This window comes from Camelina sativa, chromosome 1 (genome assembly GCF_030686135.1).
Source record: "Camelina sativa cultivar CO46 ecotype springtype chromosome 1, ASM3068613v1".
NCBI classification, from domain to species: Eukaryota; Viridiplantae; Streptophyta; class Magnoliopsida; order Brassicales; family Brassicaceae; genus Camelina; species Camelina sativa.
In genome coordinates this window covers 9,362,040-9,591,859 of record NC_141880.1, presented here as the reverse complement: position 1 = coordinate 9,591,859, position 229,820 = coordinate 9,362,040, and the positions used below count along the sequence as shown (strand labels likewise).

General features: G+C 36.8%; 33 protein-coding genes, 3 long non-coding RNA genes, 1 other non-coding gene and 5 pseudogenes across 57 annotated transcripts in view; 20 read left to right on the top strand and 22 right to left on the bottom strand.

Moving 5' to 3' along the window:
- Positions 1-3,222: 3,222 nt before the first annotated feature.
- Positions 3,223-5,218, bottom strand: LOC104786613 (UDP-glycosyltransferase 84A2). The gene has a single exon (XM_010512058.3). The coding sequence runs from the start codon at positions 4,931-4,933 to the stop codon at positions 3,443-3,445; it is 1,491 nt and encodes a 496-aa protein (XP_010510360.2). The 5' UTR covers positions 4,934-5,218; the 3' UTR covers positions 3,223-3,442.
- A 2,789-nt stretch (positions 5,219-8,007) lies between these two features.
- LOC104786603 (protein DMP2) lies at positions 8,008-8,854 on the top strand. The gene has a single exon (XM_087456047.1). It carries the CDS (start codon positions 8,096-8,098, stop codon positions 8,651-8,653), a length of 558 nt encoding a protein of 185 aa, XP_087312173.1. The 5' UTR covers positions 8,008-8,095; the 3' UTR covers positions 8,654-8,854.
- Positions 8,855-24,268: 15,414 nt separating this feature from the next.
- Positions 24,269-29,408, top strand: LOC104786595 (U3 small nucleolar RNA-associated protein 12). Its single transcript, XM_010512036.3, has 12 exons — positions 24,269-24,695; positions 24,886-25,101; positions 25,204-26,328; positions 26,576-26,698; positions 26,851-27,032; positions 27,399-27,630; positions 27,827-28,036; positions 28,246-28,374; positions 28,512-28,580; positions 28,759-28,881; positions 28,971-29,021; positions 29,103-29,408. Exons 1-12 carry the CDS (start codon positions 24,459-24,461, stop codon positions 29,274-29,276), a joined length of 2,871 nt encoding a protein of 956 aa, XP_010510338.1. The 5' UTR covers positions 24,269-24,458; the 3' UTR covers positions 29,277-29,408.
- A 43-nt stretch (positions 29,409-29,451) lies between these two features.
- LOC104786565 (uncharacterized) lies at positions 29,452-32,144 on the top strand. 3 transcript variants are annotated; one of them, XM_010511998.3, is made up of 5 exons: positions 29,452-29,733; positions 30,335-31,118; positions 31,261-31,468; positions 31,547-31,676; positions 31,780-32,144. In XM_010511998.3, the coding sequence occupies exons 2-5, from the start codon at positions 30,352-30,354 to the stop codon at positions 32,052-32,054; spliced, it is 1,380 nt and encodes a 459-aa protein (XP_010510300.1). In that variant the 5' UTR covers positions 29,452-29,733; positions 30,335-30,351; the 3' UTR covers positions 32,055-32,144. The 3 variants fall into 3 exon arrangements, with proteins under 3 accessions (XP_010510300.1, XP_087312149.1, XP_010510307.1); XM_010512005.3 differs by lacking the exon at positions 29,452-29,733 and adding an exon at positions 29,969-30,084; XM_087456023.1 differs by lacking the exons at positions 31,547-31,676; positions 31,780-32,144 and having other exon boundaries at positions 29,533-29,733; positions 31,261-31,483.
- Positions 32,086-32,875, bottom strand: LOC104786586 (protein DMP1). The gene has a single exon (XM_010512021.3). It carries the CDS (start codon positions 32,873-32,875, stop codon positions 32,252-32,254), a length of 624 nt encoding a protein of 207 aa, XP_010510323.1. The 3' UTR covers positions 32,086-32,251.
- Positions 32,876-43,500: 10,625 nt separating this feature from the next.
- Positions 43,501-45,480, bottom strand: LOC147949700 (uncharacterized). The gene has a single exon (XM_087510130.1). It carries the CDS (start codon positions 45,478-45,480, stop codon positions 43,501-43,503), a length of 1,980 nt encoding a protein of 659 aa, XP_087366256.1.
- A 3,204-nt stretch (positions 45,481-48,684) lies between these two features.
- On the top strand, positions 48,685-50,296 carry LOC104786555 (histidine-containing phosphotransfer protein 1). The gene is made up of 6 exons (XM_010511987.3): positions 48,685-49,038; positions 49,279-49,409; positions 49,484-49,552; positions 49,691-49,762; positions 49,856-49,928; positions 50,014-50,296. The coding sequence occupies exons 1-6, from the start codon at positions 48,979-48,981 to the stop codon at positions 50,071-50,073; spliced, it is 465 nt and encodes a 154-aa protein (XP_010510289.1). The 5' UTR covers positions 48,685-48,978; the 3' UTR covers positions 50,074-50,296.
- A 1,550-nt stretch (positions 50,297-51,846) lies between these two features.
- LOC104786524 (1-deoxy-D-xylulose-5-phosphate synthase, chloroplastic-like) lies at positions 51,847-54,941 on the top strand. Of its 2 annotated transcripts, XM_087456006.1 has the most exons (10): positions 51,847-52,025; positions 52,161-52,274; positions 52,366-52,530; positions 52,617-52,767; positions 52,878-53,149; positions 53,236-53,512; positions 53,601-53,908; positions 53,985-54,266; positions 54,354-54,638; positions 54,725-54,941. In XM_087456006.1, exons 1-10 carry the CDS (start codon positions 51,921-51,923, stop codon positions 54,869-54,871), a joined length of 2,106 nt encoding a protein of 701 aa, XP_087312132.1. In that variant the 5' UTR covers positions 51,847-51,920; the 3' UTR covers positions 54,872-54,941. The 2 variants fall into 2 exon arrangements, with proteins under 2 accessions (XP_087312132.1, XP_087312134.1); XM_087456008.1 differs by lacking the exons at positions 51,847-52,025; positions 52,366-52,530; positions 52,617-52,767; positions 52,878-53,149 and having other exon boundaries at positions 52,032-52,170; positions 53,268-53,512.
- LOC104786544 (heavy metal-associated isoprenylated plant protein 19-like) lies at positions 54,750-55,740 on the bottom strand. Its single transcript, XM_010511979.3, has 3 exons — positions 55,647-55,740; positions 55,472-55,553; positions 54,750-55,386 (listed from the first exon to the last, which is right to left on the bottom strand). The coding sequence occupies exons 1-3, from the start codon at positions 55,677-55,679 to the stop codon at positions 55,094-55,096; spliced, it is 408 nt and encodes a 135-aa protein (XP_010510281.1). The 5' UTR covers positions 55,680-55,740; the 3' UTR covers positions 54,750-55,093.
- A 706-nt stretch (positions 55,741-56,446) lies between these two features.
- LOC104765888 (peptidyl-prolyl cis-trans isomerase-like) lies at positions 56,447-57,489 on the top strand (annotated as a pseudogene).
- LOC104786514 (uncharacterized) lies at positions 57,463-62,022 on the bottom strand. Its single transcript, XM_010511942.2, has 8 exons — positions 61,620-62,022; positions 60,997-61,446; positions 58,795-60,581; positions 58,367-58,636; positions 58,199-58,279; positions 57,986-58,097; positions 57,844-57,910; positions 57,463-57,760 (listed from the first exon to the last, which is right to left on the bottom strand). Exons 1-8 carry the CDS (start codon positions 61,699-61,701, stop codon positions 57,670-57,672), a joined length of 2,940 nt encoding a protein of 979 aa, XP_010510244.2. The 5' UTR covers positions 61,702-62,022; the 3' UTR covers positions 57,463-57,669.
- Positions 61,974-62,045, top strand: TRNAP-AGG (transfer RNA proline (anticodon AGG)). Its single transcript has one exon. It is a non-coding gene; the product is annotated as a tRNA-Pro (tRNA).
- Positions 62,046-62,129: 84 nt separating this feature from the next.
- On the bottom strand, positions 62,130-63,782 carry LOC104706151 (pentatricopeptide repeat-containing protein At3g21470 pseudogene; annotated as a pseudogene). Its single transcript, XR_015560421.1, has one exon. The product of XR_015560421.1 is annotated as a pentatricopeptide repeat-containing protein At3g21470 pseudogene (transcript).
- LOC104786507 (uncharacterized) lies at positions 63,734-66,849 on the bottom strand (annotated as a pseudogene). The gene is made up of 11 exons (XR_015560422.1): positions 66,631-66,849; positions 66,240-66,335; positions 65,994-66,148; positions 65,798-65,891; positions 65,577-65,647; positions 65,398-65,504; positions 65,160-65,281; positions 64,656-64,744; positions 64,483-64,542; positions 64,283-64,387; positions 63,734-64,185 (listed from the first exon to the last, which is right to left on the bottom strand). The product of XR_015560422.1 is annotated as an uncharacterized LOC104786507 (transcript).
- Positions 66,850-68,627: 1,778 nt separating this feature from the next.
- On the top strand, positions 68,628-69,359 carry LOC147949699 (uncharacterized). The gene has a single exon (XM_087510124.1). The coding sequence runs from the start codon at positions 68,628-68,630 to the stop codon at positions 69,357-69,359; it is 732 nt and encodes a 243-aa protein (XP_087366250.1).
- Positions 69,360-82,363: 13,004 nt separating this feature from the next.
- On the top strand, positions 82,364-82,940 carry LOC104786497 (monothiol glutaredoxin-S10). The gene has a single exon (XM_010511924.3). It carries the CDS (start codon positions 82,463-82,465, stop codon positions 82,769-82,771), a length of 309 nt encoding a protein of 102 aa, XP_010510226.1. The 5' UTR covers positions 82,364-82,462; the 3' UTR covers positions 82,772-82,940.
- A 503-nt stretch (positions 82,941-83,443) lies between these two features.
- LOC104786488 (putative serine/threonine-protein kinase PBL11) lies at positions 83,444-86,444 on the top strand. Its single transcript, XM_010511912.3, has 8 exons — positions 83,444-83,779; positions 84,309-84,468; positions 84,790-85,013; positions 85,106-85,238; positions 85,337-85,393; positions 85,481-85,643; positions 85,757-85,868; positions 86,004-86,444. The coding sequence occupies exons 2-8, from the start codon at positions 84,330-84,332 to the stop codon at positions 86,214-86,216; spliced, it is 1,041 nt and encodes a 346-aa protein (XP_010510214.1). The 5' UTR covers positions 83,444-83,779; positions 84,309-84,329; the 3' UTR covers positions 86,217-86,444.
- LOC104706138 (protein ALWAYS EARLY 3) lies at positions 86,353-95,493 on the top strand. Of its 2 annotated transcripts, none has more exons than XM_087455988.1 (20): positions 86,353-86,700; positions 87,314-87,438; positions 87,824-87,922; positions 88,118-88,180; positions 88,268-88,345; positions 88,721-88,901; positions 89,317-89,576; positions 89,744-90,101; positions 90,680-90,757; positions 90,895-91,109; positions 91,213-91,269; positions 91,444-91,698; positions 91,846-92,024; positions 92,114-92,396; positions 92,771-92,996; positions 93,505-93,659; positions 94,021-94,164; positions 94,259-94,471; positions 94,627-94,896; positions 95,028-95,493. In XM_087455988.1, the coding sequence occupies exons 2-20, from the start codon at positions 87,334-87,336 to the stop codon at positions 95,190-95,192; spliced, it is 3,384 nt and encodes a 1,127-aa protein (XP_087312114.1). In that variant the 5' UTR covers positions 86,353-86,700; positions 87,314-87,333; the 3' UTR covers positions 95,193-95,493. The 2 variants fall into 2 exon arrangements, with proteins under 2 accessions (XP_087312114.1, XP_087312117.1); XM_087455991.1 differs by having other exon boundaries at positions 86,356-86,700; positions 92,771-92,992; positions 93,501-93,659.
- A 2,855-nt stretch (positions 95,494-98,348) lies between these two features.
- Positions 98,349-100,500, bottom strand: LOC104786467 (protein LATERAL BRANCHING OXIDOREDUCTASE 1-like). 3 transcript variants are annotated; one of them, XM_010511891.3, is made up of 4 exons: positions 100,025-100,500; positions 99,601-99,848; positions 98,965-99,292; positions 98,349-98,879 (listed from the first exon to the last, which is right to left on the bottom strand). In XM_010511891.3, the coding sequence occupies exons 1-4, from the start codon at positions 100,289-100,291 to the stop codon at positions 98,628-98,630; spliced, it is 1,095 nt and encodes a 364-aa protein (XP_010510193.2). In that variant the 5' UTR covers positions 100,292-100,500; the 3' UTR covers positions 98,349-98,627. The 3 variants fall into 3 exon arrangements, with proteins under 3 accessions (XP_010510193.2, XP_087312090.1, XP_087312087.1); XM_087455964.1 differs by having other exon boundaries at positions 99,601-99,852; positions 100,025-100,479; XM_087455961.1 differs by having other exon boundaries at positions 99,601-99,857; positions 100,025-100,391.
- A 3,853-nt stretch (positions 100,501-104,353) lies between these two features.
- On the top strand, positions 104,354-105,712 carry LOC104706129 (F-box/WD-40 repeat-containing protein 1-like). The gene has a single exon (XM_010422269.3). The coding sequence runs from the start codon at positions 104,375-104,377 to the stop codon at positions 105,521-105,523; it is 1,149 nt and encodes a 382-aa protein (XP_010420571.3). The 5' UTR covers positions 104,354-104,374; the 3' UTR covers positions 105,524-105,712.
- Positions 105,713-106,733: 1,021 nt separating this feature from the next.
- Positions 106,734-108,717, top strand: LOC104786456 (uncharacterized). Of its 2 annotated transcripts, none has more exons than XM_010511877.3 (3): positions 106,734-107,217; positions 107,342-107,472; positions 108,224-108,717. In XM_010511877.3, the coding sequence occupies exons 1-3, from the start codon at positions 107,052-107,054 to the stop codon at positions 108,509-108,511; spliced, it is 585 nt and encodes a 194-aa protein (XP_010510179.1). In that variant the 5' UTR covers positions 106,734-107,051; the 3' UTR covers positions 108,512-108,717. The 2 variants fall into 2 exon arrangements, with proteins under 2 accessions (XP_010510179.1, XP_010510183.1); XM_010511881.3 differs by having other exon boundaries at positions 106,797-107,217; positions 107,351-107,472.
- Positions 108,718-108,775: 58 nt separating this feature from the next.
- Positions 108,776-112,107, bottom strand: LOC104786442 (mitochondrial thiamine diphosphate carrier 1). 5 transcript variants are annotated; one of them, XM_087455979.1, is made up of 9 exons: positions 111,799-112,107; positions 111,660-111,683; positions 111,265-111,419; positions 110,934-111,050; positions 110,422-110,499; positions 109,970-110,097; positions 109,543-109,695; positions 109,191-109,343; positions 108,776-109,092 (listed from the first exon to the last, which is right to left on the bottom strand). In XM_087455979.1, exons 7-9 carry the CDS (start codon positions 109,681-109,683, stop codon positions 108,874-108,876), a joined length of 513 nt encoding a protein of 170 aa, XP_087312105.1. In that variant the 5' UTR covers positions 109,684-109,695; positions 109,970-110,097; positions 110,422-110,499; positions 110,934-111,050; positions 111,265-111,419; positions 111,660-111,683; positions 111,799-112,107; the 3' UTR covers positions 108,776-108,873. The 5 variants fall into 5 exon arrangements, with proteins under 5 accessions (XP_087312105.1, XP_010510175.1, XP_010510167.1 ...); XM_010511873.3 differs by having other exon boundaries at positions 110,388-110,499; positions 111,799-112,102; XM_010511865.3 differs by having other exon boundaries at positions 110,388-110,499; positions 111,660-112,042.
- A 770-nt stretch (positions 112,108-112,877) lies between these two features.
- Positions 112,878-114,252, bottom strand: LOC104786434 (clavaminate synthase-like protein At3g21360). The gene is made up of 3 exons (XM_010511855.3): positions 113,775-114,252; positions 113,441-113,694; positions 112,878-113,360 (listed from the first exon to the last, which is right to left on the bottom strand). The coding sequence occupies exons 1-3, from the start codon at positions 114,153-114,155 to the stop codon at positions 113,000-113,002; spliced, it is 996 nt and encodes a 331-aa protein (XP_010510157.1). The 5' UTR covers positions 114,156-114,252; the 3' UTR covers positions 112,878-112,999.
- A 6,134-nt stretch (positions 114,253-120,386) lies between these two features.
- Positions 120,387-121,269, bottom strand: LOC147949698 (uncharacterized). The gene is made up of 3 exons (XR_015595416.1): positions 121,107-121,269; positions 120,978-121,013; positions 120,387-120,879 (listed from the first exon to the last, which is right to left on the bottom strand). It is a non-coding gene; the product is annotated as an uncharacterized LOC147949698 (long non-coding RNA).
- A 3,013-nt stretch (positions 121,270-124,282) lies between these two features.
- Positions 124,283-128,599, bottom strand: LOC109131048 (uncharacterized). 4 transcript variants are annotated; one of them, XR_015560413.1, is made up of 11 exons: positions 127,494-128,599; positions 127,328-127,399; positions 126,960-127,224; positions 126,644-126,822; positions 126,377-126,480; positions 125,569-125,820; positions 125,332-125,458; positions 125,155-125,234; positions 124,995-125,082; positions 124,782-124,932; positions 124,283-124,715 (listed from the first exon to the last, which is right to left on the bottom strand). It is a non-coding gene; the product is annotated as an uncharacterized LOC109131048 (long non-coding RNA). The 4 variants fall into 4 exon arrangements; XR_015560412.1 differs by having other exon boundaries at positions 126,644-126,871; positions 127,494-128,435; XR_015560415.1 differs by having other exon boundaries at positions 124,795-124,932; positions 126,644-126,871; positions 127,494-128,422.
- A 652-nt stretch (positions 128,600-129,251) lies between these two features.
- Positions 129,252-130,019, bottom strand: LOC109125543 (uncharacterized). Its single transcript, XM_019227319.2, has 3 exons — positions 129,886-130,019; positions 129,620-129,767; positions 129,252-129,519 (listed from the first exon to the last, which is right to left on the bottom strand). The coding sequence occupies exons 2-3, from the start codon at positions 129,723-129,725 to the stop codon at positions 129,401-129,403; spliced, it is 225 nt and encodes a 74-aa protein (XP_019082864.2). The 5' UTR covers positions 129,726-129,767; positions 129,886-130,019; the 3' UTR covers positions 129,252-129,400.
- A 75-nt stretch (positions 130,020-130,094) lies between these two features.
- On the bottom strand, positions 130,095-131,843 carry LOC104786412 (mediator of RNA polymerase II transcription subunit 6). The gene is made up of 5 exons (XM_010511837.3): positions 131,466-131,843; positions 131,109-131,283; positions 130,945-131,014; positions 130,507-130,616; positions 130,095-130,378 (listed from the first exon to the last, which is right to left on the bottom strand). The coding sequence occupies exons 1-5, from the start codon at positions 131,723-131,725 to the stop codon at positions 130,220-130,222; spliced, it is 774 nt and encodes a 257-aa protein (XP_010510139.1). The 5' UTR covers positions 131,726-131,843; the 3' UTR covers positions 130,095-130,219.
- Positions 131,844-132,738: 895 nt separating this feature from the next.
- Positions 132,739-137,124, top strand: LOC104706111 (receptor-like protein kinase At3g21340). The gene is made up of 13 exons (XM_087455946.1): positions 132,739-132,944; positions 133,052-133,589; positions 133,918-134,396; positions 134,478-134,622; positions 134,711-134,782; positions 134,899-134,970; positions 135,058-135,129; positions 135,225-135,409; positions 135,514-135,758; positions 135,866-135,992; positions 136,073-136,138; positions 136,226-136,415; positions 136,564-137,124. The coding sequence occupies exons 1-13, from the start codon at positions 132,851-132,853 to the stop codon at positions 136,970-136,972; spliced, it is 2,694 nt and encodes an 897-aa protein (XP_087312072.1). The 5' UTR covers positions 132,739-132,850; the 3' UTR covers positions 136,973-137,124.
- Positions 137,125-137,620: 496 nt separating this feature from the next.
- Positions 137,621-138,325, bottom strand: LOC147949697 (uncharacterized). The gene has a single exon (XM_087510098.1). The coding sequence runs from the start codon at positions 138,323-138,325 to the stop codon at positions 137,621-137,623; it is 705 nt and encodes a 234-aa protein (XP_087366224.1).
- An 8,889-nt stretch (positions 138,326-147,214) lies between these two features.
- LOC104786405 (transcription factor bHLH87-like) lies at positions 147,215-149,023 on the bottom strand. Its single transcript, XM_010511823.3, has 2 exons — positions 148,700-149,023; positions 147,215-148,586 (listed from the first exon to the last, which is right to left on the bottom strand). Exons 1-2 carry the CDS (start codon positions 148,723-148,725, stop codon positions 147,485-147,487), a joined length of 1,128 nt encoding a protein of 375 aa, XP_010510125.1. The 5' UTR covers positions 148,726-149,023; the 3' UTR covers positions 147,215-147,484.
- A 5,424-nt stretch (positions 149,024-154,447) lies between these two features.
- On the top strand, positions 154,448-157,243 carry LOC104786380 (protein HEADING DATE 3B). Of its 2 annotated transcripts, XM_010511800.3 has the most exons (6): positions 154,448-154,745; positions 154,925-155,036; positions 155,122-155,350; positions 155,485-156,020; positions 156,107-156,158; positions 156,236-157,243. In XM_010511800.3, exons 3-6 carry the CDS (start codon positions 155,132-155,134, stop codon positions 157,028-157,030), a joined length of 1,602 nt encoding a protein of 533 aa, XP_010510102.2. In that variant the 5' UTR covers positions 154,448-154,745; positions 154,925-155,036; positions 155,122-155,131; the 3' UTR covers positions 157,031-157,243. The 2 variants fall into 2 exon arrangements, with proteins under 2 accessions (XP_010510102.2, XP_010510094.2); XM_010511792.3 differs by having other exon boundaries at positions 154,448-155,036.
- Positions 157,244-157,271: 28 nt separating this feature from the next.
- Positions 157,272-159,273, bottom strand: LOC104786396 (glycosyltransferase BC10-like). Its single transcript, XM_019227313.2, has 4 exons — positions 159,007-159,273; positions 158,852-158,913; positions 158,202-158,759; positions 157,272-158,116 (listed from the first exon to the last, which is right to left on the bottom strand). The coding sequence occupies exons 3-4, from the start codon at positions 158,712-158,714 to the stop codon at positions 157,478-157,480; spliced, it is 1,152 nt and encodes a 383-aa protein (XP_019082858.1). The 5' UTR covers positions 158,715-158,759; positions 158,852-158,913; positions 159,007-159,273; the 3' UTR covers positions 157,272-157,477.
- Positions 159,274-159,648: 375 nt separating this feature from the next.
- Positions 159,649-162,562, top strand: LOC104786374 (uncharacterized). The gene is given in 11 exon segments (XM_010511780.3): positions 159,649-160,100; positions 160,205-160,447; positions 160,525-160,686; positions 160,771-160,880; positions 161,092-161,200; positions 161,306-161,461; positions 161,551-161,666; positions 161,761-161,927; positions 162,017-162,147; positions 162,236-162,340; positions 162,342-162,562. Coding segments are annotated over 11 exon segments (1,719 nt in total). The 5' UTR covers positions 159,649-159,728; the 3' UTR covers positions 162,390-162,562.
- A 126-nt stretch (positions 162,563-162,688) lies between these two features.
- On the bottom strand, positions 162,689-163,349 carry LOC109125541 (uncharacterized). The gene has a single exon (XM_019227307.2). It carries the CDS (start codon positions 163,244-163,246, stop codon positions 163,019-163,021), a length of 228 nt encoding a protein of 75 aa, XP_019082852.1. The 5' UTR covers positions 163,247-163,349; the 3' UTR covers positions 162,689-163,018.
- A 121-nt stretch (positions 163,350-163,470) lies between these two features.
- On the bottom strand, positions 163,471-167,497 carry LOC104786369 (uncharacterized protein At1g51745). The gene is made up of 3 exons (XM_010511768.3): positions 166,323-167,497; positions 164,886-165,841; positions 163,471-164,464 (listed from the first exon to the last, which is right to left on the bottom strand). Exons 1-3 carry the CDS (start codon positions 166,511-166,513, stop codon positions 163,659-163,661), a joined length of 1,953 nt encoding a protein of 650 aa, XP_010510070.2. The 5' UTR covers positions 166,514-167,497; the 3' UTR covers positions 163,471-163,658.
- Positions 167,498-167,542: 45 nt separating this feature from the next.
- On the bottom strand, positions 167,543-174,759 carry LOC104786362 (uncharacterized). The gene is made up of 12 exons (XM_010511755.2): positions 174,095-174,759; positions 173,153-173,379; positions 172,644-172,702; positions 172,258-172,332; positions 171,783-172,126; positions 171,621-171,689; positions 171,426-171,511; positions 169,016-171,097; positions 168,853-168,930; positions 168,644-168,755; positions 168,019-168,069; positions 167,543-167,897 (listed from the first exon to the last, which is right to left on the bottom strand). The coding sequence occupies exons 1-12, from the start codon at positions 174,473-174,475 to the stop codon at positions 167,847-167,849; spliced, it is 3,615 nt and encodes a 1,204-aa protein (XP_010510057.2). The 5' UTR covers positions 174,476-174,759; the 3' UTR covers positions 167,543-167,846.
- A 367-nt stretch (positions 174,760-175,126) lies between these two features.
- LOC104706101 (ubiquitin carboxyl-terminal hydrolase 7-like) lies at positions 175,127-178,964 on the top strand (annotated as a pseudogene).
- Positions 178,965-181,769: 2,805 nt separating this feature from the next.
- On the bottom strand, positions 181,770-183,078 carry LOC104786355 (dof zinc finger protein DOF3.1). Its single transcript, XM_010511742.2, has one exon. It carries the CDS (start codon positions 182,716-182,718, stop codon positions 182,116-182,118), a length of 603 nt encoding a protein of 200 aa, XP_010510044.2. The 5' UTR covers positions 182,719-183,078; the 3' UTR covers positions 181,770-182,115.
- Positions 183,079-184,653: 1,575 nt separating this feature from the next.
- LOC104786343 (serine/threonine protein phosphatase 2A 55 kDa regulatory subunit B alpha isoform) lies at positions 184,654-189,780 on the bottom strand. Of its 2 annotated transcripts, none has more exons than XM_010511728.3 (14): positions 189,343-189,780; positions 188,640-188,743; positions 188,451-188,546; positions 188,247-188,366; positions 187,703-187,909; positions 187,225-187,319; positions 187,008-187,126; positions 186,595-186,718; positions 186,084-186,207; positions 185,799-185,867; positions 185,627-185,718; positions 185,460-185,537; positions 185,298-185,365; positions 184,654-185,201 (listed from the first exon to the last, which is right to left on the bottom strand). In XM_010511728.3, exons 1-14 carry the CDS (start codon positions 189,449-189,451, stop codon positions 185,062-185,064), a joined length of 1,545 nt encoding a protein of 514 aa, XP_010510030.1. In that variant the 5' UTR covers positions 189,452-189,780; the 3' UTR covers positions 184,654-185,061. The 2 variants fall into 2 exon arrangements, with proteins under 2 accessions (XP_010510030.1, XP_010510022.1); XM_010511720.3 differs by having other exon boundaries at positions 188,640-188,761; positions 189,343-189,724.
- Positions 189,781-189,967: 187 nt separating this feature from the next.
- On the top strand, positions 189,968-191,280 carry LOC147949696 (uncharacterized). Its single transcript, XR_015560403.1, has 3 exons — positions 189,968-190,123; positions 190,575-190,793; positions 190,905-191,280. It is a non-coding gene; the product is annotated as an uncharacterized LOC147949696 (long non-coding RNA).
- A 17,974-nt stretch (positions 191,281-209,254) lies between these two features.
- On the top strand, positions 209,255-211,452 carry LOC104786329 (glycolipid transfer protein 3). Of its 2 annotated transcripts, XM_010511702.3 has the most exons (6): positions 209,255-209,724; positions 209,961-210,016; positions 210,462-210,592; positions 210,695-210,830; positions 210,945-211,088; positions 211,179-211,452. In XM_010511702.3, exons 1-6 carry the CDS (start codon positions 209,523-209,525, stop codon positions 211,212-211,214), a joined length of 705 nt encoding a protein of 234 aa, XP_010510004.1. In that variant the 5' UTR covers positions 209,255-209,522; the 3' UTR covers positions 211,215-211,452. The 2 variants fall into 2 exon arrangements, with proteins under 2 accessions (XP_010510004.1, XP_010510011.1); XM_010511709.3 differs by lacking the exons at positions 209,255-209,724; positions 209,961-210,016 and adding an exon at positions 210,106-210,305.
- Positions 211,453-226,672: 15,220 nt separating this feature from the next.
- Positions 226,673-229,820, top strand: part of LOC104786319 (ABC transporter C family member 8-like) — a 5,711-nt pseudogene continuing 2,563 nt past the window's right edge. Inside the window, exons 1-5 of the transcript XR_015560389.1 lie at positions 226,673-226,810; positions 227,086-229,037; positions 229,135-229,455; positions 229,529-229,615; positions 229,698-229,820. The exon at positions 229,698-229,820 is cut by the window's right edge and continues 482 nt beyond it. The product of XR_015560389.1 is annotated as an ABC transporter C family member 8-like (transcript). The remainder of the gene's footprint in view (positions 226,811-227,085; positions 229,038-229,134; positions 229,456-229,528; positions 229,616-229,697) is intronic.

Here is a 229,820-nt window from a genome sequence, read left to right as displayed (position 1 = left end):
ATGCTATATCGTAGTAATATATATATATATATATATATATATATATATATATATATATAATTGCTAATTTGGTACTTATCATTGTTTTATTTCTGTTTTAATTGACGTTCATCTTAAACCTATGAATCTCACGACAACACTTCAAAAAAAAAATGAAAAAAGAAAAAACACTTTTCATCGTCATTTCAGTTTTTTTTTTTTTAATGTGGATATTTTAACTGGTACTCTTTCATGGTGATCCTAGCTCCAATAAACTACACTTCTTTGTTTTAATTTTACGTAAAAAGGTCCATTTACCACATTATATTCCAGAAATTAGAAAATGGCCATGAAAAGCAAAAAAGACTACAAGTCTTGGGGGGGGGGGGGGGGGGGGGGGGACAATTATAACCAAAATCGAATTAAAACTAAAATGAACTGAATTAAACACAATGATCAAGCTAATTAATTAACTTCAATTAGATTCCAGCACAAATTTTATTAAATTTCAATCAACCAGATCATTAAACCCAAAAAAAATATATATCTCATGAGTCATGAAGTTTTGTATATTTAGTATTTACTCGAACAATACTTCATTCAGTATTTCGTGACACGTTACTCAACATTGTGGAAGATTCAAGAATATAATACTACATTTTTTTGTTTTTTTTTTCTTCTGTAAAAGTATTAACACTAAAATTTTCATATCTTTAAACATCTATGTAATTGGATTCCATCAAACGGAAAAAAAAAAAAAAAATACAAGATAAGAAAATCGCGTGAGTTAATTTGAACTCAGTTTTTAATGTATTATACTGGAAATAAATTGTGACATATATAACACAATTATTTGAGCCTCGCATCTTACTCACCACCCACCACATCCCCTCTGTGGATATCTATCTATCAACTCTCATGATGACTTCGGTTTGGACCGTTTGGTCTACCCATATAGTGCAATCAACTATCTTCCTGAGGCAATAATTCAGAATATAGCACAATATGGTACAGTTATCGTAACGGGGACACATTTATTTGTTCTGTGTAACCAACGAGCGAGCAATGAATTGACTCCCTGTTAACACCATTGAATGTAGCTCACATGTCGCTAGGATAATGTCTCTGAATACCACCAATATAGTGATATTGGCTCAAATCCTAAAACAGTAGAAATATTGTAGTATTTAATAATAGTATTATATAGTGACGTTCGAATTAATAGCTCTGTTTTTGACTTTTTATAATTTCTTACAATTCAAACTTTAAATTGTCAAATCTATTAATGGATATGAAATCCCATCCTGCAACTTCTAAAACGCACTGTATGTTAGGCCATCATTAATTAATTGGAGAACACCTTTCCTGTTATAAGCCCAAAAAAATTAGAAAAATAATGAATAGTGATTTAGAACACTTTTTTAGTTCTTTATGTAGAACTGATTTAAACCCAGTTCTTATTTGACGTGGCTTCACGTGATTGGACGAGATTTTTTAGAAAAAAGAAAATATTTCATTTATATAAGTATGTAATTTAAATAAGTATGCAATTTAAATATTAATTTATAAGTTTTTATAATTGTAATATATTTAAGAATATTATATTAATTTATAAGTATATAATTGCTTTTATATAAGTATGCAATTTAAATGTTAATTTATAAGTTTTTATAATTGTAATATGTTTAAGAATATTATATTAATTTATAAGTATACAATTGCTTTTATATAAGTAAGCAATTTAAATGTTATTTTATAAGTTTTTATAATTTGTAAAATGTTTATAAATATTATATTAATTTATAAGTATACAATTGCTTTTATATAAGTAAGCAATTTAAATGTTATTTTATAAGTTTTTATAATTTGTAAAATATTTATGAATATTATATTATTAAATCTTATGATCTTAAACATGTTCTCCTAATAACTAGCTTTTTAATAAAAGATCTTAACTACTGATCTTACATTATTTCACTATATCTTTATTCTAAGAACACCATAATTAGTTCTCCCATTTTTTTTACCTATGATCTAAACAACTGATCTAATATTATTTTCACTATATATTTAATCTAAGAACACAAAAAAAAGTTCTCCCATTAATAATGTTCTTAGGGCTTATTTTTTATTTACAACCGTACCACTGAAAGGCTCTACGTCGGCTGGAGTCTCGCCAGTCACCAGTCACCAGTCACCAGTCACCAGTCACCAGTCACCAGTCACGCAGTTACCGACCACCGGTAGTCATTATAGTGTGGGATAGGCGTGTGTAGTATATTTTTACTCCTATAGATAAAACAATATTTACTTTTTTTCTTGTACTTTCTCATTTTAGGTTATTTACTTATTTTATTTTGCATTGTTTTTGACTATCTAAATATTCGTTGATTATATTACAAAAAAAATGGATATCTACACGAAATATTGGTGAATATATAGTCACATATACCAAGTATATTATTGTATACTCAACTACATTATTATATAACCACATGCATGAACTATATGATATTATGCGGTTAACATTATAGACATCTAATTTAGTACACCAGTCAATTGACTTCGGCGAAGACCGACATTAATTCCGGCGAAGACTAACGTTGACTCCGGTATTGACCAATATTTAAAAAAAAATCTAAATTAAAAATAAAAAATTTTATCTACTATGACATGTGTATAGTATCCAAACAAACTTTTTATATCCCTACCAAACAAACAAAAAAAACTTTTGATATGGTAGGTTAAAAGACAAGCTTTTGTAACCGTTTGAAATTGACACTTTGACAGCATGGAGACATTTATGCATCACGTGTCATTTCTGTCAGTACATATAGTGTTTAAGTCGAAAGAGTCAAGACGATAAGGACGAGACGCTAGTAATCCTGCGGTTATGTGGGATTCTGAAGTTTTGAAAGTTGTAAAATGCGGAAGCAATATGTTTGTAATATTTGAGTAAGCAAAATCCAAATTTTGTTTCTTTGCATATGTTTGTAATATTTGAATTTCATGGCAGTTTTCAGTCCAATTATTCATAAACAAATATCCCAAGCCTTTAAATTTGATAAATTATATACTTTTCTTGTCGGCTTATTGGATTAATATTATATTATTCAGACGTTTTTAGTATATTTTATCTCCATGGTAGAGATCATACCACATCATATCTACCCAAAGTCATTAATAAATCTGTAAAATTATTCACTATTCATAATATAAATATTCTTTCCCGACATAGCAACATACTATAAAATAATAACTATTCATTATAATTTAATGCGTGATCAGTCTGACATTCTTCCAAGAAGTATTAATGACTTTTTCTTAGACCCATCCATACATACCAAAAAACAAACAAACAAACAAACACGAAACAAAGAACGAAGTAAAGAAAATGCATACAACACAGTACACAATTAAGGATTTGCAGGAACAAAAAGACCAAAATACTTTAATGACTTTTTCAAAAGTTTTCGATTGATCCAGCTAGAACATGATTATGACTTCCGTTTTGTACTTTAGCCACAGGTTTGGCACCCAACTTCTCCACAAACACCTCAAGATTCCTATCAGATGAGCCTCCGCGAGCAACCGCCGCCTCCGCCTCTTCCTTCCACTTCAAAGCATTCTTTTTCAGCTCCGTTGCTTTCTCTCCTTTCGTAACCTCTCTCAGCCTCTCCGCCACTTCCTCCCTCGGTACTACCCTATCCTCCGCCTCTCCACGGCCGAGTCTCACTCCCGTCTTGAAAACGTCTATCATGTAGACCGCGTCAGTGACTTGATCTCCCCACTGAGGTAAACAAACGGTCGGGACTCCGGCTGATACAGCTTCCATCGTTGAGTTCCATCCACAGTGAGTTACGAAACAAGCAACCGAAGGATGAGACAAAACTTTTTCTTGTGAACACCATTCAACGATCTTCCCTCTCCCTTTGACTTCTTCGGGCAAAACATGTCGCGCTTTGTTGAAACCTAATTCTTGTTGCCTAATAACCCATAAGAACGTAACGTCCGCGTTTAACACCCCGAACGCGATCTCGTCTATCTGTTCTTGCTTCACGTAAGCAACGGTACCGAACGAGATGTAAACAACGGAGGAAACAGGCTGCGAGTCTAACCACTCCATGCAGTCATCCGCTGGCTGAGAGATGTTTCCTTTGATGTCATCGCTAACTAACGTTTTAGCGATTTTGTAAAGCGGTCCCAGCGGTCTTATGACGCCGGGGTGATAGAGACTTGACATGTGTTCGATGATGTCTTGCTCCAAGGAGTTGAAAGTGTCGATGAAAACAGAGAAAGTCTTGTGAAGACGTTTGATCTGATCTATGATCACTTCTCCCAAAGCGGAGTGAGGAGTTGAAGGGTGGATGAAAGAAGGGATCTCGTCGTGCTTCAAGAGAGGCATGCCAGGGATTTGGACATCGATCTCGGGATGTGTTTCGGTCGGGAAATCAACTAGTTTGTGGTGGTAATAGTAATAAGCCGCTAAGCAGGCGCAAGATTGAACCCATAGAACTGCACAAGGGATTTGAAGATCTTCAGCCACGTCACAAACCCAAGAGACGAAAGGGTTGTTGATGAGACACGTCACAGGCTGTTTTGTCACTTCCTCGTAACGTTTCACGAGGTTTTTGATCTCTCTTTTGCCGACCAGCTCGAGGTGTGGTCGGAGGATGGTCAAGTCGGTTCTGCTCGCTTCGTCGTCTTCAGGAAGCCCGTCCTCGAAGAAATCGAACCGGAGGTAGCCTTTACCGACCGGTTTGAGGACACGGTCTTGGATTTTATTGGATATTCGCATCTTTTTGCCCCATGACTCTGTAGTGACAAAGGTTATGAGTAAGCCCTTTGAAGCTAAGAGCTTTCCGAGACGAAGAAGTGGATTAACGTGTCCTTGTCCTGGGAATGACACGAGCATCACATGAGGAGGTAGAGGAGGAGAAGAGTCTAGTTCCATCCTTAGGAACAAATTTGGGTTCTCTTTTTTTGTTTGCTCTGTTTTTGTTTTTTGTTTTTTGTTTTTGAAGTGTGTGCATGTTGGAAAGTAGAAGAGAAATACGCTTTAAATAGGCGACGATGAAGGTGAATAGTTTGCTTACTATTGGCCATTTAATTACTAAATATCTATTGAATTTCATTATAGGGTCATCACTCATGACTACAGTAAATTGGCAAATGCTTAATAAATTACTTGGTCAGTGGGCAATGGTCTAACGTCTCCCTCGTTTGTTTTTCCGGTTATTACACTTGCTTCCATAAACTATCAAAGAGATGTATCGATCATAGAGAATTAATGTTATACGTTACCACCTCTATATCCCATGTGGTTTTAAGGAATATTCGATAACTTGGTCCCATCATAACCTTTATCACCGGTGAAAGTGAAACTGATCCTACTTAACTTTCGTTGTGGCTTGTGAAGAGGATTGTTCTATTAATGGCCATTATTATCAAATAGAAAACATGAAGTGACAAAAAAAAGTTAGAAATTAAACGGGCGTGGCTAAATTGAACACCTCTTATTATTTTCCGTACTTTAGATTATATTTTTGGGGGTAGAAATCATTAGTTCCACAAACTGGAAAGGTGACGTGTTATTGTTCCGTTGGTTAACTAATAAGAGGCCTAGTTTCATTTTCGAGTAATTCCAACACTTTTGAACTGCTACAAACCATAAAGCTATAAATGGTTGTTCTTTTCTTAAGTACAGCTTTTTCGTCGTGGACTCTAGGTCTCTAGCCATGCATATCTTTCATAAATTATAATTGTGAAATTTTATTTTGTATATGTCATGTTAGTATATGGTTCCGGATGATGGTAGTAAATCTCGTTAATTAGTGCATCCTTGAGAGGTGAAATAAATACCGTTAACTATTGTTAGTGATATTTTACAAGAATTCATCTATAAATTTAGTTATATATGTAATCTACCATGAAATTTATATGTTTTTTTTTGGCATCATATGTCAAGATATGTTAATATGTGGATGTTGATCGTCTTGCGTTCACATATTGGAAAAGAAACTACTCTTGTTTTTTTTTTTTCTTTGTCATTTTCTTTACACAGCAACTTCAACGATCGACGATTTTATTAGGAACGGTCTACGGAAAACCACCCACTAAAATTAATCTTAAATGTTTTTAAACAACTTTTCGTAAGTGTGTAGCTCGAAGATTTTATTTGTATTACATCTTAGTGGAGTACTATTTTCTTCTCAACACACATTTAACTAGGATAGATGTTGTTGTACAAGTACCGAAACGAGTGGATCTGAGTCTTAATTTGTAGATCACACGTATTTTTTTGTTATCATACACATATCCTTTATAAATCATGTTGTACAAGTAGATTCGCATATACATGCACATTAATTTGTATTGTCGGAAGCCTTTTGGGGATGACGAAAGAGGCTGAATATGATGTGTATGTACGTGTGGTGGCACTTTACGTCTTGCCACTAAATATTTTAGATTCTCTTTGTGTGTTTTTTTTATTTTCCACTCACGTCACATGCCTCTTGCCCAAATCACCCTCTCTTTTTCATTTAATAGGACAGTTCTCAACACTTGCTAGATGTGAATCTCTCACATATGAACACTTTAAAACTAAAACTTTCTTTTGTTCACTATAAACTTTGTAATATAAACAAGATAAGAAAAAAAATGGCCAGTCCTGATCAAACATTGAATTACGATAAATTATTAATCCGACAAAAGTGAAACAATGATCAATCACATGTACTACGACTTTAAGTGTTTGGTGGGGGGAGGGGGGAGGGGGGGTTTCATTTAAGTACTTGCGGTATGGATGTAGTAACTTGTAAACGTCCCATGAATCCATGATTATCTTTCACATGTTCAAGTCCGAATCATAAGAAGCCCAAAATGTGGAAATGAAACCACCCACCACACACGAACACACAGATAAAATAAAATAGCTAGAGAACATTGTTTATTTTGGTTTTGTTTTTAAAATTTTGGTTTTGAATCTAATAACGTGTTTCGCTTCAAAACCGCATAATAATCATTTAAAGTCAAATTTTGAAATGTTTCTCCGAGAAAACAAGTTCCGGAACTTTTGTTTTTAGTGCCAAAATTGCAAAATTAATTCAAGTTCATAGAATTTGCAAGAAAACGTAATTTTATTATTTTAATGTGTTTTCTTTGTTGTTGCCAAATTTGTAAATTTAACTTATTATTTTTATATATTATAAACGTCTACGTAGGATGATCGACAAATCTGAATGAACACCAACGTGTACGAAGAAGGGCTAGTGATATGAATTTGGAGATCCAGCATGTGTGAAAACCATTGAAATTTCGGGAGTATAAACTGAGCTCCTCTACATGACGTACTCCCGACATCATCTTGAAAGTTGAAACCATCGATCGGCCGGAAGCAAAAAGTTGAGGTGGAAATTGAAGTAATGAGATCAATTTATTTTATATGTAGTCAATTTTGTAAAAGTATATTATATATATATATATATATATAATGTCGAAATTTAAAATAAATTTAATTCCGAACGTAGTTGGATTTGTGTCACTTTATGTTATGTACATATAAGGTAATTAAGAATAAAATTCATACACATATGTTCTGGTCTAAACCAAACTTTTTTTATGTAGGTAATAAACTAATAATTAAGTAATAACCAAACGTTTTGTTATACACTCGATACGTTTTTGACTACCCGATCCTTCAACGACCTATATGACGATATGCGTGACATCAAATGGAATGGAGCATTAAAAATGATTTCACACTTTTTGTATCTAAATATATGGGAGAAAGCGAAACATAACGAATCTAACGCTTCAAGCCACGTTTTCTAGTACAAGCCGCAAAATACTAAAAAGGGTAACAAAAACAAACCCCAAAAGCATAAAACTAATTATAATTAAATCCCCCCCCCCCCCCCCCCCCCCCAACTTTTTGAAAGAGTATAAGCAACAACAAACCCGTTTTTACGTAGAAGCAATCTCCCTCTGTCTCTCTCTCTCTCTTCCTATAAACACTCGACAAACAATACTTTCATGAAGACACACATTCAAAGAACACTAGCTAGCTACAAACGACAGCCTAAAAACCTAGCTAATTTACAAGAAGAAGAAAAGAATGTCGAAAACGTTCAAAGCCATAAGAGACCGGACCTATTCAGGTGTAGGAGACCTCATCAAGCTCCTCCCTACAGGAACCGTCTTCCTATTCCAGTTCTTAAACCCTGTCCTAACCAACAATGGGCATTGCCTCCTCATCAACAAATACTTCACCGGAGCTCTCATCGTCGTCTGTGCATTCTCTTGCTGTTTCACTTGCTTCACCGATAGTTACAGAACAAGAGACGGTTACGTTCACTATGGAGTCGCTACCGTGAAAGGTCTCTGGCCAGATTCGTCTTCCGTGGATTTGTCTTCGAAACGGCTTAGAGTTGGAGATTTCGTTCACGCTTTCTTTTCTCTGATCGTGTTCAGTGTTATTTCCTTGTTGGATGCAAACACTGTGAATTGTTTCTATCCTGGATTTGGCTCCACTGGAAAGATCTTTCTCATGGTTTTGCCTCCGGTGATTGGAGTTATCTCCGGCGTTGTTTTCACGGTGTTCCCTAGTAGACGTCATGGAATTGGTAACCCTTCGGACAACAATGAGGATGATATTGCTTCCGTGATGAAATGATATCGCATGCGTTTTACTCGTGGAATGGCAAATACTAAAGTTGTATAAATAATTATTGTAATCTTGATTTTTTTAAAAACTTTTCTGATTTATTATTTATGTTGGTGAGTGCTGATCATATGTGGTTATTTCATTATTTGGTAGTTTCCCATTTGTTTTGTTAATAAATTCAAGGTAATACAACATAAGTATCTTAGAGTACTAGCTAATATATTTACGCTATTAGTGAACAAGCATTATTGAAATCAACGGATGTTAAGTAAACAAGAATTTAAAGAGATATACAAACGTACACAATCTGTCTATATATAGCAAGGATAATTAATCTATATATAGCAAGGATAATTTAAAGAGACATTATTGCAGCAACTTTTGCTCAAAAATACATTTTGGAAAGTTTTTACGTTTAATGCAATTTAATGTTTATATTCATAACCAAACAGGTATAGTTAATTTTTTCTACTATCCTTATAACCAAACATAATAAAAATATTTTAAATATTCATATCCAAACAAGTATAGTTAATTTTTTCTACTATCCTTATAACCAAACATAATTAAAATATTTTAGATATCTATATATAATATCCTATAATTAATATAGATGTTTAGAAGATTTATTATATATTAAAAAATTATTCTCCTATCATCTTTATTGACTTTAAAATTTAAATGTAGTGAATCATCATATAATACATAAAGTTAATCAAAATGTATATTTTTCCTGCATATATTGTGATTTGAATTTTTTTAAACGAGCATATACTACTCAATTAATATAAAAAATGTGTGTTCAACATACATATATAGTAAATTACCATATATAATAATTTATAGAATTTTGAGAAGTTTATAATTTATAACTGATATATCTAAACTTAATAAAAAGTTTTAAATTATGAATATTCAAACATTAAATTTTCAAAATAACACAAACGAGTTATAATAAATAACGGGTTATATGCCATTACATGATTGAATTGATAATACTAAAAAATAAAATATTATTAATATGATACTTCAATACGAGTCAAATCTTTATTTTACTATTTTAACAACACATATAAAATATGTCGAATCAAACTGATTTAGTTAATATTGTATTAAACAAAAAGTGTTGTTGTGGTATACCACTAAAATTAATAAAAGAGTACATTAACAAAATTAGTATTAAAATAGTATATTAAAAAAAACAATAAAAAAAACTTGCCTTGCGGTGTACTAAGGGTCATAATCTAGTTGTAGATTATAAAGAGAGAATAAATAATATGATTAAAGAATGTATGTTTTGATTTAGTTTAGATGATTTGATAGTTATTAGTTAATTAGTCATTCAATTATTATATTTAACTAGTTCCTAATTAATCACCATGGCACTTGCACGTGTGTTTGCTTCTCTACTATTGTTATCGCTGTTTTTGCTACCCCAATTCCTAGAGGCAACTAGGTCAGACATATTGTTTGCTTCTTTATATCTTCTCTTTGAAGTATTTGATTATGGAAGTACCCCTTGCATTCTTGTTTGTAATTCTTAAAACTTATGCTTGGTTCATCTATTTCGAATATTAAAGTTTCAATTTTACAAATTCTCACAAGTTACTTAGAGCATCTCCATCCATGCATCTAAGTTTAGAGGTTCCATCTATTTTATAATTGAAAAAATACAAAACAAAAATTTTAGATACTTCTAAATTTGGGATAATCCAATGGTAGAACCATTGAAGGTTCTAAAAATTTAAAATTTTGAAAAAATTGTGTATAACACTTGACTATCTTTACATGACACACACTCTCCAACACTTGCTTCCTCTTTGCTGTTTATGCATTCCAACACTTGCTTCCTCTTTGCCATTTATGCATTCCAAGACTTGCATCTCACAGCTTGACTCTCTAATATTTGTTTGAAGCCTGGAAATGAAAAGGTCATTTTAACAATTTAGAGAGTGGGGAATGATGTTAAAAATTATTTCGATTTATCGTATTATAAAAAAGTTTATGTTAAGAATAAAATGTGAAAATTTTCCAAAAGAAAAACAAATATATATAATTCTAAAGACTTGTACAATAAACTAAAACGAAAGTTTGAAAATTTCGTAAAAGAAGAACACATAGATAGATTTCTAAAGATGCATCTCCATTATCTAATTTGGATTATTATCTTATAAGTTGAAACGACCTGACCCGTTTTTTAAATAATAATAAATAATAATAATAATAATAATAATAATAATAATAATAATAATAATAATAATAATAATAATAATAATAATAATAATAATAATAATAATAATAATAATAATAATAATAATAATAATAAACTATAACTAGTGGTCTCATATCCACTAGCCACCTAACCACAATCACAACCAACAACGAAAAAAGAAATACTAATATCCAATAGTAAACAATAACCAATATACAAAAACATAACCATTCCAATAACCAACAACACGAAACAAGGAACCAACAACCTAGCAAGTTCTAAAGACCCAACTCTATCAACCTAACAATGCCAGACAACATCCAATCGAGTCCCTAGAACATCGTCCTCTTCATTGTCTTGATTCCACGATCACACTTTGCCTTTACCTGCATCAAAAACACAAATTGCAATGCATGAGTATTTTATAAACACTCAGTAAGGCAATCCTCCCATCTACTGGGCTATACACACAAGCAATCGAGATACTCTACCATCAAACAAAAATCAACAAACAAACCAGACTCTGCATCGACCGACACAAGACTTGCATCGACCGACACCACCTGGGGGCAACATCAACCGATGCAAGTTTCACTTGCATCGATCGATGCTTCCATTGCTTCGACCGACGCATGCTCGACATCACGCGAAAACCCTAATTGCATCGACCGACGCCTCCACATAGCATCGACCGATGCTCTTAGGTTAAACCGCGCCATCCTCGCACTTGCATCGACCGACGCACAAAGTGCATCAACCGATGCACATGCCGAGCACCGTTTTTCCCCGAAGCTTCTCGCCGGATCTTCGTTCCTGCAACCACAAGACTCTATCCCAAGCCACAAGAAAGCCTCACACGAACCTAACCAACGCTCTAACAAGCAAAACACATAAACAAACAGATCAGAGAATCTCCAGCTTAGATAAGCCATGGTCATGTACTTACCTTTGCCACAGAAGAATCCGACCCAAACACAGGAAGAAAACGCTACTAGGAAGCTCCTACAACGATCCCAGCTACAAATCTCTACAGAAACAGCTTCCAACTCAAAGAAATCGCCAAGAACATTCAAGAACACCAAGAACTCTCTTTTTCTCTTTTGTTTCTCTCAAAAGCGGCCAAAGTCGACTAATGAGACAAAAGAAACGATTTAAGGGTTTTCCTTTTCCCTTTGACCAAAATGGAGCGTTTAACTTACGTCAAAACGCAAAAACTGAACCAGCATCGACCGATGCTCCTCCAGCATCGACCGATGCACATCCCAAACCGAGATTCCGGTTCGTGGATGTTACAATTCTCCCCACCAATTTAGATTCATCCTTGAATCTCGAACAACACTCGGCCAAGGGCTCCCGTGCTACCGTCTCCACGGTCCGCACTCCTCCGACCGATCTACGAAAGGTCACCTCTAGGCGATAGACTCACACTCCAGGCATTATTTGCTCTCGACTTTTGGACTTTCCTTTTCTCATTGGCCTAAACCTCGAGTTTTATTGGCTCCTCATCAGGCCGAAGCCTGCATGCCATAATATTGGCTCCTCATCGGGCCTAAGCCCACATGCCATAATATATAAAGAAGTCCAATACTCGTCTCTCGGGTTTCCAACCTACAGCGCGCCCCCGGATCGTCATCCGAAGTCGATATACCAATCATACTCTCAAGCCACAAAGTCTTAGAATATGAGAGTACTAGGAGAACCTTAGTCCCCCAAGAGTCGCGAGCAAACAATTCTGAACACGTCTGAGTCCTATCCCTATCCAGGTTTCCTTTCCGTGGCTCGCGTAAGACAACACGATGTCCTACCAACCACATATCCCCTCACTGGGATAACTCATGACCACACAAGGATCATCTCACTGCCCCACGAGCCGCCACAAAGGCCAAACAATTGTCCTAAACAGGACCGCCACCAAGGCCAAACAAATGTCCTAAACAGGACCGCCACAAAGGCCAAACAAATGTCTTAAACAGGACCGCCAGAAAGGCCATTTGTCCCGAAGGACCGTCACAAAGACCATCTGTCCCGAAGGACCGCCTAAACATGCACTCTGGCTAAACAGCCCGCCACAAAGGCAACACTCTGGCTAAACAGCCCGCCACAAAGGCCACACTATGGTTAAACATCCCGCCACAAAGGCCACATACGGCTAAACAGCCCGCCACAAAGGCCACACAATGGCTAAACAGCCCGCCACACACGACACATAATGACCCCATGGTCTGCCACTAAGGCCACACTAGCCTCTCCAAGGCTCCAATCTGAAACTCAAGATCTATCCTCCTCCTATCGGCATAACTATTGTGCCAATCCTGGGCTTACTTCATGTTCAGCTTGAGAACCTGAATCTTCTCTGAGGTCTCCTGAACAAAATCTGCCTCGTACATGCTCCTCTCCCCCACCTGAGTCCAGCATAACGGTGTACGACACGGCCTCTCGTACAAAGCCTCATAAGGAGCCATGCCAATACTCGCCTGGTAACTGTTGTTATAAGCAACTCTACCGAGCTCAAGAGATCTGCCCAATGGCCACCCCAATCCAACACACACATCCTCAGCAAATCCTCCAACGTCTGGATCGTCCTCTCTGATTGTCCATCTGTTTGGGGATGATAAGCTGTACTCATATGCACCTTAGTGCCCATCTCCGCCTGAAATGCCCTCCAGAATACCGAAGTGAAATTGGAATCCCTATCAGACACAATGCTCGCTAGAACCCCATGCAACCTGACTCTCTCTTTCACATACTTCTTAGCCAAGACCGCTGCTCCATCAATCTTCTTAATGGCCAGAAAATATGCCGACTTAGTCAACCGGTCCACAATGACCCATATAGCATCAAACGTCCTGGACACTAGCAAACTTACCACGAAGTCCATAGTAATCATATCTCACTTCCACTCCGGAATGGGAAGACTCTTCATCAAACCACCTGGTACCTGATGCTCAGCCTTCTCTAGCTGACACACATCACACCTCGCAACCCAACTAGCCACGTCCTTCTTCATCCCGACCCAGTGATAGTACCTCTTGAGATCACAGTACAACTTAGTCACTCCAGGAAGAATAGAGAACATGCTCGCATGAGCCTCTCTCAGGATTTTCTGCCTCACCTCCTCATCCTTAGGCACACAAACCCGCCCATGCACCAAAATAATACCATTAATCGAAACCTGATACTCTGAATCAACATCCTTTGAGCATTCACCAGCCCCAAATCATTTTCCTGAGCCAACCGCACTCTGCTCAACATATTTGCTCTATCAGCTGCAACCAAACCCAACGGCTCCTGAGAAACCGCATACAAGCTCAACGCACTGATCTCTCCTACCAGAGACTCCATATCCTGCTCCTGAGCCGAAGCCGCCCGCTTCCGACTCAGAGCATCCGCAACCAGTTTAGCCTTATCAGGGTGATAAGCTATCTCCAGATCATAATCCACCACGAGCTCCATCCACCGCCTCTGTCTCAATTTCAACTCGGGCTGAGTGAATATATACTTCAGGCTCTTATGATATGTCAACACATGTACCTTTGCACCATAAAGATAAGATCTCCAAATCTTGAGGGCAATAATTACAACACCCATCTCATGAGTAGGATAGTTGTCCTCATGCTTCTGCAATTGCCGTGATGCATAGGCAATCACCTTCCCATGCTGCATCAACACACATCCCAAACCAACTCTGGATGCAGCTGTATATACCACATAGGGTTCTCCCTGCTAAGGCAAAGCCAACACTGGAGCGGTAGTCAACATCTCCTTCAAGGTTGCAAAGCCTTCCTCACACTCCTGTGACCAGACAAAAGGAACATCCTTCCCTGTCAACTTAGTCATAGGACGTGCTCTGCTCGCAAACCCCTGCACAAACCTCCTGTAGTAACCTGCCAACCCAGAAAACTCTTGATCTCCGTGGCATTCTGCGGTCTAGGTCAATCCCTGATAGTCTGAATCTTCTCCGGATCTACAGAAACCCCATCTGCAGACACAATATGACCCAAAAAACCCATCTCCTGCTGCCAAAAACTACACTTGCTCAGCTTATCAAATAACTTCTTCTCCCGCAGTTTCACCAGAACTGCTCTCAAATGCACTGCATGCTCTTCAGGACTCTTAGAATAAACCAGGATGTCGTCGATGAAAATGATGACAGACACGTCCAGAAACTCCTGAAACACGTTGTTCATCAATCTCATAAACGCTGCTGGAGCATTTGTCAACCCAAACGGCATCGCCACAAACTCTTAAACCCATACCTCGTCTTTCTAATTGACGAACAACACTGACGCTCCCACGGTGAAGTGATAAGACGTAAGAACCTCCTATTTTTCTTCCTCGGCTCTACTAGACAAACAACAAGTATGCTGACATCAATTCACCACCACCCGGATATCAACACATGTTTCCAAGAAGCTCTAGTAACTTGTCTCTTAAGTAAACTTCCATAAGATAGCTTATTACAAAATTAGCTTCCCGCTTAGCAATTCTCAACATCAAATCATCAATACGAGCGTAATAAAACAAACTAGTACCATACGTTCGCATATTCTGATTCACCGCATCAAATGCTTTGCAAGCCGCCAACTCAAACCACTTGCCTTGTTTCCCTCAACAAGCTTACCAAAACCTTGAATCTAGCAACCCTGTCCATCTCCAATGAACGTAAACCAAAATCGTCGCAACGATTAGATTATCCTGCCATAAAGGCTTCTCGTGAACTTATGTATATGGCAAACATGCCATTTCCTGCTCAAACCTGCTGCAACTCCCCTTCCCGGGACTCCAGCACCACCGGCCTCACAATCCTGGCGCAACAGCCACACATTCATAACCGATGTGGTCATAAAACCCTGACCCATTGGTCAACACATCTAAAACCCGAGATTAAACCACCGTCAATCTCTCGAGGTCTACAGTCAATCGGTTTGTTTATACTCACGTCCTAGGCATTGCCTGCTCCCAAGTCCTACACCCTTAGGTCGCAACCTTCGAGCCATACCGATCTCACTCTCAGACCAGCGTCTTCAAGTTATACCGTCTCACTCTTGGACCATAATCCTCAAGATCTCGGTATCAGGGGAACTACTCATCCCCAAGGGGAACATAATCCCGTCTGCCAGTCTTGGAGCCCCCAGCCCCTCCAGCTATCGATATTCAGCAGAATCACCATCCCCTTAGGAGCAACAATCCTCAACGATTATAAATATCTCCCGACCAAAAGTACCTCATGTGATCCGAGTATAACATTGCAATGTTACACCTACCCACTCAACTTCTCATATCAACCTGGATTACCCACCAAACAGAGAAGTATCTGATCCAACTGCATATGAATAGTCCTCGTAACAAAAGATGGATACAACTGCTCCATCCTCGTAACCGCATGTGGCATACAACGGCTCCATCCTCGTAACAAAAGATGGATAGTCGTCAACATCCACAGCCCTCGGCTGCACTCCGCCACATGCGGTAAAACTGGAGCCTGCACTGGTACCCTTCTCGGTAACCGCTCCCACAACACGCCAACGGATCCGCCAAGCGATCATCTCGAACCTGGGCTCCACCTGATGCAACCCCACATATGGGTTCCCAGCACCCCCGGCACGCTCACCGGCTAACCCTCTCTGGTCCCTCCTGATACGCTTGCAATCCTATGACGTACCTCGTCGTGAAACTCTGGACCACGCACTCGCTGGCCTTGGGATCCCGACCACGATAACGCCCACGTCCACGAACAACAACTCCAACACCTTTAACCACTGCACTTCCAAGAACTAACTAACTCACATAATCAATCGAGACATGTAATCCCAAACATCACAACAGAAACCTAGTGAACCCAAACCTATAACCGTAAGGGCTCTGATACCAAACTAAAACGACCTGACCCATTTTTTTTTTAAATAATAAATAATTATAATAATAATAATTATTATAATAATAATAATAATAATAATAATAATAATAATAATAAACTATAAATAGTGGTCCCATGTCCACTAGCCACCTAACCACAATCACAACCAACAACGGAATAACAAATATCAATATCCAATAGTAAACAATAACCAATATCCAAAAACATAACCATTCCAATAACCAACAACAAGAAACAGGGAACCGACAACCTAGCAAGTTCTAAAGACCCAAATCTAGCAACCTAACAATGCCAGACTACATCCAATCGAGTCCCTATAACATCCTCCTCTTCATTGCCTGATTCCACGATCACACTTTGCCTTTACCTACATCACAAACACAAATTGCAATGCATGAGTATTTTATAAACACTCAGTAAGGCAATCCTCCCATCTACTGGGCTATACACACATGCAATAGAGATACTCTAACCATCAAACAACAATCAACAAACAAACCAGACTTTGCATCGACCGACACAAGGCTTGCATCGACCTACACCACCTGGGGACAACATCAACCGATACATGATATGCATCGACCGACGCATGCTCGACATAACACGAAAACCCTAATTGCATTGACCGACGCCTCCACATGGCATCGACCGATGCTCTTAGGTTAAACCGCGTCGTCCTCGCACTTGCATCGACCGACGTACAAAGTGCATCGACCGATGCACATGCCGAGCACCGTTTTTCCCCGAAGCTTCTCGCCGGATCTTCGTTCCTACAACCACAAGACTCGATCCCAAACCACAAGAAAGCCTCACACGAACCTAACCAACTCTCTAACAAGACAAACAACACATAAACAAACAGATTAGATAATCTCCAGCTTAGATAAGCCATGGTCATGCACTCACGTTTGCCACAGAAGAATCCGATCCAAACACAGGAAAAAAACGCTACTAGGAAGCTCTTACAACAATCCCAGCTATAGATCTCTACAGACACAACTCCCAACTCTGATGTACATATATTTTACCATGTTTAAGCATAGTTTATCTTTCTCTTTTGCATTGTTCAGTAGTAATTCCTTAGGTTTTATAGTCATTTCTGTCCAAATATGCACTTAGAATGTTTAGAAGCATGCATTGCATACATTTGTGCATTTGGAGTATTATTAGGTGTTATGGAGCTCTAAAAGGATAAGGAAGGACTTCGTGTTATTTCTGGAGCTAAACAAGAGGACTGGAAGTAGCATAAAGGGAAAAGAAGGCACTCGACCACACCACTCGACCAGGCACACGGTCGAACTCACGGTCGGATTCATAACAAGCTCCTCAAAGAGTGATTCGAATGAAGACTTTACGTTAAGATTCAGCTTCGGCATCCTTCATAAAGGTTGTAGCCAATCGAGTTACCTTTCTAATGCCGGTGGTCTGAGGTCAATCCGAGGTGTATTTCAAGAGTTATCCTTGTTTTACTGAACAGATTTCGTCCCAGATCGAAGACTAGAGCTACTTGACGGACCAACCACTCGACCAATGCACTCGAACCACCACTCAACCGTGTTCAACTCGTGGACTCGACCGTGTGATACTCAGGGATTCAACCGTTTGGAAGCAAGGGAATGGACCACTCGACCAAGCCACTCGACCGCTTGTGGTGGAGTACATCGAGCCGACTTTCTATTTTGTCTGGTAGCCAAATTAGGGCTTCCTTTCCCCTCTATATATACTCTTTGTACCCCATGGCCGCAAAAAGTCATTTTTTATGCAAGATAGTCTCTGTAGCCACCAAAAAACCTAGTTTTTACCCCTTAAGGGTTTTTAGGATTTATTTACTGCTTTTTCCCTTTTATTTACTGTTTTCTCTCAGATTTCTATACTTTGTAAGTTCCATTACTTTCAGTGTATTGAAAATCTGAGTTTGCTTCTTTATATTAAGTTGTTATTCATTATTTCATCTATCTTATCATGTTAGTTTCATTTTTTTTCTGGGTTTATGTTTATCATCATCATGTCTAGTTCATCTGAGTGGTGAGTTAGGATTATGGAGATGGATTAGGCTGGTTTAGGGCTATGGTAGTCTGGAATGGTTAAGTTAGTTTGTTAAATATCTCTTCTGGGTTGGGTGTGCTCTTAGTTGTTCTTATATCTGAGAGGGTAAGAGCAGATCTTAAGCTTCCTAACATCACACCAATGTCTAGGTTGTTAGATAAAGCTAATACTGGAGATTATCATGCTTGTCCCAAGAGATTGGTTGCACAAGGTGGTTTTTGACAAGTAATTGTCTGGTACTTAAAGTCTGTTCAGTATGGTTTCACCAATGAGAGTTGGGTTAGGATGTTACTGTAACTTGATCATTTCTATCATGAGAGTGGATTAGTGAGTCATTAAGATCATTGTCTAGAGATAGCTCATGTTAGATTGAGATTTGTTAACCAGTTTAGATAGTCACAGCCTGAACGCTAGCCCATGAATCCATCTCTAGAAGCCTTCTTTATCATTTGATTGTTTACTTATCGCATATTAGCTTGTTTCATTGCATTTGTCTCAATTTAAGTTTCTCAAGATTGCATCTGTTCTTCGTCAAAACCCACTCGACCTAGTCACTCGACCAGTCACACGGTCTAGTGCTTGATCGAGCACCTTCGGGTTGTTCTTTTATTTTCTGTTCCATTTCAATTTTGCATCTTTACTGTTTTATCTACTGCTTTTACTTCTTTCAGTTTAATTTCAGCATTTCTTACTTTGTTTACTTGCATTTAATTTCTATTTCAAGTATTTTCCTTTCTGCATCTTACATTTCTGTCATTAGGTTGCTAGAAACAAATCATCTTGATATTTGGCTTAACTTGAATGCATTGATCACATCTTGACTGCTTACATATCACACTCTTTATGGATTGACATCCTTTATGCTACAACATCATAAGGGTATTGAAACACCTTTCACTGCATTAAATGGTTATATTAGACAATGCTCCATCTCTTCCCGATTAATCCATATTTTAGGATTTTCAAACATATTAAAAACTGACTTTACTTGCATTATTTTTTTGTGATTAATGAATTTCAACCAAGAATATTCAGTTCTTTTTTTTTTTAAGTTTACAATTTATTAATAATTACTTATTAAAAATATATAGAAAACCTAAAAATTGTTTTTTTGTGCAATATTTGTTTTTCTCCAGAAAATGGATTAATAAGGAATGGATAGAGTAGTTTTAGTGAAGAAAATATATTGTGACTATTATAATATACATATTATTTTATGGCCTTAAAACATAATATAAATTTGTGGTCTAATGTTGTTTAGTCTGCTTGTCTTCCGGAACTGGCTTGACTCCTTTTTCGATAAGATGTTAAAACAAACACATAAACCTAAAATAAAGACATTTAACTAATCCTCATGAAAGTTAAAATAATGACTACATATATAAAAACGAAGAGTAAATTTGATTAAAAAGTAAATAAAGGAATTCAGATTAAAATTTGTTAATCATATTTTTTAAGAATCTACCTTCTTTTATCTTGAGAAGACTTTAGCTGAGCCTTTAATATCCATTGATTCCATTCCGTGACTTCTATATAATAGAGTTCTGCTAGCTTCACTAAGCTATAAATCTACAAAAATAAAAATAATAAATAACATATCAAATTGTAATTTGATCGTTAACAAATTTGGTTAAGAAAATGGGAAACAAAATTATTTTACAAAATGTACCTTATCAATGCATCTATGTAACTATTCTACCAAAAATAAAATGCGTCGACGTAGCTATAAAAGTTGGAAAATACATGGCCATGTTTTTCACTCTTCTTCTCATTTGTGAAACACAGAACACATGAAATATATCTTGGTTATGGAGAGAAAAGGTATATATATTTTAATTATAAGGATCCTTTGCTAGACATCAAACCTCTGTTTGGATCATCAAGGATTGGAGAAGGGTACCATCATAATCAAGAAACATGATGATCTTTTTTCCTCTTGCAGTGTTGATGATATATGTTATAACAAGTCTAAAATTTGAGAGTAAATTTGAGTCTAAGTATTTAAGTAAATGTCTACCTATGGCTATATATACATATGCTATTTGAATTATATATAAAAAAGTAAGGTTTCACTCTCTCCTTATTGGTCCACTTGGCAATGCATTTTTAACAAAAAAATATTTATATTAAAACACCAATTTAAAAACAATTAATTTTCACATTTAACTCACATAATATAAAACTGAAATCATATAAATTCCTCCTATAAATTATGTATTAACTTTATTTCTCCAATAAGTTGTCTTAATCAATTGTATTAAAACAAAACAATAAATTAGAATTGTAACTCTCATTTTTATAAATATAATTTTTCACCATTTCTCTTTCTATAAATACTCATTATTATTCTCTTAGTCTATCACTCTTTCATTCTCTCATCTTCTTCTACTACTCTCAAATCTCTTTTTTTTTGTTTTGTTCTGTTTTGTATTTTTTTTTGTTATTGTTGTTGTATGGGTTATAAAAAATCAAATCAAATATCATTGTAAAAGCTTAGTTTTAGAGTTTGTATGATATGTATATCTTATATATATTTTTAAAATTTTTAATCTTTTAAAAGGTTTATCTCCATTTTCTATTTTCTATTTTCTATTAACATCTTATAAGTCATTATTTTCATACTTTCTTACAATATTCACCACACAATAAGATCATGAAGTTGAAATGATCCATATCTAATTATCTATTATGTCTCTGGTTATCTCACATATTCATGTATCATTTTTAATAATTTATAAAGATCAATATAATATTTAAAGATCAACATAATTATCCATTTATAAAGTCTATTTTGTTTTGTAAAGTCTATCAACTCTATTTATAAATACTATTTTGTTTTGTGATCCAATTGATAAATCTGAAAAGATCAATATAATATATATATATATATATATATTTATGATTTGAGGTTTTTGAAAACAAAAAATAACATAATTAAACAATTGGTTTTTGTGTGTTTAATCAAAATAAAAAATGATCCAAAAAAGAAATCATATTCAACTGGAACTTAAATATAAAAATAAAATATAATTTTAAAAATACCATTTAACTAAATTCTTTAAAGATGAAACATTAGAATGAAATATAGCACTATAAATTAAATTGATGAGTGAAAAACAAAAAAAAAATAAGTTATCCTTGGGGTTTTACAAATTATTGAGATTGAAGAATTCATATAATTTTATAAGAAAACTAATTTAGTTTGTAACTTCAAAAGTAATATTTTTTTATTTTGAAATATTAAGTGTAAGTGTTGAGTTTATATCAACAAACAACCAAATCAAGTGAATTTTGATTCAGTCACTTGGTATTCCTTTTATTTTAGGTTATAAAAAATTAAAATATTTATTTATAATTAAAAGCATGTAACTCCATTTAACTCAAATGTAACTTTTATCCAATAATTGTACATTAATTCATTCCTCCTACTAACTTATTTATCTTTCAAGAGAAAATGTTTTTGGTTAAATTTTGATATTGTTTAATTATTTTGGTTGGCTAAACTAATATTCATATTTTGATTGGCTAAATTAATATATTTCTCATGTAAAATTACTGTTTATAATATATTTCTCATTTCAAAGTTTAAAGCAATATATCATATATATAAAAGTAAGGTTTTGGTCTCTCCTTATTGGTTAATTTTCATTTAATGTTTTCTAATTTTTTAATTTTTATTTCCTTTCTAATTGCTTTAAACAATATTTAAGACCCAATAAACACAATACATTTAACTCACACATTAAAATAAAATTATAACTGAAAATAAAATAAGTTATGCATTAATCATATTCCACCACTCAATTTTATGCATTAATCATAATTCTAATTGTAACTTCCATCATTTCTTATCATATGAATAAGCATTCTCTCAATCTCTCATTCTCTCATATTGACATTCTTTTACTATCTAATTTTCACATTCTCTCGTTCTCTTCTACAATACCTCAAATCATTTTTCGTTTTTATTTTATTTTTGATTTCTTATTTTTGTTGTATGGGTTGTAAAAAACAAATGAAATATCATTGTAAAATTTTAATGCTAAATTTTAATTTTTGAGACTATATGATATATATTTTACATTGTTCTTATTTTAAAAGATACATTTGAAAAAAAACAACTGCTTGTAAAAGTCACACTATTCGTAAGAGACACAACTCTATATTTAACAGACGTAATTTTTTAAGGACACACAATCATCTAATTTTTTTTGTCAACAAAAGAATCAGCTCAAACGAGCCAACATATAAATTTTTTGTCAAAAAATAATTTTTTTTATGATAAATCATAATGAAAAGACACAACTATTTCTTCACATATATTTATATTGCTATTATTATATGTTAAAAAAAAACAGTTTTAAAATATTCCCAAAAGAAGAACAAATATAATTTTAAAGACGTGTATATTTGAACTAAAACTAAAATTTGAAATGATTTCAAAAAAAAAAAAATATATATATAGATTTCTAAAAATGTGAACATTCGAATAGACACAATTGTTCAAAAAGTTATAACTGTTTTTAATAAACACAACTCTACATTCAACAGACACAACTTTCGAAAGAGACGCAACTTTCGAAAGAGACGCAACCGTGTAAATGTTTTGTCAAAAAAATAATAAAATAATAATTTTTTAATGAAAAGTCATAATGAAAAGATGCAACTGTTCATTGCATTTATTTATATTGTTATTATTATGTAAAGTTACAACTGTTTTTAATAGACACAACTCTATATTCAACAGGCGCAATTTTCTAAAGAAACGCAACCGTATATATTTTTTTGTCAAAAAAATAAAAATGAAAAGTCACAATGAAAAGAGGCAACTGTTTTTTTTTTTTTTTTTTTTAAAAAAGAGGCAACTGTTCTTTGCATTTATTCATATTATTATTATTATATAGATTATAATGATATGATTAACAAAATCACTAATGGTCTGTCATAAATGTTGTGAACTCAAAAGCTAGTGTTGTGAATATTGATGGTAAGTCAAAGTAAACTCCAGCATGGGTGAGTTTGCGTTTGCTCCGAAAACTAGTATATTTTGGATGTGTTTAGGTACCATTCGTGGATCATACGCTGTTCGCTTTGAAAAATAGTATCATTTTGACATCCATAATTGTTATTTAGACATTCAATAAATATATAAGAAAATTATAGTATCAATTATGAGTTATGAAGCTCTTTTGGTTTGTTTTAACTATAAAAATAGAAAAATTAATAAATGAAATAATTTTATCAAAATAATTAGTATATTTATGATCCAGTGAAATTTTTGAGGTCTTTCAAACTGTTAAATTTGTTATTTTGGAGAAATATCATTAGTTTTTAAATAATAGTATAACATATATACTATGTAAAACTATTCGCAAGCTGTATTTTATGTTTGCCCAAAAAAAAAAAAAGGTACTGTACTAAAAAACAAAAGTTGTTGGGTCCAATGAGTAGGGCTTCAAAGCTATTAAAATAAAATTAGGGGTCAAATATTGAATTGACGAAAAGCTTAAGACTTTATCACAATTTATTAAAAATAACAGTTAGATGTTAGAAACGCCTTCAACCTCTCCAAAACCCTAGAGAACCCAAAAGCTAAATGAAGTAGAAGGAGGGAGACGAAGAAGAAGAGACAAATACAAATACAATCAAAGCTTCTTTTTTTTTTTTTCTATTGGAGAATGGTGAAGGCTTACCTAAGGTATGAGGCGGCGTCCTCTTTCGGCGTGATTTCATCTTTGGATTCGAACATAGCTTACGACTCTAAGGGTAAGCATGTGCTTGCTCCGGCGTTGGAGAAGGTCGGAATCTGGCACGTCCGTCAAGGTGTCTGCACCAAAACCCTAACTCCTTCCTCTTCCCGCGGCGGTCCATCTCTCGCCGTTACCTCCATCGCCGCCTCCCCTGCTTCTAGTTTGGTACTTACTTTTTGTTTCTTCACTCTATCTATCAATTTGATTGCTTAATAGAGCTTAAAAATGCCGTTTTTGAATTACAATTGCTTAGCCAAGAGATCAATTTAAGATAATTAATAGTACTCATGGGTACTTTGTAGTATTGAGTTTCATAAGGAGTTTGCTGTTGTTTGATTCTGTGTGATAAAACCAGGTGGCAGTTGGGTATGCAGATGGGAGCATAAGGATATGGGATTCTGAGAAAGGAACCTGTGAGGTTAATTTGAATAGCCATAAGGGGGCTGTGACTGCTTTGAGGTACAATAAGGTTGGGTCCATGCTCGCATCTGGAAGTAAAGATAATGATGTTATCTTGTGGGATGTTGTTGGCGAATCAGGCCTTTTTCGTCTCCGTGGTCATCGTGATCAGGTTCTTTACTATCTTAGCTTTGCAGTTCTGTCATGTATACGATTTTTTTCCAATAGGCTTTCGTTGTTGTTTTTGACTAAGCAATATTTATGTCTAATGTAGGTCACAGATCTTGTTTTCTTGGATTCTGGTAAGAAACTTGTTAGTTCATCTAAGGACAAGTTCTTAAGAGTCTGGGATCTTGAGACTCAACACTGTATGCAAATAGTTAGCGGCCATCATACTGAAGTCTGGTCAGTCGATGCTGATCCAGAGGAGAGATATGTTGTTACTGGGTCGGCTGATCAAGAACTTAGATTTTATGCTGTCAAGCAGTACTTATCTCATGGATCATTGGCATCAGATTCAACTGCAAATGATATCAAAACCGATGATGATCACTCGACAGAGAACAAGTGGGAAATTTTAAAGCCGTTTGGAGAAATTCAGAGACAAACTAAGGATAGAGTTGCAAGAGTTAGATTTAATGTTTCGGGAAATCTTCTGGCTTGCCAAATGGCAGGTAAAACAATTGAAATATTCCGAGTTTTGGATGAAGCTGAGGCAAAGCAGAAAGCAAAGCGTAGGCTTCGCAGGAAAGAGAAGAAGACGACTTCCAAACTGGGGGATGAAAATCCAACCGCTAATGGTGAAGCAGGTGCCAAAATTGAACAAGCGGATGCTGTTTCTAGTCTTACTGTCCCTGATGTTTTTAAGCTTTTACAAGTTATTAGAGCTGGCAGAAAAATCAGTTCTTTCTCTTTTTGTCCGATGGCTCCAAAAAATTCCTTAGGAATATTAGCTCTCTCTTTGAATAATAACTCACTGGAATTCTATTCCCTTAAGAGCAGCGAAAACGAGAAAACTGTTACCATTGAACACCAAGGACATCGCTCTGACGTGAGGAGTCTTACCCTCAGTGAAGATAACACCCTTTTGATGTCAACCAGTTACAGTGAAGTCAAAATTTGGAATCCCAGTACAGGTTCCTGTCTCCGCACTATTGAATCAGGATATGGATTATGCAGTTTGATCGTTCCCCAAAACAAGTATGGTATTGTTGGTACCAAGAGTGGGGTTCTTGAAATTATTGATATAGGAAGTGCTACCAAAGTGGAAGAAGTAGAGGCTCATGGTGGCACTATTTGGTCAATTACACCTATTCCAAACGATAATGGGTTCGTCACAGTCAGTGCAGATCATGAAGTCAAATTCTGGGAGTACCTAGTCAAACAGAAATCTGGCCAGGTGAGATTCCTGACCTTCAGTTTCTTTTTTTTCCTCTATTGGAATAAGTAAAAGATGCATTTTTGTTTTATAAATTGCTTCATTACACTCCTCCTTTCTTTTTCATCTCCTGTTTTGTGCCTTTGTTTTACGGAATTGACAAGTATTACTAAAGCTGTTGATGAGCTGATACATTGTTTATTATTGTTGTGTAGTATGTTAGAGTATGCTAACATGATTTGATTAAAACATGTTTGATAATCTGCAGGCTACCAAACAGCTCACTGTTTCAAATGTTAAGTCCATGAAAATGAATGACGATGTACTTGCTGTTGCTATCAGTCCTGATGCTAAACATATAGCAGTTGCACTGCTTGATTCCACAGTGAAGGTAGGTATTCTGTTTATGGCATATTTAAACGAGAAAACACTAATTTAAGAAGCGTCAAATAAATTATGCACTAACCACATCCTCATATCTATCGTAATATCATTTTCCTTGACTTATGTAACATCAACTTACTTACCTTATATTGCTTTCAGGTTTTCTACATGGATTCCCTAAAATTTTACCTCTCCTTATATGGCCACAAGTTGCCTGTGATGTGCATTGACATCTCATCAGATGGAGAGTTGATTGTAACTGGTTCTCAAGACAAAAATTTGAAGATATGGGGTTTAGACTTTGGTGACTGTCACAAGTCTATCTTTGCTCATGGTGACAGGTACCTCCACAATTCGTATCATAATTCTCAAATGGCATAACATACTCAATGATGTGGACTCAGTTTTTTCGTGAATGTTATAATTCTCTCTGGTTTTAGCAAAAGTTTTGTTTTTTTTCCTCTCTAATATAGAGCCATTGAACCAGGAAAAAGACTTAGAATGGAATAAAAAAAAAAGTATGACCATTGCTAGAAATGATATAAGCAGAAAACTTTTTTTTTTTCCTTCCAGCATCTTCCCAACAGATTTACTTGGCTAGTAATATGTTGATTATGACCACAACTATTATATTTTGTGTGTAAGACTCCTTGGAATCATTAAAATATTTGTTTAGTGCTTTAGTGACACGTGATTTTGTTTTACAGTGTCATGGGTGTAAAATTTGTTCGGAATACCCATTATCTATTCAGCATTGGGAAAGACCGCCTCGTCAAGTATTGGGATGCTGACAAATTCGAGCTATTGTTAACGCTTGAAGGACATCATGCAGAGATTTGGTGCCTTGCTGTCAGTAACCGTGGTGATTTTCTCGTAACAGGATCTCATGACCGCTCTATGCGTCGCTGGGATCGCTCTGAAGAACCTTTCTTCCTCGAGGTAATTCCCAACTGTTGGAAGCTACTTATTTAAATTTGCGTGATGAGATCATATACGGAAATCATGCAAGTTAAAGCTTTCAAATAGAATAAACTCTTCTATTGTGGTTGTGAATGTTGATTTGGTGGCATGTATATTTTGTTGAGTTACTTTATGCGGCTGGTCAGTTAATGTAATTTTGTTGGAAATGATGCAGGAGGAGAAGGAGAAGAGGTTAGAAGAGCTTTTTGAGTCTGAGATTGATAATGCATCAGTTGACAGGAATGGACCCATGGAGGAAATTCCAGAGGAAGGTGTTGCAGCATTAGCTGGCAAGAAGACGATAGAAACGCTATCAGCTACTGATTCAATTATAGAAGCGCTGGATGTAGCAGAAGATGAAAAGAATCGTTATGCTGCTTATGAGGTGGGAATTGTGACTTTGTTTGTTTATCTCTACGTATGCACATGAATTCCCCCTAGTTGTTGTTAAAGCCCCATTGGGCTCAGTTCAATTTCCAGATAGAGAACATGGTTCTTTGTTTTTTGCTAATATGGTTATGCCAATATCTAGTGTTGCTTCTTTGTTTCCTACTTGGAATTTGCATCGTGATTTTTCTTCCTTCCAATTTTCAGGAGGAGAAAACAAAGGGAAAAATTCCTGAATACCTGCCCAACGCTATGATGCTTGGGCATTCTCCATCCGATTTTGTTCTCAGGGCCATCTCAAATGTGAAAACAAATGATCTTGAGCAGACTTTGCTGGTAGGTTGCTTTCTTCTATCAAACCATCGTTTTTACGAGTTACTTGGTTGTACCTTAATTAATTAATACTGAATCCAAGGTTTAGTACTCAATCCAAGTTTTAATCAACGCCTTTTCCTCTTTCGGATTTTGTGTAGGCTCTACCATTCTCAGATGCTTTGAAGCTTTTTTGCTACATGAAAGACTGGAGTCTAATTCCCGAAAAGGTAAATTATATACTCCTTTTGTGTTCTAGATTCTATAATTCAGCTCAGACGGGAGTTGTGTTGTAAAGTAGAATGTACTCAACAACCTGTGATATTTTTGAAAGAGTTATTGAACGAAAAACAGATCCCGAGTTGTCGTCTTAGAATTTCTCTGAAGTTTGTTACCAAATCCTTGCAGGTAGAGCTGGTTTGCAGGCTCGACACCATTCTAGTACAGACACATCACAACCAGTTGGTAACAACGCCGTCTGCCAGACCAGTCTTGAGCGTTCTCAAGGATATTCTTTACCCAAAAATCAAGGTTAGCAAAGAGGAAAAGTGTTGTTGAGTTCTATATGTTTTTTTTTTTAATTGATGAATTGGTTTTGATATGAATCTGGAACTTATCAGGCATGCAAAGATACAATCGGTTTCAATTTGGCCGCCATGGATCATGTCATGGTAAAACACATTTCACTTTAAGCACGTTTCTCTCATATTTGTGGGCAGTAGTAATAAGTGAACTATTTGGTGGTTTTGCAGCAAATGATGGCATCAAGATCTGATGCTCCTTTCAAAGACGCAAAGACGAAGCTAATGGAGATAAGGTCACAGCAAGCGAAACGTATGGCATCACGAGCAGATACAAAGATGGAGAAAAAGAGAAAGAAGAAGCAGAAGAAATCAGAGGAAGGACATGGCCATGCTTTGTTCTAATGATGTAGTAGTATTAAACTTTTTTAAGGATGGTTAATTTAATCCAATTTTGCCTGTATCCTTATATTTCAATTTTGATGTTATTACTAAATCACTTCTCGTTCGAATCAATGGAAATTTATATATACGAAAGGGTCAAAATATAAGTTGACAAAAAAAAGGGGTCAAAATGTACATTTCTTAAAATTACAGAGAGCCATTCTTAAATAATTTGTGTTTGTGGTTTAATAACTGATTGAACCAGTCCGGTATATATATTATTTAGCTCCAGTATAAACCGGTTAACGATGAAGGTCTTTGCAACGGCGAACACTGATGACGGCGACGGTGACGGCGATGTGATCCAATGGTGGGATTCGTCGGACGCCATGGCTTTTCAGCCTCCGGAAACCATGGCGCTGCCTCTTTCCGTCAGTATCATCACTACCTGTTCGTTTCTCACGCCTACCTCAACAAGGTCTCTTTCTGCTCCATCTACCTGTTCATAGTGTGAATTTTCGGATAATGGCTCAGTTTTGACATTTTTAGTTGGGATTAAAAGGTTTTGTATGTGTGTGGCTAAATCAAATCATTCAGGAACAACATGCCAAACTAATTGGTAAAATATATTTTGGTCACAGAGGGGTTGGTAAATTTGTTTGATAAAGTCAACTAATAGCTTTGCTTTATACATATCTTTTCTACACATGCACCAGTCTAAAATCCTTCACAGAAGTCTAGTTTTTGTATAGAATATATTATATATGTTTCTTGTCAGTTTTCTGTTTAACCTACTTGTGAGAATTTCTTTGAGATGGTTGATGAACAGGTAAGGTTTTGGTTCTTTGCTGTTCTCTGGTAGCAGGTTTTGACATTTTTTTTAGATGAGACGCTCAACAGATTTGGAGCAGTTGGCTCTTAGCTTCTTTTCATAAATACTTTAATATCATCTCGTCTCTTCAGTGATCTGATATTTATTATAGTCTTGTTGTTTCATTGTCTCATGAAAAGTTTGTATCTTTGTTAGGAAATCTCCCAAAGTGTTAATCTTTTGTAGTTGTTTCCATTTTTTGAAGCAGAGGAACAGAGAGATTACATGCTGTGTGTGTTTAGAAGGAAGCTTGGTTTCCTTTATTCGAGAATTCGATGGGTTATCAGGAAACGGGTGAAGGCTAGAGTTATTGTCAGGAGGTTCAGGAAAGCAAGGTGGAGAGGGAGAAGAAAGGAGATCCCGGAAACCGAAGTTTCTTCTATCAATCTCAGCTCAAACTCCAGAAGACATATCCGGGTTGCCACGTTTAACGTGGCAATGTTCTCACTTGCGCCTGTTGTGCAAAACATGGAGGAAACAGCTTTTCTTGGTCATATAGATAGCAGCAACAACATCTCATGCCCTTCTCCCAGAGGGATTCTGAAGCAGTCTCCGTTACATTCTTCTGCAGCCAGGAAACCAAAGGTCTGCATTAATCTCCCAGACAATGAGATTTCTTTATCACAAAGCTACAGATTTCTGAGTATGGTAGAGAATGATAAAGACGGGAAAGAAAACAGAGGAAGTATCTCGATGAGGTCTCCCGTGTGTCTTCCTTCTTGTTGGTGGGATCAAGAAAGCTTTAACGGTTACAGCAGCAGAAGAAGCATAGCTGAGTTGTTAAGAGAATTGGATGCAGACATCTTGGCTTTGCAAGACGTGAAAGCAGAAGAAGAGACACTTATGAAGCCATTATCAGATTTGGCGTCTGCCTTAGGTATGAAATACGTGTTTGCAGAGAGCTGGGCGCCGGAGTATGGCAATGCCATACTGTCAAAATGGCCTATAAAGAAGTGGAGAGTTCAGAGGATTGCTGATGCAGATGATTTTAGGTGATTAAAATCTTCTTTTGCTTAAATGATATTCAGGTTATATAGAAGCAATAGAAGATGCAATGTCTTTGTTTTCTGTTCTGAAACATGTTGTTTGATGTGTATGGTCGACTCAAGTGGTTTTTTTTTTGTGTGTGTGTAGGAATGTGTTGAAAGTGACTATAGAGGTCCCATGGGCTGGAGATGTAAACGTGTATTGTACTCAACTTGACCATCTAGATGAGAACTGGCGGATGAAGCAAATTGATGCAATTACTCGAGGAGATGAATCTCCCCACATCCTGCTTGGAGGCTTGAATTCTCTTGATGGCTCTGATTATTCCATAGCAAGATGGAACCACATCGTAAAGGTAACATTTCGTTAGACCGGTCATAGTTTTAGTTTGTTTCATTTCATATATAACCAAAACTGTTTACTGTAAGAACAGTATTACGAGGATTCTGGAAAGCCAACGCCTAGAGTTGAAGTGATGAGACTTCTCAAGGGAAAAGGATATTCAGATTCAAAAGAATTTGCAGGAGAATGTGAGCCTGTAGTCATTATTGCCAAAGGACAAAGTTAGTCTCTCTGTTTCTCTTAACTTGCAAAGTTTTATTATTCTTCCGTTATTATACCAAACCATAGTGAGAAATCATATGTGAATTTCTTAAACTGATGCAGATGTACAAGGAACATGCAAGTACGGGACACGGGTGGACTATATCCTGGCATCTCCAGAGTCACCTTACGAATTTGTTCCTGGCTCGTATTCAGTTGTTTCTTCCAAAGGTACTTCTGATCATCATATAGTCAAAGTCGATTTAGTTTTAACCAAAGAGCGATGTCGAGGTAGCTTCAAACATTCGCGCAAGAAAGCAAAGCAGAAGATCTTTCGGATAAAAGCTAATTTGATGTCGAAAGATACATGGAAATTAGGAAATCTTATGAATTCATAAAGTTTGGACACTAATTAAGGAACAACACTTGTTTATATGATGATAATGTTTATTCTAATAATATTAAGATGCAACACAACATTCAGTTTACATATTGATCGCTATGGTTACAAAGAACTAAATTAATGTTTAAGCAAACAATCATATTCTTTTACAATCTACAACAAATAGTTTGGAAACAACAGAAGCAGCATATCTCAAGCAGAGACGGAGGCTTTCTTGGTCTCCTTCTCAGCAGCTACCTCCTCCTCAGCAATTGGTGCGTATCCTATTCCACTCCGTTTGCTTGGAAACAAAGCGAAGATAGCGGCTGAGGCAACACCCACGGCTGGAGGCAAAGCCATGACTAACGTCTTTTGCGTTTCCCTGAACCGAGGATAAAAGCAGCTTGCGGTATTAGCGTCAAGCAACACCAGTGTCCCAAACACAGCCAGCACAAAACCCGCATGAACGAAATCTGCTATCCTAAGCTTGTACTTGGACAAGTCCACAGATCCCGGATCAGCATAAGTCCAGAGACCTTTTTTGGTGACTATACCAAACTTTCTTGATCCGTCGGGGCCTTTGAAACTATCGGTAAAGCATGAGAACACGCAGGAGAAGCTGCAAAGGCCGACAAGGATGCTTGATATGACCTTATTAACTGTGGTGCATTCACCGTCGTTAGTGAGAATAGGGTTGAGTAAAAGGTAGATGAAGAGTGTTCCTGTTGGGAGAAGCTTTATAAGACTCTCCAGGCCAGTGAGGGATTTATTTGCCATGGTTTCCGATGAAGCTGGAGGGTTTGTTTTGGGTATGAGCAAAGAAGAAGTATCGGACATGAGCTTGAAATTCGAGTTAGATGTATAAACTATAAAGTGTGTTTTTGGCTTGATACGTTTGTCGGTATTTATAGAACAGTTTGAGATGATAAACCATTGATCCGGTCCGAGATGTTGGGTTGTAACACCGTAGAAGAATTGGTAATAACATTGACCAAGTCAAATCATCACTTGTGTGATTGTGTCTATACACGAAGACTCAATGATTTCTAAAACGGTTGATTATTATTTTCTTCGATCGATAAGAAAAGTAGACAAATGTTATTAAGTTTTGGACCTAAACGAGAAGAAATTTCTAAGGCTTCGTAAGCACACGTTTGTTATTGACTGAATCTAAAGAGAAGTTTCTCTTTTGGATGTACGAAAAATTTCTAAGACTTTAGCAAACAAACACATTAAATATTGCATGATAAGTTTTAATGTGTTTGTTTTTGTGTTATATATATATACGCTACATTGTGATGTTAATTACAGTATTAACTTTCAAGTAAAACACAAGTATTAGTTCTCTTTTTGTAATAACAACTTATAAACGTTAAAAAAATAGTAATAGAGAAAAACATGTTAGTGTTTTCTGTATCATAAGGATAGACTTTGCAGTTGCAAATATGCAAACGTAAAAAAATAATCTGAATGTGTTTTACGTTTGCGTTTAAAATTTGTTTATATGTGAATTTGAAAGTTGAAAACAATTAGCATAATATTTTTCACATGTAAACACAAAAATGGAAAATGCAAAGAAAATTTCACAATGATTGTTGTGTTTATATTTATACTTTGTATATAATGCATCATAAATGGAAGGGAATTCGATATTTTAATTCAATATGTGTTACAATCAAGACTTATAGCGCTTTTGCCTTTAAATGTCAAACTATTCCAACATACAGTCAAATGAAATTTATTTAGTTTCTTTTATTATATACACGTCAAATACAAAATGTGAAATTTAGATAAATAAATTAAAAAAATGTTTAGATATATTGTTTTTAATGTGTAAAAACAACATTTAAGCATTTAAACCCACTTCTTCATTTTCTTGCAGTTGAGCCAAGCTGAAATTGGCTATGAGATAGAAACGACAGCTCATTTCATTTACTTGTGTAAATTGATATTAACCTGAAATTGGCTGTGAACCATTAAATCGACTAACTCGTTGTGCATGCTCACCTTTTATTTGTTTTGAGTAAATAAAATTCACAATTGGCTGCGTCTACAGCGACTTGTAATTTTAGCTTTATGCATTTAAAAAAAAAATTGATTTGGCTATTATTGGCTAATGATTTTCTTATAATTAATTGCTTGGAGAAATGGGTAAGTGCATACTCTTTTTTGACTTCTTTTACGTATAATTTGTTAAAAACTAAGCAAGCACAGTTTAACTTTTATACGGAGATAATGTAAGATAGTAAGATTTGAAAGGTCCATACTTAGTGATGGAACCTGATGGACTCATTATCAAATAAGACCCACTAATAATCTTTGGTTAGTTAGTATAATACGTTTTATGCCATTGGTTAAACGCAGCATCGTACGTTCTTGCATGTCGTCCCATGTCCCATTCATCATGTGAGACGTGTCAAACTGGAGATCTTAACCCAAATGTGCAGAAATACTACTGTTGTACTAATATACTATATATTTGTTTATTTTGGCTTGACGTGTTGGAAGTGTAATTGCAAATACGAATTATAAAAGGAAAAAATCGATATTTACTGTTTGTACTGGGGATTGCACAACACTAAATAAATATCGATTTTAGGGGAAAGAGTGAAGTTTGTTCTTTATTAACGATAAGGATGCGAGGTCGTCACTAAAACGAGTCAAGATCGTGCTCGTCAGTTCACAGGAGAACTAACAAGTGAGTCACAACGAGCTCGGAAGCTAACAGGAAATTATACAGAAAATAACAAGAGTCTTTTGACGCAAAGTATTGCTCTCGAGGTATTGTACGCGAGTCTACCCCCTTTCTCCAGTGAGTACTGTTTCTTTATATAGTGGACTGTAGACCGAGGGTTTTCTAGGGTTCCCACCGTGAATTCCCGAGATTGCCCTTTAAGGATTACTAATGACTTGCAGCCAATTTCGTCGGGCCGGAATCACAGAACTCGTCTTATTGGGCCGAGTGGCATATTGGGGCGCAGCCCATGTCCAACAATAGTCCCCCCTAGTCCGGAGAGCGTCAGCTTTTCTGCGATCAGCGGGCATGCTTGAATCGTCTGTAATATGTCTGCTCGGCACGGATCGTCTCGGATTGCTTCTGGAGAATGAAATTGCTAGAGTGATTCTTCTACAATCTCTTTTGTAATTTCTTCTGTAATTTCTTTTGTAACCTCCAGACTCATTTTTCAAGAGACACTGGGAAAATCCTTTGGTCTTTATTCTGAATGCGGTTTTCAATGATATTCCCAAAAAAGAGAAGATAGTCGCGGATTGAGATGATGGATTTGACAGTAATTTTTCCATTTTATTTACTTATTTATGCACCTTCTTCCTTCCCATTTCCTTCACTTGCTCCTTCCTCTTCATAAAAGGTAATTCCTTCTCTCTCTCATTTATTACTTTCATGTTTTTACTTCTTTCTTTCTCTACTTCTCTCTCTAGTTTTCTCTTTTTAGTTGGGTTGTGTATTTAGAAAACTAGTTGCCGCCGCCGAACAAGAGATCGGCATAATGCCGCCGCGATTGAGGTCGCCGATGGTCGGCTCAAATCCGCCGATGGTCGGCTTGATTCCGCCGGGTTACTCAGATCGGCAAGGGTCCGCCGTTGGCGATCGTCTGGGGCCTGCTACGAATCGCCCAGATCGGCCGGTCGAGGATGAGCTCGGCGGATTGCATGATTGGGTGACGAGATCCACCGGTCGCGAGTCTAGCAAGGTCGGCCCGATTTGGATTGGTTCTGATGATGGAAAAAGAGATCGGCGGGAGGAATTGGGCTTTGAGATCGGGGGAAATTGAGATGGGCCGAGTAGAGATGTCGAGATCAGAGGGTCGAGCGGAAGTGACGAGCTCGTAGGGATGAGTGGTCGTGGCGAGCTCGGAGGGATGAGTGGTCGCGACGAGCTCGGAGGGATGAGTGGTCGTGACGAGCTCGGAGGGATGAGCGGTCGTGGTGAGCTCGGAGGGATGAGCGGTCGTGGTGAGCTCGGAGGGATGAGTGGTCGCGACGAGCTCGGAGGGACGAGCGGTTGTGGCGAGCTCGGCTGAGAGCTTGGTGGGCAACTCGACCGAGAATTTGTCGACTCTGAAGTTGTTGATCGTGGGATTGAGAGTGCAGTTGGTCATCATGAGATCAGTGGAAGTTGAGATGGGAGATCAGCCGGTTAGTTTGAGCTCGGCACGAGCAGTGGAGATCGGCGGAGCAGTGGAGATCGGCTAAGAAAGTTGAGCTATCGGAAATCGGATAGCCGAGTTGAGGTCGGCCGGTCTTGGCTGGCATCAAGAGGTTTGCCTAGAGATGCCGACGGTGAGATCGGCAATATTGGTTCTAGTCGTGTTGAGGTCGGCATAGGGGCCCCCGGAGGTCGACTTGATGGTTTCGGTAATGGTTGTCGAGTGAACGATGTCGACTCTAATGATGGCGATCCCGATCTTATGATGGGGGGTCGCGAGGTCGGTATGTCTTGCAGAAAAGACGATCGTCCTTCGACGAGCTTCCAAGCTCCAACGCACGCGCGTGGTAAGACCCTTGCGGGAATCCAACGCGCTTTCTCCAAAGAATATGGGGCTTATAAAGACGTTTTCGATGACGTTGGTGTCGATATTGGAGCAGAGTTTGGAGATTTTGATAGTTTGGCCAACGACTACAATTTTGCTGACATTCTCGAATTCAGCGAAGATAGCGACAGTGGTTCTGGTGGGAGTCCTATGGACGTTGTCCTGGCCGAGGATACTGGTCCTCGCTCGGCTGTTTTGGGTCTTAGTGCTGCATCGATTGGTGCCAGTCTTTCAGCCGGTCCGGCCGATCATGGTCCTTCGTTGTGCACATCGGATAGTATTGCTGAGATGGCGCGATGGTGTAGGATGCCCGAGGGATTGGTTTTCCGGGTTCCTGAGCCTCACGAACGTCCTTGGACGCCTCCGACAGGTTTCATTGCGCTTTTTGAGCATTACTTTACTGAATGCGGTCTTTGGTTCCCTTTGCCGGAATTTTTGGTACGTTATTGTGCGAGGCGTAGGATTACCATTTCTCAGCTTTCTGTGGGAGGTATCCGTAATGCGGTCGGTTTGGCGATACTTGGTACCAACTGTGGTATAGAGGTTGATGTGCATTTTCTAGAGGAAACCACCAAGTTCACAAAAGTTAGGGGTAGTCCGGGATACTTCTACACCAGTGCTAAATCAGGTCAGCAGATAATCGTTGGGGCTGAGAAAAAGATTCGTCGTTGGCAACGTTATTTTTTCTTTGTCAAGCGGGACGAGATTTCGTTTGACGATCTCGATGTGTTTTGTGCTACTGAGTGGAATATGTTTCCCGGTAGCTTCATAGTTTCTCACTCATACTTGTTTGATTGCCATTTGACTGGATTCTGACCCTTTCCTTGTTTTTGTTGGTGTTTGCAGAGCTTGTCGTCCGTTTGCGCGCTCATCCTCCAGGTTTTTTTGATAACCTCAGACAGATCCGAACACTAGGGGCGCTCCATTGGCCTTCGATTACTCAGAGATCTCGTGAGTTTCCTGCTTATTCCGTTGTATCGATTGTTGCTCTCCTTGGTGGTTATTAGGTCGTCACACTTTTGTTTTCCTTTTTAGGTCTACCGCGCTTAGGGATGGGAAAAGTTAACACTCGTCTTCCTCGATACGTCGATCAGTTCAAGAAGGCCGTTGATGCTGGGTCTTCCTCGCGCTCTGCCGACACTGAAGTCGTTGACCCGTCAGCCAGTGGAGGTGTCGATCTGCGAGTTGCAGGAGATTTTGAGATCAGCGGAGGTGGCCGCTACCCGTACCGACAAAAGAGCTGCCAAGGTTCCTGCTGTCGTTCCGCGTGCGCAGAAGTCACGTGGCGAGGCTTCTGATGCCCTAGCGATCATCGTCGCTGATTCTGGACGTCCTACTCCATCAAGGAAGAGAGCTTCTCATGGTGAGGTGGTCGCTCCCGAGCCCGAGTCGTCCAAGAGATCTAGGAGGGATGGCATACCGCGCGACACCACTGAGATTGATGATTCGTTCTCTTTTTCTTACAAGAAGAAGGATGAGTTGTTTATCAACAACACTACTGCTTGTGGTGAGCTTGCTAGCAAGGTTCGCGGCTCCTTCGACCCGCTCCCTTCTGTGGGTTCTCTCTATGATCCCGAGCTGTATCGGTCGTGGGCTCGGAAACACTTCCAGGTTGGCATTTCTCTTTATGTTCTTGATTGAATTTTCCCAACTATTATCTTGATTCCTTATTTCTTGCATTTCAGGATGGTGGTGGCGTGAATCGCATGGTCGTCTCGTACGAGCGTCGCATTGCCGTGCTGGAGAAGCAACTTGCTGATTCTCGTACTTCTGAACCGTCGAGGAGATCGGCTGAGGAGCTTCGTCAGGATCTTGATAAAGAGCGAGGGGTTTCTGCTGTCCTCACGAAGCAAAATGCCGGTTTCAGGAAGCAGGTGGCCGATCTCAAGGCTTCTCTTGACGCTTCCCGCTCTCGTCTCAAGCAGTTCGAGGTTGATCACGCATTTCAGAAGGTGCAGTTGCAGCAGCTGCAAGCGGAGCGGCATGACATCGATGTCGAGATTGCTGGCTACAGGTCTCGTATTGAGAGGATGAGGAAGCATATTATTGACAACAGAGCGGCGCAAGAGTCTCTTCTGACTTTGAGCCAGGTGAGCGGCACCTATGATTGTCTTCAGGAGCTGGTGAAGAGTGGTACGGTCATTTCGTCGAAGACTTTGCTCGGCTTGGAGGCTGATATGAAGATGTGGGAGGACAAGGTTCTTGGTTTCGATATCGCCGATGTTTTGGACAGCGACCTCGAGGTTCTTCCATAGACCGCGATCGTTCCTACGAACCTTCAGGCGGAGGAGGTTCCCGTGATTGTAGGAGAGGAGGTCGTCATGGCAGGGGCACCTGCGGGCTCAGACGCTCAGGTTGCTGCCGAGCAGTGACTTGCTTTTGTCTTGTTCTTTTAGAACATATTCCCGTTTTGTAGCGGATGTTGGGCTGTTTAGGCGATGTATTTTCTTTTTGAACCTTTGCACTATGATTGGACTTGCTTTATGTGTTCATCATTCTATGGATGTGTTTTTCGAGAATTGCGGTATTGATTGCTTTGCCTCAAAAATTGTACTATTTGTTCTATAAATTAGTCTTCAAGTTGCTCATTTCTCATCATCCTCCTTTCTTGTTTTAAAGATAAACCTCTCTTTTTGATTTTAGAGTAGTTGAGATCGGTCATATGCCTGTGACAACGAGGTCGGCATGGCTGAGGAGGGCGTGAGAGCGGCTCTCTGTGAGGTCCGATGATGTAATTCGTTCCGAGATGGAGTTTTATCGCGCTCAGATCCAGAGGTTGAGAGCTTACATTCTCGCTACGCGTCAAAAGTTCGAGCGTCATTTCTGGTTTCATCGACGAGGGATTTTTGGTCCCAAAATGGAGATGGGATCATTTGTTAGAGGAGCGCTCTCGTCGTGAGGCGTCATTGGCTGAGGTGAAGATTCCCGTCCTTGAACCGGACGATCTCGAGCCTATTGGGAGCAGTCCCTTCGAAGGTCGGCCCGAGCTCGACGCGTGCCAGACTCGGGTTGACATATTGCATCGTTACATTATCCAGTTACAGTGCACGGACCATTTCTTCGTTGAAAGCAACCGTGCTGAGGGGATTCGCTCGTATCTCGAGGAGATGGTTGCTAGGGGTGCGAATGTTCCGATGGACACGCTGGAAAGTCTGCGGAGGGAGTGCCAGGTCTGGCACGTGAAGATCGGCGAGCTTGAGTTTGATAAACCCTCCGATGCCGATCTGGGATTTGAAGACTAAGTTTGCACTTTGTGACTTGTTTGTTCTGTTAGTTTTTTTTTTTGTGGCGAGCATTGCTTGCTCTTGTTGGTTGTTACTTTGAACTTGTGCCGAGCATGGCCTTTTGTTAGTTGTTACTTTGAACTTGTGCCGAGCATGACCTTTTGTTATTTTGAACTTGTTTGCTCTTTGGTTATGGAATAAAATTGCGTTCTTCCTATCTTTGGTATCGAGTTGTACTTTACGGTGCAAGACGTCTCTTGGCTTATCCTATTACGTGTGTCGAATACCAAATGTTTAGGGTGGTAATCGAGATGAGCTCGTCATACCTTTTAGGTGCGGCCCTGGTGTCCGGCTTACCCTGTGTTTGCCACGAGGTCGGCAAGAAAGTGCAAGTGAGAACTCGGCTTATACAAACTTAACCGCCTGCTAGCTGAATGCGATCTGGGTCGGCTTATTTTGTGCGGATTATTTCGCCGCTGCATCCATGAGGAACGCGTTTTAAATCGTTCCTTTGGCCAGAGGGTCGATGTAAGAGCTGGACATCTCGCTGAGATGGACTCGTTCGAGAGAGCTCGTTTTTGTTTTAAAGTTTTCAAACTTTTGTTTTTTTTTTTTTTTTGGTATAGTTGTGCCTTTTGATGGGCTGCCTACGTACCCTTAGAAAGGGATCAAGCCATTCGTAGTTCATATTACAGAGGGAGAGCTCAGTAGTACGAGCGTTTTTTTTTTTTTTTTTTTTCTTTTTTTGCAGCCGATGCTTCGTCTTCTAGTGGTAATAACGTTTCGGGTTTCCGGAATTCCATGAACGGGGGATGGGGGTGCCATCCAAGGTGAGGAGCTGGTAGACACCGGGGGTGACAACCTTGGAGATCAGGTATGGGCCTTCCCAGTGGGCGCCCATCTTTCCGGCATTGAGCTCGGCAGTGTTTTCAAAGACTTTCCTGAGGACGAGATCACCTTCATCGAAGTGGCGAGGCCTGACTTTCTTGTTGTAGAACTTCGCAGCTTGTTGCTGATAGTTCTGGATTCGGATGAGTGCTCTGCCGCGCTCCTTTTCGAGAGTATCTAGAGTATCGAGCATCATTTCTGTGTTCAGAGCAGGGTTGTGGACGAGCATAGAGCGTCTCAAGGTTGGCACGCCGATTTCCTCTGGTGCAAGTGCCTCCTTTCCGTATGCAATGGAGAACGGGGTCTGTCCTGTAGATCGGCGGGGGGAGGTACGGTGTGACCATAAGACACCATCGAGCTCGTCAGCCCATAGACCTTTCTTATCCTCAAGCCGTTTTTTGAGTCCGTCAATGATTGTCTTGTTGGTCGCCTCAGCTTTTCCATTTCCCTGCGGGTAGCGAGGAGTAGACTTGCTCAGGCGAATTCTCCATTTCGCGCAAAAGCCTTCAAATTGCAGTGAGGTAAACTGCGTGCCGTTGTGAGTGACGATCTCGTACGGGAGTCCGTGTCGACATATAATGTTTTTCCATACGAACTTTTGGACTTGCTCAGTTCCGATTTTGGCGAACGCTTCTGCTTCGACCCACTTAGTGAAATAATCCGTCATAATCAGGATGTATTTCTTCTGACGAGAAACGGGGAGTGGTCCGAAGATATCCATTGCCCACCTCATGAAAGGGTATGGCGGCGTTGTTGTCCTTAGGAGCTCGGTCGGCGCATGGATGATGGGAGGCCAATAATGACCATTGTTGCGTATGCGCATTGCGAGCGCGCGAGCCCCAGAATGATTGCCACCGGAACCCTCGTGGACTTCTCTCATTAGATCATCTATCTCTTTGGGACCGACGCAGGTCAAGAGTGCGCCAGATGCAGTCCAGCGGAAAACGTTACCATCCAAGAGAGTGTAATGCGCGCAGCGGGCCCGAAGGCGCCGGGCTTCCCATTTGTCGGACGGAGCAATGTCATCGGCGATGTAGGAACAGATATCTGCTTGCCAGTCATATGATCGTTCTTTTGGTTCGGAACTGGTTTGCCCTTGATTGACGGACTCGTGCTCGGCAGATGCTTGTCCAGTTTCTTGTTCGGCAGATATTCGTTTGGTGAATTCTTGCTCGGCCGTGCGTCCAATAGAAGTTGATGGAGAGGATGGAATGTTGACACTCGCATCCTCCATAACCTTTTTCTTTTTATAATCTTGAGCAATGGGATCGATGTTCGTTGGGAGATTGATGCTCGGCTGATAAATACTCTCGACAGGAATGATTCGACTGAGGTCGGGGTCGGATGTTGAAGCGAGGACGGCCAGGGCGTCAGCTGGAGCATTGTCATTGCGAGGGATTTTCGTCAATTCGAACGACTCAAATGAGCCGGACAGCTCCTGGACAACCTTAAGGTAAGCGTCCATTCGGTCGTTCCTGCATTCGTAATCGCCGCTGAACTGGTGAGCCACCAGTTGCGAGCCGCAAAAAACTTGTAACTTCTTAACCCCGATTCCACCTGCCAATCTCATTCCTGCGATCAGGCGAAGGCGAGTCGGAATGACTGTTTGAGTACTTCCCCTGTCGGCGAAACGAGATGTATTCCGATCCCAGAGCCGTGTCGGGAGGAAGCACCATCGACGTGTAACAACCACTTCTCTTCGCGCGGAGCCCCTGATTCTAGTTCGCGCGGAGCCCCTGATTTCGCACAAGTGCGATTCTTGTATTCAATATCATATTCGCTTAATTCCACTGCCCATTTGGCCAGGCGACCTGATTGACTCGGACTATGCAGGATGGTCCTCAATGGCTGGTTAGTCAAGACTTCAACAGTGTGGGACTGGAAGTATGGACGTAGCTTCCTAGCCGAGATAACTACGGCGTAGGCGAGCTTCTCCAAGGTTGGATAGCGGAGCTCAGTTCCATCGAGACTTTTACTCACATAGAAAATAGGATGCTGATCTCCCATGTCCTCTTTAATGAGTACACCATTGACCGCCGAGCTGGAGACAGATATGTACAGGTAAAGCGTTTCGCCTTGATCAGGTTTAGCTAGGATTGGAAGGCAGACTCACACTTGTCATCCCACTCAAACTTTTTGTTGCTGCGAAGCAGCTGGTAAAACGGTAGACACTTGTCGGTAGATCGTGAAATAAATCGATTGAGGGCGGCAATTCGCCCAGTAAGTCGTTGAACTTCTCGAGTATTTTTTGGAGACGGTAGGTTGGTAAGCGCCGAAATCTGTTTCTGGTTAGCTTCGATACCCCTCTTGGTGACGAGGTATCCTAAGAACTCACCAGAAGTTACGCCGAACGAGCACTTAGCTGGATTCAGCTTCATGTTATATCGGTTGAGAACTTCAAAGCACTTAGCGAGATATGAAACGTGGTCGGCAGCGTGAGTCGATTTCACCAGCATATCATCGATGTACACTTCCATTGTTCGGTCGAGCTGCTCGGCAAACATACGGTTGACAAGGCGTTGGTAGGTCGCACCAGCATTCTTCAGGCCAAACGGCATAACCTTGTAGCAAAAAGTGCCTTGATCGGTGATAAAGGCCGTCTTTTCTTGATCGTTTTTATGCATCATTATCTGGTTATACCCGGAGTATGCGTCCATGAACGATAGAAGCTCGTTCCCCGCGGTCACTTCGACCAGTTGGTCGATTCTTGGTAGAGGAAAGCTGTCCTTTGGGCACGACTTGTTAAGATCGGTAAAATCGACGCACACCCGCCACTTGCCGTTCTTTTTATTCACAACTACTGGTTACTTAACCAGTCGGGGTACTTGACTTCTCTGATGGACCCAGCCGTTAGTAGTTTTGTGATCTCTTCGTTAACGGCGGCCGTACGCTCGAGTCCGAGTTTTCTTCGCTTTTGCTTGACCAGTTTAAACGTTGGATCCACATTGAGTTCGTGACATGTTATGCTGGGATCGATTCCGGTCATACTGCTCATGCTCCATGCAAAGGTTTCGACGTTTTGGGACATAAACTTTACGAGCTCGTCCTTGATAGTCTGCGGCAGGTCGGCACCGATCCCCATGCAACGAGTCGCGTCGGAAGGATCAATGTTCTCTTGGATGATTAGCTCGGTGTTAGGACGGACACGACCATCTGGCTGCTCGGCGGGGTCTGAGATTGCGAAGGTGCGGGCATTACGCTGTTGTCGTTCGATGATGAAGCAAGTTCTGGCGATCGACGGGTCTCCTCGTAGCGTGTATATTCCTCTCGAGGTTGGAAACTTTACGCACTGATGGTACGTCGACGCCACAGCTTTCATCTTATGCAACCATGGAGTCCCCAGGATGACGTTGTAGACGATTGGTTTGTCGACGATGACAAAGTTGATGCAGTGCATCGTTCCGCCTACGTAGACTGGTAGCATGATCGTACCTACTGTCATAACCGTGTCGCCGTCAAAGCCTGTGAGGGGTTGGACGTCATGATCGGCCGTTCGCAGGTCTACCTCCATCTGAATTAGTACGTCTTTGAAAATGACGTTTACCGAGCTGCCAGTATCAATCAAGATTTTGGTGACTATGCTTTCACCAATTGCCATCTCGACTATGAGGGGGTCGTTGTGCGGCCCAGCTAGGCCTGACGCATCGTCTTCCGTGAATGTGATCGGCTCATAGGTTGTGGTCGGCAGTGTACTTTGAGCCATCCAGTCCCGCTTCACTTCTAGTCCCCGCCGGTAAGCTTTGATGGAACGAACCGAGTCTCGGCAAGTCGTTAGGCCGCCCATTATCATATTAATTCTTCGGCGCGGAGCTGGAGCGTTTGGGTCGTCGGTCGGCTCGGGGTTCCTTTTAAGGGTTGGTGCTGGGGGCGGGGGCAGAGGTAGGGCCTCTGTGATGTGCTGTGGCGCGGGAGCTGTGTTGTACTGCCTACTTGGGTTCTCATTCTTAGGGTTAAAAAATTGATTATCCCTGTGGGCCGTTATTAGTCGTCGCTCGTGTTCGACGTCAATGTGGCCTCCCTTGAATTTATCCAGCAGTATTTGCTGGAGGGTGCGGCATTCTTCAGTGGTATGCCCTGCTCGTTTATGGTAGTCGCAGTACTTCTTTCCACCCTTACCCGATGGGTCCTGGACCCATTTGTTATTCCAGGGTTTCGATGATGATGCTTGGGGGTCCTGATCGCTAACAGCGAACGCTTGAGCTTTCTTTGCTTTTTCCAGCTTATCATCGTATTCCTTGTCGAAGTGCTGACGAGGCTCATGATGCTCGTCCTGTGCCTTTTCCTTTCCTTTGGCCGACTTTGAGGTTGGCGGTTCTGGCAATGGTCGGTTCGCTCTCGATGCGCTTTCTTCGTCCAGCTCGATGTACCTGTTGGCGCGGTGTAATGCGTCATCCAGGGATAGGGGCTCGTGGATGATGATGTCTTCCCGAAATCGGAAACCGTGAGTAAGAGCATTACGGAGAGCTGAGATTGCTGTGTCGTTGGCAATCGAGAGTTTCGAGACTATTCTTTTGAATCTCTCCATGAATTCCCGGAGCAACTCGTTGTTTTGTTGAAACATGTTCCAGAGGTCGGCATTCGAGGCACCTCGAATCATGAACGTGGAATGGTGTTGTAGGAAAGCGGTTGTTAGCTCGTGATAGCTTCCGATCAAGTTCGGCGGGAGTCGGGAGAACCATCCTAAGGCCTTGTGGGCCAAGTTTTCAACAAATAGCTGGCAGCAACCAGCTTCGTACTCCTCCTCGCTGAAATGAGCTCGGCTAATCGCAACACTCATTGAAGTTAAGAACGGTTTTGGATCATCCAATCCATTATACGGGGCGAACTTGAATTTGTTCACGTAATGAATGCGAATGCGGGAGATCCATGCTGTAAATGGTGAGCGCTGGACTTCCTCCAGTACTCGATCGAGATTGGGAGTGGAGCTCGTCGACGGTGTACTCTCGAGGAGAGCTCGTGGAGCATCGTCTCGAAGCGCCGTATTGTTTCATCCTTGAGGTCTCCTTCAGACTGTCGGGCCGGTAATGTTGGAGTCCGTGGGCTTCGGCTCCGCTGGCCTTGATGGTCCTGGTGTTCGTCAGCTGGTTCCCGCCTGCTTCGTCGATTGATGGATCCTACGACTATAGACGCTGGGCGGCGTCTGTGGCCTTCGTAGCGTTCTTCGACGGACAGCGGCGCAGGGGGCGGTGGATTCGCATGCTGCTCGCTATGGTCGTTCTCGCTCCGGCACTCGCTCCGTCGTTGCTGGAGCCTGCTTATTTGATTTTGCAATGCTTCTTGTGCCGCCACGATTGCTTCGAGCCGATCGTTTGTTCGCGCTTCCTGACCGTCAAGTCGATCGAGTATGACTTGCATCAGGTCGTCGAGCCCACTCCTCTGGACGGGCAAAGCATTGGGGAGGGAGGCATTGGGGTGAGCAGCAGCGTTGGTGAGAGTGGCGCTGGCGAGAGCGGTAGCGTTGGTGAGAGTGGCGCTGGGGAGAGCGGCAGCGTTGGTGAGAGTGGCGCTGGGGAGAGCGGCAGCGTTGGTGAGAGTGGCGCTGGGGAGAGCGGCAGCGTTAGTTACCAGCTGGTCGGTGACAGGTCCGGGTCCAGCTGCAGCAGTTGTAAGAGGCTCGAAGGGCGCGTCGGGCGCTGGTGGAGGTGTCGCGCTCGGCAAGGAGCCTTCGGCTGAGACGGTTGAAGAGGGTAGAGGCCGTACGGTTCGTGCTCTCGTTCGCCCCCATCGCTGCTCCGTCAGTTGCTCCGTCGATTGCTTCGTTGCTTCGTTGAGATCGTCGCTAGGGTTCGTCATGAATCTTGAAACTTCGAGGAAGTGAGGACCGTCGGTATTGATTCGTCAAAAAGAAGCGTTCTATTCTGGCCCCACGGTGGGCGCCAATTGTTTGTACTGGGGATTGCACAACACTAAATAAATATCGATTTTAGGGGAAAGAGTGAAGTTTGTTCTTTATTAACGATAAGGATGCGAGGTCGTCACTAAAACGAGTCAAGATCGTGCTCGTCAGTTCACAGGAGAACTGACAAGTGAGTCACGACGAGCTCGGAAGCTAACAGGAAATTATACAGAAAATAACAAGAGTCTTTTGACGCAAAGTATTGCTCTCGGGGTATTGTACGCGAGTCTGCCCCCTTTCTCCAGTGAGTACTGTTTCTTTATATAGTAGACTGTAGACCGAGGGTTTTCTAGGGTTTCCACCGTGAATTCCCGAGATTGCCCTTTACGGATTACTAATGACTTGCAGCTAATTTCGTCGGAGCGGAATCACAGAACTCGTCTTATTAGGCCGAGTGGCATATTGGGGCGCAGCCTATGTCCAACATTTACTGTGCATGAGAAGATAGATAAGAATGGTGTGCATGAGTATGATTGCGATTTGCGAAAGTATTTTAAGCGACGAAAATCCCAGAGACTTGACAAAGATGAGATTCGTGTGCTTGAAGTTGACCGAAATGTATATGTTAAAAAACTCACATAAAAGGCACTGTGTGTACATAAAGAAATACATGAATCTTGTAAACAAGAAAAGTTAGTATATTTCTGTTTTAAAAGTTGGGCTGCGCTGCGCCCATGATTTGGAAAAAAAATTAAGAGGTTTGGTTAACCAGGAGTTTTTGAGAAATGATAAAGTCTACTAAATCCATTAACCATTTCGTAAGTTCTGATCTGATTATGTAAATATTACAAGGTTTATTTTATTTTTTTTTTTTGGAGAAATTAACATGAAAAAGCATTTGATTTGTGATAAGTTATTGATTTAATTATATTTGTGATTTTGTCTCTCTCTCTATGTATCCAAATCCGACCATGATGTAAGATATCAAATCCATAATAAGATGTGAAAGGTCCATGATGAGTGATAGAACCCTCTAAGACGATGGATTCATTATCAAATATGATCCACTTATAATCTTTAGTTAGTTTAGTGTATTACGTTACATGCCATTGGTTAAACAAATCGTACTTCTTGTATGTCACATGTCCCATTCATCATGTGAGTCGTGTTATTCAAAACCCAAATGTGTAGAAATATATATATTACTACTACTGTTTATTTTGGCTTGAGGTGTTTTAAGTGTCAATGAAAATACAATTGTACACTTACTTACTATGCACCAGATGTACGGTAATACTAGCTATAAGAGGTTGAAGACTACAATGCAAATAATTTTCTTGCGACTTACATGATGAATGTTAGCAGCACCACCACAGGACGTCAGCAGCTCCAATACCAACTTCACTAGCCCCAACAACATTCATTAGCGGTAACCGGAAACCCTTGGATAGACGGAGTGATCAGGCTAAACCTAACATCAAGCAAAAAAGGTCAAGCAATATGCAAACTACTTTCATCACTTAACCAAACTAAGGCATATGTTCCGGTTTAACGTTTTCATATATTATAAACTCTAACAAGGAACCCAAGGAAAGCAAGATAATTTTACAAAAACAGGCAAATTAATGAAAAATAATTGGTATGATAGGGAAAAAAACAAAAAATCATAGCAAAAAAAAAAATAGTATCTCTTATTTTGAAGAAATGCTCCACCACATGATTGGACGATGTAGGCAAACAAGAAGTTCGAAATTGCATTTTTTGTTGGCTGTCGACAAAATTACAAAAGTGTTAAGCGGCATATGGAGTTCAAAGTCACAACTCACTTTGATAAACTCATTACGTTTTCGATTTTGTATAAACTAACCAATCAATGTATTATTTTAATAAAGAAATACTAGTTGGACAAAAAACAATGAGGATCAAATCAAATTAAAGTTTCCCCAGAGAGATGCTAATTTGAAAGATACATTGAATGCGAGCAATGCATATATTATTATATGCTTTTCATATATCAGATGCACAGTATTTTTAAAATTCGATACAAGAAAAAACATTAAAGAAAATACAAAAAAAGAGACAAATCAAGAAGTATCAAATGCCCTTCTTGTGTCCTTATCACATTTGCAAAAAAAACGAGGAGAAAGCGCAAAAACAATGGTTAGACAGTTGACAGCACTACCAACTTCCCTTTTAAAAAAAAAAAAAAAAAGTTGATCTCTTTTTTTTTGTTTGTTTGGATTCTTTCTCACATCCAAACCAAAACAATAATTATAATATATTCAATGTTTTTATAATGTTTTAAAAAATGATTCGGAGGATTGTGTTCTCATCTTTTAAGTACTGAGGAGTATATTGTTGGACAATTTCTTACCTCCATTATTGGCAGAGAGAAGAAACAGAGGAATAAAAAGAACAAAATCAAAATAAACAGAGAAGATGGATTTGGTTCAGATGCAGAAGAGTTTGCAAGATTACACCAAATCACTCTTCTTGGAAGTAAGTTTTTTTTTTTTCACATTTTATAAGGGAAACAAATCTGAAAATAAAACTAAAACTTAAACAAATCTTAAAACGTTTTTTTAGTTTTTTTTTTTTTTTCCTGTTGCAACCATTGAAGGTGGAAGAAATGGTGTTAGGAATTATTAGGTTTTATGTAGTTTGTTTGGTAAGACAATCATTAGTTTAGGTTATGTAAGATTAGTTTCTGATTATGGAAAGTCTTATGTTTTTGAAAAGGGGATTTTGGACAGCCAGTTCTTGCAGCTGCAGCAACTACAAGATGAAAGCAATCCAGATTTTGTTTCACAAGTTGTCACACTCTTTTTCCAAGACTCTGACAGGATTCTCAATGATCTCTCACTGTCCCTGTAATCTTCACTACACATTCTATCTTTTATCTAAAATTACTTGTGTGTTTCTCACTGTTCATATGCTTTGGCAGAGGTCAGCAAGTTGTAGACTTCAAAAAAGTTGATCCCCATGTTCATCAACTCAAAGGTAGCAGCTCCAGGTAACAACCAAAACAAAAATTATATTGGCTACTTCTAATTTAGATCTTATTTTTAATCCAATGATAATGACAATTTCTTGATGTTGAAATGTGTAAAGTATTAAGTTATTGAGTGTGTGATGTTGCCAAACAAAACAGTATAGGAGCACAGAGAGTTAAGAATGCTTGCGTTGTCTTCCGCAACTTCTGCGAGCAACAAAACGTTGAAGCGTGAGTTTGATCAATATGTTCGTTAATCCATTCTTTATTTATTGGTTTTTAAGATCTGATTACGAAAATTAATTAAATTGATGAAAAATTCAGATGTCATAGATGTTTACAACAAGTGAAGCAAGAGTACTATCTTGTGAAGAACAGATTAGAGACACTGTTCAAGGTAAGGAGTCAAGAGATCATATTTGTTGATCAGCATTTGAAACTTATTTAATACAATTTTGGTTTTCATGATCGAATTTACGCAGCTGGAGCAACAGATTGTAGCCTCTGGTGGAATGATCCCGGCCGTCGAACTCGGATTTTGAGTGAATTTTATAATAAAAATCACTATCCGTTGTTGTTTAAATGCGGAGCGCTAGCCTCTTCTTATCTTTTTGTTACTATCCGGAAAAGGTTCTTATGTGAACTTCTTCTTTGTATCATTGGATGAGTGAGACTGTGAGACACGCAAAAAAGTTTCTAAGTCCACACCTCAAACCCACTTACGTATAATAAAATTTCAAGCAGGTCATGGCTACATTTATATTAGAGTCTTGCTCTAGATACTACAAGAATTTATACTATATGCATCAAGGTAATGTGATCAGGACAACTTTGTTAGGTTGGTGTTCTTGATGCCAAAATGACAAAATCATAATTTGTAATTATGAAAAGTGGATTAGTCCTCGGCTATGGGCCAAATGAATTTTAGTAGCCCAAGTTGACAAGAAATGGCCCGTAATGAACATCGATGATGATCTAGGGATGTTTTTATTTTACTTGCAATTGGCATGATTGCGACACTTTATGAATCTCTAGGAATTTGAGACATTTATGCAATGCAATGAAAAAAGAAACAGAACTATATGTGAGTGCACGTTACATAATGACAAAATTCTTAATTTCTTATCAGAGCTTGTGACCTGTTGTCGACTAAGTGAAAATGGTATTATGATATATGGTTCCAATTAACAACCTCATGTTCGATTACTTAGTTTACCACTTATGACTTTTTATTAATTAGCCTTCCTTCATCTACATTTTTAATTCTAACTTTTTGGGTAAAGAATTAGCGTTCGGTCATCGGTTGTTCTCAAGTAACTTTACTAGTTCCTTTAAATAATTGTGTACCTGTTGTTTAATATTGTCTTCAAATGAACCTTTTTGTCCTTTCAATAATTAAGATTGCCTCTTCGTAATTATAATGAACATCTCTCTTACATCAATAATGCATTCTTACACTAATGAGATGAGACAAAACTTTGTTCCACAAATATGAAAATATCTTGTCAAATAACAATACCCACCTCTCATCTTTTGAGTAACTATCTCATTCAATAGTAATTCCGAGCTATATACCTCAGCCCCTGAGGAAAAGGAAACAAAAAGACTGTTATTCCAGTGACATCTACCACAAACAAATGCAGACATCATACTTGCTCTGTTGATTTTGTGATTAAAGTAATATCTTAAAAATTTATGATTTTTTTTTATCTCAAATTTCAAAATCAATTATCGGTTTTTGACATTTTTTTCATCCCGATATCGTATAAACATCGTGTCAATGTGATGATGACGCCAGAGAGCCGTGCTTAACTACTTTATGGCTAAAATAAAACTTTGACCTTAATGTACATGTATCCAAATTCATAATTGTGATTAACTTGTGTGGTCTGTGTTATTTATTATTTTACTGTCACTTATTAATAAGCCATATATCTGGATATGAATATATTATTCTTATAGTTTGGGTGATATATTATATGCATATAGGAAATTCGAAAGTCTCTTATTTGGGAATAAGAGGTGAAATTAATTTCGACCGTGAAGCCTGAATAACGGGAAATCCAAATATCAAGTCCAAAACACTAATTTTAATTAGATAAAATTGTCTTAATTACATTTTTTTTTTTGAAATTTGATAATAAAAAAGGTCTTTAGATTAATTTATACTATAAAATAGTAAATTTTTATAGATTAAATTAATATCACTATATTTAGATTTTTGGTCATTTATAGAGGATTTACTGTATGTTGATTTAATTTTCTTTAGTAAACTTTACACCTTATCACTATATAATACGTTGGGATGTCATATCAACACATCATCATCACATCATCATCACTTCACCTTTAGCTATTTCTTGTGGGTGTTGAAAACAAATTCTCTCGAATGGCTCTATCCGTATTTACCTTTCCTTCTTACATAAATAAAAACCCTTCCATTAAATATTGCAAACCCACTTCTGTGTCTTCTGCAAGAAACACCACTTGCGTTGTAAGAGGGTTCTTTTACTTATTTATACGTTGCATACGATGCAAAAAAAGATACCACATCTGGTTCGTGTTTAGTTTGTGAAAAAGTTTCAGATCCTAACAGAACACTTAACCGTTTTGTTTTGGTCTTGTTCAGTTAAAAGTAAGAGCAACACTTGCAGAGAAAGGTGAATATTATTCAAACAGACCACCAACTCCTTTACTGGACACAATCAACCATCCAATGCACATGAAAAACCTGTCCATCAAAGTATAGCTTTGAACGTTTTTTTTTGTCTCAAATTAAGGATGCAATGATGAAAAAGTGTTTGTGCTAATTGGAATTTGGATAATGGATGTAGGAACTCAAAGTTCTTTCAGAAGAGTTGAGATCTGATGTTATCTTCAATGTTTCGAAAACTGGAGGACACTTGGGTTCGAATCTTGGTGTTGTTGAGCTCACTGTGGCCCTTCATTATATCTTCAATACTCCTCAAGATAAGATCCTTTGGGATGTTGGTCATCAGGTTGGTTATTTCGTTGCAATCATAAGTGTTTTTTTCGTTATCTACCGTAGTAGTTTTCTTACTTAATTGTTTTTGTCTTTTGATAGTCTTATCCTCACAAGATTCTAACGGGAAGAAGAGTAAAGATGAAGACACTAAGACAAACCAATGGCCTCTCCGGCTACACCAATCGAAGAGAGAGTGAGCATGACTCCTTTGGCACTGGGCACAGTTCGACCACAATATCTGCAGGCTTAGGTGATCTTTCTTGTTATTTCCTTGTGAGACAAGACAACAAGGAAACTTACTTTTCTAATGATAATTAAGTATGCCTATTTTAGAAGCTTTCTAAGAAAATTGTTATTTAGGGATGGCTGTAGGTAGGGACTTAAAGGGGATGAACAACAACGTGGTTGTGGTTATAGGCGATGGTGCCATGACAGCTGGACAAGCTTATGAAGCAATGAACAATGCTGGCTACTTAGAATCCGACATGATTGTGGTTCTCAACGACAACAAGCAAGTCTCTTTGCCTACTGCTAATTTGGATGGACCAACTCCTCCAGTTGGAGCTTTGAGCAGGGCTCTTAGTACTTTACAGTCTAATCGTCCTCTCAAGGAATTGAGAGAAGTTGCTAAGGCAAGTAATAAATTAATAATATATACTCTTTTGCTTGTGGAAATTATTATATTCACAAAATTAAGTCTTATATGTGTTCTTTATAGGGAGTGAAGAAGCAGATTGGGGGATCAATGCACCAACTAGCTTCAAAGGTAGACGAGTATACTCGTGGCATGATTAGTGGGACGACTAGTTCAACACTGTTTGAAGAACTTGTTTTCTATTATATTGGCCCAGTTGATGGGCACAAACTAGATGATTTGGTCTCCATTCTTGAAAAGGTAAAGAGCACAAAAACCATAGGACCAGTTCTTATTCATGTTGTGACTGAGAAAGGTCGTGGATATACCTACGCAGAGAGAGCTGATGACAAGTATCATGGTAAACAAAACAGTTACATAAATAACATGTTTTCTTGACTATACTGTGCATTCTTGGATTGATCCATATTTCTTCCTCTTGTTTTCAGGAGTTTTGAAATTTGATCCAGCAACAGGTAAACAGTTCAAAAACATTGCTAAGACTAAGTCTTACACTTCCTGTTTTGTGGAGGCCTTGATTGCGGAAGCAGAGGCAGACAAAGATGTTGTAGCCATTCATGCAGCCATGGGAGGTGGCACCATGTTGAATCGCTTCGAGAGCCGCTTTCCTACAAGGTGTTTCGATGTTGGCATAGCAGAGCAACATGCAGTTACTTTCTCTGCTGGTCTTGCTTGCGAAGGGCTTAAGCCCTTTTGTACAATTTACTCGTCTTTCATGCAACGTGCTTATGACCAAGTAAAGTAACATATCCAAAAACTGAGAGTTCATGTTTATTGTGCTACGGTAGCTTAACTGAATCTAGTTTGTGTAGGTTGTACACGATGTTGATCTACAGAAACTACCTGTGAGATTTGCAATAGATAGAGCAGGACTTATGGGAGAAGATGGTCCAACACATTGTGGAGCATTTGATGTGACGTTTATGGCTTGTCTTCCAAGCATGATAGTGATGGCTCCATCTGATGAAGCAGAGCTTTGTAACATGGTTGCAACGGCTGCAGCTATTGATGACCGACCTTCTTGCTTTCGATATCATAGAGGAAATGGAATTGGCGTGTCACTTCCTCCTGGAAACAAAGGTGTCCCTCTTCAGGTATACTTGCTAACAAACAAAAAAAAATTATGAATCCAAAACTTAACATTCAAGCTTTAACGTTTTTGTGTTTTTTTCTTATTTCAGATTGGAAAAGGTAGGATACTAAGGGAAGGCGAGAGGGTTGCACTTTTGGGCTATGGATCAGCCGTTCAGAGTTGTTTAGAGGCTGCTTCTATGCTAGGCGAACGAGGATTAAAAATAACTGTAGCGGATGCAAGATTTTGCAAGCCATTAGATGTTGCTCTCATTCGTAACTTAGCTAAATCACACGAGGTTTTGATCACGGTTGAAGAAGGTTCGATTGGAGGATTTGGATCGCATGTGGTACAGTTTCTTGCACTTGACGGCCTTCTTGACGGAAAGCTCAAGGTACGTTTACATTTTGACACATTCTTAGTTTTTCATTTGTATCGCTTTGGTCTCTGAATTCAAATGTTTTTTCATTTTGACAAAAGTGGAGACCAATGGTACTACCTGACCGGTATATCGAACACGGCTCACCAATGGATCAACTGGCGGAAGCTGGCCTCACAGCGTCTCACATTGCAGCCACCGCACTTAACTTAATGGGAACACCTAGAGAAGCCTTGTTTTATGAGTAATAAAATCTCCAAGAGGGGGCACACAAAATACTCTTCAATGCTATATGAGAGTGCTCTTTTTGCCAAGAAACTATATCAAAAACAAAACTTATTAACTTAGAAGAAGTAAACATTGAAGTTCTTATTAACTTAAACTTCATAAAAAAAGTAAGATAAGATCACTTAGTTTTTCAATCTTTCTCCTAAATAAGTCATTCACATTCAAGAATGTTTTATGTAGTGCTAAGAAATAGAACATATGGCTTTAGGGTTTTCATCGCTAAACACCATAAATTTCTCCATCTCCCTATCATTATTGTACCACTCATCCCCTAAACCAATCAGTTCCATATCAATCTCGAGAACGTTTTCATCCTCGGCGTCTTTACTAGACTCTTCATCTTTCTCTTCCTTGACTACAATCTTCGCTCTTTTGCCTGTCTTCTTCTTGAGTTTCTTCAACAACTTCTTCGGATCAATCTTACCCGTGACCACAACCTTGTGACTATTCATATCCGTCACAAACGTTTCAACTCCTATGAATTCACAGATCATTCAACATTATAAAACTATTGCAAATTACATGGATTATGTAAAAGGAAACGTTACTTTGATTTGTACCTTTGAATTTGGAAATCACTCTAGCGATTTTTCTCTCGCATTCGTTGCAATGCATCGATATGTTGATTTCGACGTCCATATACTACACAACATAGCGAAAAAAATTGAAAACAAAATTATTGAAACAGAGGATTCACATAAAGGAGAGTGATAAGTATGTATATGATCATCTTACTTTGACATTGTCCTTTTTCTTTTCTTTCGTCATTGGTGAATCTCTAGGATCGGTTATGGAGTTCAGACTGTAATTTATGTCCGAAGCGACAAGAGATGTCTCCGTTTCAAAAGGGTCATATACTGTTGTTTTTGAATTTTAACGATGCAGTGGCAGTTTAGATTTTGGATAGGAGTAATTGACGGTTAATACGATTCGTTAATTATTATTCTCTTGTACTTATTGGATTGAGGTATTTAATGAATTTAAATTAACAGATGATACAAATCGATTTTAAAAATTCATTAAAAGAAACTAAACTTAAAACTTTACTATAGTGAAATATTGATATATGATGAATTCAGCGGCTATGTTTGTTTTACTAATTAAGCACGAAAACGGGAGGAGGTGATGCTTTTAAACCAACTGAACTGATAAACGAATATGTTAGTTTTACTAATTATTAACTGATTCGCTGATTCGTAGTCCCGATCCCACCAAATCAAATGACTAGAGAAAAAGAAATCAAAATTGTGTTTGATTCTCGTTTGAGTTTTTAAACAACTATTTTAACGTGATTTGATTTGAAAATTGATTCATAATCATTGTTAGCTAAAAAAAAAAAATACAAGCAATCTAGGATATTTTAAAAATATTTACCTAATAATTTAGTATATTATTGAAAGTGTATGATTCAACTTTCATAATAAGATATGGTTAGATATGATCATTTATATATTAGTAGAGATATTATTATCCATTATATATAGCACAAAATCTAAACGGTTTTAGTATTATAAACCCTGTAGATATTCTTTGCTTGGGTATGTGTACAAAATACCTCCCATAAACCCTAATAATTAATATCTCCGATCCATCTCCCAAAATGGAGATAAGTTTTCGCTTTAGTAATGAAGCCAATGAACAATTAACGTTCCGGCTAATGTTCGTTTTACAATAAGCGTTAAGCCTGTAGGCGCACTCGTACCACCCGCTGGTGGAGGAGAAAACGTTAATGGAGCGCATGTTCATCCTCCGGCTGGTGGGGTTGAACAAGTAAAGGATGAGTGTATCAAAGCAGAAACCACTAGTAAGTTCCCTCATCCATCGTGATGGAGCTAGAGTGTTTTTTGATATGACCGTGGGCGGCAAACCGGCTGGTCGGATCGTGATGGAGCTCTTTGCCGACACCACCCCGCGTACGGCGGAGAACTTTAGGGCCCTTTGTACGGGAGAGAAAGGAATGGGTAAGTTTGGTAAGCCACTCCACTACAAGGGATCAATCAATCTATGGCGACGGATCCGGAGGAGAATCAATGATCACATGTTCTGTGGAGGAGATATTACTGATGGTGACGGATCCGGAGGAGAATCAATCTATGGCAATAGATTTTTCGAGGATGAGAACTTCATAAGGCAACATACCGGTCCAGGTTTCATTTCCATGGAGGGCCGTGGTCCAGGCTCCAGCGGATCTCTGTTCTTGATCGGCATGAGGGAGGGCAGGCATCTCGGCATGGAGACCGTTGTATTCGGCCAAGTTGTTGAAGGATTGGATGTGCTCAAGAGCATTGACAAAGAGGTCGGAACTCCTAACTGCGTGCCTTCCAAGCCTGTGGTGGTCGCCCACTGCGGTCAGATCTCATAGAACGCGTTTGTTTAATTTCTTCTTTTGGTTTTGAGTTTGGTTAGTTTGTGTTTCCATCCAGTTTAGAGGCCACTGAATAATCTTTTTGCTAGCATTGATGATGATGATATTTTATCATCTCATTGGAAAAAAAAATCAGAAAACCCTGTTTAAACCTTATTATCACAAGTTGCTATAGATAGGCAAAGCTTTGAGAATCCAACTTATTATTCATAACGACTGTGACTCAAAACCCAGCTCTCGTAATAAAAGGGAAATGATACAACTTTCAAACGACTTTAGAGAAGAGTAAAATGTATCACGCAGATAATTTACACTCTTTGAAGCCAAAGACAACAACATGTTAACTTTCTAATCTAATCTAAAACATATAAGAGTTTGATCGCATTTACTCTTTCACCCGCTACGACGTTGGAACTTGCCTTTTACGTCTTTGATCCATATTGTTGACCGCGTTCTCCTCACATTCTCTGTGAAGAGACGATACCTAACACAATTCAGAAGAATGAAGCCATTGATGAGATGACACAAAACGTAATTCCACAAATCTTTTCAAATAAGAATACTCACCTCTCGTACTCAAGTCTTTGAGTAACTATTCCATTTAAAATTAACTCCGAGCTATACACCTCAGTACCTGAGAAAAGTAATTATTCAGCGTGACATATACACATACATATGCAGACGTCATATTGACCAAACTGCAACTCACCTCTCTCTAGAAACGGTATGCAGATAGCGCGATCCTCTTCACATGATAAAACCAAAAGATTCTCTGGGACTTTATCTTTGCTCAGGGTAGATCTTCCGAGTCTTTGTAAAGGCTGGCATTTGTTTTCATTATGGATCAGTTTGGGTGGTGGGGAGAAAAAGTTATGGAAGACTAGTTCAATTTCATGCAATAAAAAGGCAAAGAAATGATTACCAGTCCATTAACTGCTTTAACCAAAGTCGTGATTGTGTTTAAACCAGGCTTTGTATTTGGGGTAATAAAAACTCTTCTCCCCTAAAATTAGTGTGAAAATGATAAGCCGAAAAGGGAGAACAAACGAGGTGAAATAGAGGAATTGAAATTTTAAAGAGTATTAGATACCTCTAGTAGCGGAAGCTGGCGTGCACGAGCCAAAGAAACTACCATGTTGAAAGAGAACTCCTTCTCCTTCTTTATATCTCTGAGTATATACGGATCCTCGTCAACGTATATGTTTACTTGATTGATGCTTTCAAGCCATTGCGTTGTGACCACCGGCTTGCCTGAAACGATTGCCTCTAGCATGTTCCTTGTACGCGTAAAGTTATCAGCAATGAAGTGTGTTGCCTCATTCATGGAGGAAGCTTCCGAAATATCGAACCGTGCCAAAATCTGTTAAGGAAATGCAAGATTGTTAGACGCTTACCTTGTTTAGAAGTCTTTGGTTAACTGTAAAACGAAAAATTGACTACCAGTTGAATAAAGAGAAAGCAAGGTATAAGGTCAGTAGGTCACATAATCGACGGGAAGGTACAAAACCAAATTTATACCTTCTTCTGATGTTTGGTTACATCTTCATCAAGATGCTGGCTGAATAAGACACATACACTGCCCAAATCTCTTCTCTTTCTAGTACTCTTTGTCTCGGAGTTAGGTTCCAATAATGGTAAGGTTAAGCTACGATATTCCCTTGTAGTGTGTGATGTAACTGAGTCCTTACAAGAAAGTCTATGATACTCGTCACCCATGCATATAGGCGATACATTAGCTGAAGGCATCTTAAACTTAACTGGAGTATCAAAAGAGGCATCTAAACTCCTTCCTGCCTCATCAACCTGATTTTGCAAAATACGAGTTGATCTTCTCCGCTTGGGATGATTCAACACCTCAGCTTCATCAAGCGTATTTTCACTTTTTGAATACGTATCCCTATTCTTCTCACAAGACTTAGCAGGAATTGATCTAGCCTTCTTGGTTTTTATATTCAATGATTCAACATTACTATCCACAGCTTGAATCCCCTTAATCCTCTTGGATTTTCTGGTAACGACTCCACAAGTAGAAATGTCTCCTTCCAGTGACAATTTCTTACCTATTAGATTGTTTAGCTCAGGATCAGTTCCCCTGCCGTCCCCAGAGTACAGAGCATTCATCACTTCAGCAGCCATTTGTGTATCAGGGCCTGCTTCTGCCCCTTCATGCCTATCAGACATTTTTGTATCACTTTCCTTGGAAACTTCATCTAAACTGACAACAAGATTCTTTTTCGTTTCTCCTGAAGCAGTCTGGACCTTCCTACTTTTCCAGCAGGATGGACCTTCTTTATCAAGCTGGTCACCCTTTGAAGACCCTTCGATATTCTGACTAGCCTTCTTCATTCTTTTTTTCAACAATTCATCTTTACTCATAGCCTGAATCCTCTTAGCTCCCCTGGATTGTCTAGTAACGACTCCACCGGGCGAATATCCTCTTTCTTCTCCCGGTGACAGTTTCTTTCCTGTAAGACAACTCGCCTCAGAAACAAACTTGCTACGGTCTCCAAAGCACTGATCATCCATCGCTTGATCAGCCACTTGTGTATCATTGCCCAAAACAACCGCTTCACGAACTTCATCTACCTCTTTGCCAAGATTCTTTTTAGCAGCCTGGATATTCTTTCGGCTCCTAGTCATTCTATGCTGCAACAGTTTGGAATCAGAACGAGTCTTCACACTATGACTTTCATGTATCATTTCACTTTTCTGATCTCTAGGCAAGGTAGAATATTCCCGTCCTTTACTTGCAACGCCAAAGAATTCATCTTTTCTTCTACGATAGATATCACCTCCTCCTTCATCCTCACGATTATCATCCCAGTCGAAAATACAGTTTTCAACAGCTTCGCTTTTGTAACTTAATTTCTTTGCTAATTCTTGTGGGCCTTTAAAAACCGGAACACATTTTGACTTTTCTTCTGTTCTCCTTCCACAGTCCGCTTCAACTTCAAAACCAAACTCCAGACGGGCCTCACTAATGAGCTTATCAACCAAGTTAAGAGCACTGGCCTGGGATGCCTCACCAGGTTCTTGAGAGTCAATATAACTCAAATTCCCCAGATCGACCTCGTCATCAACAGAATGGGAATTTTCATCAGGCAAATCTTCCATGAAAAGCTTCCTCGCTGTTCTGTTTCCTGTGCGTAAGTCATTTTTCTTTTCAGCAAATATACTGGTAAGAGATTCCTGATTCCCTACTTCTCCAACACTGTTGGGAACCTTTTGGTTTGCAACACGAGCTGCCACAGCAGAAGCACGAAAAGCTGCTGAACGAACTGAAGCGAACCTTGCCACCTTTTTGCCTGGTAAAAGAAACAAAAGGTCATTGATAAAAGTGAAATGAGAGAGGAAACTTCAAATGCTTCAAAAATGTTGAAAATAATATATAGACAAATAAAATTACTTGGGAAGAATGCAAGTCTAATCTAAAAAGACTACAGCACTAATGGTTTGTTATTAAACCACAGGACAACATGACTACCTTAGTAGATTAAGAATTCATCTTCTAGAAGGGGTATATGAACATTAACAATGGGGTCACTAAACTATATACAAAAACATGCTGTTCCCACAATTGACGAAGAATATCTCCCATGCTTGGAGGTTGGTAAGCAACTAAGGTACGGTCAAAGACATTTTGACACAAGAAACACATACTGAACCCAAGTAGCCAACTTAAAATCTCTAACTAGAAGCAAAACGAGAACAGAAACTCACCAGAAATCCCATGTTCATTTGACCAACCATCAAGGGCGCATGTCGATCCAACCTTTTCATTAGCATCCTGTCTATTCTCTTCACTAGATAAAACAGTTTCACCTTTACTACAAGAGTCACCACTGCCGTCAAAGAGCTCATTATCATCTTCCAAGACAGCAGTAACATCATCATCACTATCCGCAACAACCTCATCATCAAAACAATCCAAAACCTGTGTAGCCAAACCATCAAAAGCTTCGAGCAACTGAGTCCCTTCTACAAAAGTCTCTTGTTCTTGGATATCAAACACCAAATCAACTGCTTGAGTTTCACCACAGAGAAGAAACTCTTCATTGTCACATTTAGTATCAATGACCTGAGTGTCCATATACTGATCATTAATCCAAGCATCATCCTCAAAAGGTTGTGTTTCATCATAATCCCCAAGCAAGCTATCTTTATCTTCCCCTAAGATTCACAACAAATCAATCAAAAACACAGCAAAATCAGATTTTGTTGTTAATAAATCCCATTAACAGTTAAAAAACCTCATACCCAAACTCTTAATTGAAATTAAGAACAAAAAAAAAACAGAGCTTTTGATAAACCCTAAAGAGATCGATGAGTAAGAAAATAATTACCAGAATCAGAAGGCGAAGAGGGATTCGAATTAATCGGCTGGGTCTCTATCTCCGCTGAGAAGTCGTTATCTGCTTTCGCCATTACGATTCATCCACCGAAGACGATAATCCAATTCGACGGGATTGGTTTCTCTCTCACGGCGATGTAATTACGAATGATTTATAGGAGAATTTGCGATTTCAATGTAGATTCCAATTTCCAAAAGTGAGAAGAAGACAGTGAGTGTATTAAGGCGCGCAAAGCGTCTCTTTTAGGGTTCTCGCGGCGGGGGAATGTGGAAACTACCTAATTTAGAGGGAAATAACATAACTAATATATATATATAGGTATTATTGTAGTGGATAAACAAAAACGGGCGTTTGGTCTAGTGGTATGATTCTCGCTTAGGGTGCGAGAGGTCCCGAGTTCAATTCTCGGAACGCCCCTTATCTTTTTATTAATAAGAATATTTTTGTAATTTCCATCAAACAGTTAATAGTGTCTTTAACGAGTAGATTTTTTTCTAGTAATTTCCATAAAACATGTCCGATTTATAATCATGTAAAAACTAACTACAGTATAAATAGTACAGACTCAGGTAAAAACTAGTGAGCTAAACCCTGGGGATTTCTCAAGACCCCTTTTCTCCATTTCTACTCTCATCATTTCGGATGTTTCCCATCTCTTGGCGTGTGCATATAAGTTCGATATCGACACAAGATGGTTTTCCCTTTCCTCGTTTGTGATGGTTCCCATACTCTCGATCACCTCCATTACTTGTTCAGCCATTTCTGTATCCATATGAACCTTGCAAGCACCTAGTAAAGCTCCCAAGACTGTATCGTTCGGTTTCATTGGCATTTCTCTTATCAATCCGTAAGCCTCTTTCAGTTTCCCCGAGCGTCCCAAGAGATGAATCATACATCCGAAATGTTTCACGTTTGGTTTCACATCTTTTTCCGTCATCTCCAAGAATATTTTCAGACCTTCTATTAAAAACCCTCCGTGTGCACAAGCAGTGAGAACCGCCATAAAAGTGATCTCGTCGGGGGTTGTGTCTAACCTCTCCATCGTTCTGAACATCTCTAAAGCTTCTTTGCCTTTCCCATGAATGGCGAGACATGAGATCATAGAGTTCCAGCACGCTACACTTCTCTGACTTAACGACTCAAACACTAAAGTCGCATTCTCTAGATCCCCACATTTAGCATACATATCGATCAACGCATTTGAAACAAACTGATTAAGTTCGATTCCTTTATAATTAATCAGAGAGTGAACTTCTCTACCAACATCAAGACAACCAGATTGAGCACAAGCAGATAAAACACTTGAAAACGTTACCTCATCCGGTTCATACCCTTCTCTTTGCATCTTATAGTAAGCATCAATAGCATCATCAGAGTACCCATTCTGTGCATAACCAGTGATCAGAGTGTTCCAAATCACCATATCATGAGACAAAACTCGATAAAAAACAGCAGTGGCCTCACACACATCACCTATCCTAAAATACCCGGAGATCATCAATGACCATACAAACGAGTTCTTCTCCGGTATATCCTCAAAAAACATCCTTGCATCCTCCATTACTCGATTACTAACGTAAACTCCAAGCATCATGGACCAAGCCTTCGCATTCTTCATCTCTATAGGCATTCTCTCAAACAATTCTCTAGCTTTCTCAATCTCTTTCCTCTTCCCATACCCTTTCATCATCTCGATCCAAGTCACCGTATTTCTAGAAACTGATATCTCTTCGAACAACCCACTAGCCGAAACTTCATCACCGTTACTCATATACCCACCGATCATAGCGTTCCAAGTAGCCACGTTTCTCTCAGGCATTTCGTCAAACACCTTACGTGCAGAAAATACACATCCCCATTTCCCATACATGTTGATCATAGAGGTTCCCACAATAACATCTGAACATACACCGAACTTGATGGATTCAGAATGCAACAGCTTCCCAAGAACGAGACGTGGAACAACGCAAGCACAAGCCTTTAAAATCAAAGGAACCCATCCGGGAAAATATACTCCTTTACTGCGTATTCCTTGGTACAAAACCAGAGCTTGTTTTGGTGATCCTCTAGATATATGATTCTTTATTACATTTGACACATGAAACTCACCTAACGATAGATGTTCCTCCAAATTCATTACCAAAAAAAAAAACTCTTCGCTAGTCTTGTAATATTATTGACTACCGCATAAAGTACACACTTTCAAGGAAACGACAAACGAGAGTTTATTTTGAGCGAGGCTACAAAAAGGCAACTCTCGTCAGTTTGGGCCTGAGTCCTAAAGAACAAGGAAGGGTTGTCGTAAAAATTGCAAGGAACTAAAACAGAAATGTCCCTGTTTCTCCTCCTACAGTATCCCCTCTTATCGGTTTGACTATTATTCTGAAAGGCCGCCTTGAAATGGTCTTATATAGCTGCATTCAAATGGATCCAGTCATCAGCTCAGAAGAGCTTCATTCTTGTTTAACTCATCTAAATTAACGTTGACTCTCAAACCCGAGGTTACCAAAGCATTGACCATTGCAGGGATGTCAGATTTCAGCGAAGCTACCACCGCCTGTTTTATAAAGGAGACATGGTTTAGGTTACAAGCTTTTGGTTTCGCGTATACATAAAAAGTGATATTTGAATGGCCTACTCGGAGAGAATTCTACCTTCTTATCTTCTTCATTTTGGTGCTTGATAACGTCCACCGGCCACTCGTTTACCAGCTTCTTGAATTCAGCCTCAAGTGATGACTTCTTCTCATCAGGATATGCCTGTGAAGAATATACACAAGGTATTTAACAAATTTTTTGATCCTGGGATCAAGACAATGAAAAAAAAAAGATATTATCCAGGTTCTGGCTCACACCTGACAGATAATCTGAATGACAGCAGCAGCTTCTTTTGGTTTATGTTCTAGCAGAAAACCCTGACAGAGAGAAAAAGATTCAAGAACAATCCCAAAATTTGGTTCTAATAAATATCAATAGGAGTGATATGCCCATATTCATAACATGAGGGATGCATAAAGAGCTGTTTTACCTTTGCACATGAAAAGGCCCCGGAAAGGGTGTGTTGAGTGTAAGTCTCAGATCTCAATTTATCAACATTCCATAACGATTCTGTGTCTCCTGATAAATCAAGCGTACAATAAAACAGTAAGAAAATTGACATCCAAATAATATAGGAAATCTTTTACAAGTCGAACTGTGTTCTGCTATTAGCATTATTAAGAGTAACGCAGCCTAAATCCCATTTGGAGTCAGGTCATTCATGAGATTAGATAGAAAATAAGAAATCATACTTCTTGGGTCCCTTTTACCAACTTGGCTACCAAAATTTATCTGTTTTGCCAATACCTATAGATAATGCAACAGTTAACTTAGCCTATCTCAAAATACCAACGGAAGGCATATGATAGGTTATATCTCGTCTGATGTTTAAGTAGACATATCTCAAGACAAATTACGGAGTGGTTGTAACAAACTCTATCGACCAAGAAATCCTTCAAAGTACAACTACGGAAACCAACTACACTAAATGTACCTCTTTTGGCAGCAAATTCCATCCAGACATCAAATGTGGTCTTCCTGAGCTTGACTCCAGCTTTGCAGAATTTCTTCGAGTACTTAGCTAACAAACCCCAGTTATCTGTATCATGACAGATCCTGCAAACATTCAGTTGAAGTTTCATTGCATAACATTGATACTAAAGTTCTTTGAATTAATGAGTCATGGAAATCGGAACACAAGTGTTTCAACTACTTTCAAGTAATCTACTCACCTGAAAACTTAATCTGCTGTCCCAGGTTGTAAAGGCAGATTACTCGTTTTTAGGAGTTTCATTACTTCGTCCATTAGTTTGGCATCCTTGTGCTCTAATGCATATGACTACAAGAAACCAGCTAACATCAGTTTTGTGTGCCAAAGAGACAAACCAACCAACTTATGTACTTGCAATACCAGTAAATAGTGTGCAGATGCAACACTAGGAGTCAAACCGTGAACGTTGTGTTTCCAAAGAGCCCTTTTACCTACGGTCATAATTATAATAGCTACATTAGCAATGACATTTTCTCAGAACAGCTAGGAAAAGAAAACTCAACAGCAGTTCAGGAGTGAAAATCTTAAATAAAGTGTAGCAAAAAGTAACTCAGCAAAATAAAAAGGTTTTGGATTATTACCATGGTTAATTGCTCCCACACTTACACAAGTCTTAGCAACTTGCCGGCATAGATTACAATTAAAGTTTTCATGAATACGAAGATTGGACAATCTCTACAGTCCAAACATATAAAAGCACCAATTAAAAAGCTTAAACTCAAACTTGATATTGAGAAAAAGGAACACACAGAAGGGAGAAGAAACAAAGCCACTCACAAATCTCCGTAGATTCTGCAGAACGTCAAACAGAAAACTAATGTCATCCTCGTTCTTACAGTTCTCAATTAATGACCACAACCAAGCATTCGGAGGCATTGATCTTTTCACATTAACAGAATCAAGTATTCTACCATGTAGTTCCTTGACAGCCTCTGCATACAGACAGCTATAAATTCGATCAGGAAACAATTCTAAGTAGCTTCAAAAACCGTTACAAAATAAAAGCGTCAAAAATTTAGCAACCTGTAGGATTCTCGACATGTTTTGCTTCAGAGGAAAAGTTTGCTCTCAACCCCGTCGTAGGTGATTGAGCGGACAACTGATTGCAAGTATCCATCCCTGCAACGCATTCTCATCTAAAGTATAACTAACTAACCAAGTTGCAAAAGACCCGAGTCTATACTCTCTAGAGTCTTATGACAGAAGAAGAAGCACACTATCAGCTTTTGAAAACTTGTATCCAAATTCAAAGAAGATGTAAGAAGTTACTCCTTCCTTCTACATTACAGTTTACAAACCAAGTCTATATAGTGAAATTTTGACAACACTAACAAGCCAGGAAACGTCTAAATCAAAACAAAACTCTAACCTCATAAAGCAAAAGTTCCCATTTTGAAAGCTACAGAGAAGGTACCTGGGGATACAGAGTGGGAAAGTGATCGATGGCTCGGCCATTGAACAACATGAGACGAATTGTATACAAAACTCAAATCAGCCTCGACGAGTGACAGTGGTTTCAAAACCCTAGCGATCTTACGGGAGTGCGATAGATATTGCATGATGATGACTTGGGTGGGGATCGATCTGTAGTGGCACAAGAACAGTAGTCTCTCTTGACGCAACAAGAACTCAGTATTTTAGGGTTTTACGGATTTTGGCCCCAATTAATTGGTATTTTGGTAAAGCACCCGAATACTTGTTTTTCTTAACAAATGGCCCCATTATTTCTCGCAGGTAGGCACTAGTCCTCTCTCGTTCGTAAGAGAGGTGGCAAAAGGCAAAAAACACACACACATATCCAGAGAACAAGACCCAAATAATTACTACTGTTCGGATCTAGCTTAATCATATGTTGGGGGTTTCCAAAAATACACTATTTATGTATGTCAGTATGTGGTGTTTAATGTTTTATACATTTTAAAAATATCATCTATATTTTTGTTCTTTTAAGAACTAAATTCTTGTAACTTTACTAAGTATTAGTGTAAGAAAATAATTATTTCTTACCCATGTATATGGTCTTGTTAGTAGGTTATTTAATGGGATTTGTTATATTTTGTTTTTAATTATTTGGGAACTAAAAGGACATGTGTTAAGCTATATGTGAAGCTTATGCTTATAAGGACAAGTATTAAACTAAATGTCATAGCTTATAAGAGAACAAGTGTGAAGTTACATGTTGTGTTTGAAGCAATGCTAGACACTTGTTCTCACATTTGTCACCACTGTCTTCATCTCTACTGTGATGGATGGTTGAGATTAAATTAGAAGACAAAACCCTTATGAGGAGTAAGGTCCTCTTCCCTCCTATAAATAGATGGTTTGCTCCATCACAAATCATCACAAGAACAAAACAACACATAAAGAAAAGAGTTTATAGGAAAGGCAAGAGAAACCTTATCTTCCACCTAAAGATCATCTAAGAGTTTCTTTTCAAGCCTTCAAGTCAAACCATTTAAGAAAAAGAAACCATTCAAGGAAGCATCATTTCTACAATGAGTGGAGGTATTACTTTAACCTTCTTTATGATTCTATTATGTGATTAGTATAGATGTTTAAGATCTTAGGGTTCATGTTAAAAGAATGTTTAACATGTGGTATCACAGCTTATGGTTATGAAAATCTAATTAATCCATTAAGAATAATAGATTTATGGTTTAAAGAACTAAAAATTAAAGCTTTGAGTTATGATGTTTGTACACTTGAATTTTTTTTATTATTTAAGTTTCAAGTTACAATCTGTGTTTAAATTAAATATATATATATATATATATATATAAGTGATAAAAGATTGGTTTATCTTAATGTTCATAATTAAGAAATTGATATAACCATAATGGTTTTATCTTATAATGATTTGCACATAGAAAACCAAAATATTTAAATTTTGATATGTTTATGTATTAATTAGCTACCCATAGGTAGGCTGATGACATAAAACATGATCAATAATTTATTAGAATGTTTGTATATGAGTTAATTAAGTATATCCACCTATAGCTTAATTAATCTGATACATCATTCAAGAAAATTTTTCGGAAAGCTATGACATTATGATATATTATAATGACTACCCACAGGAGCATTATAATTTGAAGTCATATGCATTCAATAATTTTTGTTAATGTGTTGTTTAAATTTTGAACCTCAATTAAAGCTTGTTATATCTCTAAATCGCAGCATCATTTCCTGCTAGTTTGCCATCTATGGTCTCTACTGTTCCGATCCTCACTAGAACCAACTTCTCAGAATGGAAAGAGAAAGTTGAGTTCACATTAGGAGTACTAGATATGGATTTGGCACTTCGTGAAGAAGAGCCAAATCCCTATAACTATAACTAGTACTGAGGAAGAAAAGGCTCTCCATAAAGCTTGGGAGAAAGCTAACAGATTAAGCATGATGTTTTTTAAAATGACTATAGCTAGCAATATTAAAACTTCCCTTCCAGATGCAGATAAAGCTATAGATTATCTAGCAGCTATAGAAGAACGGTTTAAGACTGCAGACAAATCCCTTGCAGGGAAACTTATAGCAGATCTTACAACCATTAAGCATGATGGGACAAGGTCTATGCATGAACATTGCATTGAAATGAGCAACCTTGCGGCTAAACTAAAGAATTTAGGAATGAGTGTGGACGATTCATTTCTTGTCCAATTTATCCTAAATTCACTACCTCCTCAGTATGGACCATTTCAGATCAATTATAATGCAATTGATGAAAGGTGGACATCTAATGAATTGGCTAATAAACTAGTCCAAGAGGAGGCTAGACTTGGTCGTGAAGGAATTAAAGTTTCCCATCATGTTCAAGGAGCTGGACCTAAAGTTGGGTTTAGGCATAAAAAGAGCCATCAAAGAGCACAACCTACAATGAACGATTCCGATCAAGTTAATCCGAAGAAAAAGGCAAAGAAAGATTACAGGTGCAACTTTTGTAAGAAGGTTGGACACTTTCAGAAAGATTGCCCTAAAAGAAAAAAATTGTTCGAAAAGAAAGGTAATCCTATGGGTTCTGTAAACTTTTTCGAATCTAATCTTACTTATGTTTCTTCCAAAACTTGGTGGATTGATAGCGGTGCTAATGTACATGTAACGAATTCCGTACAGGTAAATCTACTTATTGATGGGGAATCGCGATAAGGCACCAGTTGAAGCTGTTGGCACCTATCGTCTCATTTTAGATGGTGGATTTTGTCTAGATTTATATCAGACTCTTTATGTTCCATCTATTTCCCGTAATTTAGTTTCTGTAAGCAAACTTGATTTGGCTGGTTTTAAATCTACTCAAGGAGATGGTTGTTTTAATATATTTCTGAACTCTAAACGAATTGGTTTCTGGAATATTAGTTGATGGTCTTTATATGTTAAAACTGGCTGATCAACCTTATGAGACACATCTCTCCTTCTATTCTGAAAGTAGACTTAAAAATAAAACATGTACTAATGACTCATATTTCTTGTGGCATAAAAGATTAGGACATATTTCTTATGAAAGAATTAAAAGATTGGTAAAAGATGGAGTCATTCCAAATCTTGATTTTACCAATAAGAAAATGTGTATAGATTGCATTAAAGGTAAACAAACTAAACACACTAAGAAAGGAGCCACAAGAAATACACAGCTTCTTGAAATCATACATACAAATATTTGTGGACCATTTGACATTCCAACTTTTGGAGGTGAAAAGTACTTCATCACTTTTATTGATGATTATTCACGTTATTGTTATCTCTATTTATTGCATGAAAAATCTCAATATGTGGATGTTGTACAAGCATTCATTAATGAAGTTGAGAGGCAATTAGATAGAAAGATAAAAATCGTAAGGTCAGATAGAGGTGGTGAATTTTATGGCAGATATAATGAAACAGGACAACATCCTGGACCATTTGCCATACTCCTTCAGAAATTAGGAATTGTTGCGCAGTACACAATGCCTGATTCTCCATGGCAGAATGGTGTAGCTGAAAGACGTAATCATACTTATATGGAAATGGTTAGATCTATGATGAGTCATGCTAACCTACCTATATCCTTGTGGATGGACGCATTACGTACTGTTGTCTATATTTTGAATAGGGTTCCTAGCAAATCAGTTTCAAATACCCCTTTTGAACTGTGGAAAGGCTGGAAACCTAGTTTGTCACACCTCCAAGTTTGGGGATGTCCAGCTGAAGTAAGAATATACAATCCACATGAAAAGAAATTAGACTTTAGAACGATCAGTGGTTTCTTTATAGGTTACCCTGAGAAGTCTAAAGGATATAGATTTTATTGTCCATCCCATAGTACAAGAATAGTAGAAACCAATAATGCCAAATTTTTTGAGAATGGTGAGATTAGTAGGAGTGATAAAGTCTGTGATATAACTATTCAGGAAACTAGGGTTGATATTCCATTACCCTTAGTTCTACATGTTGGGGTTCATATCATTGTTGAACCATTAAACAATGAGGAAACCCCATTGAATGATCACACACTCCATGATGAAAATCTTGCCAATAATGATCATGAAGCAGAAGAGGAACCATCATTAAGAATATCAAATCGTACGAGGAGATCTACTATTTCAGATGACTTTGTGATTTATCAAATAGAATCTGGAGAAGAAAACATTAAAGATTCGGTTTCTTATTCACAAGCCATGAAGGATGTTAATTCTGATAAATGGATTGATGCCAGTAGAGATGAAATCGACTCGATGGTTAAGAATGAAGTTTGTGACATCGTTCCATTGCCTGATGGACACAAAGCAGTCGGGTGTAAGTGGATCTTTAAGACCAAACTCGACTGTAATGGCAATGTAGAACGATATAAAGCCAGACTAGTAGCCAAAGGATTTAGTCAAAAGGAAGGCATCAATTATAGTGATACTTTTTCACTTGTGTCTAGAAAAGACTCTCTCAGAAATATCATGGCGTTAGTAGCTCAGTATGATCTCGAGTTACATCAAATGGATGTGAAAACTGCCTTTGTTAATGGAGACTTGCAAGAAGAAGTCTATATGCGCCAACATGAAGGCTTCATAATCGAAGGTCAAGAAGATATGGTTTGCAAATTGAAGAAATCAATATATGGACTGAAACAAGCTTCGTGGCAATGGTATCTAAAGTTTGATGAAACCATCATGATATGTATATATTTTACACTCTTTCATCATGCATTTGTTATTTATTTTGTTCTCTTAACTCATTGTTTTGCATTGTTTTTAGTCTCTTTTGCATATTATACATATCTAGGTAGTCTTTGCATTGGTCTTGCATACATCTTGCATATTGGAGTTATTTCAGGTGTTTAGGAGATGTCCAGACTGTTGGAACTGAATGGAGGTTGAGACATGCGGCTCGACCAAGCATGCTCGGAATGGACGTCATGTGACTCGACCGACATCCGACTTGGACGCGCTCTCAGGAAGAAGCACCAGCATCCCACTCGATCCATCATGCCTGGAATGGATGTCATCAACACTCCCGGAACCGTCTTTCGAGCCAACACCATCGCCGTTCGAGCCACCGGTCCAGATATTCAGATGTCTTCATCAAAGTTGTATATAATTGAGTCATCTTTCCAATGCCGTTTATTTCAAGCCAATCGGAGATGTGGTTCAAGAGTTATCACCGTTTTAGTGGATACATATTCACCCAGCTCGAGTCGCACCACCTCCACTCGATCCAGCTCGAGTCGCACCACCTCCACTCGATCCAGCTCGAGTTGCACCACCTCCACTCGACCCATCTCGAATCGTATGACTTCAACTCGATCCGTCCCACTCGACCGCACCCCAGGGAGAGATGACACGCGACTCGACCGCACATGTTTGGTTTCGCACGCTTCAGAAGATTCCCGAACCGACGCTATATCTTGTCGTTTTAAGTTTTAGGTTTTTTCCATGTTGGACGACTATAAATACGTATTGCTAAGTCTTGGCTGGACATCCGATCTTTTATCTCTTTTTGTTCTTAAGGTTTTACCTAGCCACCGAAAACGTTTTGAGACTTTGTGTCCAGATATCTTTTGATTCATTTAGTTTTTGCATTTGATTTCTTCTACAAAGTTGTTCTCTCATTTCTATCTATCTTATTATGCTTTGTTCAAAGTTTTCTGGATTTGTATCTTTGGTGATGATTTCCGGATCTGAGTAGTGTTAGAGTTCTTGGGGATGGGATAGACTAGATGGAGGATATTAGGATGTATGGTGTTTAAGCTTTGATTTGTATGATTTCCTTCTGGACTAGTGTTAGAATTAGTAGTTTCTCTCTGATCAATTTGAACTAGGTTTGAGACATTTCCACACCCAAAAAGTGTCTGATGAAATGTCTGACCAACTAGTGCCAGAGACTTACGTTCCTAGCCTAAAAGATTAGTTGTCTAGGATGTTTGTTGACGTGAATGAATTTGTTTGTCATGTCTGCTCGACCCTGTTTCTCTAGTGAGAGCTAGGTATGGAAGTGGTTGAGTCAGAGGATGGGCAACATCACAAGGAGGAACGAGATGCCACAAAATCCGATCCTGGAAGTGGAAATATTTGACGTTTGGGGGATAGACTTCATGGGACCTTTCAACCCTCCATATAATGGTAATGTCTATATTCTAGTGGCAGTCGATTATGTTTCTAAGTGGGTCGAAGCCATTGCAAGTCCTACCAATGATCACAAGGTTGTTCTGAAGCTGTTCAAAAGTATAATTTTTCCAAGGTATGGGATACCCAGAGCGGTGATCAGTGATGGGGGAACTCACTTCATCAACAAGGTGTTTGAGAGTATGCTGAGAAAGTATGGGGTCAAGCACAAGGTGTCTACTGCGTATCACCCTCAGAACAGCGGACAGGTTGAAGTCTCGAACAAACAAATCAAGGGTATTCTGTCAAGGATTGTTGGGGTTTCGAAGAAAGATTGGTCTGTCAAGTTGGACGAGACTCTCTGGACGTACAGAACATCGTTCAAGACGCCAATAGGACGAACACCATTTTAGTTGATGTATGGTAAAGCATGCCATCTCCCTGTAGAGGTTGAGTACAAGGCACTCTGGGCTATCAAGTTGCTGAACTTGGATATTGATACTGCTCAGGCTAAGAGAACTTTAGACATCCATGAGTTGGAAGAAATAAGACTTGATGCTTATGTGAGTTCCAAGATTTACAAGGAAATGACCGAGAATTTTCATGACAAGAAGATTATTGTCAAGGAGCTCAAGGCTGGAGATCAGGTTTTGCTGTTCAATTCCAGACTTAAGTTATTTCCTGAAAAGCTTAAGTCTAGGTAGTCTGGACCTTTTACAGTCAAAGGCGTTCTGCCATTTGGAGTCATCTCTCTTCTGAACAAGGATGGCAGTGAATTCACTATAAACGGCCAAAGAGTAAAAAAATATTTAGCTGACCAAGTCCAACTAGAGGAGTCTTCTGTGCTCCTCCATGAATCCCCAAAAGCCTAAAAGCTGCAAAGTCAAGCTAGGTACTTTAAACAAGCTCACTTGGGAGGAAGTCTCAAAGGTATCACTATACATATTCTTTACGATCTTTGTGTTTTTAATTTTTGATTTTGGTTTTCCAGTGTTCAGGAATCTACAGAAGGGAGTATAGGCAACAGAGAAAAAAAAAGGGTGAAAGTAGCAGTTAAAAGATTACATCCAGCCCACTCGACGAGGAAGCTTAACATGCGCGGAACTCGACTCGACTGTCAACTCATCTCACCCGTGACATGTGCACTCGACCACCATCTTCACTTGTCATTCGAGTCTATCATCACCTACTCAACCGGCGAGCTCAACGCAAGCCTCACTTCCGTCGCCACCATTCACCACCACTCAAGTCAGCACCGTGCGACTCGACCCATCCGACAATCCTAGCTCGCTACAAGACTCGACCGACGCCACTCAATCCTCTATTTCGAAGTATCCCGCTCGAGTCAACTCTACTCACTCGACCAGTCTAACTCGAGTCGACCATCTCCCACTCAACCGACAAGCTCAACACACGTCCCTTCATCGTTGTTGTTTGTCACCCACAACCAGTTCTGACTTGGTCCTTACGAAGCTTTAGTCGCAGTCCCGGAGAACAAACACGCATTTGTCACCCTATGACTCGACCCTCGTTGTTACACCACACGAGCTGAACGACTTGACCACCGGATTATCCACCTCGCTCGAGTCGACGTGTGTACACTCGACCCACATCAACTTGCTCTCCACACGACCTGCATGAAGATCCACTCGCGTATTATCACGGCGTTGCGACTCGACCAGACCATCTAACCCAAGTCGACGACATGCAGTGCGACAAGCAGCCGATCACTTATCAGAACACGCAACCGGTTGAGCAGAGAGTCGACCAACCAGCTGAGATCACTCCTACGGATCCGGACCAAGGTGAAGGACAGAGCCAGTACCACGCTCCTCCTTGGGCGAGCACTGATTCTTTCTTCTATTACTGAAGTAATCCTACCTTCCCTTGTATATACCATTTCATTTTTGCATTGTTTCTATTGTGATTCTTAAACCTTCCTGCAAATTTTTCTTACACAGGAGACTGTGTAATTTAGGTTTGGGGGAGGGTTTGGATGATGTATCTGATGTTGTTTTTTTTGTGATTCTTATTTCAACTTTTTGCATCATATCATGTTTGAGACTGCATTCATCTATTTGCATAGCAAAACCAAAAAAATTAAAAAAAAATTCAAAAAAAAATCTTCACAAAAACAGAGTGTTCATGTAGTTTAAACTTGCACATTATGATTGAGTCTAGTGTTATTCATATAGGGTTGTTGCATTTAGCATAGGGGTTGATGATGATTGTAACCTTGTAAGCATGTTGGATTCAATAGGATAGGATCAAGGTCCTTGTTATTACTTCTTTGATGCTTGTTCATTGAACTTGAAAATGTAAGATTGAAGCATGTTTTGAATTGACACCACTCCCTATCTATCTGAACCTAATCCAGACTTGCAATTATCTGGTTATGCATTGAAGTTGAACTCACGGATACCATACACATACTTGGATTGTCTTTCACATTTTTTACCACCCTTGTCAATCCAAATAGCTGATTCCCATCTTTGGAACAGTTTCCCGCACCCTTAACCAACCGTTCTTTCAAGCCAATTGTATTCTTGAGTGTCAGGCCTTTCCGAGTTGAGATTGTTAGAAAGTGTTAGGTTCTAACCAACAAGAGTAGGATCTTGTGTAGTTCTAGTTCGCGTTATTCGAACTAGTAGGACTAGGTGAGAACTCGATTTTGGGTATTGGGTATGGATTTGTGCAGAAAAGTAAAGGGTAGAAAGTCTTAAGGAGGGGGATGTTTGTTCAAAGTTTACAAGTCTAGTAAAGGATTTGGGTTGAGCAAGTAAAAAGAGTTATTGGTTCTGGGCATAAAATTAAAAGATTAGACAAAGAAAAGAAAGTGGAAATACTTAAGATGTCTAGAGTCTTAGAAGAAAAGAAAAAAGAACCATAGTGATAATAAGGATTTCCTAATCTGCTAGAATGAAAAGAAGTGAACTCCTCCTATAGAGATGATGTTTACCCATAGAGATGATGTTTCTGATGAAGGGTAGAGATAGGGCCAACTTCTGGGTTAGAATGTTAGGACTGAGTTTCCTTGGGGACCTTGGGTAGACAGGGCACTGCTATTGTATGTATCAGTTGGTTTCAACCTTTAGCCTTCTTTTGAGCTCAACTCCGTTCGTGAGAGAACCCTATTGTGTATTGACAAACCCACTAAAGAAGAAGATCATTTTCGTCTTTAACCTTACACCTTAGCCAAATGAGTTCAATGGCATTGCATAGCTTGATTCATGGTTCTCTGTTAACGAATGTTAAAGGGGGTGATTGATAGGATTGCATGACTAGATTGAACAAATGAAATTCCTTCCCCATGCATCATAGAACTAAAAACAAGGACCTTGATTCTAACTACTCTATTCAGCATGTTTTAGGTTCTGAAACCCCATCTTCACACCTCTTCTCCATACGTTTTTCTTGATCGTTTGCTTGAGGGCAAGCAAAGAATAAGTTTGGGGGAGTTGATATGTATATATTTTACACTCTTTCATCATGCATTTGTTATTCATTTTGTTCTCTTAACTCATTGTTTTGCATTGTTTTTAGTCTCTTTTGCATAATATACATATCTAGGTAGTCTTTGCATTGTTCTTGCATATATCTTGCATATTGGAGTTATTTCAGCTGTTTAGGAGATGTCCAGACTGTTGGAACTGAATGGAGGTTGAGACATGCGGCTCGACCAAGCATGCTCGGAATGGACGTCATGTGACTCGACTGACATCCGACTTGGACGCGCTCCCAGGAAGAAGCACCAACATCCCACTTGATCCATCATGCCTGGAATGGATGTCATCAACACTCCCAGAACCGTCTTTCGAGCCAACACCATCGCCGTTCGAGTCGCCGTTCGAGTCGCCGTTCGATTCGTCATTTGAGTTGTCGTGCGAGTCGCCGTTCGATCCACTGGTCTAGATATTTAGCTTTTGATGTCTTAATCAAAGTTGTAGAACATTGAGTCATCTTTCCAATGCCATTTATTTCAAGCCAATCGGACATGTGGTTCAAGAGTTATCACCGTTTTAGTGGATACATATTCACCCAGCTCGAGTCGCACCACCTCCACTCGATCCAGCTCGAGTTTCACCACCTCCACTCGACCCACCTCGGGTCGTATGGCCTTGACTCGATCCGTTCCACTCGACCGCACCCCAGGGAGAGACGACACGCGACTCGACCGCACATGTTTGGTTTCGCACTCTTCAGGAGATTCCCGAACCGACGCTCTATCTTGTCGTTTTAAGTTTTAGGTTTTTCCATGTTGGACGACTATAAATACGTATTGTTAAGTCTCGGCTGGCCATCCGATCTTTTATCTCTTTTTGTTCTTAAGGTTTTACCTAGCCACCGAAAACGTTTTGAGACTTTGTGTCCAGATATCTTTTGATCCATTTAGTTTTTGCATTTGATTTCTTCTACAAAGTTGTTCTTCTCATTTCTATCTATCTTATTATGCTTTGTTCAATGTTTTCTGGATTTGTATCTTTGGTGATGATTTCCGGATCTGAGTAGTGTTAGAGTTCTTGGGGATGGGATAAACTAGATGGAGGATCTTAGGATGTAAGGTATTTAACCTTTGATTTGTATGATTCCCTTCTGGACTAGTGTTAGAATTATTAATTTTTCTCTGATCAATTGAAACTAGGTTTGAGACATTTCCACACCCAAAAAGTGTTTGATGAAATGTCTGACCAACTAGTGCCAGAGACTTACGTTCCTAGCCGAAGAGATTAGTTGTCTAGGATGTTGGTTGACGTGAATGAACTTGTTTTTCATGTCTGCTCGACCATGTTTCTTTAGCGAGAGCTAGGTTTGGAAGTGGTTGAGTCTGAGTAGCTTTTGCCAAGAGATTGGATTAGCTAAGTTGTGATGTTCATTGTTTAGGGATAGTTTGCTTGTGGCATGTTAAACACTTTGTAGACTAGGATACTCCACTGACATCAATTACTCTCATCCTTAGGACTTTTATCTTTTTGATTGATATTACATTCCTGAGACTGTTTCGTTTGTTCATACTTAGAATCGTTTTCGGTTTCACTTATTCTCTTTTGCTTCTTGTCATGCATTCTCGTTTCTAGTTCTGTGACTCAATTTCGTTTTGTATTGTCATCATTCTAGGATTGTTAGACAAACACTCTTTTATATTGGCTTAACTTGTGATTCCTTGATTGCATCTTGAGTAATAGTATAGTTTCCCAACTGGATTGACACCTTAAGTACTACAACTGCATAAGGTTAATTGAACATGCTAGGACACACAAAAATCCTAGTATCACATCACGAAATTTGGTTTCAAAGAAAATGTTGTGGATCCATGTATATACCTCAAGATTAGTGGGAGTAACTTCATTTTTTTGGTTTTGTATGTTGATGACATCTTATTAGCCAGTAGTGATCTTGGTCTACTACATGAGACTAAGAGTTATCTCTCTAAGAACTTTGATATGAAAGATATGGGTGAGGCATCCTATGTGATAGGAATTGAAATATTCCGTGACAGATCATTAGGAATTTTAGGATTGTCTCAGAAAGCATATATTGATAAAGTTCTTGAGAGATTTGGCATGATGATGTGTTCTTATAATAATGTTCCTATGCAAAAGGGTGACAAGCTTAACCTTAAGCAATGTCCGCAGAATGAAATGGAACATAATGAAATGCAAAAGTACCCTTATGCATCTCTTGTGGGAAGTTTGATGTACGCACAGGTCTGCACTCGACCTGATATTAGCCATGCAGTCGGAATGTTAGGTAGATTTCAGAGTAACCCAGGACTTGCTCATTGGAAAGCTGCGAAGAAAGTTTTGAGATACCTAAAGGGAACAAGAAACTACATGTTGACATATCAAAAATCAACACATTCACAGATGGTTGGATTTTCAGACTCAGATTTTGGTGGATGTGAAGATTCTAGGCACTGTACTCTCGGCTATGAGTATCTCCTTGGTGGAGGTGCCATTTCATGGAAAAGCCAGAAGTCAGAATTGATATATACATCCACCATGGAGGCTGAGTATGTAGCATGTTATGAGGCTTTTATTCAAGGAACATGGTTGCGGAATTTCGTGTCAGAGTTTGGGGTTTTGAATTTTGTTGACAAACCTCTAACTCTTTACTGTGACAATCAAGTCGCAATCTTCTTCTCTAAGCATGATAGGATATCTAAAGGAGCCAAGCATATGGAACTCAAATATCTATCATTAAAGCAAGATGTTAAAAGAGAAAAGTTTTTCATTGAACATACAGGCACTGAGCTAATGGTCGGAGACATATTTACGAAAGCATTACCTCCAAAGACATTTATGAAGCATGCAGAAAGAATGGGTCTGGAGGATAGCACTTAATTATGTTGTCTGTTAATGTTTTAGCCTATGTTTGACATTTATAAGAGCTCTCTTATGACTTTTACATCTTCTATTCTGTTTCCAACGTGCGCACACATTATTGTTTGTTGGAATTATTGATAACAGAATACGTCTTAAAAGACATCAAAGAGACCATTAAAGATAACTCCTACTTATGGAATAATGTTTATGGTCTAGCTATGTGAAGTAGTCAATGTAGTAGTACCTGGAAGGAATCATGTTGCAAAATGAAAATGATGTGTGACCGCCATGACTCTCATTGGTTACAAGATTAGCTAAGACACTTATGAAAGACCAAATGAAAAATATAACATATTATGTTTGCCTTATGATTCCCGAGTAAAACCATTATACTAACGACCAAGTGGGAGAATGTAAGAAAATAATTATTTCTTATCCATGTATGTGGTCTTATAGTTAGTAGGTTATTTAATTGGGTTTGTTATATTTTGTTTTTAATCATTTGGGAACTAAAAGGACAGGTGTTAAGCTATATGTGAAGCTTATGCTTATAAGGACAAGTATTAAACTACATGTCATAGCTTATAAGAGAACAAGTGTAAAGTTGCATGTTGTGTTTGAAGCAATGATAGATACTTGTTCTCACATTTGTCACTACTGTCTTCATCTCTACTGTGATGGATGGTTGAGATTAAATTAGAAGACAAAACCCTTATGAGGAGTAAGGTCCTCTTCCCTCCTAGCTATAAATAGATGGTTTGCTCCATCACAAATCATCCCGAGAACAAAACAACACATAAAGAAAATAGTTTATAGGAAAGGGGAGAGAAACCTTATCTTCCACCTAAAGATCATCTGAGAGTTTCTTTTCAAGCCTTCAAGCCAAGCCATTCAAGAAGAAGAAACCATTCAAGGAAACATTATTTCTACAATGAGTGGAGATATTACTTTAACCTTCTTTATGATTTTATTATGTGATTAATATAGATGTTTAAGATCTTGGGGTTCATATTAAAAAAATGTTTAACAATTAGTCTATTAGATAAATCTCTAAAAAATTTTGTACTTTGCTTTCTTTTGTGAATGTTTAGATTCTGAAGGATCATGAGAATAGTATACTCGTAGGTGAAAATTGAAAAACCAATTCAAAAACGAGGAAGAAAATGATAATTAAAGGTTAACGTATAAACCTATAACATATGAATAATCAGTCACCAGTATATATTTTTACCAATCACAAAATTAGTAAAGGTTATCAGATTCAAAAACGCTTATATCATCAATAAGTTCCCTAGTTTTTATAAGTTCTTGTTGCTCAATTTTAACGCATATATATTAATTATGATTATCTTTTTACATTTATATATAAAAATTAAAGTCGATATTACGATATCGACACGAAATAATTGGTTTGGTTATGGGGACGTCAAATCGGTAATGAGATTGTAACAAGTGGTGATCTATCTTAGCTATGTTTATCTTTGGAAGAATCGATCGCTTTATCCAACCAGGCCCATTCATGAATGGTCACGTTGTTATCTCAATTTGTCATCATATTCCCTTGATAAATGATCCTATTCTAACACACAGAATCGAGGAATATATACTTTTCTTATTTTATATTCTTAGTTAAAAATGAAATAAAGCTCGATCAACAACACATGCATATTAATAACGCATCATTGTTCAATTCGTAAGAACGTTAAATAAAGACTTTAGACAACGTTAACAACATTGTTTCCTGTCTTATAATAGAGAAAACAAAATACAGAAATTGCCGACGACGGGTTCGTCTAGAGACTTGTAGATGATGTCTAGTATCTTATTCTTTTGGTGTTGGAGAAACAATATTTTTTTCAGGAGTTTTAAATTTAAAATATTGATCCATACAAGTGAATTCCAAATTGCAAAAATGTCAACACCAAAATTATAATTTTTCAAAAACAAAAAAAAAACGAATTTTCGAGTAGGTGAACATATATAGTATGTGAAGAATATATATCTATATATCTAGCTAGATGCGCCATGCTCACATATATGACGATTTATCCTTCAGGAGGTCCCAAAGATCGTCCACTAGTTTTGTAGCGTGATTTATCTGACTGATCTTATTAGAGTATTACTAATCATCCACGGTTTCGGTTACATCGATTTCTGATTACATCAGCTTTAGTTTCGATTCAAAGTTAGGATGATAAAGAGAGATATGTAGTCTTTTGAGCTAATGAATCACCAACATACAGAATGTTACATCCAAATTTAATTCGTATCAAACTTTAGATTACTAGTTTCGAGAATCAAAGGAACAGTGTAGTACTTCATATTCTAAAAATAAATATAGTAGTACAAAGTGTAAAAAAGAATGAAGTACAAAAAACGTAAAAACTGATAATTTTGTTTTCTGTATGGTAAAAAAAAAATGATTTTGGTGATCATCAATGGTAGTTGTGGTTATATTGGTTTTGGTGATTACATTAACCGTATATTGGATCAAAATATGAAATGATGATCGTTTTTACCATTTAACGTGGATGAGAAATTGAGAATGACACACTAAACCAATAGTAGCTAGCTACTTGAGGAATTTTGCAGATGACGTGGTTATTTGTTAATTATGCCTCAAGTACAATGGTCATGTCACCACTTGCATCATTGCCGTACGGTTCCTTATGTTTGTATGTAATTGTATTTGGCTCCTTTGATATCTCAAGAGTCAGAACGAATTGTGTGTCCCATCATCTTATTAAGAATATGAACTGTTTTGTTATAGTAAACCCAACATGCAATTATACAAAAACCAGATGGATGGACGTAACTGAGAGAGTGCATGGAGTGTGAACGCAAACGAACTCTTTTGTTAATCTACTTTGAATTTGGGTTTCTATATAGTTCAGTTTTTTCATAAATGGCTGCGTAAACTCCCCCTGCGGCAAGAAAGTGATGATATCGATATATAAGAATCAATCCAAAGTTGTCATTCCCTGTACACGTAAAAATACTGATCCCCAAAAATATTGGAATTTTGTCTCTTCATACATTACCATGATCACAAGTTACAATATGCATATCTCAAAATCTCTATTCTCTTCACTCTCTTACTCACACAATTTGTCAACTCTCGAGCATAATATCATCTGCTTCTCTTATCCACAATCTAACTTCCCACAAATTAAGATTCCCCCGCTTTATCGTTGCCCCCATCATTAAATCAAGATACGGCCTCTATTCATAAAGATTACATGCGAGCTAGTATGTGTATAAATAGAGTTCCAAAAACTCACCTCTCCAACACAAACTCATCAACTCAAAAACTCCAAGACATTTATAGACATTAAAAGAGTAATTAATACTATCTATACAAATGGATGTGGTAGCAAGATTAGCGTCGCAAAGAGCAGTGGTGATATTCAGCAAGAGTACGTGTTGCATGTCTCATGCGATTAAACGGCTGTTTTACGAGCAAGGCGTGAGCCCGGCGATTGTAGAGATCGATCAAGACATGTACGGGAAAGACATCGAGTGGGCTTTGGCCCGTTTAGGCTGCAGCCCTACGGTTCCTGCGGTTTTTGTCGGAGGGAAGTTCGTAGGAACGGCTAATACTGTCATGACTCTTCATCTCAATGGGTCATTGAAAATGTTGCTCAAGGATGCTGGTGCTTTGTGGCTTTAACACTTAGTTGATGTTCTCTTGAGTTTTTTATATTATATATCATCTTTACATTGACCTTCGAAAGTCTCTTCACTTTATGTACGTTTAATTAAAACATATGTGAAGAACTACTTTGTATGTCTATGTGGAGGTTGATTTAATGATTAACTATAACCCATTTTGGACAAAATCTTTTACTTATTTCCCACTCGTTACAAGTTAATTTCTTTGGTAAAAATTTCTCTATTTAGAAGGCTTTTAACTAAGTAGGAATTATCTTACATATATTTAATTAAGGAGATAGAAGAGCTCAAATTTAACATAAGTTTTTTTTTTAATTATGTTCATAGAGCAAGTTTTTAAAAACAAATAAAAAAAAATCGTCTTATCAGTTCGCATGTCAAAAAAACAGATTGATTTGTTTGAACTGGTTGGACTGCATGCATGTCAAAATATTAAAATTGTACTATTTGAAAGAATATCATTAATTTTTCAAAGATAATATATAGGTAAAACTATTGGCAAAGATGTTTGGGTCGGCCCAAACATAATACGTTTACTTTTATATGTATGTTAGGTACCATCTGGCCCATAAGACAATGCGTTTACTTTTAGCGGCATCTAGGTACCTTCAAGCCCATAAGACAATATGTTTGGATTTTACTTGGATTGGAACGCTTCAAACGTAACGGTACCACTGCCACGTGTTATGGCATCTTATCTTTAAGTAAAGATTACCTCCAATCATTAGTACTGAAATGATGATTAGATAAGATTTGCAATAGTATAGCTGGTCAAATAATTTCAAAACTATTTTATCAAAATCATAATACATTTAGTAATTAGATTTTTTACCATACAAATCTTTTTTTTCTTCCAAATAAGTATATATGTATATGTATATGTATATGTATACATTGAACAATGAGCTATCACTGAATCTGTGTTATATATAGTCTTCTCCTTCTCCCAAATGATATATTACAGTTGAATCATCTTGGCATTGGTTTCTGAACATATTTGAAAAAGGTATGTGATTTTTTTATCCATGAGTAGATGATAATTTATTATTGTGATTTTCAGTTTGCACTAGTGTCACTGTTGTTTCACCATACATTTTTTTTAAGTGAACATTTGTAATTTTTTTTTTGTAAACCATGAACGTTTGTAATTTAACGGAAAAATCTATATAAAATTATATAATCGTTTAGAGATTATGCTTCTTTCTGGATTTTTTTGGATTTAGTTTCGCTTTTTTTTTTTAATTATTAAGAGGTTTCGGGCCTAGGTCCGTACATCCTCTCAGGCGAGGGACCAGAGCATTTTATATGGTCCCCTCCCAAGCGCCGTCCTTCGAATCGACGACCTCTAGACTTTGCTAGATAGTCTTTACCAGTTGACCTCGAACGCTTAGTTTCCACTTCCGATATTTTTAATCCATTAACTGTCACCTATTTGATATGTAATTTGGGATGTTGAATGTTAGTGAAACCATTTTAATTGAAATGATCAATTATATGTTTATAATGTTGGTTTTTTTTTTTTAATTTTCTTGTAGAGACGGCGACAGATTTTGGCGATGATAGCGCTTAACACAATGATGATTGCGGCTGCATTTGAGATCATAGCGATTATATTCGCACTTTTCTGGATTTACAGAGTACTCTGTTATGACCACAAAAATTCCCGTAACGATTCAACCATTAGGAGAGAAGTTGGTAAGTCTAATCATATTACATATATATATATATATATATATACATTCGATGTTTGGTATGTAGTATTTGTAATACTACAGATTTTAGATGGAACTCTTATTTTGCAAGTGTATTATAAAAGATGAAAGCTTTAAAGTCTTTAAAATGTATCTCTTATATAACAAAAAATAAAGAATAGGTCATTAAGTTTTTTATATTGGAGTTGTTCTTTAATTTAACGTATCAGTTGATTTGGAAGTGTTACATATTGATGTAATTACACCTTTTGATATGCTCATATAAGAAATTATATCTATTGATGGTCATGTAATTCACATGTAGAGGTGATGCCTGAATTTGTGATGGAGTTCCCGATGGAGGAAATGATGCCTGAAGGCCTGACTGAGTTCTCGTGGGAGGAAGTGAGGCAAGCAACGAACGATTATAACGTGGATAATCTTATCGGGTTTGGATGTTATGGACATGTTTATAGTGGGCTGATCGGAGACATGCCTGTTGTGATCAAAACGGGGATTGGTTATCGACATCCTACATTCTTGTCTGAGGTACACACATTAAAAAAATTTTGTTGAGTTCACTGAAAATATTTTTTGTGTGGCATATCTAGATATATATACTTTGTGTCTTTGGATCTCAGGTTTCGTACATGTCGTCTAAAACACAACATAGGAATGTGGTTAAACTTGTCGGCTATTGTTACAAAGAGGGTGAGTACGAAGTGCTCGTCTATGAGTATTTGATCAAGGGTAACCTGCAAGATTATCTGAAAGGTATGCAATACATGCATAATAGTGAACTCTTAAAATTTAGTCCATATATATATATACATGATTTTTATGTGATCATCTCTCTATTGGTCATTGAGTAGAACATGCTGGTTTAACGTTCAAGCAAAGGGTATCTGTAGCTCTTGGAGCAGCCAAAGGTAAATCAAGATGGATGATCCAAATTGTTTTTTTTTTTTTTTTTTTTTGTATAAAAATTTCAAGTCTCACCTTCTTTGAATGTATAGGGTTGCAACACTTGCACAACTTGAGCCCTCCATTACAACACAAAAGGTTTAGAACGAACAAAGTTATGCTTGATGCTTACCTCAATGCCAAGATTTCAGATGCGGGAATGTCGGGATTTCTTCAAGAAATACCTGTTGGTCGTTTGATCTTCGATAATGATACGTACGTACAAATTCACTTACAATATATAAAGTTACATCATTCATCTTGATCTTAAAGAGTCCTAACATATATATATGTTCTAATGAATATATGATTTTTATCTTTTTCTATAGTGGTGGTTCAGAGGAAACTGTTGACGTCTACAGCTTCGGGTTGTTCCTTCTAGAGCTTTTCACCGGTGAAGAACCACAAGAGCTAACATCAAACAATGACATTTTTCTATGGGTACGTAATGAAACAAAAAAAAAATATGAAAAAAAAGCAATCTCTCTCTTTCTCTTTCTCCAAATATAAATCTCTCTACACTATACGTATTCTAAAACTCGTTTGTTTGGAAATTGTATTTTGTGAAATGTGTAGATAGGTGAGCTGATGTATTTAGACACATTGTCCGATGAGAGGACTGGAACGTTCAAGAGAGAGTCGTTGATAAGTTTGATGATGATAATGATGAATTGCTTGATATATCCAGCGACGGAACGGGTAAATATGGACGTGGTTGTGACAGAGCTCGAGAAGATTGAACAGAATGAAGAAGTTCCGCTCCATATGATTATCTTACCAGAAGAATAAGAGAGAAGACAAAAAAGTATTGTTGTAAACCGTAATGAATTATCTAAAATAAACCGGATGATTCCAAATTTATTTGGTAAACCGAACCGGAATTGGATTTTTGCAAGTTTTATTTTGAAATAAAATTTGTTTCTTCGCAATAATTAAGCAAAAAAAAAAATGTGTTATCTTATTATTCTCTGCAAATCGAGAAAAAAAAAAAAAAAGTAGCAACGAAATTTACATTTTTATGAGATTCTTCTAATTTTTATTTTTTTATTTTAAAGTTTTTTTTCGCGGTTATATCCCCAAAAATAAAATTTGTTTCAATCTCTTCTTTTTGCTGCTTCTTCATCTTCTTCTTGTCTCCGTTAATCTCATCGATCTCTTTAAAAAAACCCGAAGCTCTGATCTGTTCATATTCCGATTTCTCTCTGTAATCTTATCTCCAAGTCCCACAGGCGGCGATGGTTTCCGAGTGATTTTGGATTCTTCTTCTATTTAGGTAAAGCTCTTGCAAATCTTCTCTTTGCGAAATTAATTAGGCACTTTGGCTAACCTGATTTTGATTCGTTCTCGTCGAATTTTTCAAATTATTTGTGCTTTTAATCGATTTTTTTTTTTCGTTTCTAATTCGGTAAGGAAAGATTTGTGGATTAGGTGCGAAGGTATTATGAGTTTATTTTGGTTCTCTTTTGTTTTTGGGGAATCTGCTTCACTGATTTTTGAAGTTTCGATTCGAATTCTTAAGCTCCAATTCGATTTTGGTGTGAGGCTGTGTGATTTGAATTTTGAAGCTCAATTCGATGGGTGTGTCAAAGGTCGTCTGATTTGAATTCGTTCAAATTTCAGTATAAAGTTAACTACTTGGGAGTTGCTGAAAGAGATTAATTTCAAATTCGTACAATTTTTTGTAAACCTTCTCTCTCTGGGTTTCATAATATATTGAGCGGAAGTAGTGTTGACACTGATGATAATGAGCTTTTGCATGCTGGATTTAGTTTCATGAATGCCCCTGTAGTCGTTTTCTTTGGAATGAGCCTATGATGTATTGTGCATATTGGGTTCTGTATCTTGGTGAAATCTTAACTTGGTTTTCAATTTTGGGAATGTTTCAGGTAACATAAGAGCTTAGCTAATGGCGCCTTCAAGGTCAAAGAAATCTAAGTACAAGAAAACTCCCCGTGGTAAAGCTGTCTCTCCTCAAAAAGAGGAAGAAAATATGAGTAAAACCAAACAACGGGTAAGCTATATACTTGATATTTTAACTGGATGATTTCAACTTTAGGTAGGATTATATACATCAGCCTGAGATTTTCTTGTAACTTTTTTGCATAATTAGGCTGCAGAAGGATACCAATCTTTAGTATATACCTAAGATATCTGCTAGACTTTTTAGTGTGTACCCCGCTACTTGTTTCTTGATTGATTCATGTCGTTTCTTACCTTCTTTTGACAAAAATGTTTGGTTTACTCATATCGTTTTTACTTTAAGTTCCGATTACGTTCATATTTCAAGAAGAGACATTGTTTTACCCTTGTCTCCAATGTGCGAGCAAATATTTGTTGCTACAACAAATTGTATCAGCTGGTATCCAAGCATATCTTATAGTGTTCCTTACATGCAGAAGAGGAAGTTGTCGGATATGTTAGGTCCTCAGTGGAGCAAGGAAGAGTTGGAGCGCTTTTATGAAGGATACCGCAAATTTGGAAAAGAATGGAAAAAGGTTAGTGGAGTTAGCAAAATAAGCATTATATGGAATATGATTTGTAGTACAACATTCTATTATGCAAAAAAAGTGTAATAAATTGCTGCCACAGTTTCCGATAAATGTCACAGGAATGGTATTGTCATTTTTGTAATCAATATGGTTTGCAGAAACCAGCAATAAATATGGTGTTTTCTCTTCTATGGTTTGTAGGTGGCTGCGTTTGTACATAGCCGTTCTGCAGAAATGGTAGAGGCTCTATACACTATGAATAAGGTTAGCATGCTCTCCTCCTTCCTCGATCTGTCTTTTGATCTTGGTCTGAACATTTTTTCAACTTATATTATGCCATCTGTACTTTAGGCTTACTTGTCTCTTCCCGAAGGCACTGCTTCTGTAGTTGGCCTAAATGCGATGATGACTGATCACTACTCTGTTTTGGTAAGTGCTTTAAACCGTTCGAATCGTTATTTGATTTCTATATATGGTTATAACATACACGCACTTGGTCCAGTTCAGGATACTTATTTCTATTTAAAACTCAAAACAATTGTACATGTCTTACACATGTTCCTATGGAACATCTGACAACTTGTTGAAGTTTGTCACACCTAGGGGTTTAGCAATCTTCTTTGTTCAAATTTTGTCGCTTGAAAATATAGCTTAGCCCAGGAAAGACAATATTTGTTTTGGTTGGGTGTTTTTTGGTTAAGCATTATTCATATCTTAGAAAGATGATGGCCAGCTAACTTAGTGTGGTAGTATGGGCTGCATTTGATTTTATGTTATTATGTAACGAGTCTATCTCTTCTCTAGCATGGAGGAAGTGACAGTGAGCAGGAAAACAATGAAGGTATTGAAACTCCGAGGTCTGCCTCTAAGCGCTCTAGAGTAAAATCCTCAGATCATCCCTCTGTAGGATTAGAGGGTCTGTCTGACCGCTTGCAATTCAGGTCTTCTTCAGGCTTCTTGCCATCGCTGAAAAAGAGACGTACTGGTATTTTTCTCTGCTCCTCTTTGCCTCAAAATTTGTTCACCCATTTCACAAGCATGAGCTGTCCATGCACACATACAATTCTTTATATGCATTGCTTGCTGCAAATGTTTTTTCCTCAAGAATCGCAGCCTTTCTGGTGTAATACCATGTTTTTGAATGCCTTGCAGATTTAGCTTAGATAGAACTGCTATTTCCCTTATTTTACTAGCGTCAATAATGTTCAATAGAAATTTGTAAAATGAAGTTTTTTGAGAAGATGCAACTCAAGTTAGTACCCTCCTTAATGTATGAAGTGGGATACAAACGATTTACCTCCCCGAAATTTTATGGGCTCAATGCTCAGTAACTATCTATCATATGAAAAAGATCTAATGGTTGCTAACTATTTTGTAAATCGTAATTTTCATGTACCAAGAGAATGTGCCTCGTGCTGTTGGAAAAAGGACTCCTAGAATTCCTATCCCATATACCATTGAGAAGGATACTAGGGAAAGATATTTATCACCTGGTAAGAGGGGTCTAAGTCAGAAGGGGGATGATACTGATGACGATATGGAACATGAGATTGCTGTAGCATTAGCTGAGGCTTCGCGACGAGGTGGCTCTACAAATAACTCCCACACACCGAATAAAAAAGCAAAGATGTACCTCTCTGATAAAAAGGGTGAAAGAATGGTAATCTCCTTTACTGTTACTTATGATTTATGTGGTTCTTAAAATTTGTTCTGCTTGAATACACTATAGGAAGAAGTTGTAAGGAAATTATATCTTGGTTTCCCCTAAAGCTTTTTGGAGTAGGAACTGTTTGATAGAAATCTGGACTAATAGATTATGATATTCAGCGTGCCGATATTGACTTGGCGATTGCCAAGCTTCGTGCCGGTGATATGGAAGATGTTCGCTGTGAACCAAGCTTAGGAAGCACTGAAGCTGATAATGCGGATTATTCTGGAGGTAGAAATGACTTGACGCATGGAGAAGGTACTAGCGCCATGGAAGTGCAGCAAAAAGGAAGAAAATACTATAGGAGGAGATTAGGCATTAAAAAAGAAGATCCAAAAGAAGCCTGTAGTGGTACAGATGAAGCACCAAGCTTAGGCGCCCTCGATGAGAAATTTGAACCAGAAAGGGATGAGAAGTCTTTGAAACTCACATATAAATTTTCAAGGAGAAAAAGTAAAAAGAGTCTCTTTACTGCAGGTGTGTTCTAGTCTCTCAATTCTCTGTCTAAATTTACCTATCTGCCATGCACATCAAAGTAGGAAAAAAGGAATTAATAGAAACTTCAGTTACCCTTTATTCAAAGCACCCCCAGGGATGCAGGTGAAGACATGCCTATACTTAGGAAAACCATAAATTACAGTCCAGTTATCCACTTAAAAATATTAAGGCTTATTACTGTATTTGGTGGTCACTCTATCTTCTGTTTTCAACTTTAAATTTTCTGTTCAGTGATAATTTTTTTTGGTTTTTATAAACTTCGGGAGCAACTACTGCCTGTTTCTGGTAATCTAAGATGAGCTCGCTACTGAGCTTAGAATTAAAATTTGACCACATCCATAATGGGGTTTATGATGTCATTCTTCCTGAATATTCTTCTTTTCTATGACAAACTACAGAAGCTCCTTTGGGTTTGTTTGGAATTCAACTCACGTTACATTTATTTGAATTAATTTTATAGCAATTCTTTGCATGTATACATTGTAATGTTGCCATGTTTCAATTTTTACTGTTTATACCGGCACTTCAACTTCCTTTTCTTACAATGCTTTCTGCAGATGAAGACACAGCATGCGATGCTCTCCAGACGCTGGCAGATCTGTCGCTGATGATGCCTGAAACTACCACGGATACTGGTGGGATAAATTTGTTTGACCTATAATTATTGTCTTAAGCTTCTTAATGTTATTGATCATTTATATATATTTACACGGATACATGAAAATTCATGTTTGTTATCTACTTTCTCACGCTGATTTTGGTGTAATTGCAGAGTCTTCTGTTCAAGTTGAGGAAAATCGAGCTGAAAAAGCTTTTGTGTCAAATTTAAAAGGGACTGATCCAGCATCAATGTCTAAAAGTAGTTCTCTTAGAAACTCCAAACAGAGAAGATTAGGCAGCAATGATCTTTGTAATACTGAAACTGAGAGAAAGAGTCCTAGTAGCTCTTTAATCCGAAAGAGACGGCAGATAACATCACCAACTAAGGTAAGAGAAGACTTATATTAGATATATTTAAGAAACACAGTGTTGCTTTTACTGTTCTGCTGTCAGAATTCATGATCACATTGAAGTGGTTCTCTTCCTGCAGGTTACCAAAGATGAGCTTGCTGCAAGCTCACAAGTCATAGAGCCTTGCAATAACAAGGTACGTATCATCTGTACAACTCAACTCTTCTGATTACACAATATTTCATACAGTACATCTGAGTGCTCTTTGGAATGTATTATATATCTTTGAAATTATTTAAATATTTCTGTCTTTTCATCGTGGAACTTTTGTAGCTTTTTATCTTAGGACTGATTGTGTTGTCTGCTGTAGGGAATAGGTGAGGGAAATAAGCCTGTTGGGAGAAGTAAACGGTCTGCAAGTATTCGAAACTCACATGAAAAGAAGCCTGTTAAATCTCAGGATCGTACTCCCTCAAGTAACAACATAGTAGAAGAAGATGAGTTAGCTCCATCAAATGCAGTCATAAAAAAACAAGTTAACTTGCTAACTAAAGTTAGGAGCAGAAGAAAGATAGTACCTGAGAAACCTCTAAGTATGGGTGACTGGAAAAATTCTGAGATTCTAGTAAGTGAACTTTCTGATGCTAAGACTATTTCCAAATGATAAAGAAACTCCAATGCTACATCTGTCAATCTTAAGATCATTAATCTCTATGAAATTAGTCTGCAAGTTCCCTGATTAGATTTTATACCATATCCTTATAATCTGCAGGAGAAGTTTTCGCATTGCATATCTAGTTTCCGAGCACGAAGATGGTGTCTTTTTGAGTGGTTCTACAGTGCAATTGACTATCCATGGTTTGCCAGACAAGAGTTTGTTGAGTATTTGGATCATGTAGGGTTGGGCCATGTTCCTAGATTAACTCGCGTTGAATGGGGTGTCATAAGGAGGTTATCACTAACTAAAGTGTTGCTAAGTTTCTACTCTTTTTATTCTGTGTGTATATGGATGTTTCGTTAATCATACTTTATTGATGCAGTTCTCTTGGGAAACCGAGGCGATTTTCTCAACAGTTTTTGAAGGAGGAGAAAGAAAAGCTATACCTATACAGGGATTCTGTAAGAAAACATTATGATGAACTAAACAAGGGCATGAGGGAAGGACTTCCAATGGATCTGGCTCGGCCTCTAAATGTTTCACAGAGAGTCATTTCCGTGCATCCAAAGTCGAGAGAGATTCATGACGGCAGTGTCCTAACTATTGATCACTGTAGGTACCGGATTCAGTTTGACAACCCTGAATTAGGGGTGGAATTTGTTAAGGTACTCTTCCTTACACTGAACTTTTTTCTTGGCAATGATAGAAGCTGGATTTTCTGACACTATATATATAGATGAAAAATCATAGTGACTATGGAAAACGAAGATAAATAAAAGGATATACTAATCGTAGCATTTCACTGCACATTTGTGAATATGACAAAAGTCTCAAATAATTTTGGTGAATAGAATCGCTACTGAATTTCCTACAACATAAATTGAGCACTTGGTACTTGATCAATTCTTATGTTGCTTGGTTTAAAGACTACTCCAAAAACGCACTAAGAAACTATCTAGAAAATTCATGACGTGAGAGTTAGAACAAATTTGAATGTTGATAATCTTTGGATAACATTTATATCTTTCTTTTGGTGAAGGATACTGAATGCATGCCACTGAATCCTCTAGAAAACATGCCAGCATCACTTGCAAAGCACTATGCTTTCTCAAACTATAACATTCAGAATTCTAGTGAGGAGAAAATGCAAGAGCGGGTAAAGGAAAGCACGCCGGAAGGATATCTCAAACTTTCGTGTGAGACAGGCCATCTCTTAAACTCCCCAAATTTTAACATTAGCAATTCACTAAAGCAGGAGAAGGTTGGTATTTCTGACCATCATGCTAGGCTTCATTATGCTTTTCTAAATTCTACATTCTTTTATGGAAGTTCATTTTTCTGCATACCTGGAGGAACTAGCTTGGTATTCATTCATTTACATCTAGGAATTGAGGGCTTTCTTTTTGGTTTACTGGTTTCTTAAGAATATAGATGGGTTTCCGTCTACTGTATTAATGTTTGGGGTTTCTCTGCCTGAAGTCGTTGACCAATAATTGTACCTAGCATCAGTCTTCCCTGGGATTATTATTACCTAGGGAGCTAGTTCAATAATTAAAGTCTCTAACCAGTCTTATATAAAAAATAACATCAATGTTCTGGTACAGTTCTTTCTGAGACTATAGCTAATGTTATTCCCCTGACTTGCATTTGCATCCACTTTCTCTTGTAATGGCTTTATTTTTCATTTGACTACAGTCATCGTAGCTACAGCTTAATTAAAACTTGATAGATATATTTTACTAATATACAAGTTTTCCTTAAATTCACAGGTAGATATCTCAAGTTCAAATCCACAAGCTCAAGATGGAGTCGACGAGGCTCTTGATTTACAATCGTTGAATCCTCAGCCTTCAACTATTGGACATATCCAGGCAAGAGAAGCTGATGTCCAAGCTCTATCTGAACTAACACGTGCGCTTGACAAGAAGGTTCGGCCAGTTGTTAACTAACACATATTTGATATGTTTTTGTTCTAAGTCTTCTCTCTTATATATTGTTTTTTCTATGCCCGGGTTGCATTTTTTTTCTTTCCATATTCATGATATTCTTGCTATCATTAAACATCTGGTTTCCTTCACGTTATAAGTAGAGATTCCAAGAGGATGTGATTGAATAGAATAAAAAAATTCTAATCGACTAATCATAAATTTTACGAACTGTTTGAGGTTTGATAGTTACTCTTTAATTCACTCAGTTTTAATATTGTTTCCATCATGTCTTCCATGTTTGTCTAGCTCTTTCGACATTATGGTCTCCATTTCAACTAATTGTTAGTGTACAACACTACAGGAGCTAGTTTTGAGGGAGCTAAAGTGCATGAACAACGAGGTTGTGGAAAGTCAGAAAGATGGACATAGTGCTCTGAAGGATTCTGAATCTTTTAAGAAACAATATGCAGCAGTTCTCTTTCAACTAAGCGAAATAAATGAGCAGGCATGATTTATTGAAGGAACTTTAAGAGTGTCATCTTGTTTCTTTACTATATACAGCTTCTGATGTTTCGGATTATATGTCTCACTATGCACAGGTTTCACTGGCACTTCTTGGCTTGAGGCAACGGAATACTTACCAAGAGAATGTACCATATGCATCAATAAGACACATGAGTAAATCAGGGGAACCTGATGACCAGTTGACCTACGTAGACAGTTATGCATCTGAAACCAATGGATTCCATGTGTCTGAGATCGTCGAAAGTTCTAGAATAAAAGCACGGAAAATGGTATACAGAGCTGTACAGGTGTGTGTGTATAACGAGTTTACCTGTTTCCATGATTGGGATCTACATATGAAAAAGCTTCTAAGTTGATAATTTACTCATCATTGGTTGTGCCTCGCAAGGTCTAGCCAAACAGTTTCGGCTACTTAATGAAGTTGTCTCTGTTTCTGCTGCAGGCGTTGGCGTCACTGAGGAAAGACAAAAATGATGTTGTAAATATGGAAGAAGCCATTGATTTTGTAAATAATCAGCTTTCTATAGATCAAACAGAAGGTCCATCAGTCCACCAAAGACAAGGTGCCCAGGATCAGCGTCTTCCCTCTACACCAAATCCACGTAGCTCAACTCCTGCAAATGATTCCCATCAAAACCAACCCGACCAAAATGACCTACAAATCCCATCTGAACTTGTTTCACGCTGTATGGCTACATTGCTTATGATACAGGTGCAAATCTCAAACTCATTCAGTAATTTTTTCTGCTGAGAGCCATCTGCACATTTACATGATTACATTATTATGCCTGAGAGTTTAGACTGCAGAGAAAGTTAATGCTCTTCTTTCTGTGGTTGTTGCAGAAATGTACGGAGAGGCAATTCCCACCAAGTGAAGTTGCCCAGGTTCTGGACTCGGCGGTGGCGAGTTTACAGCCTTGCTGCTCTCAGAACCTTCCGATCTATACAGAGATTCAGAAGTGCATGGGAATCATAAGAAACCAGATTCTTGCCCTCGTACCCTCCTAAAGTAATAAAATCCTAAAACCATAACTTAACCTTTGTCTCTTCAATGATGCTTGTTTCTCCTGTAAAATCCGTATTTCCTTATAGAAAATTCGTTTAGTATACCTCATTTATTTGGAGTGACTCACGATAACTATCCCGAGTTCATATTTTACACATAACCCACCCATCAATTGTTAGACGGGACTGGATCGCCGGTCCATTGTCATTTTCTTGTATGGTACTAAATAGTTTCATCCCTTATCGTGTTTGACTAAATTTCATTCTAGTTTTCATTATATGTACTATATACTCTTCATCACAATCTTTAAACCTTTCCACTGTTTCTGGCTTGAAATGATTTGTAATGTAACATAATGTCATCAGTACGTATGTATGTATGTAGACCCAAGCATGAGCCCTGAGTAGATCAGACTTGTCGATTGGTCCAGCCGGTCCCAATTCTGGTCTAGCTCCGAATCTAAATTGCTCCGGTCCTATTTTGGGGTATCACTTATCAGATAAAGTCGACTTATCCGTTTTTGTTTTTATTAACACGTTGAACAAAGAGTTAAGAGGTTGAACTGTTGAAGTGACTCGTAATACGTATATATAGAAAGAGACACACAGCAAACTCAACTGGTGGTGAATAAAAATGGGTGCATGTGCAACAGAAATTTCTGAACAAGTGATTATTAAGAGATTTGGCTTTTCTAACTAAGTGAACAATTTGATTCTATACGAGAATGATTAAGTCGTAATCTTAGGTTAAATCATTTTGATATGATATTTTTTTGTTATTATTTTACGATTCCACCATTAAACCTGACGTGTAGCCACCTCATCCTAGTGAATGCATTTCCAATACTGTTTCTTTTTTCTTTTTCTTTTTTGCCCCTTGGTTAATAGATTTTTTTTTGCCTACTATTAATCTATTAGAAGGGACAATATAAGGACCAAAAAATAAGAAGCGACAATACATTCTTATATTGGGGCAAAATTAATTAATCTATATATAATAACAATGTGAATAAATAAATGCGACCAACACTTGTATTTTTTCAATCGTACCTTTTAGATATTTTCGGAAAAGTCATGATGGTTCATTAAAACGATTATTTATGAAAAGTTACAATGGTTCACTGTAGAGTTGGGTTTATTGGAACATTTGTATCTTTTGATATCTATATATAGATTTGTCTGTTTGAATTGTTTTCATTTTGTTGCTAAGACACAAAATAATATAAATTTTCAATCTCAACAGTTTTTACAGCTTTCTAAATTATTATTCTCTATTATTCATTCTTTTAAAAGTAAAGAAATTCCTCCAACTCTTGATTTAACAAAAGATTTTTGGAATGATGAATCTAATTTACAAATTTTAGTTAATTTTAAATATAAAAATTTAATAAAAATACCTAGAATTTTTTTTCTACAGTTAGATGAATTATATAGTCAGTTATTGAATTTGACATTTTCAATATGGTAATAAAGATGACTTCTATTTAAAAGCAGTTTATGTGGATTATTAGGTATAATCAAGTACAGACATTTGCGATTTTTCGTAGTATCTTTTCATAAATTTTTTTATTTTTTTGTTTTTTTCAAAAAAAAAAATCAAACGGTTGTATTTGTTCATTGTAGAATTGTGTTTTTCACTATATTTTATTTATATTTTTTCATCACAACTTTCGTTCTAATAGGTGTATCACGTCATTGACGTGTGTCTATTTAAATAATCATGTCTTCTGAACTCTCTTTATATTTGTCTCTTCATCAGAACCAACAAGTTCGTTGAAACAAATTTTTTATTTTATGTTGAATCTAAATAATTGAATATTAAAATTTTAGAAAGGATTATAACAATAGAGAAATTTAATACAACTTAATATAGAATTTACAGTTGCTTCTATTTATCGTAACTTTTCGTTAAAACACTATTTTAATATTTAAAAGTAATAATAACAAACTGAATAAATGCAAACAACAGTTGAGACTTTTGTAGTATTTTTTGTGAAAAATTGTTTTTTTTTTTGTTTTTTTTACTCAAACAGTTGTATCTGTTCATTGTAAAGTTGTATCTTTTCACTAGATTTTATTCATATTTTTTCATCACAACTTTTCGTTATAATAGGTGTGTCTATTCAAATAGTCATGTCTTTTTATCTTTCTATATAATTGTCTCTTCATCAATAACTAACAAATCATAGTTCGTTGAAACAGATTTTCCGTTTTATGTTGAATTTAAATAATTTAAATATTAATATCTAATATTCAATGTTATTCTGTAATCTAACTAAAGTTTTAGTAATGATTATAGCAATATAGAAATTTAATAAAACATACTATAGAATTTACAGTTGCGTCTATTTATCGTAACTTTTGTTAAAACTATATTAATATTTAAAATTTATTTTATCATGTTTTTGAAAATTGTGTATTTTAATTTCAATTTTCTTTTGATATAGTTTCACTCATTATTAAATACATTTTTAATTATAATTATTTAATAAAAATTACATTTACTCATTACAACCTTTAATTCAATATTGTCAGTTAAGATCACTTTGTCATTATGATTTTTTTAATTGTAGTTCTTTACCATAATTCTTCATAAAATATCTTACATATTTATAATACTTTAAATAATTTTTTTTGCAAAGTTTCGTTTATTCTACATAATATTTTTGGTTTATAAATTTTCATTTTGTTGCTTTTGTTTTTAGTAACAGGTTATGTTTAATGTTTATGTATTCAAACTATTCTATTACATTCAAATGATTTCATAATATATAGTTTTAAATTTTAAATTTAAATACTTCCTCCGCGATATTGCGGGGGGTCTGACTCCTAGTAGTAATAATAATAGAGTTTGTAATATAATGGAGCTTTTTGTCGTTTGGCAAAACAATTAAAATGATAATGGGCCCTCTTTTCTCTTTATTTGTCTTGTTTCTTGTGATTTTATCTTCCAAATTGTCCAATTAAATCGTTGAGCATTCTACTTCACATCCCGTGAAGGAGAAAACAAAATACAAAGATTTGATTACACTCATTTCGTAACAATATCTCTCTTGGAGACTAATAAATTGGATTTAGATCCACTTAAAGATTTTATTTGTGTTTTGTCAACACTTACGAAGATTATTTTGGCATAAGCTTTAATGATACACGTAAAAATATCATCAAGATAACATGGACGAACCGTTAATATTTCTGTGGGCATATACATAAACACACAAACCCAACTCCACCCACAAAGATAATAGAATATTACAAGTTGTATTCACATTGGAGAATTTAATCATGACATTAAGAACCCTAGGTGGGGAACATTCCTATATACATTATACACACAAAAGTTCCAACAAATGATTTTCTCTTATTAAAGAAAGCAGATTAATTAAGTGGGTAACTAGTTAATGGAGGGTGGTGATAGGGTGAAATTAATAAATAAGTTTAATTGAGGATCTTGGCAAAATCAAGGGACTTCTTTCCTTGGAGCTTGTTGGAGACATAGTGATAACTATAATCACCATGATTGTAACTTCTATACTTGCATGGGTTGGTCTCATCATCAACCAACTCACTCATTGGTTCTATTTCAACCTCATAGTTTGGTGCATAGAATGTCACTATTGTAAGCCTCTCCTTTTCCCTGTTTGTTACTGCCCTATGCTCCACACTCTTGTACTTGCCATTAGTTAGCACCTACATATACATACACATTAATATATACTCCATTTAAAAATTGATATTATAAGTAATTTCGGGAAATTGATGCAAGAAAATATACCTCAATGGTATCACCAATGTTGATGACAAGGCCATTGGGAAGAGGTAGAACAGGGACCCAAGTGTTGTCCTTGAGGACCTGAAGCCCAACACAACTGTTCTTGCTCTGTTGAAGAACAGTGAGCGCACTTCCATCAGAATGTGGGCTAAGTCCCAAGACAAGATCAGGACTTGAACATGGAGGGTAATAGTTCATCCTCACTGCTTGCACTGCCTCTCCAAACATCTCCTCAAATCTCTCTTCTTTTAGACCCAAGCTTATTGCTATGAACTTCAACAACCTCTTGCATAGTTTCCTTATTTCTTTTGAGTAGTCTTCAAGATTTTCACTATATAGAGAAAAAAAACAATAATAATTGTTTTAGAAAAATAAATTAAAAAAATTATTTTAGAAAATATCACTAATATACCATTTTTAATTGCACATGATTGATTAATTAAAGCTTTTTAAAATTGATATCCTGATTTCGAACCGGGATAAACTATTTGAATTTACGCGCCATATGCTCACTAATTGTCTACATATAATATGATGATCACTTAAAAATATTAGTTAAAACTAATTAAGGAAATCGAAAACAAAGTTTAGAAGAGAAAAAAAAAAAGAAGAAAAGTATCAAGGAAGACTAATTAAAACCTGAACCCGGCCGGTTTAGAAGGCCATAATTTGGGGTTGCGAATTTGTGGAGGATGAACACCAAGGGCAAACATGTTGCACCAGTCAAGTTTCTGATCTTCGGAGAATATGAAAGCTTGACCGTAACCTTGTACGGTCCCTGGCTCCATTGGATACTTCTTTTTCTCCTCCAATGGCATATCGAAGAACTCCGTTGCCACTTTCTCTATATCTTCCACAACCTCCACTTCGATCCCATGATTTATAACCTATCTTAGCTTGTAGTCAAAAAACCAATTATGAGATTCTTTGTATAGTCAAATATGTTTTTGCTTAGTAAAACCAATTATCTTAGAAAATATTAAATATTGTCAAAACTTGATTATTGGATATGACTTTGATATATAAACACTTTATATGTCAAAATAAAATACCATGAATTTACCTGGAAAAATCCCCAGTCTTCACAAGCTTGTGAGAGCTTAAGAATCTCAAAGAAAAAATCATCAGTGTAAGGTTTAGAGAGCTTAGAGAGATCAATAACAGGAATCTGATGATGAAGATGGTGAGTCTTAAGAGAGGACACAACAACTCCTCTCTCATACTCTTCTCTAATGAATCTCTCAGGGATTTTGTTTGGTTTGGATTTTATGAGTTCTTGAACATCATCTATTTTCCCAACTCTGACAGAAGAAATAGGTAGGGGAGCCATATTGAAGCAAGCAAGACCCTGAAAGAGTTATAGATTTTTGGTTTTTGTTCTAATTGGTAATTTTGGAGTTTAGCAAAAACAAGTGGGCGCTTTGCTATGTGAGTCGTGAGAGAGTGAGAGTCTATACATTTATAGAAGAAAATACTTGGAGCTCAGTGATGTTTATTATTGTTTGCATGTTGAGTGTTGTGGGTATAATTGAGTGTTGCAAGTTTTGTGGAGTGTGGGATCCATTTTGTGCACTTTCGAATTGTTTTTTGTATTTAATAATTAATATCAGAATCAACCGTTGTTTAAGTTGCGTAATGCTATTATTTTATCAGTGATATCAATATTACCAATGCCGGAGGCAAGAAGGGATGAGGGGTCATTTGTTCCAACAAAATTAGTATATATATATCAATTAATTTAGTCTAAACTCTATCGAATTTACTGAGAAATATATGAATTACTAGTTTTTTTACTGTAGTCAATTTAATTCGAATTATTGTACCACATATCTACTTATATTATACGTGCGCAACTGCGCATGCATGTTCCGTTAAATTATTATAATGTTTTTGTTGATTTGTTTGAGAAATTAACGAAAAAGTGAATGAAACGATATGAGAGGTGACATTTTATCCCTACTTTAGCCTCTCTATGGAATGAATTATATGTAATAGGTGCGGTAGCTAGGTATGTGTGTACGATGATGAAAAAACACTAAAACGAAATTCGATTGGCAAAGTCATTTCTGAATGCATAGCACCAAATTATGAACATACGTATTTCTTATAGGAGTACATGTTTTTCTTACTTTTTTTATAACAATTAAATGATAAAATAATATGTAAGATAGTCATAGGATCAGTGTTTTAGGAAAAATCCAGCAAAAGAAAGATTCGTGAAGTTTTACTTTATTGACGCCACGGTATACGAAATGAGACAATAATGCTTATAACTAAAAGTCAAGTTTCTTGAAAATTCAGTTTTCCTAAAGTTTGCCTCTCTTTTTTTTTTTTCCTCTTTTCCAAAAGCAAATGTAGACCAATTATAGTTGAAATTCACCTAACGTGCCAATTAGCTAAACTAATCAGAAAAACCATAGTAAGTTTTATTGACATCTAAACTCGAATCCATAATCTCATATATATTACGTACGTTCCATCGACGCCCCATCGTATATTTGTTATTTGGGATTCATGACATCATTTATTAGTTCTATAAATCACATTGCTTTTATCCACAACTGATACTTCTTTAAGTTGAATAGTATTATTGAAGTCAAATTTGAATTTTAGTCAAGCTGAACTCTTGGTTCATTATCTATTTATTATTAGACCAAACCAAAATAAAGTCCAAGTTAAAGTTCCTCTTAAAAATCTTCTTTGTTGAATAACTAGATATTCATTTAGAAAAATCTAGATATTTAATTTTTCAAACAAAAATCTTGATATGTAGTATGGCTGAATGTTTTAGAGATTAGTTAGGCTAAGAATTGTTAGATATCTTGTAGTTTTTTGGAGTATTAAATTATTTTTCTTTCCTCAATTTTTTTTTTATCAAGTTGAATAAGTAGATTCAAAACAATGAAAATATTTTTCTTATATTCACAAGTTCTTAAAAGTGTCTCTTAAAATTTTCTAAGTAGTCTTCCAAATTCTTCTCATACCTAGTTAGAGAGTTTATTCTCTTGGTTTCTTTGGTTTTTCGAATATTATACGGTCTTTTACTAATGCTATATATATAAACACTATAATATTTTTTTTTTGCAATTACAACTTACAGCTTCGGCTGTATTCATAGTGTCCAACTTCATGCTCGGTTAAAAGGCCAATAAATCAAAAATGAAACACATCATCACTTGCACTTAGTTTTTAACCAAAAAATCTATATTGATTTAACGAGAACAAACCAGCGATCTAGTTTATGATGATGGTAAGCTATATAGATAAAGCATCGCTCAAAGAAACAGATGTAAGAATAGGTTACGTAGAGTACCTACTATATTATTCTATATACGTGCATTGAACTTGAAGGGTCACAAAAGTGTAGAAGTAGTGGTGACTGAATTTCAACTTACAAACCGATGTCTTAATTTGGGAGTCTCTTTACTCGAAATTGAAAATTGTACGTCTCTCTCTCGACCACGAGGGTTAAAGATCAAAGTAGACTACAACCAAATGGGGAATAAGTACAAAAAATATATTAGAAAAAGAAGTTTTACCAAGAAAAAGAGAAAAAAAGAAAAGATCACACTAAATGTGGAGAGGGTGAGCTTGAGGATATTAAAAATTGTAGGGTTGAAAAGAAGAAAGTGGGTACGTTAAGGTAGGGGCCATGTTATGTGTTTATGAGTTTGAGAGAGATAGTGATGTGCCGACCAAATCTAGTGATCTTCTCGTCGCACTTCCTTCCCACATTGTGCCTTCCTCTCTTTTTCTTTCTTTTTATCTTTGTTTTTCTTTCTCTTTTGCTACTTTACTATAGTATTTTTTCAAAGTGTATAACATTTGACTCAACAACCAAAAACTCAAACTAAAATGTCTTTTAACAAATTAGAATTATTGTAACCATCCATTGTATTTTACGTCAACACACGAGAATGTCTAGTTAGAGACAATAAAGAGGTGCATTGAAATTTAGAGGAATCTTTTCAGCTTTTTGACGAAATATTTAGAGGAATCTTTTTTATTACAACTTGACGATCTGTGGGAGGAGAAAAAATGAGAGAAAAAACCAATAATATTAGCTTTTCCGAAGAAAGAGGAATATGCCTGTTTTGCTATCATTATTATGTCTATTGACGAAAACGCAAAAGCTTTAGTACTGACTTAAGCAAACATCTAATTTACAAGAATGGTAAACACGTAATAAAACAACATTTGTTCTTTTGTGGACCTTAATTATATACTCAAATAATACTATTTTTTTGGCCACTGAAACTTGAAGAACTTAGAGAATATCCATTGGACCATTATTGCAACATTAAACCAAATTTATGAACGAGTTCATATAACGGAAACTAAACTACCTTTAGAAACACAGTTTAAGAATTTGTTAGAAGCTACCGGCCTTCATGTCTTCTCTATATAGTAAAGAACAGAAAATTTTTGCGGCTTGAACACACTACATACTTCATACAACAACAACAAAAAAGTAACAGTTTATATGGCACAATAAGTAAGAGAATGGTTAGGTAATAAGAAGGGATCTCAGTCTGTCCTTACTCCTTAGCTCGACGCAATCTCTAAACATCCTTTAATAAACCCATCTCCCGTTAACTGTTTTCTAGCCAACGCACAACAGGCTACAACCTGCTGGACTCAGTAATAGGCTAGTTAGTAATAGTAGTATATCAATAGTTAAAAGCTTGAGCACCTGAACTTCTTCAAGTAAGTAATCCACTATGTTTTCGGCTTTTCCACCTTTTCGATCATTCAAGTTTTAGTTTTGGGCTTCTTCTTGGTTCAGTATCTGTTTACCTTATACAGTATATTGGTTTTGGGCTATTGTAACATCTTATCGTATAGTACAATTTATTTTCTTTATTTGAATTTTGTTTGTAATGTTTAACTTCACCTACTTTTTTCCATGCAAGTATATTGTCAATTTGTCACTAACCTAACTAACTCTGTTACACTATAAAATATATATTTTTCAAAAAAAAAAATCATTTAAAAATATCTTAACACATAAATGATTACATATCTCCTTTTTTATTCCAAGAAGAAATATATATTTCACCTATGTTAGTTAAAACTTAAAAGGGGACTAAATCTTATCTATATAGGCAGCTATAGGAAATTGACCAGAACTTTTGAAGGAAAATATATATATATATATATATATATATATATCAGATTTTGTTCTTTACTTTGCTTTAATTGCTTTTTCCATCTATTTTTAGTTTTGTAAAATTAGACAATATATATGAGTCTATGACACATGTCGATCCACCTCATCTTCATTTCCAAACATTTTGCATCAGACAAACAAATGTTTAACTCTTTTAATATAATGGCGCGGTTCCAATCAAACATCACATCTATATATTCACAAAGATCCAGAATCTGTACCTCTCCACTCCGATCCATAGCCATGGATTCAAAAGTGTGTTCATTGTTGCCTTTTGAATTATTGGAAGAGATACTTTGTAGGGTTCCAACTAAGTCTCTCATACGACTCAAGTTAACGTGCAAACGATGGCTCGCTCTTTTCAATGACAAGAGGTTCGTTTACAAGCACTTAGCTCTCCTTCAGGAACATATCATACGGACCAATTATATTCATATGGTTAGGATCATCAACCCGGTAACTGGAGGTATCTCATCTTTATCACTTCCACACGAGTTTGAGTTTAAATCTGAGATTCATGCTATGATTCACTGCGATGGATTAATGCTGTGCATCCTAGAAGTGGGTCCGGTTGCATTGTGGAACCCATGTTTGCAAAAGGTTAGATGGATCAAGCCCCTGCTCAGTTCTTACCCTGGTTGTTATATCTGTGGCATTGGGTACGACGGTTTGTCTCGGGATGGCTACAAATTCTTGAGGTTTGTGAATGGTGTTTTTACCACTAACGAGTACTCAAACACAGGGATGCGCAAACCAGAGGTCTACATCTACGACTTCAAGTTGGATTCTTGGAAAGTTATTAAAGTTTCTTTGGATTGGCATGTGGTTTCGCGTTGTAGAAGTGTGTCACTCGGAGGAAACATGTATTGGGTTGCTAAATGGAATCGTAAACGCGACATGTTCGTCCAATGTTTCAACTTCTCTACAGAGACATTCGAGCCCTTCTGCGCTCTTCCCTTTGAGTATGGTGAAGATGATGTTGTAGATTTATCAGGTTTCAGAGGAGACAGTCTTTCTTTGCTACACCAAAGCAAAGAGACATCAAAGATCGAGGTCTGGGTTACACAAAAGGTCAAGAACGGGGCGAGCACCTCATGGACCAAGTTCTTTAGTGTGACTGATCGTCTCCTGGTATTGAGATCTTATGAAAATTTTGCTAACCCGGTGCATTTCATTGATAAGAATAATAAGATCGTAGTATGTTGTGAGGAACTAGTGGCAGATAGGAATAACGTAGCAGTCAACGTTTACCTAATTGGAGAAGGTGAGATCATAAGACAAGCTGAGATAGAACGACATCAACAAGGTTTTAGTTGGCCTTTTGTCTCCGGCTATGCATATCTTCCAAGTCTTGTTCCGGTTCCAAGTTCCAACATAGGAGGATCATCATAAACCGAATAAAACATTTACATAAGGTTGTTTTCTGATCTTTGTTTTCATTATTAAAATAAAATTTCCCAACATTTTGTTATAAATTAGTCATGTGAGTTTATATATTAACGTAAAACCGATTTCTTTGATATTCGGTTCATAAACCATGATTGTAATAATAAAAGACTTGATGTTTTTGTTCTGTACGTACTTCTGTCTCAATGAGGCCCGATGCAAAGTATATTGGTGTGTATTAGTTTGAGTATCTAATACACCATGCATGATGCAATTTCTTTAACAAAGAGCGAGATATGAATCTACATAATGAATAAGAGTCGCGGAAAAAAATGAGGACCATATTCATATAAACAACTTAGAAGTGCCATATTGTTTTTGGTTTTTTGCTATATGCACAATAATGAACAAGTACTCACAAATGTAGCATCTTGTCTTTCTAAAAAAATGACTATACTCTAGCTTCAATAAGCATATGACCCATAGAAGAATTAAACCATCAAGAGAGCTATAAACAAACAAAAAAAAAACCCTCACTTGTAGACATTTAGATACCAATTAGTATAAGTTTAAGCCTGAAATTCTTCATGTTATAAAACAAAACATCCAATAATAGAAATCCTTCAATGCATTTTCTACAGAGTTGGAGCTCTTTCACTATGATTTTAATCATCGATGAACATCTGCATAGAAGAAAAATCCACGGATTTCGAGAAATTATGGCTTTGAATGGTTGGTTGGTACGCTCCAGACCAGACTAAAATCGGACCAGTCCGCTATTTTTTTACTAATCACATACTCCAGACCAAATCCAGACCAATACTCCGTACTAACTCCAGACTAATAAAACATATGTTACTATGGAGTGAACAGTAACTTCATACTAGAATATAACTATCTATCCTCATTTTTTCGGTCTGTTTTAAAAATGCTCTATATTCCAGTATGGAGTTCAGCATACCAAATTATCAATATGTATTGTTTAGTATGAAGTGTATGAACCAGCCATTCAAAGTCTATGTTGTGTTTAAGTTTGGAATTCTCCCCAGTTATTATTAAAAATATAAAAAAAAAAAATAATGATGGGAATAAGTCAGTAACTCATTCTCGGTGGGTTTGCCAATTTTGGCTCAGTTGTCTTTTGGGCCCATTAGAGATTTCACATTTTTTAAAAAGTTTTATCAATAAAATAAGTTTCTTGCTTCTGAGGTTCAGTGAGCGAGTTCGATTCCCCCCAGGAGGAAAAAATAAAAGGAAGAACGAAAACAGTTTTGTGTCTGTGAAAGCGAGCGCGTGTAACCCTTGCAACACGAACACGTTCTTCCTTGTTCTCTCTGCCTCCTTCAAAACATGGAAGAACAACACAGCTGAGAAAGCTTCTTCCACTAACCGTTGATTCGAATTCATCCCCTCATTGTTAATCATCGGGATGCAGCGAAACAAACCTATTCGATTCTTGTCTTCATACATTTAAAAAATCTGTTTGCGTCTGAAAGAGAGTGGGGGCTGTTAACTTTTACTCTGTGTGGTAGTAATGGGTCAGCAATTGCGTCGAGCTGTTGGTAAAATCAAAGAAGTTGAGAGATCAACACCATCTTCTACATCAAGGGTCGTCGTTGATCGGAGATCGCTTCCTACGGAGGAGCTCACCGCCGTGAAACCATCTCCGTCTACTGCAGCTGTTGAAGGTGTTTCTTCTGGTATAAACCCTAAATCCTTCGCATTTGGGTATTCGAAAGTTATCACATTTCTCTAAAAAGGAATTGATTTTTGCAAGAAAGGTTGGGTTTTTTTAATGTGAATTTGGGGTTTGTATTTGTTAAGATAATAAAGGTAGAAGAACGAGTGAGGAGGATAATGTTTTAGAGGAACGAGACCCAAAGTATGATACAATGCTGAACCAGATGGTTGGGAGAATAAAGGCTAAACCTGGAGGCAAAGCTGAGATGGGAGAGGTTCGTTTCCTTCTTCCTTTTGTCTGTTGTTTGATTTTGATGATTCGATTGGATTCTCATGAAGAACAAGTGTTTGCTTTTGAATTTTTTGATATTGATCCATCTGAGTAGCTGCATTGAAGTTAATGCCCATCCTTTTTATTGATACATAGCTTTAGTGTTTGTAGTTATGTAGCTGTTGAGAACGGTATGAGAACTCGTTTTGTTGTCTATTTCACATCTTGTAGAGTTTCTGGTGTTATTCATGTAAATGTCTTGTGACTGAGTGAGTTGAAGGTGATAAGTGGGTGAATTAGGAAGGTTGTATGAACAGTGATGGGTTGACTTCTAACTTTGTTGTAGCATTTTTGGGAGATATGTTTTAAGGTTTTACTACATGATTTTAGATGGGACTGAACATTAATATAAATTCTAGAGTAGCTGTTATATGTTGTGTAATCAGATTAGAAAATCTTTTGATATGTATTGTGTCACGCCAATGGTATATTTACAAAAAATTGGTGGAATAAGGAAGAAGGAATCAGATTGCGTCACATTTCTTGCTGTTGATCTTAACGCTGATAATGCTTGGTGGTGTTGATTAAGTTGAGAATAAGAGATGAAATGTGGAAATGTTGATGATGCAAAAGGGGAGTATGAATTTAATATAATCATTGTGAGTGGTTGTAGTTGCGGGTTTGGGTCTTTTATGTGTTTAAGTCCAGGACATATCTATCCGTATAAACTATGTTAAGATTTGTGATTTATATAGGCATCAGTAGTGGAAACATCGAAAAGGCCACTCCCAAAGCTCCGGAACACAACTCCTGAATCAACAAGGTATGAGGAGAACCCAGTGCCTCAAGGAACATTGAACATAGCACAAGTGCGACATATCATGCTTCTCTACCAGGGCAAAGCTCAAGATCACAACGGTTCAATGAGTGTGAAGGAGATAGCTGAAAAGTACCGGATTGATGTCTCTCAGGTCCAGAAGATCACCCAGTTCTTGTCTTTGCCTACAGAGGTTACTGATAAGCAGAAGAAAGAATATGAATAAAGTAAAGGCTGTGTTCGTTCATACTTAGAACTGGTTGGTTTCTTTTGTCCTTGCCGATTTTAGAAAGTTTTGTGCGTCGATGTGTAACACAGAACCAGAGATGACATTGACTTCGATTTTTTTTTTTGTTTTCTGTGGGCAATAATGTCAAACAGTGTAGCTAAGAATACAAAGCTTTTGTCAATGAAGCCATGATTCTTTGAAAACAGCAGTAACACATTTTACTGACTTGAATGAAAAGATTTAGTGAAAATCTACCGTTCCTAGTATGAAAGAGTTTGCATTACTGGTCTCCGTTCAAACAAAGTAGGGAATCTTATACTACTTACTCAATAGCAAAAAAAAGAATAAGATTTACAAGTTCATGTCAAGTTTGCCTCAAACCAATCGGATGCAAGTTCATAGGCTACAAATGTAACAGCACCAGCAGGTGCGGCTTTAATGGTCGATGGAACAATGCCTTTGTAAAGACCGTGCCAACCTTCTGTTCTTAATATCTGCCCTAAAGCATCAAACATGTTCTTGTAAGCATTTATCTCTACTCGGGCTCCATATTTCGGGTCCCGTTGCAGACCTTCGACCTGCAGCCACAAACATTCTCAGATTAAACCTTGATTATTAAATGCATTCAGAAAATAGTAACTACAAAACAAACGGAAGTTAATAGCAAGATACTAACCTGAAATCTTTTCTTGACAACATCGAGTGGATGACAAACAAGTTTAGAAATGGTACCAGCAGCTAAACCGCAAAGGAAGAGCTGAAAGCTCGAAAGGCTATCATTTTGATTAACAGAGCCTGAAGCAGAAGATCTGTACCGCTGATTATAGACCTAAAGCAAAATGAATACCATCAGTGAGATGCGAAGTCCAAAATATGAGATAAGAAGTTCAAATAGAGCTTAAAGATAATCTGGTGTTTAGGATACAGAAGTTAATAGAATTAGTTGTGGTGGAGGCAAAGGTGTATCTATGGGGTTATATACTCCAAAGGAATGAAAGACTGAAAACGTTCATGAAGCTATAGCTTACCATACTCCAGCGCTTAAATGTGTCATAAGTGCCAAACTGCAGACCAGCATAGGGAATGATCTCGATCAAAGTTGGGGACAATCCTGCATACAACCCTTTGATTCCACGAGTTTGCACTATACTCAAAAATGCTGATCTCATATTTGGATATACCTACCCAAAAGAAATTTGATTTAACAATCTTTCAAGAATTGATACTAACTCAAGTACGATACATGAGTAATATAATCATAACATTTTTATGAAAATCAGAGAGCTCCAGAGATAGGCTAATTTTCTCAAAATGACAATTTATGTCAACACATTCTCAAAACTTTTTATTTATTCTTTCTCCACGTATATTGTTTACTTTGAAGAAACAAAAGTTACAGAGACGAGAGAACCCACAATAATGTCATAACATTCTTTTACAGAAGAAATATCATACCTTTGGCTCACCCTGTGAAGCCAATACAGTCCGCAATAGGTCAAATGGATATGATCCGACTGTCGCTGCACACCCTGCTAGTGCTCCACTGATGTAAGAAAGATAAGGGCTCAGTTGAGCATGATTTTCTGCAGACCAACAGAAATTAGAATTTTCTGTTACGTAACAAGGGCTACAAATTTTCTCTTAATTATTTCTGGAACATTGTGAAATGGTAAGGAGTATGGTAACATGTAGATGAATAAAGCCAAGTCATCTTGCCCTAAACAGCTCCTTCAAAGGAGTTAATTCACATGAAGCTCAGAAAAAAATTAAAAGTATACGAACCACATCATATGTATACTGCAAGTAATTATTTTCACGGGGTTACATACAAATTAGGATCTACTAACAGATCCATTAAAAGTTAGTGATGTACCAGCCTTTGATGAACCAGCGGCAAAAGACTTCACCTTATGTAAAACTGCAAATTGTATGGACGTGTATGGAACAACCATAAGTAAAGCTGGGACATTTCCCCGCCAAAAACCCTGCCAGAAGCAACTTCAATTAAAATTCGCGTGTCTGTAAGCCATGAGTAGGATGAAAACAATTGCTGAAGGAGTCTAGAATGGATCATTCATCGCGTTATCACTGTCAACACAAAGAAATGCTATGAATGCACAAAAGATGCAGTTTAATATCATGTATCATAACCCTGCAGATTCTCCAACATCATACAAATGTCTAACACACAATTGAAACCTTAGGCTGCATTGTCATCAAGGTATTTACACTATTTTGCAGTCTAACTCAGTAGAATTAAGCTCAGCACTGTAGATAATAAAAAAATATATAGTAACAAAAGCATTTGTGTGCTTTTACTGAATTGGTTAGAACAGTCGCAAACAATCCAGCATAAGAAATACTGCAGCTAACACCTTCAGAAGAAGTATATCTAGTGAAATCAGCTTAGAAGACTTACTGATAAACCTTCCTCTCTAAATATTTCCTTCGCTGTTCGAAACAAACCATTATACTTTGGTTTCACTGGAGATTCATTTTTAGTCAGAGCCCATGAAGCTGTAGGCTCCAACTGAACCTGAAAAATTACAATAGTTTCAATTCATTGACCATTCTATTGCTCTTAATTTCTCAAAAGCAAAGATTCTTGACATGCCAAGACCTTTGTCGTGTTAAACTTATGCAAACAAACTCTCCCATAATCTAAGCTGCTCTTTTTTCTATAGTCACAAAGCATATGTGCATAATCTAAATCCACAAAAGCCAATGAACTATAAGACTCTTTAACTTACCTGAAATCTAATCTTGATAACGTCAAGAGGAGAGGTCACCATACGTGAAATGGCACCAGCAACAGCACCAGCGGACGCATCAATCACAGCACGTTTTATCTGTCCAGGCTCCTCTAACTCTGTACCACTCATGATCTCAAGCTCCTTGGTATAACCTAAAGATCATTGAATCAATCAACATCAATAATATGGCTATACACATATCAATTGTCAAAAACATATAAACAGTTACGCATTTGTATAATTCATTACATATCCTCTAAAGCTGAGTCTATCATACCTAAAACAGAGGAATTAGGAACTAGGGTTTGATCATATGTGGAATTCAACTTATAAAGGTTTAGAATCAGTCGATGTTACGATAAATCTTATAGGAAAACAATAAAAAACTCAACCTTTATTGTAATTCTCCGGCGAAACTATGTAAGATGGTTACAATGTAGAGAAATCGATTGTGAGAGGTGAGATTTTTGGGAAACCGGAAAGAAGTATTCGTCGTGATTATATCAAGTAAATGAAAGAAGAGGAGCATACAGGGATAGATACAAGAAACTAGCCACCATGAGAGAGCTTATCCGAAGCTTTTAGATTTTAGAGTAAAAAAAACAGAGGACTCTGTTCTGTTACCGCCATTGATTGATAGGGATCTCAGAGAACATGTTGCTCTGAAGAGGAAGAAGAAGAAAAACAATCCGTGAGCTACCAATTAATAATAAAATAAAAAAAAATAAAAAATCATTAATTTAACAAAGAAAAACAAAACAGCGTCTATCTATCTATTAAGAAAGCAATCACACTAAAATAAAATAAAAAGGAAAACTTTAAAATTTGTGGTTCTTACACAAAAAGTTGTAAAAGCATGGACCTTGCAAATTTGCTTTTTAAGAGTCATCAACTTCCAACAACAACAAGAGGAATGTATTCTTTCCTTAAGCATTATTTTTGACGATATGAATGAGTAAAGACGTAACCAAGATCTTACATCTGTTACGAACTCTTGTATATGTATAAACATAACTACATAAGGAGATATTGAAACACAAAAAAACAAGTAGGCTTATTATACATGTACAATGACAATCTCTAGAGTTCAGCTTTTTTTGTATAGCTCATTTTTATTAGAAAGGTAAGATAATTCACTAGGAACTGGGCTAGACATGGACTCCAACTTGGTAAATTAATTCAGCACCCGCTTTGCCATGGAACCCAATGTTCCTGTGGTCGTCTTCTATGTGGAGGACGCTTTTGGCACCTTCAAGTCCAAAAGGTGGAGAGGTTCGCTCGTCCACAAGGTGGAGATATTCACTCGTCCACAAGGTGGAGATATTCACCTTCATTTCCAAATATTTTGTTGTCGTAGTTGATCTCCACCGATGTTATATATTCGTTTGGATATTGTTGCACGAACTGCAAAACAATTTGACTCGTATGGAGAAAGAATCTGCAAAATGGCTATCTGAATCCCTCAAACCGGGCTTGAAACCAACTAAGTCGAAGCTCAACGAGAAGCTTTGAGTAGAGTTTCGAGTACAATAAAATAAGGACGAGTTTGTCTCTGATTTCTTCTTATGTTGTGTACTTTCTGATGCAATGTAAATAAGAGATGTTCTGAATAAAGAAAGAAATGGGTTACTATAAACCCAAACATATGTATGTACTATACTAATATGTACAGTGTAGCCTCTAAATCCGAAATCCAAAGGTTTTATTTATGTGTGGAAGACAACATATTCTTCTATTTACAGAGTGATGCAAGGACTCGACGAGGAGGAACAAACGGTCTTCGAGAGTGAAGAACCGCCCAGTTATCTATAAGCAGCACATCTCCTCTCTGCCAAGGGACAGCAACACATTCCTCTTCAAGGACTCTAAGACAGTCATGAACTATATCCGCAGGTAAAGGCTTTCCATCCCCAAAAGTCACCGCTTTCGTTGGATCATTCCGCTTATCCTCCCAGCCCGTATAAGCAGCTACCATGCTGTTGAACCAGACTTTACGGTTTCTCGACTCATCGTATTTGATACCCGGGATTGGACCCATTACCGTCTTGGCTCCATCCTCAGTCCATTCTAGTTTCATTCCCAAATTAGCTGCCCTGTTTAAAAAAACATACACTCTGAGAAATGTACAACTGATGATGAGCTAATCTTACTAACTCAGATGATGATGTAGTACCTTTGCTCAGCAAGGTTCTTGTCTTGAGTCAAGAATGTGGATTTCCAACCACGGCCAATGGGTGATGATGGATCATCATCTTCTCCTAAAACCCTAACATAGAGCAAACCATGTTCCTCCAATCTCTGAACAAACTCAGGATGTTTATCTTTCATCCTCTCATACACAACATGACTCAACACAATTGGAGTCTCTCCTCCACACTTTGGCTCTACCTCACAGTAAAAGAACAACTTTGATGGAAACTCAGGTACCTTATCAAACAACCATCAAATCCCATCAAGCTCAAACCTTTAAATGTAAATCAGATTACCCAAATCAAAAATTGATATACCTGAGCCATCTCATGGTGAAAAGGGATCTTTTGATCAGGAGGAGACTCATTAGCCGTAAAGACACGACCGACGACGCTAGAGCGAGGTGCAGCGCCTCCGACGTAAGGAAGCTCATCGAAACCGAAAGCTTCGACGACGTCGTTGAAATCCTCGGCGGAATTCACCGGAAAACCTCTGAACAGTACTGCTCCGGATTCGTGCAAGAGCGAATCGAGGTAAGGTTTCTGATTCTTGATACACTGAGTGAAGAGTGGGAGAGACAGAGCATGAATCGGAATCGATGAAGAAGACGGTGGTGATATCACCGCCGGGAATGGTTTGGATTCGTATTGCTTCTGCTCTGCGATTCGTGTTTCCAACAACAACAACGGATCCGCCATTTTTTGTTTTTTCTGCCTTTTCCTCAATTGTTTTCTAATTTTAAGCTTTGTTCAGTTAACTGCAAAGTTACGAAGTATAATATTACCACTAGTTAACAACAGCCACTATGTACACAATAAATCGATTTAAAAAAAATTATTATAAATAAAATTATTATTCTAAAACCAATATTTATTTGTGTTAAACATAATATATAATTAATTTTTTTATTTATTTATTCAAAAGCTGCGTTTTTCGTGTAAAAGATATGTTTTATCCGTGAAATCGTTAAATGTGTAAGAGAAAATATTGATAAAATGTTACTATTTACTGCAACATTTCTTTTGTGTGGTTTAAAAATCAAATTCATATCTTTTATGTTTTATTTTATAATTATAACAATTTTGCATGTTTCTACCATAACAACATATACTAAATTACTCGATAGTTTAATTAATTAATTTTATTATATGTTAGTAACAATCGGATTCTAAACTAAATTTTCTGAATATAATCTAATTTATTGATTTACTATTTGTGATTAGGCTATTTTAATCTTTTGAGATAGTCGGTTTGTTAATATTTTTTTATAAATAACGGATTATTACCAAAAAAACCATTATGAAAAAATTAATGAAATTTCAAAATTAACGTATTCGTGTAAGAATACATTTCACCCGTGAATTATGTGAACGTGGTAAAGAAAATATTTATAAAGTATTACAATATATGGAAATATATATTTTTGTGTGCTTTAAAAATCAAATTTTTATATTTATGGTTAATCGAGTAACCATAACAATTTTTCATAATCTAATAATCATTCATTTTAAATATATTATGAATTTTTTTGGGTACTAAATTTATTTATAATGATAAGGGTTATTGTCTCATTCCTTTTTAATAGCACATAGATTAATGTACAATTAAAACATATATTCCTATTCGGCTATCAATATTTCTATTTTTAATGAATAATCACACTAAATGTTGAAATTAATTAGTTTACATACTTAGATATATATAAATAATCACACATCATGATATCCCCTAATTTGTTGTTATTTTTATATTTATTTATGAATATATATAAATCTATATTTATTGGGATTAAGTTTCTTTTAATGAGTTGGAGATAATCGAGGGGTAATATATTTATTTTTATAATCAATTATAATAACTATTGAAAGCTTGTTATTTAAATTATTATGGTAATAATACTAACAAAAGTTATATATGATTTTGTTAATAAGTTATATGTTTAATAAGTTATATATTCTTTATTTTATTAACTTTATATGTTTTTATAGCCTTTTTAGAATATTTTACTTATATTGATTTTAAGAAATCAATATTTTATATTGATTTCTTAAAAATAATATAACTTTGACTAGTATATTTGTAAGTAAATTTTAGTGAAATTTTGACTTAAAATAGTATGTAATATTTACTTAGTTTTATTATGTGATATTTAAATTTGTGTGAAAATTGATGACAAATCTTATTATTATTCAGTTAATTTTTTAAAAAATATATATAATGGCATGTTAATGTAATTAAGTAGAAAATTTAAAGGTTTTTTCGCTAAATGTGTCTCGACCTCTCTGGCGGCGACACATCAGCTTTTTCAAGAGAGTGTTTCTCTATTAATATATAAGAGATATATCATATAATAAATAGTTATATATCATTCGTCGAAAAAAAAATTGTATAATTAAAAAAGTTATTTCTATTAATAGATGTTAAAAAATATTTTTCTTTTTTGGCAAAAACGCATATTTTTTAGGTTTTTTGCATTTTATTAACCATTATATGATTTTTTAGATTGATAAAACTTAAACTTTAAACATAATCATATTAAAAACATCATTTCACCATTATGCATGTTATAATGGAAACTTTACAATGTCTTTCTTATTTTTTTTTTTTTTTTTTTGGTGCATAACACTTTCACTACAAGAAAACAGTTGATTTGGGACGGAAATCTGCGATGGCGAAAGTTCCTCGTAAATTTGCGATGGCGTTGCGAGTAGTTTACTAGGAAGGCGAGGGTACTTGCAATTCCCTCGCAAAATTTGCGAGGGAGTTGCTAGAGACGATGATGTCGGCAGCCACATTTTTCCCGAGTGTAACTGTTATGTCGGCATAACAGTAAAAGCCTCGCAAATCCCTTGCAAGATAACAAAATTTTATACTTCCCTCGCAAATCCCTTGCAAGTTTCCCTAGCAAATCCATAGCAACTATTTTTAGTAAGCCTATAAATAGAAAGTTCATAATCCATGGAAACCACAACACAAAACACTTCCAACAAAAACATTTTTACTACCAAAAAAAAATATTGTGAGAGAAAAAAAGACTACAAAAAAAGGCCTAAACACTTTTAAATTCAATAATAATGTTTGGAGGCAGGCATCATGAGATATACACAACGAGACGGTGGATGTACAATCGCAGAGATCCAGAGACTGGTGATGTGACGAGAGAGTTTTGTGATGGGTTGCACGCTTTCATGTACCAGGCGACAAACCAAGACTTTGCTCGTCAAAACGGTACAATATTTTGTCCATGTCCTAAGTGCTGCAACGATAAGTATTTGGAATTTAATCTAGTGAAGAAGCATCTTTATAATAGAGGATTTATGCCAAATTACTATGTATGGTTTCGTCATGGAGAGGGTTGTAGCAGTAATGTTGGAAGTAGTAGTATGAATTATGATGTTGATCAACCTAGTAATTATAAGCATCAAGAATCTGATCAATTTGGTTTTTATGGGTATAATGAAGAAAATAGATTTCATGATATGGTTAATGATGCATTTCATGAAACTACTGCTGCATTTCCTGAGAATATTACGGAAGAACCCAACGTAGATGCACAACGTTTTTATACTATGTTAGATGCTGCAAATCAACATATCTACAATGGATGTAGAGAAGGTCATACTAAGTTATCATTGGCATCTAGGATGATGACAATTAAAGCTGATAATAACTTAAGTGAGAATTGCATGGATTATTGGGCTGAACTCATTAAAGAGTATTTGCCAGCTGATAATGTATCGGCTGAGAACTACTATGAAATACAGAAGTTGGTTGCGAGTCTTGGATTACCATCTGAAATGATTGATTTGTGCGTTGACTATTGCATGATTTTCTGGAAAGATGATGATAAGTTGCAGGAATGTCGGTTTTGTGGGAAGCCGAGATATCAGCCTACTGAAGGAAGGACGCGAGTGCCATATAAACGTATGTGGTACTTGCCTGTTGCTGATAGATTGAAACGCCTATACCAATCAAAACGGACTGCAGCGGCAATGAGATGGCATGCAGAACATTCTCCCTCTTCCTCCTTCGATCAACTTCTTTTTCTTCCGATAAGTTTCTTCCTCTTCCGATCTGTTTCTTCCCAAACCATCTTCTCCCTCTTGCAATCTGGTTCTTCCTCCTCCGATCAACTTCTTCCTCTTCCGATCAACTTCTTCCTGTTCCGATAAGCTTCTTCCTCTTCCGATCTGCTTTACTCTTCTTCCGATCTTCTTCAATCCTAATCTGAAAGGTATAAACCCTACTCTTGTTTTGTTTTCGTTTTTGATTTTGTTTAATCTCGTTTTGTTTTCATTTTGTATTTGATTTTGATTTCATTTTGTATAAACCCTAATTTAATTTCGTTTTTAAAAGCTTTTGATTTCATTATATATAAACCCTAATTTGGTTTTAATTTCGATTTTGATTTCGATTTTAATTTTGATTTTGATCTTCTAATTATACACTTTCGATCTGCATGTTACTAATTACTAATTGGAAATTTGATTTTCTTTTCTTATAGATGTTTGGAGGCAACGATTACACAAGATTTCTTTCGGATGCAGGTTTAGCCTCTCCCAGTACTTCTAATCGTCGTGGTCCCTCCGCTTCTAACAACTCAAACCCCGGTTCTCACAATAACCGTTGTGCAACCTCGCAACCCCTGCCTGTGACGCCTCCTTCTAATAATACGCCTTCACCATCTCCTTCGCATGGTGACACTGAGCCGAACCCTGACACTCCTGCATCTCAACATGCGCATTCCTCCTCTACAGTCATGTCCCAACGTCTCAACAATCTGACATTGGAGGAGTTACTCGATAGTCCTGGACGATCTAGTTTAACTAAACTAAATCCTCGTCGACCTCTAGGAATTTTGTGGTAAGTTTGTTTTATGTTTTTAATTTGTAATATAATTCAAAATTTGTATTTCCATGGATTCTAATATGTATTTCTTTTGAAGGTTTGACCAAGACTCCTGTGTTGCGGCTAGTGTTTGAAGCATATTTGAAAGAGATTTCAAAGAGCTCCATGCCAATTGGACACAAACGTCGAGTGCAGTGGTAGACCGTTGGTATGAAACGTTTGTGGTAAGTTCAGTCTATTTGTTTGCTATTTACAGTTTGTTTTCTATGCCTTTATTAAATATAGAGTTATCCCTTTTTTTTTGCAAGCAAATATATAATTGGGACCGTAGCATAAACGATAGAGTGAGGCAAGAGGTTGAGGACAAGTTGAAGGACAGGATGTGTGATCAAGTTTCACGGTGGAAGTCAAAGTGGAAGCTTAAAGGTGATGAGGCAAAGCCACGATAGATTAATCCTCAAGTATGGGCTGGTCTTGTTCGGTATTGGCTTGATCCTAAATCAGAGATCAAGAGCAACAACAGTCGGAATGCTCGCTATCATGATCCGGAGGGAACCGGAATATACAAGCATCGTTCAGGCCAAACGTCGTTTAAAGCTCATGCTCGAAAGCATGTAAGTTCTTTAAGTTTTTTTATTATTATTATAATTATGCCTTCTGACCTCTTTTATTTGGTAACTAATCAATGTTTTTTTTTTCTTTCAAGTCTGAGATCACTGGTGAGCTAACTCCGGATTTCCTACGAATCCTAAAAGACACTCATCGAAAACCGGATGGCTCATTTATTGATGGCAAGTCCGAGTCCTTGTTCAATGAAGTGTCGTCCAAGATTCAAGAGTTGGAATCTGAGATGTGTACCGGGGATAATGGAGAGAGTTCCGCTTCTGGTGGGGTGTCCACTCATATCAAAAACAAAATTTACACTGAGGTAAGTTACAAATTTGTAGTTCTGTTGGTTTTAAATACTAATGATTGTATTTCTAATGATTTTGTGATATCTTGCGATTGTTTTGTTTGAAATGTTGAACTGTTATCATTGTTTTGACTGTTCGTTGAACTGCTGCCATTGTTTTGGTTGGGATAATTTGTGAATCATGTGTATGTGATATCTTTGATGGGTTTGTATGTTATAACTTGTGATTCTTTTGTATGTCATTCCCCCACCAATTGTTTTGTGTTATCTTGTTTTCTGATACCTTCCATTGTTTTGAATGTGATAACTTGCGATTTTGTTTGTTGTTCTGTTGTTAGGTTGCTCCGAAGAAGAAAAACAGGATTTTTGGAGTTGGTTCTCTGCAGTTTGAAGCGTCCTCTTCCAGTAGCGGTCCACCACATCCGTCTCCAGCTAATGATCCGGTTATATTGGCTCAGAAACTTGCTGCAGCTGAGGAGTGTATCCAAACCCTGGCAACTCAAATCCAAGAAAGTGCTCAAAGAATGCATAGCTACGATGCATACTTCGACTACCTCGCAGAAAAAGTCCCTGAGTTTGCAGCCAAGTTCCGGAACCCGACTAACCCAGCAGCTTCCACCAACCCGGAGGGCACCAACCCAGATGGCAACACCGGTGAAATGGTAGCAGCTGGTAGCCAAACTGGGACCAGAAACGTGACATCTCTCTCTCCATCCTTTTGATCTATGTTTTTCTTTGTTCTTTTGATCTATGTTTTTTTTTTGTCCACAATACTCAAACTAAACCTTTTGTAATATTTATGTTTTATATTATTTAGAATTTTTTCTATCGAATCTCAATTTTTTTTTTTAGAATTTAATTCTCGATTAAATATTTTTAGAATTTAGAATTTTTTTAGAATTAACAAGAAAATATCAAATATTTATGTACTAGTATATTAAATATCAATTCTGATTTTTTTTTTTATTATGCACAACAATTTACGAGGGATGAACTATGGCAATATTGCAACGTATTTGCTAGAGACAAAAATCCTCGCAAATTGCATGACGATTGCGAGATAAGAAATTCCTAGCAGTCTGCGTGACATCCGCGAAGAAGGTAGTCCCTTGCAAATTGCGAGTGGTTTGCGAGAAAAACATTCCCTCACAATATGCGTGAGATTTGCGAGGAAAAATATTCCTTGCAAAATTTGAGAAGGAATTGCGATGTTGACCAATTTGCAAGACGCGATTTGCGAGGAACTGGTGTGTCTTGCAAATCCGTTGCTAATGTCTATTTGCGAGGGATTTGCGATATATTCACAAATCGACTATTTTCTTGTAGTGTTTATTTCATTTTTAAGGTAGAATTTTTTTTAACACGTAATTATAAACTTGTATTTGTTTAGGACAAGGAATATTCGATCATTAGTTAATTCTAAGCGGCTGGCTACGCTGTTTTTGTTGGTGAAAACACAACACTACAACAACATAAAGTATATACAATGAACTCTAACAGTAGTAATTAAGAGGTTTAAGCCTCTTAATTATTAAGTTTACGAGGACGTAGATCTTAATTCTAATTAACAGCAACGACAACAAGTTCCCGGTGGAGGAGATGGCCTTCACAGCAAAGGCAAGCAGGACATGCTACTCTATCACTTCCAGTAACGTGAGAATCTACAAAGCCAAAAGAAAAAATAAATAACATAAGAATAAATAAACTTATATGATTGTCTTGATTACTTTAATTAGTTAGTTAGTGATGAGGTTCTTGCCTGCTGGTTCGGTGGGACTCCCAGTAGCATGAACATCTTACAAATATGAATAGAAAAAAAAAGAAAAAAAAGAAGTTAATTGATAGGTAAATTCTTAACTTAATCGATTGATTTATTAAGGTTACTTACCTGCCATAGAAGAAATAAAACTTGTTGGAGATAAAACTATGACTATGATGGAGAGGATCAGAATCATTTTCTTCATAGAGCTATTAGTCATAATGAGTTCTGAGTATGGCTTGTGTTTTCTGAATGCTGATATCTAAGCTAAGTGTGTATTTATAGAATGTTAATGGATTACAGAGGAGATAAGAATTGACTAAAAAGAAGAATACATGCATTTTTCCAAGGTTCGTTCAAATTTTTGTTGTTTGAATCTAATATTATAAAACTATTGTATTTTGAGATAATGTAGTTAAAGCGTTTCTGCATGGAATTTTTTTTACAACTCTTAGATATATATCTAGACAGTTCAGTAATCTATTATTTAAAAGTATGTTTGAAGTCAAAGGTAACAAACTATTAAAATACTTTTGTTTGTAGTAATTAAAGGCTCGAAGTATGTTATCGTGTCATATGACTCATATACCTATTTTTCAATGGTTGATAACTTGATAATATCCGTAGAATTCTAAATCGAACCATTTTACTAGTCAAAGTTACATACCTACTTGAAATATACATTTGATTTTTAGAATTAAAAAGAAACAGTTGATCTTTATATATTTTTAGAATCAAAGTTCTATTCCATGTAATATATTGTATTAACATTTCACATATACTTATCACTAGATTTTAATCTGCGATACAAACACAAAAATATATTTTTTAACAAAAAATTTATTTGCAAATTGGATTGTAAATAGTTTCTAATTTCAAAATTTGTTTACAAAATGTACTTGCAAAATGTATATATAGATAAAATATCTTTCCATTAATTGATAGGCTATTTATTCTCACTAAAATTTCCATTTTACATTAAGTCATAAAATTTATACTTAAAATTTTAGTATGATACTAAACATCCCATTAATCTTCATTATATTTTCTTTTAAATTATAAAATTCTTATTAAGATGTACTATATATTTTTTTTAAGTTTTAAGAAATATTTGATTAATTACAACTAATAAATCCCTAATTAATTAATAATAATACTCAAGAATATAAAAAACGAAAAAAAAATGATTTTGTGTAGCCATGATATACTTTGTTGGACCGCCAAAGATCTTATATTCTCTTCCTCAAACTGCTTTAGCTAGTCACATTAGGCCATAGGTATCTTATCATTGTTTTTCTTTTTTACTGATTTTGTTAGGGTGAAGACTCAAGTAATGCTTACTTTATTAATTAATCCAGTTTATGCCCTATAGCTCAGCGAAAAAAAATAACATCGTAATTCATAATTGTCTTGTGACATTTAAAACCTTAAAGGAGATTGTCCTGCATAGCCAAAAGAGTTTTAATAGTTACAAAACATATATTTCCAGTCATATATATATATATATATACCTGTATATGTTTAACAGTGTTACAAATATATATAGATATATATATATATACCTGTATATGTTTAACAGTGTTACAGATATATATAGTATATATGTAAAATTTTGTTACTATTCAAACCACATGACACATCACTACCATTCAGAACAATAATAGTATGCCATGATTTTTTCTGTCATAAGGGAATTATAAACCGATACTTGTTGGCTCCAAATATCATATGACACAATCCTCCTTAGGACCCTTCTCGTCTGGCAGGAAAAAAATATTGAAGCAAGTGTTAGTAGAGAAGTCAGTAGAATATATAGAAAGAGTTTGAATAGTAGATCAATAGAGTTAATAATTCTCGCCAACGTGACAGAGCGAACAGTTTGATTATTGTAATTATTAACGCAAATCCAGGTTTCAGTATTGTCGATGTAATGACCGTTCTTATTCTTCTATGGTTTATAAAATTAATAACTAAATGATATTTGATGGCGTCAATAAATTATAATTTATTTTGGTTAACTTCTTGTATTATCTATTTACAAATTAATAAATTCAGATGTTGCAAAATATATCTATGTATTTATTTAAAATTACAAAAGATATTAATTCTGCAATTTTGTAATTGTTTTTAAACTATACCGTTATTACAAAATTATATATATTTAAAAATATTTCATAATTAAATTTGGTTTTTCCTTAATTAGTTATTAGTGGTTTTTTTGTAAGATCCATATTAAGTATCCATGGATCTTGGATATTCTAATTAGATGATCCAATTGACTTTTTCATCCAATTACTCTTATTAATTTCAAAATTCTTTTTCTATGATGTAATAAAGCCATAATTATGTGTATTGAAATAGATCTTTAAGAAACTCAAGAAAACAAAGTATGACTCACTTTATTAGCTTAAGAAAATAACTCAAAATTTAAGCTCTCAAATTCTCAAAACCTTACAACCTTATGCCATGACTTGGCTTCCTTATTTATATGTTAACACTAACATAATCCTAATAGGAAACACCTATGTTTAGATAACTCCTAACTCGGTTAGGATTAGGCCAACCATCACCGATTAGGCCAACCCTCACCTTAGTTTATCTTCAAGCTTCCAACCACAATGTGCACGAGTAGTTCATATTGACTCGAATTGCTTATTATGATTGATTGTCTATTCGTATTTTTGGGTTTTCTTTACTATTAAAAACTAATTGAGAAATAACATTGCAATCGTAAACATTTTGGTAATTGAGAAACAACATTGCAATCGTAACTTGTATTGAAGCATACGTGATCTCATCTTCTTTTATCCCAAAACCTATATATTTGATTTATTATTAGATCAGTATACACTATTCATACAGATTGATAACATTATGTACGTGGTAAAATTCAGTTTTCTTCTACAGTTTTACCACAACTTAATTTTGAATTTACTCATTGTTACCCTATCCTATCTACCATTTATCGATTCCAAGCATATCTATCTATTATATATTATTCCTTTCTCTCTTTAAATATTTTATTTTTATTGTTAAACCTGACAATCTTCAATCAATCTCGGAAAAAAATAACCTAATCTGAAACGGAAATGTTGAACCTGATGGGAAGGAGAGATTTCTCCGGGATTGTTTTTTTTTGGTTTTGCAAATTTAAGTTGTCTTTGCAAGATATCGAGAAAATGCCACTTAGTATAGTATATTTGCAACATACCAATATACCATGCTTGGCTTAGTGGTAGAACTTGAAAGATGAGTGGGTGATGATTTCTAGCTATATGTCCAACTTGGAACAATGGCAAATTATATGGGTAACTTGTAACATTGGCAAAAAACAAAAACTCATAACAGAGACAAGTAGAAGATCTTTTTACATCTTTGAATAAGAAAAGCTTGAAATATCGTTTAAAGGATCTTTTTAGATTCTGAGCTGGAACTGTTGTGGGTTGGGGAATCCCATAACAGGCCAGCGGCTCCATGAGATCTATTCGAAGATCTCTCATGAAATCATTTTCATCATGGAAACAAAGAATACTGATGAAAACGTTAAAAAATCCCTAAATTGGTTACAGTATCCTGGTATTCACCTAGTTCCACCACATAGTCCTGGAGGTGGTGGTCTTGCATTATTCTGGAAACCGGAGATTGAGCTATCAATACTGTATAGTTGCCCTAACTTCATTGACACTCAAGTCAAAGCAGAAGGGAAGTTTTTCTTCGCAACCTTTTTGTATGGGGAACCTGAAAGAGCCAAAAGAAAAATCATTTGGGAACAACTAACAGAACTTGGTAAGAATAGAGAGTCACCTTGGTTCCTTACTGGCGACTTCAATGATATCATCGATGCTTCCGAAAAACAAGGTGGCCCACCAAGATATGAAGGCTCCTTTGTGTATATCAAAACCTTCATGGCTGAATGCGACCTTTTCGACCTAAGATACTCTGGTAATTTTCTATCCTGGAGAGGCAAAAGATATGATCACCTGATCCATTGCAGGCTGGAAGGGCAATGTCTAATACCTTGTGGGCTGAGAGCTATCCATCCAGCAGATGTGAATATATGAAGTATGAAGGATCACACCATAGACCCCTGCTAACCCACTTGGACCTAACAAAGAAAAAGAAAAAAGGAATTTTCAGGTTTGACAAGCGACTAAAAGAAAATGAAGAAGTAAAAAACCTTGTAACAGACGCGTGGAACTGTGATCCCGAAGAAATAGTGGAGGAAAATATTAAACGATGCCGAACAGAGATTATAACCTGGACAAGGAAGAAGTACCAAAACAGTAAGATGCTTATTGAGGAATGCAAAGAAAAGCTAGATGAGGCAATGTCAAGTCAGGATCCGGATCATAACTTGATCTTATCTCTTAACAACCACCTATTATTAGCCTATAAAGCTGAGGAGGAGTTCTGGAAACAGAGAAGTCGACAGCTATGGCTAGGACTAGGAGACAAAAACACGAGCTATTTCCACTCTATTACTAGGGGATGAGCAACAGTAAAAAAATTCTCAGTAGTGGAAAACAGTAGTGGGGAACCAATTTTTGAAGAAAAGGACATCCTCAAGGTCATATCTGAATATTTTACAGACCTGTTCACCTCTCAAGATGGAGAAAGAAAGAAAATCATAGAGGAGGCCATTTCCCCCTGCATCACTGAAGAGACGAATCAGAAACTTATAATGCAGCCATCACCTGCGGAGATTAAGAGGGCATGCTTTTCTATCCACGCTGATAAAGCACCAGGCCCCGATGGTTTTTTGGCAAGTTTCTTCTAGTCAAACTGGGAAACAGTTGGTCCTCATATTATCATTGAGGTACAGTCTTTCTTCTCCTCTGCTCACCTGCAACAAAGCATCAATAAAACCCACATCAGACTAATTCCAAAGGTTCAGAGCACACAGAAGATGACTGATTACAGGCCCATTGCCCTGTGCACCGTATACTACAAAATAATCTCAAAACTCTTTTCTAGAAGACTAAAATCGGTGCTGCAAGAGATTAAATCGGAAACACAATCCGCTTTTGTCCCAAAAAGATCTATCACTGATAACGTCCTCATCACCCATGAAGCCCTTCATTATCTCAAAACATCAGGAGCTACAAAAAGGTGTTACATGGCCGTTAAAACTGATATGAGTAAGGCATATGATCGCCTTGAATGGGAGTTTATTCAAATGGTTTTGGAAAGGATGGGTTTTAACCAAATATGGATCCAATGGATCATGCAGTGCATCTCTACTGTATCCTATTCCTTTCTCCTAAACGGATCATCCCAGGGCTCTGTAGTACCACAAAGAGGAATCAGACAAGGAGACCCCCTATCCCCTTATCTATTCATCCTATGCAGTGAGGTTTTGTCAGGACTATGCACTAAAGCTCAAGAGAGGGGAGACTTACTTGGTATCAGAGTTGCACACGAGAGTCCTCGACTCAATCACCTCTTATTCGCAGATGACACAATGTTCTTCTGCAGATCAGATACACAAAGCTGCCACACACTACTGAAAATCCTCAAAAAGTATGAAACAACATCAGGACAAATGATAAACAAAGCCAAATCAGCTATCACTTTCTCTTCAAAAACAGAGGATCATATAAAGACTATGGCACAAGACATTCTCGGGATCCAACATGTTGGAGGCCTTGGGAAATACTTAGGCTTACCAAAGATGTTTGGGAGAAAGAAGAGAGACTTGTTCAATCAAATCATAGACCGGATAAACCAGAAAGCTCGCAGTTACTCCTCATGGTTCCTATCTACGGCTGGGAAAGCTATCATGCTTAAATTTGTGCTGTCTGCTATGCCAACTTACACGATGTCTTGTTTTAAGCTCCCAGGATCACTGTGCAAACGAATACAGTCTGCGTTAACTCGTTTCTGGTGGGACTCATCTGAGGAGAAAAAAAAAATGTCGTGGATAGCTGGGACAAAAATGGCAAAAACAAAAAAAGAGGGAGGGTTAGGTTTCAAGGATATTACCAGCTTTAATAACGCCCTTCTTGCAAAGGTGAGTTGGCGAATACTTAACAACCCCTCCTGCCTATTGTCACGGATCCTCTTGGGAAAATATTGTTCCACCATACCGTTTTTGGAATGCAAAGTAGCCTCTACTGCTTCCCATGGGTGGAGAGGAGTGTGTATCGGAAGAGACTTACTGAAAGCACAACTGGGAGTGGCAATTGGAACTGGAGAGAATACGCAAATCTGGTCGAACCCATGGATATCCCTCTCAACCCCTACCGCTCTAGTAGGACCACCAACAAAAGAATCCCAAAACCTATTAGTGAAAGATCTATTTTGCCCTACAACCAAAGAATGGAATAAGGATAAGATTCAGGATATCTTACCTCTGTATGAACAAGAGATCCTAGCTCTGCGTCCAAGCAAACTCGGGGCAAAGGACAAGGTGGTCTGGTTACCTGCCAAGGATGGAGAGTACAACACCAAAACAGGATACCATGAAGCAATAAGATATGCGGATCCAATCAATGTACAATCACAGGGTCTAAGTACCTTTAACTGGAATACAGGGATCTGGAACCTCCGATGTGCCCCAAAGATAAAATTCTTCTTATGGAAAGCCATGCGCAATGCGATTCCGGTAGGAAGTATTTTAAAAGAGCGAGGTATTAATCTGACAGCGAAATGTCCCCACTGTGGAAATGAAGAATCGGGATTACACCTACTCTTCCTATGCCCCTTTGCAGTGAAGGTGTGGGATATGGCCCCCTTCAAGGTCTCTATCGCCTCTACTCTGATACCTTCTATTCAAGCGGGGATTGAACGGCTGCTACAATCGATCTGCCTCCCTCCAGTGGGATTCGATCAAGGGCCCCTCTTCCCCTGGATTCTTTGGATCCTATGGACAAATCGCAACAAAAAGATCTTCGAGAACAAACAGATGTCGAGTACCGATGTAATGACACAAGCTATACTCCAGGCCAAAGAGTGGAATGCGAATCAGATCTCAGAGAAAACATCTACCCCACTAACTCGATCTGATATGCTACAAGAGCGGGATGCCGATTCAATATGTTGTTTCTCAGATGCAACCTGGAGGGAGGATACTAAACAAGCCAGATTAGGTTGGATCTTCGAAGAACACTTCCCCCTCCCCGAGCAGCAAGGCAGATCCACGGCTGAGAATATCAGTTCCCCTCTGATTGCAGAGGCACTGGCGATGAGAGCGGCTATCCACCAAGCCTTAGAACTTGGTTTCCAAAAATATATTCTTGCTTCAGATTCACAGCAATTGATCAGAGCAATTAAAGGGGAGCTTCCACCAAAGGAACTCCATGGGATTCTATACGACATCCTTCATCTACTCTATCTTTCTCTTCGTGCAATTTCATTTTCGTGAAAAGAGAGAACAATTCGAAAGCTGATTTGGTAGCTAAAGAGGCTTTAATATTTTTCAACCATGTAATATGATTTCATTGAATGAAAATGTTTGACAAAAAAAAAAGGATTATTTAAAGGAAATGACCAAGATAAATATTCCAAGAAAAAAAAGGAGATTGTGCATTACATGTAGAACTTATTCAGTCACCTCTTTTTTTTTGTTTCCGGCCCGCTTGACTCAAACCACCAAGATGCAGGCATTGGAGATGCTCAAAGATAGATTAAGAAAAAAACACACACACAAAAATACGAGACTATATATATTTGAAGTATATTTTCCAATTTCTTCAAAATGATTCATATCGATATAGCCATAGTGGCCTAAATTATAACTAAGAAAACCATCTCGCAGACCGCAGTTTATTTTAGATTCCATCACCATGACACCAATGACTGAAGAAAGGAGATTGTGCATTTTGTTTTATGGTGTATAGGAGTTACGTATTACTGTACATAGTGGACTTTTTGCATGTATGTTCTCGTCAGCTTTAGCAGATATTATCATTTAGTGAGTATGTAGTTACTGACGATTTTCTATAAACAAAATTCATTACTTTTTTTTAATAATATTTTGTCAAACATTCTTTCGAATTAAGTTGATTTTGCTATGTCAAATATTTTCTGAGCCCATTATAAACTGACTAGGAGAGAGAGCAACGTGGTCAGAAAATATTGTAATGTCATACGAACTAGGAAGCTATTTAAATTTTGGAATGTGTTATACAATGAAAAAAAGGCTATTTCGTGAATACTATTACCCTTCATTTATTCTCTTCAAAATTCTCGTCATCCAATTTGTATTCTCTTCTAAATTCTCGTCATCCAATTTGTTTAGCAATTTCTCCAAGGAGGACATCAAAACTAATAAACTTAATAACATACAGCAGAACCCTTCTTATTCAGACACACAAAGAGTAAGAGTACACCTTTTGTTTTACTTATTTATACATATAAACTAAAAGATCACACATATATAACTCACAGACTCATGACTTCATGAGGCAGAAGTCACCAACTTTTTAGGGACCGCCTGGACAACGACATGGGCAGCAAAAACCGGGTGAAGCAGGTGCACAACATGCACACTGTGGACACATGAGAATTGGTGGTGACGGCGCCATCAACTTACGCCCTCCACCTTTACATTGAAAAAAAAACATCATTATTTCCCTCCTAAGAAAAACGGAAAAAGTGAGTGATATTGTAAATTAGAGAATACGCAGATATAAGTAGGTTACCTCCTAGAGGCAAACTAGTTGCTTGACGTGGAAGTATTGGAGACAAGACCAGCGAGAGAACAAGAACGAATAGGAGAATGGTGGATCTTGATGACCCAGCTTTCATCGTGTGTGAATGTTATTGAATTAAACCAATTTGCAGTTGATACTTGAAACCATGGTGGGATGATGATTATATAGCCGGGTTAGAGAGAGGAAGTAAACTAAACAAGTTGGGCAAGAAGAAGACTTGGAAATAAATTAATTAAGAGATCAAATTCAGTTACCATTGACCAACACAAGCCATTAGTTTTGATGATGCAACTATCTTTTGATTTCACACGGTAAATGATGTAACTATCTTCTGATGTAGCAATCTACAATTCTACATGATATAGATATTGAAGTAAATACACGCTGCAGTTATTGCCATTAGTTGACCTTGGGGTAGTTGCGGTGAGATGATTCTCGTTAGGCGAAAATTTATGAGAAGTAATTAGGTCAAGAATTGTGTAACGAGTTCAAATTAAAAGGTGAGTAAAAGATTCAAAAGGGGAAGATTCTTTGCTGATACCTATTTACAAGCATAGATGATGGAAAACAATCTTCATAACTACAAGCTTAGAACTTCATTCTTTTAGCAGGACCTTGATCAATAATAGGATCGATTTGAGGCGGTTGAGACTCTCCTCCTTGTGTTCCAAGCTCATCTTTTTCTCCTAATGCTTCTTGGCTTACATAACCTTCAGGAAACGGTGGAGGTGGAGGTGCTGGGGCTAACTACACACCGCAACACAAAAAAAAAACAAGTCTCAATCAGAAGGAAAGAATAGGAAGTTAAGTCAGCAACATTCATCATGCTAGCAAGAGATGTTAGTAATCCAGAAAATGCATTTTCTCAGAGTTACCTTGCGGTATAACGAGGTAAGAATGGTATCAACTCGCTTCATTTCTTTTAGATCAACAGTCTCACTAGCAGGCTTCGACTCAGAAGGTTCCTTTTGGTTTTCAGTATCAACTGAAAATACATAGATAAAATCACATTACTGATGATGCAATCTCAAGCGCAACACAGAGCAGCCAATAAACAAGTACTTTGTGAACACCATCCACTTGTTCAGCATTGCCCGTGGGCTTGATAATGAATAGAAGAAGTAGCTTCCTCAGTTAATTGAAAAACTTCTGGCTAAATTCAACTAAGCACACATGCATCGGCAATCAGTTCATACAAAGAACATATATATCTCGTCCCAGTTTCTTGGATTATATGCCAAAGCTGGCAAAACTCTTGTAACACATCAATTGAGAACAGAACGATCAATATTTTGAAAGAAAATGAAACTTACCTTGTCTAATGGTCTCCAATTTCGATGCAGCATCAGAGAAAGCCTTGGATATATGATAAACAGTCCGACTCTGGTTCCACACACAAAAAATGAGAAAGAGCAGTGAAACAAAAAATACCAGAAACTAAAGACCCCAAAAGAGAAAAGATTAGGAAACAACTTACAACTCGAGCTGCAAAGACACTACAAAGCTGTGGAGCTTGGTATATAGAACCATCCAAGATATAATATGTTAGCATTGGTGTGACTTTCTCAGGACCATCCCTCTTTTGCTTACGGATAACGAACATGTTTGGTTCAGTAGCATCAGTTAACATATACTCTAGTCCTGTCATCTTCCTACATGATCAATCAATGACTTCAATCAAACACTGTCACTGAATGTAAAACCTAAATCTATCTCAGGAATCAAAGAGAGCAAACCCTAAATCTGACCTAAAATTGAAACCTTTATTTATGTAATTGAAAAGCAAAATCGAAAACTGGAAAAGGTGAAACGAGTTAGGAGGAGGAGGACTTACGAGAGGTGAGAGATATCGAGAGGGTGAATGGATCTTCTCCGGAGATTCTCGTTGTTGCAGGTTGTATCGTAGAAGGGAGACAAAGCGAAGTAATCGAAGATGTAGTTACGATCAAGTGGGTACGTATTGAGCCAGAGCTGATCCCTGAAGGAGATACCAGTCATATCAGTGCCCGGAGGCTGTAACGGAGGAGGAATCTGATCCCCCGCATTGCCGTTGAAGACATCGGCCGTAGCCGCCGAGAGCAGAGATGAGTCCATTGAAGTGAGTCTGTCTCGCTTCGCCGCGAAGGAGAGAGAGAGAGAGAATAGTATAGTTGGGCCCAATTTTGGCCCAAAATTAAAAGAGAATTAGACAAATGTGTAACAAAAACAAATCATGTATTAAATCTATTTTCTGGCATTTATATTATATGTTTCGATTGACAAATAATAAATCTAAGTTGAGGATTTTTTTTTTCTATAGTTAATTCCTCCCTTTCACAAAAAAAAAAATAATTTTATGACACAACTCATAAAAATTAAGCAAAAACTTAAATTATAAATATTAAGTTTGTGTTTGTGAAGCTGGACCTGATCAATGGGAAGATTCTCAACCAAAACAAATAAATAAATGACGATGGATGATGAATGGTGCTTTTTTTCAACTGTTGAACTTTTTCCGAAGATAACCTAATTAATTAATTAGAAGGGGTAACATAAACAAAGACAGGTCAAATGATCATCGAATGATATTAAACACAAAGGTCAACGACTAATTGAACTATAAGTATCTCTATATCCAAGTTGTGTTGCATGCACGTCTCCTTCCTGGACCAGCGAAGCCAGTTGCTACATTTAGTTTGTTATAAGTTTAGGCACTTTGGGACCATTTTGATCTGCCCAATCTTTGGTTGTTTTTGACAAAAGGTGTGAATCCATTCTTCCAAGTTCCACGTCGTAGCATACTTGTATCATTTGCTGCACAAACCAAGATAATATTCGATTTGGATTCTATATTTATAAACTGAAAAATTTCAAAAAACCAAACCAAGTTCTACTTTTACTTCTATTCGATATAAATAGTTGAAGATATAATATATTAGTGCATACGTATGAATACAACGTTAGAAAACGGAACATTAATTAATTTCAACTAAACGGCACCAGAAGATTATTCGATCGCTAATTTAAATCTTTATAGAATGTTCATCAAAATCATACATATTAGTTTAAATTTATTTTGGTTGTAGACAGCTGACTCTGTTTATTTTTTCTAATTTTTTACACTAGTTGACCTACTAAAATAACGTCGTGTTTGATCATTTTCATTATTGCCTAGATATCTCTAAGCTTTTTGTGTTTTTCCATTTTTGTAGATGTCTATCTCCTTTGTACCGTAGAATAATGGAGAATCATCCTCAAGCACTTCGGTTATGTGCGTTGATCTTCATCACTTTTTATGCCCTTTTACATCTCGTTGAAGCACAGGACCAAGAAGGTATATATACACATGCACATATTTATGTTGTTTTAATACATTTTCATTGAAAATATGTTTTTACTTAGTGTTCCGATCCGATACATTTCCCTCATATGTGTTACTAGGATTCATCAGTTTGGATTGTGGATCACTGCCAAACGATCCTCCTTACAATGATCCTTCAACCGGATTAACATACTCCACGGACAATGGTTTCGTGCATAGTGGCAAAACTGGAAGAATCCAGAAAGAATTTGAGTCGATCTTCAGTAAACCGACTTTGAAGCTTAGATACTTCCCGGATGGAGACCGAAACTGCTACACCTTGAATGTCACGCAAGACACAAACTATCTGATCAAAGCCGTATTTGTGTATGGTAACTACGATGGTCTTGACAATTACCCGAGTTTCGACCTTTACCTTGGTCCAAATCTATGGGCAACGGTTGATATGGTCGGACGGACCAACGGTACTATCCAAGAGATCATTCACAAGACCACATCTAAGTCTCTCCAGGTCTGTCTTGTTAAGACAGGAACAAGCTCACCTATGATTAATACGTTAGAGCTACGACCACTTAAAAACAATACTTACAATACTCAAAGCGGCTCTCTGAAGTATTTCTTCAGATATTATTTCAGCGCCTCAGGCCAAAACATACGGTACTAATCATGCTTTTTTGATTTAACCAAGTTATAATGTTTTGTTTCTAATTTGGTTTGAATATATGGGGTTGATCGATTTAGGATAAAAAATTCAATTTAATATAAAGATTTTTAATTTAAAATTTAAAATTAATACATTTAGGTGTATATATTGAAATTTAAAGATTATTTTTTATTTATCTTATTAGGTTTGGTTGCACAAAATTAATTTTTGTTCATTTAATGTAACATATTTTCACCATCTTGGTTGTTGTGATTTTTATTGTTTTTAGATCACATATTTTTATAACTTGGTTTTTAATACATGATTGATTATTTATGTTAGGTACCCCGATGATGTCGATGATCGTAAATGGTATCCGTTTTTCGATGCAGTAGAGTGGACAGAATTAACTACCAATCTCAAAATAAACAGTTCTAATAGTTATGCACCACCACAAATTGTAATGGCGTCGGCCTCAACGCCTATAAGTACTTCTGCAACGTGGAACTTCTCATGGTTATTGCCATCTTCTACAACACAATTCTATATGTACATGCATTTCGCCGAGATTCAAACTCTAAGGTCCATCGACACCCGAGAATTCAAAGTGACATTGAATGGGAATCTTGCTTTTGAACGATATAGTCCTAAAACGTTAGCCATGGAAACTATATTCTATTCGACAGCACAACAATGTGAAGGAGGGAAATGCCTCTTGGAGTTAATTAAAACGCCAAAATCTACTCTTCCTCCTCTCATGAACGCTCTCGAGGTCTTCACCGTGATCGATTTCCCACAATTAGAAACAAATCCAGATGATGGTATATGCTTTTTAATTTTCCTCAATATAAATATTTAATTATTATCTTAATGGGTTGTTTATCGATGTGACGTTGTTATAGTTGCTGCTATGAAGAGTATCCAAAGTATTTATGGATTGAGTAAAATTAGCTGGCAAGGAGATCCTTGTGTTCCAAAGCAGTTTTTGTGGGATGGTTTAAATTGCAATAATCTAGATATTTCCACGCCGCCTATTGTCACTTCCTTGTAAGATCAGTCTTTAAATTATGGTATTAGTTATGTCAAATGGTTTTATTCATCTCTACATAAAATGTGTTCATAAATATGTCTTTAGAAACTTGTCCTCAAGTAATTTAACTGGGATCATCGTGCAAGACATTCAGAATCTAATACACCTACAAGAACTGTAAGTATTCTCAGTTTCAAAATTAAGCATGGTAAAGAGAACAATTTGCTCACTATAATAGTTATAAACATGTTCTTATGAATAACATGTTTTGTACTTCCAAATGCTTTTTATAGAGACTTGTCAAATAACAATTTGACGGGAGAAGTACCCGAATTTCTTGCTGAAATAAAATCACTCTTGGTCATGTGAGTTGTTTCAAAGCTAATACATTTTTATTTGTCTATTAGCCTCTTCCACTGCCTATTTATCTAAATTTGTTGATCTCTTAACAGAAATTTAAGTGGGAACAATCTTAACGGCTCTGTTCCTCAAACCCTTCTACAGAAGAAAGGACTACAGTTGAAGTAATTTTTTTTTCTTTCGTATCATATTTTATTTATGAGTTTTTTTTTTAATAAATGATATGTTCAATTGTCCTTAAAGCATTGGTAACCTATAGTGTTGAAGGAAACTCGGATCTCATATGTCCGGATGGATTATGTGTAAACAAAGCTGGAAATGGCGGTGCCAAGAAAAAGAATTTGGTAGTACCGATTGTTGCATCTGCTGCGTCCGTGGTTGTTCTTGGATTTGCATTGGCTCTCTTCTTTGTATTCAAAAAGAAAAAGACATCAAACAACCAAGGTATAGTATACCTATAAATGGCCTTAAACGTTGCAATCAATGTGTACACTATATATACATGTATACACAGTCTCAATATACTGATGCATTGTAACACTAATTAGGTCCAGAATCATATACGCAAGTATCAGAAGCTAAAACAACCGGATCCTCAGAACCAGCAATAGTGACGAAGAACAAAAGGTTTACATACTCAGAGGTTGTGACAATGACGAAAAACTTTGCAAGAGTTCTTGGTAAAGGAGGATTTGGAATGGTTTATCATGGAACTGTAAATGGCATTGAACAAGTAGCCGTTAAAATGCTCTCACACTCATCTTCTCAAGGATATAAAGAATTCAAAGCAGAGGTAATTAAGTTTTAGCAAAGTTTTTAAGAAAGGTTCGTAGAAAATCTATTTTTCTTTAAGAGTAACATGTCAAATTTTGATGTATAATTGTTCTTCCACTTCTCTAGGTTGAACTTCTTCTCAGAGTTCACCACAAAAATTTGGTTGGCCTCGTTGGATATTGTGATGAAGGAGAAAATTTGGCTCTTATCTACGAGTACATGGCTAATGGAGACTTGAAAGAACATATGTCAGGTAAGTTATTTATGGTTGTACAAAAATATATTTGTTTGTGGTAATTTAACATATTCAATATATTATTGGTTCAAATGTAGGAAAACGAGGTGGATCTATTCTGAATTGGGAAACTAGACTGAAAATAGTGGTCGAGTCTGCGCAAGGTTTGATATAAGTTTTTAAATAACTTTTCCTTGTTTCTTCTATTCATTTGCTTAATCCTTGATGAAAAAAAAAAAAAAAAATCATAGGTTTGGAATACTTGCATAACGGATGCAAACCACCAATGGTACATAGGGATGTCAAAACCACAAATATATTGTTAAATGAACATTTTCAGGCCAAGCTAGCTGATTTTGGGCTTTCGAGATCTTTTCCGATTGAAGGAGAAACACATGTATCAACGGTTGTTGCTGGAACTCCTGGATACCTTGATCCAGAGTAAGAGTCCTAATCCCTTGATAACTAATTTTATTTTAAACTAATCTTGAGATAATTAGTCAGTTTTCATCTTCCACGATTAATATCATTTATTTCTTTTGCATATTTTCTTCTTTTTAATAGGATTTTTTTTTTTTTTTTTTGGCAGATATTATCGAACAAATTGGTTAAACGAAAAAAGTGATGTTTATAGCTTCGGAATTGTACTATTAGAGCTCATCACAAACCAACCTGTAATCAATCAAAGTCGCGAAAAACCACATATAGCAGAATGGGTGGGGGTAATGCTTACAAAAGGAGACATTCAAAACATTATGGATCCAAATCTCTATGGTGATTATGACTCGGGTTCTGTCTGGAGAGCAGTTGAACTAGCAATGTCGTGTCTAAATCCTTCTTCAGCTAGAAGACCAACAATGTCTCAAGTTGTTATTGAATTAAACGAGTGCTTGGCATATGAAAACTCAAGAGGAGGAACGAGTCAAAACATGAACTCGCAGAGTTCTGTTGAAGTGAGCATGAACTTTGATATTGGATCTACCCCTGATGCTCGCTAATTAAACTGCATGCAAGATTCATTTTATCTTTGTTTTCGTGAGTGCATTTTCGTTACTTTAAAAGTGTTTTGAAATTTTGTAATAATTTGATGTTATTGATTAATGTGATTTATTGGAATCAAGATAAGTAAAAAAGACTCGATCTAATAAAACCCATAAGATAAAGTTAATAAGAAAATAATGATCTAAATGAAAACTAATACAACATATCATTATATATCTTCGCTGTTAAGTGTTAACAAATCATAATCGAATATCCATTGTTGCAGTCTTAAGAATATTTTCAGAGTTTTTTTTTTGTTTTTTTGTCAAAAGAGATTTTCAGAGTTTTATTAGATTCGGGCTCAAATAATATGTTTGTAGCATTTTACCTAATACTTCCAAAAAAATATTTTCCTAAGAAAATTAATATTAAAAGTAAAATAGTTGATAGTAATTAAGTGTGTATTTTATATTAGACGTGTGTGTAAGAACGACAGTCTCAAAATTTTTGCTCTCTTCTTTTAACCAACTTAACGATGAGCTTTGTAACTACGACCATCTTCTGTCTCAATTCACGTCATTTTCATATTATATGATAGTGACTTTATCTATACGTTATATCTCTGAAAATTTGTTGTGTGTATATTTCTTTTTTACCGGATTAGTTCAAACGAGCCAATTGAAAGGAAAAATATTGACAAAGGTAACATGATGCGACTCCACTCTAGCTCGACGTGCCAGCTTATCCGCGACACCATTCTGTAAACGGGGGATCAGATCAACAACGAAAGATATGAATTCTTTCTTATCATCTTCAATCAAGTCCAAATATGTTTGGAAGGCAGGCCACTCGGAAGGCGAAGACACCATCTTCACCAAATCAGAACAATCCGTGAGAAAAACTACTCTCTCTTCATCCGCACCAATCATGCACCGCATTGCCCAGATGAGTGCTTCCACTTCTGTATGGAGGGGTGACAAGCTTCGACGAGAATTAGATGCACCCATAATGGGAGACTCCCCCTCAGGGGGAAGGCAATGCCATCCTCTACAGATAAACTGGTCGAACGCCTTCCAAGATCCATCCACAAAACAACGGTGGTTTGTTCCATATCTATCAATCACAGTCATTGTATTGACTATGGAACCAGGAATCTGGCGAAAAACATCCTGAGACGGCGGTCCCGATCCCTCCTCCTGCGCCGAAAACCAAAGTTTTGCTTCCTCATCCGCTATCTGCAAGACAGCTAGTGGGTTGGAGTCCAAATTACTAAAGACTTTATCATTTCTGGCCTTCCAGATATACCACAGAATCCATGGGAACACATCCATCGAAAAACCCTGCTGAATTCTCCAAAATAGATAATCCATGTTTGCATGGATCGAGCCTGAAGGAAACAAGTCCGGGGATGTCGGGAAGGAGGACAAACCCCAAACCTGCTTAGCCGGAGGACATAAGAAGAGGGCATGATTGATTGTCTCCTCCATCCCTCCCACAAAGTGCGCATTCCGGATCACAGCCCAAACCACGACGTCGAAAATTAGCTGTTGTCGCCACACAACCCGTAATTGCTTGCCACAAAAAATGTTTGATTTTTGGTGGACACCGAAGTTGCCAGACAAATGCCTGAAGAGGAACAATATCCTGACCGATAACAGGATAGGCAGTCCCCGGTTTCTGACGCAAAGCTTGATACCCAGATTTAACGGTGTACATACCAGATTTTGTAAAATGCCAACCCAATATATCCTGTGTGGGGGAATTACCAAAAGGTAAAGCTGAAATAAGGGCAACATCCTCCAGCTCAAAAGAGACCGAAAACAAGGCCAAATCCCAGGAGTGTGAGCTCCTGTCAATGAAGGTTTCAACTCTGAGCCTAGGATCGGCTGGCGATCCCGAACGCAATGCTGGTCTCGGGGATTGAGCAGGAATCCAAGGCTCAGACCATACTAAAATGGAATCACCGGATCCTACCCGTTTAATGAGTCCTTTGTTTACCAGAGAGCGAGCAGATACAATACTCCTCCATCCATAAGACGGGGAGTAAGATTTAATTGGATCCAAAGGATTGGAGTGCCTATAATATCTTCCTTTAAACACCCGCGCAAATAAGGAGTCTGGAACCATAATCAACCGCCAGAGTTGTTTAGCCAACAATGCAGTGTTAAAATCATCCAGACACCGAAAACCCAAACCTCCCTCCATCTTATCAATACATAACCTGTCCCAAGCAACCCAGTGTAAACCTCGTGTTTCTCCAGAAGAATTCCACCAAAAGTTAGAGATCGCACTCATAAGCTTCCGTGTAATTTTTTTCAGGAGTCGAAAACAAGACATTACAAAGGTCGGAACCGCGGTAGCCACTGATTTAATCATTACCTCCTTTCCCCCCCCCTAGACAGCAGCCGAGCAGGCCATCCACCTGTCCGCTTTTGCAGTCTATCCTGAACAAAGGAGAAGATTTTAGTTTTTGACCCACCGAGGCATTCAGGGATACCCAAGTAGGAACTCATGCCACCCAAAGTGGTGATTCCCAATACACCTTTCAGTGTCTCACGAAAAACCACATCCACTGTGTGGCCAAATTGAATCGACGACTTCTGGAAATTAATCCGCTGAACATATTGTCTTATTATCCCTAGAACAGCCTCACATTGCTCCTTTGTGGCCCGACAGACAAACAGACTATCATCTGCGAACAGTAAGTGTGAGATCGCAGGACAGGCAGTCGATACCTTGATACCCGTAATAAGTTTAGACCGTTCCGCCTTTCGTAAATTTGCAATGAAAACCTCAGTACAAAGTATAAAAAGATATGGCGATAGGGGGTCACCCTGACGAAGACCTCTAGAAGGAGTTATGGACCCATGTGGTTGGCCATTGAGCAAAACGCTATACTAAACCGAAGTCACACACCACATGATCCAAGATATTCATTTCTCACAAAAATCAAATTTTCGTAACAGATGTTCAACAAAGGGTCATTCGACCCGATCATAGGCCTTGCTCTTATCTGTTTTTATGGCTATGAACTTACCCTTGCATGAGGGATTAGTACATAGTCCATGAAACATCTCTTGAGCAATCAAAATATTATCCGCAATTAGCCGTCCCTCTACAAACGCCGATTGAGTCTCCGAGATCAGTGTTGGCAAAAACGTTCGCAAACGTTGACACAAAATCTTCGAAATAATCTTGTAACCAACATTGCATAGACTAATAGGTCTCCACTCAGACATCCGGGTCGGTTTATCAACCTTTGGTATTAGGCAAATATTTGTCATATTTAATCGTTTATCGAAACCACCCTCATGGAAAAAAGTGTCTACCAAAAGTTTTAAGTCAACCTTGACCGTGTCCCATGCCCGTTGGTAAAAGAGCGCCGTCATACCATCCGGTCCAGGGGCTTTATCAGGGTGCATCATAAATAAGGCCTCTTTGATTTCCCTTTCTGAGACTGGTCGCGTCAATGTCTCATTATCCTCACCCGTGATGGACGTTTCCACCTTAGCCAGTGTTTCCTCAAAATTTGTAGGATCCGTGGATGTGAATAACTCTTGAAAGTAAGATACAGCTATACCCTTTACTTGAGAGTCCTCCGTAACCCACTGTCCAGCTTCATCATGAAGCCCTACAATACGATTTTTAGCTCTACGTTGTTTAGTCTGGGCATGAAAGTAACTAGTGTTTTGATCCCCAAGACGCTTCCATCGACTCTGACTGTTTTGGTACCAGTAAATCTCTTCATCCCGATAACCCTCACGTAGCTTCCAAGTCAGCTCCAAAATAACCTCAACAGAAACGCTATCATCCTCTTAGGCGATCGCTAACCTACCCTTTATTTCCTTGATCGTCTCCCGACCGTATGGTACCTGTGTTTTCCGCCACTTAGATATTGCCTGCCGACACTGAACTATCTTATCCATTAAGTTTCCATTTGTCCCCGTCACCCCAGAACCCCATCCTTCTCAAATAACGCCAAAGAAACACTCTTTATCAAGCCACCGCCGGTCAAAGCGAAAACAACTCCTCCCCCGTCGGATTTTTTCCTCAGGGGAAGCTAAAACCGGTTTATGATCCGAGGCGACCATTGGTAAATATTCCGTGAAGGAATCACTGAACAAGTCATGAAGCTTCTCATTGGCTAACGCTCGATCAAGACGACACCGAATGGGTTTCTTATCCCGCCAATCCCACCAAGACAGGCTATCCCCGACCGCAGGAAACTCTAGTAAGCCACAATGTCGAATCATAGTATTAACACCAACAAAAGAAGACGCATGGCGGAGCTTCCCTCCTCGTTTTTCATGATTACCTTTTAATTCATTAAAGTCTCCAACAAGAAACCAAGGGGAATCCCTTAATATCCCAATCCGCGTTAAACGTCCGATACTAGGTCTCGGTTCGATGGGACCGGGTCACCATAAACAAAAGTAAAATAAATAATTTAGCCTTTGTAAGTAAGTTCCACGTCGATCAAACGATTAGATTCGAATAAAAAAGAAACATCATAAGTATTATTATAGTATAAGGCCAAACCGCCACTACAACCGATATGATCAACCGTTTTCAAATATGAATAACCAAAATGACCAACAAAAAGTTCCATAAAAGCTAAAGGCTGTCTAGTATCAGATAAAAATAAAAAATCAGGCCTATGCTTCCCCCACAAGTCCCTAAGATACCCAATAGTTGCTTTATTCCCAAGCCCTTGACAATTCCAGCTCAAAATATTCATTTATCCAGAGTTGGTTTAGGTGGCTTTGACCCACCAGTTGGACCCTTCTCCTGTTCCTGGTTCCTCGGGTTTGGTCCATCCCCTGTTGAATACTCTGGTACGCAGGTACACATTTAACTTTTTAGAAGCTACTCCTTTGAGTGCCAAAGGAGGTTTTGTCTTTCGAACCTTATCCACTGGTGGAACCCCGACAGTTGTTGCACCCGTATCAGCATCAATATCCATGGAGTCGTCCTCTGAATCCGCTATCACACCCGTTAGAGTTGCAGTGTCCGAAACGGGGTCCAGAGAAGGATCCACCAGCAAGTTAGCCACATCCCCATCATTCTGCTGATCTGGATCAGGAATCTCAGTTTCTACAACCTTGTCCTCTACCTCTTCCATTAGCTGATCAATAGGTTCCTCAGAAACTTTCCTTACCACCATCAGAGCCTGCTGGCTTATAACCGAACTCGTTGTGATGAAGGAAACCAGAGTCTCAGCGATCCTTGCTTCTATGGAAGCAGATGCTTCTACGGAAGCAGTCTGCAGATCAACCGAAACAAGCAACTTCAGACCATTTGCATCTGCATTCGGAACCGTTGACTCTGCAGTCCCCACCGCATCTGAACCATTCACCTCATTCATATCAGGATTTGGAACCACCCCCGCATCCTGAAATAGAGGTCTCCGAACCTTCTTCAGTGGTGGGACACCATTGATTGAGGATGAGGATTGCATCGCTACTTGTTCAACAGGAACTGGGATCTGTCCTTGTTCCAACTCCTCAACCAGAACCGGAGCAGAAGCAGATGCAGCAGCCGCAACAGCTTTAGCCATATGACGATGGTCATTGAATTGCACGTAGTTAGTGAACCAACGGGGTTTAGATGACGGTTCACCCCTTTCCAGTGAAGACCGACTTGTAACCCCTGTATCCTGCTTCCCTTTAGGATGTCGTTGTCCGGCCTTGTTAGAAGTTGGTTCCCGACTCTCCCCTTCTTTGCCCTTCCCCTTATTCCTGTCACTTGTGACAGCCCCTTTGTAACTATGCAAAGGGCGAACCACATCATCTTCCCTCGGAAAGTGCAGAGCTGGAGTAATCCGATCAGTCTTCCACAACGGACAGTGATCCTCGTCATGACATAAGCTGAAACAGTTTTTGCAGAATCCATGAAGTCTCTCATAACGGAGAGTAACAATTGTTTCCTCCCCATTATAGAACTCGATGATTGTAGAAAAGCATAAAGGCTTGAACCCGTTGACTGTAACTTTCACCCTTCCACCATCAATATCGACCATCTCCACCCGACCAATCTCTGCACCAATGCTCCGGAAGGTTGGTTCAGCCCAGAACTGAAAAAGGACATCCAGTACTCTAACCCAAAAAGTTAACTCCAAAGGATAAGCCGGATCCACCGTTGGACTCCATCGCACCATTGCCACCATCCAGCGGCCAAAATGAAATGGAGCCATCTGGAGCACCTCTGTAATGTGCTCCTCATTGTCAAAATCAAATTGGAACTTCCCCATCCCTAAGTCAGCTCCCACAACACGTCCTTCCAAATGCCAAATCTTGGGAAGCATGATCAAAAGGGACTTCATGTCCTGCATTCTTGGGTTCATACAGCGACCCACAACCGTCTTTGAGTACCCTGCTATCAAAGCTGAGTTATCAAAAAACGGGATTTTGATTCTGCGCTTAGGAACCATACCCTCATCACTCTTACTCACACCACTCTTACCCAACAAAGAACTTTGAGACATGATCAAAAACTGTACCCGAACCCAAATATGCCACCAAAACAGTAAAAGAGAGCTGAGAACTGGTAGTGAAAAAATGGAATAGAAAATGTTGTGATGAGAACTGAGAACTGGTAGATGATCCTTTATATACATCCAAACTTTCCAATACCACCGAGCTAAAAATCCTACAGATTCAGTGTATAAATGACAAAATATATCCTCTTGATCCGCAAAAGCCATGAGTGTAACCAAGATTACCGTTAAAGAAACCAAATATGGGAACCAAATCAAAGCCAACCTCCATTGTGAATCAATCAAACACAATCTGATGTGGAGAATAACTACATCTCTGACCCAAATTATATTTCCATTAACTCTGGTAATAAGAGATTGTGCCAACCTCTCCGATCGCAGGAAAGGAATCCGGGATAACACACACTCAAACCCCACTAAATCCAAATGTGATCCATAGTCTTTCACTTGTGGCCAAGATCCAATGATTAAATGGCAGAAGATTACCCCTTGATCCTAAGAGAACATAAGGCTATCCGAATATCCCAATAAATTACTTGAATAGGAGAATCGAATCATTGCCAAACCCCACTTCGAATAAATTGGATTCCAATTGATCTGCGATAATACCACACCTGTAACCCAGAAATCACCTACGTAGTCATCGGTAATTCCGATCCAGGAGATCACAATTCCAGAACCCATTGAAACCGATCGTATCCCATATGTCAGAATACTCTTATCACAAAGATCCTGATATACAACAATCAGGCCATATCTCCGAATGAATATTAAAATTGTTAAGCACAGACCAGTTCGGTTAATCCCATCTCTTCTCTTCGTAGTGAAACAATAGAATAGAGATAAACCATAGAACGAAAAAACCACAAAAACCCAAGAAAAATCCGAAATGATTCCCCTACAGCCTATTCAGAATCCTAGAACGGCGGTTCTATGATGCAATTGGTGGGCGCTCACTCGAGTTGTGTGTATATTTCTTGTGAGGCAAAGTAACAGAAACTATTTCTTCGCTCATTATCAACCAAAACTATGGTTACGCTTTTTGATTATGAAACAAAGATATGTCGTAAAACAATTTTCTACTAAATATCATATAATCATTTCACTTCATCAAAAGATTTATGGTTTTTGAAATTGACTCAATTACTTATACCGTGATAAAGGAATTAATATGATAGTTCCAAAATAATACACTACAAATGATCATACATGTATTTTATTTGAATATAAAAAAATCCCACTTTTAGTGTATTCTTTGTTAATATTACAATTCTACACAAAAAATTACGATATATGTAGTAGTATCTATCTACTAATATATTACAAATATAAGTGCACATTAAAGTTAACGTAAAAAATTATCAGCTAGCGTATATGGTACTTGGGATGATTAAAAAGCTTACAATAATATCAATTTTAAAAAGTTAAAAAAATAAAACTGAAATGGATTTTTCGTTTTCTGAAAGAAGAACAAGTTGATGAATAATAAAGCCAAATGAGGATGATAATAGAAAGGTATACCATCTCTGCATCTCATTTGATGATTGTGGACAACTGGATGATTTTTTTTTCTTTTTTTTTTTCAATTTGAGCGAAGAAGTTGCCAAGTTGATGAAATCAAAAATATTCAGCTTTCGTCACCAAAATGTATCATCTGATTTGAGAAGATACTTTTTTTTTTTTTTTTTTTGTCAAACCTGATTTGAGAAGATACTTTGTTCTTGATTCCATTTGATATTTCCTATATTATATGATTTTAAGACTGCAATAAATAATAAATAGATCGACATGTGTACAAATAAGGTTGTTGGTGTGATTTGCGGACCATATTAGAAGTATGGACTTATGATTAGTAGGACCAAAACCTAGGATTTACTTATTAAGATATACAATAATACTAATTGTGGTTATGTTAAAACTTTCTAAAAATAGGTTGCTTCACATGGACATCTTTGTCTAAAACGTTACATGGAAACAAACAAAAGACCATAACCGTTCAATTAAAAAAGTCAACAGGAATGATCGATCTCTCTTATCTCCCCAGCTTGCAACACCCATCGAATCCTGACTTTTTCTTTTGATTAATTATTCTATACTTCAAAATCTATTTTATATAATTCTTTTCTTAGAGTTTTCTGTTTGTTGGGAGTCAACTTGAATATATGATTTTCTGATATTAAAATAACGGATTATATAGTATTGTATCTACTAAATCATCAATTTATAGTTGACTTCATATATTACTCGTTATAGATAACTCTACCACACCAAGTCGGTTGCATCTCCGATTGCTTCATTGCGTTGATGACTAATTTAATTTGAACTTCAAGAACAGTTGGATACTATTTATGGTTTGACTTAAGTGCCGTTACACAATGGACTTTGTTCATCCAATATCGCGGCTGCAATTGGCCTTACGAGACTCTTCCAAATGTAAACTTGTCTTAGTTTTTTTTTTTTTTTTTTTTGAGTTTAAACTTGTTTAAGTTTGATTAGACCTTTTAGTCTTCTTCTCTTCTATGGAGTACATGTTCTTAAAAGGTATTATCAGATTTTCATTCACAATCGACCGAACAATATGATGCAACTCAAAAGCTATGTTACACATTGCAAAGAAAAAAAAAAAGTTAAACGCACCTCTTTTCTTAAATTACTAGCATACTTAGAGAGATCGACATAGACATTATACTAAAATGTAAAATAAAACAATTAAAGATTCAAATAACATGTTCTGTGTTTTGAAAGTTCATATTAAAAATTATGATTGTTGGGCTATCGACAAAAACAAAAATAGTGGATTATTTAACCATGCGCTTTTGTTAAACTTGCTATATAATCATGAACTTTGCTCTTGAGCACAATACATTTGGGTATACGCGAATATTAAAACATTAACTTAAAATATAAGTGTAGAAAAGGTAGCATGTTATTTTATTAACTTTGTTCAAGGAGCATGTTATTTTATTAACTTAAAATATAAGTGTAGAAAAGGTAGCAAGTTAGTTTTTTTTCCTTCAAATTATCATTTAAGTAAGTGTAAATTGCAAATAAATAAAAAGTTGATCATAGTCAATATAATTCCCCAAGTCAAATAAAAAAACACATCCATCAAAGAAAGAACATAATAAAATACAATTAAAGGAAGTAGAATGTGTTTAAGGAGATTTAGGGACGAAATAAGACAAAAACCAAAAGACAAAAAAGAAGAATAAAAAGATGGAGAGTGAAAGAGAGAAGCATGTGGTGAGCATTTTAGGGTGTAACCAGTCAGGTGGAGTTATATTCTCAAGGCGCACGCCTTCATTATTCCTCTTAACTCTTCTTAGTACTAATCTCAATCCACAATTAACTATGTTTTAAACTTCTCTCTTTGAATTTTTATTTCGATATCAAATTAGGTCCATGATATGTTTCTTCCACTAACACCAGCATATATACACCTTGCACAAATACTCTTATTATTATATCTTCCAAAAAAAAAACAGATCTAAAGTCAAATTTTCATATGGATAATGTTCCTAAGTGCCAATATATATATATATATATGGACATATATTGTAGTATTATAGTGCTCCAAAAGAGTTCTCCCAAGTAAAGCTAAATTTTTTTTATGAAACTAAAAAAAGAATGTATATATATATAGAGAGAGAGAGAGAGATGGCACTTTAATTCTAAACACTTTTGTTGATAATCATCGCTTCATAATTGCAATTATCATACGTTTTCTTTTCTTTAAGTAATGAAAATGTTGCGGAGACCGTAGTTAACTTCTTGCGGCTCTGTTTTTCACAATATTTTCAAACCCTCGAATTCCACAGATTATATATATATATATATATATAAAACTTTATATAAAAAGAAATGCAAAAACAAAGACTGGAAAGTGTAAACAAACACTTCCCGACATCACAGAAGTGCCTTTCTTGAGAACTGCTAAAACAATCAAGACGCCATGATTCTGTTTGCATGATGATGATGAACTCAAAAGTATTATAATCTTCCAATCATTCAAATCCGAGACTTTGTAAATTGTTCAACACTCTGGATGATGATGGATCTGATTAGGGTTTTGTAAAGGAAGAAAAGACGGGTGGAATAAAGGAAACGAAGGAGAAGGAGCAGAGGAGAAGGAGAGATTGGTTGGGTCAAGCTTGGGTCTCAAGTTTTCTAAAGCTTTTACTTGCGCTCTAAGGAACTTTAGATAATTAGCAGCTTCATCAAGCATTGAAGCAGTGTCCATCTTCGTCCCACCTGGAACCAATGTTTGTAAAACCCTAATCTTCTCACTTATCCTCTCCCTTCTCTGCCTCGCTGCAACCGTTTGAGGATCCGTCGATATCTTCACGTTCTTCCTCTTAGGTTTTTCCACAACCTCCAAACCAAAATTCACCGGTCTAAATGCAGCTGCTCTGTATATCATCTCCTTCATCTGCGCGATCGCCTCAGCATCCGGCTCGGTGTTATCAGATACACAAGTTGAATGTTGGAAACTAATATTTGACGAACCGCCTCGTTCTTTCTCTGTTCTTGGTTTCTTCGATTTCGATTGATCCTCGTCGTAGATGAGCTTGAAACCTCCCTTCTCCGAATCATCTTGAGGACGAACAAGACGGAAGTGACTTCCTTTCTCGTCTCCTCCTCTGTTTCTCTTCAAACACTTTGGCTTTACCGTTGTTGTTGTTGCTGTCTCGGGAGTGATCTCTCTGTTCTCAGACTCAGCAGAGGAGACTCCACCAAAGCTCCAAAGAGTCTGAGAATCTGAGAAAAGCACTGAGATCCCTTCATCGTCTTCCGTTGAAGTGTTGTTGCTGTTCGACGTGGCCGATAACAAACAATCGAGCGATGATGGATCTATGGAAGTAGCTCTGTTTCCAACATGTTCCTGCTGCTGTTGAATCTCACCGAGAACTCCAATATCAGACATGAAACAGCTGCTAAGACTCGGATTAATAAGTTGGTGGTGATGATGAAAAGAAGAAGAAGAAGAACAGAGTTCTCTAGCCATCATTAGCTCGTTTCCTCCCCAAATCAAATCCGATCCTTGATGATGATCCATGAGTTTGCTCTCTCGTGTCATTCCATACATAGCTTGAGCGTAAACAGACTCCAATCCTTCCATCAGATCAAACACAATCCTAAGAAAACACCCAAAACAAACACAAAATGTGAGAAAACAGAGCAAATTTTGCAAAACATACATGAAAACTAGTTTCTTCCAGTTTCATGCAAAGCTGATCTTTAAACAAACCTTGTTGTAATAACGGCAGAGCACATGAAAAAAAGTGAAACCCCGTATAAGAAGAAGAGAACAAAGAGAAGAGTTGACACAGGAAACTTTAGAAACGTTTCTTCTGGCTTAAAGAGATTAATAACCTCAAAAGGAAAAGAAAGGAGAAGTGCTGAAAAAGGAAAGAAAGTAAAACAATCTGTAAATGAGAAATTTTTTATTTCTGTGCTGTAGAAAGCTCTATTTCTGTTTCTGTTCTATAATAAGAGCTCTGGCTGCAGAGATGGTTGCTGTAAGTAAAGACTTGACAGCCCTATTACCTATACACACCTCTATGCATACCCAGATTTGTTATTATGCATATATATACAATATAGAATAAATATTTAATATATTTATTTTTATATATAAGTATTATTATTAAAAGAGGTCCCAACTTACGATGAGATCAGTTGTTCCTCTGTATCAAGCACTACTTCTGTACTTTGTGTAGATTGGTATGGATGGTTAAGTTTTAAGAATATACCCAACGGTCTGTTTTAAATAAACTTATTTTGATTACACACTTTTAAAACTTATTCATACGAGCCGCCGTAAAAAAGGAAACCTTATCTATATATATAGCCATTTGATCGGTTAACTTAACTACAAGAAAAAAATTATTTACTTTGATGTAATTTCTTACTAAATTGTATGATAATCATATGATCTGTGGATGCTATTTTAGATGATTTTTTGCTTCCCTAAAAAACATGCAATATTGCAAACTCAAATATAGATAATGGTACCTGTTCAATAGCCGACAGTAAATAAATAATAGACTTTGGAACAAGTGTACAATAAGATTTGGTATCTATATATTTGAATTTGTTACGTCTCCTAAACAGGGTTTAGTTAGTTAATTCAAAATTATTTAAATTTTCGTTAAAGAGAAAAGTGAGATTACGGGAGGTTAGTGAAAACAGTCTAAGCGAATAGATTATAGGTATAATTAATGAAATTAAGTTAAACAAAGGACCGAAATATATATAGTAGGTTGGTCCGTTGGTGTGCATAAATAGTTTCTGCATTAATCGAAGAGCATCTTTTTTTGAAACCCTAGAAAATAGATATAACAATTGATAAAAATCAGGGGGTCGTATATGATTATGCACTTGATGAAAAGGGTATATGTAATTAAAAAAATCTACGAGTGCTTGAGCAGAGAAAAAGGACTGACATTCTTTTAGCATCGTGCGAGCTGAAAAGTTTAGGGGAGACAGAGATCGAGACGAAGTTGGGGTTTAGGGTTTAAATCCTTTGGTTTTTTTTACGGGTGGCTGTATTAAAATTAAAGATGAATGTTAATTGTATATTATAGTTATAAACTTATAATCATCATCAGTCCGTCTGTAAAAGTAGTTCATAATTTATGTACCATTTTCTTATTATTATTCTAGGTGTTCGTTTGATTTACCTTTTCGCTATCATCATCAGTCAATTATGATCAATATCCTCCACATCTCGATCTATTTTGTAACACTTTCTTTCAAGTATAAATTATCTCAAGTTCTTTTGGCTGGAGCGTGATATTAATTTATAACTAAACCTTTTCTTTTTCTGGAATTCTTTTATCTGACCAAAGTTCTTCTTCAAGTCATGCACTTACCATTTGAAGATGAGAAACTCAAAATTATCCGTAAAAGATTGACAATAAATAGATATTGAAGGAATTGTTTTTGGATTTTTCAGAAACATTTTTATTTTTAGGAACTAATTTTTATAAGCTTATATTTCTTACAAATTAACACACAAAAAAAATCTTCCTATGTATTTTTGGTTTACTGATGATCCATCAAAATTTCATCATTAATTTATCCACAAAATAAAATAAGCCATTATTTTGGTGATTAACGACATTATTACTTGGCAAACCCGATACAAAATTTTTGAGAGTTAACTTACGATCGATGTTGTAATTAATTGCCAACTAACTTATCGCTAAAAACATTTATATATTCAGTCATATGGTAACCGGAACATTCTACGCTTTATAGATAATATTTATCAATCGACGCTCATTTACTAATACTATTTTTTTTTTGACAAGAAGATGATAAAATTCGCCCAAACAAGTCAATACTAATAGGAACATTGTTTACATAGATAGCTAACTGCGAAACTGTGCAAACTCGTCGCGCAAAATTATCCGTTTTACCATTCTGAGATCAAGGGACGTAAACCAATGAAAAATAAGCAAACTCTTCTTTATCCGTTTGTATGTCCTCCAAATAAGGCGTAAAAGCTGGTCAATCTGAAGGCGAAGATACTATCTTCACTAGATCAGAACAGTCGGTGAGAAAGACGACAGATTGGTTATCCGCCCCAATCATGCAGCGCATAGCCCATATAAGGGATTCAACCTCGACATGGAGAGAGGAGAGAGTGCGGCAAAGGTTGGCAGCTCCCATAGTAGGGACATCACTCCAGGGCGACGTGCAAAACCATCCTCTACCCGCATAACGATTTGTAGCTTTCCAAGAACCATCTACAAAACAAGTATAACTCGAGAGAGACCTAGGAACCCCTAAGCCCCCCTTCCACCAGGGACAGCCGTTTGGGAATATCCGATGCTAATACCTTATCCTCTGTCTGAGCTAGAGCCCATGCCTTTGCCTCATCCTCCGCTAACTGCAAAATTGCAAGGGAGTTTAAATCTAAAGTACTGAAGAGTTTATCATTGAGCGCTTTCCAGATATACCACAAAATCCAGGGAAAATAATTCTTGTGTTGGAACCTCTTTAAACCGCTAAAGAGAAAATCCATATTTGTACAAATTAACTCCGAAGAAAATACATCCAAGGCCATCAGAACATTTACTAATACTATTTGATAATCAAAAAACCATCTATCGATTTTTAGTTATAATTCACTTACTTTTTACATCATATATAATCTCTAAAATTTAAAATCTATAGTTTTTGCATTGTGGGTTTACAAGTTACAAATAGCATATGTTATATTCAATAAATAGTCTCAGTATATAGCAATTAAAATAGTGTATATTTTTTCTAAAAGTTGTCAAGATTTCATGAGAAAAGAAAATAAAAATCTAGTATTAAAATTGCAGAGCAAAATAGTTAGGAAGTTATGTGGGGCTAAGTAGACATACCAACATCAGTGGGGGAATATAAGAAGTGCTTTGGTTTAAGGGTAATATTTTCTTACAAAAACATCGCAATCCGTAGAACGGTGAGAAAGGGAGAGCAAAGAAGGCGACATGACCTCTCTGCCCAACCACATGTCGACCATAATCCCACAGCTCATTCATTTTTTTTTTTCTTTCACAAATTGTCAACTTTTTTTTTTTTTTGAGGATTACTCTCACAAAATAAATCGAACATTTTTTTTTCAAAACTAATATTGTGGCCCAATGGTAGTATATTGGAGACAAAACGTAAACTTATTTCCTCCTTTGAATCTTGCTTGGAAGAAATTTATTACTGTTAAGGCTTAAGCTGATTGGTTTTGAGTTTAGTTAGGTTGTTTAATATGTTTGTCAAAAAACAAAAAAAAAGTTAGGTTGTTTAATATAGGTGGGGTTGTATTCAATGAATTTGTCTTTGCTCCGAGTTACAGCATAATTAGACAAAAATAAAACAGAATAAATCTACAAACTAACAATATTATGATTAAAGACCCCGAACAAAACGAGTTAGACGTACGTCGGAAAATATGTCAATCAAAATATACATGGATTAGCTCTAGCTACAAGATTTAAAACGTTAGATTAATTATAGTTGCGACTTAAAATCAAAAAATCCTCACTGGGAATTTTGTGCCAAAAGTCTAATCAACAATTTCATTCTCTCGTATAATTTAGGGTGTATGCACTACATGACCTATGGTAAAATCTCTTCATATGGGTAATCTACCGAATTCACCATTTTTATTGAATTCTTATTCGTATACCCTATTTTTAATATAGATTAGAATCTTAGATGATCAAACTCATTAGTCCAAGTCATATTTTCTCGTTGAAATGTGTTATAATACCAACATACATAAAGTTCTACAATATACGGTTAATGGATCAAAGAACAAATTTTGGACACCATAATTCTGTAGAAATGTATTCATCTTCCTTTCAAAAATAGCATTTTAGGTATTACGAATATGTAACATATATTTACAAAGAAAATAATTCATTTTGCATTATTGTATGAATATAACCATAAATGGTATTGTTATAAAGAAGAAAATGGGTAAATGAAGATGAACATCACATTCACAGTTGTTGATATCCTTAGGATACCCACAACGAAAGAGACCTTATTTTGTCCATACATGTGAACTCCATTTTTGTATTTGAATAATACCAAAACGTATATTAAATGAGAGACCCATAAAAAAACAAAAATTCTCAAATCAATATTAACTATTCTCACACCTCAAGCGGGAACCAAAAATGTCGGTCGAGAACAACCACTCTCAATTTAATTGAGACGAATTTGACTTCCTACGGTCATGGATCGATCCAATGTACCAAAAATTGAAACCGACCATGTCGGTTTAATAAGTCAACTCAAGTCTAATTGTGAGAAAAAAGTGTATATATGTAGACCATGTTCATATAAAAATCGTGAAGACTAGACCTCGTACGTAGTAATATAATTTGCATGTAGATTCTAGTAACTAGTAAGTAGTCCTAACTCCTAAACAATGGATTAAGATCTTTTGGTGTTTTCTTCCATAGGAGATAATTAGTGTATAAACAGAAATAAAGGATTTGTCGGGGGTATGTCCATGATTCTGCGCCCATGATAAAGAGATCAAATGAAAGTGGTCCATTATCACAATTTCACATATATATGTCAAAACATGAAACAAATTTCTACGAGTTAAGAGGAAGACGACAACGTTTTTAGAAAAAAATCCGATAACATTCTTTCACTTTCTGATACTTTGGCTCGGTACGCTTTAAATGGTCCAGACCGAAGCTGTACAGTAAGCGAAGCTAATAAGCTGCTTGACTCTTCTTATTTGCTCTCTCCCTTCCATTATTGAATGGTTCCACACGTGAACACAACGTTCCCCATATGAACGTGGCTCTCTTTTATTGGCTGTGATCTTGTAGTATTGTAGTCCCACGTGGGAAATCAGCATGGCGTCATATTGTAGTGTGGGGACTCAGCAACTTTTTTTTTTTGGTTAATTAAGAATCCAAAATGTTATACATTTTTCGTTCTTGTTTTTCTTATTAACTTCCCCCCCCCCCCCCCCCCCCCCCCCTTAATCTGTAAGAATAAATGAATCTTGACAAGGATACGAGCTTCAATCATACTAGTCTCTTGAGACATATACTAGAAAAGTTTACTCGCTAACAAATTATAAGTTTCTTTGTAATCGATACAAAAAACAGAATCAACAACTCTACTTTTTTGTCAACAACATTCTAACATTCTCCTTAAACATGCGTAAATGACTAACAACGATATAATGAGTAATTGTCATCGATGAGATGACACATGGACATGGTCACACTTTGCTACACCATTGTTTCCACGACACCAAGTGTAAATGTTTCTTCTACTATGTATGAAATCTTGCGAAGGGACCCAAAGGGTCAATAAATGAAAACTAGTGGGCTCAAGCCCACGTAAGTCATACTCTCTTAGACTCTTACACACGTCAAGATTTGAGAAACCAACGAGACGTCGACCCTTCACGTGGAGTCTCATGGTCCATCCTTGGTTTTCTGCTAAACCAAGCCTCTGGTCCGGTTAAACTAGGTAAAGGTAAAGAAGACTCCGACCGAACACGCATCTTCTTCTCTCCCACAATAGTGTCAAGTGATTGCGATCAGAAACAGATATTTCGCTAAAGATTAGCCCAATTTAGGAAATTTTTGGAAAGATGATGATGAAGTTAGCCAAGAGAGAGAGAAAGAGAAATACAAAAAGATAAAAACATGTGGCTGTGTGTGTAAAAGACCGAGTCACCCGAACATCTACACCTTCACGCCATTCTTCTACCACTCGGACCTAACCAACAAATACCCTCCACGTCATCTGCAATCCGAGTTCCCGTGAGTTAGGGATCTTTACTTGAAGCAACCAGACATGACCGCAGAGTCACACACACACCACCACCACCCTAACCTTCACAACTTTTTTTGTCGTCCCCTCGTATGGAATCCATTGTGGGGCGACACAAAAAATATCTTCTTTTGCTTCTCTGCTTCTTCTTAACATTTGTTTCTTTCAGGTGGATTCGATCTCCATCTACATAAAAACAAAAACAAAGATATAATCTTTTCATCTGGATTTGGGATTGATCTAAAGTGAGATTTCAATCTTGGCACTTGGTTTATTGGAAGGTAACAAATCTGATTTTGTTTTTCATTTCTTTAGGTTACGTGTATGCGAAGGAATTGTATTAATAGGGTTTGTTTCTGAGCGTAGGGAAAAAAAGATGGGAGGAATGAAAGATGAGGCAAAGAGGATAACTATACCACCATTGTTCCCAAGGGTTCATGTGAATGATACTGGAAGAGGAGGTTTGTCTCAGCCATTTGAAGGCAAAACAATCTCTTCTAAACGTCCCACTCTTCCTTCTCTGGCAAACAACATCTCTGATTCTCTTTCCACTTTCTCTCTGTCTCTTCCTCCACCACCAAACACCGCTCGTCTCGTAAGTTCTTTAATTCACTCATCTCACTTTCTTGATTGTGTTGTGTGTATCTGTATGCTTTTATACAAGGATGGTTTTGATCACATTAGAATTAGCAATGCGATTTTGATCTGTCTGAGTATGTTTTCTAACAGATTGATGGACCTGAAAAGAATCAGTTTTCACCAATCTGCAACAACACTAAGTTTGAGGGGAAGATGAATAGAAAAGGCATGAATTATATAAGTCAAAAAGGATCATCAGTTACTAATACTAAGCCTATAATAAAACGAAATGAGTACCTCAAGAACCTTCCCAACTTGGATTTGCTCAAGGTTCCTGTTGTTCAAAGCTCAGAAAGAAATCCACAAGCAAACACAGATTTGTCACTCCAGTTTTGTACTAGCGGTAGTAGTAAAGCAGGAGGAGAAGCTGTTGGTTCTAAGATCCTTTTGTCAGACTGCTTAGAAGATGAAAGCCAGAATGGGTCTCCTAATGTGATGAAAACTCAATTATATAGAAGAAGCTTCGCTGAGTTTAACAATGAAACTCAAAAGAAGCTTAAAACTTTGCCTCAAGATGCTTCAGACTGCTCTGCAATAGAGTCTTTGTCTGGTTTGAGTGCATCTTCTTATGATGCCAGAGTCATAGGTGAAAAGAGGTTTTGGAAGATGAGAACATTTATGATCAAGTTTGTATCCTCTTCACTTTTTTCTTATGATTCCATGCTTCATAACTTCTTCGGTATCTCTTACTATTTCTTACTGATATTTTCAGTCAGCAAAAGATCTTTGCCGGGCAAGTATTCGAGCTGCATAGACTGATAAAGGTAAGCTTTTAATAACCTTATTGTTTCACTAGAATCTGTTTTGCTTCCTATGCTTCAGCTAATTGAACATGATGCAGGTTCAAAAGATGGTTGCAAAATCACCAAACTTGCTTCTTGATGAAAGTAAGGTTAGTGTTGACAAACATGGCACAATGAGGTCATCCCATCAGCAGGCATTGGCAGCTTCAAAGATTAAAAAACCAAACACTGAGAATCAGAAACCTGTAACTGAAGAATATCCAGAGTATATGAAACCGAAGCTTCCTCTACCCTCCATAAGCAAAGAACTCATGGCCCCGATTTGGCCACAGCAGCTACTTCCTGCTCCTGGAAACCAATGGCTAGTTCCTGTGGTAACTCATTCAGAAGGTTTGGTCTATAAACCATATGCAGGAACATGTCCTTCTCCTTCAGCATTAATGGTTCCAGTCTATGGCCAAGACTCGCTCGACACAGCTGCATTCAGGTTCCCTGTTTCTTCTCAGTTTAGCCACAGCTACTTCCCACCTCCTTACGCGCGGACAACAGTCGACCAGACAAACCCGTTTGGTCAGTATCAAAGATGGTCCAGCACATCAAGCCACATGACTCAAGCCATTCCATTTTCTTTAAAGAAGTCTCAGGAATCTAATGACAGTGAGGTACATGGAAGCACAGCTTCAAGTCCACCAGAGAAGCATAAATTTGAAGTGCTCCAACTTTTTCCTACAGAGCCTACCCATCAGACTGATGAGTATAAGCAGAAGCAGCAACCGCCGCTTCGTGCCATTAAAGCCATTCCTCATAATTCAACATCTGCCTCTGAATCTGCTGCAAGGATCTTCCGTTCCATTCAGGAAGAGAGGATGGACTCAGATCATATGATTAGTTAGTTTTTTTTACTATTTGAACTCCTTCCACATTCTTTTGCTCTAATTGCTTCTTCATCTTAGTTTAGATTTTCAGTATATTCTATTTACTCTTCATATGAAGATGTAAATCAAATACTGTCACTATACATCAAACATACACACACACACATACACATCCTACATTGATATTTGTATTGACAAACAGCTAATAAAAGATAAACTTTTGTTGTTCTATTCATTTATGTAGTATGCCAGTTTTAAGTTGAAGGGTAGAAGAATTCAAATTACATTACTTTTAGACTTGTTGAAGCAACAGAACAAGAATATATCTCAATCACCTGTAGAGATAAAGATTTCTCTAGCAGTTTAAGTGTCTATATTAGCAATGTGGATAATGATCAGTTTGTGTCCATGCTAAAGCTACACTCAAATTCCAAAACATTTCAGAACAAACAAAAAAAGAACCCATTAGAACCCAAGAACCTTTGGTGCAAGTTTGAGTAAAGGCTTCAATGCGCTTGGCGCAAATTTTCTTGCAAAGAGATTACACACTTGAGATGGCTGATCATTGTAATAGCAACCATGACCTCGTGAAAGCTTCTTGAGAAACCTCTCTGTTATATCAGCTTTTCCAAAAGTAGCTGGATGAGCACCACCTCTTGACCAATCTGTCCAAGTCAATGTCCGGTTAGCGAGCATATCCGAGTATCCAATATAGAGCATTGTTGGGAAGTAGTGTTCATCAACATAACAAGGAGGTCTACAAGACTCTTTGAATTTGTTATAGTAAACGATGTCTTCAACAATTTCAACAGCAAGCCCTCGGTTAATTTGAAACCACTGAGACCCTTTTCTCCACTGGCTTAGACGAACTTCTGGTCCCATTGCATAACTGTATCTGCCTCTCCCATAAGGCCCGTTCTCGTCAACAGAACCCATGAAACTATATCTTGATCTTGAGATATAATTGTAGACAAAGTTGAAGCCACGAACAGGAATGCACGCTTCAGAGAGCAAAACAAACCATTCGTTAGAGATATCGAGCAACGCATTAGCCAAAAGCCTCCTTTCAGCATCACACATACTCATCTCTCCCCAAGCCACAGTCTACACACAAATAAAGAAACTTCTAAAGTGAGAGAAACCAAATAAGCAACATTAACAAAAGTACGTTTTATATTGATTTAATTACCTGACTTGGGATCTGTCTTCTGTAAAACACAGATGAGCTTGGGAAACCTGATCTGTAATTAGGCAACGCATGAACATAGATTGAGTAAAAGCTCTCATGCCCTTCGAAAAACCTTTCCCAAAGTGGAGCAAACGGCAAAGGTCCTTTGGTGAGAAACATGAATGCTATTTTAGGAACCCTTTTAAACGGATATCTATATATCCCTGGCTCCATTGAAGCACGCCAAAGAAGCTCGCTGTCATTCATGAAGTGCCAAACATTCGATGGAGGCTTGATAAAGCTCTCTAACGTAGCGCTCTCACCATATGGAGAGATCAATGTTGATGGAGCAAAAGTTTGAATCTTTAAGTACTTGATCATGTGCATACTAACGACTGAGATTCCAAGAACAAAAACAAAGAATATCAAGAACACCTGAAGCACCCGCATCGGCAAAAGAGCTCTAGATTGGTTAGTGTGCCTCAAATTGGGAGGTGGTGAAGCATTATCCTTTATCCCTTCCTCCATCCCCATGATCAGTTTAAGTTTTTTGGGAACTGAGTTTAGCGTACACACTGTCTATATTAGTTACACAATAAGAGAAACAGAATTAGTATATTTCCCAAATCTCAGTAGCACTTAAACAAATCAGACAAGATTTGAGGATTTACCTTTGTGCGGAAACGTAAGCAAGCAAAAAACGTACGAGAAGCTCCAAATTCCAAACTAGCTCCTATCGTTTTAGAAAGAACAGAGACACCAAGATGATGAACGCACGTATTGTATCGAAAAAGATCGAAACTTTGAAATATGGGAAAAACTTTACCAGAGAGTACAAAAATTAGGATTTGGATCTTCTCAGTCACGCATTTTGTTTCAGCTGTCGGAATCGTTCATGATTCAAATGTAAATTTCGTCTCTCGTAAAAGCAAAGAAAGCTTATGTCTTGTCTTGATGATCGCAGTCGATGGGATGTCTCTGAAACTTTTGGAAACAGAGGAGAGCTTAAATGTAAGATTCCTCAGAGAAGGAAACATAATAAAAGCATTAAACCCTAGTAATGGACATTTGTATATCTTCTGTCTCATTCTGTAACTGAAGACGGTCTCTTTAAGACGTTTTTATTACAATTCATTCACAAGACAAACAAACGTATTATAGTAGTATTAAACATTTTGGAAACATACGCTTCATGTAAGTTAATACAGTAAGGAAACTGCCTAATGCAATGAAACGCTGTCGTTTTGTCATTAAGGGTTTTAAGCTCTCTGAGGAAGAACAGAGCGGTGACGTTTGAGAGCATCACTTCTCTTATCGCAAATTCTGAAATTAGCACTCTCTTCTACTTCGAGCTCTCGGTTTCAAAACGGTGTCGTAAAATGAAACTGCTTAATGTAACAAAACGGAGTCGTTAATATGATTAGGGGTTTGTTTAAGCTCTCACAAAAGAACAAAACGATGTCGTTTTAAGGATCCCATTCTTCATCTCTCACTCTCTTATCACAAATTCTGAAACTAGCACTGTCTTTACTCGAGCTCTCGGTTTCAATGTTAGCCACGACGCCTGCCCATGGACTCAGGTACGTGGTGCCCACACGCTCATGGATTTATAGATTACGATGCTGCTCTTCCTCTTCTTCGTCTTCCCTTGCTCCTCTCTCTCCTTTTGAATACTCCGGCGGTGATAACATCCAGAAGAAGGTGAAGGAAGAGAAGAGCAGCAACGGAGGCAATGAGAGAACGGCGCCGTATTACCCAAAACGAGGGCAAACAGTGGAGCTTGTGTGCGAGAGTTTGGGATTTAAAGGCAAAGGAATCTGTAAAGTTGATGGAACTGGCTTCGTTGTTATGTGTGACAGAGCTCTTCCCGGCGAACGTTTTGTCGGCCGTGTCACTCGCCGCAAAGGCAGCTATGCTGAGGTTTTTTTTTAATAAAAACTTCACCTTTTTCCTCAAATTGTGATAAAGTTGCGATTTTTAAATCTGATTGGTGTACTAATTGACTCTTTTGGTATAAACGTTAGGTGACAAAAATTAAGACGATATCTCCACATAAGGACTTAGTAGAAGCTCCATGTGAGTATGCATCTTACTGTGGTGGGTGTAAGACTCAGAATCTCTCTTATGAAGCTCAGCTTAAAGCTAAAGAAGAGCAAGTTCATGAGCTTATCAGACATGTTGGAAGGTTTTCTGATAACAACCCTAGTCTTGAGATTGTCTTGAAGCCTATTGTTGCTTGTGATATCCAATTCAATTATCGTAATAAGGTTTGATTGTGTTTTTGTGTTTTTTAAATGTGATTATTATGTGGTTGGTGGTTATAAAGTTTCTACACTTTGAATAGATGGAGTTCTCATTTGGTCCACAAAGATGGCTTCCGATTGATATGTTGCATGAGAGACAAGATGGTCCTAAGAACTTTGCATTGGGTTTACACGCACCTGGATTTTTTGACAAGGTTTTGAATGTTGATAAGTGCTTATTACAAAGCGAGCCAGGAAACGTGGTATGTTGAAAGCTGTTTTACTACGTCAGTATCTGCGTAGAGCTTTCCTTTCAGAGGTATTAATAAACTTTTTTTGCTAAATAGGTTCTTGCTGCTGTTCAAGATTGCTGGAGAGATCCTCAATTAAGTCTTTCACCATATGACTGTCGTTCACATGTTGGGTTTCTTAAACATTTGATGCTGAGAACTGGAAGGTATTAAAGGTACTTGAATCACATTGTCAATAGAAAAGCAACTCGTTCTTGTAATATAAGACCAGTAACAGGAAATTGTGTCTTTTTTCATGATGAGCTAGAGTTGATGGGAGGTGAAAATGATAGTTGTAATCTGCGCATGATCATTAGCAATAGTTGTTTCATTGCATTAGTTTTGCTAATGTTTTCTTATGATCAAACTTGACCATAGGAATGTGGAGACTGGTTCACAAGAACTTATGGTCAATTTTGTGACATCGTCTTATAAGCCAGAGCTGTTGAAACCCCTAGTTGATAGAATTTCATCAATTCCTCAAGTGGTACGTATTGAAATCTGATTTGCTTCATTCCTACAATCCTTGATGATTCAATGCATTTTTTCTTGCTTTGTATATTAACAATTCCATACTCCTCGTGAAATACAGGTAAGCATCATGAATAATGTAAATTCTTCAGTTGGAAATACATCTGTTGGGGAAAAAGAATATACTCTCTACGGGAAAGATACAATCACAGAGACCTTAAGAGGCCTTACATTTCAAATTTCAGCCAACTCTTTCTTTCAGACTAACACTCATCAGGTAAGTGAAACAGTTAAGCAACATGAGTATTTTACACTCCAAACGTTAAACACAAACTTGTCCAATATAAAATGGTGTTTACTATGTAGGCTGAGGTTTTGTATAAGCTTATTGAGGAATCCGCTGGACTCAAAGGAGATGGCTCAGAAGTCGTGCTCGATCTTTTCTGTGGAACTGGTACCATAGGTCTTACACTTGCTAGAAGGTAGAAATAAGAGTTTACAAGTACTGTCAAAGATTAACTTTTTAAGCAATGTTTTACTGCTGCTGATTGTTCAGTCTGATTATGTTCCTCCTAGGGCGAAACATGTGTATGGTTATGAAGTAGTCCCACAAGCAATAACAGATGCACACAAGAATGCCCAAATAAACGGCATAGAGAATGCAACATTTATCCAAGGGGATCTAAACAAAATAGGAGAAGATTTTGGAAACAATTTCCCTAAGCCTGATATCGTTATTTCTGGTTATAATCTTCTTCACACTTTAGTTGTATTTCATTTAGCTTATAATATTTGCAGTTTACCATATTCGTAAGTACTGTGTTTTATACAGATCCCAATCGACCTGGTATGCACATGAAGTTGATAAAGTTTTTGCTAAAGCTTAAATCTCCACGGATCATATATGTTTCCTGTAATCCTGCAACCTGCGCTAGGGATCTTGATTACCTCTGTCATGGCGTGGTTAGTATCTATTAATCCACTTGAATCTCTACTCTTTAATATCATTTGTGAAAGTAATCAAACAAAACTTGGTGATTTGAAAACGTAGGAGGAGAAGAATATAAAGGGCTGCTACAGATTGATGAGTGTTCTGCCAGTGGATATGTTCCCTCACACTCCTCACATCGAATGTGTCTGCTTGCTAGAGCTTGTTTGAGCTTTCTTGTGACCATGGCCGCTTCGTTTGGTCTCCAAGCAGATGAGAAACAAATCGAAACAGAGATTTTTTTTTTAGATTTGAAGGAGTTTTGATTTTCTATCAGAGTTAAATCTTTGTAATCTTTTTTCATCAAGTTATATAGTAGCATTCATAGACAAGCATGTAGACCTTTTGAAAGAAGTTAAAATCCCACCAAGGCAAGTGTTCCTAATTAAAGATCCTGCTAAGAGAATAATAATATTTCCTCTTAAACCAATACAACACTAGTTGTTAAGTTAATAGTATTCAGTTGGAGGATACTTTCTAATTAATAAACTCCAATGGTATATGATAAAAATGGAGTTTTGTTTTCTTTATAAAACTGAAATGTAATTTTATTACTACATTTATAGAACGGAGAGAGTAGTTAACAACCAGTATGTTACAAGTCTAAGATATTAATCTATTGAAATCAGATAATTCCATTAGGAATGAACAAAAGGAACACAATCACACTACCTCTATGAACCCCACTCGAAAACATTTGAAAAACTATTTGAAAATCGATTGAATAAAGATAAATTTGTATTTTTTTTTATAAAAGAGTATTAAGTAACCTAAATGGCTTCAACAACAAAATGATCATCGTGTCAAAACGACAAAAAACTCCAATAAGCTTTCTTCATCAATGTCTTAATCTTGTTTCCTCGAGCTAAGTTGACGAGCATAAGCCGCAACACGCTTAGCCCACTTGACGATCTCTACCTTGAGCTTTTTGGAATCCATACGATTCAACGACAATGGTTTCTTCTTCTCTTCCGTTGATGACTCCATGAACGAGAACGACAAACATCGATAATAATGACTCGACTTGTGGCTTCCATTGTTCTTACCCTCTAAAGCCTGTTTCTTCACAGACATGTCAAAAGATCTCCCGAGTGAAAATGAAGAATTATTGTATATTTGTGTTGTGAAGGGACTTTTTTAATAGAGATAGGCGAGGCGCAGACAAAAGGAAAGAGAGTCTTACAAGTTATTAGACATATCACATATAATAGATGGTGTAAGGTAAAAGACGTGTAATCGAAGCATGGTGGTTTTGTTGACGTTTGACTTTGTCAACGCATATTCTTGTTGGCTCTATATTTTTCATTCTCTTATCCAATTAAAAATTTGTAATAAGGCCTATATATGTATCTCTGTATTGTACAGTAACACCATCCATCGCCCCCTAATACCGGGCTAATTTCATCTCGGTGAATGCTTAAGAACCGAGGTAAATGAACGTAAGAAACAAATGGCAGGAAGTAGAAAAGAGACCAAACTCATCTCATCATGTATTGCCTACAGATGGTAATGCTCTGTGCACTTGTCTCGTTGATCCCTTCAGTGCTTCATTTATCCTACTGAAGGCTACTTTCAGAGGGATGCAAGCGACAACTCTTTCTTTCGTCTTCTCTATCATCACCTTCTTCTTGCAACTTACTGTCAGCTTCTGCCCACTTAGTGTTGAGAGACACCTTGTCTTTATGGATAGAGATAAAGATTTATTTGACTTTGATGATTTATATGGAGGAAAATGTGATTTCTTTTTCTTGGCTTTCTTTTTTGATGACGGTTTTGGCTTCGCATCATCAACCATTGGCACACCAAGGGGATTGAGATGACTACTCACAATGAGGTCACATGATCCATCTTCAAGCACTTCAACCGTTGAAGGATTCCCAACAATAGCTTCACCATTCAATTTACTCCTAAGGGAAATCAGTGGAACATTCCGGGGCTTGTAGCTGGCTTTTACCTCCTCAATCTTCACGTCATACATTTCAGAATTTTTTCCCAAAGCTCGAGTACCAAAGCTAAAATGACCGTTTAGCTTTTGATCAGAGACAGAGCAACGAGACAGAAAATTGTTGTTGGCTTCGGCGTAAGCATTTCTTCTTTCTTCTTGTTTTTTACTCATCTGCCTTGAATTCCTTTTCCCTTTTAGCTGCCACTTTGAAGTGCTCTTCTCAACCAATCCATTACTTTCTTCGTTTTTCACTACATCATTATGGCTACTTTGACTAACCCGCCTTGTCGGTCCAGAAACAAGAGCCTTCGTGGGTGAAGAACATGTGAACGCTGCCGTCGTAATTCCTGGAACAACAACGGATGTCAGTTCAAGTCATGCTGATCACAACCCAGAAAAAGAAGCGACTAATGGATTTGGAATTTGATCCTAACAGGCAGAGAAAGAAATGACAGCGGAATATCAACCTAAAGCAAGACCAGAAACAAGCAAAAACAATTAGCCATAGATAGACAAGTAAAAGAATTAGGAAGCATCACACGATTGTCCAGACATTAGTCATATAAGCACTTTATGATGTGATAAATCCAATATATGGTTTTTAGGTACCATTCTGTTTTCTCTCTTCCTAATCGTGGAGACATTCAAAATTTTCCAACTAAAAGTAACAGAAGTTTGAACAAACATAGAGACACACTGCAAATGTACTCGATCAAAAGAGATATACAATCACCAGAACTTTTCTAAAAAAGGTTAAGCAATTTATACCTGTAGAGTAATTTTCTTCTCCAATCAGTGGAACATCAAATAACACATTGGACGTGTCATCATTTGCCGAAAGTGATATGTTCGATATTTCACTCTCTTTGGCCTTGCTATGGATCGCATCAACATCGTTTTCAGAAGCAGAGACATTCTCACATAAAACCCCATTGTTGTCCGAATTATTATTGCTGATTACAGCAGAAGCCTTGTTTTCTGAAAGCCCTGGAGGAGGCGAACAATCAGAATTGACAAGTAGTTCATCACGGGTAAGAGGAACAGATACCATAGCTGTACTCTCAAACACTTTTGTAAGTGGCCGTTGTCGGGTTCTTCTTATAGAGTATTCGTTAGCATTTATAACAGGCGACCTATTTCTTTTCATTGACGGCGAGCAATCCCTGCTACTACCATTAGAAAGACTCTCATTCGTCAAAGAACCATTGATGTTTGTATCACTTTTAAAATTATTTTCCTGCTTATCCTCGAGCACTGCACCGACCTGTACTTTTCCTTTTGATCCAATATCCTCAAGTCCTCTCATTCGTTTGTTGCCTTCAGTCCCATCATCTTCCGAGTCATTTGGTGTTCTTCTTCTCTTCGCTGACAAGGGCTGCACCTTAGAAGCTTTGACCTTATTGGTTTTTTTTAAAGACTTATTAGACTGCAAAGCAACTTTAGTCTCTACCACATCCCCGGAGTCCTCATTGCCCTTTCTGGAATAACATCTTCTAGGAACCTGACCAGATGTACTAGCCTTCTCAATACACTCTGGGTTATCTTTGGCAAGGTGTGCACTCTCAATCTCTAGAGCATGGGCAATGGCATCTTCTCGGCGGGCATACTTGACAGCCTTCTTACTAGTGGTCGATACAGAAGCCTTTGCTATCTCAATGCAAGCATCATACTCTCCACAACGAAACGCCTTCACCCTCTTGGACTTTTCAAGATTATACCAATCCCTGGAGAGATGAAGAGTAAAATAGTTAACTAACTATCTCTGTGTCACACCAACACTAGTTCTATCAAGGGAAAAGTAGTGAATCATTCGCAACTGAATGACACAATCAATTTGACAAATCCAGAGACGCATAACAAATTCAAGACGAGAAGAACAAGTAGCATGTTGAAAAACTGTAAACATCTATGAGAGAGAGAGATCATCTTCTGGTAACCTGAACTCACTTAAAAACCAAAAACTTCCATACATTCGTCCAAAGGTCTAACTTTTTCATATGGATATTGAAGAGATCAAAAAGAGTAAACACTACTTTGTCAAATTTCCATCAATCATTCAAAAAGCAAAATCGTAAAGGCAATGATTACAGAAACCTAACAAACAAGAATGCTCAAAAGAGAAACCATTAGGAGGAATACTACTACTACTAAGCCAAAGCCAATAAGGAAGAGATTAAAAAAAAAAGAGTAGTAGAAGTAACTCACACGCTAGCATCGTCACGACCTAGAAGCTTAATAGGAGTGCCAGATTTGGGAGAAACGATAGTGCCGTCAGGAACCTCGTGATGAGCCATAATCCGACCCGGCCACCATGACCCGTTACGGCGTCGGACCCAAACCAAACCTCCTACAGACGCATCAATCGCCTTACTGTTTCGCTCATCACTACTACCCATCACCCAACAAATCCCCTCGAAAGCACCAAAAACCCAGAAAACTCCTAATAATTGATCTAATGAATTCCCAACAGATGAAGTCAATCTCTTGGCGAAAACAGAGTCACGAGGCACGATCTTCAAACCAGACAAGCAAAATCGACGCCCCACGAGTTGTAAGCGCTTGTGAGAAAGGTTGCAAAAAGGGTTTTATTGAAGATCAATGAATACAGGAAGGAACCACAAGAGATCCAGTCACAAGTTCTTTCCAATTTTGAAGTTTTCTTTTTTTATTTTTTGGTTCTAATCAGTAGCAGCGACACCGCTGATGTTTGATTCAAGGGTTTTGGGCTTTCTCCGGCTCGGAGAAGTAACGCAGAGAGGGAGCGAAGACGACGGAAGACGGCAAGAGAGAGAAAAATAGAGTTTTTTTTTCTTTCTTTCTTTTGCTTTTGAGAGAGTTTCGTACCCAAATACGGCCAGAGGTGTCTCTCTGTTCAACTACGTAACGAAACGGCTGCGTTTAGGTTTCCTTCTACTATACACTATTTCATTTTGGTCACTTTTTTTACCTTCCGATTTGTACTACAAAGAAAGAGATAGAGAGAGTTTACATGTTGGATATGGTGGATCTGTCTCCTTACCTCCTATATCTCTTGGTTCTGGATCTGTCTCACCACCTCTGAAGCTTCTCATCGGAGCATCATAAAGAGGGACACACGGCATCTCCATTCGGTTTTAATTTGTGGTTAAGGAGAATCTTGTATTTTTATCCGCTTGTGTGGTTTTCTTGTCTCAGATTTGTTTTAATTTATCAAAGATTTAGGTTTTGTTTGTCTTAAATTTTGAGTTCTAGATCTTGATCCTGGAAGTAATTGATTGGATGTAATGTATCTCAGGTTTTTTCCCCTTTGTTTTCACCTCTTTTGGTCTTAGTCTCCGGGAGTAAGTTTGTAATTTCTTTCTCTTGTGAAATATCAATGAAATCCTTCAGACGAAAAAAAAAAAAAAGGATATAGTGGTACCATGGTAGCCTTTACATGTTTCAAAGGTAAACAAAACAGAGCCAGAAGAATCTACATTGATCTTTGATTCCCATGTACATATTAGTTTATCGAGTGACCCAGCTAAAACCCAACTGCAACAAATTTTTAGTAAAAAAAACCCCATAAAATCTACCAAAGGTCCTCCCTAAGCACAGCTCACACAAAATTGGGCCTATGAATCATTTCTAATTTCACAAGAAACGAAAAACAACGCTAAGTTTTTCAACAACAAGATGACTCCGAATGAGGGGAATATCAACCACCTCTGAGTACTATGTGTGATCCAGAGAGTTTTGGTTTCAGCTCCATCAATCTTTTCCATGAGATGATGCGTAATCTCTCATTCTTTGTTTCAGTTGCTGCAAGAGGTAACCATAGTTTGTTGTTAATACCAGTACAAGCATAAGAATCCAAAGGAAGATGATTAAAAGTTTAAAACCAAATAACTGTGCTTTTTAGGGGGAGAGTTTTCTAACTCACCTTCAGTTCTTCGTGGAGAACAACAAATACTTTCTTCAAATGTTTGTGTCTCTGCAGATTGTGTGACAGATAACATATATAAGTATAAGTCATGTATAATGTGCAATCAAAACAGGGGGGAAACGCTCAAGTATGAGTCAACACCAAGTATGGGAAAAAAAAAAACACTCGCATGCTTGGATCGGTAAATAAAATGCAAAAAAAAACTCGCATGACTCCCTTTCAACATATTCACTACTTCTCACTTTCCTATTCCTACGCTTTATGTTTTCCATTACTTTGTCATGAAGATCAATCTAGGTATACACAAGTGGACATGTTTCCTACCCCAATTCAATTAAACCCATTAACTTATGCCATAAAATTTGTCTTTCACATTTTCCCAAATCTTACACAAGCAAACAATTTTATCATTCATCATCCTCTTTGAATGAGAGGTTTGTCTCCAAATTTCATTCTACATCAAAAAATTTACATGATGCTGGAAATTCATCTGGTGCCAAGAAAACTTCAGTAAATAAGTTGAGTTCTATCTTCAAAGATATATTTAGAAAAGTTTCATAATTTAGTAACACAAAATATAGAAATAAATACGTAGCAAGTGGTTAGAGAGATAGAAAATTACCTCCCCATATCTGCAATAAGATTCCTTTATCTGCTCCACAATTTTGTTATATCTCTCTACATCCCTTCCTTTTGCAAACCCAAGGTCTTGGCCCAACTTTTGAAACTCATTTCTGAGAAAAATGGAAATATAAATATATATATTTATATATAAAGCTGAAAATCTGGGACAACATAAATGATCAGAGTTATGAAACCAACTCTAGCTACCTGTGGTTCTCTAATATCTTGTTAACGGAGCAGTAGATATCATATTTTTCCGTATACTCCTGCACATAGGCTTTATACCTGAAATATAAAAACATTATTATCTACTCAAAAATGTAATATAAAATTATTAGAATTCCAAACATTAAAGTTTCATTTTACTCACTGCAAATGATCACTAATTGGTCCCTTAAGCTCAGGAGAAGCTTTCTCGTATTTCAAATAAGAAGAGTCTTCTTCATCGAAAGATGTCATTCGCTTCTCCCGGACAACACTGTCACCTGGTATTGAAGTTGCATCTTTATGCCCATTGATAGAATTTGAAATTGAGATAGACGCATGTCGTTTGCTCTCCCTTGATGAGCGGGATGTGGATGCTCGTTTGGAGCCATGCTTTGTAACAGGCGTTTTTTTGTTTGTCTCTCCATAACCTTCCACACTGCTTCCTACTCTTGCTCTACTATCTTTTTGTCTTGATTTATATGCTGCATCCTCTAAATTTTTATTCTGTGAGCCAATTTCAGTATCTGTGCCTGTAAGGTTCTGCCCATGTGACTGCAAAGCCCACTTTTGGGATCTTTCTGAATCTTCGACAACGTGTCCGGGCAATTCTTTGATACCGTTGATAGCATGTGGAGGAGCTGACTTTTTTGAGTCAGATTTTTTGGACCTCCGTTTATCCGAGTCAATACCCAATTTCTCGGAAGTGTTTGGTTTTGATATTGACTGCCTAAACGAAGTTTTCTCTTCGAGTGGCTTCAATGCTGTATCTTCGCCAAATGGCTCAGGGAGCTCACCCAACTCCAATTCCGAAACTTGTTTTTGGAGGACTGATCCGTTTCCCTTAGGTAATTTCTCCACATGCATCCTCTGGCTATCTAAGGGAGAAGAACCTATGCCTAAGCCTGAAACGGTCTTGGGATCCTTGTCACTTCCATCCAGTTCACCGTGTTTTCTATCAGATATCTCGGTAGGTAATGAAGGTCGAATGGCTGACTCACCATCTCTTTTATTCCTTGGAAACTTATTTTTCAAATGAACATCATCTCTTTGATTGTCCCTCAAGGCCTTTCCTGACCGACTAGAAGGTAACTCATGCGGGAAATGGCCCCCTTCATCAGATTTACGAACATTTCCTAAGGCATCAGAATGTTTGTTTGATTTACCTGAACTATCAACAGGCTTCATTTGACCATGTCTATTCGACTTTTCATTAAATGATTTCTGAGATCCTCTAAGTGAATCTATCGTCTGACTGGCAGAAGAGTTGCGAAGTTCTGCATCATACTTGACCTCTGAACGCTGTGAATCTTTACCTATGGCAGGTAACTGATTGCAGCTCTGGGATTTTATTTTTTTCTCCCGTGCTGATGTCTGACTGTTGTGCTCAAAATCAAGGGCTTTATGGTCCTGGTCTTTTGCCAGTCTCTCGGAGATGTCAGGTTTGTCATTTTTAAAGTTATCCTTTGTTGTATTCTCTGTGTCATCAAACAGCTGACCAATAAAATTTTGGCGCTCTCGCAGCTTGTCATGACCAGATGCAAAATGTTCCTGCCCTGAAATGCTAACTTCTTCATTTGCAGTGGGACTGGCACCAGTTGTTGTTTCCGTTCTCCAATTATTATCAGAGATTTTTTTTCTGTCAGCTTCAGAACCATGACCCTCATCTGAACTGTTCCCCTCGACATCAACTGCATCAGACCCATGACCATCAATATCAACTGCATCAGAATCATGACCGTCAATGTCGACAGCATCAGAATCATGACCCTCGATTTCAACAGCACTAGCACCATGACCTGGGAGATTAATTGCACCTCGTTCAGCGGATTGTATTGTCAGTAGAGGCTCTTCGCTCATGATATCCACGTCCTCATCAGAACCGTCCTTACTGTTAGAAGAAGCCTCACTGTCACTGCTGCTCCCACTGTCACTTCCAGCGGCACTTTTACTGTCACTCCCACTGTCACTGTTATCACTATCACTGTCACTATCACTAGAGCTACGAGCCTGGCCTTCTCTATTGTCAGATCCTTTTTCTTCATGAAAAATACCAGGTGAATGATGCTCAATGTCAACATTTTCCTGCATGCTCAACTGCTCGGCTAGATGCACAGGTAAACAGTCTAGTGAACCTTCTCCGTTTCGCTCGGACACAGAAAATTTCTCCATGTTATTTTCCCCTGGAACAGGTAACCGATCGCGATTGCACTCAGTGATTGGTAGCACTTGCTGGTGTTCAGGTGAGCTGAAGAAAAAAAAATTGTACTAAGACCAGATACGGCAATGAGGAGAAAAAGACATAAGTAAAAGTATAGAGAATGCATATGGTGTGGTTGATAGCTTCTTGAGTTCATTCCATATTAAATAAGATAATAACTTCAGCAAATTAACATAGACTCCTAAAGCTTTAGCTAGAGTTCATTCTGCACTAAAGAAGCAATGTTGCATGACAATATTCTTTTTGTATAATAGACATTATCCTCATGCACCTACTTAATTTTCTAAACCACATTTAATTTTATAACAGTGTTTAACTGCAGTGACAATTCAAATATCGTTTAAGGTACACATACCTTCCACTATCAGGTGAGTGTTTTTTATAGCTTCCTAACTCTGCTTCTGGTTTTAAGAAATACCTTGGAGCTTGGAAAGTTGCGATCTGGTTATCAACAACAATTAGGGACACAATAATACATACTGCGCCTCAAGAAACCACACAAACTCACATATTATTTAAAAAAAACCACACCAAAGATTTCATGACTTACTTTTTTCAAAATTAGCTCAATCTTCTTTGCGGCATTAGGGATTCTATTTCCAACCGCTTTTTCTAAAGCCTATAGAAATGAAAAGAGTGTGGCATCAACATGGAGGAAACACGTACTAGAAATGAAAATAGCCATATATCTGGGGTTTCATCCATGTATTACCTTCAAACTCATTGGAGCCTCTTTTAGGATATCAACCAGCAGTGTCTGCAAGTCAATTTCTTTATTAACATTGGTTGCTTGGCACCCGGATGTGTCCCTTAATGCATTATTTTTCCAGGTTGATGGTTCTTTTTCGCTAGCAAGCATGTTCTCTCTGCCCTTTGTCTGGACTGGTGTGACATTCTCGTTAGCTGCATGAGTTTTAGCAATATTCCCAATCTCATATGAAGGCGCGGTATTGTATTGATTAACAGGAGACGGTCCCGGTGAAGCTGATAGCCTATTTTTCATAGCAGGGGTAGAAACCCCTGGTTTGAAAGAAGGCTTTGGACCTCCGATTGGAACTGCCATATATTACAAAAAGTAAAAATATTGTGGTATTAAAAAGACAGCAAGGGAACATAATAGAACCCAACAGTATTTGAAACCCTAATGTGTTACCACAAGCTCGTTGCAAAAAAAAATTTCTATATACCTGGAGGTGGATCAACTTTCCGCTTCTTAGGCGGAGGTTCCTTCTTCTGTTTATTAGGCATGCTCCATGGACTTCCTGAAAGCACAGGGAATATGTTACAATATTATTGGTTATACCCAAACATTATCACATGCTAGATAATCAAAGTTTTTGAACCCAAAAGAGAAGAAAACCTGACCACGCAGTAAAACTTAAGAGCATGGGTTTCAATTTCAAACAAGAATGGCTATCTACGCTCATGTTCTTAAACCACCGAGTTTGAAAGGAAAAGGGAAAATGTGGAAGTACAAACAAGGTCTAACAACAATAACATATTAGCAGCTCAAAATTCAAAGATAGATAGATGCTTTTTAAACGGATACCAGATGATAGAATGAAAAAGTTACCTTCAGCAAGAGCTAACTGCTTCTTTAATGATGGATTCCCAGGATCTAAAACAATTGCCCTGTCATAAGAAAAAATGTAAGGGTTTATTAAGGCACAACCACTTTGATGAGAATAAAGTTATGGACACAAAAAGCATTACAAAGTAAAAAATTTCTGTGAGTCTGAGTTTTACAAAACAGCTCAACATACCCAAGATGAAAAAATGTATGAGTAAGCTAGAAGAAAAACCCATTTAAGCCATAACTAACTCAGAACGTAAGTAGAGACTGACATCCACACAAGCGTAGCTACACTAAGATGAACAATGTGTCTGCCGATACTTTGTTCACAGCTCCACCAAAGGTTCTATGCTATCGTGCCAAGACCCATAAAAAGACTACCCTACCCATTGAAGACTGCAAAACCAGAAAAAACTAAGAGAGCAGACACTTTTGCAGCTAAAGGATAGACTATGCTAAAAACTTATAGATATTGAGATGCAACCAAAATGTCTGATTAGAACTTGTACTTGCGTGATTTGGCTCTCTGTTCAGCTTCAACTGAGCGCATCTTCATATGGCTTGTGGTTGACTCATCTAGAGTTCGCTGGACGTTCAATTTTCGCCAAGCACATCCAGCCTCAATCAGCAAACCATTTCCATCTTCATCACTTTGATGTTCTTCATATATATCACATAAATCACCACGCTCCCCAGACCAAGTAAATTTGAACTCCTTTCCACCAACATTAATTATCTGTTCATATCGAGATCAAGAACAGTTTGACGGTGTCAAATTCAAACGGTTAAACAAAAACCCATTAGGACATCTGAAGGAAAGACATAGTAACCAAAAAGAAAAAAGAAAAACAGATGCAGTGGGAGATAAATTACAAAAAGGTATGCAGAAGGACGGTGATATATTCAATTGACAACCAGTCTTATTGGCAAAACCACGGCTATACAAAGAAAGCAAATCGACAGTAGGATAAAGAGACCATAGAAGCAGCAATTCAATTAGTAAACCAACATACCATACAATACATGCTCAACCAGCAAGTCAATGTCTACCTAGAATGGACCAAGGAATTAATGAGATATTAAGTAGCAATGGAATCTTTGTAAACATATATATCTATGCAACACAAATTCTTCTCCAAGGCCATAGTTAGATAGCAACAGCTACACAGATGCCAGAATCTAGTGGTTTCGTGTCCAATACTACAGTACCATCTAGTTTCTCTAGGACCTGTTTTCACCAATTTCAATAATCTAGGGTAATTTTACTGAAAGGAATTGCCAATATATGTTCGATGGCACAAACCTAAAACGAAGTATAAACTACCAAAGCAAGCAAATTCAAGATTCACCCCAACGAAAGAGTGCAACTAGCTTGAAGCGAAGCAATTCAACTCAAATCTAAAGAAATCTCCCCTATCTCTAAATTTCAAAATTGAGTAGAAGAAACTCACATTCCCAGTGCTATTGTTAGGAAACGCATCGAACTTGATCTTAGCAGCTCCACCTTGTGCCTCAACACGCTTGATCTCCTCCACCAAATCAGGAGTTAACCGTATAATCATCCCAAAAGCGGGAGGGCTCTCCCTAGGAACAATACTAAACGTTTCCTCAACCGCAGGAACCGACGTAGCCGCCTTAACGACGCTTGTAGTATTATTATTACGCTGGCGTGGAGCGGCGGAGCCACCAACACCAACAGAAGACATCCTCCCGACGGGGGAAGGATGTCGGTTACTAGGAGGAGGGAATGAATTACGGTTACGAGACGGTCCCCCGCCACCGCCACCGCCTCCACCTCTACCACCACCACGCTTCGACGATCCTCCGTGCATCTTCCCGGTCAAAATTGCGCCGCTGTCACTGCAATTTCGTTACAACCATGTATTGGCGCATATGTGTATTGTTAGAGATTGAACTGATTGAGACGCGCGAGCAAGAGGAATAGAGAAAGAGAGAGAAGAGAAACGATGATTAGAAGAGAGAGAGAGGGGACCCAAGAGGCTTCTTCTGTTCCTTCTTCTTCTTCCTCCTCTTCCTCTTCTTTTTTTTTTTTTCCTTTTAATTTTAATTTATTTTTATGTTTAATAAAAACGCCGCCGTATTGGGCTTTAGGTCTGATGTGTTTATGAAGCGAAGAAGGTGATAAAAACCTGACCCGACTTGATCCAGCCTAACCCACCCGGTTTGGGTCCGGATATTTAGAGACGAAGAAGAAGAGAGAAATCAAATTCGCTTCACTTCGCCATCAACCATGTTAACAGGTGAAATCTTCTTGAGCTTTTGCTTTCGTGAATCGATGGTATTGTTGATGCTTTTTTGTTAATCCTCTGCAAATATAAGAATTAACAAAAAAGTTACATTACCATTCATCATAAATCGATGGTATTGTTGATTTAAGAATCGCTAGTCTCGACATATATATATATATATATATATATATAACATGTGGCTTGATTTTTCGTGTTCAGCCTGTTACAGTGTAAATGACTGTTCTTGGTGTGTTTTGAGTTTGTTACAGTATCTAAGGTTGGCTTGTATTTTACAATGTATCTTCCTTGATATGATTTATGATGAATGGTAATGTAACTTTGTTGTGAATTTTTGTATACAGTCAGTGTGAAGTGGCAAAAGAAGGTGTTTGAGGGTATTGAGATTGATACTAGCCAGCCTCCTTATGTTTTCATGGCTCAGTTGTATGATTTGATTGGAGTACCTGGATAAAGGTGGACTTTTGAAGCTAATTTCATTCAACACCCTGCTGCGTGTTTTGTAATTTTGGTAATGTGTTCCTCAATTTGTTTTGCTGATGATGAGTTACCGCATTGTTCTTTTTAGATGTTGCAGGATGATGCAGATTGGTCCACGTTGGGACTGAAAAATGTAATTTTTCTCGAATTCGATTGGTGACGTTTCCCTGAATTGATTATGATTTCATACTCTTTTTTGAGGTGCATACATACTAAATTTTTCATTAGTTCTTCACTTTAGGATAAAAAAATTGATGATGATGGGAACTGCAGATGGAATAAAGGAAGGCTCTAGAGAAAGGTCCTGTTTTTATGGAGGATCTTCCTGAAGAAGAGCAGGTGATAAGTTGTACGATGCTTGTGTGTTTCCTGTGGTTTTGGTAGTTGGTAATAAGCTGTATGGTGCTTGGACCCTAATCAGTGCACCTTCATGACAGTTCATGGGGAAAAGAAAAGGCATTTTTTTCTTTCTGAAAATGTGAAATCTGGTGGTGGCTTTTTTTAATCTTTTAGAAGTTTTGGCTTCATATGGACTGACGAATATTACAAATTGGTTTCAGGGTTACATTGCTGGCCTAGTCAACACCTGCTACATGAACTCAACGATGCAGTGTTTAAATTATGTCCCAGAGTTGAAATCTGAATTATCCAAGTGAGTCTATATCTTAATCTTTCTGTTTTAATTAAAGAAACTCATATATCTCACTTATGATATGCATTGCCCCTATCTCGTGTGATTAAAATATGTTTCTTGATCGTTTCCCACAATTACCAATCTGCCCGAACCAAGGCTTTGGATCAAACTTCTCACATGCTCGCAGTTGCAACACGTGGTGAGCTTGATAAAAGTGTCAAGGCTGTTGCAGCTATGCCGTTCAGGACGGGTATTTCATGTTCATGTATGCTTAATAATAGTTGTGGTTTTTTTTACTTATTCTTGGTAGTTCTCATCGTTTGTTTCCAAATTTCTCATCATTAGATTTGGGTGTTTAAATTTACCCTCATACCAACTTTTGGTCTTGATGCAGGTGTTACAGAAAAAATATCCCAGTTTGCTCAGTTGCATAATGGAAATCACATGCAACAAGGTTTGCTGCTTTTTTCAAACTCGGTTGCATTATGTTTTTAACCTTCCAGTTTTTAAATCATGAAACCTTGTAAACGTGTGACAGGATGCTGAAGAATGTTGGACACAAATGTTGTACACTCTTTCGCAGTCCCTAAAACCACCATCGCCTAGCGAAGATCCTGAATGCTGTGAAGGCTCTTTTTGGTCTCCACCTTTTGAGCAGGTGACAGTACAAATTTGAAACAGATGCTCTCTTCTATGCTAATATATTTTAGATCTTTCCTCTTTAAGCTTGGTCTCATAGATATGTAAACCACCTTGCAGTATCGATAAACAGAGAGCAATACTTGAATACCTTTGCCTACTGCTTTTCATTCAGCTAATGTATACCTTTCGAGTATACAGTTGAGATGCTTGAAATTGTACAAAACTTTTGTTGCAATTGTTGGAGTGCATCGGTATGTGTGTGTGTGCGCATTATGTATGCATGGATGTATGTATGTTGTTTAAGGCCCGCGCAACAAGGCAATATATGACATTTTTACTGCTGTACAGGTACATTTGAAACCTAGAAATGTGAATCCCTGGAAAGTGTTTGTCTCTCTTTCCGTGCGTAGGAGGAATGTTATGTCTCTTAAACAATCTATTACTGTTGCTGTAGGTTGCATTGCCAAGAAAGTAGCGAAGAAAGCTCAGAGACAGAATCTGTATTTTCTCTGAAATGTCACATATCACATGATTTGAACCACTTGCATGAAAGACTAAAACATGTGAGTAATTTTTATCAATCCATGAAGATTTTTGTTTCGGTTTAAAGAGATATATCATGGTTATGTGGAAGATCTTCCGACGTTCTTACTCAGACATATGTCTTTTGTCCTTGAGAAAAAGAAGTCTCAAACTTGTGATGCATTATCTTGGACTCAGATTCTTGATTTATAATATCGTGCAGCCTTGTATGTTGTAATTGTTTGATACTTGTCTTAGAATAGTCCGTGTGTAGAAACTTTAGGCCAACTTTGTTGGATTTCCCATGTGCACTATCTCACAGACGGTTCATATGATAAAGAGTTACAATTCTTCTAGCTTGCTGTAGGGACTGAAAGGAGAACTTGAAAAATCATCTCCTGCTCTGGGTCGTATAGTTTCATTGCCAAGGTGATAAGTCCCTGCTTACTATTTGTGTCATGTACTTGCTTATTGGTTCCGTGCAATCCTATTGTGACAGGCTTTATAACCAAAACATCTTCCAGAGGAAAAACTTCTCAAGCCTCTAACTTAATGATACTTTACACTCCGTTTTCTTCTGACTTGGAGTTTCTTAAACTGTTATTACTGATCTTGAACGTACTTGACTGTTCAGTTTGTGAGATTCTTCTGGAAATGGGAGAGTAATCAGAAAGCAAAAATTATCCGGGTATGGTAGCTTTCTAATTTGTATACTAACGAGAACTCAGATGCACAACATTTTTAATGATAGTGTCAACGTTATTGGTCTTTGAAGAAAGTAGATTATCCGTTGGAGTTGGATATATATGACCCTTGTACGGAGGATCTTAGAAAGAAACTGGAAGCTCCTCGCCAGGTATACACAGCCATTCTTTTTGTAGTCTTATTATCTGAAGTGGTTGACCAAATCAACTGACAGCTGTTTCTTCCAGAAACTGAGAGATATTGAAGGTCAAAAGCTTCGTCTGCAAGCCAGTGCAAAGAGCAGCTCAAAGGGTGATGTGAAAATGACTAATGCTGAGGTACAATATGTATATATATATATGCTTATTAACACTGCCCTCAATACAATTTTCTAAGATCTTTGCTCTATATATCTCTCCAGGGATCATCAAACGGAAGTGGCGAATCATCAACCAGTGACCAACAGGGAGGTATATTCTTTAAGAACCGGTTGTCAACATCTTTCTTGTCTAGCTTGGAATGCGCTGTATAGTCTATATGTTTGGTTCAATAGGTTCTCCGTCTCACATGACCAGGATTTATGACCTGGTCTCGGTGTTGACTGTTGACCCACAAAGGAAGAAGCGCAGACTCTGGGATGGGTCAAGCAAGAGAGTGGTTAGTTCCATTGAAAAAAACAACCAAAATGACTTTATTGTTACTCTAAACCCCACACACGTTTGTGTCATTTAAAACTTGGTGAACACCTTTACACATGTTTTTACAGGTAAGTGGGTTCAATAGGACGATGCTAACACGAGCCTTCAACGCGAATAGGATATCACTAAACTCTTTGGGGAAGGTGATTGGCATATTGCATACATCGTAATGTACAAAGCCCGTCTCATTTCCCTATGTAATTCTCGTATCTTCTCTTTTATCTCAGTTCTTGAAACATTTAGATCGTTTTAAGCTTTAAAGAACTAAAAGAACATGTGTGTGTTTTCCAAAAAAAATTTCTACAGAGGTCCCAATCTGGATATCGCGAATCCACCAATAGATATGTTATAAGAGATAATAATAATGAGAAGGAAAAAAATTGGATTTGATTGAGATGTCACATGTAGAACAGTTGAGATGAATAGGACCAGTTTCAGTTTGTCGAAATTTATCAATCACGGATCAAGGTCAACAAAGAACAATTCAAAATCAACTTGTTTGACAACAACAACAACAACAACAAAAAATAGTTTTTATTTGTCAATGCTTCTATGGATTCTGATAACAGTAAAGAAATAAAAATTGGAGAAAAGGCAAAACATGAATTGAGCAGAACACAGCCCTTACAAGACATGTGGAATTGGTTACATGTAATAAGTAATAAGGAGTGGACCATTACCAAAAACAGTCTATCAAAGTTTATGAAACAGTGAGCCTATCATAAGAGGAATTTTCAGAGATGATAGCTTTAACACATATAGTTAAACACTGTCAATTCAACTTTAAACCAATATTGATTCTTCATTTCAATTCATTTCCCTTAATTAGTCTCTAAGAAGTGGACCATTATTGAAATTTCGGTATCTTAGCGCTATCTAGTATCTCTATAGCCTCCCCCCCCCCCCCCCCCCCCCCACATGGACCACCATTTAATTTGCCAGCCACTTTTCATTTTGATTTTTTTTTTATTATATAGATTTGCTTACATTAAAAATTATCTCTATTCGAAACTTGATTTTCATAGTATGGGTTGTGAGCCATCTACATCCATTATTACATTTGCACTACACTAAGATTTGATCTTTTATATCCAAATATATTAAGTATATAAAAATACAGATACTTTTGATTAATCAGCGCCTAAAAATTCTTGTAGAGTTTTGATTGGACATGGTCCGCAAAACATGCCTTGGTGCATTTCATCTTAAGAGTTTTGATTGGACATTGCATGCAAATCACGCCTTTGGTGCATTCCACTCACAATTTAAGAAAAACAAAATTTTGTGAACTTCCAAACTTATCCCAAAAAATAAATGAGAATAAAATTACACACAAAAAAAAAAAAAGGAATGCAACTTGTTGTGCTTTGTCTCCCCGGTGAAATACAAGTATCTCAATTTGGAAGAGCTAAATTTTGTTAGCACATTGGATCTCTCGTGTATCTCTATCTATCTTTTCATTTCCAAAACAATTTTATCGAACCACTCACTACAACCCAAAAGCCAAAAGCTTTCTGATGTATATGTTGAGGTAAACGATCTTATTATATATGAATAAATAAGATAATGCATATAAACATATAACAAACAAGATGTCACTTATAATTAATCAACCGATATGAGAATAATTTAACTAGTACATAATCGATGTAGAATGTTTGTGTGATATTGTTCTCCGATGTAGAACAATCGTGCGTACAACTTAAAGTAATAGCTATTAGCTTGTTAATAAGAACAACTTAGTGATTCAATTAATCTGAAGTGTTCTATCAGTGCCGGCTTAGATAGGGGGACAAGAGGTGCGATCGCCCCGGATTCATAGATTAAGGAGGCAAATAATGTAAGATTAAGAGACACAAAAAAAGAAATAATGCAAGGGGTACAAAAAAGAAATAATGCAATGGGCACAAAAAAATAATGTAAGATAAAAGAGGCAAAAACAAAATTTGTAACACAAAAATAATTCATTAAAATATGTTTTAACGATTTATTTTTACGAGTCAATAACCAAAAAGACTCTTTATGTTATATAATTATCTCAACTTACTCTAATGTAGAATGAAAATAAATTTTTATAATCTTATCAAGTGTTTAGATATTATCAAAATGAAATCCATATTTTTTTAACATATAACAGAGGTTAAAAAAAAATTGGTCTTTCATTCAAAAAAAAATTACCCAGAGCCCCCTAAAAACCTTGAGCCGACACTGTGTTCTATAAATACTAATTCAATCATTTGCATGTATTAGTATTGTATATTAACCATCTCAAAACTAACCCAAATTTTCTTCAGTTCACGTCGATCAAACATTTTGTGATCACAACAAACTTCCGCCACCACACTTAATTAGAGCGAAAACGACCTAAAACCTGATGATGTGGAGTATCTACTTAACCGTGAGAGAACCATAGACACCTCTACGATATTCTCCACAAAAACCAAACATAGAGCCCACTCGTCTTGTGAATGCCATTCCACGGTTCTCCAAACTCTAAAAGACTAATTCGTAATATATATTTAAGAATTTTATACATCTGATAGTTAAATTAGAACGAGAAAAAAAAAAGAAAAAAAAAATCAGTATTGCATTGCCATTGCGCATGCATAAATCTAAAAATGGTCCCAAAACAAAATATAAAATATCATAGGTGAAACTACTTTTATATTATGTACATATAATATAACTTTGTTTTTTTCTTAACGACTTATACTTTTGTCTTCTCTTTCTAAAATAATTTGACACAATTAAAACCTTTTCATCACTATTATATGCAAATTATGACATAACGCCATCTAACATTTAAACCCAAGAAAAAAAAAACGATGACTACTAACTAGTAGGTAGTCAATATCATGGTTCTGAGACGTAAGTGGGTATATATACAAAAAAATGTAATTGATTAATTAAAATCTGTCACATGCCTTAAGAATGTGAATGAATATCTTTTTGCTGATCTATGTCGGTTCATGCATAATTAATTATATCCTAATCTATACGATTACACGAACCTAGTTTTGTTTTCAAACTTACTACTTACTACTTACTACTTACTAGTTCCTTGTCTGATAAAGTAATGAAATAAGAGATACGGTACGTAATCAAATAAAAAAGTTCGTCGGCGAGATACCTCACGATTCAACCTAAAATAATGATATGGACAAAACTTTCATTTTTGTCACGTCATGAATTTTGTGGATGAGGAAATAAGTAGTAAAATACTACTAACAGTCTAATAAAATACTTTACAAGTCTTTTTCTAGTATTCTACTAACATTCTATAAAATACGTTTTAAAAAGGAAAAAAAGAAAAAAAACAGAGAATTTTCATCAAATCAGAGTTTTCTCACTCTATTACACAAGATTAAACAGAACCGAATTATATATAAAAATAGTAAGAGAGAGTGGTAAGGAGGAATAATAATGTTACCAAAATGACATAAACATGGAACTGTTCACTGTCTACGTGATGACTCTTCTCTGACTGAGTCATCTAAAATCATGTAATTTACCAAAACACCTCTCTCGCTCTTGTTTTGTTCCGTTCAGTTTTTCTCCAGTCTGTTCATAGCAAGATCGGTCCATGGGTTATTATTACTACCTGGTTCGGACCTCCTCAAACCCAAACCCATACCCATACCAGGATGATCCCAACCGGATCCGTCAAGCATGATCCCTCCTCCAAGACCAATCTGCATATTAGAAGCCAAAAGCGAGCTGAAGCTCCCACCAATGTCCATACCTTTCACGTCTTGGTCACCGATCGGGAACCCGTAAAGCATCCGGGTCGGATCCAACTCGGGGTTTTGTTGATTACGTGGATCAAGATCCGGATCCGGGTTTTTAGTTTTCTTGTTTGTGTTGGAAGAAGGAGGAGAAGAAGAAGAGGAAGAAGTGGTGGATCGTTTGGTAGCGTTCTTGCGAGAACCACCACCGACGGGGACGTTACGTAGAGCTCCTCCTTTAGTCCAGTAACGACGGCAGTTTTTGCAAAAGTGACGAGGCTGCGACAGGTTATAGTTGTTGTAGTAACAGAATTTGGTGTTTTGTGAGTCACAGCGTGGACACTTTAGCTGTTCTTGCTCTGCAAATTGTGGTTGTTGTTGTTTTGCCATCATCGTTTGGTAATAAGCTGCTGGATCCTGCATTTTTCCTTCTCTTCTTTGATGATCTTTTCGTGTTTCTTGAAAAATTTATCAAACAATCAAGAAAACAAAAAAAAGATTTTGATAGAGTAATTAATTGTGGTTCTTATCGCATATATAAGACAAAAAAAATTGAGAGAGAGAGAGAGAAGAAGGAAGGAAGAGGAAGAGAGTGTTGGGTTTAAAGTCTAAACGACAAGACAAGTTTGTGAGCTGTGGTGTGTGTGACCAGTCTTATAGGGCAACCCAAAATTACAAGATTAATGTTATCCTACGTAATCTTCCTTCTTCTTATTTATCTTTTTAATTTTTATGTATTATATTATTTATGTGATTATTAATTTTTGTAATTAGAAGACAAGAGGATGGTGTTGAAATTTTTTTTTTCAATTCACTTGTTGACTTCTTTAACTAATAGTACTATTATCATAGAGTTGTTTTGTTTGATGTCATTTTGTCGGAACGATTATATAAAGAGTATATAAAACGGAAGTATTAATATTTACTTTTATATGTCTAATTAATTCGAAGAATTGTTTGAGTTAGTAAGAATTGTTTGAGTTACTTTTACAAATGTAGAAAAATCAAAGTTGTGAGCATTATGGTTAAAAAAAACTTTGAACAAATCGAGGGGTAATAACTTTTTCCAACATATTTGGATACGCCTGTCTTTGTGCCAAGATGGTTTTGTTTGGCTTCTTATGTTTAGACAAATATCGATTCTACGTATCTTTTTGTTTTCTATTATTTGTACTTTACTTTAACCCGAATACAAACACAATTACCTTTTTTCTTTCAAGAACAAAAGTCTCACTAGCTAGTGACTCTCAATTAACTCTATAGTAATTAAACCGATGGAATAAAATCCATAAGAGATCAAAATTTTTGGTTTGTCAAAGTGTTTTCTATTAGCAACAAAGTTGAGCAAGGGGAATTAAATCACCGAAGGAGCAAATGACCACATTCTAACAAATAGTAACATTTTACATACGTTCGAATATTTTGCTTAGAAGAGAATTCCCATTTTAATTCTTAATTATATAAACTTGCCGACAAAAAAAATAGAATTCTGAATTAATCAAAAAACCTAACCAAAGAAGACGTCAAACAAAAGACAACCAAAAACGTCAGAAAAGAGTTGTTCTCTCCCGAAGCCCCGCCCATTTCCCATGAGTTTTTCTTATCCATGCACAAGCCCTACACGTAGACTTCCATTTTTGTTTTTATAATCAAATAAGAAATATTAGAAGTAATCAAACTAGTCTTCTTTATACATAATCAAATTTGCATTAAATAAGCATCATCTAGTGGTTTATTACATAATTAGCTAGCTAAAAAGATTGAAAATAATTATATAAAAAAAGGCACCGATCGAGTTCATCATTTCCACAACCCACTCTGGCTCAAGAATAAGTGTAGACAAATAGTAGTTAGCGTTCTTGTGAAGCAAGTATGTATGTGGTGCACTCGATGACGATGAGAGATATTACACTCGAATATTTGAATCGTGGCCGTCGAGATTTGGAATAGAATCGGAGCCGTCCGTGTGTCGATGGATACAGAATTAAGGATATTGTCGTCGCGTTAAGCTGCCGTAAGAGCTGACCATTTGGCGTTCGTGTGTTCTGTTTTCCCAACACGTGGGGACTAACACTCCACTTTCCTTTGTCATTCCCATCATCGCGTCATTTCTACGGCTACGATTTGTGGCTGCGCTTCGACGCATGGACGGTTTAGATTTCATGTGGCCCCTTGAGAATATTTTTTTTTTCACAACCAAATCGTATTGGAGCATAAAGCTTAGCTACGAGACACTTGTTTCATTATCAAAAACAAAGCAAATAGTTTGTTACTCGTTCTTTAACGTGAAACATGGTGAAAGCATGTATATGAGAAAAGAGTTCGTACCCAAATACTAACATATAAAACATGGAGATATAGTACTAATCTTTAAATAGTTTTCAAGAATATTCCAAAATAAACAACTGTCACAAGTCATGTAAGAGAGAAAGCTACAATCACGATTTTGCTTATACATAATCGGATTCCCTTTTCTGGTTCTTGTTCCAACATTTTTAACAGAACACAAGTAAAAAAAGATTCTAAAACTTAAGAGAAAATGGCGGATTTTACGTGGTTGGAATGAAGAAAAGAGTATCATGACCAGTGGTTGCTATTTCCTCCCGCGGAAAAAAAAAAGTCGTTAAGGATGATACAAAGAGAGTATAGTTTTTAGCTGTGTGAGATGAAGATGCTGATGATGGATGTTATATAAAGCATTCTCTGATCCTTCGGTTTCACAAGTGCCAAAGCTTCTTCTTCATTTTGAGTATTATGTTTTGTTTTCTACGCATAGTACATGTACAAACTGTTGGCTGCAGCGCAAGCTATCGAGTTTTCTGTTGGATGCCATGCGAGATGCAGCAATTTGGTTGTATGGTCGAAAGAATTAGCATTCCCGTCGACTCCGGGACTCTCTGCTGCTCCTGTTTCCCATGTTTTTGAAACTATTCATTTACCTTTATACCCACTTCCCTTTGTAGAGCTTGATACTAAAGACACTGGGGAAAAAACTCACTAACCTCTTCTAACCGCGCGCGTTATACTGCTTAGCGATCTTGATGGCCTCGAGGGAGTTGTTACTTGTCTCCTATTAGTTGGAACACAATTATATGGTCCTACTTATATAGAGAAGTAAGGAAAAATGAAAGAAAATATTATTGTCACTAGCACAAGTTTGTTACCTCATTGGATTTTTGCTTGCTTCCAAGGTTGTAGTTTCAGTACTTCCCGGGGAAACACCAAACACTCGGAAGAGATTGCTAGAAACAATTTAAGGCGTGGAAAGTTCATACCAAAAGTATGAAGTGAATGATACAATTAAAGACGAATATGTGTATTGCAGGCATACCTGTAGGAACCTGAAGCCACTCGCAATCCATCCCCACTTAGACAACACTCGAACTTATCAAAGATTGAATCATTTTCATACAAATCACAGAGCTGGAGATGGTTACAAAAAGGTAGCCATCAGTTATGCACTGAGTCTGTCGATGCACTATCATGAAGTACAGAATACTGACCTTTGGTCTTAAATATTCATGAACCTGGAAAGTTGATACTGGACCTGAGTCCATGTTGATGTCCCATAACTGACATGTAAAAAAACATAACCATGAGTCCAGTGACGCCAAAACATAAAACAAAACCATGAGTCCAGTTTTCCTTTTCCTTGTACGCTACTTAGTTTTGAACCAATCACAAATAACTTCAAGGTCATGGCATAACCATTGCTAATATAACATAAGTTCCAACGCCCTTGATTTAATGAGACATAATGCACAGTGGAATTTTAGAAAAGCATGGACCTTAAGCGTCATGTAGTCACGGCTAAGTATATATCTTCCTTCTTTCGCAAATTTGATATCCGAAACTGAAGCAATTATCTCCGTGAAAAATGATCTCGAACTTGGTGTCTCTGTGTCCTCAAACCTGCACAAAAAAAGGAATGTTAGACCTGTTTTGTTGCAATGTCAGAAATCGCTACAAGAAAATGTGGTGTCTTTTGTTTTTGTCATGCAACTATGGTATCCTCATCATCGGTGGATTATGACACATTGATCTCTGGCATACATATCTTAGTCTTTCAAATGTTTTTTTCTAGTTATGAACATAACATATTACTTCACCATGATTTCTAAAGTAGTTGAAGATAGTATTGTGCTATCCAGATGATACACCTTGTACCTATTGTGTTGGCACGAGGGATGTAACAATCACATTTTCATGGAGTAACTCAGATAATTCTACATATCTGGATCCTCTTTTCTATAAATTGCATTACTGAGAACCTTAGTTGGTAGCAGTCTCAAGACTTACAATTTGGAATGTGAGTCACATAAAGCTGATTGTCGCAGATCAATCAGGCGAATTGAGCCTTTCGAACTGCTATAGGCTAACGTATTGCAATGGGTAGGATGAAATTCAGCTGATGTTATAACCTCTGCAACAACGAACAGGATAAACATTGCAGCTCGAATTAACTCCCCCTCAGCGCAAACTTTTACTTAAAGCAAATCAAGTATGCGGGTAGAGAGATGACAAGAAGAATGCACTTGTATACGAGCTAAGCATTTAACCCACAATTTATTGACCAGGCTATAGTATCCAAATGACATTTAAGAGCTGCATGCCTCGAGAAGGACCACCACATCATTGTAGGCACATAAAAGAGAGATCTTCCATCTCAACAAATTATTTTTGCACCACTCAAAAAGAAAAACGCAGCTTACCAGTTAGATCTTCCATATTTGCAGGCTTGACATCAACAATGTTAAAACTTTGGTTGCTGATTTCCAGGTTCCAAAGATTTATTCGCAAATCATCAGCAGAAATAAATGTCTCGCCGTCACTTGAAATTTGGTAGCAAAATAACCCAAGAGAATAACATGATCAATACAAGTAAGAGGAAGGAAAACAACTATGTGACCAAATGGACGGATAACCTACCTGTTGTTTGAGATTGAGTTGATATGATAATCATGGGCATGAGTGTATACTCTTCGACATCTAGCCACTGGGCTAGTCTCATGAGTAGTAATTACCTGTATGTTATTAAATGAATTACAAGTCTAAATTCGAGCTCTACAGGTGAAAAGAATAGAAACTTCCTAATCAAATGCAGAGAAGACCAAAGAAGGGACTGAGAAAATCAAGTTACTTATAATCTTCAGCACTACCAAAACCCTAAATTGATATGAGTAATATTATTTATACTTATAAGCTCGTTATATGCCAATGCTTAATATTATTTCAGCTTACTTGGCACTAAAACTTTGACCCTGCAAGTGAGCTAAAGAATAGTACCAACCAGAAGCTTAAAAAATGTTTTGCTTCTTTGCTGTGGGATCAGGTGTTCATATTGTAGTTCAAATTAAGATCAGCACAAACAATAAAGAGGAAACAAAAAGTGGTGCAGAGTCACTACCACAGGTAATCGTAGCAACGGGATGCCTCCTGGCGGCAATGAGAAGTCATTACTTAAAGAATTGTTTACTTTGTCAGGTAATCCTCCATTAGTGAGGCATGCGTTTGTAGTCTTTGAGTTACTTGAGCTTGCAACACTTCCATTTCCTAGAGTTCTGGAAGAATCTGTATTTATATCACAGATCTTCTTGATCTTTTTATCTTGAACCTGTTTAAACTCTCACATGGGAAGAAGAAAATAATTGTGTTTAAATATTCAGCTTGAAAGGTAACTGATAAACAAGATCTATAGAGAATAATCATAGAAAAAGATATGTAGTATGTATCCATCTGATCACAACATTCAGGAAGTAATAGCATGTAACACTGTTGTTGCCTAGAAGGTTTTAATTCCAACATTCTAAAGACTGTTCGTGAGCGGACCAGTTTTTCTATAAGACACCATAAATGTCCAGTAACAAGCACAATGCAGTGCAGACCACAGTTCCCATCAAAACATTATGTCATTCAAAGAACGAAACATGGAACATAGTTGAATTTCTAACCTTCCAAAATTTGATGGTTTTATCATTCGTTGAAAGGAGAAAAAGAGCACCATTTGCTGTTTGAGACCATCTAATTTTGTTGATTTTCTCTTCTATCTCCAAACTCTTGAGGTAATCAAACTGGTAGACAAAAATCAAACATGAAAAGCCAAAACAAGGTATAACCTATGTTGTAGGAAGGAAAAAAATAAAGTGAAGACGTACCTCAGGTTCATGACTTTGAAATTCAGTTTTATAACGAAACTCTGGGTGCCTCAGTGAATAGTCTGTTCCTTCGAGATCTCTTCTTGCTCCACTGGCCTGTAATTAGAAGCATGCATTAAAAAGCATCACAAAACATAACCATCTCGTAACACATTCAGAGAAAAAGCTTGCAAGAGAGCGAGGGCATACATTTTTGGAATCTGTTCTCTCGAAAAGAACAACACGTCCACCACGGTCCCCAGTAGCAAGATGGTCACCAGATTTATCAAACTCAATCGCAGAAATTATATCAACTGCAGAGGAAACACCAGCTACAGTTTTAAGAATTCCAATCCGATTTAGATAACATCTTTTCTCGTAATGTAAGTACAATGGAAGCTCTATAGGAATCTAGTAATTCAACCCAACTGTAACTCATGAATCATTCACATCCAGCAACATACATAAATCCTAATATACAAGATATCTCCAAAAAGAACACTCAAAAGTTAAAAGAGTTCCTTTTTTTGCTGCCAAAAAAGTAACCTTAATTCTTTTACGCAATGCTCAACACTCTCTAAGCTAATATAAACGATACAATGTAAATTCTTAAACCTGATAAACAAAACAAATCCTCCTTCTCAAACCTAACTAACTATGCATACAAAGGGGAGCATAGACACGTAAGCAGATGAATACAGAAAACTTAAGAAGCAGCACCAAACCACATCAGTAATTGAATCCTTATGACTGTAACGAAACAAATTCCGATGAAAGAACAAGACTTTACAATGACCCAACACCTGATTAGGCCTTAAAAATCCAAAAAGACTAATAGATCTATGTATAAAATATGCATGTAATGTAATGATAATACAAAACAAGTTAAAAATCTCGATGGGGATAGTAGTACCTTCTTGAACTTCTTCACCAGCGCTGCGTTCACCAAAAACCTGAGAAAATCTCCAATCAAGAGGCTGAGGCAACTCTCCCGAACCTCCCACCTCATCACCACCGTTCATCTTCTCTCTGTCTCCCACTGTGACAGTCTTTCTCTCTCCCCCTCACAGAGTAATCTAACAGATTAATGAATCAACATCAGTATGAATCAGATCAGGAATCGCTTTAAGAGAAAAAACACAGCTTTCGAGCTCGTGAGATAGGATTTGTTCTCCCTAGTCCCTATAGAAGAAGCATTTGATCAATCAGTATCAGGAAGATTCCCAGATTTCTACAAAACCAAAATAATCCACACACTCTCTCTCTCTCTCTCACCATTTTTATTATTGTTAAGCAAAAAAAAAAAGACTCTTTTTTTTTTTTTTGCTCTATGTTAAAGGGCAAAATCGGTATTTTATCAGAAAGAAACGACCGAACGAAAAGAAAAAAAAAAATCACTCTTTACCGTTGGTTTAATCTGTTTTACAGAGTTGAGAAGTCTCTAAAACCTTTTCCATGGTAGTTTCTTACAGGGGTTCGTATTGTTTTGGAGTAAAAAAATAATTCAGAACAAAAGAAAAAAGTTAAGGGAGGTTGTTATATAGTATATTCATTTTTGCTCTAAGAGATTCTACGTGTCACCAAATGGTTGGGCGAGGAGATAAAAAACAATTTTGATGGGCGACTTGTTTTTTTCTTCCTCTTCTTCTTCCTCTCTCTGTCTCTCTCTCGAACTCGCGAATTGACAATTGAAGGTTACTGGTTATTGATTTTGCAACTCTGTGTAATCTCCTTTTGAATTGTAAACGAAATGATTTTTTTTTTGTTGATCGTTTCTTTCTAGTATGTTTGATACTAGTGTCTGATACTCGTTATTGATACTAGCTAGCTTGAGAATTATGTTGTTTGAGGTTTAAGTTAAACTAGAAGCTCTATATGTGGTTCTAGTCACGATTGTTTTGACTTCTCAGCTTTTGTTCCAAGAAAGTAGTTGCCTACAGTTTAATGATTATTTAATTGAATTTATGAAAACACTTGCAGGTTAATAATTGTTGAATTGAATTTGTGGACTGCAAATAATCCAGAATTTGTTCTTGAAGAGTGATCTTCTCATTCATTAATCAGTTTTGTGTCCTTGTATGAATCTGTTTTGTGTCTTGTGTGTTATGAATTCTGTTTTGTGTCTTTGTTTTCCTTGATGTATAGGATTCTACTCTCAAGCTATTCATCTAGTTGCAGGAAATGGTGGACAAAATGGGTTACGAAGTATGTCTCCTGGTTTCATTTTGTCCTCATTTTTGTAATCTCCTCTTCTCGTGAACATATTGTTTCATGAAAAATGTCTCAACTTTTCTACAAGTTAGACTTGTTAGAGTCACCAAAAGAGTTCACGAGGCGTATTTTGCCCAGATATACCTTTCACAGGTTTGCAACTGGGTTCTTTAATATGACTTTCATCCCGTTTTGGAAACTTCAATATATATGCAAAGTCTCATTTCTCTACTAATTAAGGTTGCTTTTGAGACGAAATTGCAGGTGGGTAATGCCTCATATTGTATCATCTACGACATTCGGTCTTCAGATGCAATTAATATAGCTGTTAGATGCAAGGTAAGATGCAAGACTCGTTATTGGTTATGGTAATGACTATGCTGCAGGTCCTCAGGCAATGTTGGCCTTGAGTCAAGCTAACCTTTTGGCTGTCACCGAGCTCAACTTCAATATGATCAGTAATCAAAAACTTTTATTTGTTTCTTTAGATTTAGAAAGCTGGTGTTATTGGATGATTAATGTTTTGACCACATATTTTTACAAGTTTTTTTGTATTTTTGTGCTTCTATCATATTTTTTACAAGTTCTTTTTGTATGTTTACAAATTAATTAAATGCAATATTTTCCTATTTTTATAAAATCTTAAATGTTTACACATTTATACTACTTTTATTCTATTTAAAATTTTCAAATTTTAAAAAACAATTTTTTCAAAAATAAGAGACCCAAAATTAGAACTTACTATTGGAAGAGAAAATTTTAACTAAGAGATCATGAGTTCTTTTTTTTGTTTAAATAGAAACCGATTATATATATTTGAAAAAATATCAGTACAATCAGTCAAATTCTCAAAAGTGAGCAATGAGCGAAAAAGGAGGAAAGAGTAAGAAATACCAACAATAACACCAGAAGTAGAACAAGTGATTAACCCGGTTGGAAGTTAGCAAACCAATGATAGAGATAAGTGTCTTGAATCAAGCTTGAGTGATTTGATGAGAGGATGGTCGTGTTATCGAGTCCAATGAGTCTCCTTCTTAAAATGAGTTGGATCTCCTTTCTCAGCCTTTCCGTTGAGCGAAATGAAGTTGTGTGTATCCTTGCATTTCTCTCCATCCAGATTGTATAGAGTAGGGCATGGAACAACAGCTTACAAATTAGATTAAGTTTCCTATTTGTGGTAGGATTCTTAATCCAATTGAGATAACCGGTGAATGTTGATGATGACGGAGGCGCTAGGTGAGCAAAAAAATCAAGCCAAAGAGCTTTGGAGTAAGAGCATTGGAAGAATAGGTGATCCCTTGACTCATTTCCTGTAAAACAGAGAAGGCAAGAAGCCGGAACCTGCAAATTCCAACGCCTCATGCGATCCCTTGTAGTGAGCCTGTCTAGAACTGTTAGCCAGGCCATGAAAGCCATCTTTGGTATCCCTTCCTTGAACCAAATCTGTTTGTACCATATCACATTCGGGCCAGGCAGATGAACGTGATTCCACGTTCTCTTCGAAGAGAAGATACCTTGCGTCTGGTCTGGGGTAAGATTCCAGCTGAATATATCATTATCTTCCGTAGAAGTTGGAGGAGAGCAGTCCTGCAGGCAGCTTCTAAGAAGTTGAACTTGAGAGTTCCTTCCTCTTGGAAGCATCCACTGACCATTCGAAGCAGCTTCAGAAACGCTGGATAAGATTCTAATTCCAGTTATTTGTGGGCCACTATCACCAATAATATCAAGTAGTGGACCTAAACCTGTCCAGTTCTCATGCCAAAAGAGAGTATCAACCCCAAAAACGATATGGGAATAGACGAATGGACGAGCCAAGACTCGCAACTTAACCAGTCGCCGCCATAACCAGCTTCCTGTTGGTCTAAAATCAGCAGTCCAGAAGCAACGACCTCGGATCAGATGAATCTTAACCCAAAAGACCCAAAGAGAACCATCTTGAGAGAAAAGGAGCCAGATTAACTTCAGACCGAAGATTTTGTTCCAATGAACTAATCTTTTCAAACCAAGTCCACCAGCTGACTTTGGCTGACATACAATCTCCCAAGAGACCTTAGCACCCCTAGAAGATTCTGCTACTCCCTTCCACAAAAAGGCACTACAGAGTCTCTCTAGATGATCAAGGCACTTGTTCGGCAATAAGAAGACTGATGTCCAGAAATTGATGGTACTATTTATTACCAAATGAAGGAGTTGTAGTCTCCTGGCGAAGGAGAGGTGTCGATGCATCCACCCAGAAATCATGCCTTTGATTTTATCAATTAATGACTGATAATCTGATTCAGAGAGCTTTTGTGTGATAAGAGGCACACCAAGATATCTGACTGGTAAGGATCCATGAGAGAGGTTGAGCCTGGATGCCATATCGCTAATAAATGTCCTATTGTCACCATCAAGAAACAGACAAGACTTCTGCAAATTGACTCCAAGTCGAGAGACCTTTTTGAATTGAGTTAATATCTCTAAAATTTCCAACAAAGAGGATTTTGTTCCATCAAAAAATACCAATAGATCATCTACGAAGCTTAAGTGAGTGATCAAAGGGTCCTGGCACAATGGATGAACCATGAACCTTCCTTGATTGGCAGACAAATCCAATTGCTTCGATAAAATGTCCATCATCAGAGCGAAAAGTGGAGCCGAAATGGAATCTCCTTGTCTCAATCCCTTCTTTCCAGGAAAATATCTTATAAGCTCTCCATTAAGAGCAACTGAAAAGGATGGTGTTGTAAAGCAGGTAACAAGCCAGTTGATGAATACTTCCGGAAGGTCAAGGGCTCGCAGAATATTGGTCAGGAATTCTCAGTCTACATTGTTGAAGGCCTTGGATATGTCTATTTGGAGGCAGCCTCTAGTAACTGGTCCTTCCTTATTAAAATCAGACACTAGTTCTGATGCTAATAGGACATTCTCGCAAAGAAGCCTCCCTCTGATGAAAGCAGCTTGATTCCTTTGAATAGCATGATTAGTGAACAATTTCAGTCTCTTTGCTAGGATCTGAGATATTATCTTGTAAATGGTGTTGCAGCAAGAGACTGGTCGGAAATCCCCAAGCCGTTCCGACGTGACTGTCTTAGGAATGAGAGCAGTAATAGTGGCATTCACCTGCTTAAGCAGCTTCCCCGTAACAAAGAATTCTATGACTGCTGCTATAACACTGGATCCCACCGTTGCCCAAGAACTGATGAAGAAGTCCGATGTGAAACCATCGAGACCTGGAGCCTTATTACGAGGTAGGGAGAACAAAGCATACGTCACTTCGTCTGGGGAAGGAATGGCCTGAAGAGTGGAACCTAGTTCATTGCTGCATCTGAAGGTGGTGAGAGTCTGGATTTCTTCAATTGACAGAGTTTGTACCGTGGAGTTTGGAGTACCAAGCAAATTCTGGTAGAAGTCGAGAACCATGTTTTTAAGTTGACTCACTTCCATAATCCGCTGTCCTTGATCATTCAATAATGAGCAAATCTTATTCCTTGCTTGTCTAGCCTTAACTGATCTGTGAAAGAAACCAGTATTTGAGTCCCCCTTCGAGTACCATCTTATCCGAGACTTTTGTTTTAGGAAGGACTCCTCAGCCGCAGAGAGGAATAACCATTTTTTCTTGAGTTCCTTTTCCTCGTGAAACCTCATCTGAGACGGAGTTGACAAGATTTGAGCCTGTATTCGAATTAGAGCTTCATGGGCCTCCGTAGTTCTGGCTTGAATGTTACTGAAGTTCTTTCTGTTAAACTCTTTACATCCCACTTTAACCGCTTTAAGCCTCTGACAAAGTTCATACATTGACGTACCTCGAACAACTGGAGAAGACCATGCATTGTCAAGTAAGTCGGGATAATCTGGATGAGTTGTGAAAAGATTATAGAACTTAAATGGAACTTTTCTTCTTTCTATATCAATGGTTGTAGTCACTAGTATGGGGGAGTGATCAGATCCACCCGGGGCATCAAATAATGCATTAGATTGAGGATGAGCAGTCAGCCAAGCTTCATTGATAAGAGTCCTATCCAGCTTTCTTGTGATGGGATTGGAATCCTGATTGTTGTACCAAGTGTGATTCGCTCCTCTTCCACTCAACTCTATCAATTCGCAGTTATCAATGCAGCTCTGAAATTTTGCCATTCCTTGGAGAGGCAACGGATAGGGAAAGAGAGAAAAATGGTCCTGAGCTCGGAGAATTTGGTTAAAGTCTCCTAAAATCAGCCATGGATGGTTTTGCTGGCTATTGTACTGATGTTGCTCCTCCAATAAAGCCCAAATCTGACGTCTTGCGACCATGCAGTTCCGGGCATATACAAAAGTTACTGAGAATGACTGATTTGAAGAAGGATAAAAAACACCGCAAGTGATCATCTGATCCGTCTTCTTGTATATAAAAACCTTAATAGAGGGATCCCATACTACCCATATCCTCCCATTAGGAGCAGTGAGAGAGTAGTTTAATTCATATCTCCATCCTGGGAAAGTAGTAGACAAAATACTTACCGCGTTAGCCTCTTGAACGTGCGTTTCCAAAATGCCTCTTATGAGAGGTCTTTGAGACAAAATCCAACTTTTGAGTTGTTGTTGCCTTGAGGTGGTATTCATCCCTCTTATATTATAACAAAAAATCTTCATCATCATCTATCATGAATTCTTATTTACAAAACAATACACAATTAATTCTTAAAAAAATCAAACAGTATATAAGATCCTCAATATATGAACCCCATTAATCTTGCTCTAATGAGTTATGTTAGTGTCACATATCTACAGTAAAATCTTCGTCAAACTCAACCTCATCTTCATTCCTCTGAATCCTTCACTTTTTCATACACTTGTGAGACTTCTTCGTCCTCTGTTTTAATGAATTTCAAGGTGGGGGTTGAACGTTGAAGTGTGACCATTTTGATCAGTCTTACACAAGGAGAAAAATGAATCAGTGTGATGAAAATAAAGACATCACAGAAAGGAAAAGAAACAACAAAGTGGAAATCGCACAAGAGGTTGATATGGATCAAGTCAACTACTAGGGGAAAAGTTGTTTCGTTTTTGGGTTAAGAAGTTACTGGGCCATTAACATATCTAAGCCCACTTAACAATTGTGTTTTTTGGTGACTTTGGTTAAATTATGGAACCCACAAAGAAGAAGAGGAGCAGCAAGTGAGCAAAGGACAAGACAAGAAGCAATGAGAGTCTTTAGTTTAACTATGCTAGTAGGAAAGAGTGTCTTGTTGGTTATAATGTCTAGCTAATCAAAGTTTTAAGAGTTGTTGGCGTTTAAAGTGATCTCTAGTACTAGTAGTTGTTAAGTCTAGAGTCCAAGTAACTGAGTGTAGTGTAAGTATGTGTGTGTTGTGTCTTGTAAGAACTATCTTTGGTGATCAATAACAAAATGTAGACAATTAAGGCTTTTTCTCTTTACTCGCTTCCTAAACGCTTATGTCTTTGTTGGTACAAGAAACAAAACAAAGAATAAGACAAGAGAGATAAAGGAATTTAACTAAGACATGTAATTTAATTTGCTTCATTGCTTTCCAGTGTTTGATTTAAGAAATCCTCCCAACATCACCAGGGTTGTTTTAGTTTACAAGGTTAGAGCCTTAACAGCCTCTATAATCCTCAAAACTTTTTCCAGCTGTTAATTGTTAATCTTATCAAAGGTCCCTTGGCACCACACCACCACCACGCCAATACCAGTATCTCTAACGAACGTGGACTGAGCTAATATTACTATATCTTCCGTACATTTTTAGTCTAAAACAGTAAATATTTAGAAAAATATAATCTCATTCTGAAGTTTTTTTTTCATGGGGTACAGCGTATATTCGATTATGACGAAAGTAAGAAGATTCTATTGATCATCCATGCATGCCTTACCGACCTACCAAGCACATCAAGCCCTAGGCCTAGAACAACGTAACTTGTTTTATCATCATTTTTAATTAAGTAGATTTTCAACTAGTATAAAATACAATATCGTCTCTCAGATATATCATTTTTATATTAGCCGGCTTGACTTCTTTAATTTATAAGCATATTTAATATTTCTTAAATAGCATTTTCAATGGAGCACTAACTATAGTCTATATATTATATTATATGTACTCTAAAAATCATTACAACCTCTAAACTCCATTTACCTAGCTCTTTTACTTAACAACTATCTGGTTATATGACCAGTGCAGAGATCCTTTAAGTAAATTAAGTTTTTTTTTTGGTAAACTTAAGTAAGTAAATTAAGTTACATGACATATTTCCATCATAACTCATAAGCATGTAGACCATGCATGTCGAGCCTAAAACTCATTTACCTTTTCTATTCATCAATAACTATCTGAATCTTTTAGCCTAAATAATCTCATACACCTGTGATTAGATATTTAGATGACCATGCAGATACTTAGTCAAATGACATATATCCATATCCATTATAAGATATCAAGAGGGGGTTTATGATCAAACAACCTCGTATATAATTTGGATTAATGATATGCCCGTATTGTGTTATACGTACAGGACATATCCGTAAGTTAGTTTTGTCTGTTCGACATATATGAAATATCATATCTCGTTTTTAAGAAAAATGTAGTGACGCAATTGGTGACGGATACGTATCACATGATCGATGATCCACTTTTACAATATTGTTTTTGTTAAATTAGTATAAGCTAGTAAACGTACGGTACATATATAATTTAAAAACCAAAAATCAAAAACTAAAAATTAAGTGTAAAGAATCTTCACTTCTCACACAAAATAAAAATTATAAATGACATGGGAAGCTTGTGACATATCTGGCAGTAATCGAAAAAGTTAAATAATTTTTGTGTCTATCCAAACTAACTTCTAATTTAATTATATTAATTGTACAATTGTCTGACTCCCTTCTTCTAGGAGGTTATAGATTAGATTAATGTAAAGATCACGATGGAGAAACAGTAAATAATATGACAGCTTTGGTACATATCTGATTTCATTCGCAAAATTAAAACAATTTCATTATCTCTCGGAAGTCGGAACTATTTCTTACTTATCTTTATTCTATAATTTTCTATGAGGTAGAGATAAATTTACAGTAATATAAAGATCACTGTTGGAAAACTGTTAATATATAACACTATGATAGATTAAGAGATAAAAGAATTATGATAAATTAATTCGTGTTTGGGATGCCACAAGGCCCACAATTATCTTGATCCATGTGTGTGACCGCTTAACGTTATATTATAGTATTACGTGTATTTAGTAGCTAAACCTTTCAAACAACCCTAGCATGTCTGAACCATTGCACGATATATCCATGCCCTATGTGGAAAAAAAACTCAATTCTCATCTTTATTTATCAATTATTCTTGGTTTTTAATCAAACGATGTACGTGGTTAAAAGTCCAGGATCAATTATTCATGCTTTTTGAATGCATTATTAATTTGAATGCATTGGTTATATCTAAAATAATGTTCTAGAAAGTGTGTAACGTCTAAACGTCCAAACCCCCACCATCCGTTGGTCGTCTCTATAGACTCCATTCTCGTCCGATGGTGGGTTTGTTATTTTGAAAACTTTTGAAACTTGGTTACCAATTCTTCAAGTTTTTTGAGAAAAATAACTTTAACTAACTAACACATGCTACTGTATTAATTGTTTCAAGTGATGTTAGAGATGATGCAAGTTTTTTATTCCAAAAAAATATGGCAAGGGTTGGTTTTTGTATTATATATACTGTTGAAAGTAAATAAGCTCTCAAATTAATTCATATTCAATAACAAATTACTCTAAATATATAAATTGGCACAAAATTAGCCATGCAAATCGTTTTTTAAACAACACATTTACAGCTGATGCCGTTTTAGGTTCTAGGTTTGTATGGCTAATTACCTAGAACCAGTGTTTTCAGAACCGGACCGGACCGGCCGGTCGAACCGGTTAACCCGCAACCCACTCAATATGCCGGTTTGGGTTTTGCTCTATAACCGTGATGTTAACAAACCGGAAAAACCCGGATAAATTCGGTAAAAGCCGGCGACCCGCCTTAATTAACCGACCCGCCGGATTTTGGGTTTCATTAATCAAACGATTTTAGCATTTTAATTTGAACAGATCTGTTAATTTTTCACCTTTTCTGCAAAATTTGATGAAGAACAATATTCTGGCCGGGTTTGAGTTGAAGTCACGAAGAAGAGGAAAGAGAAGAGACACGTGAGAGAGGGTTAGACAATTAAGACCAACATTACTGGGAGATGCTCTCTCAAATACTCTTATTAAAAAATAATAAAAGGAAGAGAGAAGAGAAAAAAGAAGGAAACGTTTTTTCTAGAGTCACTTGAGAAACGATTCTCAGACCAAACAAGACATGTGTCATTTGTTCAGTGGAACAGAAATTAAAATAATAATAATAGTAATAATTTGTAAAAGAAATATTTTTTTTTTGTTTTTTTGAGAAATGTTCAGCCGTTACTTGAGTAATGATGCTCTAATAGGAGAGATAACAAATCATTTTTATTAATTTTATATACTACAAGAATTTATTATTATTATTTGGTTAGATCATCCCATTAGGTCCTAGACATATATGTATATTACATACTGATATATATATATATATACAAATAATATGCTGTCAAATATAAACAAACAAACTAAGAAGAATTAACAATTTTAAATATGATTTAGTTCTATGTAATTAAATTAAACGAGTGAACAATTATTAAAATTTAGAAATAGAAATTTGTTACATATATCAAAAATAAAAGAATAATATTATATTTATAAGATGTATAATATATATAAATAATTAAATATATTTAAATATTATTGACCCGCGGTCGAACCGGGTTGACCCAATGAACCGGTGACCCGATAGTTTTCCCGGTTTAGCATCCGGTTCGGGTTTCAAAACATTGCCTAGAACCTTGTATTGTTCTAGGTTCCTTTTGTTCATATCCTTGCATGCCGTACAACCTACCACCCAGATCAAAGCAGAACCCTAGAACAATTAGTTTATCTTCATTTTTAGTTCACTAGTTCTTTTCAAATAGTACTAATTAATAGTTTTCATCACTAATATTATTTTTATGTAGCCGGCTTGACTTGCTGATAAGCATATTTTCTTAAATAGTATCTCAAATTGTGTGTGTTTGTGTGTATATATATTTACTCTTAACACTTCGTCACAAACCTGAAAAGCATTTACCATATTTATTGAATAGCTATTTGTATTCTAGCATGAATAATCTCACAAGTCACAAGTCACTAGATTAAATGAACAATGAATAGTAAATAATACTGTAATTGACTAAACAAACGTGCACAAAAAAGAAAGAATAATAATTAATAATTGACTATAATTTATTAAGTTATTAAGAGCAGCAACACAAAATAAACATGCATTTATCTGAACGAAAAGAGGTACCTAAATCGTAAAGTCTATGATTGAACTCTCCATCTTAAACATATACAGTTTCTTCCTCTGAATTTGTAAACTGGCTTACGGAAAAAAATCCTTGGTAAAATGTTTATTTCTGTATATATGAAATATATATATTCAAGGCCATCTCAAATTATTGAAACTAAGAAATGTCCCACGCGGTAATAGGGTTTACAGTTAATATAGTAAAATATGTAACATTTTGTAATTAAATATATATTAAGTTTTGTTAGCTGTGTCTAAGATAAATAATTTATTTATATTTCATATTTTAAAAAAGTTATTGTTTATAGTAAATAAATTACATAGCTTCCAATACTAAACAGTTAGACAAAAAAACTAAAATAATCGATCGATACTATGTAATATGTGAAGAGAGCTTTTATTAGTTGGAATTGAATATGCATTTGAACTGAGCAAAATTTTTGAAAAAATTCTGGAGTAACATTACTTATATAACCACTTTTTAGTCTAGTGGTTAATTTTTTTTTAACATTATTTAGTCCAGTGGTTAAAAACCTTTTTAACATTAAAGTGGTTATATAAGTAATGTTAATTTTAAAATTAAAATTAACATTTAATAAAAAGTGGTTATATAAATAATTACTCTTCTACAATAAGGGTAGATTGAAAATTAATGTTATATATTTTGCGGATTTTAATCTTTCTTGAATTCATTTTTACTATAGAAAACTTGTTCAGTTTTATTTTATGTTGTAAGAGATATATTTGCAGAATTTATAGTCCCCAATTATGTGTATATATTATATAAGAAAAACTATAAATTACTGATCGATCGTGTTCGATTGCATAGAATCCTTTTGATGCAGTGATTGATTAATAATTTATTAGTACTTTTACCTAAGGTATATATATATATATATATATATATATATATATATGATGTTAGATTTCTAGAAAATACGAAATTATGCAAATTATTAGATTTCTAACATGATGCTAAAAGAATAGTTCGTTGAAATTCTATACTTTAAAAACAAAATGATCTACCGTAAACATGGTATGATGTCCTTTTGTTTTTCACACTTGGAGTGCCTTCTCAACTTGGTTGGACATGCCTGATGCGAACGGCACCCAAACTCTAAGGAGGTTAGTGGCACAAGCAACTATCTAATACTATATGGATTAAGAGGAATGCACGCCTCGACAACAACCAATCAACACCCTCTCACATCCTGTTCAAACAGCTAGATCGACAGATCCGTGATGCCATACTTCCAAAGAGCCACAGAAAAAATTTCAAAAGGCTACTACATGACTGGTTGAAGTACGGATATTAAAAACAGAGGAAGCTGGGATATATATTTCCTCCTGTTTCTTTATCAGATTTCCTATGTCTTTTAATTTTTTGTGTGGCAAAGGTTATCTCTTGTATTCAAAGCTATTGTAAATCACTATAATGGAGTTTTTTTAATGAAAATTCACAGTTTTACAAAAAAAAATTATAAGGAGAACTGTCGCTCGTGAGTCGTGATTCGTAAAATCTTTAGCATGTGGAAACGCTTGCTATCCAAATGATGTCAGTAATTATTATTTGCTCATTGTGAATGATGTAGTTATCATTTATAATAGAATCAAGTTCTAGAGTTGTAATTATAGACGACTATATTCAACTGTGATTGTTAACAAAATGTGTGGACTCAATAGGAGACGGATACGTGTCACACTGTCACATTACAACCCGATGCTCCACTTACTATTGTTAATTGTTAGTAAACGGTCCAAAGTTTTTAAAATAGAGCTAAATGTAATGAATCTCGAGTACTATTCGCACTATATAAAATTAGTAATGGCATGGGGAAGCTTGTGGTTTATATCTGGCAATATTCGAAAAGATAAATAAATTATTCATCCTCTTTCCAAACTAGTTTACTTATCTTAGTTCTATATATAATCGTTGTCTCCCTTCTTCTAGGAGATATACACAGATAAAATAGAACTAGGTAACAACATGCATCATGTGTGAAATAAATTAATTTAAATAAAATTATTATGGGTAAATTATAATTATTGAATTAATATTCGTTTGTGTTAAACGTAATATGTAATTAAAGTATTTTTAATTCAAATTTTCGTTTATTTTGTTTAAAATCTTTAAACGTGAAAAAGTTTTTACGTAGTCGAGAAAATATTGATAAAATATTACTATTTATGGCAACATGTCTTTTTGTGATTTTAAAACCAATTTATTGAAACAGGACAAATGAATAGATAAAAAAAATATTAAAAATTTTGGAATTTTTAAGAAGTATAATATGCATTTACATTTGTGAAAAAAAAAAATATGCATTTACATAAAATGTAAAGATATGAATACTATTAAGTTCAAATTTGTATTTTAATTTGCTGATTTTTTCGTTCATATTTTTTTTTAGTGTTCGGGAAAAAAATTTGTATATTATATAATGAATAACTATTTTTACGAATAAAATTAGCTATTACATTTTAAAAGTTTTTAAAAGTACACGTTAACAAAATATAGTACATGTAAAAATAGTGAAACTTAACATCTTCTATTATTATTTTTTGGTTAAACATATAATGACATATATTGTAAATAGTATTACCAAATGAGATTAAATTGCTAAAAAATGTGTGAAGCTCTCTAGTGACGACACTTCAGCATTTTTTTCAAAATGCTTCTCTATTAATATATAGGAGATAACTATATATGATAGTGGATTTACTGTAAATAATAATGATGGATTAGTAGTGTTTTGGTAAAAACAATCACACAGTTTTAGTTATAAAATTGTGTGCAACTTATTTAATTAATGTCATGTAGTTTAGTTTAAATGAAAACTTTAGCACCACAGAATAGAGAATACTCATAATATAGTTATACATTAATCATTTATAACTAATCTCATTGGTCTTTGAGTTAAAATCTACAGAAGCCTTTCACAACTTGACAGCTAAGAACCACTAGTAGCTTACATTTCAATGAGGTTGGTTTGGCCACCAACTCGGCTTTGACTTGTTTATGCCTACGATTGATCAAGGGATGGATAACTTGTTTTTATTCTTATCTCGTTTTTGTGCAAGAAACAAAAAAGATCTACTTATTTAATCTCACTCTTTCCAGGTAAGGAAAAACTTATATACCCCTATGTGGAATATGCAGATAACATCAATTTTTGTAGCACAAGGAAACTCACCTATGTAGTTTTCAGTTTTCACAGACGACAATACCTCCTGAACATTAAAGAAGCAACTCCTTGTTTGGTAACCAACTCCATAACGGATGTTGTTAATAGGAACACTCACAAAGTTTTTCACTTATAAAAGTAACGTTAACACGACTGTACATTTATAAATGGAACCCATAATCATGTAGTACGAATGGGTATAACAAAACTCACGTAAGCGTTAAATAATCACTCTCATAATTTAGAGGGGAAAAGATACCCTTAACAACATGGCGATTTTGATCCCAAAAACAAAAAAAACATGGCGAATATAATATGTAGTTTAAAAAAGATAAATTAATGATTATCAGTAAGTAAGGACTAAAATCCATTTCTGTATTTAAGTAATAATATCCTACTTTTAGAATCTACGTCGTGATTTGTGACCCTATGGTCTGAATAAACACAGAGTAGACCGTTACCTATAGAAGACTTAAGTAATTCTTATTCTATACAGAAAATAATAATTCTAAAACAAGAAAGTTTAATCATTAGCTGACTTATAGATAAAAAGATATATATAAACGGAACTTGTTCATGTTAAACTTGTAAAAATGATTAGTAGTTGGCCATTCATGAATAAGGATGAGATTGAGAGGGGCTTGAAATTATGCACACCATATTCTTAACTTAGAAAATGTACTTAAAATAATAATAAAAAGCAAAACGATTCGTCCCACTAATCTCTACATCGGAGTGCCTTACCCATCAGCATGTACGATAGATTCTGGAGAATACTTCGTTTGGCAAAGCGACCATTCAATTAAGGGATTTAACTGACAATCTTATTTATATATATACGACATTTCTATGATTAATATCTGTACGTTCATATGTTTGATAACTATAATAATACTAAAAATTAGAAAGGCATTTGGGAAACAAAGAAAAAGGAAGAAACACGACAAAAAGAAAGAAGAGAAATATATCGACGATACTATCATAAAGAAAGATTTGATCGGACCGGTAAAGGAGTAATACAAATTCACTCTAGCCAATATCGGCGATTGCAAAGGAGACTTTATTTTGACTTCGAGAACATTGTCAAAACAATCGGGTTCGCCGCTAAATTGATGTCGTCGGAACGTATACTTTCATGGTTTTTTTCTTCTTCTTTTTTTGTCATCTAGAAATTTGATATTAAAAATAAAATAATACAAAATACAAGGTTGGTAGTTAACGAAATAACCTTGCAAACTAAGCCGGCTATAGCTAGGGGTGGGCACAAGACAAATTACCCTCTTTTTTTAGAGATGCTTGTTGTTTGATTTCACTTGTACGAGTAACAATGTACTTGTATTTGACTCGTTGAAAGCGACTATCCTTGATTTTAAGTACTTTGTTAAAGAATGATGGACTTATAAGTTATTTCCCTTATCTTATTATTTGCTACTTGTAAATTATTTTCGAATGTTTTGCAGTTACTTGTTGATTAATTTATATCTAATAATAACAAGAACGAGTAACTTATAAAACAAACAAGGTATTAATTTTTTTGGTTACTTATTATTTAACTTTTATCGTAAATATCTAAATTATACTAGTACTTGTTATTTACTTTGACGATGAATACCTATGTTTTCAAAACTGATATGGGGACGACGTCTAATACTTCTTTTTTTTTCCGACGTATAATACTTATTGTGCCCAATTTTAAAACTGACGGATAATCGTAATTTCGAGGTGAGAAATTTTTATGCCAAAACTGAAAAAAAGAAAAGCAAAGTAGACCTAAACAATAAAATAACAAAGACTGAAACTTATTAACACGAGACACCAAATCAAAGAAAATCGGAATCTAACCAAATTTATGGTTATTCCTTAGTATTATTAACATGTGGGGTTGTATTTGATGATGTACATATGTAAATTACTCTATTAATTGTTTTTAAAAAGCTATTCACGATTTCTTTTTTTTGGTCGAATACAATAAATAAACGAGAGTTCTTGCCTTGGTAATTGAAAGTTTGAAAAATTTATGAGAAAGGTTTTATTATTGAGCCAAATGAGGTTTACAGTAGGTCAACGATAGAAGCAGTGAAAATGTATAGTAATATTTACTAAAGTTTGTTGTGAGAGTTAACCATAGTTGGTTTAGATTATTTCTTTAGTCTAGGACTATATAATATATAAGGTCTGAGAGTGTTAAAGAGGAATATCGAGAAATTTGTGGGTTAATTCTAGAGAGTGGGAGGAGGTCCATTTAACAAAATCCCCAACCTCTTGTAATTCTCGTTTCTATGATCTATCAAATTCATTTTATATAAGCAAATTGTATGAGTTAATAAGAGTCAAATGGTGTTTGTTTCTTGGAGGTGAGATTTTTTTTTTTAGAATTGTGACACCCCAGTTTTAGAGAGGGAAAGGTTGAAAAGAATTGATTTGACCACCTATGTCACCAAAGTGCACTTATCTTTTCGGTCAAGGGTTATGAGAGAACTCCACAGTTAAAGGTGCTTATGTTGGAGTAGTCTCATGATGGGTGATCTTCCGGGAAGTGATTGTTAGAACTGTGCGAGTGACGCCAAAACACAGGGAAAGATCATGTGGTAATTTGTAGGGACGGTAACAAGCCTTTAAAGCTTCCCGGACATAGCAAACCGGCCGTCGGATATGGATGGGCTCACGTGCCTAGTGAGAGGATGTGAGGCCCATTAAAGAAGGTGGGCCCATGGACTGGGATTGGACATGAGGCCCACTAAGATGTGGCGGTCGGGGCGTTACAAGTGGTATCAGAGCCGAACCCAGACGAGTGGAGTCGAGTGGGCTCACACCATTGGGGGTAGCGGTTTTGGTGCGCAACGAGGACGTTGCGATCTGTTAGTGGGGGTGAATTGTGACATCCCGGTTTCAGAGACTTGCGGAGGGTTTAAAAGAATTGATTTGGCCACCTATGTCACCAAAGTGCACTTATCTTTTCGGTCAAGGGGCTTGAGAGAACTCCACAATTAAGTGTGCTTATGCTGGAGTAGTCTCAAGATGGGTGACCTTCCGGGAAGTGACTGTCGGAACTATGCAAGTGAGGACAAAACACATGGAAATATCACATGGTGGTTTGTAGGGACGGTAACAAGTCTTTAAAGCTTCCTGGACGTAGCAAACTGACCGTCGGATATGGGTGGGCTCACAGACCTAGTGAGAGGAGGTGAGGAACATTAAAGAAAGTGGACCCATGGACTGGAGTTGGACATGAAACCCACTAAAATGTGGCGGTCAGGACGTTACAAGAATAATATTATTTAATAATTAGTTAAATTACAATTTAATTATCATTAAAAGACCCAGTAATTTTAAAAATAATTAGTACATCAAAAATCTCCATAAATTTTATAAAATATTTGTGAAATGAAATATTTTTTTTTTCAAAACATTTTATATTATGGAAGAGAGAGAGTATTGATCAATGACAATCACAAATATATATATTGGTCTCTATCTAGAGGTCTGTAACATGGCAACCAACTATCGGTTTATTTATTTATATGTATCAAAGTTATATGATTTTAAATTTTCGAGCTGCAAAATTGCCAAATACTAGGATTTTAGGATCACGAGTTAAGTAAGCCATTTATGATTTCATTTGCCATATAATTTTTGAGGACGGTAATATTTTCTAGAAAACATAGTCAGATCAATGAGAGTCTCATTATGAGACTACATTTAACATTTTAAATTTTTTTAGCAGTGCATCAAGATAATACTAAATTTTTATGTGCACACTATTTTTCGTAAATCGAGGTATTATATATTCTACCTCTTTGGTTCAAAAGGAGTAACGGACTTAATTATGGTATGTTGGTTTAATAAATACTTCCTATCTCTCATAAAAATTGATGTTTTGGGATATTTTTTAGTCGCACAAATATTGATATTTTGTAAATTTTAAGAAGTAATCATTGAAAATATTTAAAATTTTGAATTGTTATTGGTTTAAAATTAAATACTATTTTTTTAGTTAAAGAAAAAAAATATATTTAAACTCACTAATCATTGTTTTTTTAAAATGTGTTAAAATTTCTAAACAAATCTTTATGAGACAGAGGAAGTATCGAACTTTTGGGTTTTGGCTATCGAATGTGTATATATAGACCATCCAATGCCATCTTATGACTCCTTAGAGCCATCTAAAAACAATGATACTTAGCTTATTAGACGTTGAGAATATTGCCTTCTGTTCAACGGTATGTATTGCATCATTAACGTTACTATAACGCGCGTATTCGAGCTGAGTTGTTTATAGAATTTTATATTGATGTTTCTTGCATAAATCCTTTCTATCGAAATCCACAAGAACCTTGGTAATTATGTTTCTGGGAATCAGCATTGTCTATTTTGGAACATGAGACCATTTCTCTTTTTCCTCCACTCAATAAATTAAATTAAATGCAAGATCTTACTGCTAGAGTTGCAAACTAATTACTACTCCATGTTTTAAGTGAAAACACATAAATTAAGAAATGATTACTATAAGTTGGTTCAACCAGTCCACTCATAAACAAGACTGCAAAATAGTAAATATTAAACTAATTTAAAAGTAACATAAAAATTTGAAAACATTTTATATTATAAAACAAAAAATCTTCTCTAAAATATTTTATATTATAAAACAAGGGAGTAGTAACTAGTAACCAATGTTTTGAAACCCGAACCGGATGCTAAACCGGGAAAACTATCGGGTCACCGGTTCATTGGGTCAACCCGGTTCGACCGCGGGTCAATAATATTTAAATATATTTAATTATTTATATATATTATACATCTTATAAATATAATATTATTCTTTTATTTTTGATATATGTAACAAATTTCTATTTCTAAATTTTAATAATTGTTCACTCGTTTAATTTAATTACATAGAACTAAATCATATTTAAAATTGTTAATTCTTCTTAGTTTGTTTGTTTATATTTGACAGCATATTATTTGTATATATATATCAGTATATAATATACATATATGTCTAGGACCTAATGGGATGATCTAACCAAATAATAATAATAAATTCTTGTAGTATATAAAATCAATAAAAATGATTTGTTATCTCTCCTATTAGAGCATCATTACTCAAGTAACGGCTGCACATTTCTCAAAAAAACAAAAAAAAAAAATATTTCTTTTACAAATTATTACTATTATTATTATTTTAATTTCTGTTCCACTGAACAAATGACACATGTCTTGTTTGGTCTGAGAATCGTTTCTCAAGTGACTCTAGAAAAAACGTTTCTTTCTTTTTTCTCTTCTCTCTTCCTTTTATTATTTTTTAATAAGAATATTTGAGAGAGCATCTCCCAGTAATGTTGGTCTTAATTGTCTAACCCTCTCTCACGTGTCTCTTCTCTTTCCTCTTCTTCGTGACTTCAACTCAAACCCGGCCAGAATATTGTTCTTCATCAAATTTTGCAGAAAAGGTAAAAAATTAACAGATCTGTTCAAATTAAAATGCTAAAATCGTTTGATTAATGAAACCCAAAGTCCGGCGGGTCGCCGGCTTTTACCGAGTTTATCCGGGTTTTTCCGGTTTGTTAACATCACGGTTATAGAGCAAAACCCAAACCGGCAGATTGAGTGGGTCGCGGTCTGAAAACACTGCTAGTAACAGTTGGTTGTTTATGGCAAGATCCTAAACTTATGTAGTTATACAACATTGGAATAGCAAATTATCGCTATCTGGGTCATTGACATATATATACTACTATACAGTATCAAGCTTCATTCATTTTCTATTTGAAGATTTTCAAGGCTCTTTACAATAATTGACTACTAAAAAATACAAAAATTATTTTGAAAAAATAAATTCAGTTTTTAATATGTATGAAAATCTGGAACCATCAATTTTGTTCAAGAGAGTAAGTATAAAATACAAAAAATAAGAGTAAGTATAAAATGGTAGGAGTAATTTCTCTGACAATTTGTGTAATTATGGAAAGTAAACAATCCAAACAAATAAATAAGAGTAATAAACAAAACTGATAAAAAACCAATAACGATAGCAAGGTCAAGCATAGGGGTCACCAATCACCATCATATCGATAAGAGAATCTATAAAAAAAATTATCATCTAATTAAGGGAAACTTCTACTAAGTACATAGGTAGTATTTTATTGGATATATAATTAACAAATATCCCGGATTCAAACACACAAAAATAGAGAGAACCAATAGCCGATTCCTATATTATAAATAGCCGAACTCCCTTATATATGTTGGTTAAGTAGAGGCATTATACACATAGTCGAGAAAGGTAGAGAATAAAATAATTGCAAACAAAGATGAAACGAAAGAGATGTGAAATGGAAGAGACAACCAAGAAGAAGAAGATGACAGAGATTGGATCTGCCATTGAAGAACTCTCTGTTCTCTCCATAGCCAAGACCACAATAGTTACCACCGAAACCGAAGCCACTACAAACATCATCAATTTACCTTTAAAGCCTCTCCTATCTTTCTGCAAATTAATCGTCCAAGTTCTTGGTAATTTTTTATGCCATTTTTTTTCTTTTTAAAATATATAAACTTTGTTATTCTAAAACCAAATGAGAAATATTGTTTTGCTTAATATATCAAAGTTTTTATTTATTTATTTAGTTAACATGAAAGAGTTTCTGTGTTATTACGAATCTACCTCTAAGCTAATGTTTGGTTTTCTTGAATTAAAGCATAACTAGCTCCTCCAATGGTTGTCCTGAAACTTTGTTGATTGATTGCAGATAAGATTGGCCCGACAATGGCTGTTCTCCGACAAGACATTGATCAAAATATTCAAGTAATTACTTTTGTCTCTATTATAATAATATTAATATTATATACATACATCATTTTCAATGCTCGTAAGCTCTTGCGTAACTCACTCTAGATTATTATATAAGTACATTTTTTATCTCAGAAAATAAAAAAGAATACTACTAGTACTACATGTTTCCCTAGTTACCTGATGCAGTGTATAATTAACTATTAAGCATGATTAGAAACCATTGATGTTTCGACTCGCCGCCCTAGAATTTTTCATCTCTTTCGACACGAGGACCCATCTACACCTTTACGTAGCTTTCAGGGTCATTTTCGTTATACAGTCTCTTCGATTGAATGGACCTGATTTTTTTCTTATCAACTTGTTAACCTATTCTGTTTATTGAGTTTTTTTTTTTTTTTTTTTTTTTTTTTTTTTTTTTTTTTTTATAATTGTTTTCTTAAAACTGTTCTGTTTATAGAGGCTAGAGAAGATGTGGGAATCTGATCCTCTTTTGTACTCAAATTTGGCTGAGATACTAAGACAAGAAGCGAAGGAGGGATCCTCTAGGAAACCTAAAAGCTGTAGCAGAGCTGCTCTTTGGCTAACGAGGTACGTATCATTTAATTAGTACATGTAAATAAATATAACCAAAAAAAAAAGAATATGAACTAACAATAGTTTTGTTAACTATTGTAATTCCGAACTATTTAGAGCGATGGATTTTACGTTAGCGCTATTGCAACGGTTGGTGAAGGACATGTCACAAAACATGGAACAAGCCATAGAAGAGTCTTATAATTTGACTATAAAACCATGGCATGGATGGATCTCTTCTGCCGCTTTTAAGGTAATTATTATTTACAATGTTCACTATAATAATTACATCTCGAGTATATAGAAAAAAACAAATTATTCTAAAAACAAATTCGTGGTATATATGCGTTTGTGTTTGTCCGAAAAGGTGGCTCTTAAACTGGTTCCAAACAACAGCACATTCATCGATGTGCTTGCGGGAAAAGACGAGACTCACCAAATGGTCCAAGATGATATAACAAGTCTAATTTCATTGCTCCTTCCACTTCTAAACCAACTTCATTCTATTTTGGTAAGATTTATAATTTCCTTTTCCTCAATAGTTTTTATGTATTTTTTAAGATTAATTTTGATTTTGATTTATTTTCTTTGGGGTACGTAGGAATTATACGAAGTGAGCAAACTAAAGTCGCCGTGAGAAAGAGAACTGAAGAGAAAGGACTGAAGGGTATAGTTTTGGTTGTAACAAAGTCTAACGTGTAGCATGATCACTTCTTCGATGAGTTTCATAAATTTCTCTTTTTAATGAGTTATTTATCTAACAGTTTTTATCACGCATACAATGATGGTACATGAGTTTGTATGGACCATATATACATATAATAGCTGTGTATATAAAGCCCAGACATTCCCATAATCAATTTCTTGTTACAATTTTGAGTCGTTTTCACTTTCCGTGATTTAAATTACGTAAAATCCACCAATTGCATGCCTCTCGTCAATTAACAAAATAATAATAATTTTTTATTTAAGAATAAAATGTAGCTACTAACTAGTTGAATGAAGAATAAAATATTAACAATTTTATTATATAAACCTGACAAAATTACTAATTAACAATATCGTGACACGTGTCAAATATATTGATTAGATGTCGACACATATCTAATTTTATTCACAGAATTTTGTATGTTTATATATTAAAAAATATCAAAGTTACTCGTTAACAAGATAGTGACACGTGTCAAATATATTGATTAGATCATGACACGTGTCTAATTTTATTTACAGAATTCTACATGTTTATATTATATAAAAAAATTATTTTTCTAAATAAAAAGGAAAACTAATAAAATCAATATACTTTCTAATTATATTATACATGTGTTCTCAATAAAATTTGACATGTGTTAACAAAAACGAAATTAATTAAACATGTATATTAATCAATAAATAATGAATAACAAAGTTAATAAGAATAACATAAGTTATTTAACATAATTTTAGTCGAATATAAATTATTTACAGAATTTTACATGTTAATGTTATATAAAAAAATTATTTTTTAAATCAATAAGGAAAACTAACAAAATCAATATACTTTCTAATTATATTATACATGTGTTCTCAATAAAATTTGATATGTGTTAACAAAAACGAAATTAATTAAACATGTATATTAATCAATAAATAATGGATAACAAAGTTAAAAAGAATAACATAAGTTATTTAATATAATTTTAGTCGAATATAAATTGTATTTATCGTTGTAATATAAATTTTTATTGTAAGTAAGTACACAAAACCTTGAAAGAGTAATGAACTTAAAAAAAAATTTAATACATCATGTGTATTAGTATAGTTTTACATGTTTTATTAAAGATTTTAATGCATGCAGTAATATGAGAAACCTGAAAGAAAAATAGAAAAACTGAGTTTGTAGGAATGAATTTTTGGTTAATTGATGAAAACTGAAACGACCTAACCCATTTTTTTTTTTAATAAATAATAATAATATAAATAACTATGACTAGTGGTCCCATATCCACTAGCCACCTAACCATAATCACAAACAACAGCGGAATAACAATACCAATTAAATAACCAACTAAACCAATAATCCAATATTAATCCATAATAGAATAACCAACAACCAATCCTAACCATTTCAATGTCAAACAACAGGAAACCAAGGAACCGGCAACCTAATAAGTTCTAAAGACCCAACTCTAGCAACCTAACAATGCCAGACAGCATCCAATCGAGTTCCTAGAACATCTTCCTCTTCATTGCCTTGATTCCACGATCACACTTTGCCTTTACCTGCACCACAAACACAAATTGAGATGCATGAGTATTTGATAAATACTCAGTGAGGCAATCCTCCCATCTACTGGGCTATACACACAAGCAATAAGATCTCTCATGCCACAAACAACAACAATAAAACAAACCAGGAACATGAACAAGTGACCCGACACGATCTGGTTACTGTCAGAATGGTGTCGACCGATACAAGAAGGTGTCGACTAAACATCTGGTGTCGACCAACACCACTTGGGTGTCGACCGACACCTGCTCGACACCCCTGAAACCCTAACGGTGTCGACCGACAACTCCACATGGTGTCGACCGACACTCGCTAAGTTCCCGAGCCGTCCTCGCGTTAGTGTCGACCGACACCACTTTCGAGCAGTGATTTCCTTCGAACAGAACCTTCGAATCTCACCTCCAAACTTCTCCTCTTCGTCCCACACAATCCCAGGAACGAATCCAAGCCTCAGGAGCTACAAAAAACTCACAAACAACCAAAAACAAACAACCACACAATATCACAGAAACATAGATCTTAACTTAGATAAGCCATGGTCATGCACTCACCTTAGCCAACAAAGAGATCTAAGCCCAAAAGACGAAGCTACCACCACAAAAACCTTCCCACCACGTTCCTAGCCTTGGATCTTCACTCTCACAGCAAGATATCTCCAAAAACACTTTCAAAACTCACAAACTCTCTCTAAAACCTCAAGAACAGTTTCTCTCCTTTTCTCTCTGTATTTTTCTCAAAAACGGCTTGAGACAAAACAACCACGACCTAGGTCGTTTTCTCCCTTAAATAACTCGGTTAGATGGTTTTCCCTAAACCAAACTGGTCCAAATCAATAATTAAATCAATCTGGCCGAACCAGAATAAGTGGTGTCGACCAACACCACCATGAGTGTCGATCGACACCCACCCCCAAAACGCTAAGTTTTGGTTCGCGGGCATTACAATTCTCCCCCACCAAAATAGATTCGTCTTCGAATCTCGAACAACACTCAACCAAAAACTCATGTGCTACCGACTCCACGGCCCGCACTCCTTTGACCGATATACGAAATGTCACCTTTAGGTGATAGAATCACGCTCCAGGCGTTATTTGCTTTCGACTTTTGGAATTTCCTTTACTCACAAACCTAAACCTTGAGTTTTTATTGGCTCTTCATCAGACCTAAGTCTGCATGCCATAATGTTGGCTCCTCATCAGGCCTAACCAGCATGCCATAATGTGTAAGGAGAAATCCAATATTCGTCTCTCGAGTCGTCACCGTACAGCGCGCCTTCGGATCGTCATCCGAAGTCAATATACCAACCACACTCCCAAGCCACAAAGTCTTAGAATATGGTGGTAGTAGGAGAACCGAAGTCCCCCAAGAGTAGCGAGCAAACAATTCTGAACACGTCTGAGTCCTATCCCTATCCAGGTTTCCTTCCCGTGGCTCCCGTAAGACCACACAATGTCCTACCAACCATATATCCCCTCACTGGGATACCTCATGACCACACAAGGATCATCTCACTGCCCTACAGGCCGCCACGAAGGCCAAGCAAATGTCCTAAACAGGACCGCCACAAAGGCGAAACAAATGTCCTAAACAGGACCGCCACCAAGGCCAAACGATGACCATATATCCCGAAGGACCGCCTCAACAGGCACTCTGGCAAAACAGCCGCCACAAAGGTCATACAATAGCTAAACAGCCCGCCATGAAGGCCACACAATGGGTAAACAGCCCGCCACGAAGGCCACACAATGGCTAAACAGACCGCCACGAAGGCCACACAATGGCTAAACAGCCCGCCACAAAGGCCACACAAGCACTCTTCCAGGCTCTCCCCCACCAAAAATGGACAAATTCTAACTCACATAAAACTTTTCATTTTTAACACTTACCACTTCTGGAAATTTCCACTTATAGAAACTTCTAATTCAAAAAACTTTCCTCCTAAATACTGCCTTGCGGAAATTTTGTACCCCAAACACCACCTCATCTTGTTACTGAATCGCACAACCAACTACCCCAAGAGACCGAGTAAACAAGAGAGATAGGCTGGAATACTCCATTCCCGCTCCAGCCACGGACTACAGATGGGACCAGGCTAGGCAAGCTCAAGTCGTGGCTTGCTTCTCATACCACTTTTTAAACATTGCCTTCATCCTCGCCTCAGACTCCCAAGTCTGCTCCTCAACACCATCACAATCCCAAAGGACTCTCATCAAAGGTATCTTCTTCTTCCGATGTTCCTTGATCATCCTCTCGAGAACCCTCACTGGTCTCGCTTCCAAAGTCATGTTGGGCAGAAGATCCTCAGGAATCTTAGCCAACAACTAGTCATCCTCACGGAGACACTTCCGCAACATAGACACATGAAAAACCTTATGAAATGCACGCATAACCTCAGGTAACTCCAGTCTATATGCCACTGGTCCAACTCGCTCAATCACTCTGAACGGACTCATATACCTCAGACTCAACTTAGTCTCATTCAATGACCTGTTCGGACCCCGCAACATGGCCATTTTGAGGTACACTCTATCTCCAACCTGAAACTCAAGATCTCTCCTCCTCCTATCGGCATAACTCCTCTGTCGATCCTGAGCTTCCTTCATGTTCAGCTTGAGAACCCGAATCTTCTCCGAGGTCTCCTAAACAAAATCTGCCTCATACATGCTCCTCTCCCCCACCTGAGTCCAGCATAACAGTGTACGACACGGCCTCCCATACAAAGCCTCATAAGGAGCCATGCCAATACTCGCCTGGTAACTGTTGTTATAAGCAAACTCTACCAAGCTCATGTGATCTGCCCAATGGCCACCCCAATCCAACACACACATCCTCAGCAAATCCTCCAACGTCTGGATCGTCCTCTCTGACTGTCCATCTGTCTGGGGATTATAAGATGTACTCATATGCACCTTAGTGCCCATCTCTGCCTGAAATGCCTTCCAAAACACTGAAGTGAACTTGGAATCCCTATCAGACACTATGTTCGCTGGCACCCCATGCAACCTGACTATCTCCTTCACATACTTCTTAGCCAAGACTGCTGCTCCATCAGTCTTCTTAATGGCCAGAAAATGTGCCGACTTAGTCTACCGGTCCACAATGACCGAGATAGCATCAAACGTCCTGGACACTGGCAAACCAACCACGAAGTCCATAGTAATCATATCCCACTTCCACTCTGGAATGGGAAGACTCTTCAGCAAACCACCTGGTACCTGATGCTCAGCCTTCACTAGCTGACACACATCGCACCTCGCAACCCAACTAGCCACGTCCTTCTTCATCCCGACCCAGTGATAGTACCTCTTGAGATCACGGTACATCTTAGTCGCTCCTGGATGTATAGAGAACATGCTCGCATGAGCCTCTCTCAGAATCTCCTGCCTCAACTCCTCATCCTTGGGCACACAGATCCGTCCATGCACCGGAATAGTGTCATTAGCCGAAACCTGATACTCTGAGTCAACATCCTTTGAGGCATTCACCAGCCCCAAATCCGACTCCTGAGCCAACCGCACTCTGCTCAAAAGATCTGCTCTATCAGCTGCAACCAAACCCAACGGCTCCTGAGAAACCGCACACAAGCTCAACGCACTGATGTCTCCTACCAGAGAATCCATATCCTGCTCCTGAGCCGAAGCCGCCCGCTTCCGATTCAAAGCATCTGCAACCAAGTTAGCCTTACCAGGATGATAGGTTATCTCCAGATCATAATCCACCACGAGCTCCATCCACCGCCTCTGCCTCAAATTCAGCTCGGACTGAGTGAATATATACTTTAGGCTCTTATGATCTGTAAACACATGTACCTTTGCACCATAAAGATAAGATCTCCAAATCTTCAGGGCAAAAACTACAGCACCCATCTCCAAGTCATGAGTAGGATAGTTGTCCTCATGCTTCCGCAACTGCCGAGAAGCATAGGCAATCACCTTCCCATGCTGCATCAACACACATCCCAAACCAACTCTGGATGCATCTGTATAAACCACATAGGGTTCTCCCTGCTCAGGCAAAGCCAACACCGGAGCAGTAGTCAACATATCCTTCAGGCTTGCAAAGCCCTCCTCACACTCCTGTCACCAAACAAAAGGAATATCTTTCCCTGTCAACTTAGTCATAGGTCGTGTTCTGCTCGCAAACCCCTGCCCAAACCTCCTGTAGTATCCTGCCAACCCAAGAAAAACTCTTGATCTCTATGGCATTATGCGGTCTAGGCCAAACCCTGATAGCCTAAATCTTCTCCGGATCTACCGAAACCCCATCTGCAGACACAATGTGACCCAAAAACCCCATCTCACGCTGCCAGAAACTACACTTGCTCAACTTAGCAAACAACTTTCGCTCCCGCAGCTTCTCTAGAACTGCCCTCAAATGCACTGCATGCTCTTCAGGAATCTTAGAATAAACCAGGATGTCGTCGATGAAAATGATGACAGACACGTCCAAAAACTCTTGAAACTCGCTGTTCATCAAGGTTTGCTGACATCAACTCACCACCACCCGGATATCCACAGCTCTTGTCCATCCAAGAACCTCTAGTAACTTGCCTCTTAGGGAAACTTCCACAAGATAGCTTATTACAGAGTTAGTTTTTCGCTTAGCACTTCTCCACAGCAAATCATCAATACAAGCGTAACAAAACAAACAAGTACCATACGTTCACACATTCTGATTCACGGCATCAAATGCTTTGCAAGCCGCCAACTCAAACCACTTGCCTTATTTCCCACAACAAGCTTACCAAAACCTTGAATCTAGCAACCTTGTCCATCTCCAATGAACGTAATCCAACATCGTCGCAACGATTAGATTATTCTGCCATGAAGGCTTCTCGTGAACTTATGTATCTCGCAAACATGCCTTTCCCGGCTCAAACCTGCTGCAATTCCTTTTTCCGGGACTCCAGCACCACCGACCTCATAATCCTGGCGCAACAGCCACACATTCATAACCGCTCGAGTCAATAAAACCCTGGCCCATTGGTCAACACATCTAAAACCCGAGATTAAACCACCGTCAATCTTTCAAGGTCTACATTCAATCGGTTTGTTTATACTCACGTCCTAGGTATTGCTTGCTCCCAACTTTCCACCCTTAGGTTGCAACCTTCGAGCCATACCGATCTCACTCTCAGACCACTGTCTTCGAGTTATACCGGTTCACTCTTGGACCATAATCCTCGAGATCTCGGTATCAGAGGAACTAATCATCCCCTCAGGAGAACATCATCCCCTCTGCCACTCTCGGAGCCCACAACCTCTCGAGCTATCAGTATTTTGGGAAAACCACCATCCCTTCAAGAGCAACAATCATTAACGACTATAAACATCTTCTGACCAAAAATACCTCCTGTGGTCCGAGTATAACTTTGCAATGTTACACCTACCCACTCAACTTCTAACATCCAACTGAATTAACCACCAAACAGCAAAATATCTGCTCCAAAAACATATGTCCACCTATCCGCCTCTCTAGGCTCAACAACTCTCGCGAAACATCTCGCACCAGTCATCTACAACTGCTCCATCCTCCTAACATAAGATGGAAAAATCCTTAACCTCCTCAGCCCTCGGCTGCACCTCGCCACATGCGGTACAACTAGAGCCTGCACTGGTGCCCTCACGGTCACCGCTCCAACAGCACGTCAACAGATCCGCCAAGCGATCATCTCGACCATGGGCTTCACCCGCTGCAACCCCACACTTGGGTTCCCAGCACCCCCGTCACGCTCACCGGCTAACCCCCTCTGGTCCCTCTTGATACGTTTGCGATCCTACGACGTACCTCCTCGTAGAACTCTGGACCACAGACTCGCTGGCCTCGGGAACTCGCTCGACCACGGCCACGACAACGCCCACGTCCACGACCAGCAACTCAAACACCTTTAATCACTGATCTTCCAAGAACAGAGGCTAACAAGCATAGAACAAATCAAACCACACAAAGAAACATAACAATAACTCACCGTGGAATCTCATTGAAGGCTCGAAGAGGATGTTCTAGGACTCCATGCCACACACAATTTACTAACTAACATAATCAATCAAGACATGCAATCCCAAACATCACAACAGAAACCTAGTGAACCCAAACCTAGAACCGTAAGGGCTCTGATACCAAACTGAAACGACCTTACCCATTTTTTTTAATAGATAATAATAATATAAATAACTATGACTAGTGGTACCATACCCACTAGCCACCTAACCACAATCAGAAACAACAACGGAATAACAATACCAATTAAATAACCAACTGAACCAATAATCTAATATTAATCTATAATAGAATAACCAACAACCAATCCTAACCATTTCAATGTCAAACAACAGGAAACCAAGGAACCGACAACCTATTAAGTTCTAAAGACCCAACTCTAGCAACCTTGATTCCACGATCACACTTTGCCTTTACCTGCACCACAAACACAAATTGAGATGCATGAGTATTTGATAAATACTCAGTGAGGCAATCCTCCCATCTACTAGGCTATACACACAAGCAATAAGATCTCTCATGCCACAAACAACAACAATAAAACAAACCAAAAACATGAACAAGTGACCCGACACAATCCGATTACTGTCAGAATGGTGTCGACCGATACCAGAAGGTGTCGACCGACACTGGACATCTGGTATCGACCAACACCACTTGGGTGTCGACCGACACCTGCTCGACACCCCTGAAACCCTAACGATGTCGACCGACACCTCCACATGGTGTCGACCGACACTCGCTAAGTTCCCGAGCCGTCCTCGCGTTAGTGTCGACCGACACCACTGTCGAGCAGTGATTTCCTTCGAACAGAACCTCCGAATCTCGCCTCCAAACTTCTCCTCTTCGTCCCACACAATCCCAGGAACGAATCCAAGCCTCAGGAGCTACGAAAAACTCACAAACAACCAAACAACACACAATATCACAGAAACAGAGATCTTAGCTTAGATAAGCCATGGTCATGCACTCACCTTAGCCAACAAAGAGATCTAAGTCCAAAAGACGAAGCTACCACCACAAAAACCTTCCCACCACGTTCCTAGCCTTGGATCTTCACTCTCACAGCAAGATCTCTCCAAAAACACCTTCAAAACTCACAAACTCTCTCTAAAACCTCAAGAACAGATTCTCTCCTTTTCTCTTTGTATTTTTCTCAAAAACGGCTTGAGACAAAACAACCACGACCTAGGTCGTTTTCTCCCTTAAATAACTCGGTTAGATGGTTTTCTCTAAACCAAACCGGTCCAAATCAATAATTAAATCAATCTGGCCAAACCAGAATAAGTGGTGTCGACCGACACCACCATGAGTGTCGATCGACACCCACTCCCAAAACGTTAAGTTTTGGTTCGCGGGCGTTACAAAAACTGACAAAAGTATTACAGTAGAACCATTATAAATTAATAAGGTCGGGACCATGAAATTTTATTAATTTATAGAGGTTTTTATTTATCGATAAATTAATAATTATTAATTTATCGATAAATTAATAAAATATTAATTTATGAAGAAATTTTTTATCAGAAATTCAGAGTTTAGAAGAAATTGCTGCTTCTATTTTTCAAGGTGATGATGAAGTTGAAGAAGATATGACGGTACATTTAGAACCAGTAACACGTAAAGAATCAATTATCGTGTCAAGAAGTCTCTACAATTTTTGGATGCGATTTGAGATGACAACACCAGAAATTTTTGATCGAGTCAGAAAGATTAGAGATGTTCTCCAACAAGAATGCAAATTCAAGAACAAACAAACAATAATAGATTCATATTTAACTAGATTTTCTTAGATATATATATACTAGTTTATTTAATTATTAATTTATGATATTGATGAGACCATATTTTTACATGGGATTTTTAAAAAAGTTATTAATTTATTATTTTATCGAATAGTGTCCAAAATTACACTAGTCCCAACTTGGGACCGGAGAAATTTATTAATTTATAGAGGTTATTAATTTACCGAGTATTAATTTATAGAGGTTCTACTGTACTTATGAAATTACGACATTTAGTAGAATTATATTTAGGATATTTTTGAATTTCCAAATTTTTTGTGGATGTTAACTGATTTTTTTACTGATTGTTTATTGTTAAATTTAAAATACTAACCAATATACATATGATCTCATATGATGCTCATATTAGTTTTTTTATATTAAAATTTTAACTCTAATACATGGAGAAGTGAATTATGGTTTTACGATGAAATAGATTGTTAAATGTGATTACTAAACTGAATGTCTAAAGATGAAATTTATTTTAGATTAAAAAACTTTCAAATATTAATATGTATTATTTTTAAAAAATTGATTCAAGAATATTATTCATATTTTTTATGTTTGATTTTATAATTTGAACACATGTATTTTTGTAATGCATATCTTAAAACATAAGATAATATGAAATATATTATAATTTATAGGAATGAATCTTCACTAATTTGATGGTAATGTCTATATATCTTTATATATGTTTTTATTTTATAACTTTCACTTATTTAAAATTGATTATGAAATGAGTTAAAATTAGTAATTATGAGATAACAACATAACAAATATATCTTAAATATGTTGATTCAGTTTTATTGCAAATTATATTTTGTTAATTTTTATTTGTATTTTCAATTCTTACTAAGATATAGACTTGATATGATTTATTAATTGTGTTTGATATAAAATATTTAGTTCTATGCATTAAGATGAGATGTATAGTTAAACTTAAAATATGGTTTATTACGATGTTATAGATATTTAAATGGTACTCCATGTCCTATAAGAGTTTTTGGATAAAAACACAAACATTAATAAACAATAAATATTATGTCATTTATAAAACTTCAACCAATAAGAAAATATACGGAAAACGATATATTTCTCCAAGAGAATATTATATCAAGCCAGATAGAGCTCAATCTATTACCACGTGCTATATATCTCCGAGAAAATATTTCTCAATCTATATCTCCTTTGAAACATAGTTTTCACCTAATTACCCACAAACATCAGTTTTGCTCGGTTCACTATTTACTGAACCAACTAAATAAAATAATAAAACAAATATAATCTAATCTAAACCGAATTCAATTAAATTAAACAAATTAAAAGAAAAAAAAGAACATAATGGTTTTTTTCTATTGATCAAAGATTGAGCTTTATCTAGCTTGATGTGATACTTTTTGTGGGAAAATAGATCGTTTTCCCGTAAAATAAATTGCATAGTTCAAATAGTCATAAATTGTTATATTAATAAAAATTGTACATAGAAATTTGAGAAAATATTATAAAATAATACAAAAAGCCTTCAAACTCTTATATAATAGAACTGAGAGAGTATTAAAATGAAATATGAGAAGTTCATATTCAATATTAAAATATTACAAGATAAAATCTAAAAAACATGTCTATTACTACTTAATTATTCTCAATAATTTTTTAAAATTTGTACCCGCATTATTACGCGGACCTTATCCAGTTTAATATAAACTTTAGAGCTTAAAAGATCTAGGATATGTAAAATATTTTTAGATGTTACAAACTTGATTTTTTTTTTTGTTATAGATAGGTTGAATAAATCTTCAAAATTATCTTGCAAATATGGGAAGAATCTAAATTTATTTCATAGCCCATTACATTACTGGCCCAATCGTTTAACGTGAGTTTTTATTTTTCTACAAAAGATTGAGAGACCAACCAACTTTAGGGTGCTGGCACTTGCAGACAGAATGTTTGATGGATCTACTAATGGACTTATTGATAGACCCACTGATATACTTTTCGCATGATCAGTTTGAGCCAACTACTGAAAGTTGTCTTTTCACAAGGGAATTCCCTTGTGTGTATCTCATAGCCATATATGGAAAGCCTAGAGATCCCCTACACCACCTAGCTAGAATCATTCCTACTCAAGTTTTGGTGTACCTTACCTCATGTGAACTCACAGAGCCAAGACGACTTCCCTTTTTCCAAGCCGAAATAGATCAAATCACAAAGTTTTGGTGTACCTTACCTCATGTGAACTCACAGAGCGAAGACGACTTCCCTTTTGCCCATCCAGAAGCTTCTTGAATGAACTTGGCCGTCCCAAAAGAGCACCAGTATTTGCTCAAGTTGTCAAGACTCAACACATCAACACTTATCATATTTGGTCAAGATCCTTCAATCAATAGAAGAGGATCTCTCAATCCTACATTTTTCATTGAATTTGTGATTTCTTTTGCTTTATTAGCTTAGTTACCGTTACACTCAATCTATGTAAGCTCATCATTGTAGTTTGTTTTATTCACCCTTTATCGAAATTATTAAATAAAATGTTAAGTTTCTTCCAAAACTTGTTTCTTTGATATTTTTGTCATTTCAATATTATCGATGAGATTTCGTTAATCTTATGTAACTGGGGATTGATAAACTTGTAAGATTGAAATTGTTTAACTCGTATGTGGTTATAGACTCAATGACAAAACTCCATCATCACTTTTACCAGCGTCTATTGTATCATTGAAAACGTGAATTTTAAAACTGCGAAACGTAAGCTAAAGACGCCCAGACCGCAACAAATGCTTTAATTTAGTTCAATCAATCATAAAAATCAACACTTGTTTATGTGAAAACATTTTTACTTTTTAGATTGGTTTGATGAAGACACCGACCAAAATCATATGTTAAATAGTTGCCACGTCAGTTTATTTATCGAATTCAATTGATTTTGATTGAGATTACGAGGTTAACATAATTTGTAATAAAATATTATACGTTTTTTTTCCAAATTATCTTCTCCAATTTATATGCAAATATCTTAAAATATTTAATACATTTGGAAAATAATAAGTAATATATAAAGTGAGTACAAGAGTAATTGTAATTAAAGAGAAAGCGTGTACAGTAAAACCCAATGTTTTGAAACCCGAACCGGATGCTAAACCGGGAAAACTATCGGGTCACCGGTTCATTGGGTCAACCCGGTTCGACCGCGGGTCAATAATATTTAAATATATTTAATTATTTATATATATTATACATCTTATAAATATAATATTATTCTTTTATTTTTGATATATGTAACAAATTTCTATTTCTAAATTTTAATAATTGTTCACTCGTTTAATTTAATTACATAGAACTAAATCATATTTAAAATTGTTAATTCTTCTTAGTTTGTTTGTTTATATTTGACAGCATATTATTTGTATATATATATATATCAGTATATAATATACATATATGTCTAGGACCTAATGGGATGATATAACCAAATAATAATAATAAATTCTTGTAGTATATAAAATTAATAAAAATGATTTGTTATCTCTCCTATTAGAGCATCATTACTCAAGTAACGGCTGAACATTTCTCAAAAAAACAAAAAAAAAATATTTCTTTTACAAATTAATACTATTATTATTATTTTAATTTCTGTTCCACTGAACAAATGACACATGTCTTGTTTGGTCTGAGAATCGTTTCTCAAGTGACTCTAGAAAAAACGTTTTCTTCTTTTTTCTCTTCTCTCTTCCTTTTATTATTTTTTAATAAGAGTATTTGAGAGAGCATCTCCCAGTAATGTTGGTCTTAATTGTCTAACCCTCTCTCACGTGTCTCTTCTCTTTCCTCTTCTTCGTGACTTCAACTCAAACCCGGCCAGAATATTGTTCTTCATCAAATTTTGCAGAAAAGGTGAAAAATTAACAGATCTGTTCAAATTAAAATGCTAAAATCGTTTGATTAATGAAACCCAAAATTCGGCGGGTCGGTTAATTAAGGCGGGTCGCCGGCTTTTACCGAGTTTATCCGGGTTTTTCCGGTTTGTTAACATCACGGTTATAGAGCAAAACCCAAACCGGCAGATTGAGTGGGTCGCGGGTTAACCGGTTCGACCGGCCGGTCCGGTCCGGTTCTGAAAACACTGGTAAAACCTCTATAAATTAATAATGTTGGGACTAAGACATTTTATTAATTTATAGTGATATTAATTTATCTATAAATTAATAATTATTATTTTATAGTGTAAATTAATAATTATTAATTTATAGATATATTTTTAATTGTTTATTTTTTTAAAAATTATGAATTGGAACAACTATAGCAAAATAAGATTAAACTTTCGGATGTTATAAATTTTATGGTTTAGGAATTGAACATGTAATATTTAGAAAGCACTATTTACAATAAATTACAAATATTATAGACAAATTGACTTATACACATGAGACACATAAATTCAAATCTATGAATAATAATATCAATTCTCCTATTTTAATAATCTGTCAAATTATCAAATTGTAAATGATGCATATCTAAAAATTAAAACTTTAAATTTAATTATTTGTATGACATGTTATAAAATATTTTAGAGATATCATTATAGGTTGAAAATACAACATTACAATTGTTCTATAGAATTGAGCTTTAGGAGAAACATACACTATTATATCATTATATATATATATATATATATATATATAAATTTACATAATTATTAATTTATGATATTATTGGGACCATATTTTATAAGAAGATTTCGAAAAAATTATTATCTTATTATCTTATCGAATATTGTTAATTTTTACACTGGCCCGACTTGGGACCAGCAAAATTTATTAATTTATAGTGTTTATTAATTTATAGAGTATTAATTTATAGAGGTTTTACTGTACTATGACACCATGGCTAGTTTCTTATTTTTTTTTAGTTTTATTGGTATTTTGTGCATTTTATTAATTAAAAACTCTTTCCCTAAAATAAAATTTAATAATTTTTTAGATAGAGAATTTTTCTTTTTGTCAACAAAGGTTAGTTCAGACGAAGCATGCAAAGAAACATTGTTTACATAATCGATATAATAACGTGGTTCATAACGAACACGTTACGTTAAATTATCCATTTTACCATTATGAGTACGAGAAATTAAAAACTAATAAAAAAGATGTGAACTCTTCTTTATCAACCTGTCAAATTATAGACAGAGACTAGTATGATGATATTTATATATTAGCGTTAATAGTTAAATGCATAACAAATTGTATACACAATTAAAACCGAATATGTAGGTTTGTATTGCTTACTGCTTAGTCCACATATTTGCCAAAACAATTTTTGTTAATAAACCAATATAATTTATTAAGATTGTAAAACAACTGTTTTTTTTTTGCCAAATGAAATGAACCATTTATATAGTATTTGTATACAGTATTTGAATAAATAAAACCAAAATTAGTAAAAATTGAAAACCAAGTAAATTATAGTCTACTAAAAAAAGTAAACATAAATTATTTGGACCATCATCTTGGGCCAACTTTTCAATTAATACGAAAAAAAAACAATGAAAATTATGGCAGAAATAAATGAAGAGATTTATTGCTTACACTGAATTTTTTATTTTAAATAGTACTCCATGAATTTGAAGTTCAAAGTATACTAGTATTATTTACAATGGTTTTAATTATCTTCGTACGTTTCCGCAGCAATTATAACAAATATCCATATATTGAACAATCACCTACCTAATCTTTGGAATAAGAAGAAGAAGACGGGGTGTAAAAAATTACATGGCTCGAGGAAGAGAGCGAGTAGTGATAAATGCTTTTTCTAAACTTTATTAACGACAAAAATATCAGTGACCACATTTTATAAATACAGCAAAAACAGAGTTTTCCTTCATTGTCTTTCTCATTAAATGGTAAGAGAGCCCCCTACACCCACCGCGTGCCTCTCGTTTGTAGTCAGTCACAGTGGGATACACACAATTCATGAATTCGAGATTACGTAATCAAAAATACAATTCCAATAAGCCGTTTAATCTCGATTCAGTATTTTAGATATGGACTTCGATACGTTCGTTTACATAAGCGAACAACATCAACCTCACGTCCTGGTTTCATAAAGGCCGAAGCTTTGTTCTTATTTTTTGGTTTGCTGGTTGATTGAGCTCTGTTGCTTGTTTCTACAATGGTGGTCTCAATTGGTACGATTTTTTTACCCTTTTGTTACTCAATCATTGCTACTTTGTCTTCTTTGAGGTTCTTTCCTAGGAAAAATACAAACTATTTAGAATCTAACAGAGTTCAATCATTGATACTATCTATGGTGGGATCTTTTAGAATCACCTCACTTGGCTTCTTGTGTTCCTCTAAACGACAAACAAAGAAAAAAACTATTATAAACTGCGTATTATGATTTGCTAACTCTTATCTCTTGTGATGGTTTTTTTCTTTTCTTTTTGTATAATAAATAATGCAGGGAGCGTTCCATGGTGTGACGTTGAACTGAATTTGGCTTCTTCTTGCTTCCAACGAACAGCTACAGATGTCCCAAATCTCTTGTTTCTCTCCATCTTCTACTTGATATTGATAGCTGGTTCTGTTTCCAACCATTTTGTTGTAAGCCGCCGCAAGAAAGGATGGGTCTTTGTGGTTGCTGCTATATGCTGTGTTATTACTAGCATCGTTTTCCTTGGTGTTGGGTTAAACAGTCTGGTTCATGGTGCTAGTGACGTCAATGAAACCTCATGGATTGCTTGCTTTGTTGAAGGGATCATTTGGGTCTCACTTGCGGTTTCCATGCTTGTTAATGGCTCCAAGTGGATTAAGATTCTTGAATCTGTTTGGTGGGCGTCTTTTGCTTTGTTGGATTTAGCAGTAAAGAGTGTGATGCTTTTGCAGGGAAATGGTATCCGAATCTTCGACGTCATAACCTCGCCCATGAGTATTTTGCTTCTCATTTGCTCATGGATGAATTTGAGATCTTCTTCTGCAGCAGCTCATGTCTGCAGCGAAACAGGACTATCTGATCCTCTATTAACTGAAAATCCTAGAAAAGAACGTGCAAGGTTAGCAACAGCTGGATTTTTCAGCAATATGTCCTTCTCTTGGATGAATCCTTTACTCTCGTTGGGATTCAAGAGACCACTATCCCGAGAAGATATCCCAAGTGTACTCCCTGAGGATGAGGCTGAATTAGCTTACAATAAATTTTCTCAAGCATGGGATACTCTTCTTGCAGATGGAAGCTCAAATGAGGAAAGAAACTTGGTGTTTAGAGCCGTTGCAAAAGTTTACTTCAAGGAGAACATATTCATCACCGTTTGTGCATTTTTCAGAACAGTTGCGGTTGTATCTCTTCCATTAATGCTATATGTCTTTGTGGATTATGCAAACAGTGTCCACAGGGATCTCCGCAATGGTTTCTTCAACTTAGCTTGTCTAGTTATGCTGAAGCTAGTTGAATCCTTGTCAATGAGACATTGGTATTTTGCATCACGAAGATCAGGAATGAGGATTAGATCAGCGCTAATGGTAGCTGCATACAAAAAGCAGCTAAAGCTATCAAGTTTGGGGAGGAAAAGGCATTCATCTGGTGAGATTGTGAATTATGTCGCCGTGGATGCGTATCGTATGGGAGAATTCTTATGGTGGTTCCACTCGGGATGGAGCCTTACACTGCAGCTTTTGCTTTCTACAGCTGTACTTTTTGGAGTGGTTGGAGTAGGAGCTTTTCCTGGTTTAATTCTTCTTCTCCTGTGTGGTCTCCTTAATCTGCCATTCGCAAAGATGCTACAGAACTGCCAGACCGAGTTCATGATCGCACAGGATAAGCGATTGAGGTCCACCTCAGAGATTTTGAGCAGCATGAAAGTCATTAAGCTGCAGTCATGGGAAGAGGAGTTCAAGAAAAAGATAGAATCATGTCGTGATGATGAATTCAAATGGTTGGCCAAGGCTCAGCTGACAAAGGCCTTTGGTACTTTCCTGTATTGGATGTCTCCAACAATAGTTTCTTCTGTTGTTTTCGTGGGATGTGCTCTATTCAAGAGCGCGCCGCTGAACGCAAGCACCATTTTCACGGTTTTAGCTACCCTAAGAGTTATGTCAGAGCCTGTTAGAACTATACCTGAGGCAATTTCTGCTATCATCCAAGTCAATGTCTCTTTCAATAGATTAAACAACTTCTTGCTTTATGACGAGCTAAAGATTGATGAAAGTGAAAGAAGTGGTCTAGAGAAATCTGGGACAACAGTGGACATACAAGCAGGCAACTTCAGTTGGGATCCAGAAACTAAGATTCCAAATCTTCGAAATATACATTTGGAAATTAAGCATGGGCAAAAAGTTGCGGTTTGTGGGCCAGTTGGGGCAGGAAAATCATCATTGTTGCATGCAGTACTTGGAGAAATACCTAGAGTTTCTGGAACTGTAAGCAAAACAGCCGCCAAGCTGACTTTCACTTTGTTCATTCAGTATAATATGTTGTTCAAAACTGTTTCCTTGATGTTGTCCAATTGGAAAACAGGTAAAAGTCTCTGGGTCTATCGCTTATGTTTCTCAGACCTCGTGGATTCAAAGTGGTACCATCCGGGACAATATTTTCTATGGGAAGCCCATGGAAGCTGAAAGATACAGTGCTGCTATACAAGCATGTGCGTTGGATAAAGATATGAACGGTTTTGGACATGGTGACCTCACAGAAATAGGACAAAGAGGGATTAATTTGAGCAGAGGACAAAAGTAAAGGATTCAGCTGGCACGTGCTGTCTATGCAGACGCCGATGTTTACCTCCTTGATGATCCTTTTAGTGCTGTGGATGCACATACAGCTGGAGTTCTTTTTCATGTAAGTGAGAACATTGCTTTCAAAGAAGCTTTTTATGATGACTCTTCCTTAATATGTTGAACTGTGACTGCAGAAATGTGTTGAGGATGCGCTGAAGGGAAAAACTGTCATTCTAGTCACTCACCAAGTCGAGTTTCTCTCAGACGTTGATCAAATTCTGGTAAAACTTGATTGGCACCAAGTGAAAAAACAACTGTATGTCTTGACTGTTAAATTATTAATTCTTTGATGATCTTAATCAGGTTATGGAGGAAGGAAGAATTACTCAGTTAGGAAAGTATGAGGAGCTCTTATTGTTGGGGACTGCATTCCAACAGCTGGTGAATGCTCATAATGACGCAGTAACTGTATTACCTTTAGCGAGT

What these genes read in the sequence shown, in the direction of transcription:
- LOC104786613 (XM_010512058.3), bottom strand. Translation starts at nt 4,933, where the DNA reads ATGGAACTAGACTCTTCTCCTCCTCTACCTCCTCATGTGATGCTCGTG.
- LOC104786603 (XM_087456047.1), top strand. Translation starts at nt 8,096, where the DNA reads ATGTCGAAAACGTTCAAAGCCATAAGAGACCGGACCTATTCAGGTGTA.
- LOC104786595 (XM_010512036.3), top strand. Translation starts at nt 24,459, where the DNA reads ATGGTGAAGGCTTACCTAAGGTATGAGGCGGCGTCCTCTTTCGGCGTG. An exon ending in ATCTTGAGCAGACTTTGCTG is followed by an intron (nt 28,375 to 28,511) that starts GTAGGTTGCTTT and finishes GATTTTGTGTAG; the next exon opens with GCTCTACCATTCTCAGATGC. An exon ending in GGAGTCTAATTCCCGAAAAG is followed by an intron (nt 28,581 to 28,758) that starts GTAAATTATATA and finishes AAATCCTTGCAG; the next exon opens with GTAGAGCTGGTTTGCAGGCT.
- LOC104786565 (XM_010511998.3), top strand. Translation starts at nt 30,352, where the DNA reads ATGCTGTGTGTGTTTAGAAGGAAGCTTGGTTTCCTTTATTCGAGAATT. An exon ending in GCTGATGCAGATGATTTTAG is followed by an intron (nt 31,119 to 31,260) that starts GTGATTAAAATC and finishes GTGTGTGTGTAG; the next exon opens with GAATGTGTTGAAAGTGACTA. An exon ending in CATTATTGCCAAAGGACAAA is followed by an intron (nt 31,677 to 31,779) that starts GTTAGTCTCTCT and finishes AAACTGATGCAG; the next exon opens with ATGTACAAGGAACATGCAAG.
- LOC104786586 (XM_010512021.3), bottom strand. Translation starts at nt 32,875, where the DNA reads ATGTCCGATACTTCTTCTTTGCTCATACCCAAAACAAACCCTCCAGCT.
- LOC147949700 (XM_087510130.1), bottom strand. Translation starts at nt 45,480, where the DNA reads ATGAGTGTTGCGATTAGCCGAGCTCATTTCAGCGAGGAGGAGTACGAA.
- LOC104786555 (XM_010511987.3), top strand. Translation starts at nt 48,979, where the DNA reads ATGGATTTGGTTCAGATGCAGAAGAGTTTGCAAGATTACACCAAATCA. An exon ending in AATGATCTCTCACTGTCCCT is followed by an intron (nt 49,410 to 49,483) that starts GTAATCTTCACT and finishes ATGCTTTGGCAG; the next exon opens with AGGTCAGCAAGTTGTAGACT. An exon ending in GAGCAACAAAACGTTGAAGC is followed by an intron (nt 49,763 to 49,855) that starts GTGAGTTTGATC and finishes TGAAAAATTCAG; the next exon opens with ATGTCATAGATGTTTACAAC.
- LOC104786524 (XM_087456006.1), top strand. Translation starts at nt 51,921, where the DNA reads ATGGCTCTATCCGTATTTACCTTTCCTTCTTACATAAATAAAAACCCT. An exon ending in ACAAAGGTGTCCCTCTTCAG is followed by an intron (nt 54,267 to 54,353) that starts GTATACTTGCTA and finishes TTCTTATTTCAG; the next exon opens with ATTGGAAAAGGTAGGATACT. An exon ending in TTCTTGACGGAAAGCTCAAG is followed by an intron (nt 54,639 to 54,724) that starts GTACGTTTACAT and finishes TTTTGACAAAAG; the next exon opens with TGGAGACCAATGGTACTACC.
- LOC104786544 (XM_010511979.3), bottom strand. Translation starts at nt 55,679, where the DNA reads ATGACGAAAGAAAAGAAAAAGGACAATGTCAAA. An exon ending in AGAAAAAGGACAATGTCAAA is followed by an intron (nt 55,554 to 55,646) that starts GTAAGATGATCA and finishes TATGTTGTGTAG; the next exon opens with TATATGGACGTCGAAATCAA. An exon ending in AGTGATTTCCAAATTCAAAG is followed by an intron (nt 55,387 to 55,471) that starts GTACAAATCAAA and finishes GTGAATTCATAG; the next exon opens with GAGTTGAAACGTTTGTGACG.
- LOC104786514 (XM_010511942.2), bottom strand. Translation starts at nt 61,701, where the DNA reads ATGGCGAAAGCAGATAACGACTTCTCAGCGGAGATAGAGACCCAGCCG. An exon ending in TAACCAAACATCAGAAGAAG is followed by an intron (nt 58,637 to 58,794) that starts GTATAAATTTGG and finishes TTTCCTTAACAG; the next exon opens with ATTTTGGCACGGTTCGATAT. An exon ending in CATACCGTTTCTAGAGAGAG is followed by an intron (nt 57,911 to 57,985) that starts GTGAGTTGCAGT and finishes TACTTTTCTCAG; the next exon opens with GTACTGAGGTGTATAGCTCG.
- LOC147949699 (XM_087510124.1), top strand. Translation starts at nt 68,628, where the DNA reads ATGACTATAGCTAGCAATATTAAAACTTCCCTTCCAGATGCAGATAAA.
- LOC104786497 (XM_010511924.3), top strand. Translation starts at nt 82,463, where the DNA reads ATGGATGTGGTAGCAAGATTAGCGTCGCAAAGAGCAGTGGTGATATTC.
- LOC104786488 (XM_010511912.3), top strand. Translation starts at nt 84,330, where the DNA reads ATGATAGCGCTTAACACAATGATGATTGCGGCTGCATTTGAGATCATA. An exon ending in AACCATTAGGAGAGAAGTTG is followed by an intron (nt 84,469 to 84,789) that starts GTAAGTCTAATC and finishes ATTCACATGTAG; the next exon opens with AGGTGATGCCTGAATTTGTG. An exon ending in CCTGCAAGATTATCTGAAAG is followed by an intron (nt 85,239 to 85,336) that starts GTATGCAATACA and finishes GTCATTGAGTAG; the next exon opens with AACATGCTGGTTTAACGTTC.
- LOC104706138 (XM_087455988.1), top strand. Translation starts at nt 87,334, where the DNA reads ATGGCGCCTTCAAGGTCAAAGAAATCTAAGTACAAGAAAACTCCCCGT. An exon ending in AGATAACATCACCAACTAAG is followed by an intron (nt 91,110 to 91,212) that starts GTAAGAGAAGAC and finishes CTCTTCCTGCAG; the next exon opens with GTTACCAAAGATGAGCTTGC. An exon ending in TAGGGGTGGAATTTGTTAAG is followed by an intron (nt 92,397 to 92,770) that starts GTACTCTTCCTT and finishes CTTTTGGTGAAG; the next exon opens with GATACTGAATGCATGCCACT.
- LOC104786467 (XM_010511891.3), bottom strand. Translation starts at nt 100,291, where the DNA reads ATGGCTCCCCTACCTATTTCTTCTGTCAGAGTTGGGAAAATAGATGAT. An exon ending in AAGACTGGGGATTTTTCCAG is followed by an intron (nt 99,849 to 100,024) that starts GTAAATTCATGG and finishes AAGCTAAGATAG; the next exon opens with GTTATAAATCATGGGATCGA. An exon ending in TCTAAACCGGCCGGGTTCAG is followed by an intron (nt 99,293 to 99,600) that starts GTTTTAATTAGT and finishes TTCTCTATATAG; the next exon opens with TGAAAATCTTGAAGACTACT.
- LOC104706129 (XM_010422269.3), top strand. Translation starts at nt 104,375, where the DNA reads ATGGATTCAAAAGTGTGTTCATTGTTGCCTTTTGAATTATTGGAAGAG.
- LOC104786456 (XM_010511877.3), top strand. Translation starts at nt 107,052, where the DNA reads ATGGGTCAGCAATTGCGTCGAGCTGTTGGTAAAATCAAAGAAGTTGAG. An exon ending in TGTTGAAGGTGTTTCTTCTG is followed by an intron (nt 107,218 to 107,341) that starts GTATAAACCCTA and finishes GTATTTGTTAAG; the next exon opens with ATAATAAAGGTAGAAGAACG. An exon ending in GCAAAGCTGAGATGGGAGAG is followed by an intron (nt 107,473 to 108,223) that starts GTTCGTTTCCTT and finishes TGATTTATATAG; the next exon opens with GCATCAGTAGTGGAAACATC.
- LOC104786442 (XM_010511873.3), bottom strand. Translation starts at nt 111,396, where the DNA reads ATGAGTGGTACAGAGTTAGAGGAGCCTGGACAGATAAAACGTGCTGTG. An exon ending in TTAGAGAGGAAGGTTTATCA is followed by an intron (nt 110,500 to 110,933) that starts GTAAGTCTTCTA and finishes TGCTTCTGGCAG; the next exon opens with GGTTTTTGGCGGGGAAATGT. An exon ending in CATTTAAGCGCTGGAGTATG is followed by an intron (nt 109,344 to 109,542) that starts GTAAGCTATAGC and finishes ATTTTGCTTTAG; the next exon opens with GTCTATAATCAGCGGTACAG.
- LOC104786434 (XM_010511855.3), bottom strand. Translation starts at nt 114,155, where the DNA reads ATGGCGGATCCGTTGTTGTTGTTGGAAACACGAATCGCAGAGCAGAAG. An exon ending in TTCACCATGAGATGGCTCAG is followed by an intron (nt 113,695 to 113,774) that starts GTATATCAATTT and finishes TTGTTTGATAAG; the next exon opens with GTACCTGAGTTTCCATCAAA. An exon ending in AAGAACCTTGCTGAGCAAAG is followed by an intron (nt 113,361 to 113,440) that starts GTACTACATCAT and finishes TTTTTTAAACAG; the next exon opens with GGCAGCTAATTTGGGAATGA.
- LOC109125543 (XM_019227319.2), bottom strand. Translation starts at nt 129,725, where the DNA reads ATGAAAGCTGGGTCATCAAGATCCACCATTCTCCTATTCGTTCTTGTT. An exon ending in AACTAGTTTGCCTCTAGGAG is followed by an intron (nt 129,520 to 129,619) that starts GTAACCTACTTA and finishes TTCAATGTAAAG; the next exon opens with GTGGAGGGCGTAAGTTGATG.
- LOC104786412 (XM_010511837.3), bottom strand. Translation starts at nt 131,725, where the DNA reads ATGGACTCATCTCTGCTCTCGGCGGCTACGGCCGATGTCTTCAACGGC. An exon ending in ATTGGAGACCATTAGACAAG is followed by an intron (nt 130,617 to 130,944) that starts GTAAGTTTCATT and finishes ATGTATTTTCAG; the next exon opens with TTGATACTGAAAACCAAAAG. An exon ending in TTACCTCGTTATACCGCAAG is followed by an intron (nt 130,379 to 130,506) that starts GTAACTCTGAGA and finishes TGCGGTGTGTAG; the next exon opens with TTAGCCCCAGCACCTCCACC.
- LOC104706111 (XM_087455946.1), top strand. Translation starts at nt 132,851, where the DNA reads ATGGAGAATCATCCTCAAGCACTTCGGTTATGTGCGTTGATCTTCATC. An exon ending in TGAAGCACAGGACCAAGAAG is followed by an intron (nt 132,945 to 133,051) that starts GTATATATACAC and finishes ATGTGTTACTAG; the next exon opens with GATTCATCAGTTTGGATTGT. An exon ending in CCGCCTATTGTCACTTCCTT is followed by an intron (nt 134,623 to 134,710) that starts GTAAGATCAGTC and finishes ATATGTCTTTAG; the next exon opens with AAACTTGTCCTCAAGTAATT.
- LOC147949697 (XM_087510098.1), bottom strand. Translation starts at nt 138,325, where the DNA reads ATGGATTATCTATTTTGGAGAATTCAGCAGGGTTTTTCGATGGATGTG.
- LOC104786405 (XM_010511823.3), bottom strand. Translation starts at nt 148,725, where the DNA reads ATGTGCTCTGCCGTTATTACAACAAG. An exon ending in TCTGCCGTTATTACAACAAG is followed by an intron (nt 148,587 to 148,699) that starts GTTTGTTTAAAG and finishes GTGTTTTCTTAG; the next exon opens with GATTGTGTTTGATCTGATGG.
- LOC104786380 (XM_010511800.3), top strand. Translation starts at nt 155,132, where the DNA reads ATGGGAGGAATGAAAGATGAGGCAAAGAGGATAACTATACCACCATTG. An exon ending in CACCAAACACCGCTCGTCTC is followed by an intron (nt 155,351 to 155,484) that starts GTAAGTTCTTTA and finishes GTTTTCTAACAG; the next exon opens with ATTGATGGACCTGAAAAGAA. An exon ending in ATGAGAACATTTATGATCAA is followed by an intron (nt 156,021 to 156,106) that starts GTTTGTATCCTC and finishes TGATATTTTCAG; the next exon opens with TCAGCAAAAGATCTTTGCCG.
- LOC104786396 (XM_019227313.2), bottom strand. Translation starts at nt 158,714, where the DNA reads ATGGGGATGGAGGAAGGGATAAAGGATAATGCTTCACCACCTCCCAAT. An exon ending in GAAGACAGATCCCAAGTCAG is followed by an intron (nt 158,117 to 158,201) that starts GTAATTAAATCA and finishes ATTTGTGTGTAG; the next exon opens with ACTGTGGCTTGGGGAGAGAT.
- LOC109125541 (XM_019227307.2), bottom strand. Translation starts at nt 163,246, where the DNA reads ATGTCTGTGAAGAAACAGGCTTTAGAGGGTAAGAACAATGGAAGCCAC.
- LOC104786369 (XM_010511768.3), bottom strand. Translation starts at nt 166,513, where the DNA reads ATGGGTAGTAGTGATGAGCGAAACAGTAAGGCGATTGATGCGTCTGTA. An exon ending in GGTCGTGACGATGCTAGCGT is followed by an intron (nt 165,842 to 166,322) that starts GTGAGTTACTTC and finishes TCATCTCTCCAG; the next exon opens with GGATTGGTATAATCTTGAAA. An exon ending in AGAAGAAAATTACTCTACAG is followed by an intron (nt 164,465 to 164,885) that starts GTATAAATTGCT and finishes TTGTTGTTCCAG; the next exon opens with GAATTACGACGGCAGCGTTC.
- LOC104786362 (XM_010511755.2), bottom strand. Translation starts at nt 174,475, where the DNA reads ATGCACGGAGGATCGTCGAAGCGTGGTGGTGGTAGAGGTGGAGGCGGT. An exon ending in CTTATTGCAGATATGGGGAG is followed by an intron (nt 168,070 to 168,643) that starts GTAATTTTCTAT and finishes CACAATCTGCAG; the next exon opens with AGACACAAACATTTGAAGAA. An exon ending in TTCTCCACGAAGAACTGAAG is followed by an intron (nt 167,898 to 168,018) that starts GTGAGTTAGAAA and finishes TACCTCTTGCAG; the next exon opens with CAACTGAAACAAAGAATGAG.
- LOC104786355 (XM_010511742.2), bottom strand. Translation starts at nt 182,718, where the DNA reads ATGCAGGATCCAGCAGCTTATTACCAAACGATGATGGCAAAACAACAA.
- LOC104786343 (XM_010511720.3), bottom strand. Translation starts at nt 189,451, where the DNA reads ATGAACGGTGGTGATGAGGTGGGAGGTTCGGGAGAGTTGCCTCAGCCT. An exon ending in TGTGACTCACATTCCAAATT is followed by an intron (nt 186,208 to 186,594) that starts GTAAGTCTTGAG and finishes TTTTTTGTGCAG; the next exon opens with GTTTGAGGACACAGAGACAC. An exon ending in ATGAATATTTAAGACCAAAG is followed by an intron (nt 185,719 to 185,798) that starts GTCAGTATTCTG and finishes AACCATCTCCAG; the next exon opens with CTCTGTGATTTGTATGAAAA.
- LOC104786329 (XM_010511702.3), top strand. Translation starts at nt 209,523, where the DNA reads ATGAAACGAAAGAGATGTGAAATGGAAGAGACAACCAAGAAGAAGAAG. An exon ending in ACATTGATCAAAATATTCAA is followed by an intron (nt 210,017 to 210,461) that starts GTAATTACTTTT and finishes TTCTGTTTATAG; the next exon opens with AGGCTAGAGAAGATGTGGGA. An exon ending in ACCAACTTCATTCTATTTTG is followed by an intron (nt 211,089 to 211,178) that starts GTAAGATTTATA and finishes TGGGGTACGTAG; the next exon opens with GAATTATACGAAGTGAGCAA.